The sequence below is a fragment of the Trichosurus vulpecula genome, chromosome 1, assembly GCF_011100635.1.
Source record: "Trichosurus vulpecula isolate mTriVul1 chromosome 1, mTriVul1.pri, whole genome shotgun sequence".
NCBI lineage: Eukaryota > Metazoa > Chordata > Mammalia > Diprotodontia > Phalangeridae > Trichosurus > Trichosurus vulpecula.
The window spans coordinates 400157142-400445499 of record NC_050573.1 but is presented as its reverse complement, the minus strand read 5'-3'; the positions used below and the strand labels follow the sequence as shown (position 1 = coordinate 400445499).

The following is a 288358-nucleotide window of genomic DNA, read 5'->3' as shown; positions in this document are numbered from 1 at the left end:
ATGAGCTGCTGGTGGAAATAGTGAACTGTTCCAACCATTCTGGAGAACAAATTGGAACTAGGCCCAAAGAGCTATAAAACTATGCATTTCCTTTGGCCCAACAACACCACTATTAGGTCTGCATCCCAAAGAGATCAAAAACCGAAAAGGACCTATTGGTCCAAAAATATTTATTGCAGTTCTTTTTGTGGTGGCAAAGAAGTGGAAATCAAGGGGATGTTCATCAATTGCGGAATGGCTGAACAGGTTATGGCGTATGATTGTTGTGGAGTACGATTGTGCTATAAGAAATGGGGACAGGGGTGGGTTTTGAAAAACATGGCAAGACCTATATGAACTAATGCAAAGTGAAGTGAGGAGAACCAGGAGATCATTGCACATGGTAACAGCAATGTTGTAACGATGATCAACTGTGAAAGAGATTCAATACAATTCTATCCAATGCAATAATTTAAGACAATTCCGAAGGACTGATAATGAAAAATGCTATCCACCTCCAGTGAGAGAACTGATAAGCTATGCAAATTTAATTATAATTTTCTCACTTTTTTTTTACAGTATGGCTAATATGGAAATGCTTTGCATGATTTTCACATGTATAATTGATATCATATTGCCTTTTTAGTGGGTGAGGGAGAGATTGGGATGGAGGGAGAGAATTTAGAACTTAAAATTTAAAAAGAATACTAAAAATAAATTATAAAGTTTTTAAATGGTACAAAAAACAACCTATTCACACCTTCCCAACCCAATTCTAACCCATTCACACCCACACCATTCTCACGTCTTTCTTGTAACTATTCTATATAACTTACTACAAATCCTTTACAGGGGGTACACCAAAATACTGAGGGTCTTTCTCTAGCTATATTTAAAAAAATCTTTATTGACACATTTTAAAAATATCACTTAAATGTCCCAATATATCTTTCCTCTTTCCTCTTCCCTTCCAAGAGCACCATATCTTATAAATAAGAAGTAAAACAAATTAGCAAAACTAGTCAGCATATTGAAATTTCTAACATTATATGCAGTATTCTACACTTATAGTCCCCAATCTTTGCAAAGCAACAAGGGGAGGGTCCCTTCTTTTATCTCTTCTTTGGGGATAAACTTGGTCATTATAATTTTACTGACATAAGTTTAGACATTCTTTTGGCCTTTTTCCATTTATATAGTTGTGGTCAGTGTGTGCACACTATTTCCCTAATCCTCCTAACTTCCTTCTGTATCAGTTCATAGGTCTTCCCACACTTCTCCGTGATACAATCATCATGATGCAATCTGAAAACAGGAACATCCAGAGAAGCTCACCATCCAAAGGGAATTCTATTTTGCTCTGGACTTTATATTGGGGATAGTCCTCCATGACAGTGGCAAAGACATGGATAGAATACCTCCCCTTATTTTATGCCTTGATTATTAACAGCCTAGGAATCATAGAACAAATTTATTTCTGTTCTTATACTTTTCAATAAATCTTGTGTCATTTTAACATAAGCATGAGAGATACCTTTTAAGAGGAGAGCCTTTGAAATGGTGTTCTTCTTTTGCAAATAAAGTACTTTCTCATAATCAATGAACAATAAACACAGTGGAACCTTCTATTCTCTGTATATTTCATTCAATTGTGTGAATGGAAAGATGCTATCTGTGTAGATTATCATGTGTGAAAGCTGGCCTCTTCCTTTCTCATAGTTTTATCGAGGATATCTTTGATACCCATGTCAATTATTCACATAAAAGTTTGTAGCAGTAGAAATGTAGGCATGCGGGCCAGTGGTTATTGTTATTTTCTCAATCAACTTTTGGGGTAAATATGGCTATGATTCCCCTCCCCGCTACCCCCCCCCCAATCATTTAGTATTCCTCCCTATTTTAGATATCAGGAGAATTGATCTCTCAGAATTGTGTCACCTCCAGCATGGACCTCCTTTCTAAATGGTTGGTCTAGTCCAGCTGCTCTTCCTATGTTTGTTTACTCAAGTATAATTTCTATTTAAGATTAAGAGCTTCAAGTAACCTTAGAAATCATAAGTGTAGATCTTAGACGTTTGCTTGTGAGTCACCAAAGCCTAGAAAAGTCAAGTTATTTGCCCAGCATCACACAGGTAGTAACCTTCAGAGACAGACTTTGAACCCAGGCTTTCAGATTCCAAATCCAATTTTCTTTCTTTTTACTGCACTACAGTGCAGTAGTGACTGACAGAATCTAAGTATGGGGATGCCTCTGTCCTTTAGGGAGATAATAGTTGTAGAAAGCTTCAAACATGTTTTCCATTTATTACTTGCTGTTTTTTCAAGTTTCAGTGTTAATATACAATTTAGCTTAATCAAGTCTCTTGCCAAGTTTTTAGTAAATCTGTTTTCCCCTTCACTGATTGTTGTTGTTTTATGAGGAGATATTAGAATCTTCAACCATTTTCCACTGTAAGATTTTACAAATGAATTTATATCTTGAACCTGGGTTGCCCTTGGCTGCCATAACTCTGCTTTGCAGAGAGCACAGGTGTTCAGTGACTGAGGCGATTTCTAGGTTCTCTTGGTCTCCTTGTTGTGGTTATTGATTGATGTTAAATTTTCTTAGGAAATACTATTATTCTAGGCTGATGTTAGTTTTTTATACATTTCCATTTCTCAGCATTAACTTATTCAAATAGATAGGATTTGGTTGCCCCAATAACATAACATCTTCTTTGTTTTTTTAGTCTTCTAATTTGGCATTGATTTTAATCTTTATTCTAACTATCAAAGGTCTGATTGTTTATAGACAGTGTTTTGGATATAAATCCAATATTAGAGTTGTTTCCTAAGCAACTTAATTTCTTCTGAGATTAAATAAATAACAAGGAGCTCACATTTATATAGTGTTTACTGTGAGCCAGGCACTGTGCTGAGACCTTTACAATTATTTATCTTTACAAAATGTAGGTGCTATTTTCCTGACTCTAGTCCTGGTGCTCTATACACTATGGCTCCACCATAGTGGAGCTTGCTATGTCTGATGCTCTCTGATTCTCTTCTGGAAAAAAGTATTCCTGGTATGTAGGTGTGAAAAACTATGCATAGTTTACAAGCTTTTTATTTCTTACTTCTGAAAAGTATTTTCCAAGCTATTTTTCACCATTCCCCCATGCCCACTTGAATTAAAGTCAATGAGTATCAAAGTATAAGTTGAATGAACTTGAAACGTCCAATCTAGTCCTTTGTGGAATTTCTCTAATATTTGTAGAGTTTAGTACAATGCTTGGCACATAGTAGTCGTTTAACAAATGCTTGGGTTTTTTGTTTGTTTGGTTTTGTCTTGAGTTTGGGGTTTTTTTTTTTTAATCTTAGGTGAATGGTAATAGAAAGCAGATTAGTCTGTTTAAATCTTATGGCATTATCCTAAATTGCAGTTGTTATTATCCTCCCAGTTGTGCTTTGAGAAGACTAATTTGGCAAGAGTTTTCAGGAGGGATTAGAGGGACAAGATATTATAGAACAGACCATTTTAGAGACTAGCATAATTGCTTAGGTAAGAGGTTCAAAAGGCCTGAATTAGGAATGAATAAAACTTTGATGACTGATTGAATATTTGGGGAAATGGGGGAAGAGAAAGTATGGAAGAAACTGAAGATATTTAGTTGGGATAACATAGATAGATAAATAGAAAGACAGATAGATTTGAATAAACATGTATTAAGTGCCTACCAACTATGTGCCAGGCACTGTGCTTAGCATTAAGGATGCAAAAAGAGGCAGGGTGCTCACAGTCTGCCAGGGGAGACAACAAGCAAACAAATATGTACTGTCAAGCTATATTATTGGCCTACCTTGGAGATATTGTAGGTTTTGTTCCAGACCACCACAATAAAGAGACCATTGCAATAATGTGAGTCACACAATTGTTTTTGGTTTTCCGGTGCATATAAAAGTTATGTTTACACTAGACTGTAGCCTATTAAGTGTATAATAATAGTATTGTGTCCTTAAAAATGTACATACCTTAATTAAAATACTTTATAGCTAAAAAATGCTAACCATCATCTGAGCCTTCAGCGAGTCACATCTTTTTTGCTGATGGAGGATCTTGCCTCAATTGATGGTTTCTGACTGATCAGGGTATTGGTTGCTGAAGGCTGAGGTGGCTGTGGCAATTTCTTAAAACAAGACAACAATGAGGTTTGTTGCACTGATCCATTCTTCCTTCCTTTCGAACACTTAGAGGACATTGTGGAGTTATTAATTGGCTTAATTTCAATACTGTTGCATCTCAGGGAACAGGAAAGCCTGAGGGAGGGAGAGAGAAATGGAGACAGCTGGTCAATGGAGCAATCAGGAAACACATATTTATTAAGTTTGTTGTCTTATATAGGCGTAGTTCATGGTGCCCCCAAACAATTACAATAGCAACATCAAAGATCACTGTTCACAAATCACCACAACAGACATGATAATAACGAAAAAGTCTGAAATAATTACAAGAATTACCAAAGTGTGACACAGAGACACAATGTGAGCACATGCAGCTGGAAAAGATGGTGCCGATAGACTCGCTTGATGCAGGGATGTCACGAACCTTCAGTTTGTAAAAAAAACCCCACGATATCTGTGAAGCACAGTAAGGTGAAGCACAATAAAACAAGACATACCTGTACAGAATAAATAAGAAATAATTAAACAGGAAGGCACTGAAGTTAAACGGGGTTGGCAAAGGCTTCCCGTAGAAGGTAGGAGTTTATTGGGACCTCATGGAAGCCAGGGAAGCCAGAAGGGAAAGATGAAGAAGGAGAGCATTTCCGATATGGGGGACAGCCAGAGAATATGCCTGAAATTGAAATATGGAATGTCTTGTCTGTGGAACAGCCAGGTAGCCAGTGCCATTGAATCAAAGTGTGCATGGTCAGGTGAGTAAGTTGTGAGAAGATTGGAAAGGGAGGTGGGGGCTAGATTGCGGAGAAGGGCTTTGAATGCCACGCAGAACATTCTGATTCTGAAGGCAATAGGGAGCTACCGTGGTTTATTAAGTGTATGTGCTGGTGGCATGGGTAGAAATGGAGCATCTCTTAAGAGTTTACTGTGTGCTAGGCGCTGTGCTAAATGCTGACCATACATACATAAGTAAAGAATTCAATCTCTACTCTCAAATGTCTAGGTTGGAGGAAGACAACACGTTAAAGATAGCTAGAAAGTAGGAGAAGGGAGGGGAGAAAGGCATCGGCACAGGGTTTAAAGCTGCTAGGGACAAAGCAGAAAGGTCAAGAGGAGAGCCGGAAGTCAAGTAAGCATGGATGATCTGGGCACCTAATGAAATCGTGGTCCAGGTCAAAAATTCATCATTAGAGAAGAGGGTGACAGGGGCAGTGGTATTTATTTGGTGAGAAGGCTACTGGTGAGGGGGTAGAAAAGAGACATAGAGATTTGCTCTATGAGCAAAGCAGAATTGAAACAGCTCAAAGGAAGCGCAGGATGCGCAAATTTAGAGAATCTGCCCCGAATGTTCACACGGACTATTTGCGCCTGACCTGTGGCAGAGCATTCCGAGATCGCATTGGTCTGATCAGCCACAGTCAGACACACTGAAGCTTGACTCTAGCACGGTGATGTCATTTTGGTCCTCTTTGCGAACAAAGGACGGCAACCGGAGAAGAGACTGAAGAGCGACATAATCAGCGTCTTCCAGTACTCGAAGGCTTGTTGTGTGAAAAGTGGACGGCACTGTCTCTGGTTGGCCCCCAGGGCCAGAATCGAGAGCGAACGGATGGAAACCTCAAAGATATAGATTTGGACTTGACGTCAGGAAACATCCTTGGAATTTAGAGTCATTCCCAAAGGGCAAAGGCCCGCCTCTAGTATTACTGCGGTTCTGCTTACTTGAGATCATTCAACATCTGAATAACTATTTGGATGGTGTGTAGTAGAAAGAATCTTGCTTAGTTTTGGGTTGGGTAATTTGGCCTCTGAGGTCCCTTCCACTCTGAAATTCTATGCTTTTGAAACTACTATGAAACTACTTTTGTGTCTATGCCCAAGCGGTTTCATCTCCCTGGTCCTCAGCTTTCTCACCTGTGACTAGATGAGCTTTGAGGTCTCTTCCTGGAAGCTCTAAATTCTATAACCTTATTACCAGCTCCTGGGGTTTAGAGCTTGGGCAGCTAGAGAAATCGTGCCTAACAGAAATAGGGAAGTCTTAGTGAGGAGCTCGTTTGAAGGCGAAGCTTATGCTTTTGGTTTCAAACATATTGATTTGAAAGCGTCAGCAAGGTATCTAGAGGGAAAAGTCCAGAACTGGTAGTAAGAAACACCGGAGATCCAGGACAGGATGTTAGGAAAGAGGTTTGGGTTGGAGACTTGTATTTTAGAGGCACATGTATATCATCTAACCAACCAAGAAGCACTTACTAAGTGCAGGCTATGTAGTAGGCATTGTGGTGTAAAAACAAAAGCGAGACCAGGCTGTGTCCTCAGGAAGCTTATATTTTACGTAAGGAATAATAATATTTATCCCTTACATGGCACTTTAGAGTTTATCCTCTCCACAGCACTGGCAGGTAGATGCTATTATTATCCCTATCTTACTGTTGAGGGAACTGATATACAGAGACATTAAGTGACTCACCCAGGGTCACACAGCTAGTAAGTGTCTGAGGCCGGATTTGAATTCGGGTCTTCCTGACTCCAGGTCCAGCGCTCTATTCACGTGTTTTATGTTGTTGTTTAGTCGTTCAGTTGCGTCTGACTCTACATGACCACATGAACATTGTCCATGGGGTTTTCTTGTCAAAGATACTAGAGTGGTTTGCCATTTCCTTCTCTAGTGTGTTCCAATTTTACGGATGAGGAGCTGAAGCAAATAAAGCTTAAGAGACTCGCCCAGGGTCACGCAGTTAGTAAGTGTCCGAGGATGGATTTGAACTCAAAGATTCCTGACTCCAGGTCCAGTGCTCTATCCACAGCATCACCTCGCTTCCCTAGCTCTATCCGCTACCAATCTGTTAGATAGCATGTTCACAGGCAAGCAAATTCAAGATACACACACGCATATACTATATATATGTATATACACATATACACATATTCTATATACACACATATGTAGTATATATGTAAATAAATACACATATACTATACATGTGTATACACACACACACACACACATATATACACATATATAGATAATGGGTGAAGCTGAGATAAGGCAAAATTCTCTGAAAACAAGAACTACCTAAAAGTGGAATGGCTGCCTTGTAAGACAGAGAGTTCCCTGTTACCAAAAGTGTTTAAAGGCTAGTGTCAAAGAAGATTTGTCAGGTATATATTAAAGGAGAAAGCCTCACGTTAAGTGGAAAAGTACATTAGGTAACTTCTCAGAATGTCCTTTTCATAAGCAAGCTTCTAACTGGAAGTAGGGATGACCAGGGGACATTAGTAACTTCTTTTCATCCTATGAATTGGAAAGAGTAGGAGAAGGAACATATTTCATGGGAGAGTATTTCAAGTAATAGGGTAGCTTTTGGGGGAAAAGGAGAAGGCCCAGTTTTTCAGGTAAGGAGGTAGAAAGAGCATCTTGTAGAAGACTAAGAATTTAGGGGAATGTGATCACAATGCAACAGGTTTTCTGCAAGACGTAAGAGTCTTATAGATTCTAGGTGACTGATTTTAACTCAATGTTTTTTGTGAATGAGTTTATCAATTAAAAATATACATGATTGATAGCCAACCTTGGAGTCAAAATGACCTATTAAGTTGTTTAAGTTGTTACCCTGGTAAATAATGTCTGCATGACTTGACTGGGAATGGAGAAGTAGGTTCCCCATTTTAAACAGCCTTTCAGTAAACAAACATTTAATTAAGTACTTCCAATGATTCAGGTACTATGTTAAGCACTAAGGCTATAAAGAGAGGCAAAAGTAGTCCTTCCCTACATATTAATGGGGGAATTAATAATACCCATATTAATGGGTGAGACATGTAAATATCTAATTATATCCAAGTTCTATACGGAGTAGATCAAAGGCAACCTGCGAGATGAAGGCACTAACACCTGGAGGGACTGGGAAAAGCCTCTTGTGGAATGGGATTGGAGCTGTATTTGAAGGAAGCCAGGTAAACCAAGAGGCAACAGTGATGGGTCAGAGTGTCTCAGGCATGAGCGACAGCCAAGTAAAAGACACAAAGACGGGAGATGTCATGTCCTGTTAGAAGAAGTGGAGGTAGGCTTGTGTGACGAGATCACAGGATGCATGGAATAAAATGTGAGAAGTCTGGAAAGGTAGGAAGAAGTAAATTTATAGAGAGCTTTAAATGCCAAACAGAGTTTATATTTAATTCTGGTGGTAATAGGGGACCACTGGGACTCATTGAGCAGAAGGGTGTTCTGGTCAGACCTATGCTTTAAAAGAAAATTAGCTGTTAGCTGAATGGAAGATGAGTTGCAGTGGGGAGAGAATTGAGGTGCGGAGATTAGTTAGACTTTAGAACAGTCCCAGGTGAGCAATGATAGCAGCAGGAAGGAGGCTTAGAGCAATGAGTAGAGAGAAGAGGATGTATACAAGATATGTTGTGAAGGTAGAAATGACAAGATTCGACAGTAGACTGCAAATGTTGGGTGAGAGTGGGCAATCGAGGATAATGCTGAAGTTATAAATTGGCTGTAAATCTGGTGGTGCCCTTGACAGTATTAGGCAAGTTTGGAGGAGGGGAAGGTTTGAGGTACAAGAGAAGTTCCATTTTGGACATGTTGAATTTAAGATCTAAGGGAGATGCAGTTTAGGACATCCAAGAGGAAGCTTAGTGATGTGGAATTGGCATTCAGGAGAGGTTTAAGGCTCATATGTAGATATGCAGAGTTGGAAATCTCCAGTGATAATCGTTCAATCCATGAGAGCTAATGATTTCATCAAGCAAGATTATAAACAGAGGGAGAAGAGAAGAGGGCCCAGGACAGAGCCTTGGGGAGCAACCATAGTTAGCAGATATGGCCTGGATGAAGAACAATTAAAGGGGACAGAGAAAAAGCAGATCAACAGATAAGAGAACGAGGAGAGAGCAGGGTCGTGAAAACCTGGAGAGAAGAGAGTAGCTAGAAGGAGAAAGTGCTCAACAGCATCACATGCTGTAGAGAAGTAATAAAAGGATGAGGACTGAGAAAAGGCCATTAGATTTGGCAATAAAGAGACATTTGGCAATTTTTAAAGAGAGCAATTTTGGTTGAATCATGTTAGAAGTCAGATTGCAGAGTAAGAGGAGACAAAGTGGAGGCAACAAAAATAGATGGCTTTCTCAAGGAGTTTAACTAAGAAGGAGGGAAGAAGTATAGGATAGTAGTAGGAGTGGTGAGATGATGCTCTTTTATGGATGGAGGAGACATGGGCACTTTAGAAGGAACAAGTAGATAGAGACCGAAAATAAGAGAGACTATGGAGTATAATGGGGTCAATCTGTTCAAGGAGGAGACATGCCATCAAGAGTACTTTTAGAGGGGCTGGCCGTGAAAAGAAGGGCCATATCTCTATGCTGAACCTCAGTGAAAGAGAAGATAGTAGAGGAAAAGTCTGAATGATGTGAAATGAGGAAGTGTGGAGAAGGGGAAATTTTTGTTGAATGATCTCAATGTTTTCAGTGAAAAATGAAGTGAAGTGATCAGTTTAGAGGGTGCAGAGAGAGGGTGCCATAAGAAGTTTGAAAAGAGACAAGGATATTTAAAGCAGCCACTGTGGAGAGTTGGATAGGTAATTAGGAAGGAAGGATAAATATTTGCTTTCCTGCAGTGGGAGCTTAGTTGAGATTAAATAACATAAATCTGTAGTGAACAGTCAGCAGTTTCATAATTTCCTCTAGGTCTATTCAGCAGTGCATGAATGGGTGCAAAGAAGCAGATCTTTGGAGTAATTCAGGGCAGGGGTTTGGTAAGGCAAAATTGGAAATAGGACAGTAATAATGAGGTACTTGAGGGTTAGTGTAGATTTGGGCTGGTTCACTATGGGGTCAATACAGGGAAGGGCAAAGAATGTAGCCAATGGATGAGGAAAATTGAGGTGTGAAAGGAATGGAGGTCATAGAGTGAAGTATATGGTTAAGGGGAATATGGAATGATAAAAGATTATAAGACAAAGGAGTTTCAGGGTTTCTAAGTGAGAAAATGAAATTCTTGTGGATGATTGTAAGATCAAGGGTGTTATCATCTCTGTGTAACTGATGTCGTTTGGAGGAGTATGTGATGGAGTAGAGCAGACTGAAGAATTGGGAAGTTAGGGTATTTGATCAGGGTATCAATATATGTCAAAATCCTTATGAGGGCAGGAGAGGGAGAGAAGAGAAAAGCTGTGATGTAGGTAGTGAATTCATTGTCGAAGAAAAGCAAATTTCCTGGATATTGATGGATAACTATGAGGTTCTGGATTGGTTGATCAATTTGTATAACATGAACGTCAAAGGAAGAAACATAGTTTAGTGAAGGTGGTAGAGGGAGTGTGGAAGTGGCAATGGCAAGCGAGTAGTATTGTGACTCTCCCATTTTTCTATGGCTTGGGAATTGGAAGAATACAAGAGTGTATGTAGCCAGTACTGGAAAGATTGTTGAGGGAAGTGGTATCATCTTAAGGGAGCCATATCTCAGTAAAGCCCCAAAGGGTGAGAAAGGAAATGGTCTGAGAAGAAAGGAAGTTGGTTAATAAGCAACCTAGAAGTCCCAGTGGAATGGCAGCAGATAGGGAATAGAACAGTAAGGGATTTAGAGAGATATGCAAGGGACAGATGAGTTGAGGGTGGAGAATGGGGTTTGTGTCTGAGCTGTTAAGCATTCAGAATCACTGGGATGGGTTGAGTATAAGGTGACAGAAATTTGCTAAATGCTTAGCCATGATTCCTGGTAGAGTATCAGTAGTTGGAGAGAGGTCTGTTGAGGGAGACGAGACACTTAATTAGACTGTTTTATTTTGTTTCCTGACAGGTGGTATGTTGTGTCTTGTGAGAGCCTAGTAGGCTAGCCTCAGTAGGAAGGAGCTAGTGAAAGTATGGAAGCATTGACAGAAGGTAAGAGCACCTAGCTTGTCCTGGAAAAGACCTTGGAAGATAGGATATGGAAGAGGACTTGTCCTTGGCAATCTGGGGCTGGGGATCTAGGACAGAAATTCACTGAACCGGGGGTGGGGAATGACCTCCAGTTTGTGGTGTTAATGATGGTTCAGAATCTATCAGGTACCCTGGGTCTTCCCCACCAGTGTATGGCCTGGTACCAGAGATGGGCCCTGTATCAGCCCTTTGGGAAGAAGAATCTCACATTCATTGGCTCTTTATCCTCACCTCAGCTGTTCCACAGATAGTTGTTACTTAGACATTTGCTAATTATAGGCTTAAAGTACAACGGTTCTTTCTCCCCACCAAGGGAGAAAGTTTAAAAAAGTACTCATTACATAAACACAACTTAGCTATAGAATAAGCGGGTTATTTCCAGCTAGAAAAGAGACTGCTAAGCCACAAAGATTCACAGAATGATTAGAACAGAACTGAGTAACTTGGCACTTCTAGCAAAATTGATCTTTTTGCAAGGCTGATAATTGGCTGATAATTTTACTTCCACTGGAACAGTCCGATCAGATACTAATGAGAATCTTGGGGCTGGGGGAAAGGGGACAGAGTTACCCACTTGGATGTCAATACTTTCCTCAGCACAAGTCCAATCCTGCTACTGATACTGTGGCTGAAACTACTCTGGAAGACACGGCTTTCATCACTGTCACTAGAAGACATTTCTGCGTTCACGAGACCAATGCTAGAGACAAGGAAAGTCAAAAAGAGAGGCAAGACAGCCAGGGGCTTCTGGTATAAATCCTGCTAGTTGAATCCATAGTCCATGTTGGGACTGGGGACCCTGATCTGATATTGTTTTACAGCAGGGAAGGGCCCTTCCTTGTCCCCTCCAGTCACACTTTGTCTTCTTGAAAGCTACTCACAAGACTCTCAACAGCCAGAAGCTGCCTTTATTTTTTATAACCACATGTGGCACCCTAAACCATCATCCTTCCTAGCTTCAATAACCAATCTGCACTCAACCCAGTGATTAAGTCATATATAGGCACAAGTAGGCACATCTGGGTACACTCATGTTTTCTATAAGCTCTTCCGAAGTAGGGAATATCTACACATGCCTCAAAGCAAGGGTGGGAGGGACCTGTTAAATGCGTGCTCCAAGGGATTGGGAGCTGTTACATTAACCTATGTACCTAGCTCTAGGTTTTTGACGTGGATCTACCACTGATGGGTGATATCACTTTGAGCAAGATTCAGAACTCCTGGGTCTCATTTTCCTTAGCTGTAAAATGAATGGGTTGGACCAGGTGATTGCTAAGTTTCCTTCCAGAACTAGCAGAAAGTTTTATAAATACTTGAACAAGTTATGAAGACTTTCTTTGCTGGCTAACCTCATTTCAAGATGATTCCTTAATTAAAATATAAATATATTTGTTATGCAAGTTTATGTTCAGATAATTCACTAGTAATCTTACACTATTTTCATAATCAATATTAGTGCTATGGAGAAATACTATAGAAATGGGGGAAGAGTGTCCAGAGAAGGGTAGCTGAGATAGTGAAGAGCCATTATTATGCCATGTGGGCATAAATTGAAGGAACCAGAGATGTTTAGCTTGGAGAAGAGAAGACTGAGAAGAGGGGAGACCATGATAGCTGTATTTAAGTATTTGAGGAAGGAACTAGTGTCCAGAAGAGAAATTAGAGTCATTCTTGGCTATATATAGAATTCAGGGCAATGGGTGAAAGCTGCAAAAGGCAAATTTAGGCAAGATGAAAGGAGAAACTTCCTAACAAAAACTCCCTTCATCATAGTGGAAGAGTATCAGGAGATAGTAGATTCCTCAGTAGAAGCTTTCAAGGAAAAAAAACCTGGATGATTGTCATGTTATAGAAATGAGTCTTCTTCAGGTACAAGCTGGATGACATGGCCTCAGGGGCCTTCCTCAGCTCTGGAATTACCCTGGTTTTGTGAGTTCAATATTCTTTTTTAATATATGTGAATTGACTCCCCACTTAGCACAAAAGGTACCTAACATGATGCAGCTGGCTATAATACATACCAGGGACTCCAAAGAGAAGAAATATCCAGCTGTTGGAAGCTTTGGATACTGGAAACAATGCTACAACTAACATTTCAGATTGGTTGAATGGAGTAATCCCAGTGTTTACACTTCTTCAGTAGGCCTGTTGAAATCTGGGAACCATTCTCCTTTTTGCAAGGAAATACCCTAAATTTCCAGAACAAAGATAAATAACAAAGTTCATTTCATTTACTATGAAATAAACAAAAGAATTTTAACATTTCATAAGAGTTACAGAGTGGGAAAGAACCTTATTATTAGTAAGGTCAAAATGATTTCCATATAGCAATTTGAGAATAGCCAACAGATTTATAGTGGACCCAGTCAGCACAGCTGTGTTACACGTGGTGCCCGTTATAGATAGGTTGGGTTGGTGTCCCTTTAAGGAAGCTTTGAAGGTGTTCTCCAGACCATCACTGTTTTGGGTTCCTTGCTCCTGGAGACATAAACATCCCAGTCTGTAGGAAAGCAGTTGGAGGCTTTAGTGGAATGCCCATTGCCTGGTTTAATGACTTTTGGATTCAGTACAGCTGGTTGCTATGATGCATAAATATTGAGGTGAAAGGGTAATTGTGTCTTATCTGAATTATATTCTTTTAATTCTCAAGTAAAGTTGTTTCAGGGGCAGCTTATTACATTCTAATATCAAGCCTGTGTCACTAGATAGGCTGAAATTAGGCCTGGCTTAAAGTAACGGTTTCATCTAGCACCATTTAGCAGCATCTGAGTAGAAGTGAAAAGGGTAGATGATGAGGGCAGTCCAGGTTTGGGGTCTGGAGATGCATGAGTGGTGATAGCCCAAGTAGATAAGAGGCAGTGGGAAGACAAAATAATTAATGAGGTCAAGATTAGGCACTTATAACACCCTTGGCAAGTTGCTCAGCTTCTCTCTGCCTCAGTTTTCCCATATATAAAATGAGGGGGTTGGACTAGACCAGATGGCTTTTAAGGTCTCTTTCAGCCCTAAATCTGGGAGTGAAGCCAGTGCAGGTGGGAGGGGCTGGAGGTCACAGTGAGAAGAGTGAGACACAAGGAGATGGAATGATAGACGGTTACAGTCAGATAGAAGAATTTCAGTGTTTGTGATCATGGAAAAATGGTGTGTTTCACATATCTTGTGGGTGATGGCAAAATTAAGGGTGGGGCTAAGGTGGTGTCAATGTGTAAATCAGAAGAGTGGAGGCCAGGGTGTTTGACAGATCATTAAATAACATGTAGATTGAAGTCCCCTAGTGTAGGGTGGAATTTGGAATAGAAGGAGGGCCACATTTTTTACGGAAATGATCATGCTTACCATGCAGTACCATTTATGAAGCGCCCCTATATATACTGCCTATGACCTGTAATAACAATAATTTACATTTATAACCAACATCCTAATTTTAGAAAAGAAGAAACAGTCCCAAGCAGATTAAGTGTCTAGATGGTGTCAAGGACACTTAGGTGACAAATGACATAACTTGGATTAAAAACCAAAGGCTCTGAGTCCAAATCTGGTTGATCTTCCACTGCAACATTTCAAGGTTTCTTTGTATTTAATTAGCATGTGATCTTAATGAGATAATTGCATTCCTTTATTGTTAAATCAGAACTTACTATTGAGACAAAATTAACTCACTGCACCAGAATAGCAAGCTAGGCTGTTAAACGAGGCAGTTGAACTGGATAATCTCTAAGGTTCCTCCCAACTTTATGGTTAGCCTCTATTTTTTTTTTGGTAATTCTTGGCCATTTTGGGTTAAAATCATGGACTCCTAGGACTGAATGAAATCACAACATGCCAGCTAGTCAATACCATTCCATAAAAAAACCCAAAAAGCCCCCAAAACTAAACCATGACTACGATATTTTCTGTCCTTCAAAGCTTTTCCCATTAAGATTTCACAGCTTTGGTGATAATTTCAACATCATAGAAACACAAGCAAGGGCGGCTTCATTTTTTTTCCTTTGTATCTCTGTACCCAACACACACCAGATACTTAATAAAGACTCATTGACAATTTCTTCTCAAAAAATAACCAAATAATGACCCTACTCATTGGTCCTGAAACACTGAAAATGAGAATTCATCTAGATTAAGATTTCAAAAAATTGCATAGAATATACAGAAATAGAAAATAGTAGTAGCTGTGGAGTATTGACAGTGCTTGGAATGTGGTCTAACATTCCATAGAATCATAGCACTGGAAAAGATACCAGACCTCACCCTCTGGTCCATTCTTTTTTCTGATAAGAAAAGAGCACCGCAGCGGAACGGGAATACTGCATTCATTTGCTCTAACATGGGAAACTTCGGTCAATCTTTTTACCTAGGAAAAGACTGGAAGGATTATTGCTTCTTTTAAGTTGGGGGAAAGGAAAAAAGAGGAAGGGGTTAGAAATGGGGTAGAGGGATGATTTATTTGGCAGTCAGATTTTAGGTAATATTTCTAATAATGCATGGAATATCAATAATAATGGTCAACATTCATGTCGTGTTGCAAAGTTTAAACATTTTTTTCATATTTGTTGTTTAGTAGTTTTTGGTCATGTACAACTCTTCATGACCCTATTTGGGGTTTTCTTGGAAAAGGCACTACAGTGGTTTGCTATTTCCTTTTCCAGCTCATTTTCCAGTTGAAGAAACTGAGGCAAACAGGGTTAAGAGACTTGCCCAGGGTCACACAGCTAGTAAGAGTCTGAAGCCAGATTTGAACTCAGAAAGATGAGTGTTCCTGACTCCAGATCTGGTATCCTATCTACCACATCATTTAGCTGCCTCCAATTTTTTTTTGACATACACTGCTCATTTGTTAATTAAGATGGACTGATTGGTCTCCAAATTGTTGGAAGGATCTGAGATTGGGTAGCAATAGGTCTGTGATTGTTCCCTAAGATCTCTAAGAAAGGCTATTGTACAATTTCCCTAAGATAATTAAATTCTACATTAAAAAAAAACTTTTACTGCAAAGAAGACAGTACCATTCTTGTTGCAAAGAAAGGTAATTGTTACTTTAATTGCCCTTAGGTGCCATCATCATGCAGTAGTGAACAGCAAATTGAATTTGGCTCAAGCCCCTTCTCAGGCAGACTCTATAATACCTGCATTACGTACTTCAGATTGTGAAGATCAGATGAGATAAGCTATGCAAACATAGGGTGGCCTAAAAGTCCTAGTGCAGTCTTAAGCTTTTGTAACTTAAAGTAGTGATAAGTTTTAGTATCTTAAAAGTGCATCAAAGCTTTTGGGATGCCTTGCATTAGTTCATAGAATAACATCACATATTTAGATCTGGAAAGGATGTTAAAGGCCATTTAGCGCAGTCCTCTCATTTTACAGATGAAGAAACCAAGGCTCAGAGAGGTTAAATGATTTTCCCATGGTTACATAAAATTTTTGTTTTGTATATAAAACAAAATGCTTCAAAAAATTGGAGCGGACTGTCTTGGTACAGTGAATTCTCTATTGCTGGAAGTATTCAAGTAAATATCAGAGGCAGAATTTAGAACCCAGGTCTTGATTCTAGGTATAGAATTAAATGTCACCCTTCATTGTTCTTTAATCTAAAACAAATAGTAAATTTCTGTGTTTATATACATTCTCTATAGTAATTTTTTTTGTAATTCCATTTTGGTTTCACTCTGCTAGACATTATGTGCTTTTACAGTTCCCATCCCCTATCCCTCAGGCAATACCTGAGGGCTAGGGTAGCTAGCTGGCACAGGGGACAGAGTGCTGTGCCAGGAGTCAGGAAGATTTATCTTCCTGAGTTCAAATCTGATTTCAGACACTTACTAGCTGTGTGACCCTGGGCAAGTCACTTAACCTTGTTTGCCTCAGTTTCCTCATCTAAATGAGCCAGAGAAGGAAAGGCAAACCACTCCAATATCTTTGTCAATGAAACCCCAAATGGGGTCACAAAGTGTTAGACACAACTGAAACAACTGAACAAAAACGGGATAGAAAGAAGATCTCTGACTATGGACCAGATTTTACAGGGAATGCAGATTGTAAATCAAGATTAGGAAGAATTTTCTAAAACTTAAGGGCTAATCGATTGGAGAATAACTGAATAAACTATGGTATATAAATGTAATAGAATACTATTGTTCTGTAAAAGATGACAGACATGAGGATTTCAGACAAACGGGGGCAGACTTGTATGAGCATGAAGGAATCAGAATCAGAATAAGTTACAGAATGACTATGAAAATATGAATGAAAATAATGCCAAAAGGCAGATGAACTCTGTTTAAACACCCTCACCAATTTTGTTCTAGGAGGACGGATGAGCAAAATCATTTCCCTCCTCTTGGGGGAAAGGTGGAGGACTTTGGGTAAACAATGCTACGTATGTAATCAGATAAGTTTGCTGTGTTAGTTTTGCCTAACGATTGTTCTTTGTTATATGGGAGGGTTTGTGCGTGGGAGTGAAGAATATATTAAGAAAGGGTTGTATAAAACAAAATGCTTTGATAAGACAGAACAAAAAAATAGAGCAAACTCTTTGGTATAGTGAGTTCCCTATTACAGGAGCTATTTAAGTAGAGGCTGGACGACCTCTTAGTTGTGGAGAAGTTGGCTACAGTAGATGAGAGGTTGAACTAGATCATCTTCATCCAAAGTTCAGCTTTAATTCTAAGATCTCATGATTTTATAAGGCATCCTTTAGGAGGTAAATTGTGGTCCCAAAACATATCATTCTTCAAACGAGTAGAAAAGTTACGGGCATCTACAGTTTTTGATTATCCACAAATTGTACCATTCTCTTGTTGTTTATTGGTTCCACTTCCTAACTGCTTGTTCAATGTCATTGTGACACAGAGCGCTTCAATAAGGGACACATCTCTTTCTTTTTTTAACATTATTCTAGGGAGTTGCATGGTTGATTTCATTATAAATAATGATACTTTCCTCAAGGGGATTTGTGAAGGATCATTGAAAATTTTGAGTACCTAGAATGGCACTTACAGATCAGACACAAAAACTGTTGTTTTAGGATGAATGGAATACACAAAGAGAGAGAATGGAGAGTTAGGATGCTCCATGCCACTCAAGAAACCAGTCAAATGACAGGCTAGCTATTGTGAGTCACTTCTAACAAAGAGTTGTGCCACCACAAGTGTCAATGAGCAATATCATACCCTCAGACTGCAGAGTTGTGAAAGACAATAGAGATCACCTAATACAAACTCCCTATTTTATAGGTGAGGAAACTTGAGACCCAGAGAGGGGAGGTCCTTAACCTAGATTCACACAGCTGGTTAGTGGTAGGTCTAGAATTAGAACTAGAGTTCTCCCATTCTTTGTCTTTTCACCACACCCCATTGCCTCTATTCTTTCTTTTTTTAAAAACACTTCCTTAAGTGAGACAAATAGTAATATAATTTAATTCATTATTTTATTTACTAGATAAAATTGCATAAAGATGTACATGCGTAACCATACTATAGATAAAGGCCATAGAAGATCAGTGAACAAAAGAATTTATGAAAGGATGTCCTGGGGATGTCTATAAACAACGTTTTCACATTGCCGTGCTTTCTTTTGGAAGTGTACGTGGAGATAATTCTGTCTTTGGTCCAAGATTGTGAATTGAATTGGAGCACTAGTGCAGACACTGAAAAGACCTTGCAAATTCCTGGGAAATTCTGCACTAAATTCTCCTAATAGAGATAGTGTCTTTTAGGGCACTTTCAGATTTAATCATTGCACTTTATTCCTGCAGCAACATGTAGTTCTGCTTAATTCTCATTCTATTTAAATAAGTACTTCCTTTTAATTTCTAGTTTTGCTATCACACTTCAAGGTGAATTTCCAAAAGATTTGAAATTTAAAGAAGACCTTGTCCTCAGCTCTCCACAAAGCTTGATTGGAGGTTGCTTCTGGAATGAAAATAACCATATTCACAACAGCAAATATTTCCACTTGGGGTCTCCAGAAGGGTCATTGCCTTTCTTTATACAATCAGGCTCTTCTTGCTTTATTTCTTTTCCTGGTCCCCCTCACTGAGGAGTTGGTCAACCCGTTGAAGAATTCCTTTAATATTCTAAGAGAAAAATGTTTAAAGGGCAGTTATGAAAACTTAAATGAGCAAATGATTTAATATTAATTCATACCCCATTTATGACAAGAATTAAAGAGCAATAATATATCTGCCATCCCCCCTTGAAAGAAGACTGTTTTATCAATCCGTAGCCAAATCAGTGCTAATTCTGTTTGTGGAAATTCTCTTGTTTTGTAAACTTCTGTATTTAAATGGCAATAGCATTTCTTTGACTTAAAAATAGAGTTTCAAAATACATCTAGTTTATCTTTCTAGTGAAAACCTATGTTCCTCTAAAGATTCTAATGTATGCTTTTTTTGTTCTGCTTACAGAATTAATCAGTTTTTCATTTGTGTTTTTTAAAAATTCAGTTAAACTTTAGCTTTCTATCACATATATTTTATTTTGAAGATTTCTAAGCATGTCCAAATGCCAAGGGAGCAGAAGTTCTTCACCTCTGCCTCCTGGCTTTCTCAGCCTCCTTCCAGTCTCAGCTAAAATCCAACCTTCTGCAAGAAGTCTTTTTCAATAGCCTTAATGTTAATGCTTTCTCTCTGACCTATCTCCAATAGTAACAATAGCTAAAATTTATGCAATACTTTAAGGTTTGCCAAGCACCCTACAAATATTATCTAATTTTATCCTCACAACAATCTTAGGAGGTAAGGGCTATTATTACCCCCATGTTATAGATGAGGAAACAAAAATAGAGGTAAGTGCCCAGATTGTGCCCAGGGTCACACAGCTAGTATCTGAGTATGAATTTGTACTCGGGTCTTCCTGATTCCAGGTACTCTATACCGAATGAGCGTAACCTCACTCCAAGTGAGAACCTGAAAAGACCTTAGCTTAAAAGGGCCAGGGTCTCCCATTGCCTCCTGGGCCATCTCCAGTCATCCTGATGCATATCTGGCCACTAGAACCAGATGGTTCTGGAGGAGAAAGTGAGGCTGGTGACCTCGCACAGCCCTCCCTCACTCAAATCAAAGTCTACTGCCAGTCATGTCATCATCTCCCCGATGTCACGTTCCTCTTCGAGAACGAAGGACAAACACAACTCTATGCCATGCATAGCTGCCTCTATCAGTCTCTAATTTATTCTATCTATATCTTATTTGCACATGGTTATTTGCATTTTGTTTCCCTCATTAGATTGTGAGCTCCTTAAGTGAAGTGACTAAATTTTTTTGTATTCCCAAACACTTAGCACAATGGCTGGCACATAGTAACTACTTAATAAATGCTTCTTGACTTGATTTTAGGATTGTAGAAACAGCACTGAAGAGGAATCTCTTCCTTCAAAAGAGAACTATATAAATACTCAGAAGGTGATATGAGAGTATTTCAGTCCACACAGGGGGTGGCATAACATAGGAATTAAACCTTCACATGCAATGACAAAATAATTTCACAATAGTGGAAAAATAACTAGAATTGTCTACTCTCCCAGGCATGTCTGAAAATGCTGCTGATTCTAATTATGACTAACGTAAATTTAAAACTGTTTAGCAACATGTTGCATTTCTCACTGTTTATAATAGCAAACAACATTTTTGCCTTAAAAAAACCACACTCTATCTTTTGCTCCACTTATCTACAAAAAATCTCAAAATAACATCACTGTGGTTAAAGTTCATTTGTAATGAGATTTAAAAAAATGGGTGTAAGGATACAGACACCATGGCCCCTTCCTATCGTTCCAGGCTTTGTACACCTGACTCCTCCTCCCCCCACTCTATGATCCAACGACACTGGCCTCTTTGCTGTTCCTCCCACAGGACACACCATCTCCCACCTGGGTGCGTTTTCACTATCTGCCCCCCCCATGCCTGGAACATTCTTTCTCCTTATCCTTATCTCTTGGCTTTCTTGGCTTCCTTTATGTCTCAGATAAAGTTTCATCTTCTGCAAGCAACCTTTCCTGGTCCTTGGTCTTTGTGCCTTCTCTCTGAGACAATTTATCCCATATCTATCTTTGTTTGTACATAGTGGTTTGCATGTTGCCTCCTTCATTACGCTGTGAGCTCATTGAGAACAGGGAACTGTTTTTCCCCCTCTTTCTTTGTATCCCTAGCACTTGGCACAGTGCCTGACACATGGCAAGTGCTTTATTGACTGACTGAAGATCTGGAGGAAAAAACAATGTTGGGATTGGTTATTCCTTGAGTCTGTTAGGGAATTGCTTTACTGTTTTCACCAATTATAAGAAAATATGGAGTATTTGATGAGAAAGGGGATTGCTTACTCAAAGTGAGAAAGTGAGTTGAGACTAAATCTAACCATAGGCTATACCATTCGACTTTTGTTGTTGAACATGTTCACCAGTCATTATTATTTCTATTTGCTCCACCAATGTCTCATTAGATGTTTTGGGTAGACAGGGAGACAGAGGGGATGTGAAGGGAGAAAAAGATGAAAGGAAGAATGCCAGCCAAAGTATTTGGAGCTCAGGGAATCATTCTTTTTGCTATTATTTCTGTCTCTCTCTCTGTCTCTCTCTCTCTTTCTCTTTCTCTCTCTCTCTTTTTCTCCCCCTTTCTCTCTCTCCCCTTCCTTTCTTTCTTCCTGCAAAATTACCAAATGGGACTGGTTATGATATTGATACTGACAACAGAAGGAAAATTAAGCAAATTTAAGAGATTTACTTATAGCTAATGAAATTGAGAAGTGTGGGAAATGTTAAATAAAGCAAAAATCAGCCCTCTTAGACAGAGAGGCATGAGATGGTATGAGATCCATTTTATATAAAGACATTCACTTGCCTGAGAAAGCTTCTACATTGGAGCTCCTACCTATGTATCCTCTCCTATTACTCCTCATCATAAAGCTCTCCTGTTCACTGTTCTCCACACTAACAATGTCTACTCTGGTTTCCATGTTTTTGCTATTCTCTCTGCCTAATAGGCTGCATGAATTTTCACTATACCTCTCCAAATCTTAGGTATTCTGAAAAGTCCAGCTCAAGTCCCATATCCTGTTTGCAGCCTTCCTTGACTATTTCAGTTCATCAAAAGTTCTTTATGTATTTGAGCAACTGAACCAAAGGATTTAGCACTTGTTTATGGATAGCCTTATATTGCTTAAGTATTCAATCAGTGGTAAGTCATCTTCCAAATAAAACTACAAGCTCCTTTAGGGAGGGACTGTGTCTTCTTTATAACTTCTGGACAACCCAGCAAAGGACTGGATACATAGTAGATGCTTAGTAATACTTGTTAACTTCACTTGTTAAAATAAAAAAAAACCTGTTTTACTATAGGATGCAACTTATCAGGCAGTCTGCTGTTAGCATGATGTAGGTAAATTGTGTATTAAATCAAATAATGACATTCGTGAAAACAATAGATTCAATAACTAAGGTGGAAAAATAAAACTATTCTCATACAGAATAATTTTTAAAAGCATAGATATAGCCTTGTTTCTCTGATAAAGTCAGAATGGAAAACTTTTTTTTAATCATAAAACTTTGATTTTTCTTTTCTAGAAAGGGGAAATGCTTTTTAATTACAACTCAGCTAATCTTATATAACACAAGAAGCATTTGACAGACAGCTTACAGAGTAATTCCATGCTCTTAAAATGCTAAGAGAGGGTGATGGCAATGAAAGTAACTTTCTTAAAATACTCACTGGAAGTTTGTATTCCTTATAAGTTAAAAGTAAGTCTTGAAGGAAAGGGTGCTTCAGAAGAGTAGCAAGTTCAATTGGCTCCAAATTATTACTTATGACCCTGTATACTTTTTTGAAAGCCTTTGGAAGGATAAAAAAATAAAGTTGAATTAATTGATTCATTCATTCATTCATTCATTTATTTTACATAGTATGGGGAGCATGGAGATAAAATCCCAAGAAACTACCGATGATAGAACGCCTAAGTCTTATGAAATGAACCTCCTTTAATTTCTGTGTCACAACAAGTTTTTAAAGGCATATGATGAGTAAGTATTCACAACAACATGTTCCCCTGTATAAGGGATACATTGAAAAGAGATGAAAGAAATAGAATGTCATAGCCAACCTCAGAAAAAGTGTTCTCTATCTTTTCATCCTCAAAAAATCGGTGGTTATCTTGTGCCTCTTTTATTCCTTGGAACACTTTAAGTAGTGTTGGAATGGAAATGGTCTCCTTATTCAGAAATTCTGGAGTAATTATTCTCTCTTTTTCTTCTTTTAATTCTTCTATTTCAGGAAGTTCCTCAATCATTGCTGTATCGGTGTAGGAGGGACTCTGGAAAAGATGAATGGAAAAGTAATTCAGGAGAAGGTAGGACTGAATTTAATCTGGAATATACACATCGGATAAAAAAATTGACTTATGATGTACATCTTTCATCCTTACGCAATGGAAATTAAGGTGTCTATCACAGTTTGGAAAAACAATTAGGCTACAGAATTAAGCATGTCAACTACAATAGGATACACAAATTCTAAACACTGAAAATTACAGATCTGAATGAATCTATCTGAACATCTTTAAAGGAAAATTGAAGATTTGATTGAAGTTGACAAGATTAGACTGGGCCTTGGCATTTTTATAAATGCATTTTGGCTCAGACTATTATGAATATTCATAATTTTAACATTCTGAGTTTAGTTTATAGTGAGCTCTTAAATATCTTTGGCTCCAGTTCCTAGGGCTCTTTCCCCTCTTCATGAAGGTAGACTGCTCCATTGTAAAGATAATGAGAAATTGTGACCCATCCGACCTAATGTAGGAGAATCTGGGAAGCACCACGTTGTCATAATTTCACAGAGCAAAAGGGGTCTCAATATAGTGTTCATTGCATAAGTGAAAAAAGTGAGTCAAGAATGTAAATATGAATGAATTTCCATTTGAAGTTTAGTACATGCATTGCAGAAAATAAAAAGTAGGCCCTGAATGTATGCTGATTACCAAAATGGTAGTAGGATGAACATGCAAAGATTTATCTTGTATTCACTAATGTGTATGGATGTATAGATGTATGTGAACATGTGTACACATAGATACATCCACACATCTACACATACGTGTGTATGTATGCACACATGTTAAAGCTTAAAACTGCACAGAGATTTTGGGGACACTTCATATGTACTTGCATATACTTACAATATGCACTCACATACATATCCCTGCATCACTAATACATGTACCTGGTGTTTATCCTAATAGGATATAATATCCTTGATTGATAAGACTGCTTTTTTTTATCCAAGTATACCCAGAGCCTAATGCTCATTGAATGACTGATTACTGACCATATGTCCAAGATGGGAGAATTGCTTTTCTCTGCTATTTCTACTATCTAGTTGTGGTTATGACATAAACATGGGTGAAGATCTTTAAAGGCAGCAATTTTCATCTGAAAAGCAATCGTTTAACTTTCTGAAGTTACGTAGGAGAACAAAACAATCCTTGAACTATTCGCTTCAATTCTATCACCTTTAGAGATCTCTAAGTAAGTTCAGGAAGCAGCAGCCTTGTGGCTGTGTGAGAGGAGAGAGATTGCTCTTGAACAAAGGCCTCTGAGCTTAGAAAGGGTCTGGGGGTGTGTGGCAGAAAGGGTTGATCTCTTTCTAATGCAGGTCTTCAAAGCATAGAAATTTTGAGAGTTCTTACAGAAATAAAGTTAGTGAACAAGAATTTGGAGATAAACTAATGCTTCATTGACAATTCAGTATCAAAACACTGAAAGGCAGCTAGGTGGCATAGTTGATTTGGCAACAGTCTTGGAATCAGGAAGAGCCAAGAGTTGAAATACAGCTTCAGACACTTGCTGTGTGACCCTGAGCAAGTCACTTAACCCTGTTTGCCTCAGTTTCCTTATCTGTAAAATGAGCTAGAGAAGGGAATGGCAAACAACAATAATTGTACAAACAGCTGAACAGATGGCAGAAAGGTAGAAATGGTGCCAATCTGGACTAGCTTTGACTAGTCTTTAAGGAGCTGTGAAAATCCGTTAACAAAACATTGTCCTTAAGAAATCAGTCTTATTGATCAATGATAAACTGTAATTCTTTTTTCTATCAACCAGTTATTCCAATGTTTGTCATTCTAAGTCACAGAAGGTCAGGTATGTGGGGCTGTGTGGGTAAAGGTGTCATAATATAGAAATGAGTGGTGATATGTACCCGTAAAGCTCCAGGAGTCCATGCCATCTGATTATATTGATTTTGTAGGCCTAAAACATAGACTCCATGAACCTGTGATATTCTCATAGAGCTACAAAGGACTTTACAGGTCATCTTGTCTATTTTCTTATTTTTTTTTTTTAAATGGAGAAACTGAAGTTGATTTGCTGAAGGTCACATAGGTAGTAAGTGGCAGGGCTGGGCTTTGATGTCAGGTCCTGGGTGTCAGTATTTTTTCTCACATATTCTCTCTGTATTATTCCTCACATTCAGTATTCTTTCCACTTCACTAAGTTGCTTCTCTCCCATTTTTCCCCCACAGTGCTAACACTGTTCTAAACACTGTATACACTACAGTGTCAGGCACAGAATTTGCCTATAAATGGACACATTTTTCAAATGCCATATAAATGTGGGGCTTCCCAAAGACTGCCCAGCTAGTGATAGATGCAGTACTTCTTTTCTTTCCTTAATAATATCCTAGAAGTCATGGATTCAAATCAATTCTTATACTAAGTAAAATTAGCATGAGCAGCAGAAAGAGTAAGAAAGAGAAGTCTAAATGACATCTTTAGTGATTCATGTTGACGATTGAAAAAACCTGAATTGTTGGCTTAGGAATTAAATGAAAACCACAGGGTTTTAAGTTTCTGAGCAGTCTTATTATGGAGATCTCATATCTAGAAAAATCAAGCAGTTAAAATGCACAAAATCAGAGTGGCGTTGTTGCAAGGGCTGGAGCTATGAAGGATGGGGGTGAAGATATAGCATTTTATTGTGTTTCAGAACTCCTGGGCCAGAGGAGGAGGGGGAGGCAAGTGAAGGTGAGCCTTGAAATAGCACACATACATCCTATGATGTCATCACCTCCCTTGTTTTCCCCTAGAGGATATTTATGCCATGCAGTGTGCTCATCATTAAAAAAAAAGTATCACCTGATTAAAAAATGCCAATAATCTGGAAAAAAATGACAGGCACTATATTTCAAACTTGGAGGGGGTACAGAGCTGTCCTCAGTTCAGCCCTTCCCCTCTCATGTCATCAATTCCCTCCCTCCATGTTGCTATGGTGATGGTCTTAACTCTCTGAAGGTAGGAACTTTACCAGTCTCAATTTCTACATTTATGCCTCCTTGATTTTGCTCCTTCTGTTCCCACTGCTGGGAATGATCTCCCATCTCTTGTCTGATGAACTATACTTCTGTTAAGCCCAGGCTCAAGACTCACTTCTTCATCAAACCTTTCCTAATTCAATTCATTCTCAAGTTCATGTTTCCTCCACTCTTGGTATGCCATTTGCATTCTATTAGAATACATCTGATTCTATTCTCTCATCATCACAAAGAAGGCTGAAAGCATCTTTGGGTTTAGGGGCATATTTTCTTCTTCTTCTCTAACCCTTGAATATACGTAGGGAAATCAAGAGTTAACTCAATGCTTGTTGATTAACGGGAAAGGTGGTGATTTATATTTGGTCAGTTTTGTGACAGCACGGGAGAGGGAAAGAGGAGTAAAGTGTTCCCGTACTTTGACTCTGTAGATTTGAACAGAACAGTATGGACCCAGCAGGGTGGGGGTGAGTGCTCAGATACTTCCACCTGAAGGCCATGGTTGATGCTCTTTCCTGGCTAAGTCTTTTCTTCCCCCTCACTCCAATTTATATCTATCATATGTAGATAGTTATTTTGTGAATGAGTCAATTTACATGTATTCCAGTGAATGCTCAAACCATCTAATGGTGTAAGGCCAATCTGTAAGTGAAAGATCTTTCCTGCCTATTGAATAGACCTCAGGAGGGGCCAACAAAGGGAGGCCTGATTAGAGATGGGCCCGCACCCTTTCAATAACTAGATGCGAGACCCAGGGCCTCACACCTTTTTGCTAAGTAGGCTCTGAGCCCTTAGGGCCCTGAACAGGGTATAAGAGCTCTGAGGCTGGCAGTTTGCCTTTGGGGGCTCACGCATTGGAAGAGTATGGAGACTCTGGGTAGCTGTTAAGGATCCCCCCTAGCTTTGAAAACCCAGATGCTGGTGCTTCTCTCTCTGGTAACTATGTATGTATAGTTTGGTCTGATAGCTAGAAGCCTGTCTGTTGATTTGTGTTCTTTGCTCTGTTTGTAATTTCTGTTTGTATTTGCTCTGAAGTTCAGGGTGCTGACTTTTTCCCCTGAACTAAGTGAATGATATACTTATGTTTAATTAAAGTAAGATTGTAAACCCATTAAAGTTGCTTTCATTAGAAAAGCACACCAAAGAAACTGTGCTAGCAGCCCTCCTGTGTGCTGGTGTTATTGGTCTTACACAGCCACAGTAATGGAAAGTAGCATTGCTGTCACAAATGCACAGAAACATAGGTGGGAGGATGTATAGTTTTCATATTCAAGAGAGTTCAATTTTCACAGTCTTCCCAGAGCACATAAATGCCTTGTCCTGGCTTTGGCTAGACAATAAATCATAGAATGAAGTGTGACCTGGAATAGAGAGGGGAAGAGCTACTTCCAGCATAGCTAGAGTATAGCACAGGAGGCTTCTTTTATTTCATTCATTCATTCATTCATTCATCTGGTATTTATTTCATTGAGAGAGAGAGAAGTTAGGATCATTATATTTAGAACCAGAAGACCTTTAGAAATTATTACATTAAACTACTTATTTTACATTTGAAGAAAAATGAGGCCCAGAAAGATTGACCAGTTTGGCAAAAATCACAACAATAGTTTGCAACAGACTCAGGATCCTGGATATCAAATCTGTTGCTCTTTCTACATTCAAAGAAGTTTAATGCATCAAATAACATAGCACTCCTCAAGACTGCTATGGACACATCTGAAAGGGATACTACTAAATACCACTTAATTCTTAATGAATTAATCAATACAATTTAATTCTTCCCTCTGTGTCCATAAAGGAAGAACAGAGACAAGCATTCCATGGAGAGGACCTATCTTCACAATCACTGCTTTTCCTACAAAAGGCTAGAGAGAGGTAATAGAAAAGCATGCAGCTGCATAACCCTGCAAGCTTTAGGGTCACAGAATTTGGAGATGGAAGAGATCTTACAGGTTATCTATTACAGCCTCCTAATTTTACAGATGAGGAGGCTGAGGCCCATAAAGTAACTGGATTAATTCAAGGTCACAGTGCTAATCAATAGCTAATCAATGGTTCAAAGACTTGAACCCAGGTCTCCTGACTTTAAAGCCAGCATTCCTACACTAAACGATACTATCTTTTAGTTTGAAGAAGAAACACTTGTTTGGCTGAGGGCCACTGGGGTTTGGTGATATCCACCACCAGAAAGTGTTGTTAGCTTATTCCCAAGATGCTATTACCATCACTTGGTTTTCGGTCACAGGTAGTGTTTCAACTTTTCGAAAGACATGGGTTCCAACAGCCAGACTCAGGGCTCTGTAGACCCCTTCCATAGCATTTGGGTGACATGCAAAGTAAAGAAGCATCTGAAAATAGTCCAGTTCTGGTGGGTCTTTCTGGAAGTCGGCAAACAAGTCAAAGAAAAACTGTCAAAGGAAAATAATCTTAATTAATTCACATGAAAGATATCCACATGTAAATAAACACAAGGTGCTAGGTAGGTTTAATTATACATCCCAATTATACATCTCAAGTTTTTATTTTTTCCGATGAGAAAGCAAAATAAAACATAGATTGGAAATTCTTTGAGGTCTTCAGGGAAAAAATATCTATATACATACATACATATACATACTATGTACCATAAAGAAGAATGCTTTATCAGAGAATATGGATATACTTTTAAATTCAATTCATCAATAAAATAAGTATTTTTGGAGTGGTGGTTATGGGCAAAATACCATCTGTTCCAGACTGAGATATTGGAAGATCATTTTTTATGGTATATCATCTATCTTTTCATTCTTGAGGAATTGATTATAGAGCTTGTCGATTATTTAGCACCCCCCCCCATTTCCCTCCATATTGACACCAGCCTTTTGGCTATTTCTACACCTATCAGCAAAAGTAGAGAGAGAAGGAGGCAAAACTAGATTTCTTTATTAATAAGAGGTTTGGTGGGGGGAGGGGTAGAATTACCAGAAAAAAATTTGATTTGGGGGCTTATCTGTAGATTTCAATTTTTTATACCTTCCCATGAAAGTTGGTTGGGTATTTAAATAGCCATGATGTTTCTCATGATTAAATATATTTATTAATAACATTTATTAATTTATTAATAATATTAATTAGTTAATAAATGTTATTAATAAATATAACTTTTTTTGCTTTACATCAGTTATATCATTTAGTCCTCACAACAACTCTTCAAGAAGTTAAATGACTTGGTCACTTAATACCATTCATTATGTGACAGAAGAAGGCACACACAGATACCAAAACTTTAAAAAAAGATTGACATCTCTTCCACAATACTAACAGGAAATTCATTCCTTATTTCAATAAATTAATTTCTGTCCTCAAAGGGAGAGAAAAATATCCTTTGTATAGTCTGTAGAAAATTTTGCACAATGTGCTTAATAAACATTAACTAGTCAGAGATATGAGAAAGGTTAGACAGAAGGTGTTATTTGCTCTAGTCTCTGAAAAGCAGGTGCTTTCCTTCTTGTCATGATCATTCCCTCTACTTGTGCCCTTGATCCCATCCATTCCTAATTCCTTTGGCAGTTAACTGCTATGATTCCTCCTCCTCATCAATCTCTCCTCTTCTGATTCCTTCTCTTCCTCTATCCTTAGAAAAATCCCCACTTGACTTTCATACCATAGCTCTTCTCCTTCTTTTCAGTCAAACCTCTGGGGGAAAAAAAAACCATTAACCCTCTTTGACTCTTGCTTTTTTCATGGCCTACTACTTCTCAACCCATTGCAATCTTGCTTCTGACTCTGTCTATCTACTGAAACTGTTCTCTTTAAGATTGGATCTTTTTAGGGCTATATTTGATGACTTTTTTTCCTTCAGTTCTCATCCTTCTTAATCGCTTTGTGGCTTTTTATTCTTTCAATTCTCAAACTTCCATGGCATGGTTCTTTTCTGGTTCTCCTTAGTTTCCTTTGTTAGCCATATTCTGCTCCTAATTGAGGGTATCGCTGAAGGCTTTGTCCTGGCCCTTCTTTGCTTTCTTCTCTATATACTCTTCTATAGTCATCTTATTAGATCCAAAAGATTTAATGATCATTTCTCAGCAGATGGCTCCTAAATCTATCTATATACATATATCCAATCTTGAACTTCATTTCAGCATCGTTAATTTATCTCTGGACATTTCTGTCTGGAAATCTTGTAGGCATCTCAACACGTCTAAAATGGAATTCCACCCTTACCTGTCCCTCCTCTCAACTTACAATCATCAAGGTTATTCCCATCCTTCTGGTCCCTCAACCTCAGAGTCTTCATTAACTTTTTCTTCTCTTTTACTCCCTATATTTAATCAATCATTCACTGATAAATTGTGCCTCCACAACATCGTCCACATCCAACCCCTTCTTGCCAGTCATGTGGCCATGACTTTAGCTGTGGTTTCCTTGGTCTTCTGGTCTGGTCTTCTTGTTTGGACTGTTTTTACAAAAGTTTTCTAATTGTTCTCCACATTTCTTTCCCTCTCCAAATCTTCTCCCACATAGGTGTCAAAGTAATCTTCCTAAACATAAATCCAACTGTGCTGCTCCTTTGCTTGAGAATCTTCAGCAGCTCAGTGTTGCCTCTAGGATGAAATATAAACTCTTCTGTTTTGAAGCCTGGCCTATTGCATGTCCAGCCTTATTTTAGATCATGTCTCACACGCAATTTCAGTTTATCTGGTCTTCTTGCCGAAGCTGAGCTCATCAAGGTAATTCTTACTCTTGTGCCATCGTATAGCTTGGTTACTTTGCCAGGAATTGACTCCACCCACATCTACACTCTTAGAATATATAGTTTCCTTCAAGGTTCTGTTCAGATCTTATTTCATAGGAAGCCTGTTCTCACCCATTCAGGTTGTTTGTGCTGTCCCCTTTTTTCAAATTGCACTGTATTTGAAAATGTTGTATCTCCCTAGTCAAATATATGCTTCTTAAGGGCACAGATTGCTTTCTGCTTTTGTCTTTTCATTTCCAGCATTTAGCATTGTACTTTGTACATGGGAGGAGCTAGGAATAAGACATAAGGAGATAGGAATAAAGGAATAAGCATTTATTAAGTGCCTACCATGTACCAGTACTCATTTCAACCCTGTGAGGCAGGTGCTATTTATTATTATCTCCATTTTACAATTGAGGAAACTGAGGCAGACAGAAATTAAGTGACTTTCCCGAGGTCACACAGCCAGTAAGTGTCTGAGGTCAGGTTTGACCTCAGGTCTTTCTGACTCCTGGCCAAGTCCCCTCTGCATTGTTCCACATAGCTACCTAGTAGGTAAGAATTGAATAGAAAAAAAAACTGGGGATATGACCTATGGAATAGAATGCTACCAATGCACAGGATCACAAGATTTCAAAGTCTCAGTTGGAAGGGTCCTCAGTGGCCATCGAATATAGTAGCAAGAATCTGACCTGCAGCCTCTCTGATGAGTTGTCATCTGGTGATTGCTTAAAGACCTTTAGTGAAGGGCTACCTGCTCCACTTTTGGATAACTCTGTCAGCCAGGTCTTCCCTACCTCAGGCCTAAATCGGCCTCTCTGCAACTTCTACCCATTGCAAGTGGCACTCTGAAAACTTTTAAGCACTATATGAGTGTGAATTTTGTTGTTATTGTCTGGGGTCATTATCAAGAAAACAAGTAAAGTTGAATGGGACCTTTAAGTCACAAAAAAAGAATATTGAGGAGCTGGAGAAAAAGATGTACAAAGTGGAGGGAGAAGGTGGTGGAGTTGTGTGTTGAAACCTGAGCATATGGAAGTGAGTTGTAGCTGTCAGGGAAGAGGATGTGAAAAAAGGGATGGTGACTGGATTATTCAGCTGGTGGCCTAAGCCTGAGGCCCATACCCAGGGGCCACTGAAGCAAGTGAGTCAGAGGTGGGATGTGCATGGCCTATTTTCTACTCATTAGAAAGGCTTTCTGGGACAGAAATAAGGACACTGACCCCTTCCCTGTCTTGGCGGCCACTCTTCCCCTCTTCTTCCCACTTCTCTTCAGTTCCTCAAGCCTCTTTGGTACGCAAGGTTCTTGGTTCCCCTTTCCTCCAGCTATGAGCAGTACTGCCAGGGCTTTGACTGTGCTGCCATCTACAAATGAATGAAAAATCCTATCCCATGATTCCATTCCAGCCTATTCCAATTTTCATAATGGCATTGTACTCACTATCAAGGTACTTTCTTTCTATCAAATGAATAATTTTATTTAGGATATGAATTGATCTGTTCACAATGAGAGAACAACATTTTTTTTTGCGGGGGGGGGCAATTTAAAATATTTTGTTGTTCTATACTTGACAAACACCAAAGAAACATGAAGATTTTTACAGGCCAATCCACCCAAGCTTGAACCTTGGGTTATTTATACAAAGAAGAGACAAAGAAGATTGTACGTACAACCCTTAGTTAATGTCTATTACATGCGACTTATTTTTTCATGTATATTAAAAAACTCAGCACATTCATTCCAAAGCTGTTCCACTTGGTCATTTCCTTTGAATATCCTTCTGTCCCTTTCTGTGAATTTTAAAAAGTGTTTCATTAATGCTTCCCTACCCCCCCTTTTTTAGGGGAGGTGCTCACCATTACTATCTTCATCTACTTAATTCTCTAACAAAATTCTTCTTGCAACACATAAGCATAATTAAGGAAAGAAAAACAACATATTGGCTAGGTTTGAAAATGCATATCTCATTCTACACCTCTAGTCCATTACCCCTCTGTTAGGGTGTATGAAGCACGCCTCATCTTCCATAATACTCTCAAGCTGTGGATGGTCACTGTATTGATAAAAGTTCTTAAGTCTTTCACAGTCGTTTTCCTTTATGATGTTGTAGTCATAAAATTTGCTCTGGTTCTGCACATTTCACTGCATTAGTTCATATAAATCTTGTGAGGCTCCCCAGAATCCATTTCTTCTATCATTTCTGATACAATTATATGCCATTACATGCCAGTCATGTGTCATTATTTGTCCAGCCATTGCCCAATCATTGGTTACCCTTTTATTTTCTAGTTTTTTGCTACAACAATAAAATGCTATCATGAATATTTTTGTACATTGTTTTTTTCCCTCTTTGTTTTATCTCTTTGGGGAATATGCCTAGTAGTACTATCACTGGGCCAGAATATTAACAGTTTCATGACCTTTTGGGTTCAAATGATTTGCAGAATGGCTGTACCAATTCATAGCTCCAACAATAGTGAATTAATGTGCCTGTCCTTCTACATCTTGTCCAATAAATGCCATTTTATTTTTTCTTATGCTTACCAATCTGATGAGTGTAAGGTTGAACATCAAGAATGCTTTAATTTGCATTTAATTTCTCTTATTGTTAGGGATTTGGAGCTTTTTCATATCATTACTGACAGCTTACTTTTCTTCTTTTGAGAATTGCTTGTTTATATCCTTTGACCATTTATCTATTCTTACATAGTTGAATGAATTCCCTATACCTTGGATATCAGACTTTTATAAGAGAAACTTGTGGCAAACATCTTTTCCCAGTTGACTATTTTTTCTTTTCATCGTAGCTGCATTAATTTTGTATTGCAAAAACTTTTCATTTTATGTAATCAAAATCATCTCCTGTGATTCTCTTTATCTCTTATTTTGATTAAGAACTCTTCCCTTCTCCATAGTAACAAAAATTATCTACTTCTACTGTCTTCTAAATTGTATTTAACATGACATTTTCAAATGAGATGATATTTCTAAAGCACTTAGCACAGTGCCTGGCACATAGTAGGTACCTAATAAATGCTTGTTCCCTTTCTTTTCTTTCCCATTTCAATCTTCCAGGTAGCCATTTGGAATATATTTTGGCATATGCTGTGAGATGGTCAAAAGCTAATATTCAGTGAACTTTACAGGTTTTTCTTTGTCAGGAATTTTTGTTAAATAGCCAAGTCCTGACCCTCGTTTTTGGGATCTTATTGAACACTATTCCACTCTCTTCATTTGCTTCTGAATTTTGTGTCCTTAATCTGCTCCACTGGTCAATTTTTCTATTTTCTTTTAGTCAGTATCAAACAGTCTTGATGATTATTTTTCCAAGCTGGATAGAAAAACATTTTACTGGTTTTATTGTGATGGTACCACAATGGCAAATCAATATAATTAGTATTGTTATTTTTATTATATTGTCATGGTTCAAGTAGAGCAATTAATTTATCTCTAATTATTTATGTTTATTTCCATAAAGGTTATTTTTAGTTGTATTCATGTAATTCCCAAGTATGTCTTGCATGATGGAATCTCAAATATTTTATACATTCTGTACCAATTTTAAATGAAATTTCTAACTCTTCCTGAAGAGTTTTCTTGATAATTTACAAAAAAGCTGTTGATTTGTGTGGGGCTTGTTTTATATCTTGTTATTTTATGGAAGTTATTGTTTCGATTAAATTTTTTGTTGAGTCTCTAGGTTTCTTTAAGTAAATCATCCTATCACCTGCAAAAGTAATAATTTTCTTTCCTCTTTGCATGCTTTTATTCCTTATATTTCTTTTTCTTATTTTGTAGATATAGCTGATATTTATAGAACTATTAAAAGGAAAGGGAGGAAACAAGTGCTTATTAAACACTTACTATGGGCCAACCATTCTATTAAGTGTTTTCCAAATATCTCATTTGATCCTCACAACAATCCTGGGAGGTGGGTGCTATTATTATGTTCATTTTACAGTTGAGAAAACTGAAGCAAGCAGAAGTTAAGTGACTTGCTATGGGCCACACAGCTAGTGAGTGTTTGAGGCTGAATCTGAACTCAAAATCTTCTTGACTCCAGGCCCAAAACTCTATCATTGTGCCACTTAGCTGCCTCAAAACTCAAGAGTGATGACCATGGTTTTCCTTGCTTTTCCCTGATCTTATTGGAAAAGACTCTCTTGAGTATGTATTATGTATAATATGTAATATATATCTTAGTTTTAGATTGATACTGTTTATCATATTAAGAGTTCATTCATTATTATTTTTAATGTTCTTAAAAAGATAAATGCTATATTTTGTCAAAAGTTTTTTCATCTATTGATGTAATCATGTTATTCTTATTGTTTTTTATTAGTGTAGCTTATTATCTTTATAGTTTTCCTAATATTGAACCAATCCTCCATTCTTAGTATAAATCCAAAATAACCATAATATACAATATTTTTAGCATGTTGCTATAGCCTCTTTGCTAATATTTCATTCAATCTTTTTTCATCAATATTTTCTAGGGATATTGTCAGTAGTTTTCTTTCTATATTTCCCTCTCCTTAGTTTGGTATCAAGACTATCTTTTTTTTTTTTCAAGAAGAAACCTGGTAAGAAACATCCTATTCCTATCTTCACAAATAGTTTATATGATATTACAATTACTTGTAATTTTAATGTTTGATAGATTTCCTGGAAGTACTTTTTTTTCTCTTTGGGAGTTCATTCAGTTCTTGCCCAATTTTTTTCTGATTCATTTGTTCCTTCATATTTTATTTTGTTGGTCTATCCCATATTTTGTAATTAATCCATTTTATATAAGTTATCAATTCTGTTGGCTTATACTTGGGTGAAATAGTTTCTAATAATTTTCTTTATTTCTGTATAATTTATTGGGATTTTTTTCATTTTTTGATGTTAGCAATTTGATTTTTTCCATTAAAAATCCGAATAACTCACGACTTTTATTGGTATTTCAAAAAAAATAGCTTGTATAATTTATTCACTGTATATTTTTTCCTTTAGTTTTGTTAATCTTTTCTTTGATTTTCAGAATCTATTTTTGTAGTTGGGGAGTTTTGATGTGCTGCTTTTCTATTTTCTTAGTTGTATAGTCAATTCAACTTCTCTTTTTTAAAGCTATGTTCCCTTGTCATTTTCTTAAATGAAATGATCTATTGTTTGTGTTCTCTGATGAAAAATTTTTGAAGATTAAATTATTTAATATCCATACACATTTTAATCCTTTCTTCAAAGAATATTTATTGGCTACATGTTTATTATAGTGTGGTCAGTAATAGATATGTTTAATATCTCTATTTTTCTACATTTGTTCATGAAGTTTTTATGCCCTCCCACATGGCTAATTTGTTTGATAAGTTGTCATTCATAGCTTAGGAAGGTATATACTTCATTCTTTTCCCCATTTAGTAATTGCCAGAGCTATTTCATATATTACTTTTCTAAAATTCTATTCAGGTCTAGAAATCTTATGTTTATCTTTTTGTTACAATTATCCAAGTCTTAAAGGGGTACTCTTCAATAGTCTTCAACTACTGTATTTTTAATATATCTTTCTGTAATTTAGTAAACTCTTCCTTTAGATACTTAGATGCTATGTCACCTGATACATATAAATTAATTCTTAATATTATTCATTGTCTATAGTGCCTTTAAGTTTAATGTGGTTTTATTGTTTATCCATTCTTCAATGCATCTAATTTTTACTGTTGCTAGTCTGAGATCATGTTTACTAGCCCTGCTTTTATGAGTTCTCATGAAGTATAATATATTCCATTCTGGAACCTTATTTAAATTCTACATGAATATTTCTATTTCAGTGAGTTAGTTATAAATACTATTGGATTCTGTTTTTGAATCCATTCCTCTATCTTCTTTTGTTTTACAGGTGAGTTCAGCCCAATCATGATCATGATTATGATTATTTATATTCTTTTGTACCTTTCCCTTTCTTTGCTTCTTATCCCCTTCTTTACAAAGAAGACAGTGAAAGAGAAAGAATGTGAACAATATTGATGATATACTTATACCTTTTTCCATTTTGAGCCTCCTTTTATTATTTACCCTCTGAAGATGAAGTTTATTTTACCTAAGACTGTTCCCTTTACTCTCTATTTGTCCCTTTCCTCTTTCTCTGTTTGTGCTAATTTCTGGGTTGAATTTAATGTATTATTATTATTATTATTATTATTATAAAGTGTCTCTGTGTGTTTAACTCTCCTTTTTCTGGTGCAGATGATAGTTTCAATGATGCTTATTCTCTCAATCCCTTCCTCCATGTTTGCATGCTCTTCCCCTCATTTGTGCTAATGATGAGAAACAGTACATTTTACCTTCTTCCTTTTCCTCTTCTTTCATCTCTTTAGATAAGAAAACTCTGTCCAACTTCCTCTGTTTGTCTTGTTTCTGTCTGTGACTCTTGAGGAATTGGGATTCTGAAGTGCTTTATCATCATTTGGTGGTTTAGTCCCTTCCAACTGCTCAAGTTTTATTTGCATTTCTAGCTATGTCTTGACTTCCATGCCGACATTTCAAAGTTTCAATTCAGTTAGTAAACATTCATTAAGTATCTACTATGTGCCAGGTACTGTGTTACGCACTGGAAAAAAGGCTTAAAATCTGATGGGGAAAGGCACAAAGGGAAGCTGAAAAGGGACAGAGGAAGGTACTCAGCATAGAGGCATGGTGGCAAAATCTAGAGGAGTGCAGCTACGTAGGAAATGAACACCTAGCTGGCTTGAGTGCCCTCGTTAAATGAACGTTCTCCTTAATCAGAAGGAGTAGCTTCAGAAGCACTGAAGAAGTATGCATTCCAGGGTTGAAGTGATCTTGCAGGATGAAGTTCTTAGGGCATGATAAAGAAATCCAAAGGAATGCAGCTGGGTGGGGAAATTCTAGTCTTTTCATCAGAAATGCTTAAGAGTCTTCTATTCCATTAGTGGTCAATTCCTCCACCTCAACATGATTACACTAACTATTCTAGAGTAAGTTATTCATGGTTGGAGCCTTCATATTTTTGCCTTTTGGAATCTCAGATTTCAAGGTTTTCTCTCTTTCAAGGTAGTTGCTGACAAGTCTTGTGTGACTGTGGTTTCTTGGTATATGATTTTTTTTTTCTTTCTGGGTGTTTGAAGTGTTTTTTTTTTTCTTTGACCTAGAAGTTCTTTAATTTGACCCAACATTTCTTGTAGTTTTTATTTTGGGGCTTAGGAGGTAACTGGTAGATTGTTTCTATTTTCATTTTTCTCTCTAGTTCCAATCAGTTTTCATTTGTGATTTCTTGAAAAATGGCATCTAGACCACTTTTTGATTACAAGTTTCAGAAAGTCCAGTGATTTTTTAAGTTATCTCTCACTGACCTGTTTATGGGTATTATTTTGGATAGTAGATGCTCCACATTTTCTTTTATTTTTCAGACTTTTGATTTTGTTATTTCTTCTTATGGCTTTACCATCCTAGCTTCAGTTGATGATTTATGATTTTGTTTCATGGCAAAGTGCCGCTCACTCTCATGTTTTTGAATAGGGTGGTTGGATACTGTTTGGTCCTGCATTTGATTTCTAGGGCTTCTGCTACTGGCTTCTATCTTCCCTGGTGTATGTGGGCTCCAAATGCTGGCAAACTTCACTATCTCTAGCGAAAGCTCTGTGATCTTCCAGCTCATCTGGGATATTTTTAGTCAGAACAATACCGTGGTATTCTTGCGCCTTGGGAATTTTCCTTGTCATAGCCCTGTCGTGGATTGCTAGTCTGTCTGCTTGAGTTTATGCTGGCTTACCTGGTGGGACCCTTCTTCCAACACCTGCAGTTTGGGGCTATCTTTTTGTGTAGTAATGGATTGGATGAAGGTGTCTACTGACATTTGTTTTGTATTTATTGAACATATTTCAATCTCATATCATTTTTTAAGTCATTTCTAGAGCAGGTGTGGGGCAGCAGAGCTTTTCTATGACCTTTCATGCCATTGTCTTAACCAGAGGTCATAGACATCAACATTTTACAAATGTTTTAAGTACTGTCTTGTGAGATAAACTCAAAGACTTAACACATGCACACAAATTGTACCTGAGACTGCCTACCCCCAGGCCTGAATTTTGGTGCCCCTTAAATCACATGCTACCAGCCAGAAAATAAAAATGGCACTCTATAATTACTTGTTGAATTTAACTTAATTGATGTTTTATTATAGTTAATAAAGTTTACTTGAGTTTTTCACAAATGGATGAATGTGAGAGGCATATCTGGTACAGAACTATTCATACTGTCCTCTATTCAAATATCCCATCCCTCTCTACTTATATTTTTCCTGATTGTCTAGAATTCTGCCCTCATGTAAGAATATTGATAGATTTTGGGGGAGTTATCATCTCTTAAATATTAATCATTTTGATTTATTTGCATTTTTGAAGACAAACATTTATACTGTAGTCTAGTTATGTTATTTTTCCATTTTATTTTGTGCACTAAGACTCAAGAGCACCATGGCTATTAGGAATATTGAATACATTAAATTTGCTAATCATACAAGATATTAAATAAAATACAGTATGTTTTTTAAATTATAGGACACTGATACATTATAGTGGAATGAAGAAAAACCTTCTTCAAACTTCTAGATTTTATTTTTTAAAAGTTTTATAGATGCCTGTATATATGTATACACACACACACACACACACACACACACACACACACCCTCTAGATATATTTTGACCTACTCCCACTCAGTGAAGCTTCACTTATAACAAGGAGAGATACTTAAGCAAAAGCAACTGATAGCAACACTCCATAATCAATATCTCCACTGACTCCTCCCCATCATATCTCTCTAAGGAAAGGAAGGACAGATAATTCTTCATGTCTTCTCTGGGACTAAATTTCCTCATTATAATTCTATAGATGTAGATTTCATTGCAGCATTCTTTTCAGTAACATTTTTCGAGTCACTACATATATTATTTTCCTGGTTCTGCTTGCTTTATTCTGCATAATTTTGTATCAACCCTCTCATGTTTTTTTCTGAATTTCTAAAGTAATATTATTTAATTGTATATACCTTTTTTGTTTATTCATTCTCCAATTGATGGGCTCCCATTTTGTTTCCAGGTTTGCTTGCTTATTTCTTTCTGATTTTTTTGTCTATTTTTTTGTCTATTACTAAATGTTTTGTTATATATTGGACTTTTCTGTCTTTGACCTCCTTGGGGCGTGTGACCTATAGTGGCATGTCATTTTTACCATTTTCCTTAATCCCCTCATTTTACAGATAGGGAAACTAAGGAACAAAGATAATAACTTATTTGCTCAAGTTCACATGACTAAATAGTTGTTAAAACTTGAGCTAAAACCTGTGTCTCCCAAATTATAGCCCAGCCTGTAATTAAGGAACATGTTGTGGAAACTTCAAAATACCCCATATACTGGTAATAAAAAGCAAGCCTATTTTCAAGAGGATTATGACAGTCAATTCTTTAAGGATTTCAATAATTACCTTTATAAGATGCTCTGGTCTATTATAAGGCAAAGGTTCATATGGGTCTTCTGGAACTTTGATATATATATCGCCTGTAAACCACAAACCAGCCTATATCATAAAGAAAAAAAGTTTAATTATTTTATTTAATTATTTTTCATTTAGCAGAAATTTTTTTTCTAAGGGAGCCAATATCATTTATCTCTGTATTTGGAATTGTTGTGTATGTTTTGGATGATAGTTCTTGTTTGATGTTTTTGTTTAAAAGTAATATCATATCCAAATAATGGCAGCATGTATAGTGTTGTACAATGAGAAGAGCTATGGACTTGCAGTCAGAGAACGTAGATTTTAGTTAGGTGGCAAAGTGGATAGGATACTGAGCCTGGAGGTAGGAAGATCTGAGTTCAAATTTGAACTCATATACTTATTATCTGTGCTACCCAAGGCAAGTTATTAAATCTCTGCCTGCCTGACTTTCCTCATACGTCAAATGGGGTAATAATAGCACCTACCTCCCAGGGTTGTTGTGAGGATCAAATGAGATAATATTTGTAAAGCACTCAGCACAGTGCCTGGCACATAGAAAGCACTATATAATTACTGTTATTATTCTGGCTATGCCGATTAATACCTGATTGCCTCTGGGCAAGTTAATTAACCTCACTGTGTCTCAGTTTCAGTAACTATAAAAAAGAGGGTGGGGGGAGCTGGAATGGATGATCTTAAGATGATCTTCTAGCTCTCAGTCTATGATCCTTTATAATTACATTTTGGGTGCATTTTGTTGATTGGTACTTCTAGTCTTATTTACTTCCTTGCTTTTAGACTTCTGGAATTAGTGGCAACACTTCCTGTCTTCATTTACTACTTGTGATCTTCCCTTATTTTTCTTTGCCCTCTTTATTCTGTATCCATAAGTATACTAATATTCTCAGGTCATCAGTGAGTTTAGAATTTCTAAATTCAGTGTCTTCTTCTTAGTCCTTATTATCGAGTCTGGTGGCAGTTGGCATTGTTTACTGCCTTCTCCTTGAAATTTTTTTCCTACCCAAGGTCCGGGACAAGATACTCTCTTGGATGTCTTTCCTCCTTGGCTGCTCCTTCTCTAAATCCTTCACAGGCTCATCTTTCTTCCCTGACAAAGATTGGTGATGAGATGAAGTCCTTAGTACACCAGACTCCTCTTGTTCTATAGCTGGTCTCTCTCTTGGCAATCCGATCCATTCCCACCATTTCAGCCCTCACCTCCAAATGCAAGGTGAACCCTAAGTCTACAGCTCCAGCCCTGATAACTTCTGGGCTTCAATCCTACATTTCTATTGCATTTTGACTTTTTAATTTTCATTTTATTATTGTTACCTAAAACTCAACACAACTCAAACCAAACTTATCTCCCCCCCGCCATTCCACCTATGACCAGTTCTCTTTTTTGACCTCCTTATTTCTAATATTGACCCCTCCCCCACCTTCTTAGTCACCCTGGCCCAAGATCCTAGAATCATCTTTGACTTTTTCTCCTTCACTCTACTTAGTCAATTAACTAACAAGTCTTCCTATTTTTGCCTTCAAAATACCTATTACATTCATTCCTTATTTTCTCTCCTCACTGGCACCGTCCTATTTTATACCTTTATTCCTTACTCGTGGGAGAGTGCTATAGATTCCAAACAAACTTATTTGCTTTCAAGCTCTTCCTGAACAGCACCACGAGGACAATCTTTCTCAAATACTGCTTTCCTAAATATCAGCATAGTACTTTTGTTTTCTTGAAATATTCTGTCAATTATCATGGGCCATTATGTATAGTTACCTGTTTTTGTCTCATGACCCTACTAGTCTTTAAGATTCCCAAGTTCAGGGATAAGGTCTTATTTAAATGCTATATATACCCTAAGTACCAAGCATAGTGCCATGCTTAGGATAGAGGGTTTTTTGGGTATTTATTTAGTATTTTATTTTTCCCTAGTTACATGTAATCAATTTTTAACATTTGTTTTTAAAACTTTGAATTCCAAATTCTCTCCTTTCCTCCTGCCCCAGCCCACCCCCTCCCCCATTGAGAAGGCAAGCAATTCCATATAGGTTACACATGTGTAGCCATGTAAAATATATTCATAATAGTGATGCTGTGAAAGAAAAGATGGACAAGAAAAAAAATCAAGAAAAATAAAGAAAGCTTTAAAAAAGTACACTTCAATCTGTATTCAGACACCATCAGTTCTTTCTCTGGGAATCGATAACACTTTTTATCCTAAGTCCTTCACAGTTGTCTTGGATCATTGTATTGCTGAGAATAGCTAAGTCATTCATAGCTGATTATCTTACAATATTGCTGTTACTTTGCACACAGTTCTTTACAGGTTTTTCTGAGAGTATCAAGCTCATCACTTCTTATAGTAGAACAGTATTCCATCATAATCACATACCACATCTTGTTCAGCCATTCCTCAGTTGATGGGCATCCCTTCAATTTCTAATTCTTTACCCACAGAAAAAAGCTGCTATAAATATTTTTGTAGGTCCTTTTCTGTTTTATTTTTTTATCTCTTTTGGGGTACAGGCCTAGTAGTGGTATTTCTAGGTCAAAGGGTATGCCTGGTTTCATAGCCCTTTGGGCGTAATTACAAATAGCTCTACAGAATAGTTGAAATCAGTTCACAACTCCACCAACAGTGCATTAAAGTCTCGTTTGCCCCACATACCCTCCAACATTTGTCATTTACCTTTTCTATCCTATTAGATAATCTAATAGGTATGAGGTCATATCTTAGAATAGTTTTAATTTTCATTTCTCCAATGAATAATTTGATTATTTTTTCATATAGCTTTGATCACATCATCTGAAAACTGATTATGTCTTTTGATCCTTTATCAATTGGGGAATGGCTCTTATTTTTAGAAATTAACTCAGTTCTCTATATGTTTAAGAATGAGGTCTTTATCAGAGAAACTTGCTTTAGTTTTTTTTAAAGTTACTATTGCTAACTATATTTCCCTCCATCCTATTCCTCCCATCCCCATTTATTCTATTCTCTCTCTCCTTTCACCCTGTCCCTGCTCAAAACTGTTTTGCTTCTGATTACCCCCTCCCCCAATCTGCCCTCCTTTCTATCACCCACTTTCCCCTCCTACTTTTCTGTAGGCTAAGATAGATTTCTATACCCAATTTTGTATGTATGTTATTCCCTCTCTGAGCCAATTCTGATGAGAGTAAGGTTAACTCACTTTCCCTCACCTCCCCCCTCTTCCCTTCCTGTAAAAGGTTTTTCTTCCCTCTTTTATGTGAGATAATTTACCCCCATCCTACCTCTCCCTTTCTCTTTTTCCCAGTACTGTAGCAACAATTTGGCTAGCAACTGCTGTAGGGGTGTAAAACCCAACAAGGGCAGCAACAAGAGCTTCTAGCACAGGTTCTTTGATCTGCTTTACTGAGGAAAGTAACTTTAAGGGGTTAACAATCTCACTTAAATCAAATGTACATATATAACTCACTTAGTTCAGTAGGAAAAGCCAGCACCCTGAACTTCAGAGTAAATACAAACAAATTACAAACACACATTATATAAACAGAGCAAATACAAACCAACATATGGGTTAGCAAAGCGGGGGGGGGGGTGCAGTTTAATGGCTTGCCCAGAGTCTCAACACTCCTTCCATGAGTGAGCCCCCAAGGAAAAATGCCAACCTCTGAGTTTATATACCCTGTTCAGGGTCAAAGGGTGTCACAACATGCAACGCAAACCCATGTGGCCTAAAAGCTTCTGGCATCACAAACATGTGACTCAGACCCATGTAAACTAGGCTTTCCCTTGAGCTAAGGAGGTCACCAAAGACTCCTGATTTAATCAAAGAAACAAAGGCTGGACTCATCAAGGACCCCTGATTAAACAAGTGCTCCAAAAGAGAAAACAGTAAAAAAGTTCCTCCTTAATTACTGTAACACTCCACCCCTTTCCGGGATACTTGGTTTTACATAATCTAAATAGTCATGGATCTTGGAACAAATAGAGGCATTATACATTGTGACCCAATCAATCAGGGAAGTAAAGTGTATCATTCACAACAAAACAAAAGAAAACATATAATTTAATGTCATGCCCCTGAAGTACTTGCTTAAAATACAAACAAGATCCACCCATAGGTCCCAGCAAGTAACAATCTTCTTTAGTAAATACAGAGCATCCAAGTAAAGCCCTTCTTAAGGGTGGGTCCTTCTCCCCAAACTGCTGTTAAAGGCTTCCTTCTGGCACCCAAGTCCCAACTCAAACAAAAAAGTCCAAATAAAGTACTCCTGCAGTCTGTTCTCCCCACACTGTTCCACCCCCCCCCCCCCCCCGCTTCCAAGTCCTGAGGGACTGCTGGGCAACAAAGCCAACAAGGTGGGGTCCTGGGGGGTCCAAGGCACTTCCTCCCACCCACCAGAGACAACTCCATACTTTCCTGCTGAGTCCCAAACAGTCCCAGAAGAAGGCAGCTACACTCAGTGCCTTGCTGCAAAGTTTCCATCTTGCCCCAGGGCTGAACTTCAGGTGCCTGGGTTCCTGGTTGTCCAGCTCCTGCTGGCTGCTCCTCTCTTCTGCCAGAATCCTAATGCAGGCAGCTTCCTACTCTTGCTCTCACCTTTCCAAAGTTCTCACACGGGCAATCCTCTGCTTGTTGTCTCTCCTCAGCAACTGCTCCTACCAAGTCGGTACAAAGGCCATTCTCTGCTTTTTCTCTGAAGTCTGTATAAAGGCAGTTCTCTGCTCCTGTTTCAAAACTCCACATACAATACAGTCTCAAGACATTCACCCTTCCAATACAGTCTGGAGCTGGGCTTATCCACTCAAGCTCAAGTATTCTCTCTGGCCATCCCCACCTCCCCCAAGCCTCTACTTGTTTTCCTCCCACAGCCTCTGCTCTGGCCTGTCTCCTCCAGAGTGCTAGTGGGGTAGGGCGGGGGAAGGAGAGGTTATCTCCCAGGGCCCCTGCTCTGGGCTCCTGGGAAACCACTCCCATCACTGCTACTTGCCTGTTCTCCTTCAGGCCTCTGTTGCTCCTGAGGTTCCACAGAACCATAGCCACCACAAGTACAAAGAGCAATCCAATAACTGGGAAACATTCAACCACCATCTCAGTACCCCCAAACTCCATACTTTCCTTTTAATCTGCAGATCCTGCAAGACTACGCCATTTTTGCAACAACAATTTGGCTAGCAGCTGCTGTAGGTTGTAAGACCCACTAAGACTAGCAACAAGAGCTGCCAGCACAGGTTATTTGATATTCTTGACTAAGGAAAGTAACTTTAAGGGATTAACAATCTCACTTTAATCAAATGTACACATATAGCTCACTTAGTTCAGGAGGAAAAGCCAGCACCCTGAACTTCAGAGTAAATACAAACAAATTACAAACATACATTATATAAACAGAGCAAATACAAATCAACATCTAGGTTAGCAAAGGGGGGGCAGTTTAACGGCTTGCCTAGACTCTCAACACTCCTTCCATGAGTGTGCCCCCAAGGAAAAATGCCAACCTCCCTGTTCAGGGTCAAAGGGTGTCACAACCATGTGACTCAGACCCATGTAAACTAGGCTTTCCCTTCAGCTAAGGAGGTCATCAAAGACTCCTGATTTAACCAGAGAAACAAAGGCTGGACTCATCAAGGGCTCCAGATTAAACAAGTGCTCCAAAAGAGAAAACAGTAAAAAAGTCCCACCTTAATTACTGTAACAAGTACATTCCACTCTCACCCCTTAATTTATTTTTTAGATATCACCCCTTCATACTGAACTCATACCTGTGCTCTCTGTCTATATATACTACTTCCAACTATCCTAATAATGACAAATAATTACAAATATCATCTTCCCATGTAGGAATTAAACAGTTTAATAAATCCCTTATGATTTCTCTTTCCTTTTTTATGCTTCTCTTGAGTATTGTATTTGAAAGTCAAGTTTCCTCCTCAGCTCTGGTCTTTTCATCAAGAATACTTCAAAGTCCTCTATCTTAATGAATGCCCATTCCCCCCCTAAAGGATTATACTCAGCTTTGCTGGGTAGGTCATTCTTGTTTGTAATCCTAGCTCCTTTGCCCCCTGGAATATCATATTCCAAGCCCTCTGATCCTTTAATGTAGAAGCTGTTAAATCTTGTATTATCCTGACTGTAGCTCCACAATACTTGAATTGTTTCTTTCTGGCTGCTTGGAATATTTTCTCCTTGACCTGGGAACTCTGGAATTTGGCTATAATATTCCTGGAAGTTTTCATTTTGGAATCTCAGGAAGTCATCAGTGGATTCTTTCAATTTCTATTTTATCCTCTGGTTCTAGAATATCAGAACAGTTTTCCCTGATAATTTCTTTTTTTTAATCATTATTTATTTATATTTTAGTTTTCAGCATTAATTTTCACAAGAGCTTGAATTAGAAATTTTCTCCCCATTTCTACCCTCCCCCCACTCCAAGATGGCATATATTCTGATTGCCCTGTTCCCCAGTCAACCCTCCCTTCTGTCACCCCACTCCCCTCCCATCCTCTTTTCCCTTACTTTCTCAAGATAGATTTTCATGCCCCATTGCCTGTATATCTTATTTCCTAGTTGCATGAAAAAACTTTTTTTTGAACATCTCCTTTTAAAACTTTGAGTTCCAAATTCTCTCCCCTCTTCCCTCCTCACCCACCCTCCCTAAGAATGCAAACAATTCAACATAGGCCACATGTGTATCACTATGCAAAACCCTTCCACAATACTCATGTTGTGAAAGACTAACTATATTTTGATCCTCCCTATCCTATCCCCCTTTATCCAATTTTCTCCCTTGACCCTGTCCCTTTTCAAAAGTATTTGCTTTTGATTACCTCCTCCCCCTATCTATCTCCTTCCTGCTTTTTTCCTGTGGGGTAAGATACCCAGTTGAGTGTGTATGTTATTCCCTCCTCAGGCCAAATCCAATGAAAGCAAGATTCAATCATTCCCTCTCACCTGCCTCCCTCTTCCCTCCCAACAGAACTGCTTTTTCTTGCCACTTTTATGTGATATAATTTACCCTATTCTATCTCTCCCTTTCTCCCTATCTCAATATATTCTTCTCTCATCCCTTAATTTGATTTTATTTTTTTAAGATATCATCCCTTCATATTCAACTCACCCTGTGCCCTCTGTCTATACATATATATATATATGTATATGTATATGTATATATGTATGTATATATTTATTCCCCTCAGCTACCATAATACTGAGGTCTCATGAATTATACACATCATCTTTCCATGTAGGAATATAAACAAAACAGTTCAACTTTAGTAAGTGCCTTATGATTTCTCTTTCTTGATTACCTTTTCACGCTTCTCTTGATTCTTGTGTTTGAAAGTCATATTTTCTATTCAGCTCTGGTCTTTTCACTGAGAAAGCTTGAAAATCCCCTACTTTATTGAAAGTCCATATTTTGCCTTGGAGCATGATACACAGTTTTGCTGGGTAGGTGATTCTTGGTTTTAATCCTAGCTCCACTGACCCCTGGAATATCATATTCCAAGCCCTTTGATCTCTTAATGTAGAAGCTGCTAGAACTTGTGTTATTCTGATTGTGTTTCCACAAGACTCAAATTGTTTCTTTCTGGCTGCTTGCAGTATTTCCTCCTTGATCTGGGAGCTCTGGAATTTGGCGACAATATTCCTAGGAGTTTTCTTTTTGGGATCTTTTTCAGGAGGCAATTGGGGGATTCTTTCAATTTCTATTTTACCCTCTGGCTCCAGAATATCAGGGCAGTTTTCCTTGATAATTTCTTGAAAGATGATATCTAGGCTCTTTTTGGGATCATGGCTTTCATGTAGTCCAATAATTTTTAAATCATCTCTCCTGGATCTATTTTCCAGGTCAGTGGTTTTCCAATGAGGTATTTCACATTGTCTTCCATTTTTTTCATTCCTTTGGTTCTGTTTTATAATATCTTGATTTCTCATAAAGTCACTAGTTTCCACTTGCTCCAATCTAATTTTTAAGGTAGTATTTTCTTCAGCGGTCTTTTGGACCTCCTTTTCCATTTGGCTAATTCCGCCTTTCAAGGCATTCTCCTCATTGGCTTTTTGGAGCTCTTTTGCCATTTGAGTTAGTCTATTTTTTAAAGTGTTATTTTCTTCAGTATTTTTTGGGTCTCCTTTAGCAAGTCATTGACTTTTTTTTCATGGTTTTCTTGCATCATTCTCATTTCTCTTCCCAATTTCTCTAACTTGCCTTTCCAAATCTTTTTTGAGCATTTCCATGGCCTGAGACCAGTTCATGTTTTTCTTGGAGGCTTTTGATGTAGGCTCTTTGACTTTGTTGACCTCTTCTGGCTGTATGTTTTGGTCTTCTTTGTCACCAAAGAAAGATTCCAAAGTCTGAGACTAAATCTGAGTCCGTTTTTGCTGCCTGGCCAAGTTCCCAGCCAACTACTTGATCGTTGAGCTTTTTGTGGGGGTACGACTGCTTGTATAGAGTACTTTGTCCCATGGTTGAGGGGTTGCACTGTTGTTTTCAGAGCTATTTCTGCACAGCAAGCTCTGCCACACCAGCGCTCCTCCTCCCCCAAGAACTGCCAACCTGGACTGCGATTCAGATCTTAAGCAGGTTCTGCACTCTTGCTCTGATCTGCCACTTAATTCCTCCCACCAGGTGGTCCTGGGGCCCGAAGCAACTACAGCTGTAGTTCTGTCCTCAGAGCTGCACCACCTCTGCTGCCCCCAGGGCCATGGCTAAACTTCGAACTCCTTTCACTCTGTCCCCGCAGCTTTTCCCACTAACCTTTTCTGCTGTCTTTGGTGTTTGTGGGTTGAGAAGTCTGGTAACTGCCACAGCTCACCGATTCAGGGTGTAGGGCCTGTTCCACCCAGCTCCCATTCCGGTTTGTCCGGGTACAGCCCATGCTGGGCTCTATTGTGCTCCGCTCTCAGCTCCATGTGGTAGACCTTACCCAGCGACCATCCAGGCTGTCCTGGAGTGGAGCCCTGCTTCCTTCTGCTATTTTGTGGGTTCTGCAGCTCTAGAATTTGTTCAGAGCCATTTTGTTATTGGTGTTTGGAGGGACCTGGGGCGGGGAGCTCATGCAAGTTCCTGCTTTCCCGCCACTATCTTGACTCCCCCTCGATAATTTCTTGAAAGATGATGTTTAGGCTTTTTTTTAATCATGGCTTTCAGGTGGTCCACTAATTTTAAAATTATCTCTCTTGGATCAATTTTCCAGATCAGTTGTTTCTCCAATGAGATATTTCACATTGTCTTCTATTTTTTCATTCTTCTGGTTTTGTTTTACAATTTCTTGATTTCTCATAGAGTTATTAGGTTCCATTTGCTCCATTTTTATTTTTGAGGAATTATGCTCTTCAGTAAGCTTTTGGACCTCCTTTTCTAATTGGCCAATTCTGCCTTTTAAGGCATTCTTTTCCTCATTGGTTTTTGGACCTCTTTTGTCATTTGGCCTAGTCTGTTTTTTTTAAGGTATTATTTTCTTCAATTTTTTTTTGTGTGTCTCCTTCACCAAGCTGTTGACTCTTTTTTCATGATTTTCTTGCATCACTCTCATTTCTCTTTTCAATTTTTCTTCTACTTATTTTTACTTGGTTTTCAAACCTGTCTGAGTTCTTCCATGGCCTGAGACCAATTCATATTTTTCTTGGAGGCTCTGCATATAGGACTTTCTATTTGACTTTCTATCTTCATCTGAGTGTATGTTTTGATCTTCCCTGTCACCATAATAACTTTGTATAGTCAGTTTTTTTCCTGTTGTTTGCTCATTTTCCCAGCCTATTATTTGACTTTTAACTGTGAAAGTAGGTCTCTGCTTCCAGGGTGTAGGGCACACTGTCCCAAGCTTCAGGGTTTTGTGCAGTTGTTTTCAGAGATACTTCTAGGGACCTGTAAGTTTTCAATTCTTCCAAGGTGGTATGACCTAAGGAGAAGTTTTTATTCCTCTCCTGGCCTGTGAGTGACCACAGGCACTGCTTTCTGCCCTGAGACTATGAGGAGGGTCCCCTCTCCACTGCTGTCACAAGCTTTGCTATGCTAGTGCTCCTCCTCACCCCAGGACTGCCACCCAGGACTACAACGCAGATCTGAGTATGGGTAAAGCAACAGAGTTCTGCCTCAGTGCTAACAGAAAGTCCCCTATAATCACCATCTGACCAGTTGTTCAGCACCCTTACCGTCTGTGGACTGAGAGCTCTGGAAGCAGCTGCTGCCACTGCTGGGACAGATTCAGTCATTCCCAACTCTTCTCTTGATTTGCTATGGCTCAGGCTGTGCTTGTGGGGCCTGGGCTGGATTGTACTCCACTCTCACCCAGGTGCAAAAGACCTTCCTTGCTGACCTTCCAAGTTGTCTTTGGTGTCTGTGGGCTGAGAGGTCTGGAAACTGCCACTCATGCTGGTGATTTGGTGATGGTTGAGGCCTGCTCCACGTTTGTTGGGCCCTGGTCTGCACTGGCACAGCCTGAGTTCCTCTCCTACCCTGGTGAAACAGACCTTTCAGGCCAACCTTCCAAGCCATCTTGGACTAGAAATTTACTTCCCTCTGTCTTTTTGTGGGTTCTGCTGCTCTAGAATTTGTTTAGAGTCATTTTTTAAAGGTATGTGGAGGGCTCTGGGGGAGAGCTCAGGTGAGTCCCTGCCTTTACTCCACCATCTTGGCTGCGCCCAGGATAGAGTCTTAATAAATATATGCTGAATATATGAATGGATGAATGAGTTCAGTTTGAGACACAGGTTTCAGAATTATAGGAGGCCTTAGATGCTGAGCATACTGAGTCTCCCTGAGGTTAAATGCCTTGGCCAAGTTCTCACAGGTAGTAAGTGATGGAGAAAAGATTTAAACCCAGACCTTTCTATTTCCATAGTGGTATCAAACTCAAATAGAAATGGGGTCATGAAACTATACAAAAGGATCCTTATGGACTACATGTTAACTTAAGTTTTAAAATCTATCATTATTTATGTTGTATTGCATTTTTTAAAATCACTTTTATAAAATGTTTTCCAATTACTTTTTAATCTAGTTTGGCCACAATAGAGAGTCTGGTGGGCTGCATGTGGCTCCTCAGGTGACATACATCTGCACTATACCATGTTGACAGATATTGAGTTTAGGGGACTGACATGACACTCAGGATAAAATTATCCAACAGGTAGTTGGAAACGCATGAAAACCTCTGGGCAAGTGTTGTAAATAGAGATATAGATTTGAAAATCATTTGCATAGAGATGACTGATACCTTGGGAGTAGATGAGATGATCCAGGGAGAGGGTACACACATAGAGAATAGGATCTAAGACAGAACCTTAGAGACAACCAACATTTAAAGGGTGAGAAAAGCATGAGAAGTGTTCATTATCATGCATCTAGAAATATTACTTTACAGTTGCTGCTTTTACTTCCCCAACACCTACTCACACCTTAACCACTGGCAACATAGCTTCCATTCTTGTAACTTTATCGATCAATCTCCCTCCAAAGTGAGATCTTGGTGCCAAATTCAATGACCATTCTGTCTCTCTTTATCTTCCTTTGCCCCCTCTGTAGCATTGAACATGGTAGTCTATCCATTTCTTCTTGATCCTTTCTCTTCCCTTGCCTTTTTTGTAAGCTTTCTAAGAGTTTGACAAAGAAAGTGGATGGACGACAAAGGATAAGGATCTGAGGTGTTGTCAGGGTCAAGAGAAAGTGTTGTTGTTTAAGATGAAGAGGACTTTTATAGATTAAGAAGAGGAAGGAATGTGTATGTGTGTGTGTGTGTGTGTGTGTGTGTGTGTGTGTGTGAGTGAGAGAGAGAGAGAGACAGAGAGAGAGAGGGAGAGAGAGAGATAAAGATGAAGAGACAGAGACAAAGACAGAGACAGAAGACAACACAAACACAGAAACTGACACAGAAAAAGACAGAAACAGGGAGAGACAGAGCAAGGGCAGGCCACGAGCAAGGATAGGTCTAGTCTGGTCCCATACTCTCTCCTTTCCCATTATGCCAAGATGTCTCTTGCTTAGTTGGTGAAGATAGTTGCCTTTATTGACAATCAATTGAACCTAAGAGGGAATTGCATCAAGGCAGCTGGTCAAGGTCTGGTGCTCGTTTTACTTGTCAACACAGAGTTACGTAGCACTGGGTAGCAAGTGGATATTTTTGGTTCTGGGTATAAGTTAGAAAAGTTATAGAGGAACTCAGGTCTTAGAGAACTGGCTAAAACATTCCTTGAAGGAAAATCAAACTTCAAGAAGCTTCTCCATGGGTTTAGGGCAAGAAGGCTGAGGGATTGATCATAGTCCCATAGTGCTTTAGTATGGGCCCTAATAATAATAGCTGACAACTATGTCGATCTTACTTTGTGCCAATTATCTGATCCTCACAACAACCTCGAGAGGTAGGTGCTATTATTATCCTCACTTTACAGGTGAGAACACTGAGGCAAACAGAGATTAAGTGACTTGCCTAGGGTTACATGGCTAGTAAGTGTCTAAGTCTACATTTGAATTCAGATCTTTTTGACTCCAGGCCTGGCATTCCTTCTATTATACTACCCAACTGCCCTAGACCCAAGGGTCCATCAAACATACTTTCTAATCTGTCACTCATGTTTTAAAATTCTGTAATATTCTCAAATTTTTTATTTAAGAAAGAACAAATCAAGGCTAGGAATATAGAGATGACTACCTCAAAATATTTCACATATATGAAAGCCTCATTAGAAAATAATTGTAAATTGATCCTAGGTAAAAAAAATCAACTAAACAGCAAGCACTTCTTAGGTACTTACTATATGTCAGAGACTGTTCTTGCTAAGTGCTAGAGAATACAGAAAAGAAATAGTCCTTGCTCCTAACTAGTTAAGATTTTATCGGTAGAGACACGGGCATTTATGACAAAAATAAATACATAAAAACATTTATGAATATGCAAAAATAAATACAAAGCAACCTTTTGGAGGGATGCACTAGCAGTAAGGGGGATTAGGAGAGGCCTTATGTAGGAGGTGACATTTGAGACACACTTTGAGGGGAAACTAGGCTTCCTAAGAGGCTGAAGTTAGGAGGGGATACACTCCACTCATGGGGAACAGTATGTACCAAGGCATGAAGAAAAAAGATGGAGTTTTGTACGTAAAGAACAGCAAGCAGGGAGGTTTGGCTGGACTGTGGCCTTCATGAAAGGGAATGCTGTATAATGAGCCAGGAAAAGTAGATTGGAATTAGGTTGTGTAGAGCTTTAGAAACAAAACAGAAGAGACGCATTTGAATCTAGAGGAAATAAAGATCCCCTAGGGTTTACTGAGGAGGGGAGTGACCTGTCTTCAGCCAGCTCCGTGCTTTAGGAATATTACTTTGACAGTTGTTTGGAGGAAGGATCAGAGAGGGGAGAAATTTTAGGTAAGGACACCAATTAGTAGGCTGTTTCCAAAAGTTTGGGCAAGGGGGAGATAAAGGCCTGAAAAATAGTTAGGAAAAAAATGAGTGTCAATTGTAGCTGCACAAAAATCTTAGCGTTTGCAGAACTAAGCAGGCAAGGTTCAAATTGATAAGGGAGTCTAAGTCAACCACATCCTGTTTTACTTGATTATTACATGATCACTTCTAAAATATGGAAATATCTTGAGCTCTGTCTCTAGACTATGGCCAGACTGTCTTAAAGCCCTACTTTTCTGCACCGAACAAATGCAAACCTTTTATCCTAGAACTTCTGACTCATTAACCCTATAATAATGCTGAGTGACAAAATATGAGTCAGTAATTTTAGAACAAAAAATTCTCTGGAAGTAAAACCATGACTTGTTATCAAGGGCAGCATGTGAAAGATGAAGCATAGCTCCAAGCAAATTTAAAGGTACATTTTCTTGTTTTGTTTCTTAATTGCGGAGCCTGTGTACACAAGTGCCTTCACCTGATTTCAAAAATTTGGCATGTTGTTATATCCTTGAAGTCAGAGTCTTTCAGCTGCCATTGTGGTGAATTTGCAGTTAGGCAACAACAAGTAAAAATGGGATAAAAAAAAACCCAACAGACAAGCAACTGGTACATCTAGGCAAGGTCCTGGTTAAAGATGGCAATCTGTATCTGATGAACAGCTTTACTCATTCATTCACGTATCTGTTTATTTACTCATACACCTTTCTATTTAACTATGTGTCTATGTATCTATCTATCCATTCATTTGTTCACATATTTATTTCATAGTTTCTGTATTAGGATTTTCATAAATAGTACATAGTGGCATGCTGCTTTTTCCCTTCCTAAGAGCCTTGTTTCTTTGTTTTCTCATAAGAGAGGCAATAATTTTAATTTAATTTTCTTTTTTATTCATTTTTTTCTATTTTATTATTTAAGATTTTTAGTTTTCAACATTGGTTTCCACGAGACTTTGAGTTACAAATTTTCTACCCATTTCTACCCTGCCCCACTCCAAGATGGCATATATTCTGATTGCCCCTTTCCCCAGTCTGCCCTCCCTTCTGTCACCCCACTCTGCCCCCATCCCATTTCCCCTTACTTTCTTGTAGGGCAAGATAGATTTCTATACCCCATTGCCTGTATATCTTATTTCCCAGTTGCATGTAAAACTAACTTTTTTTTTGAGCATTTGTTTTTAGAACTTTGAGGTCCAAATTCTCTCCCTTCTTCCTTCCCCACCCACTCTCCTTGAGAAGGCAAGAAATTCAACATAGGGACACATATATCATTATGTAAAATACTTCCATGACAGTCATGTTGTGCAAGACTAACTATATTTCCCTCCATCCTATCCTGTCCCCCTTTATTCAATTTTCTCCCTTGACCTTGTCCCTTTTCAAAAGTGTTTCCTTTTGATTACCTACTTCCCTGCTCTGCCCTCCCTTCTATCATCCCCTCCCTCTTATCCCCTCTCCCTCTACTTTCCTATAGGGTAAGATACCCAATTGAGTGTGTATGTTATTCCCTTCTTAAGTCAAATCTGGTGAGAGCAAGATTCCCTCATTCCCTTTCACCTGCCCCCTGTTCCCTTCCAATAGAATTGCTTTTTCTTGCCACTTTTATGTGAGATGATTTACCCCATTCTATCTCTCCCTTTCTCCTTCTCCCAATATATTCTTCTTTGACCCCTTAATTTTATTTTATTTTTTTTAGATATCATCCCTTCATATTCAATTCACCCTGTGCCCTCTGTTTATATATATGTATATTCCCTTCAACTACCCTAATACTGAGAAAGGTCTCATGAGTTACAAATATCATCTTTCCATGTACGAATGTAAACAAAATAGTTCAATTTTAGTAAGTTCCTTATGATTTCTCTTTCCTGTTTACCTTTTCATGCTTCTCTTGATTCTTGTGTTTGAAAGTCAAATTTTCTATTCAGCTCTGGTCTTTTCATTGATAAAGCTTGAAAGTCCTTTATTTTATTGAAAATCCATATTTTGCCCTGGAATATTATACTCAGTTTTGCTGGGTAGGTGATTCTTGGTTTTAATTCTAGCTCCTTTGACCTCCAGAATATCATATTCCAAGCCCTTCGATCCCTTCATGTAGAAGCTGCTAGATCTTGTATTATCCTGATTGTGTTTCCACAATACTCAAATTGTTTCTTTCTGGCTGCTTGCAATATTTTCTCTTTGACCTGGAAACTCTGGAATTTGGCAACAATATTCCTAGGAGTTTTCTTTTTGGGATCTTTTTCAAGCAGCAATAGGTGGTTTCTTTCAATTTCTATTTCACCTGGTTCTAGAATATCAGGGCAGTTTTCCTTGATAATTTATTGAAAGACGATGTCTAGGCTCTTTTTTTGATCATGGCTTTCAGCTGCTCCAATAATTTTCAAATTATCTCTCCTGGATCTATTCTCCAGGTTAGTTGTTTTTCCAATAAGATATTTTCCATTGTCTTCCATTTTTTCATTTTTTTGGTTCTGTTTTATAATTTCTTGATTTCTCATAAAGTAACTAGCTTCCACTGGTTCCATTCTAATTTTTAAGGTAGTATTTTCTTCAGTGGTCTTTTGGACTTCCTTTTCCATTTGGTTAATTTTGCCTTTTAAGGCATTCTTCTCCCCATTGGCTTTTGGGAGCTCTTTTGATATTTGCGTTAGTCTATTTTTTAAGGTGTTATTTTCTTCAGTATTTTTTGGATCTCTTTTAGCAAGCCGTTGACTTGTTTTTCATGATTTTCTTGCATCACTCTATTTCTCTTCCCAATTTTTCCTCTGCTTCTCTTACTTGATTTTCCAAATCCTTTTTGAGCTCTTCCATGGCCTGAGACCAATTCATATTTTTCTTGGAGGCTTTTGATGCAGGCTCTTTGACTTTGTTGACTTCTTCTGGTTATATATTTTGATCTTCTTTGTCACAAAAAAGATTCTGTAGTCTGAGTCTGAGTCTGAGTCCTTTTATGCTGCCTGCTGCTCATGTTCCCAGCCAACTACTTGACCCTTGAGCTTTTAGTCAGGTTATAACTGCCTTCAGAGTGAAGAATACTTTGTCCCAAGCTTCAGGGACCTTGCACCACTGTTTTCAGAGCTACCTCTACACCGCAAGCTCTGCCACACCAGTGCTCCTCCACCCCCAAGAACCACCAACCAGGACTGCTACTCAGATGCAAGCAGGGCAAAGCAAGAGAACCCTGCCTCTGCGCCAGCAAAGTGCTCCCTGCACTCCTGCTCTGATCTGGTGCTTGATTCCTCTCACTAGGTGTGCCAGGGACTCTGGAAACTGGAGCTCTGGAAGCAGCCAGCAGAGCTTCCTGCAGCTGCTGCTGCACCACCTCCACTGCCTCCGAGGCTGGGGCCAGATTGCACACTTCTCTCACCCTGGTCCAGCAGTTTTCCCACTAACCTGCTCCATGGTCTTTGTTGTTTGTGGGTTGAGAAGTCTGGTAACTGCTACAGCTCAGTGATTCATGGCCCTAAGGCCTGCTTGCTGGATCTCCCCTGATATGGTCTGTCCTGGCTCAGCCCACGCTGGGATGCACTCTGCTCCCAGCATGGTGTGATGGACCCTTCCCAGTGACCATCTGGGCCATCCTGGGCTGGAGACCTGCTTTCCTCTGTTATTTAGTGGGTTACATAGCTCTAGAATTTGTTCAGAGCCATTTTTTTTACAAGTGTTTGGAGGGATTTGGGGGAAAGCTTAAGCAAGTCTCTGTTTTCCAGCCACCATCTTGTCTCTGCCCCCCAGTAATTAGAATTTATGTAAACTACTATTACTGGATCCCTGCAAAGTCTGGTACAGTGTCCTCAAGTCATCTTCAGCAATCAATGGTGTGAATTTAATACAGATTTATATGTAGTTATAGACTTGAGGATAGAGCAAAAATCTCTAGGTATCAGAAGAGAATATTCAGGTAATGTAGTTTACCCTTTTGCCCAGTTCAGAGACCACTTTTTTTACTCATGAGCTCAGGGCAGAACTGGATCTTAACAGTTGTATTGATAGCACAGCAACTCTGTAAACTTTCTTAAGGCAATTCCATGGTAGGTTGCAAAAGGTAACAATAATTCCCATGGGCCTCTTTTCTAGGAGCGGTCCCCTGTGATAAAGGCATTTTCACAGACTCTTAATTATAACTCATTGAGAGGCAAAGTTTAGTTGAAGCAGTTCTTCAATGTGATAGGGTCATGAGGAAGGGAAAGTGGATCTTATGGAGAATCCCCCCACTTTTAATGCCATACCATTGCTGTGGAGAATTCCATTCAGCTATGTGACCCAGTTCTATAAAGTAGGAAAATGGTTGTTGTTCTTTGTGCTTGAAGTGGACCAAAATGACATCACTATGTCAGGATCAAGGTACAGTGTATCTTACTGTGGCTGAGCAGATCAATACCAGCCCCGAAGGCTCTATGATAGGTCAGGTGCAAATAGTCCTTATGAACATTTGGAGTGGAGTTATCTCTAAATTTGCACATTTCACATTTCATTTGAGCTACTGCAATTCTGCTTTGCTCATAGAGCACAGCGCCTTCTTTGATGTAGGCATGGCATACTGGGCACACCATAAGGGGTGGTCCCATGCCAGTGTCTCCCATGTTTCACAACTGATTCCAAAGTTCTACAGAGGGACCTTTAGAGTATTCTTGTATTGCTTCTTCTGAACTCCACGTGAGCACTTGCCGTCTCTGTGTTCTTCGTAAAATAGTTTTTTAGGCCAAAGTATGTTTGGCATTTGAACAACCCATTGGAATTACACTCTCTGCAGTAGAGTTTGGATGCCTGACAGTTCAGCTTGAGAAAGGACCTCACTGTCTGGTATCTTATCTTGCCAAGTGATCTTCAGGATTTTTCTAAGACAATTTAAATAGAAGCAATTCATTTTCCTGGCATGGTGCTGGTAGATTGTCCAGGTTTCACAGGCATACAACAATGAGGTCAGCATAATGGCTCTGTAGACCTTCAGTTTGGTAAGCAGACTAATTAATACCTCTTTTCTCCCACACTTTCCTTTGGAGCCTCCCAAACACTAAGCTAGCTCTGGCAATGCATGAGTCAACCTTATCATCTATGCATACATCCCTGGAAAGTATGCTGCCAAAGTAAGTGAACTTATCCACAGCATTCAAAGCTCTATTTGCTGTAACTGATGGTTCTACATATGGATGGTGTGGTGGTAGCTGATGGAGCACCTGTGCTTTCTTGGTGTTAATTGTTAGGCCAAAATTAGTACAAGCAGCAGAGAAATGTTGCATCTCAGCTTCAGAGGCGGCATTGAGTGCACAATCATCTGTGAACACAAAGACATGCACCAACTCTCTCTGTCTTGTAGTAAATGAATGAATGGCACTCTTCAAAGTTATCATCTTTATGTTGGCAAGATGTTTGAATAGGTCTATGATGAAAGTCTGCTGCTTATTCGCAGAAGTAGAGGGAAAGTTGCCATGTCAGACCGCTTTTAAGATGTTTATTATTACCTGATTTTTAAAAGTCAGTGAATGAGTGCTTCACAACCACTTGAAGGGGCCATTAAATATATTTTGGACTTGAATTACATACTAAAGAAATTGAATATTGCTCTTGGTGAGGGTTTTTTTTCACTTTTGATTGTGGTTGTTTTTTTTTTTATAATTTCTATTATACTTATTGTTAAAAATATATCACATTTTAAAAAAAATTCCATGGAATTCACTGAGAGCAAGGCTAAAGGAAGGGGAAATATTATTTGTTTCAATATCACAGGGAAGGTAGAAATGAATATTTCTGAGTTTTCATTAAAATGTAGCATCCAGCTTTCACTAGAAATTCATTCCTTGGTTAACACAGTACTGTTTTCAGTTAAACAATTTTCTAAAGATAGAGAGCTCTTGCCTACAGCTTTTTTCCTTTTCATGTTTGTGCAAAAGGATGCTCAGGCTGGGGTTTTATGTTAAGAGACATGTACTGTATGCATAAGTGGTTAGAGTACTCCATTTTTGTACTAATTTGGGTCAATGATGTACTTCAAACATTACCTTATTTGGAGAGTAGGCAGATACAAAGGCTATCAACCAAAAAGGACTTGACATCTTTACTGGTCATGGAATGTTTCCCCAACATGTGATTTTACTATGGGAAGAGTGATTTTCTTAACACAAATAAAATTTCTTCTGACAGCAAAATATGCGTGAAGAAATCACAGCAAGTTCCTGAAAGGATATCATGGATGTTGGAGCTTAGGTGAAGGGAAAGAAGTATGAATCTTTGTGTTGGTGAGGTACACCTTCCTAGAGACTATCACACTATTATAAATGTAGTGTCTCACTAAAATCCCCATATCTCTTTGGGTCTTCATGGATGCAGTGAAATAAGCAACCCGGTGAATCTGATCAACACTGACAACCAAATTAAAACAAGTCAGGCTCTTGTTAATGATGGAGGATATTTCAATTATTTGGATCCTACCTCAATTCTCCACACTGGTTTGGTAAGTAGACTTAGCCTACAAAAGATAATGAAACTTTTTTGGGGGCCAAGAGTTACGATGGTATAAGAAGCTAAATAGCGTGACCAGTTCATACAGTTCACGGGGGAATTAAAATAGGAAACCAGGCTGACTCAGACCAGGGTTACCAAACACATGAGATGACTCAAACTCCAGACAGAGGAAGTAAACAGTAATTACTAGTCTAATGCATGTGGTAATGACTTTGGCTGCTGCACTCCTGAAAAAATTTGACATAAAGATAACCCATTTGTTTCTTTTCCTTCCAATCCATCCTTTATGACAACATTGTTGAATTCTACCCAAACCATCGTTTTTGTCATGACATCTCTAATCCTTATTTCTGGCTTTCAAAACTTCATGATTTCACCCAATCTTACTTCCTACTACTCTGCAAGATGAATAATTCTTTTCTATATTATTTTTTTCTCATCATTCCAAGAGCACCCTATGCTCATTCTTGCTTTTTTAGTTTTTGTTTATGTTTTCTTGCCTCAAATGCCATTCCCTCTTCTCATCCATCTCTCCAAATCCCGCTGTCCATAGCTCAAAGCTGAGCTCAAACCTATCTTCCTCCATGAAGCCTTCCCAAACTCCTCCAGATGTGACTAATATCTCTTTATGAGCCCCTCCTTATATTCTGTACCATACAGTTGTGTACTTTCCTACATCATCTGCTACTTTATGTGTATCGAGTCTTGTCTCCCCAATTAGATTGTAATCTACTTAATAAATCTCCATTTTCTTCACACCTAGTAGAGTTCAGAGAACACAATATCAATCCATTCATTCATTTGACAAGTATTATTAGAAGACATTTGACAAATTCTCATGCTTGACTGATACTACCCACACTGTTATTAGGTTTCAAGTAGGTATGAAGAAAGACATGATACCGGTAGACACGGGATCTTGTATCAACTTCGTAATGAAGTAATGAAGAAGCTAGGTTTGTGACTTCACTGGCAAAGCGAAAGCCCAGATGAAGAAACTTTCTCCATGACTGAAGATCAGCACGGTAAAGAATAGACTAGGGGAACTAGAGCAGATTGATCTTTTGCAAGTCTGACTTTATTTCATTCCCTCCCTTCCCCTTCTACCTTCGGTAAATGCCAGTGGTGCCCGTGTTACCTTCAATATCACATGTAAAATCTTCTGTTTGGCCTTCAAGGCCATTTATAACTCGCCCTCTTCCTACCTTTCCAGGGTTCTTACACCTCACTTCCCTCGCCCCCTTCTCTGTGATCCAGTTACACCGGCCTCTCTCCTTTTACTTAAATAAGACACTTCATCTCCTCACTCCATGCATTTCCGCTCTCATTTTCCACTCTCATCCCTGAATTCTCTCCCTGCTCATCTCTATTTCCGGGCTCTTCTATGAGAAGCCTCTCCGTTGATAACCTCCCGTTTATTCCGTACATACTGTGTTTGTACGTAGTTGTTTGCACATTGTTTCCTCCATTAGACTGTGAGATCCTGGAGAGCTGGGACTGTCTGGGGCCTTTTTTATATTCTCAGGGCTTACATGGTGCCTGGCACATTGTGGTTCAGTCGTTCAGTCATGTCTGACTCTTTGTGATCCCGTGGACCATAGCATACCAACACTGTCAGTGAGGATTTCTTGGCAAAAATACTGGAGTGGTTTGTCATTTCCTTCTGCAGTGGATTAAGGCAAACAGGGGTTAAGTGACTTGCCCAGGGTCACACAGCTAATGAGTGTCAGTGGCTGAATTTGAACTCAGATCTTCCTGACTCCAGGTTCAGCACTCTATCCACTGAGCCACTTAGCTGCCTGGCATATAGTAAGGGCTTAATGCTTTTTTTTTGGTGGGGGGCGGCAATTGGGATTAAATGACTTACCCAGGGTCACATACCTAAGGCTGCATTTGAACTCAGCTCCTCCTGACTCCAGGGCGGTGCTCTATCCACTTTATCACCTAGCTGCCCCTTAATAAATGCCTGTTGACTTGGCCAAGAAGTTGAGTGGTTAAGCGATTGGCCCGGGATCATATAACTGGTATGTGTTAGAGGCACGATTTGAACCTATCTGACTTTAAATCTAGTTCTCTACTCACCATGCCAGGCTATCTCTCAATGAAAAAATATACTTGTGTGTGTATATATATATATATATATTTATATATATAAAGAGAGCATAAGGAAACCTGTTCATACTGTTCCAGGGTAACTGTGCCCTTGCCGGCTTCATCAATTGCCTTAAATCTTTTCAGTGTTTCAAGAAGCTCTTCCTCGGATGGGAGTGGCCAAGGTTGTGAAACGACTAATAAAAATTTCCGCCAGTCAACAAACTCTGAATTCACTGTTAATAAAGATGTCAGCTCTTGTAGCTGTAAGACAAAAGAGAAAACATCATTATGTTTTATGTTTATTTATATTAACATGGGCTGTATTATTTTATAACCCATCGGTGTGATGATTTCTTGAAATATGTGTTACATCATTTTTCATGCCAAGAAATTCTAATAAAGAACCTCAGGTTTTTGTGACAGAGAATACAGACTGCCCTCAATTGCATGATATCATTGCTCCGTCCATCTGATGGAGCCTGTAAAGCACTGATGTTTTGCTTTTTGTAACTGATTCATTTGTTACTTTGCAGGTCTTCCATGCAAAATTCAGTCATCATTTTGTCTTTCCACTGCAAGAGAGGCAAGACTAGAGTGGCTGCAGGTCTGCAGGGAGGGCAGTGTCCAGGGGAAAAGGAGCCTTCTCTTGCTATTTTGTTTTTTTTGGGGGTGGGTGGGAGAGAGAGGGGAGGAATTCATTACACTGAAAAGTGAGAATGGCTTATATCCTCAACTATCATTGGAAAAGTGTCTAGTTGTATGGCACAGAACTAATATAATCTCATTTGTTCAGTCCTACAGTAATGACAATGACTGTTTTGATGCCCAGGAAGTCTGAGCTTAAGCTTGGCTTATCACTATTTTTAAAATCTATTCAATTAGATGTTGACTTGTGAACTATACAGCCCTTATGAGTCAGGACCCATTCCTGAATTATAAATGGTCAAATATAAAAATTCAAAGGATCACATATTTAGAACTGGCAGGTCATCGAGTCCTACCTCCAGCTTTTACAAATGAGGAAACTGAGATAGAGGTTAAATGAATTGCACACTGTCACAGAACTAGCAGAGTTAAGACTTGAACACTGGTCCTTTGACTCAAGACCCAGAACTCCACTGTGTGAAATGGTACATGTCCTTAAACAGTGCTAAATATACATTTAGGCATAATAGATAGTTTTTATTTTTTATTTTCCATAAATAAAAATCATTCTTGAGAATCAAATGACATAAAGTAAATAAAGCCCTTTGCAAACCGTAAAGTGCTGTGTAAGGGCTATTGTTATTACTAATTTCAGCCTCTGTTGGTCTTCCATAAAAAGTTATCTGCTGGCTCTTTGTGTGGTGGCCAAGAATTGGAAATTGAGGGGATGCTCATCAGTTGGGGAATGGCTGAACAAGTTATAGTATGTGAATGTAATGGAATATTGTTGTACTATAAGAAATGATAAGCAGGCAGACTTCAGAAAAACCTGGAAAAAAAAACCTGAACTGATGCTGAGTGAAGTGAGCAGAACCAGGAGAACATCATACACAATAATAATCACATTGTGCAATGACTAACTTTGATAGACTTAGCTCTTCTCAGCAATGCAATGATCTAAGATAATTCCAAAAGACTCATGATGGAAAATGCTAACTACATCCAGAGAGAGAACTTTGGAGTCTGAATACAGATTGAATCAGACTATTTGCTCTCTTTTTTTGTTTCTTTTGTCTCCTGGTTCCTCCCATTGGTTCTAATTCTTCTTGCAACCTGACTAATGTGAAAATATGTTTAATATGAATGTATATGTAGGGCCTTTATCAGACTGCATGCTTTCTTGAGGTGAGGGGAGGGGAGAGAGGGGAAGAAAATTTGGAACTCAAAATTTTATGGAAGTGAATGTTGAAAACTAAAAATAAGTAAATTTTAAAAAACTACTATATTATACTCCTTCAGTTCCTTTATTTCTTCTTATTAGTATATCTGAATACAGTTTCTCCTCCATTTACCCTGAACTTACATTCTTCCCACTTTTCTAATGGCCAACTATTCATTTTAATGGCCACTATTCATTTTTCCAAGAATGGAAAATTGCTATCTAATCTCAGCTGGCCCTTTGATGGCTATTCAGCAATCCTTTTTAAATATTTAATTTTTCCTTTATTGATTTTCCTAGGAGAGGGAAGGAATAAGCATTTATTTATTGCCTACTCCATGTACACAGAAATGAAAACACAAAGTATGTACAGGGTAATTTTTATGGGAAGGAAAAAATTGGGGAGAGGTGAAGAGGGAGGACCTTGAGCCCAAGAAAGCACCCGATCTAACCTTGGAAGGGAGCTAGAAATACTAAGACATGGAAGCAAGCACGTGAATGTAAATGACCACTGTGTTCTAATTTGACACTATTCCCTCATCCAAGGCATGTGAAGTCTGTTCAAATCATGGAGCCTGGAGGTGGAAGGTCCTATACAATGTTGAGGAATGTTAAGGGGTCCCTTGAACTTGTCTTACTGAGTTGCCATATTTTCCAGAAATGCTGGACCCAGAGCATACAGGAGGCCCTGAACATGTCAAAGACAAAGCCTTCCAACTGAGCTGACATAATGTGTTGCTTGAATCCCAAACTAGACTCCCTGTGTGTCCTTGGGAGTCAAGACAGGCACCAGTAAATCTGCAGGAGGCTGAGAAACTGCTTGTGCAGCTGGGACCCTTGTAGATAAGCAGAACCTCCTATTAACTCCAGCAGTTCTCAAGGGAAAAGAAGGCCATTTTTGCCATCACCTTGCTCCTCCCCTTCAGGAAGGATTTTGTCCTTTTCCTGTCTTTATTGCACCTTTTCCCTTCCATGTCATGCCACTTTGGGTGAAAATTTCTGGTGCCTCCTCCTTCCTTTTTCCTATTGTTAGAAGAATGTAAACTTCTATATGGATATGCATATGGAACTCTTTGGATTCCATATTCATGTTCATTTCTTCTGCGTAAACCTAATTTTCACATAAGTTTTGTGAAGTTCTGATTGCCAGTGAGCATCAAATAGGCCAGACTGGCATGAACATGGAATGCATGAGGGAAAGGAATGGGAAATCAGTTTGAAAAATTAGTTTGGAGTTATATTGTGAAGGGTTTTCAAAATCCTGAAAGACTTTGTTTCTTTTCTCAGAGGCAACAGGGAGCCTCTGAAGTTTCTTAAGAAGAGGAATGGGTGACATGGTCACACTTGTGCTTTAGTAAGCGTAAGCTCAGACTTCCTGGGCATCCACACAGTCTATACTGTTACTACTAATGGGCTGAACAATTATGATTCTCTCATTACAGGGCCATATGACTAGACATTTGTCCAATGACAGATATGTTTTTCACACCAATCATGTGAACTTGTTCATTAAACCTTTCCTCATTTTCCTCTGGTAGAAGTAACCTCTCCTATCATTTATATAATACCATGTGCTTTTCTTCTGTTCTTCCATATTCTATTCTGTATTAACATTAATTGTATATTTGTCCTATCTACCCTATAAGATTGTAACCCCTCTGAAGGCAGGCGTTCTGCATCATTAATCTTGGATTTCCCACCGTTTCTAAAATAATTCCTTCTATAAATTAAACATTCCCAAAAGGTTTGATAAAAGAATAACTGGGAACTTGATATATATCAGGATTTAGTACAGAATAATGGAAGATAACTGACATTCCTATAGACCAGGGGTGGGGAGCCTGTGGCCTCCAAGCCACATGTGGCCTTCTAGGTCCTTGGGTGTGGCCTTTTGACTGAGTCCAAGTTTTACAGAATGAATCCTTTTATTAAGGGGATTTATTCTGTGAGGTTTGGATTCAGTCAAAGGGCCACGCTTAGGACTTAGAAGGCCACATGTGGCCTTGAGGCCACAGGTTCCCCGTACCTGGTATAGACTTTAAAGTTTGCCAAGTCCTTCAAGTACATTACCTCGGTTGGGCCTCACAACAACCTTTTGAGATAGATATTTACAGATATTATCTACATTTTACCAATGAAGAAATTGAGCCTCAAACAGGGTTAAGGGTCTTACTCATTGTCATGCTGCTAGTGAATGTCAGAGGCTAGACTTGAAGTCTTCTTCATTCAGTGCTGCACTTAATTCACCCTATACCAGGCAGTCTTTCAGAACTCTTTGTAGAGTAAAAGAGTTATTATCTCGGGAACATATGAACTTTTAGTGCCAGACTACCTACTTGAGAAGTAATAATTCACTTACAAAAGAAGACCTAATGTCCTCAAACTCAGAGAATGCCAACATACCAAACACAACTGAAACCTACTTCAGGCAGAATGAGGTGCAGCCAAGCCTCAGGAAGGTGGTTTGTTCCGAGGTTCAAAGTCACCAAGTCATACAAAATGTCAGTAAAATGTTTATTTCCCAAATAACCTAGTGAAGGAATAAAAATACTTTATTGTATTGCACGGATCTGTTTTCTTCCCCTAGAATAAAAGAAACAAACAATAAGAACTACTTATATGGATGATTAATGTATGTTTGAAATATGTAATCTCTCTGAAACAAGAGATAAAAAATTTCCTCTGCAATTGTTCTCTCAAAGTGAAAAATGCCTACATTTTATAAAATGAGAATTCATTTCCATCCTATTTTTCATTTATTAACAATCTATTTTCATGTTCAATATGCCCCCTTAGATTTTTAAATTGTTGGAAAAGGTACTTGAGTTCAGCTTTTTTGGAAGGCAAGGGTGAAGAGTGTCTTACATGCATGTAAATGACCACTATGTTCTAATTAGACACTTTGGCCTCACCCATCCCCATGAACCAGAATGTACTTGCTTTCCAAAGATGAGAGAACTGATCTCATTATTAAATTATTAGAATGAAAGTATATACTTGATTTAGAAATTTATTGGCTAAACATTTCCAAGTACCTCAAGAAAGAAAAGCATGCCCATTTTTTAACCATCCTGAAGTTATGTATGTTGACTTGATTTACCACTACTTCCACCCCCACCTGAAATCACTACCCTTAAGAGCTGATTCTTGTTTTAAATTTCATGCACATGCATTAAAAATAAAAATAAGAGTTGAATCTATTCCAACATAAAATAGCTGATGCTACATTGCAGAATACCTTCTGTAGCCAGGAGGGGATCCTATGGAAATTCAGGGGTCTTTTTAGGTCCAAAGCACATAGTTGTTCTCATTTTAGAAATTAAAAGAAGGAAACAGAGATGCTATATCTTGAATTTTTTTAAATGATCAAGTTGTTTCAGTTTCTTAAATCCTGCATGAGCTTTGTTACTGCTTTTTGACAAAATGAAATAACTCTTTTAAATTTTAGGAGTTTAAATTGCATGTTCAATTTGAAATATGGTAGATAATTGCTTGGATGGAAAAAGATGATTCTTTTTTCCTCTGATGTGAAGTGGCTATTCAGGAAAACATTCAGAAGTGAATTTACCTTTTGAACAGTTCAGGGTAGTGAGTGATACAAAGCTGTTACCATCATCTCTACACAGACATGTCATGAGTAGGCCATTGTTTCCTTTGGCCACTGGGTGTAGCCCATGGATCCTTTCTCAGAAGAGTGTTTTTAAATGCATAAAACAAAATACCAAATATCACAAAGGAAACCAAATGTATTGAAATTGGGTTATCAATATATATATATATATATGTAAAAGTTCACAGACCTCAGGTTAAGAACCCCTGCTAAGTGAACTTAGTAATACTGCATTAGACCTCAAATTATTTAGAAAGATACAACTCATCAACTCATTAAGATCAAAATAAATGAAAATGGAGGCAGAATAGCTGTTCTCACCGTGTAAAGATTATAAGAAATTTAAGAGCAAATTAAAGCTTAAAAGCTTGTAACATTTTAAATGTTTAACTCACATGTTTTTGAGTTTACCTCATTGGCTGTTATGCAAACATTACATTGAAATAATATTTTAAATTTGTATATGTGTTTTTCCCTCCAGGGATCTCAAAAAGGACAATTCATGTCATGGAGCATACCATGACAAGATTTCCATGAATGTAATGGAAGCCCAAAGAGAAGTGCTTATGAATTTGTCACTTGGTTGTAATAGAAACTCTATGACAATCAGGCCCTGGAAGGTAAGCGCTTAATTCACATTTGTTTAGAATTTTTCCTTAATGCAAACTTTGCTGTGACTCTGTAGCATCTTTGTGAATGAGAAGCTCAGTCGTGTCTGTGCTGATGCCTGGTTGTCATAGCTCTCGATGAGAAACATGAGAAGATTTGGTGCTGGATAGGCCCATAGAAATCACCTAGTTCAACAATTCACTCATTTTACAGACGAAGAAAATAATGCCCAATAGGCTTTTGAAGTCCAGAGCGGTTTAGTGGTTTGCCTCTGGTTACACAGGTAGTAGGTAACAGAGATGGGATTCGAACTCAGGTGTTTTTTTCCTCCATGAACAGTACTCTCTGCCCTGTACTACAATATAGCCATTCCACAGCCAAGGTTCTGGGACTTCCACAGAATCATTGTAAGAACACATATATGTACTGAGCTTCAAAGTTTACAAAGCACTTTTCTCACAGCTCTGTGAGGTAGGTAGTACACACTATTATCTCCCTCTTACAGATGAGGAAACCCAGGCTCTGGCAACGGAGCTAGCAAGAGTCCAGAGCAGAATTCAAACTCAGAGAGCCTGACTCCAAGTCCAACAAAACCCAGGAGATTTTGACAAAAAGCATCTTCAGAGATGTTCCCTTCACAGCTGGAAGGTACTTAAGTAGGTCTGGACACCATTTCTTCTAGATGAAATTTAGTTGATAATTTGCTTTTAAGTTCCATTTTATAATAGCTGTTAGAAGACCTCTATACTTTATGTGAAGAAATATGAAGCCCCAATTTTCTTTTCTCTCTTACAATGTTAATCACTTTCATAAAGGCTATCTGAACTTGAGGAGTAATCTGACATAGTTATCATATGGTCAGTTGGTGGGGGTGTACTTCTCTGCCAAGATGTGTTCCACAGATGGATGGCTTTCTTGGGGTCAAACTTGTTGATATCTGGAGAATTCAGCTGGATTATTAAAAGGTCAGTCATGCTCTCAGGCTTTATTTTAAAATGCATTTGTGACTTGGTTAGTTTCATCTGACTGAACCCACGTTCTGCCTCAGCTGAACTTGCAGGCAGTGTCAACACCAGATCTACTAGGGTCAATATATTGGGATACTTGATTGAGTAGATGGAATTAACAAAATCCCACGTTAACTTTCGGATGTTCTGAAATCTGTAAGAGACAATTAAAAGTGTCAAGAATTAGTCGATTCTAGTTATAGGTATATACGAAGATCTATGAACACTTCAAAAGCATCAACATTAGTTTATCATAATTGAGCTTTCTTAGCTTTCCTTCTTACCGATTATAAATCTCTAATTTCATCATGCTCCATTCTGTTTCCACTTCATCAATTTTCACATTGGCGCCTTCCAACACAGGTTCGTAATGCTTTGTAAGAATTGCTATCTCTTTCTCACCAAACTCTATAGATGGATATGAGAAAAAATTATGTAGGAGAAAAAGAAATCATCCACAGAGATTTCAGAACACACAGACCAACAAGTATATACTGGAGTAGTGTATATATTTTACCTTGATCTATCTTTCCTGGCCATAATTTGAAACTTCCAATAGTGGTTGCTCTCACCACATCATGGCTGGCATCACTGAAACAATCACGAAGATGCCTTGTGAGGTTTGTTAAGACTATGTTCCGTACTTCAGAGATGTTTCCATTTCCTAGAAGTTGGTTACCATGAAAGTGTGTAGCAGACTCAGCCAGACGTTCCTTTGGACCTGGTCTGAACATATTACAAAATAAAATAAGGGGTGAATAATTTTCTAAAGCAAACTTGTTGGGTGTGCTCTAGCTCACCAATCATCTAAGACACCCTACCTTTTTTTATACATGCTGAGTGTTCCTAGTGTTGATTGTAAGGTTGCAAATATGTCTCCTATTGACGAATTTCTATCCTGATTGACTCGGGACAAAATGCTGAGGACATTGATTACATCCAGCAGGAAGTGAGCAAATCTGACAACCTCAGCTTGGAGCAGGAATTGTAGGAGCTCCGTAGCTTTCTGAGGATCAGAGGTACTTCTGCCTTCAGGTATCTATAACAGCCAGGAAATAAAACAAGAGCTTACTTCTTTCAAAATGGTATCAAAATGCTTAACAAAAGAGGTTTGGGGGGTGTGTTTGTGTGTGTGTATCTGTGTCTGTGTGTCTGTTTATCTGAAAGAAAGTCAAATAATAGACCTGAAAAGTACTTACTGTTCTCAGTTGCTTGACAATTGCAGAATATCCTTTGAGAAAGACTTGGAGAGCTGTCTGTAAACGAGGGAGCCACTTGCTGTTGCCAATTCGACAAGGAATCACAGGGTGGATTTTAAGGTCTTCAAAGGTGGCTATTAGAGCATTTTTATTTGAGGGTGAATCATGGTAAAAATAATACACATTCTGGAGAAGATCATTCACAGTATTGTATAGTTGGACGCTCTGCAACGCGTCTTGGTAAGCTAGCTCAAGCCGGTGTGCAAAACAGTGGACTGTCTGCACACATGGCTGGATTTCTTTCAAAAGCCTGGCCACACCATTGTTCTCTCCTACCATGACAGCTGTGCCGTTGCTCCCAAACCCGACTAGCTTTTTGGACCAGTCTTTGCTAGACAGATTTAGCTGAAGATTTTTCTCAAGTGTTTGTTCAATGGCATTTTTTATTGCTACAGGATCAATCTTGTCCACGGTCTGCACTCCAACAACCTGACAATGGACTTTGCCCTCGTATGCAAACTGTACATAAATGACTTTGGTGTCTTCTATGATGCTGTCTGTGCCGCCATCACTGATGAGTGAGAAGAACTTACATTTTTCTAGTTTCTCTCTCAGTGACCTGCGTTCTACTTCAGCAATGAAATATACAAAAGTCCTCGCTGACTTGTCAGTTCTGAATACTGGACCAACATCTACACCTTTCATATCATCCAGTTTGCACATCCAGACAAAGTCTTTGAGGGGACGCCCAGTCTTGGCAATAGCATGACATGACCTAAAGAGGTTTTCTATTCTTCCCAGGATTACTTTGTTCCTATTCTTCATCAGCTGCTCTTTGGCAGCATCAGTCAAGGTGGAAACACCTGTTGCTTCTGCTAGAGAAGCTTTGGCATGAGCCTCACTGTTGTCATGTGCCTGGAGAAATTCAGTCCTAAAGTTGTTGGTGCCATAAAAAAAACTAACTTGGTTTCCTCCTGAGCTCACTCCATGTTTTCGACACAAGCCACAGAACATTAGGTCTGATCTGTCATCATACACCAGCCAGGGGTATCTTTTTAGCCAAATTTTCAAAAACTGGTTGTTCCTCTTAGGTAGGTAATAGTCAAGATTTTTCAGCCTTTTCTTTTCCTCAGCATATCTTCGAGTATCAATTGAAGAGCCTCCTTTTTTAAAATACTTCCATGGTGTTTTGGCTACAGTTTCAAAAAGTAAATTAACAATAAAGCATATATAATCTCCACTTCCTTGATACTTTCTCTACAATGATGCCACAAGATAATTTAGTTCTTAAACCTTTTACTTTACATTTTCCCCTCACTTTAATATTTACCTTTCTTTAAAAAAACTGGGAATTCCCCATGAGTCAGTAAGTCTCTCCCTAGTTCCAAAAACTCTAAGAAGGCCCATAAACATGTGCTACAGGAATCTAGAGCCAAGAAAGATCACTTCATGGTAAAATGTTTAGGGATGATGTGGGGTTTAAGTTGAGCCTTGAAGGATGGATACATTTTGGATAAGTAGAAAGGATGAGGGAAAGCATTTCAGGCAGTGGGGAACATGAACAAAGTCTTGAAGGTAGAAAAGTGCGAGCCATTTTCTGAAGATAGTGAATAGACCATTTTGGCTAAAGTAGGTTTGTGTAGTCAAGTTGTAGGAGGTAGTAGAAAAATAGACTATTGCCAGGACATGGATTTAGCCTTCAATGCGGGGCTAAAGAGTTTGAAATTTATCTTATAGGAACCACTGAAGTTTTTGAGCAAGGGAATATGATCCATTTGATTGGGACATCTAGGATGGAAAGGAGAGGGTGGAAAATGGAGGCAGGGGAACATAAGAGATTGGACTAGAGTGGAAATGGAAGGAAAGGAAATGAAAGGAAAGGAAGGAATGGATGCAACCAACATTATGAAAGAAAGGGCAACAAAACTCGGTGACTCTATGTAGAGGGCAAGGGACATATAGCAGAGTCAAAGACGACAAGATTTCAAGACGAGGTGACTAGGACAGTGTTATTACTTTTGATTGAAGATATATGGGAGATGATTTTGAGAAGATCATGAGTTACTACATTAATACTCAAATGTACCTTATATGCTTGAACTATTTAGCACACTCTTGTAATTTCTCTACCTTGCTAGAGCAAAGAATCTAGGAAAGGGAAAAAAAAAACTGACCGGATGTCTCACTTGGCTTAATTTACACATGAAGACAGATAATTCAAGGTCTCTGTAAGTAAGGGGCTAATGTGTAGAAGCTGGAGAAACAAATGGACAAAAGATTTTTCAAACATGTTTGATTTTGTTGTGGTTGTACATATTTCCCTGGGAAAATACAGCCTTTTATTTCTCTTTATTTTTAAAAATTATTTGACTCATTGTACCCTCCCCTGGCTCTCCCCTTAATATGCACCATAATTATTTCGTACTTCTGCCTTTTTGACCATAATGTTACCCGTCTGCCAGGAATGCTCTTTGCCCTTCTCCCTATCTATCCAAAGGCAATCCATAATTCAAGGCCTAGTGCAAGAAACACGATCTCTATCGTCACTTTCTCTTTTAAAAGTGGCAGACCCCAAAGCCCAAGAAATACTTAGGTAAGAGAAGGCAATGGAACCTTTGAGTTCCCCCTTTGAGAGCTGTCTCCACTGCTTCTTCTTGCTTCTCTTTAGTTACATGATGTTTGGAAAAATATGGACTGTTTAAAGCCAATGTCTACATAAGTGCTTGTTGATATACAGAGTAAATGAAAGAAGTCGCAATATGAAAACTTTAAAATTACACATAAATATGTGAAATCATATGAGAAGCGATTGATCTTAAAGAAAAAGCAGCCTGGTGTAGTGGAAAGAACAGGTGTTTACAATTCAAGAATCTTGACACTGCGGCCATGAACAATCCACTTAACTTCTCTGTGCCTTTTGTTTCCACCTCTGTTAAATAAGTCTAGACAAAATGATCCCTTAGGTCCTTTTCATCTCTAAAATTTTGTGATTCTGAGAGATTTATTTAAAAAGATTCTAGTCTCCATTATTCTCAATATAATTGCCTTATATTATTTGTTTCTCTAAATGGAAAGGGAACAAACAAATGCATAATTGGTAATGCATGCTTAGTAAAGATAATGGATGTCAGTAAGTTGTCCCATTTCTCAAAAGGTGATTATCCATGTTTACTTTAATTAGCTATATATTATTATTATTATTGCCAGATTGGTGACCAATAGTGCGGTTTTTACCAAGGATTAAAAGTGGAAGAGTACATAGGGTCACAATTACTTCTAAAACAACCATACAAGTATAGAGGGAATGACACCATTGTATTTTGGGGGAGGTCATTCCAGAGTGATTTTTAAAACATGATTTATAAATATGTTTTGGGGAGGGAATAATATTCCTCATCAGGAAAACATGTTGGTGACAGTAAAAGACCAAGTTGTAACTCTGGTCCTGACACATGGTCTAAAGCCAATGTTGTTAAACAGAAATGGGCCACTAAATTATATATATAAGGATCCCTGTGGGTTTCCTATTGACTTAGAAAACCCATGTTAACATTATCTCTATTCTATTGTATTTTATTTATTTTATTAAATAGTTCTCCATTACATTTTAATTTGGTTCAGGGGGCTTGAGGATATTATGTTTTGATGCCTCTGTTCTAAACACTAATCATATGGCTATGAAAATACTGTACGTGTCTAAATACTAAACAAACCTTATATTTACTAAACTCAGATTGATGGCCATTTTGTCTCGTATCAGCTTCCCCTAGATATATATGCCCCAAAAGGCTCCTACCAATAGGAGTATCCCTACTATTTCAAAACTCTCCAAGGCATCCAAAGGATATTTTCCTATAGCTATCTTTTTCACAACTGAGTGTGACATCTCAGTGTTAACTGAAGCTGAAAACCAAATGATCAACTCATAGATAGGTAGTAGTTGCAACAATAAAACTTGGTGTCCCAACATGGACTTGCTAATAGAATAACTGAGACCAGAGACTGGTTAAGATGGAGTTCTAGGACTACGCTAGGACTTCTATCTGGATAAACTATAGATAATCCGCTATGGCCAGAAGTCAAGCTTTTTTGCTGGTGAAGTCACTAGGTTCTCCAAGCTAAATACTTCACTGCACTCAAGTGATCCAAAAGGAAAACATAGAGTCCAAACTCCTCATTTTATGGAGACCCGGGGAGATTAAATGATTAGCATCAGAGGAAGAATTTAAACTCAGGTCCGCTTCATTGCATATGTGGGTGGGGAGCCTCTTGAAGAGGACTTTTATTGTCACTAACAAAGTTCTTAGTGATATACTATAAGCTGCTTGATTTCTTAGGCACAGAATAAATCAGTGACTCAAGGTCACAGGATTAGTGACAACTACGGTTTTGAACAACATCTGAGCCCTTTTCTCTTCCATGGTTTCTTGGCCTGGACCAGTGGTTTCTACATCTTGGAGGTGTTCAGGGAGTGCACATCGTTTGAGATGCCTCCTGGGCTCAGACACCAGAGGTTGAAAAGTTATGTTCTTTCCCCAAAAGGTCCAGATTCCTACTGAATAAATTCTGTATGGAAACCACACAAACCTCCTCAATAAGTTGGGGAGAATTTTCATTGGAGCAAAAGAACAGATCACAGTGTTCTGGCTTTTTCAGGGGACACTTTTATTCTATCAGAATCAGCCTACATAGACATGCTTAGCATTTGATGTCTGGAGACAAGATGTTGCTACACTCAGGATGCACTGTGGTGCTCCTTATGGTAGTCTTTTTTTCTTTTTGGTTTTTGGCAGGGCATCTGGGGTTAAGTGACTTGCCCAGGGTCACACAGCCAGTACATGTGTCAAGTGTCTGAGGCCAGATTTGAACTCAGGTCCTCCTGACTCCAGGGCTGATGCTCTACTCACTGCACCACCTAGCTGCCCCTTTGTGGTAGTCTTTCAATGCTTGTGTGCTTGGTACATTAGGCTCTCAAAGCATCCCAATGTAATGCTGTTTGCCATGAACTGTGGGGCTTTTCCCAAAGAGCTGCTTTGTCTAGGCTGCATGAAATAATTGAATCACAAGTTTTGAGATGTACTTTTATGGCACTGGTCTGACTTCTCTTTTGGTATCATTTTTGGACACTTGAGAGATTAAGTTTCTGGGAATGAAATGATTTGGTTCTATTAAGCTCACAATGTGACCCTCACTCCAAGATCTCCTAGAGTTATTAAATTTTTTTTCAGCTTACAATTTTCTCTGTGAGTCTTTAAATTGAGTTAAATTGTTTGAGCCCTGACTAAAAGGTGGTGGTGATCAGGGTAAAAATTGTTGTGGGAGAATCAGTGTCTGGCAGGCAGGAACAGAAAGCACCAGGAGAACAAATTGACATCATCCTAATTCCATCTTTCACTAGGTAGCAGTGGTATTGGATGGTGACAATATGAAGGCAATCAGCCCTGAAATGGCAACTTCAAGGAATTAACCCTGAGATAAAATTTAACAATGCAGAAATAAATTTCTATCTTCTTTGAAATAACGCAGGGGAGAGCATTGCTTTAGACATGCTACATTTGTCACTCTGACACCCTCAATTCATTTTTATGGGAGAAAAATTGAAATGAAACATAATGAGAAGTTTCACAATAACATCTGAAGAGCAAAGAAAAAAAAACAGAAATGATGGTTGGCTTAGAGGATATCTGGGGCAAGAGTGAGTGTCATATTATTTCCTTCCTAAATTCCTGAAAGGGCATGAAAGGGGTATAGGAAAGAGGGATAGGGGAGATGGCTTGTGGGGGAGTTCTAGAGGAACTAATTGATAAGTTCTCTAAATTTCTGGGACTTTCTTGGGTGTTGAGAACTACACAAATATAATAAGATTTTCACAATTCATTACAGGTACTCATATACCACAGTATATGATAGTGGGAAAAGGTACATCCTGTGTGACTCTTGTCTGTGGTCTCTACATCCTTCACTGAAGGTCCATACAGTGTGCAGGAGGCCTTCTCTAGTTCTACCAGTTACAATTTGTTCTTGCTACATTATTGTCTTACCTATAGTTCTAATTATACATCTGAGGGGGCACAAGGGCAGATATGTGGCTCAATGGATGGCGTGTGGGGGTCTAAGATCAGGAAGAATCCTCTTCCTGAGTTCAAATCCGGCCTCAGACGCTTACTACCTGTGTGACCCTGGGCAAGTCCTGCCTCAGTTTCCTTATCTGTAAAATGAGCTGGAGAAGGAACTGGTAAACCATTCCAGTATCTTTGCCAAGGAAAACCCCCAAATGAGGTTACAAAGAGTCGGACATGACCAAAACGACAACTGAACGATGACAATGTAAAAGCGCAGTGTGATGGAGTGGGAAGGACACTGAATCTGCAGTCAGCCGATCTGCATTTGAATCCTGACTCTGACATTCACTTATTATTTTTGTCTTTTTGGAGAAATCACTTGGCTCCTCTAGGCCTCAGTTTCCTTTTTTTGCAACATAAAGGGGTTGAGTTAGATGGTCTTTGAGGTCTAGATCTATGACCCTATTATCTAATAATTTTTAAAAGTCCCTTTAGAATAACAGATTGACACTTTTTTTTAAACCAATAAAAGGAGTTTGGAATAACTCAGAGGATTTGGATTCAAATCCTTCTTCATTCAGCAAGTCAGTTAACCTCTCTGACATTCTTTTCAGCTGAAAAATGGGGGAAGGGAATAAGTCTAAATGACCTCTGAGGTCCCTTTTTAGCTCTGAATCTATGATTCTATGAACTTTTATTTAACATTATCATAAATGAAATATCTAAATAAAAACTAATTTTGGTACTCAAATGGGTTAAATCACATGCAGAAGCAATTTCTTCAGTAACTAAAACACTAGATACCTACCATCTCATGAAAACATTCTTAAGCATTTACTTACTTTAACCAAACAATATCCTTTTTCTCCAGAAACTGCATATAGGTTAATTTAGTGTGACAGGAACACACGTGTCAAGAAGTAATTTAGTTATATAAACATTCCTTGTAAATGTGACCTTAAAAGCCCTGTTGAGGGTACAACATGTGAGTAATACTAAATCTGTCATTTTTTAGAGGAGCATATTTCATTATATTTCCAGAAAACCAAAGAGATTCCATTAATGTATTATGATGTATACTGGAGCATACATGAGGAAATACTAAAATGCTTATTTTCCCATATCATATTTTAAAATGTTTTGCAGGAATTAAGAAATTCATTAATTTTAAACTAGCATTCTATATTTCCTCTTTCACAATGAACATCACTTCATTTAATATGGCTTTTTGAAATTATGGAATTCTGTGGAGTGCAAAACAGGGACTATTTCCTTCTCCTTTTTTTAGATTATAGGAAGAAAACAATTATAGTAAGAAATTGACTTAAAAGTGAATGTATGTTATCATGAAAGCCAATGAGAACACTTGGGGTTTCCACCTATTACAGCCACTCTAATACTGAAGGAGATGGACAGGCATTTCCCTGAGATCATGACTTGGGCTTTGGAGAGGCAAAAGCAGACCTCTGTGGCATCATTCTGAGCCCTGAATGTTGAAGTCAGTCAGCAAACAGAGAGCTCCCGGGCCTGATCTTGGTCCAAAGGTCAAGTGACATTCGTTCTTTTTATTCCTCTATATTTTTTAAACAAAACTTCCAAAACACATGATTCATATTTCCCAAAACACATAATAATCAAGCAACAATAAAAATGGATTTCTTCAGTTTCATCAAGGCTTATCAGTTCCCAGAACTGGCAGAGCGCCGGGCAACTTTATAACTGCTGTTGCCTTTGGAGCCGTCCCTTTTGGTTCAGCTGTTTTTACTAACCTGAGAGCTGGGCGTAGCGGGACAGTCCTGCTCCTGTAACTTAATCTCTCCTCTTTCCTGTGGGCCACTTTCTTTCTGTTGCCTTTGGCCTACAGTTTCTGCAGCCAGGGCAGTGGGAATACAAAGCCAGTTCCTCATCATTCCCTGCTTATTATTTTTACTACTTCCTTGGCCATTCCATTTTCCCACTTCAGATGCCTTCAGCTGCCTCTCTGACAGTCCACATCTTTCATTTCCTTTAAATGCATGGCAAATCCCCTAAGAAGACTTCCCTGACCAACCTACCCACCACACTAATCACTAATTGATTTTATCTTCCTGACCTCTTATGTGTTGCTTGTGATCAATCTTCTTAAAGTTGCTTATGTTCCCTAATGGTTACTTGTATATTTATTTGCCTTTTCTTCCCAATTCTAAATTTTTCTGAAGGCAGAAAATTAGTTACATCTTATTGCAGTGTAAAAGACATTAGACTTGAAGTGAGAACATCCACATTTAAGTCTAAGACCTTATAAGCTCTGTGACCATTGGATCTCCATTTCCAGGGAGACTAATATTTGCATGGCCTAACTCATATGGCCATGGTCATTGTGAATTGTAAAGTGCTAAATGACCATGAGCTACTATCATGGCTACTTTTACATCTGGGATATCCAGAGGTGGGAAGGGCTGCCCCAACCAAGTGCTTGTCCCTTTTGCCTTTCTCCCTCATCCCCTTCTCTGGCAAGTTCCATTCCAGAGCCCACATGGGAAAGTGAGACAGTCTGTGGGAGGAGCCACTACCACCATGGAAGACAATGTATTCCCAGCAATGTGCTGGGAACAGTTCAAATCGGCTCATGAGAGCTGATAATAAAATTTTCAACGAGAGCATTTATATCTCTGAAATCTGTAAATGCTAAAAACCATGGTTTGATTCTGTTGATTGTCTAGACTTAACAAAGTGATAGAGAAAATGTTAACAATGCAGAAAATGTTAAATATATTAATAATTCCTGTCCTGAGAAGCAGCTGTTAAATGTCTACCAGCATACCCCTCCCTAACCCCTTCTTTTCATCCCTAGGGCTTAGATGAGATGGGAGTCAATTACTCCATTTACTCTGTCTCCTGAGATCCTCTAGGTCTTACCATCTGCTCTGCCTTCATGCCTTGTGGCGCCTTGGCACTAGAAAGAGATATTTGCCTTGCCATCCTCTCTACTCTCGTACCTTTAGGATTTTCAGGACTCTACAGGTGCCTGGCCATGGCCTTTCTTTCGTGTATGGCCTCCCCTAATGAGAGTGTGAGCTCCTTGAGAACAGAGACTCTTTCTTTTTAAATATCTGTATCTCCAGCCCTAAGCATAGTACTGGGCACACAGAATGGGCTTAACAAATAATCATTCACTCCCTCCCTCCATTCATTCATTCATTCATTGATTCATTCACTCACTCATTCCTCTCCTACGCACCAGGCATTGGGCCTGGCACATAGGAGGCTCTTAACAAATGCTTGTTCCCTCCCTCTTCTCCCCTCTGCTCAGACCCTAAAGACTGCTGGTGCACATTTTCAGAGATGTAAAAGAATGTTACTTCTTGGTTGTCAGGCATTGTTCACATTTTCTGTTTTCACTCTTACATAAACAGTATTCTTCTTCCCTTAGTCGTATGACATTTTAATCCAGGTGAAACCAGGTTAAAAGATCAGCAGTGCATGGGGAAAGAATTCACAGAAGGGCAACCTACAGCTTGGATACTGGGGAGGAATGGGGTAGGTGAGGAGTGTTACGTTTGACTATATGTATGCATGAATGTATATATGTATGTATGTATATATCTATCTATCTATATATCTTTTCACTCATTTTTCATCTATCTATATATCCTGCCATCTATCCATCCATCCATCCATCCATCCATCCAACCATCCATCCATCCATTCATCCATCCATCCATCCATCCATCCATTATTCAGGCTTTTTAAAAATTAGGACCAGTGGATGGAGCCACCTTTTTTTTCCTCTGAATGCGGATTGCCTGAGACACTGCAAAGCTTCATGAAGCCTGGAATAATTGCTCCAACTCACTGTTTCATTAGAGGCTCTGCTCTGGGCTAATAGGTTAATTAAGCATACATAGAAAACCATGTTTGGATTCTCATTACCTGTAAGCATAACACTAGTGACCCATGGTATGGGTACTCCTGGTGATTAACTGTGGAAGAATTCACAGAGGAATGGAGGCTCCCTTTAACAAAATACTTCATCTCTTCAAATGAGTTATTCTTTGTGATGAGCTTAGCACAGTGCCTGGACCATAGTAGGTACTGTATAAATGGTTATTCCCTTTCCCTTTATCTCTCTGGCTTAAATGGGAATCTAAGAAAAAGGAAAAGTAGTAGTCTTTCTGTGGTTACATTAGATGTGAAATGTGCTAGCCAGCTGGCCATACTGGGAGAGAGATCCATGGTTTTCTAAGGAGATTACTTCTGAATCTTAAAAGGAAACAGGGGGAAGGAGGCCAAGGTAATTGGCAGCAGCCTGGCTATGAGTTATATAAGGTATAACTAAACTTGATTTCCCCAATCTTGAAGGACAAGTTCAGCACAAATGTCCTTTTGAAACAAAGGAGAACTGGGTCCTATTTGCTTGGCTTCATAATAACCAGTTCCACAATGCAGACTTTACCTGCCTCTTCCAAGAAGTGACAATTATCCTTACTGTGGTGGTGAATTTTAACTTTTCTCAGAGATGCCTAGATCAATAATTTTTCCCCCTACCTTTTGGTGCCATCTCCATAAACTCTTTTCGAAGGGTATTGAGCTGTTTGATAGTGAGGTAAGTAGTTATTTCTTTCTCCACAGGTGGTGGCCGAATTGGAGGAAGGGGATCAGGAAAGACTTTCACATCGCCGTTGATGAAGAAGTCTTCACCATTTAAAATAAGTTCATGCTGAATCCTTGTTGACGTTTCGATGTGGTAGTGTGCCACTTCAGTTAATTTTTCCACGCTGCTCAGAATGAACACAATACACAAAGGAGGTAATTCTAAATTCAAAAAAATGCTAGAATAATATTAGGTGTTTATACAAGAGACACATCCTGCAATTCAGAGTGCACCTTCTAGCTAAGAAAGATACTTTGATGTGCACCCTAAAGTACGCCTTAGGGGGATAAAGAGTCTTATAATTTATGCATTTTATAAATGAATAATACAATTTTTATACTATTTTTTTAAAAAGAGACCTGTGATTTCATCAGTTTATAAAACCACTAATAGGGAAAATGTAGATTGGTGATGTTTCTGCAATGTACAAACTTAGATTGTTGCCTCTCAATGCAGCCCTAGCAAAGTATAACTCATGATTACACAGCTTGAACCCATGGCCCTCTAACCATTATGCACTGTGTCTCTCTTTCTATATTAAACACAATTTGTTAAACACTAAGGTGCATATGAGTTGATCTCATATCCAGAGATACTGGTCAAATATGAATTGCATACTAAGAATTTCTTTCAAATAATAAATCATATAAAATCATCTTAAGGGATAAATTCAATAAAGGTTATAAACAGGAACACTGTAACGTTTCATAGGATGTCAGGAAGAGCTATGTCTAATGTAAATTTTTGTAACTGCGTGTCAATGTCATCTGAGGTTTTTCTGTTTTTGTTTTGTAATCAGAGCTTTGAGTGCATTGGTTCTAGGAAATTCCTAGTGAGGAAACCCCCTCTACTAATAAGAGATTGGCACCTGCTCTGAAACTTTTGTCTTCAAGTACTGCCCAGGGTACTGAGAATTTAAGTGACTCGCATAGGGACTCACAATCAGTTTGTGTCAGAGGCAGGACTTGAATCCAGGCCCTCCTAGATCTGAAGCCAGCTTTCCATACACTCCAACATACTGCTTCTACAACTAACATAGTTTTCAAAACGGACCATGGCACAGGTGATCAATTGTGAAGACTCCAAACAGCTCCATAATCATCACCAGGGCTGCAAACAAATCACGTGGCTCTCAAAGTGTGTAGACAGAGAATGATTTTTAATGAAAAGAGAACTGGATTCAGAACCACTAGGTCTAGATTCATGCCTCAGGCATGACACTTCGTAGAGATTAATGGGCAGCTAGGTGGCACCATAGTGCATAGAGTGCCAAGCCTGGAGTCAGAAAGACTCATCTTCCTGAGTTCAAATATGGTCTCAGCCATTTATTAGCTGTGTGACCCTGGGCAAGTCACTTAACACTGTTTGCCTCAGTTTCCTCATCTGTAAAATGAGCTGGAGAAGGACATGGAAAAGTACTCCAGTTTTTTTTTTTTTTGTTTTTGCTTTGTTTTTTTTTTATTTTTTTGCTGGAGGGAAGGCAGGACAATTGGGATTAAGTGACTTGCCCACAGGTCACACAGCTAGTGTGTCAAGTGTCTGAGGCTGGATTTGAACTCAGGTCCTCCGGACTCCAGGGCCGGTGCTCTACTCACTTTGCCACCTAGCTGTCCCGAAAAGTACTCCAGTATCTTTGCCAAGAAAACCCCAAACGGGGTCACGAAGAGTTAGACATGATTAAAAAACAACTCGACATGTCACTTCCTAATTGTGGTCAAGTCACTTAAATGCTCTGAGTCTCACTTTCTTTATATGTAAAATCTGGATAATAACAGCTTTAGTATCTACCTTCCAAGGTTCTTTTTTAATGAGGTAATTTGTATAAAGGGTTTTGTGAACCTTAAAGCTCTATGTAAATATCAATCTTGATTAGTTATGTCAGCAAGTCATCGATATCCATATAAATCAGCTATATTGTTAAGAAAGTGCTTTGCAAACCAGAATGCACTGTATCTGTCTTCCATGTTCCTTATTGTCTTTAAGAGGCAGCGTAGTATGGTGGAAGTAACCTAGACCAGGAGGCAGAAGACCTCTAGCACAGTTCTACCTCTGCCCTATTTCCTATCCATATCGCCTTGTTCAAGTCACTCCACTTCTCTGGTCCTCAATTTCTTCCCCTGTAAAACTGGAGTAATGATACCATCCATGCCTACCTCCCAGGCTTGTAAGGGATGCTTTAATAAAATGGATGCAAGAGTGCTTTTGTAAGTAGTATACAAAGCAATAAAACAAGAAAAAGAAATTGAGAGAATAAATAGATTTAGTTGAAGAGCTGAATTCCTAGTTTTTCTTAGGGAAACCATCCATCCTGTCATCTGTAAAAATTAATAATTTTGGGGAAAATATTTACAGAAAATTTCCCAAATAAAAATCTACTATCCAAGCAAGTGCATGCATGCATGTGAATGTGGATTTTTAGACTCTAGCTTAAAATATAGGAATAAGAGGCTTATAGTTAGGGACTGGATACACCAAAAAGCGCTGATTTGAACATATTTGTCTGGTGTCTTGAAAATCTAACTTGAAAGAACTTGAAGCTAAAAACGGATGGGGTAATGGGATAAACACATGCAGAGTCAACCAAGCTCAGGAACATAGAAAGAAGCTACAATGCAGGAAGAATAGCTCTTTAGACACCCAGAAAGTCACAGACAAAAAAAATCAAAATAGAAACCAAGAGCAAAACCCTTGGCCTAAAATATCTATGCACAAATGCCAAAGGTTAGACAGTAAACACAATGATTTGAGGAGACAAATTTTACTTCAGAGATTTTTTTTATGATGTCAACTTTAAATACTTTTTATTCTGTGGAACAAGAATTGCATTTCCACTTGTCTATAGTACTGATAAAATTCTATGTTGTTCACTTCTCTCCCTCTGTACCTATTCAAGTATTCAAAATGCCCAGATTTACACAGTAGCTTAAATGTTATTTTTAAACTGCCACTGCCTTGACTACAAATTTGAGTCCTTCCGCTTTTGAAAGTTGTGTGCACTGCTCTTTCTTCTGGTGTTTTCGGTCAGCCCCTTTAATTGTAGGTCCAGAAGAAGTACCTCTGGATGGGGCTGCTCCACCCTCTGGAAACTCCCCAGGAATACCTTCTGACATGGCCTCTGTACTCTGGTACAGCTTAGCAATGACAAGGGGGCAGATCTTCTCCGATTCATTCCACCCATGCCCAAGTTCTTCTTTCTCAACAGTCTGGTTCTTATTCAGACGGTTGATTGTTTTGTTGCATTTATCAAGGATCTTATATTTATCTTCATCACCAATTTTTCCTTGGAATTTCTCATCCTCTACTGTAGCCATCATGTTAAAATCCTAAGATCCAAGTGATTCTTGGAGGACACATTGTCTCTCTGCTTTCATCTTCAGCCTTGTATTTCTCAGCTTCCTGGACCATATGATCAGCGTCTTCTTGGCTCAGACTACATTTGTCATTGGTAATAGTAGTCTTATTCTCATTGCTCGTTTTCTTATCCCCAGCAGAAACTCTGAGGATGCCATCTGCATTTGTTACTTTAATCTGAGGAATACCCCTGGGGTCTGAGGAGACTGCTGTGAGCTCAAACTTGTCAAACAGGTTGTTATCCTTTGCCATTGCTCTCAAGTCTTTGTAAATGTGAACAAGCTCACCAGGCTAGGTGTCTGAGTACATGATAAATGCCCATATCTGCTTGGCAGAGATGGTGGTATTACATTTGATTAGAACTGTCATAATGCCACCAGCAGTTTCAATACCAAGAAGAAGAGGAATGATGTCCAAAAGCAGCAAGTCCTGAACCTTCTCAGATTTATCTCCAGACAAGGTGGCATCCAGGATGGCTGTACTATAGGCAACAACCTTATTAGGACTGGTACTCTTATTGGGCCCCCTGCCATTGAAGAAGTCCTGAACCTTCTCAGATTCATCTCCGGAAAACGTGGCATCCAGGATGGCTGCACCATAGGCAACAGCCTTATTAGGACTGGTACTCTTATTGGGCTCCTTGCCATTGAAGAAGTCCTGAACCTTCTCAGATTAATCTCTGGACAAGATGGCATCCAGGATAGCTGTACTATAGGCAACAACCTTATTAGGACTAGTACTCTGATTGGGCTCCCTGCCATTGAAGAAGTCCTGCAGAAATCATTGGATATGAGGGATACTGGTGGAAGCACCTACCAAGATGATGTCCTGAATCTGTGGTTTATCTGATTTGACATCTCCCCTAAGGCCTTTTCCACAGGGTTTTAATTTGTCAGGGAAGAGGTTCAGCTCTTCAATATGGGCACTTGTGACAGATGGAGAGAAGGTGACACTTCCTTAGAGGGAACCAATCTTAATATTGTTTTGGGTATGGGAAAAGAGGGCATACTGTGTATGTTCCCAGGTGGTGCACAGTCAGTGGACATCCTTCTTGCTCTCAATGATGTCCTCCTTATGCTTTCATTTGAATTCAGCAATTAAATGCTTGACCATGTGGTTCTCAAAGCTCTTCCCACCCAAGTGGGTATCCCCAGCTGTGGACTTGACTTCAAAGATACCATCTTCAATGGCAAGAATGGAGATTTCAAAAGTGCCACCTGCAAGGTCAAAGAACAACTAATTTTTCTTCTCACCAATCTAATCTAATAAACATTTATTATGCGCCTACCATGTGCCAGCACTGTGCTAAGCTCTGAGGATACAATTAATAAAAAGAAAAACAGTCCCTGCCTTCAAAGAGCTCACAATCTCATGGGGGGCTGGAGGGAGACAACACAAAAGGAAACAGAAAAGGGTGTGTGTGGGGTGGGACCAGAGGATACTTGGCATGGGAGCATCCTGTTCAATGGACTTAAGACCAGACAGAACAGCAGATGCAGAGTGGAGTAAGCTGAAAAGTTCAGGTTCTGCCCTCTACATAGGAAAGCATTGGGAGGAGTTTGGCACTCCCTCGTCCACCCAAAAAGCTTTCTAACCAGAGGGGAGAGGAGGCAGAGGGAGGTGGTGTCAGTCTAGCCTAGAGCAGCATGGTGATGAAGTTAGAGGCGATGAGATTAATGTGGGAGATTCCATAATCCATGGAGTTGAGTAGATGAAGAGTGGAGATGAACCAATCTTCTTATCCAAGCCACAATAAATAGCACCAGAAGTTGGCTCATTGACGATATTGATGATTCGGAGCCCATTGAGATCAGCAATAATTTCAGCATCTTTGGTGGCTTAATACTAGGAATCACTTAAATAGGGGGGTACTGTGATGAGAGCATTTCTAACAGTTTTCTCAAGGTAAGCTTCAGCAATTTCTTTCATTTTGGTCAATACCAAAGAAAGTACTTCTGGATAGAAACTTTTGGTCTCCCCTGCAGACTCCATTTGGATTTTAGGTCTGCCTGCATCATTCACCATTGGGAAAGGCCAATGCTTCATAACTGACCGTACAACTGCATCACCAAATCTGCAACCAATCAAACGTTGGCATCAAAGTCTGTGTTGGTGGGGTTCATTGAAACCTGATTCTTCGCAGCATCATTGATGACATAGTCTATGTCGCTGAAGACGATGTAACTTGGGGCGGTCCTGTTTCCTTGGACGTTAGTACTGATCTCTATTTTCCCATGTTGGAAGATTCCCAAATAGGAATAAGTGATACCAAGATCAATGCCAAGTGGAGGTCTTTCAACGTGGTTGCTGGGGCATCAGGGTGGTAGCTAGCCAGTGTGGGGTAAGAGAAGTCTCTGCTGTGCTGAGTCTGAGATGTTGAGTTTTGAGAAGCCAGATGAACAGTGAGATTTCAGAATGTAAGCAAATTTCAGTACATGGTAAACCAGACATATTTCATGTACGTTTATGTATGTATGCACACAAATATACATGTATTACATTACATAGGCACACAAATATATCCATTTTCTAAAAAGGAAAATTATTAACTTTTTTCTGAAATGAAAACAATATCTGACATTTCTATACCACTTTAAGGTTTGCAAAACCCTTTAAATACGTGATTTCATTTAAGCCCAGAGATATACTAGAGCCAGTTCAAATCAGCTCTTGAGAACCAACTGTTAAATTTTTAATGTTGGCATTTATGGCCAATGCTACTCATTGGGGTTTGATTTACTGTTTGGTTGATTTTTAGACTAAGAAAGGGATGGAGAAAATGTTAATAAGGCAAATTAAACTTAAGACATTTGACTTGGTGACAGCTGTTTAAAAAACTCCGTTGTAAAAAGCAGCTGTAAGACTTACAATAAACCTGTGAGGAAGTTAAGACTATAATTATTATTCCAATTTTTAAAAATGAGGCAACAATCTCAGAAAGGTCAAATCACTGTGTCTCGATAATTTCTCGGACATAATGTATTACTTCACTGGTTCTTGCTTCAAGAGACTGATAATGGTACTGAATTCACTTAGAAGATGAGGCATGGGAACCTTTCAAAGTTGACTGATGAGTCAAATTCAAAGTAATCAGGTAAGGGAAAAGTTGAGCACCATCTAGTGGGAAGTCAGTTAATCACTTGTATACAATTGGGCAGCAAGGTTTGGTTCAGTAAGGAGAAAACTCAAAGAATGTGAGCCACGGAAACTTTCTTTGGAGGATATACGTAGGTTGAAAAGATTGGTTAATGTGCCCTCAACTGGATTTAAAAGTAAGACCCCACTTTGGCACCACTAAGTACTCAGTGCCGAAAAGACAACCAGCTTTTTTCATCTACAGCTGCATATTTTTTTGTTACCTTCAAATGGGGGCGGGAGGGCAAAAATAAATGTATAATCTACATAGAATGTTTAAATATGAGCCTCGCATTTGCATGTCACTCTTTTACACAAAAACTTTCAGTGGCCTCCAAGTAAAATTGAAACTCTTTCTTAGCATTCAAATCTGGTTTTGCTTTAACCTTTTAGTCTCATATTAAATCTCCCCTCAATGTTACAACCAAACTGAAATGATGATTACATATATATATATAATATATATATGACATTATATTTCACATGTTATATATACATATGATAATTATATTAATAATAACAACAACATAGTAATAACAATAGCTGGCACTTATATAGTCCTTACTGTGTGCCAGGAACTATGCTAAGCATTTTACACATATGTCATTTGATCCTCACAACAAACCTACAAGGTAGGTGCTATTATCATCCCCATTTTACAATTAAAGAAACTGAGGAGAGAGTGGTTAAGTAACTAGTCCAAAGTCACGCAGCCTGAGGCTGGATTTGAACTCAGGTCTTTCTGACGCTAGGCTCAATGCTCTACGCGCTGCATCACCTTGTTGCCTCACTGGGACAAGGCCTTAGATGTTATTGGGAGTCAAAAGACTTAGGTTCTAATTCTGGCACTGTCACATACTACCTGTGTGGTTTTGGCCAAATCATTTTCCCTTCTTTGAGCCTCAGTTTCCTCCTTTCCAAAAGAAGGGGTTAAATGAGATGACCTCTAAGGCCCTTCCCGTTCTAAATCTATGATCCCGTCATCCTCTCCTTCCCCTGACCATTTGCTCTCTCTTCTCGGTGCCTTTGCTCATAGCATTTACAACCATTCCAGAAGCGTCTACCTTCCAGCTGAATTTCTTTGTTGTTGTTGTCAGTCACATCTGGCTCTTCGTGACCCTGTTTGGGGTTTTCTTGGCAAAGTTTCTGGAGTGGTTTGTCATTTCCTTCTCCAGCTCATTTTACAGATGAGGAAACTGAGGCAGAGTTAAGTGACTTGCCCAGGGTCACACAGTTAGTAAGTGGCTGAGGCCATATGAGTCTTCCTGAATCCAGGCCTGGCACTATCTACCGCACCACCTATCAGGCCTTTAAAGTGCATCTCAAATGTTACCTTCTCTAGGAAGCTTCCTGACTCTCTCTCAATAATGACCTTCCTTTTTGGACTTCAGACAGCACTCTGTGTGCACTCTCCAGTGTACTTTTCATACCACATTTTATATTACTGAAAATCTGTATTTAAATCTCTTATCTTCTACAGACTGTGTATGCTAAAAGGAGAAAAACCACATTTTATATAAAATTCATATCTTTCTCCAGAACCTAGCACCTGGTAGCCGCTGAATAGATAAATATTTGTTAGATGAATGACAATGTGGAAAAGAACTTTTCATGTCACAAAGAAAGATACTCCATCATCTGAAAGTCATATGTAGCACACTGAACTAATTACCACTTATGGACAGTAAAGGTCTATTTAGATTTCATTTAGACTTCAAGGCTAATGAGTTACTCATTTTCAATTAGAGCTGTGGTATAGCCAATAGACTAAAAAGTGAGATGCTCCATTTTCTTTGGAGTCTATGGCTCTGAAAATGCATCCTGAAGAGTTCAGAGTGGAAATTCAGCAAGTGGCGACTAGGAAAGAAAAGAAAAATGACAAACTGGCAGCTGAATTTGAGAACACCATTCATTTGGTTGGATCCCATGAATATGAAAATTTTCAGAATTTCAGAACTTAAATGTCACATGTGGGTATTGTGAAACACTGCATTTCAAAGGATCAATAGCATTGTAGCGCTAGGAGAAACCTCTGAAATGACCTAGTCCCCAAATCTTCATTTTACAGATGAGACAACTGAGACCTGGAAAATATGAACTCAAGGTCACCTGGCTAATTAATAGCACAGCTGAAACTAGGACTCAAGTCTCTTACTCCTAATATACTCTGTAATTTCCTCAGATAATTGATAGGATGAAACTGTCTATAAAATAGCAGAGGGGATTGTGTAAGCAAGTCAACCAGTTTAATTGGTTAGATTTCTGTAAATGCCTCCTGAGCTTCACACTGGACAGCTTTCAGTTTTGGGTCTTAATTTTCTTATTTGCAAAATGTGGGAGTTTAGCCAGATGATCTCTAAGATCCTTTCAAGCATTAAAATGCTATGATTCTTAAGGTAGTATTTATAATGGTGTAAAATACTCAGAAATTCAGGAAACTACTGGTCTGACTTTCCACCCCAAATTCTGAGGGAGTAATGAGAAGGCTGTATTCATCAGCATCCTCTAAAAATTCATGTTTGAAAAATTACAGTTGGAGCCCGAGTTGTCACTTGGAAAGATCAAATGCCAACAGAATGGCCGACAAATGCTACCGCTACTGCTGATGTTGCCAATAGATTTAAAAAGTTATCATATTTTACACTTCTCATCCTTAAAGCATAATCTTTGTCATTTTCCCCATTCAAGTAAGTTGCTAAGAATTCTTCCTTATTTTTTTAGCCATGCATTACCTTGCCATTTCCGCCAAGTACCGGGCTCCCAACCACTTGTCCATCAGTTTGTAAACTTCCACCGCCCTTCCTAGAAGTTCTTCCATGTGAGCAAGGGCCTTTGTCTTGATCAGCTCAAGGCGGAACTGGGCTGCTTGTGCTGTATTTAAAAAGTGAGGTCAGGGAAGTCAAATGAATCAAAGTTACTTGAAACAAAGAACACCCTGTCAAATAGTGAGGATCTGAACGCACAGCCATGTGTTCCCATAAACAAGAAGCAGCTCTCCTAACTTTTGAACCTCTTTGGTTTATTTAATTCAGAAGCAAAGTATAGAAAGATATTTACATTAAAACTAGAATTGGTTTTCATTCTTTGGGCTGGATTACATGACGTGATCAGCCTCTGTGATCAGTTCTTAAGTGAGAAGGCAAAGATGGAAATACCACAAGTGTGTGGCTTTAAATTTTGAAGGGTGAGGGGCAGCTAGGTGGCACAGTGAGTAGAGCACCGGCCCTGGAGTCAGGAGGACCTGAGTTCAAATGCAACCTCAGACACTTGACTCGCTTGACTCGCATGACCTTGGGCAAGTCACTTAACCCCAATTGTCCCACCTTCCCCCCTCCAAAAAAAATTTTCAAAGGGTGGGCAGGAGACACTTCTAATCATAATTAAGAAATAATAACTATCCTGATTATTTCACCATTTTGAAACCACAGGGAGGCAATTGGTTAAGTTCTTGTGACTTTGTTTCCCTGCTAGGTTTTCTAGAATCAAAAGGCTCACTAAGGGAACACTAGCAGCCATTTAGATGATGCCATCCTACAGGCTTTAAAGGTTAGAGGGGCACGTGATGCACAGAAGAGCCATAGCAATCATGTAGGATACAACCGGGCAATAGAATGGAAGCATGAGACCTGACTTCAATCATTCTGGATCTTCTATTCCTCCTATTTTGAACTTTTGTGGTAGACATTGGGAAGAAGCCAGGAAGTACCAGGAATACTAGTTGGGTCATGACTCTACCCCTTCCCACCCCCTAATCCTGCACTTTGATGGCTTTAGTCTCTAATCCGCTGGCTATAACGATTTGTAAAAGGTTATGGTATTTTGGCTCTATTTTCTGATCTCTCTGAAATGTTTCTTCTTTTTCATTTGGTTCCCAGAATTTCAAGATCATAGAACTTAAAGAGGCAACCTGTGAACCAGCTACAGGAAGGAAAGTACCTAACAATCTCCCATCAGTCCTGCCCCAGTGGCCATTTCTTCTATCTTACTGATCTTCAGAGAGGGGAATTTTACAAATTTTTCTCCCAAGAACTACATTTCAGTATCTAAGAATCCTCCATCAGGATTTTTTTTCATCTTAGATGCAGACCTAAATCATTCCCATTGTAATTCACCCCGTTTCTTTAAGCCGCCCTTCAGCCTCCTCCTGCTGGTGAATCTCAGCAATGTCTAGACTTTTCCCTTATCACACTTGTTCCACAGCTTTACTGACCCTCCTAGTTGCTGTTCACCCTTTCTAATACTTCTACATCCTCTTCTGAGGTTAGAGAAAAACTGTGACACCAAATTCAATTCAAAATTCAATTTAGGGAAAACACCAGCCAAGTCAAAAGGACAGGTGGAGCCTGAGTTGTCACTTGGAAAGATCAAATGCCAACTGCTAGTACTGATATTGTCAATACATTTAAAAATATATTGCATTTTATACTTCTCATCCTTAAAAGCAATCTTTGTCATTTTTCCTAATTTGAGTAAATTGCTAAGAACACTTTCTTATTTTTTAAGCCATATATCATTTGGCCTGCATAGGCAGAACGAGCATGGCATTGAACTGTTCACTTCACAATCTATTTGTTCTGCTGTGGTGTTGACACAGGGTTATTAACACTCTTTAGAATTCCTCTGTGATTTGTCAGTTTAGTGAGTATTTGTTTTTCTCTGAAAATGATATGGTTGTTATATACCTTCACACTGAAGGGCTGCAAGATGTTCATCCTTTATTTTCATTTTCAATTCTTGCTTCCTTTGTAGCTCCGCCTGTTCCTCTGGTGTTAGAACCACGGGAGGGACTTCTGGAGATTGAGCTACAGAGGAAGCAAAATGTTTTGAGTAAATTTTAAACTTTCTTAATATGTACAGGTATATCTACAAGTGTTATATGTGTGTATGGTTATTAAACAGTTAAATTCAACAAATATTTATTAAGCACTTCCACGTGGCCTGGGATCATCCTTGTGAGTTCAAATCTGGCCTGTGATACTTATTAGCTGTGTAACCCTGGGCGAGTCCCTTAAGCCTCAGTTTGCCTCAGTTCCTTATTGGTAAAAATGAGCTGGAGAAGGAAATGGCTAATGACTCCAGATTTTCACCAAGAAAACCCCACGTTAGGTCACAGAGAGTTGAGCACTACTGAAAAACGACTACACAAGAGCAACATGGGATGCAAAGACAAAAACAAATAAGTCCTTGACCTAAAGAAGTTTACATCCTAATGGTGGTACTGGTGGTTGTTGGCAGTATGGACACCAATATAGACTGAGGAGGGGCAGCTGGGTGCTGCAGTGGATGGAGCGCTGGTTTGGGAATCGGGAAGACTCATTTTCATGAGGCCCAATCTGGCCTCAAATCTGGATGCTTCTTAGCTTTGTGACCCTGGGAAAGCGACTTAACCTTCTTTTTACCTCAGTTTCCTCAGCTGTAAAAATGAGCTGGAAAAGGAAAAGGCAAACAAACCATTCCAACGTCTTTGCCAAGGAAACCCCAAGTAGGGTCACGAGGAGTTGGATGGGACTGGACATACAGGGAGAAGGGAGAATAAGAAGGGAGAATACAAATACTCGTGAGATGGCTAACAGCCAGGATTTACAGAGGGCCTTAGGGGTTGTCAAGTACTTAGAAAAGCTTACTTCACTGTATCTTTGCAATAGCTCTTTATTATCACCTTCACTTTACAGACGAGGAAACTGAAGCACCCAGAGGTTAGGTGCCTTGCCCAGGGTCGCAGAGTACGTGTCTGAGGCTGGATTTCAAGTCCCTGATTCCCAGTGCGTGCTTTATCTACTGCACTACTCCTTGTTCAGTCAGCTACTACACTACTGCACTTGTTGTTCAGTTGTTTCAGTCATGTCTCACTCTTTGGGACTCCATTTCGGGGTTTGCTTGGCAAAGATGCTGGAGTGGTTTCTCATTCCTTGTCCCGTTCATTTTACAGAGGAGTAAACTGAGGCAAGCATGGTTAAATGACTTGCCCAGGGTCACACAGCTAGCGTCTGGGGCCAGATTTGAATTTAGGAAGAGTCTGTGCCCCATGGCGCCACCTAGCGGCGCCTCTGCATTCCTTAGCTGCCTCTAAGACAAGGCTTCTGAGGAGGACCGATGAGAATGGAGTTCAGTGGACAATCCAGTCTGACCGGATGCTAGAGTTCAGGGAGGGAAAGAGTATGAAATAAGACAGGGAAGGTAAATAGGAGCCAAAGGAAAGGGCCCTTTGATGCAAAATTTGAAGGAAAGCAGTTCTTAGCTCAGTCTTATTGATTCTGTTGAGCACAGGTAGTAATCACCTACTCGTGCCTTGAATTCTGTTTGTCTGCCTCTGGTTTCCATTTTCCAAGATTTAGCTCAAAGTGAACTTTGACTTTCTTCTAGAGGAATTAACTTCTTGCTACAGCTGGCTGCCCACTCCCCTGGAGAGAAGAGCATGCATCCTGCTTGCCCTGAGCTCCTGACAGCTTCCATTAATTTTTCTTGGTGCAAGGCCAGCGAGGAGGATGTTGCCTTGAGGTAAGTCTTGCCATGAGTTAGGAAGCGTTACTTTCCCATTGCAAGGGAACCTGTCATGAGATCCCATCAGAAGAGATTCAGTTGCACAGCACTTTTCTACCTAGTCTGTAAGGGGTATAAACGCTCTCCTGCCCTACAGGGCCTCGGCTCACTCTAGGCTCGGCATAGAGACGCTGACGACCACGTCCCAGTCAGAGCTGTACTCTGGTGGGGCTCCTCTGCTCACGGCACAGTGATTTAGGTTACAGATTCAAAACTTGCTGTGGCTGCTTCTGGTATGAAGTAGGCTGCTGAATAATACTTATTCTTGTCTATCATTTCAATAAACCTGATGCCATTAAAACCATAACTCTCATGTAAGTTATTTATTACACCGTAGGATTCAAATGTAAGCGGTCTGTTAGTCTGAGATTATATTTTATCCTAGAGATAATGAAGATTTCTGAGCAGAGGACTGACATGATGAAACACGAGGAAGATTATTTGGTCTATTGTACCTCTAGAAGATGAATTAGAGCTGAAGAAACAAATTAGGAGGCTTTTACAAGAATCCAAGAGAGAGGTGATAATGACTTGAACTAGAGTGGTATCAACAAGAGTTGAGAAAAAAAGATGAGTTCAAATCCAGGCTTAGAGGCTCCTTAGCTGTGTGACCCTGGGCAAGTCACTTACTTTCCTGTTTGCCTCAGTTTCCTCATCTGTTTTTTTTGTCTTTTGACAGGGCAATTGGGGTTAAGTGACTTGCCCAAAGTCACACAGCTAGTACATGTGTCCAGTGTCTGAGGCCGCATTTGAACTCAGGTCCTCCTGACTTCAGGGCCTGTGCTCTACTCACTGAGCCACCCAGCTGCCCCTCAGTTTCCTCAGGGTGGTTGTGAGGACCAAATGGGATAAAGTGCTCAAAACAGCACCTGGAACGTAGTAAGCATTATATAAATGTTAGCTATTATCGTGATTATTCTATAATTGGAAAGGGTAGAATGAACAGCACTGGGAGGGAATACAAGCCCGAGGTAGGTGAGAGAGTAAGAGCGTTTAGCCACTGTCTCTCTCAAGGTCCAGTCGGATTACATGAAGGGTACTTAAAGGGTACTGATGGATGTGATTATTTCAACTACTGACTTTAATCTTTGGAAAATAATGGAGAACTGGAGGAAAATTTAACATCGTGAATATCACAGAGACTTGTTCAGATGTGACTCACGATAGTAATATGACTCTGGAAGGAGGGGTTACCTTATCAGAAAGAAACAGAATAGGCACAAGGTAAGGGGGAGAGGAAGGAAGAGGAATGTTATGAGTTAAGAAGAGAGAGTTTTATGAAAAAAATCTCAGAACCCAGAGGGTTTTGTTGTTGTTGTTTTGTTTGAGGTGGAGCAGAATCATGATTGAAAACATTTGGATGAAAATCAACAGGCAGAAGCAGAACCTTTGATATCATCAAAATACTACAGATTACCTAAAGAGAGAGGAAATGAAGAATTTAATCATGAGCTTGCTGTATAGACATCATACAGTAATGATTAGTGAGTTCCGCGGCTGGAACACAGACACAGTCTCTCTCTCTGTCTTTCTGTCTGTCTCTCTATGTCTCTCTGTCTCTATCTCTGTCTCTCTCTCTCTTGCTGTCTCTTTCTCTTCTCATTCTCACTACTGCTTTACCCCCAAATCTCTTTCTTTCTCTCTGCCAATGGATAGGGTTCTGGGCCTGGAGTCAGGAAGATCTCAGTTCAAATCCAGCCTCAGATATTTAGTAGCTATCTGACCCTGGGCGATTCACACAACCTCTGTTTTCCTCAGTTTCCTCAATTGTAAAATTGGGATATAATCATAGAACCTAACTCACACGATTATTGTGAGTGAGAAAATATTTCAAAAGCACTTGCCATGTGCCTGGCATATAGTAGGCATTTAATATATGCTTGTTTCCTTCCAAAGTCAAAACAGTTAACACTTTGTTTTTTCAACTTGCTCTAATGATGATTTGTTGTAACTTTTAAAAAATGTATAACCACTTTTTGAATGGAACTTCTATTCTCTATCTGGTCCTTAAATGAGAGAGAGAAATTGACCAAAGGCTGTGATAAATTCAAGTCAGCAGGCACAGAGGAACTACACCCCAGAATACTAAAAGAAGGTGACTGCTGACGCACGCTCAGCAGTTACTGAAAGGTTATGGTACAGGTCACAGGACTGACAAAGGGTAAATGACCTCATTTTCAAAAATAGGGAAGAGGCTTCTGTGGACGGTTGTGGGAGGAAGAACAGGAGGAGAGAGAAGGGCTTGAGCTGAGTAATGAGAAGAAGGAAATAGTGTAAGTGATTTATAGGAATCTGGACTATTAAAGTAGGGCAGCGGTTGAATTTGGGGAGAAGAAATTTGGCAAAATGTGCAATAAACCGGGAAAAAAATTGAAAGAGGATATTGGCCCAGCTTCTACTAACAGAAACAAAATGAAGGACAACTAAGGAAGACATAGAGAGAGTTAGGAAGATTGAAGAGGATTAATCCTTCATGTGGAACTTGAAGAAGGAGGCTCCAGAAAGTTAAGGAGAAGGTAGTTGGTAAAACAAGGCAAAGCAAGGAAAGTAAGAAAAAGTAGGCAAAACAAGCAGAACATTACGTGAACTGGCAGTGTGCATTGCTAGGCAGTGGCAAAGTGGTTGTAAAAGAATTTACTTTTTAAAAATTAAAATTTGACTGTAAAAAAAGTTTTAACCACATGCATAGGTCTGAACTGTAAATACCTACAGTGACTTGCATCCGATGTAAGTTGAGGGAAGTGGAAAAATGTCTCTGTACTCTGAATTGTTAGACAGGATGAAGAGTTCACAAAGGAAACAGAAGCAAGACTTCACAAATGCACAAAAGAGGTAGATGAGGCAAGACTTGACCTTTGTCATAATGATAGCAAATGGAAGTGTTATAGAGAAGAGAAAGAGAAAGGAAAGAGCACCTGTACAATTAGAGCTTAGAAACAGATGGGAGGCTCTTCCTAAAAAAGATGATAGAGCTTGATGCTCAAAAGAGGAAGAAGCCACTTGTTCTAAGAATAACATGGTACAGACGCAGAAGCTCTCAACTGAGAGATCACCCAGTAATGAGCAGAGGAAGAGGGAAAATTGCTGATTCCCTGCTCAGCGGCACCAAAGCATCTGTCTGCCAACACGATTACAATAGAGGTGACTTTTGTCTTCCTGAGGATTGAATCCAAGAAATTTCCAAGATTTATCAAAGCAGATGACAACTGTCTTCTTCTGGTGAATCACATGGCCACATGTGATGTCCCTAGAAGGAGCCTAAAAATACTGTCAACCATTTGGAAGTCTTGGGAATGAAACTGAAGTCCATGGAGGCATGGACTCTGTTTTCCTCACTTGAAAATTTAAAGCAAGAGATATTGAAAAGAAAAATTAATTTAGGTAATGAACAGATAACTAAAGAGGTGCTGCCTGAGAATGAGATTTGGATTTCTGGATCATGGCTTACAGTATATGGTTGATAGATTACCTTTAAAAGGTAAAGATAGCGAAGAGAATATCTTCTGCTACTGCCTTTTAATCCTTTTCAAATTAAATTTCATAAGGTGCTCTTCCTGTTTTCCCTAGCCATATTTCATTTTCTTTAGTGAGTTGATTTTGGCTGAAAAACATTTACTACTTTATGACCTTGTTAATTTTGTAACAGAAACTGTATAGTGAGCGGGGTTTTATGATTATCGGAACAAGAGCTGAGTGATTTTTAAAGGTAGTCAGCATATGAAGAATATGTGAAAGATGTGGTGTAGGCCTCTAGGATTGCCAGTATTTTTGGCCCACTGCTGCTGTTGGGGGTGGATGCCACATCCTGAACAATCTATGCCCATCCTAGATAGAAGACGGCAACATCGAATCCAGCATGCCAGACAGCAGTCAAGGTAGCAGATTGCACCCTTGCTAGGCTGGTCCAGCATTTTGTATTTCATTTAAAACCATTTACTTGAATAAAGGAAAAATAGCTCTTAAAAACAAACAAATAAACAAAAAAGGTTGAGAATAGTTTTTGCAAACCTAATCAAAAGTGCTTTAAATTAGAATGGATGGGAGGAGGAGAAGATTGCTTATGTGTATCCTGAAATTAGGTGTGATAGGGAGCAGACAAAGAGAAGGGAGTATAGCAGCTAGAACAAATTTACCAGAGATAAGGAGCCAGTGGTAAAATCCATGGCCTCAAGAGCCTAGGCAACAAGCAAGAGCTATTAGAGGTTTCAACACAAGGGGAAATGTGATTTCATAGGTATGATTGAGACACGGCAGTACGACTCCCACGATGGCTGTGGCTCTGTAGGGGTACACCTTATTCAAAAGAAGCCGAATGGATAAAAGGGGAGGAATGGGGTAAAGTTCTATACTCACATGAGGAAATTCAGGAACCAGCAGAGAAAGCATGATGGATGGTATTTGAGTAAAGGTCAAAGGAGGGGGAAACAGAAATGATTTTGTTATTGGAGCATACTACAGACCACTTGGACAGAAAGAGGAATAGATGAGTTTGGAAGACAGATCACAAACCCAGCATTTATGGAAGTATGATATGGTAACAATGGGGAACTTCAATTATCCAGACATCTGCTGGAGCTCTCTGTCAAAAGTAGATCTGCTAATTGACATGTTTTGGTGAAGATTCCATCCTTCAAAAGAGGTGGAATCTACAAGAAAAAGTTACATTATGGGTCTGATTCACACTGACAGGGAGGAACTGGTTGATAGAGTGTAAATGATGGGAATCTTAGGACTAAGTAATCATGATATCCTAGAGTCTGTGATAGGAAAGAAGAGGAAATCAGGGTAGGTCTGACATGCACTGCAGATTTCGAGAAAGCAGATTTCAGAGTTCAAAGGAAAGACAGGGAGATTCCATGGAGTAAAATCCCTTGTTAAAATCAGCACAATGGGGATAGGAAAAGTTCAAGAACGAAATTCTAAAGACAGAAAAGGAAATAATTCCAATGAGGAGAAAAAAATGGGCTTTGTCTGAAAAGACCAATGTGCATCAACCATCAACAAAAGAAATGTACAAAAGATGTAAGCAAGGCTGGGGAGCAGAGAACTGAACATGAGTATAGAACATTTCTGTAAAAATAGTGCAAGGAATGCTGAAACTCAGAATGGGCTGAAGCTGGCAAGAGAAGCTAAGAACAACACAAAAGATTTTTTTTTAAAGCTATATTGTAGACAAAAGAAGGATAAAATAAGGAATGTGACCTTTTCTGTTCAATTCATACACACACACACACACATATGTTCACACAGTGGTAAGAAGAAGTGATACAAGGACATTCTCAAGGTCTCTCTTAAGAACTTTGGAATTGATTGTGTGACCTGGGAGACACTGTCACAGGACTGCTCAGCATGGTGCACCCACATCAGAGAAGGTGCTATGTTCTATGAGCAAAGCAGAATTGAAACAGCTCAAAGGAAACACAGGATGCTTAAATTTAGAGAATCCACCCCAAATTTTCCCACGGACTATTTGTGCCTGACCCGTGGTAGAGCTTCCTGAGCTCATATTGGTCTGATCAGCCACAGCTGGACACACTGAAACTTGACTTTAGCACAGTGATGTTATTTTGGTCCTCTCTGAGAATGAAGGACAACAACCAACCAACCGTGTTTGTGTGTGTGTGTGTGTTACACAATTTTTTTTCTCTGCAAAAGAATGATTTTCACATTTGAAGTGACAACAAAACTAAAAGGAAGTTAATGCTCAAAAAGAAGTAAGGAGATGGTAAGATGGTAACTGTTTGCTCTAGTTGAATTCGGCTCACTTGACCCAGATAACTACATTCTTGCATCCTGAAAGATGGGCAGATATGATTACTGAGCTACTGTCAGTGATATGGAAAAAGGAGAGGTGCCACAAGAATAGAGAAGGGCAAATGTCCTTATGTAAAAAAAAATTAAGAGAAGATAATCTATAAACCAATGATCTTGACTTTGATTCTTGGGAAAAGGCTTGGCAAACATCTAGAAGGAGAAATGGTGATTACAAAAGGCTAATATGGCTTCAGTAAGACTAGGTCTTGCCATTTACTTTTTTTTGGACAGGATTACTAAACCAGCCAATGAGTAGAATGCTGTAGACATAGCTTGCCTAGATTTTAGCAAGGACTTTAATTAAAAATTTTATACTATTACCGTGTTTCCCCATGTATAAGCTGCACCCTTCTTCAAAAAATTTGGGGTCTAAAACTGGGTGCATCTTATATAGTGGTTGTAGATTTTTTTACTTGCATTTCAAGTTCAATAGCTTTTTGTAATACATTTTTTTTTCAAATTTCGGGCCACAAAATTAAGGTGTGTCTTACACATGGGGAAATACAGTATTCTGGTGAAGATAGGAGAGACATGGTTTAGACAATAAGATAGTCAGATGGTTTCAGAACCAATTTGAACGTCTAGATTCCACAGGTAGTTGGGATGGTTCAATGGCAGCATGGCAGAAGATCTTCAAGGGATTTGTGCTTTGTTCTGTTTGCTTAGCAATTTTATCAATGACTTGGATAAATATATAAGTGGCATGCTCTTACAATTTGCAGGTGGCACAAAGCTGGGAGAGATAGCTAACACAATGGATGACAGGGTCAGGATCCAATAGCATCTAAATAGATTATAGCATTAGGCTGAATCTAGTAAGGTTAAATTCAGTGGGGATAAATAAAAGGTCTTGCACTTGGTTATCACAAAATCAACTTCGCAAGTATATGGTTGGAGCTGGGGGAGGCATGTGTAGACAGAAGTTGCTCTGACGTAGGAGTTTTAGTGCACTGTAAGCTCAATCTGAGTCAGCACTGTGATGCTACAACCCAAAACTAAGGCAATCTTGGGTTGCATTAAAAGGGGCACAGTTTCCAAGCAAAGAATGGTGATGCAGTCACACTAATGCCCACATTGGATTTCATCTGGAGAACCATGTTCAGTACTAGCTGCCGCAGTTTTAAAGTGATGTTGATAAGCTAGAGAGTTTTAAAAAGGGGACAACCAAGATGATGAAGAGACTTGAATCTCTTTTATGTGAGAATTGCTCAAAAGGAATGCCTAAGAGAAGACTCGGGGGGGCACAATCGCTATCTACGAATATGCGAAGGACTGTCATGTGAAGAAGAAACTGTACTTGTTGCACTTGACTCTAGAGTGCAGAATCAGGAAAAGAGTGGAAGTTTCAATGAGGAACATTGAGGCTTGATGTCAGAAGAGTCTTCCTCACAAGTGGAGCTATCCAAAAGTGAATTTGTCAAGGGGTGGTCAATTCCCCCATCCTGGAGGGCTTTAAGCAGAGTCCAGATAATCACTTGTTAGTTAGGTATGTGATAATGGAATTCCTTTCATGTTGGAGTTTGACTAGATGGCTGCTGAGATCCTTTCAGTCTTCAAGGTCTGTGGTTCTGATTATGCATTGGTGAATGAATGAATGAAGTATTTGTGAAGTGCTTACTATGTGCAAAGTAGAGTATAAATCAAAAAACTTAACTTTAATTCTTTGCAAAAGGAGAAAAGTTAGTAAAAATCTAGCCAGAGGAGAGGTGATCACAAAGAGATAGCATGACTTTATAAAAATAATGTGATGCCAGATTCTAATCATTTTCTCTTTGGACAGGGTTTGACAGGTATATGGTTTGCCTGGATTTTTGGCAAAATATTTGACAATGTCTCTCATATATTTGCTATAACTGATGAATAAGATGGAAAGGTGAGATGGAAAGTAGCATTGCTTAATGGAATCAGAACTGTTGGAATTGCTGGACCCGAAGAATAGATGCTAACAATTCTCTGTGAACCTGGATGGAGGACTCTGTTGGAGTTCCCCAAAGATCTCTGCTGGACCTACTCTCAACAAATTCTTCTAGGTATAGGTGGCAAGCTCACAAAATTTCCAGATGACAAAAATCTAAGAGGGATAGTTAAGATGATGGATGACAGAATTAGGATCTAAAACTTTTGTAACCATCTAATGGAATGAAATCTAATAAGATAAATCTTGATAGGGATAATTGTAATGTCATACACTTAGGGAATCAAGCACTTACTATGCTACAGGCACTGTGCTAAGCACTGGGAATAGAAATACAAGAAAAATAAGGACAGTTCTTGCCCTTGAGGAAATCAAATTCACATAAGGGAATGTAACATGTAAAAGAATTCTGAAAGCAAAAGGTGGGGTGGGGTTGGGAGACAGGGAAAGTTCATTGTGGGGGCATGGTGGAGGATGAAGTCTTGAGATTTTGGAGAAGAGCATAAAGAAGAATGAAAGAATGACCATGGCTGGCCTGAACACTTTCCTTAAAATGGAGAGTCTGGGAAAAATTAGAAGGGGTTTCATGGTTAGAATGATCTTCTAAGGTAATCAGGCTGTTAGGGAATGAGGGAGAAATGGTTGCAAGAGTAAGGAACAGGGGCAGCTAGGTGGCACAGTGAATACAGCAGCAGCTCTGGAGTCAGGAGGACCTAAGTTCAAATTGGACCTCGGATACCTGACACACTTACTAGCTGTGTGACCTAGGACAAGTCACTTAACCCCAATTGCCCTGCCTTCCCCCCTCCAAAAAAAGAGTAAGGAACAGAACCTGGAAAGAAATGAAGGAATGGTTAAAAACCGTAAGACAGGAGAAGACACAGCTAGATGGCAGTTAGTTTTGACAAGATCTGGGGGTTTTAGTAAACCTCAAGCTCAATAGGTCACCTATGACACAGAAGCCCAAAAATCTAATGCAATCTTAAGATGAGGTATCATTTCTAGCACATCGAGTCATGTTCTATACTCTGCCCCGGACATGTCAACCTGAAGTATTATTTTTAATTCTGGTCATCATATTTTAGCAATGTTAGCCTAGCTCACAAGAGACTTAGGAGTTAACATGATAGCTATCTTCAAGTTAATCATATGGAACAGGGGTTGGTCTCAGTGAAGCTTGGCTTCACGGGGTAGTACTAGGAGGAATAAGCAAAAGCTGTGAGACAGATTTGGATTTGATATAAACACATTCTGATAACTGGAGCTATCCAAAAGTGGACTGGGTGAGGACTTAAAAAAACAAGGCAGGATGACTACTTGTCAGGCATGTCAATGAGATCATCTCCTAGGTGTAGGTTGGGCTACATAGCCTCAGAGGTCCTTTAAGGTCTGAGAGTCTGTTATTCTGTGACTGAAGAGAGAGTATGGATGGATTAACATCGGGCTCAGCTATCCTTAAGAGCTACATAACTATGCTTCACTTTCCTCATCTGTATGCTTGTTCGACTTTGCAGAGTTGTTGTGAGGAAAGCATAAATTTCAAAACCCTAAATAAAAGTGACTTATTCTATACCTCAATTAAGCTGGGATTTCATCACTATGGGTACTTCCTCTAATGGTACAGATTACAATGCACACAGGCCTTTTCACCCCGTGTACTCTTACCCACTGCCTCCCATAGACCCTGACCGCTCAGTGTACTACAGAAGACTTCCCTTGGGTGTTTTACAGCACTTGGCTCTAATTCTTATTCCTCATTCTACCCATATGGCCAGCACCAAGCTTTCTTATAAGTTTTCCACCAGAAAAAGACTAAGGAAGATAGATTATTTTCTGGAATACCAAATACCTTTCTTCTTCTTTTCTGGCTTCTTTGCATGTCTGCCACCTTTACCACCTTGCTGAGGAGATTTGTCTTTAGATTCATCTGGCATGTTTTCTTTTTCGTCTTCTAATTTCTTCAAATGTATTTCAGCATTTACCTAGAAATGACATTATTTTATAGTAATCTGAATTTTTGTGAAATATAATTTCTGTCTGAGTTTAGTGGTCAGAAGATTCTCTGATTTTCTGTTAAACTGATGGATGAGGAAGGAAGAGAAAAACTATTAGCCTTTGTACCAGAGAGGCCACCCTGCTGGGGCAGGGTGCCTGTGGCCAGTGTTTTTAAGCAGGAGAGGCATCTCAATCTTGCTAATATATAAGTGAAACTGACTTCTTGCAACAGAATTTTCCAGACTGTAGATTATCCTTATGTGGAGGCAGTAGAAAGTGCACAACCTCTTTCAGGAAGGATGCTAAACAATCGCTCAGTGTACTGGTTATTTTCATATACAAATGCATACATTTCTCTCTTTCTCTCTCCTGTATCTTTTTCTTTTTTTTTTCATTGCCTTCATTTTCCTATACTTTCTACATGTATCATTTGTTACAGTGTAGTGATATTCCACTACATTGGTGTGCCACAATTTGGTCAGCTGTTTCTCAATCAAGGGAGGCTTACTCCCCCCCACCCCCAGCCCCGCCCTGGCCAATTCTTAGGTACCACAAAAAATGCTGCTCTACCTAGTGGACCTTTGTTTCTATCTTTGGCTTCCATAGGATATAAGACAGAAGTGACATCTCTGAGTCAAAGGGGGTTGACATTTTAGACATTTTAAAGAATAATTTCAAATTAATTTCCCGAATGGTTGGCCTAATTTACAATTCCATCCATATATTACTATGACCACCTTTCTACACTCTATCTTTTGTCATCTTTTCAAATTTGCTTTAATTTACATTTTTATGACCATTTGTGATTTACAGCATTTTAAATTGCTTTTAGTAGGTTATTTAAAATTTTTTTTTGTTTATTGGAGGGGGGAAGGCAGGGCAATTGGGGTTAAGCGACTTGCCCAAGGTCACACAGCAAAGTAAGTGTATCAAGTGTGTGAGGCCTGATTTGAACTCAGGTCCTCCTGACTCCAGGGCCGGTGCTTTACTCACTGCTCCACCTAGCTGCCCCTTATTAATAGGTTATAGTTCTTCTTTTGAGAACTGTTTGCTTAGGATATAATTTGAAAAATGCTGTTCTGGACCATTGTAGTGAAACCATATTGATAATAGGACCAAACCACCTTTTATATTACTTCCATGTGAAAACTGATTTCGAATTCAATTCTAGGAAAAAAAAAGGAAAGATCAGCTTAGATTAAACTCTTCCTTCTCTGGACTCCTATTATATTTATAGTTAGTGCCACATAGTTTGGCACTTAATTATTCACTAATCAGTCCTGTCTCTCTCAAAAATTGTAAGCTCCCTGAGATGAGCAGCTCTGACATCAAATGCTTGGAACAGATGCTCAATAAATACACGCTGATGAACCGATTCTCTGTGTGGGGCAGTATTCATTTGGTGTCTGTTCTCAGTGGAGTGTTGGGAATTGAATGACTTTTCCTTTGGCTCCAGTCCCTTTTTCACTGGACCCTTTGGGTGACCTAATGAGGCCTATGGATCCCCTCTCAGAATAATGATTTTAAATGCATAGGATAAAACACATGGATTTACAAAGGAAAACCAATTGTATTGAAATATAGCCATATAGGCATGTATACACACACATATACATGCACATATATTAAACAAGTTCACAGACTCAAGGCTAAGAATGCTACTTTAGGAACATTTTTGTTATAAATGTGTTTCAAAATTGTACTTTACAATTCCTGGTAAACTGAAGGTGGTTAGTATTCCTCCCACAAGACGCAGGCAATCCATTTTCCAACTCGCTATCGAAAAGCGTGACAAGCTAGTCGTTTTGTCTTAAACCTGATATTTCTGCTTTGTCAGCATCCCCGTAATGACAACGATAATAATGATTATCATCATCTTCATGTTCCGGGGCTGTCTGCTTCAAGGTCTCTGGGTTCCTTTCGAAATTAAAATGAAAAGGTAATATCTTTCGTTACCTAGCTAATAAGATGGGCAAGGGCTTGGTAAAAAGGTATTTTGATGTGTGATAGTTAAATCTAATTTGTTTCCTTGAAATCATCTTGTGCTGGCTAATTAGAAGAGTATTTTGCTAAAACACTGCTGTAAAGAACATGACCTGTGCTGAGTCGGCACTGTTGCTTTCCTCTGGGCTTGCTTTGTTCTTCTCTGTCACTGTACTAGCTTTCTACGGTTAGCACTTTTATTTTGCTCATTTTTCAGTCTACCTCATGACTTTTAAAGTTGAGCTCTCCTCCTGGGCTACAGGGGGCACTCCTGAGGTGGGGGGTGGGAGGGGGAAGGTGGCAGAAGGGGGCAGGAAGGAGTAAGGGAAAGGTGGTAAGGGGGCATAGGGAGGTGGCAGGGTAAGGGAGGAAGGGGGACATGGCAGGGGGCAGGGGGAGGAGGAGTTGGTAGGGAGCTGAGGAAGAAGGGGGAGTGGCAGGGGGATGGGGGGAAGGGGGAGGTGGCAGGGGGTTGGGGGGAAGGGGCAGGTGGCAGGGGCCTGGGGAGGAAGGGGCAGATGGTGGGGGCTAGAGAAGGGGGAGGTGGCTGGGGCAGGGTGAGGGGGAGAAGGGGGAGGTGGCAGGGGGCTGGGGGAGGGGGGAAGTATCAGTGGAGAAAGGGGCTGGGGGAAGGGGCAGGTGGCAGGGTCCTGGAGAATGGGAGGTAGCTGGGGCATGGTGAGGTGGGGGACAAGGGGAGGGGGCAGGGGACAAGGGGGAAGGGAAAGGAGGCAGGGGATGGGGGAAGAGAGAGGTGGTACTGGTGGGGGGAAGGGGGAGGTGGCAAGGGGCAGGGGGAGAGGGGAAGGTGGCAGGGGCAGGGAGGAAGGGAAAATATCGGGGGAAAGGGGCTAGAGGCTGGGGGAAGGGGGAGGTGGCAGAGGGCTGGAGAAGGTGGCAGTAACAGGGGCAGGGGCTGGGGGGCAGGGGGAGGTGGCAGGGAGGGGAGATGGCAGGGGCAAGAGTGGGGGGTGGCAGGGGGCAGGGGGGGAAGGGGAAAACTGCAGGGGACAGAGGAAGGAAGGGGGAGGTGGCAGGGAGCTAGGGGAAAGGGGAAGGTGGCAAATAGGGGAAGGGGGAGGTGGCAGGGAGCTGGGAGAAATGGGGAGATGACAGGGGTGGGGGGGAAGGAGGAGGTGGCTAGGGGCAGGAGGAGGTGGCAGGGGCTGGGGTGAAGGGGGAGGTGGCAGGGGGCAGAGGGGGAGAAGGGGGAGGTGGCAAGGGCAGGGGGAAAGGGGAAGGTGACAGGTGGCAGGGGGAGGTGGCAGAGGCTGGGGTGAAGGGGGAGGTGGCAGGGGCAGGGGGGAGATGGCAGTGGCTAGGGTGGAGGGGCAGGTGGCAGGGGGATTGGGGGGGAGAAGGGGGGAGGTGGCAAGGGCAGGGGGGAAGGGGAAGGTGGCAGGTGGCAGGGGCAAGGGCTGGGGTGAAGGGGAAGGTGGCCAGGGCAAGGGCTGGGGGAAGAGGGAGGTGAAAGGGGGCTGATAGGGAGGGGCAGTGGCAGGAGACTGGTGGGGGAGAAAGGGGAAGTGGCTGGGGGCAGGGGGGAGATGGCAGGGGCTAGGGTGAAGGGGGAGGTGGCAGGGGTACGGGGAAGGGGAAGTTTGAAAGGGTAAGGGGGAAGGCAAAGGTGGCAGGGGGGAAGGTGGCAGTGGCTAGGGTGGAGGGGGAGGTGGCAGGGGGTGGGGAGAGAGGGGGGAGGTGGCAAGGGCAGGGGGGAGAGGAAGGTGGCAGGGGCAGGGGGGAGGAGTGGCTAGGGTGAATGGGGAGATGGCGGGGGGGGCTAGGCAGGTAGAAGGGGGAGGTGGCAAGGGCAAGAGGGGAAGGGGAAGGTGGCAGGGGGCAGGTGTCAGGGGCAGGGGCTGGGGTGAAGGGGGACATGGCCAGAGCAAGGGCTGGGGGGGGAGGTGACAGGGGGCTGATGGGGAGGGGAGGTGGCAGGGGACTGGTGGCGGAGAAGGGGGAGGCGGCAGAGGCTGGGGGGAAGGGGGAGGTTGCAGGGGGAAGGGGGCTGAAGGAAGGGGAAGGTGGTGGTGGGGTAGGTGGTGGGGCAGGGTGGGGTAGGCAGAGGTGGGGTGTGGTCATTAGACACCTGCTCTGCACGGGCTCCCTCTTTACCCAAATGAGACAGACCTTTCCTGGAGTCCTTCAAAGTTATCTTGGGCTGGAAAATTGTCTCACCCCATCCTTTCGTGGGTCCTGTCGCTCCAGAATTCGTTTTGAGGCGTGATTTAAAGTTGTTTCGAGGGAATGGGGAGAGAGTCAGGCAACTTGCTGCCTTCTCTCTGCCATCTTGGCTCCACCTCCCCAAGTGTTGAATTGTCATGACTTGAACAGCACTGATTCTAAAAGGTCCTGTTTTCCCTGTGGCAATTAACTAAAATTAAGTTAATCTCTTTTGGAGCAGTAAGTGTCTTTTAACTACCGCTAGTGGTCAGTACTTCCACTGGCTCCCCTTTAAGATCAAGGGAGTTGGTGAAGTGACTTCCCACAAGTCTTATAGCTAGTACACAAACCAGGTCTTCCGTCCGAAAACCCATCTATGATGTCTGACGATCTTGTCACTGAACATTCCCTTCTGCCACCCCTAACACGATTCTAATGCTGATTATGACGAAAATAGTGATAATGACAACAACAGAACCATGAGAAATTTGTTATAATCAACAGTTTCCAACTTGCGGTAGTGTCCCATATTTTTCCCCTCAGAGAGATTTAATACAACTAATAGAATTCAATGGACATATCCTTATGGTGTATTTGACTCCATAAAAGATAACTCATGAAATTAGGCAAGAATCTCTGCATTACAGGGCATATAAAAGGAGGAACGACAAAGGCAAGGAAGGTCCCCTGCTCTCTGTCCCTATCCTTCGTTGGCCCTGGCAGTGGGTTTAAGTGTTGGGCATACAATAAGGCTTAAGATACAGTCCCAGACCTAAAGACATTTACAGTCTAATTGGGAAGGTAGATCATATACATATAAAGCTAGAAAACACTAGAAAGTAAAAGGTGCTAAGTGTCCAGTGAATGTCAGAGGGAATATGTGACAAGGATATCCTGAGGAGGAAGAAGTCATAGAAGCCTGGGGAGGGCAGGATTTAGATGAGCTGAGAGGAGGAGGTCAATGATTCCAAGAAGGACGGAGATGGTGATGCCTTTGACAAGTCTGGGGAACAAGAGCTGAAGAGCTGAAGATTTGGGTGTGGGAGCAGTAGGGGCTAAGGATGAAGAAGTTACAGGCTAGATTGCTGAAGACCTTGAATCTTCAAGGGGAGGGGGATGGTGGTGAGGTGAACCTGTGTGATGTGTGTCAAGTGTGGGACAGTAATGGATAATGGAGGCCTTATAATCATGAAGATCTGGGTTCAAAACCTGTCTCAGGCACTTATAAGCTGTGTGTTAACCTCTCTCCATCTCAGTTTTCTCATCTGTGAAATGGAAATAATAGCACCTATTAGACAGGGTTGTTTTGAGGATAAAATAGTAAAATAATGAAGTGCTTTCCTCTCTCTCTCTCTCTCTCTCTCTCTCTCTCTCTCTCTCTCTCTCTCTCTCTCTCTCCCTCTCTCTCTCTCTCTCCTCCCTCCACTCACACATATATGAAAAATATATAGATATATACATATACATCCACATCGAGTACATGTGTATATATATATACACTCATACACACATATACATTAACTGTTGTTACTATTCTGGCAGTAGAATGCAGGAAGGATTAGAAAGGGGAAAGACTGAAGGTAGGAGATCAGTTAGGAGGCGTCTTCTCCAGGAGTGAGGTGACGGTGGCCTGAAGTGGAAGGCATTGGTTGCCAGCTTAAGGGGTTTGAACCTTATCTTGTAAGCCAGAGGGAACTCTTGAAGATCTCTTATTCTCACCCTAGCTATAGAACAAGGCAGAGACATCCCTGGGGGTTCTTTTCTAGGAAGGGGGAACTTCGATGAGGAGAAATGTCATCTAGTGTTTCTTAATCTGAGGTGACAGGTACCCACCGATTCCTTCCCCCACCTCATATTTCCTTCTTCCTCCTTACTTTCCCTATTTTACTTTTGGAAAACTAGTTCTCTGAGGGCAAAGAGCCTCGAGAAAACTTTTCTACTTTAAACACGTGCACTTTGTGATTATTGGTAAAAGCAAAGGACACAGAACTTACCAAGTGGTTTATTGCAGAATTTGCATTTTGCCACACGTTGATGACCGTCTTCTCATCTGCTTCATATTTGAGTTCGACGGCCTCTATGCAGTAATCAGTCCTGCCTCTTTTCAGGGATACTTTACTTTTGGGCTTGTTTATTATTCCATCAGGAGAGGCAACTCTCCGGGGAACTACAGGGATTCTTTGTCAATAGAAAAGAAGATTGCTTAGCTTTGATTCTAAACTTACATTTTCATGACTAGATGTTCTTTGACTTTAGCTACCACACTTTAATATTTTCTCTTTTGAGTCTAAGTCTCTCTATTTCACCCAGACTGAAAGTACAAATGTTACTCACAGACTGACTCCAATATTGATCACTTTTGATACACTCCATTTTTCTTGCTTGGGCTGGTTCACCCCTCCTCAGGTCTCCTGCTGGTCCTCCACATTGAGGGTTTGCCGTATTGGAAGCTGGACTAAGTGTGGACACCAAATTGATTGGCTTTATCCCTGATATAGCTTAGAATGCCTAAACTCGGGGAATGCTTTATCCCTGATAACAGCTTAGAATGCCTAAACACGGGGAATGCTCCAGTCTCAGCTTCTTGAACAGCAGAGACTAAAGGCACATGTTTTAACCTCGATTAAAAAAAAATCCTGGTAGAAGAATCTTGAAGTGGCAAGATGTTCACAAAAGGCCAGAGATACATTTTTCTAGGCTAATCTCATTAATGCCAGGAAACAAAATTAACCCTATTAGTATTTCAAAGAAGCAATAGGAGCTTTTATCAAGCAATAGCTTCTGTGAGGAAAAACTTCATGCATTTTGGAAATTTTATCAGTGTAGACAGACATTCCCCCCATCGGGAACCAATCAGATTTCTTTAGAAGCTGAGTTAGTGTATCCCTGCATGTACTTAGGACACTTTATAGTCTGTGAGAGAGGAGGAAATCAAGGAGCTGAGAAAGAGAGATACTTTGAATATGGAAGACAATGTACAAAGAAAGGAATTTGGTATAAATCTACCCATGAAAAGAAAGCAAATTAAGAAAAGTAAAATGTAAGTTTTGGATAATGTTCAATCTATCCACGCTGGTTACAATCCAGAGGGTTAATTCAGTCAAGGCCGAAGATGTCAAGTCAATTGTTGACTATTGCTTCAATTCAACATATAATTATTGAATAATTTCAGTGGTGATGGGGGAGAGTGGTAATGTTAGTAAATTAAATTAATTGAAATTATATATAATAAAACCAATAATTTGGCTTTCAAAGATGTTTTTATACTTCGATTTGTCTAGTGGAGAAGATTGCTGGACTAGTAATCAGGATATCCGGTTCAAGACTGGTTCTGCTACTAACTAGTTATAAGGCCGTATGCAACTGACTTTACCTCTTTGGGTCTCAGTTTCCTTAACTATTAAATAAGAGGATCAGGGAAAATGATATCTAAATTTCCTACTAACCCTGCGATTTTGTGATTATGAATATAGAGTGTGATAGAGGTTGATAGAGAATAAATGTCTTTTAATTCATCCTTTCACATAGGTCTCTTTGCTATTTTGAGCAGTAATAACCAAATCATGAAGCCATCATGGAAAGGTCTGACTAAAGGGAAAGTGGAAAAACTCTCCAGCATTCTCATTTGGCCTGACTTTCCAGTCAGAAATGATAATGAATTGTGTCATTTTTTAACTGATAAATGAGTGTCTCAAAGTTGGCCTCTGGATGAGCTTGGTGGTTTATATCTACCTTAAAAGGGAAATAACTGTTTGGGTTTTCATAACTGTTCAGAGATGAAGCTGAACTAAAAAGTGTCTCTACTTCTTAGACAAATCTAAAACGAATCTATGCCATCTACACTGGCCTTCTCGCTCTTCCGTGCTCCATCTCCCATCTGCATGCCTTTGCCTTCCCCACCCCTCATTCCTGGGCCGCTCTGCCTTCTGCCTTTCCAGGCTTCCTGTGAGCTGCAACTTAAGCCTCACCTTCTGCCAAAGGCCTCCTCAGAGATGACCTGCATATATCTTATTTGTACATGATTGTTTGCATGTTGTCTCCCCCCATTAGAATGTAAGCCACTTGAAGGGAGCGGCTGCTTTTGCTTTTCTTTGTATTCTAAGCACTCAGCACAGTGCCTGACACATAGCGAACGCTTGTTGGCTGACTATTGCCTCTATGGCTATGCAAGCTCATCAGTGATTACTTTTGGAGAAGTATTATATCCCCTTCTTCCTCTTCTTCGTCTAGCTCAGTAACTCTGAAAAAAGAGACAGGAGGCAGGACATTTTGTGTTTCTTCTTTCCCTCCTCTAAATCGTGGGAATTATATATAATTTTGAGGCTATCCTTTCACAGATTAAAAATTAATACCCAATGTTTATATATTACTTTTAAACATAATTTAACTCCCTCCTTTTCTCTCACTTAATTTCCATAGTTTAATATTTTTTCCAGATCGATTTAATGGTTTTCACATTTCAATCTGTTATTTATAAACAATAACTAATAGAATACACATGTATAATATAATTAACATATAATAACACTAATATGATATGTTATATGATAAAACTAATATAATTCTATGGTGTTTATATGGTAATTTAATGACTTTTAAAGAATTGTACATAAATTATCTCTCATTTGATCCTCCAAACCCTGCGAAATAAGTGATTGTTTTCTCCCCACTTTACTAATAAGAAACTGAGGCCAAGAGATGTTAAGTGATTTGTCCCTTGATTACTTGGTTTATTAGCATTTGAGGAAGGATTTGAACCTAGATTTTCCTGACTGCTGAGTCCTGTGCTCTATATACTTGTTGCCTCTTGAAATTTCCTTTATAGTCATTTTATTTTTTTCCCAGTGTGTTGAGGTCTTTTCATGGCTTTCTTTGGGGGGAGGTGAAGGAGGTTGGTCTATAAAACTCAAGTATTCACAAGCTGTTTTGTATTTTTTTTAGTTTGAATGTTGTTTCCTTTCCACATATATCATTCGCTTACTACAGCTAGTGAGGCTGTTAGAGGCCTAATAGAACCCATCCAATAGCCTCTTACCAGATCCAGTAATCTGTTCAGACAAAATACATATACAACACACTTAGTCTTTCTAATCCTGTTTTCTTAACTATAAGAGGGGGATAATAATGCCTACTGTTTTCACTAAAATGTAGAGCTCATACAGATAGTAATTTATAAAGGACTGGAATTTCTTATAAAAGGTATCTCAATGTAGTGTAAAAGTACACAGTTTGAAAAACTACATCAAAACACCATAATCTTACTTGGAATAGATTTTAGGCACATCAGCGTCTTCAAGATTTACCAGCGGGACCCGAGTGCTTCCACGTCTAGTAATTTCCATGGGGATTTTGCCTTCTATTCCCCTATAGTAATCTTGAAGAAGTCTTTTCGTGTCTTGGAAACGGTTAAGTTCCACCTTCGAAAGCAAACATCCAGGTTAACATATTAAGAAAGAATGAGACAGCTACATTCTTTTTTCCCCATCACCATATGAATTATGACAAGGATTTTCTAGAAGTATAGGGGTATACAGGGTATAAAGTAATCAACCAACTTTGCAACCTCTGGCCCTGATGCAACATATTTCCTCATCTTAAAAAAAGAACATTCCTGCTAAGTTTTTGAAATTGAATAAATAGAGCAGTATCTGTACTATGTAGAGTTGACTATTATTTCTAGCATTTTGGGGTCCTCCTAGATCACTCGGTCAAGTATTAGATCAACATTTATGGAATACTGTACTAGGCGCTGATTCACACATCCCTAAATATTGTTCATGAGAACCCAGGATGTGGGGCCACTGGCAAGGTAGTTTCATTCATAAGCAAAGCTTCATGAAATGGCACCTGCCCATTCACTGATAGCAGATAGTTTAAGAGTCAGAGATAGAATATTGGTTATTGTCTTCATGAATAACCTGCACCAGTACTGAGTACAGACCATACCTGGGTTGGGTGTGTTGGAGCAGGACCTCATGATCCAAAAAGACACCATGACTACATCTGTAGGTGACTTGGGGTTTATGTTCTCTGTCCATGGTAATGAGTGTAAAGTGTTCTGCATCCTTTTAATTGCTATATGAATGTCAGTAATGTTGATGACTTCATCGATTTAAGACAAAACTGTCTCCCATGTTCCTTAGGGAAGAAGACTCATTATTTCTATATGTGCTAGGAATTTCTGGTCTTTGGTGTCTGGTCCTATATTAGCACAGTCACTGGCCAATCAACATACCCAGGATGAGTCTTGGCTCAGACTCATGTTGGAGTCTCATTGATTGTATCAAGAACAGATTCAAGTAGAATGGGGAAACAGACCTAGAAGGTACTTAGGGGGATCTAATGAAGTATGTCTATATCTAATCTAGATCTATAGCTTGCTCTCTCTTTCTCTCTCTTCCCACCCCCCCCCCCCCGCCCCCATATAGATCTAAAGATGGACACATAGATAGACTGATTGAGAGATAGGTAAGCAGATAAATGTACTTTAGTAGTGCCCTCAAGGAGCATGCATTCTTGTTGGAGAGAGAGGACATATGCATAAAAAGATAACTAAAAGTTTGCCATTCCACATGCTTCCCTTGAGCTTAAGTGGCATGGTATGATAGGGAGAATAATACCTTCACCACCGGCACCACACTCATGCTGTGGATTACTCAGAGACATTGGCATATTTGTCTCAAGAGATACAGAGAAGCTGATGGCATGTGGAGTAGAATCACTACCGAATCAGCTACAAGTTTAGCTTCTGACTTCTCCCTAGGCTGCAGTATTGAAATGCAAGGGCACACTGGTGCCATGTGACACTGTAACTCCAATGTGAAAGGAGGTAGAATCCCTTTGAACACTATGTACCTTTCCAATGCATCTCTATACCAGTCCTCAAACTACAAATCGTGATGGAGAATATTCCAAATATTTGCTTTCCTATACATACAATATGTAGGATTCGTTCTGTTGCCTTAGGGAATTTTAGAGCTAAAGGGACCCATTGTTCTACAGATAAAGAAACTGAAGCAACATGGGCTAAGATGATGTGTTGAAGATAACGGGGATTAGAATGCAGATCTCCTGACTCCCAGTTGACTCCCAGTCCAAAGAGCTTTCCAATGAGTCACACTTCCTTGGTGCTTGAATTGATTAGTCTAGAGAACTGAAGCTACCAGCCCTACTGAAATCATCTTCAGGAAAACACGATCCAGGAAATCATGCCAATAAAATCCTACCATTTATAGTCAACTACCAAGATCTAGTGAGTATTGTGACAAATGATGACAAGTTTTCTAAAGGACAAAAACAATCGCTTCTGTGTGGAAACTCAGCTGAAGAGAACCAAAGGACGTCTTAATGTCTGCTCTTCTACTGAAAGAAGCACATTTTCAGAATTAGGAAATCTATAGTCTGCTACATAATAGTGAAAGGAGAGATCGTCAAAATTCCACTAAGGTTTTTGTGTGACGTGGAAAAGATTACGTTATATCTTTCTTAGAAGACAATAAAGAGTTTCAGCTTAGACCCCACATAATCAGAGCTTTTGTAGCAATGTAACATAAATAAAGGAAGAAATAAATTTAGTTGCTTTATGCTTATAGGTTTATAGGCTCATAGATTAAGTGTGGGAAGGGACTCCAGTGGTCATTTAGTCTAATTCCTTCATTTTGCAGATAGGGAAACTGAGGACCAGGAAGCTTAAGTGATTCACTCAAAGTCATGAAAATAGAAATAATTATCAGATGTGAATTCAAATTAAAGTGATCATTCACATGTTTATTTTAATATTAGAAGGCATTTTAGGTTGCTTCTTTGGATTTAAAAGCATAAACATGTAAAACCCCACTTCTTATACTTGAAAATAACGTTTGCAAAACGATTGGGAAGAATAAGATTGAGCATTTTTCTATTTCCTTTCAGAGAAAGCCAGTAGAGTTTTTTTTTTCAAGTTTTCCTATGCCTACTAATCTCAAAGTTTAGCAACAAACATTTGCACCTGTCATGCTTTGATTTATTAGACCAACAGAAGTTGAGTCTCCAACTGACAAAACTGTACTCTCCTGGGAACATGCAAAAAACCACATTCACAATAAGCCAAACGAAAATCACTTGCTGTAAAAAGTGTCTGGGACAAATTAGTTATTGATAAGTAACCAAGAATAATACTTTTCAGGGCAGAAGAAATCATTTGGTGGTTATAAAATCTTCAGAACATGCTAAATCCTGTTATATTGTTTGGGGCAGGTATTTCAGAAATTGGGAATTTTTTTCCATTAACCATTTTTATTATTTATTTATTTTAGACTGAGCTTGCTAACGACCCAAAGAATGCAGTGGAATCTTATTATCATCTTGGTTTTGGGTGATAAATCTACTTCCTACCTCAGAGGGGTAACCTTGTTACATCATTTTTCCCTTATTAGAAGGGAAATAATATTGTTACATCAAGTTTTTTTCTCCCTGTCATTGTAGTTATATTTCAGGAATGTGTATCATTTGTGGTATATCTCAATCTGTATTATAATAAGAGTCTTAGAAGTCCAACCTAGGGGTGGGGAACCTGCGGCCTTGAGGCCACATGTGACCTTCTATGTCCTTGGGTGTGGCCTTTTGACTAAGTCCAAGTTTTACAGAACAAATCCTTTTATTAAGGGGATTTGTTCTGTGAAGGTTGGATTCCATAAAACGGTCCCACTTGAGGACCTAGAGGACCATATATGGCCCTGGTCTAACCTTTCACCTAATGCAATGCAGGAATCCTTTCTACCACATCCTTTACAAATGTTTATCCAATTTCTGCCTGGGCAACTTCATTGTCAGAGAACTCACTATGTGGTTAGCATTTTGCTATTTGGTTGAAGAGGGCTATTAGAAAAGTCCTCCTTGTGTTGAGCTAAAACCTACCTTCTCAGACAAAATAATAATGGTTAATATAGACTTGATGTTTAAGATAAATGAAGAGAGAGTCAAGATGGCATTGATCTGTCCCAAATGAACTACATCTTGGGGTACTGAAAGAACTCCTGTGAAGTTTACTCTATCCAGATTAATTACCCAATTCACATAATGGCAGTTATTATCTACCAATTCCTAAAACATTCTCTCTTTTTTCTTGATGAACTAAGTTCCTGGTACAGAGCCTGTCTGTGCCTAAATTCTTGCTCTCATATTAGGGAGCTTGAATGTACATGCTGATATTTCCTCTCTACTCAATTCCTTTGACCTCCACTCCCACTCAGCTCCAAAAATGTTCAACTACCATGATCAAGAAATGAGAAATTCCTTTATGTAATAATAAGCTATCATTCATACTCCCCCTATGCTTTATGCCTTCTAAATCTCTCATATTTGTTGTTTTGCTATTAGAATATGAACTCTTCTAGAGCAGAGATTGTCATCTATTGTTTGTATCCCCAGTACATAGCACAGGACCTTTATCTACAGTAAGCACTTAATAAAGGCCTTTTCATCCATCCATTCATCCATCCATCCATCCATCCATCCATCCATCCATCCATCTATCCATCCATCCATCCATCTATCCATTCCTTTCTTCATCATGATCATTATTTCTAATGCTTCCAGTCTTTAGTACTTTCCCAGGCGATCGCTTTCATTCTGATTATACTATCTTCTTTTTCTTTTCTCAACCTCTCGTACAATCCCCTGTTCTCAATTTCCTTGTCTCCTTGTCCTATCACGGTCATACTTTTCCAAATCCTACCCTGGATTATTTACATCTGACTCCTCTGTTTTTACTCATATACTACTTAAATGGAGCTATAGGAAATTGTTAATAGAAATATTGAAACATTAAGAATGCTATTAATTAATAACAATTTATAACTATTCATAGAAATATTGGAAAAATAGTCATAGTAACCCCTAGGTAATCCTAGGGAGGTGATAGTGTGCTCAGTCCTGGTCAGACTACATCTTGAATGTTGTGTTCAGTTTTGAGTTTTAAACTTTAGGAATGACAATTATAAGCTGAAGAATATGCAATGTAGGCAACATGACTAGGGAAGGGCTTAGGGATGATGCCCTTGAATGAAGACTGATTGAAAGAAATCAAGTGATCAATAGGTGTGTATTAAGTGCCTGAAATTTGTTATATACTGTACTATGCCCTGGGCATACAAGTAAGAAAATGAAACAGTTCCTATAGAGGAGACAACACGCGTATAAATAAGTGTAATGGGACTTTGTGCATTCCCATGTCACTCCCACTCATGTGGGAGACACCAAGGACTTGCTTCTGGGAAAAGACATGGAAGTGGGAGCAGGCTCTTTCCAGTGCCTGACTAGCAGGAAGTCTGTGTCTATAAATTTATCTGGCAGAGGCAGAGTTGCTCTGTCTTTCTGGTTGCATACAGGGTTGAAGGTCTTAAAGGCTGAAGGTTCTATGGCACCAGAGATAGGCTTGGAATTTTGGTCTGTTTCATTTGTTTTTTTGGTTTTAGGTGCAAGGTGGTGAAATCCCTAGTTCCTGGAGCTTGAGCCATGGCAATCATGAATCCAGAATTCCAGCCAGGGTATTGCTGCCAACCCAAAAGGAAGGGAATGTTTATATGTTTGTTCTTGCTATACCTTTGAAGTAAATATTCCTTTGTAAAAATCGAATCTGACCATTAAGTGGTTGAATGGTATTGCGGACCCCTTAAGATTGAGGAAATGCAATCAGTGGTGGCTTGGGTCAATGGCAGAGACTAGTCACATTCAACTCCCTTGGGGGTACCAAAAAACTCTTGAGGACAGGGGATCTACCATACCTCATGTCCATGGAAGCTATGTTCTTACCACTGGTATATACTATATCATGCTGTTCCTTGGTTTATGTTAGGGTGGGGTTGTGACTTGAAAGGCTGGTGCATAGGACAGCATCACGCAACACCGCCTCAGATAGCCATTTTGCGGTTTCTCCCCAGGTGTCTAAGCAATGTAAGGCTGTAAGTAGTCATTTGGGAACATATTTGAAATTTTGTATTGTTATTGCTAATCATAATCATTAAATAAAGCTTACTCTGTTGGTAAGTCAGAATGAATGTTCAAGAGAAACAGTGCTAGCAGTATTAGTTCTCAGAAGACCAGCCTGTGAGCTCCTTGAGGGCAGGGACTGTCTTTTACGTCTTTTCGTACCCTCTGTGTTTAGCTCAGCGCCTGGCACATAGTAGATGCTTAATAAATTGCGTTAATTGAATAGCAGGTACATTAATAAATGACTCATACTAAGATTAGCTGTCTTACCAGGACAATAATGGCAGGAGGAGGAAAGGCCTATGATAACTGTGCTGTAATGACCTGACCTGTCATACCTGCATCAAAGAAAAGAAATGGTTCATGAGGATTCCAAGATGGTCTTGTAGCCAGGATTCATCAATGATGTCAGCACGTTCTTGTTCTGCCTCTTCCTTTCGAGTATCACATATGTCCCATAAGCGGTCTCTTAAATCCTAAATAGAAAAAAAGGATTTCACTTTTTAGATGCACAACCTAAATTATCCCAATTCAAAGAAGGAATTTTGAAGAAGGACTAGGTGTGAGGCAGCTATGTGGCTCAGTGGGTGGATAGAGCACCAGCCCTAAAGTTGAGGAGGACCTGAGTTCAAATCCTACCTCAGACATTTACTAGCTGTGTGACCCTAGGCAAGTCACTTAACTTTGATTGCCTCAAAAAAAAAGGGAAAAGAAAAAGGAACAAAACATAGCTGGCCCATAGAGTAAAAGGGAGTGGTGTGTAATAAGGTTGAAAGGGTAGGCTGGGGCCAGGTTGTAAAGATGAGTAAATGCCAGACACAGGAACTGAGGCATTATCTCAGAAGTGATTGGGATCTACCGGACTTTATTCAGTAAGGGAATGACACAGTCAGACCTGCACTTAAGGAACTGTGCAAAGGCCGTTTAGGAGGCTATTTTAATAGTCCCGGTAAGAGGTGATAAGATCCTGGGTTAAAGTGATGGCTGTTTGAATGGAGAGCAGTGGAGGCAGAAAAGACAAAATGTGGCAACTGATCTGGTATGTAATTTAGGATGAAGAGTCAAGTTTAAAAATGAGATTTCAAAACCATGTGATCAGAAGGGTCATGGTGGACTCAACACAAATAGGGAAGCTCAGAGAAAGAAAGGATTTTGGGGAGAAGCGAATTAGCTCCGTGTTGAGTTTGAGATGCCTATGGGACATCCACTTCGAGACAGACAGTTGGATGACTCACACTCAGTAAAGAAATTAAACTGGCATATATAGATCTGGAAGTCATCTACATAGAGACGACAACTAAACCCATGGAGAACTGGGTTTTTTGGGCTCACTGGCTTACACATGATTTTGGGATACCCATTTAATTTCTTGGTGATTCAATTTTCCCACTTACAAAACAGCAGAATCAACTGTTCCATAGGTACTAATCATGCATGCTTATCAGAATCAAATGAGAATTGTTGAGTTCTCTTAAAAAGTGTCACATGCCATACAAATATAAGATATTATAGGACCAAAGTTACTAAGTTTTTCACAATCTTAGTCAGAAGTTATGTTATAAGATGATTTTTATCTGGGCAGCAATGGAAAAGGACTCTTTTCTGTCATGAATGGTCAGGCAAAACAAAAAATTGTTCTTCAAAACCTTCTTCCATGTGATAACTCTTCAAAAACTGGAAGACAGCTACTGTCATCACTCAAGCAAAATATCTCCAGTTCCTTCAGTCAAGCCTCTCAAAGACCCAGGTAGAGAGGGAGGAAATAAGAGAAGAAAAGAAGAAGGGAAAGAGGAAGGAAGGAAATAAGCATTTAGTAAGCACTTACTATCTACCAGATGCAAGTACAAACCTTTTGCAAGTACTATCTCAATTAGGAGCAGCTCATACACTGCCCAGGTGCCAGCCCGCCATGCTGGATATTGACTTACGTTGACTCTCTGGTGTAGTTCAGCTTTCGTTTCTTCATCATCCCACAGGTCTTCAGGGAGATTGTTAAAATCAGCCTGCCATTGAGATACAAACTCTTGCTTGTGGTCTGGACGTTGCAGGTACTCCTGGTAATTTAGTCTGTGGTGCAGCCGCAGAATTTCAATGGAAAATAAAATATATTTTATTCCCCTTCCCTCAACAGAATGTGAAATTCTTATAGTTAACTTTTGCTCACCTGATGTCATGTAGATAAAAAAGTACGCTGTGTCGCTCATCTCTTATCTGCCTGAGTATTGCTTTGATGGTGTTTATGTATGAATTTTCTATTGTTTCCCAATAAGGCACTAAATATTGAGGTATTTCCTATTAAATAGTAAAATACACAAATCAACATTTCATGTTTGAAATTCTTCTGTGTAACTTTTAAATAGAACCACACTAACCAAAGAACAACAAAGTGGTTTTCAGCCCCAGTGGGCAAGGGTAGTAGGCTTTCATAAGGGCAACTGGCAACTCCAGCATATCCTCACATGCTTTAATAGGAAGTGGTGAGAATCGTTCCTTGCCTACAGGTGACAGGTGGTAAGAAGATGGCTGGGACAGGAATAGGAGAAAGCTCTAGGGAATCTCCCATTTGGTAGCATCTCTTTAAATGGCATATCCTGGGAGAGAAAAGCAACAGCCACTTGAAGCAGCATTTCCCTTTGTTGAAATAGCCTCTTAACATTTACCCAGCAATATTCCTGAGGTGAAAATAAGGCTAATGTTGTGGAAGGAAGATTTTGCCAGGCGGTCCTTATATTTTATCCTGGATGGTCTACCCTAGCATTGCACGCAAAAAGGAGAAAAAAGCATAATGTATAATATAGTCAAAACTTTCTTCTATATAACAATTAATGATGTAAACTGAAAGAATTTCAGTCATAGTTATATATTTTATTTCATGAAACAAATGCTGTCCATGGTTGCTTTCTTCATTCATTTATTTGTAGAACCATCGAGTCTTAGCTGAAGGGACCTTGAGATCACCTGGTCTAATGTCTCTCCCAAGGAAGGGATCTTTTCTACAACAGAGATCCACTTTCTTCTTCACGTGCACCACATTCTTAGCAAACCAGCCTTCTTGCTGTTTCCTCCTCACATGCCATTGGGACAACCTGGCTTCCCTTAGGCCGTCAGGTTAAGTGCTATCTCCTACAAGATACCTTTACTGATTCCTCCAATTAATACCATTCCATTACTGGGTGATGATTTTGTATTTATACTCTACGATCAGTGCTCCTCCTCTCTTCTGTCCCCTGCCCACCTCTCACCCCCAGTGCAGTGGAATGAAAAATCTGTGAATGCAACGTTTGTCTCAGTTTTCAGACTTGTATTCCAAGTGTCTAGCACTGAACCTGGCGGATAGGAGGGGCCTAAGACAGACTTACCAATTCGAACTGAATTAAGAGGAGATCATATTTTAAAGGGAGGCCTGCCAGCATTGACCTGCTGTTCCTTATACTAAGATCTTATAATATTCTTTTTCATGTTGAACCCAAATCTGCCTGCATATAATTCCTACCCTTCGGTCCTAGCTAATTTTCTGAAGGAAAATAGAACAAATTCAATGTACTTTTCTATGTGATGCCTCTTCAAAAACCAACCAATCAAACTAACTATCATTTATGGAAAGAGCATTGAAGTAGGAATCAGAAAGCCTGAGTTTTTAAGCAGACTGCTGCTTATTAAGGGCCATTAATTGTTTGCTAAGGGAAATCTCTTTGTCCTCTTCGCTACAATCCTTGGTGTCTGAAGCTGTTATGCATGTTGTACAATATTTCTAGACCCCACACTACCCTGATTTTCTTCTTCAAGATCAGAGGTTCTTAACCTGGAGTCCAAGAACTTTAAAAAAATATTTTTGGGCAGCTAAGTGGTGCAGTGGGTAGAGCACTGGCCCTGGAGTCAGGAGTACTTGAGTTCAAATCTGGCCTCAGATGCTTACTAGTTATGTGACCCTGGGCAAGGCACTTAACCCTGATAGCCTAAACATTTTTTTTTGATGATTATTTCAATAAAATTGCTTCTTTTACAATCTTATATATTTTATTTTCATGCACTTAAGAATATTATTCGAGGAGTCCCATCGGCTTCACCAGACTTCTAGATGTGTACATGACTCAAAAAAGGTTAAGAAGTTACAGATGCTATGCAGTATGTCAATGCCCCACTTAAAGGATGAATCACCAGACCTAATGGTATTCCAAGATGTGATCCAAACAACAAAGAGAATAGTGTGACTATTACTTCCCTTGATCCTTATTTTATTTCTACTAATTCAGTCTAACACTTTTGAGCAACCAAATAACACTATTCATATTAACCTGTGGTCTGCACAAAAATTCCAGGCCTTTTTACGTGAACTGTGCTAACCTACAAATCACAGAATCCCAGTACTGGAAGATATCATAGACCATCTGACCCTTGGAATGAGAATCTCCTCTACCACATATTCAGTAGATGTTTGTTCATCCAACCCATGCCTCAGGACCTCCATTTTTTTCGTCTATAAAATGAAGAGGTTTTACTAGATGGCCTTGGGGATCCCTTCCAGCTCTAGATCTATGATATCCTATGACATCCAGAGATGGGCAATTTACTACATCCTGAAGCAGCCAATACTACTTTTAGACAGCTTGAATTATTAGGAAGTGGTGATCCTTTTTTCCATATTCTTCTACAGCCATACTGTCTCTCAGTAACTTTGATCTGTTAGTCCATGTTATGCCTTCAGAGGTCAAGTAATCTATACCTAATTACTCATCTATGTAAAGAATCTCCAATAATTGAAAGCAGCTATCATGTGCTCTTTTGGTCCTTTCTTCTCTAGACTAAGCATCCCAAGGTCCTTGAATCAGGCCTCATGTGGCATGGTTTTCACTTCTCTCATTAGCCTAGTTATTCTTCTCTGCAGACTCTTCAATTTGTCAATGATCTTTCTAAAATGTGACATCTAAAACTGGACTGAAGGGTCCATGGGGTTGGAAAGGAGAAGAGCAAGTCTGAAACCTTCCTGGTTCTAAGCTTCATGTTTTTATTAATATAGCCTAAGATCCCGTGAGATTTTTTTGGCTGTCAAATTATACTATTAACTCATATTGAACTTAGAGTACTCTAAAATTTCCAGGTCCTTTTTTAATGTGAATTTCGTTAGCACGTTGGAATTGACTAAACACATATCTACTATCCTGTTACTGTGTGACCAGTTAAAAATAGTAAAGTTCAAATATAAGAATCTTACATTGATCTCTATGGAATGTCATCCTAATGGATTTAGTCCATAAATCTAATGTGCTGAGCTCTTTTGAGATTAAATTAATTAAAATCAATTAAATTGATTAAAATTAAGATTTTAAGATACCTCCGTTATTCAATATGTTAGCTATGCTTCTTAGCGTTGTATCCTTTGGTAAATTTGTAAGCATTCTATTTATGCTTTCATTCAAGTCACTGATTCAAGTCAAACAGAAAAGCGGCAAAGATAGAGCCTTGTAGCAAATGTAGAAATCTCACCTCTGACCCGGCCTACTTGAATATCAGCTTATTAAACAACAGTCTTTGTACTTGTTTATTTAACCAGATCAGAAGCTACCAAACCTCACTATCATCTAGCCCACCTTTCCCCATCTTGTCCACAAAGATCTAATGAGCAAGTTTGTCAAATATGTGGATGAAATCCAAATATGTAATTTCTATGGTAATACCCTAACATTTTAATAATCTTCACCCTTAAGCTCATCAGATAAGTTCATTAATTAATTTACCAATATGTGTATTGTGTAACATTTACTGCAAGCTACATAAGATTAAAAGTGGTATAATACATTCTCCTTGCCCACAATAAACTTATATTTTAGTTGCAAAAAAGAAAATATATCCATAAATGTTGCATGATATGACAGAGACACAAGATATATGCCTGACTTTAAGGCCACCCATACTCATTACAGCATGCTACTTTGCTAGTATAAAAATGCCATGAATTTATTAGATGGTGAGATAATTATGAGTTGGAGAACGCTTCATTCTTGGTGAAAGTGGAAATTAATCTGAGCCTTCACGATTAAATTGTTTTTTCTCATTCAGATGCAGCTAGATGGCATAGTAGACAGAGCATCAGGCCTGGAGTTAGGAAGCTCTGAGTTCAAATCCAGCCTCAGATGCTAGCTAGCTGTGCAACTCTGGGCAAGTCATTTAACCTCTGTTTGCTTCAGTTTCCTCAACTGTAAAATGGGATAGCAATAGCACCTACCTCTAAAGGTTGTTGTGAGAAACAAATGAGATGACATTTGTAAAAACCAAACAAACACCACTTAGCAGCATCTGGCCCACGGTATATATGAGTGCTAGCTATTTATTATTACTGTTATTCTTATTATTATACCATAGGTATTAATAGTATTGCAATCATATAAGAATTGGTGAGCACCAAAGAGCTCCCCTGGTCCAGCCTTTGTCTTTAAGTAGGAAAACTTCTAAACCACCTGGGCTTGATAAGTGCCTGTTCTCAGCTTACTTCAGTTACTTGACTTGTAGTCATTTGGAAAGGCAAAGATTGAACTTAATTTGAAGGATATTGTTAAGTGGGGACGCACAGAGAGAAAAAAGAAGTACCATTTGATAGCCATGTGTTCTAGAGATGTAACTCTTTTCCAGGAAAAGAACTTCACTGCTTATGCTTCTGAGGAGAGGGCTGAGCCTCAAAGAACTCATTTATTCCTCCATGTAAATACTTAATAGCAGTTCCCAAACATGACTCATACAAGTTTCAGTGACTTGGAGAGGAGGAGATTGTGGCCCAAGGAGTATAAAAACAATCTCTCAGATGTTCTGATGAGAATTCATTTGGGCCAATGAAAAAATGGGGTGAGGTAAAATAATGATGCAAACCTTCCCTTGAATAAGGAAGAAATTATCGACCATATTTTTTTTCTGAACTATCATACCTGAGCAAGTGGTTCATCCACATAGACCCATTCTTCTGACCCTGGTTTGATTGGTGGTGGTCCTGGAGGTGGAGGAGGTGATATTTCTTCAACAGGTGATTTCTTTCCCGGTGATTTCTTGTCCAATCCTTTTCCTTTAGGTGAAACTTAAATTAGATTGGTTCACAGGTAAACTATACATAAGATTAGATTCTGCAGCTGAATAAACCTTTGATTGTCACATATACCAGGGGGTACTTGCAAATAAATAGGTCCTCCAAATTATTCATCACACTGTTTTTTTAAACTAACCCACCTGCCCTAATCCCACAAGGTAAGAAGATGAACAATAATTTTGATTTTGTTTCTCTACTTTTGGACACAAATTGTTATTTACATATGACAATAGGCATATCACTGTTTTTCAAACCTAGAGAAAAACACTGGTTCCAATACACTGTTGTAATAATTTGCCAAATTCAACTTTCTCTCTCGCATAGGAGTGGAAGGTTAAGTGTTAGGCTCAGAATTCATGGTGCAGTAGAAAGAACCTGTAGTTTGGAGTCAGAAGGCCTTGGTGCCAATCTTGGCCCTTCTGGTTTTTGCTTGTATTAACTTGGACAAGTTACTCAATTTCACTGGAATTCAGTTTCCTCATCTATAAAGGTCTCTCCCTTCTTAAAATCTAAGATCCTATGAAATTTGCTTTAGAAACTTTTTGGTAGGGTGTGTAGTTTGAGGATGGGGATGAATATATCTTTTAATTGGAGCAGCTGGCATGGTGAGTGCAATGGCAGAACCGAAGAGCATATACTTTTAAGGATATTTATTAGGGCAGCCTCCTTAGATGAATAGTGCCCTAGCTGTCATGGAGAGGTTTAAAGGGCACCCAAATGTGGGTATGGTGTGAAAATACACCAGGAGATGAGGTAATGGCATAAACCCAGCTTTGCTTGGGTATTATCTTTAGGCCCAGTGGGAAGGAGAACTTTTTTCCTATTCCTTATCATTCTCATCCTCTCCAAGGATACAAAGCTAGCATCCTCCTGTAGGGCATTAGGAGGAGACACAAGACTCCCTATAGCCTGAAAGAATTCACGCACTTCCCCATGTATGTTAGTTCTATTTAGCAGAAAATTAGTGCAAATGGACTTGAGATACCATATTTACAAAATTACCAAAATAACTTGGACCTCTGGACTCTACTTGCCTTAAGATGAACTATATATTAATTTTTCAAACCACTGATTTATTATATATATAACATAACATGAAGATCACATGAAAGACATGTCCTATTCCATATTCCCTATGCAAATAATATTTGATCTACTAGGGAGATAAATAGGCATTATCTTATTGTGGCTGACAGAAAAATGTGGACTGCCAAGGGAAGGAGAAATTGCTAATCATTTCCCACATGTAGGCTTGGACCTCAAATCACTCTTAATGTATTGGTCTTAAAAGAGTGTTGATTGCTCAATGGTGTTGCTATGCAGCAAGAAAACCAATCAGAAAAAAGAAAACCAATCAAATCTTTGTTCTGACAGAAAGAGAAATCATAATTTTTTTGTGCCTCATTTGGTTAATTAAAATTGTTAGGACATTTTCCCTTTAAGTTGTTATTGTTTCTCTTGGAATTTTTCCTCTGTTCTTTAAGTCATTAATTCATCCTTGAACTATAAACATTTTAGGGTAGGTTTAAAAATTATTTTAGTATATCATGACTGCTGAGTGATGAATTGAACAATTCAGAAACAATTATTGAGTTCATGTGAATATTTAGGGTATTTTGGGTTTTAATTTTTTTTCTTAAACTGTACCTCAATATTTAAAAGGAAAAATAGTAAAAGTCAAGAGACTGAAGCGAATTAAATGGAAGATCTTTTTCGCATTTGAAATGTAAATAGTTGGAATGCTTTTTATCCAACAATTTGAAATGAAGATTCACTTTTTAAAAAATATATTTGCACTTTTGTGTAAGGTAGATGCTGCATTCTCTTTGGCATAGTTAATCTGTAGAGATGCAGGCATATTTGCATATAATTATTTTATTTGATTAATATATAAACTCTGTCAAAGTTCTTTCAAGTATTGGCAAGTAGAAGCAGATTTGGAATAGACACAGAATGAAAAGCATGAAGGACATAATTTTTTTAGTATGCTATACATATCCAATACAATAGATAGGTAAAATTAAATAATTTGAATGCCACAGACTGAAAATACTTGGACAAGGCATCACTAAGTAGGCTAGAACAGGTACAGATGGAGAGAAAATACGAAAAGAAAAAAATTTTTAGAATAAAATTTTATTGCTATTTGTGGTAAATGAAGGCCCGGTGAAATAATATATTACGGTATATGGGTAAGCCTCAAGTTTAAGCAACACTAGAGTATATAGCATGGGGGGAGGAGGGTGGTGAACAATAGCTAGAACACATGAAAAAGGTAATGAAGATGTGCTCATGTGAGTATCACTTCTAAATGACAGCAAATTGTATCAGATAGGGGTATCAGCAAATTAAGTAAAACACTCCTCCACAAAGTCATATTCTTATGCCTGATTGTGGCATGGAAATGATTCTGGGGTCTCAAAGGCCATGTCACTGTAGCATTATATAGAATTCTAGGGAATTGTAAAAAGGCTTTGAACATCATCCTGGTCATGGGCAGTGTTTGGTGACCAGTTCAATCAGGTACCAAGTATCATCACCACCAACAGGATGGCCAATAGGGGAAGAATTCATTAGACATGGTGACTCAAGACACACATAAAATTTCAAAATGGCCAGCAGTCCCATGTGGCCCCCTTCAACTTCCACAGAACGGTGAGAGAATGTCAAAGGATGGGAAACACCAAAAGATTTTTAAATGATTTACCAACAATGGTACTATTGGTACTTGAAAGTTGAGATCATCATTCAATAACCAGTTAATACACCTATAGAGGAATTGCAACATATCTGTGTTGACTTTTGTAAATGTCTACCGTCTATGAGAGCAGGATCTAGGAGAAGGAATAAGTGAAAAGAGAAAGCCTCGTGCTGAATAAGGTGAAGGGAACTATTTAGGTAACTTGGAGAGATGTGGACTTGAGAAGAATGCCAGAGAATGAATTTGAGTAGAAGTAACGTAGGGGAGATATTGAAAAACATTTGAGGAGGAACAATCTCCAGATTCTACTGCTAGTTTCTATGAGGGGAAGATGAAGGAGAAGGAACATTATTAAAAATAAGAACCTGAAGAGAAGAAATCAAGGTGAAGGAAGATAAGATCACTGGCAAGGTAAGAAAAGATGAATAAAGCAAACTAGTGAAAAAGAAAGGGTTTAATGCTAAAAGGGAAGAAGCAAGACATGGACATAAATACCTCAGTGAGACAAAGGAAAGGACACTGGGGGTGACTTTCTAGCTGTTAAAGAGGTGATAGACGGGGCATGATCCCTGATACCAGGGGAAGCAAAACTGGGTAGATCACTGGAGTTTCATTGTTTTGGGCTACAACAGGATGAAAATCAACTTAGGTGTCCACAATAAATCTGGCACAAATATGATTAGCCCCCAGGAACAGAGTAAAACCAGGCTGCACAGGGAGGAACAAACTGGCCCAAGTCTATGCCAAGCAGTAATGGGTGAAGCCTGTAAGTCACTCCTTAACTTCCAGCCTAGGTGAGAAAGAGAGACACAGTCTCAAAAAAGGTTTGTAAAGGTCTTCTTTTAAAAATAATATATTTATATATATATTATATATATATATAAATGCATATATGTCTATGTATACATATCTATGCACTTTTTCAATTAACATACACATTTTCTGTCCTTTCCACCTATCTTCTCCTCCCATCGGAATAAGACAAACAAAAACGACTTGTAACAAATATGCTTAGTTAAGCAAAACAAATTTTCTCAGAGGTCACAGACAAAACTGAGTGTCTCCACTAGATACTTGGAGAGGAGGGAGAAACTTGAAGTGACTTGCATTAACTGGTGTGACGTTTGTATTTTGCCATAGCCAAGTTAATGCTTTTTTATGTTCCAAGTGTGGGCTGGTTTCTCTCCTAGGAGAGAGGAAGGGACTCAATGTTTCTCCATACTCAAATAATGCAAGAAAATCAAGTGTTCCACCTAAAACAAAAAGCAGAAATGGGGCTTCGATGTAGGAAGAAATCATAGGTTATGAAGAGGAAGATGGGAATCAGCTTCCCAGGAGTTTGGAAAGTAGAAGAATGATACACAGAGTATGAAGAGAATTAAAAGGAAAACTGTCTTCTTGGATCTCATAAAACCAATCAAATTTGGGAATCTTCCTGAAAGTAAGGAGATGCCTCTTTTTCTGAGAAAGAAGCAGCTCCTTATTCTCCCAGGAATCAGGAATGATAAATTAGAGCCACAAAAGCTATCAGCTGTGAGATTATTTAGTAAGGATCAGAGGGTGAAAAGAAGAATAATGGTGGTTGTTGACTCCTTGCATAGATGGACCAATAGAGAGTTCTATTGATTTGTTGCCCTGATAAGAAAAGAAAAGCCTTGGGTATTTCTCGTCATGTATCCAAGGCATAATGAAGGACCTCTCAAGTCTTATCAAAACAGATGATCCACTTCATATGGGCATAAAGAATACCACCAAAAGAAACAGAAAACATTGCTAAAGAAGTTTTGGGCAAGAAGCTGAAGACCTAAGAGCACAGGTTTGTGTTTTCCTTACTTCTGCCCACTGAAAACAAGAAATGCTAAGAACAACTAATATGGTAAGTTAGCAGCAGACTAAGAACTGGAGTTAGATCTCAATCATTCAGTGAATCAATAAACATGTAATAAGTGCCTACTATGTGCCAGGCTCTGGGCTTAGTGCTGGAGATAGAAGAAGATTAGCAGATGGAGAACCAGAAGCAATTTTTGTCATTGGAGTTGATACCCAAGAAGAATAGGAGGGTAGTATGAAGACAATTATCTTCCCTTTATGAATTCAGGCCCTTGGCCTGGGTAAATTTCATCTTTGGATATTGAAAAAACTGGAAGATGTTTTTACTGAGCCATGGTCAGAGGTACCTGAAAGACTTGAAGAATGAGAGAGGTGCCATTGTACAATGGAAGGGCAAAACTTGTACTGATTTTTTAAAAAAACGGGTAGAAAATAGAGTCTGCAAGGTATTATTCAGTAAGCTTGTTTTTGATTCCTGGGGAAATTTAGGACAGACTATTTAAGGGATGACTAGTGAACATCTAAGGGAAGCTGGTGGCTCAGTAGATCGAGCACTGGGCCTGGGAGCAGGAGGACTTGAGTTCAGATTCATTCTCAGACACTTCTTAACTGTGTGACCCTGGGCAAGTCACTTAACTTCTGTCTGCCTGACAAAAGGACCCACTGAATCCACTGGAGAAGGAAATGAAAAACCACTCCAGTATCTTTGTCAAGGAAACCCTGTGGACAACTATGGTCCATGGCATCACAAAGAGTCAGACATGACTGAACAACACTGAAAATCTGAAAAAGGAAGTGATAACTACAAAGATGCAATATGGTTCCATCAAGAACACATTGCGCTAAACAAACATTTTTTCCCTTTTTTGGGTCAAGGTTACTAAACTAGAATATCAGAGGAATGCTATGTAGTTTACCTAGAATTCACCAAAATGCTTGATAAAGTATTTTAAGCTATTCTTACGATGGATTTAAAATGCTCAAATGACCAGACTTAGAGAAGTCATTAATGATTCAATGTCATTCTGGAAGGAAATATGTGGGGGAATTCTTGGTCCTGTACTTTGGATGGAATGATTATCCAATTTGCAGATGATAAAGAGCTAGGAGAGGTAGTTAACATATTGAATGTTAGAATCAAGATCCTCAAAATGATTATAATTGGCTGGAGCATTATGCTGGATCTTATAAGATGGAATTCAGTAGAGAGAATTGTAAAATCTTCCACTTGGGTTTAGGAAGGCAACTTTGCATAGTAAGACAGAAGAGACATGTTTAGACAGCAGCGTAAAAATACGATCTGGGGGTTTTAGTGGATTCCAGACTCAGTATTAGCCCATTGGACCTGTGATACTGGGCTACATTGAAAGAGACATAGCTTCCACAAATACATGGTGAGAGCCCAGGTGAAGTATTATGTTCAGTTACGAGTACCCTGCCTTAGGAGGGACAATGTTGAGCTGGAGAGAGTGCCAATTGGAATAGTGAAGGGTCCTTAATTCATGGCACATGAAAATTGGCTGAAGACACTGGGAATGTTTAGCCAAGAGGGGGGAAGAGCATCTGGGTGACATGGTGGACGTAGTACCAAGCCTATAGTCAGAAATACTTGGCTTTAAATCTGCCCTTAGATACCTGCTAGCTGTGTGACCCAGAGCAAGTCACTGAATCCCCATCTGTAAAATGGGGATAATAAATAACACCTAACTCCCAGGGTAGTTGTGAGGATCAAATGAGATAATCATTATGTAGCACTTAGCACTGCACCTGGTACACTGTAAGTGCTATGTACATGTTAGCTTTTTTAAAGAGAAGACATCTGATGAGTAGTACACTTTAGCTGTGATGAAATATTTAAAGGGCTGTCAGGGACAAGGGATATTAGGCTAGATTTACTTGGCCTTAGAGGTCAGAATTACATCCAATGGGTAGATGAAGCAATGAATCAAATTTGGGTTCGCCTTCAGGACAAACTTTCCAACATTCATAAAGTGGAATACATTGCCTCATAAGGTAACAATAGGTTCCACCTTACCCTTTTTCAGGCACTAGATAGCTACCCAGGTCCCTTTCAAATCTAAAATTTTATGTTTCTCTGACATTCTTGCTCTAAATGAAATCAGAAGACATTGAGAATTTGGAGCTAAATGGGAGAATGGCTCATAGGTTTTCTTTAGCAATGTGGACAGAGCAATCCAGTGGAATTGATTTTATCACGTATGCAGGAGTACAAAAAAAATCTAGTTCCACTTTGTCATCTTACCTTGTAGGCCTCAAAATGAATATAAAGAATAGGACTACCATGAAGCTAATTGAAGCTTATGCTTCAAAATCTATGGCACAGGATAAAGAAGTAGAGAAATTCTATGAATATTCTCTAGATTAGATCAATCTATGTGAATCAGCGGTGACTTTCACAAAAAGCCTAGGTGAGCCTGAATGATAATATTTCTGAATCACTAAAGGTGAATTCAAAAGAAGTACTTATAGAGGGCTGGCAAAAAACAAAACAATGGGGATGTTAATATTTAAAATTGTCTCCAGGTGTCTAGGGGACAGAACTGGGAAAGGGATTTAATGTAGATGCTACATACTACTAGAAAGAAATAGGGAGTTTTGTGTTTTGTAATTGTTTCAAGGGTTAAGAAGACAGACTGGGGTGGGATCTCAGAAAGACAGAAGTGCTGGTATATTTTCCCATTGGCACTGTCATAGGGGAAGATCAGTACGAAAAGTCTTCCAATTGACTAACAAATTCTCAGCAGCAAGGTAATTTTGAATGACAATTTAAGGTCACAAATGGGCTTGGGGAGGATATATTGACAAATAATATTTATATACTTCATACATAAGAAAATAAATAAGTGAAGAAGAGAGTAAGGACAGAGGAAAGGAACTTTTTGATTATGGATGTCAAAATAATGAATAAACTATCTGAAAGCAGAGGGGAGAAAAAATAATTACAAAGTGGCAACAGGACCTAGGAGAAGGAAGGGAAGGTGAAGATATCGAAAAGTTTAAAGAGATAAAACAAGTAACTTAGGAACTGTGTTTACTAAGTAGCTTTTTGGAGGAGAAGGAGGAGGCAATGTCTGTTCTGAGAAAATGAGTGGAACTGTTTTTACTGTTCTAGGTACTGACATAAGGAAGTATCTATCTATCTATCTGTCTATCTATCTGTCTCTATCTATCTACCTATCTATCTATCTCTATCTCTATATGTGTGTATACACACATACATATATACATCTATGTATGCATACATATATACATATACTCTCATATAGACACATACATGTACATATATACATACATATCAGACTGGGATTAAATAATCTTTAGGGAAATGTGGTAGACTAGTTTTTACCGGCAAAACAAATAACATAACTGAGCATTATAAAAGAGGAAATAAATTTAACAAGTATAATTTAGAGTGTTAAAATGTTAATGGATTCATTCCTTAATAAAAAGAAAACACTGTAAACATGGATGAATGAAAAGGCATTTATCAAATACTTACTATGTGCCCGCCCTGCCCCGCCCCAACAAAACAAAACAAAAACAAAAAAAAAACCAAGATTCAATAATATATTGTCTACAAAAAACACATCTGAAGCAGTCATTTATATGTTTAAAATTAGAGTTTGGAAGAAAAATCATCTAACTATAAAACCAGAAATTGTACTCACTGACTTTTGGACATAAGTGAATTCACATGAGAAAGCAATAAGAGAGATGACAATGGTTACTTTAGTAGGATTAAAGATTCCACTGAAAACTGGATTCTACTCTAAGTTAGAATTAAATGACTATAATAGTCTAATGTTAAATAAACCCAAGAATATAAATTACTGGGGAAGGGATACCCTAATTGTTTGATTAATCCATCAATAACCATTTATTAAGTGCCTCTATGCTAGTCTCTGGGGATATGAATAAAAATAAAGATGCAAGCTACTCTCAATTTCCCTTACTGGGGGAAAATAGAAAGTCACTTGGTAAAAAACAGATTTATAGCACAACAAATTCTAAATGGATAAAAGACATAAAAAAGTCACAACATTAAAAAACAAAAGAACTAAAATAGCTAAAGAACAAAAGGTTCGTTCTTTTATAGTTTTGTATGGAGGAAAAATTATAATTATATAACAATAGAAAAGAATAGACAAGATGAAACAGACAATATTGGTTATATAAAATTAAAATAAAATTCATAAAGCAATAACTACCAATAAAGAAGAGAGACTGGGGCAGCTGGGTGGTGCGACGGATAGAGCACCGGCCCTGGAGTCAGGAGAACCTGACTTCACACCTGGCCTCAGACATGTACTAGTTGTGTGACCCTGGGCAAGTCACTTAACCTCAATTGCCACAAAAAATTAAACAAAAAAGAGAGAATAAAATTTAATTAGTGTTATTAAAAAGAAGGAAGAATGAAGGATGAAGAAAAAAACATAAGGAATTTTTGGGGCAGAGCCAAGATGGCAGGGAAAAGGCAGAGACTCCCATCAGCTCTCCCAAATTCCTTTCCAAATTACTTTAAATAATACTCAAGATGAATTCTGGAGCAGCAGAATCCACAAAAGGACAAGATGAACAATTTTCCAGCCAAAGACAATTTAGAAGGTCAACAGGCAAGGTCTGTCCCACAGGAATGAGTAGAGCACAGTCCAGCACAGAATGTGCCAGCATCAGGCCTTGAGGGCTAATGAATCTGAAGCTTTAGCAGTGACTTTGGAGCTCTCAGCCCACAGATGGTAAGGGGTGTGGACAACTGGTCGGAAGGAGATTACAAGGGTCCTTTTCCTGGCACAAGGTGCAGGGACTCTGTTAAGTTGCCATACTCAGATCCAGATAGCAGTCCTGGGACAAAGAGATACACTAGTACACCAGGGCTTATGACCACAGGGGAGAAGGGACCCTGGTCACAAGTCCATGGTGGAAAAGAGTGCTTGTGGTTGCTCACACACCAGAGCATTGGCCAGGCCCCATCCTTAGATCATACCACCTTGGAAGAACTGAAAACTTATAGATACACCTCCTCCCCAATTAGTTCTGAAAACATTAATTCAAAAAAGCCTGAAGCTTTAGGTAGTGATCCTTCTGCCACCACATGAAGGGAACAGAGACCAACTTTAACATAAAATTCAAAATCAAGAAATAAGGTGGTGGAAAAATGAGCAAACAACAATAACAACAAAAGAACCTGACCATAAAAAGCTACTGTGGTGACAGATCAAGACACAAACTCAGAAGAAGATAGTCAAAATAGCTACAAGCAAAGTCTCAAAGGGAAAAAAAAATATGAATTGCACGCAAGCCCAACAAAAATTCCTGGAAGAGCTAAAAATAAATTTCAAAATCAAATAAGATTGGTAGGAAAAAATTAGGTAAGGAAATGAAAGCAAAGGAAGAAAATTATGAAAAGATAATTATTAGCATACTGGTAAAAGAGTCAGAAAAAATATTGTAGAAAATAACACTTTAAAAAACAGAATTGGCCAAATAGAAAAAGAGATACAAAAATTTCACTAAAAAAACAGTTCCTTAAAAATTGGAGCAAGTGAAACCTAATGACACCTTAGGATCAAGAAATAATAAAAGGAAATCAAAAGAAAAAAAAGAAAATGTCAAATAATTGCGGATATCAGAATGGATTAGAAACCAGAATCCAACAATATATTATTTACAAGAAATATGTTTGATAGAGAATCACAAAGAAGGTTAAAATAAGTGGCTGGAGCAGAATATATTAGGCTTCAGCTGAAGTTAAAAGAAAAAGGCAAGGGTAGCAATCATGATCTCAGACAAAGCAAAAGCAAAAATAGACCTAATTAAAAGAGATAAGCAGGGAAACTACATTTTGCTAAGAGGCATCATAGAAAATGAAGCATCATAGAAATGAAATATGATTACTAAACATATATTGCATGAAATGACATAGCATAAAAATTTTAAAGGAAAAGTTAAATGAATTACAGGAAAAAAGAAAGTAACACCATATTATTGGGAGACCTAAACCTTCCCCTCTCAGAACCTGATAAATCTAATCATAAAATAAATAAGAAAGAAGGAGATGAATAGAATCTTAGAAAAGTGAGATATGACAGACCTCTGGAGAAAACTGAATGGGACTAGAAGTCAGTACACCTTTTTTTCTCAGTTGCACACGCCACCTTTACAAAACCATACGATGTATTAGGGCATTAAAAAACTCACAACCAAATGCAGAAAAGAAGAAATATTAAGTGCACCTTTTTCAGACCATAATGTAATAAACTTATATTCAATAAAGGGCCAAAGAAGCATAGATTAAAAACTAATGAGAAACTAAATCATCTAATTCTAAAAGATGAATGAGTTGAAGAACAAATCACAGAAACAATAATTTCATTAAAGAGAATGACCATAATGAGTCAATATTCCAAAATTTCTGGGATGTGGCAAATCAGTACTTGGGGAAAAATTATATTTCTAAATGCATACATTAGTAAAAGAAAGGGCAGATCTATGAATTGGGTATGCAACTAAAAAAATCCTATAAAAAACAAATTAAAAGTCCTGAATTAAAAACCAAAGTGGAAATCCTGAAAATTAAAGAAGAGACTAATAAAATAGAAAGTGAAGAAAACCTATTAGATTGATAAATAAAACAAGGAGTTCATTTTATGAAAAAAAACCCAAAAAATAGATAAACATTTTTAAAGCGAAAGAAGAAAACCAAATTACTTGCATTAAAAATGAAAAGGGTGAATGTACCACCAATGAAGATGAAACTAAAACAATTATTAGGAGTTATTTTACTCAATTATATGACAGTAAAACTGACAATCTAAGTGAAATGGATAAATATCCACAAAAATATAAATTGCCCAGATTGACACAATAGGAAATAGAATACTTAAATAACCCTATCTTAAAAGAATTAAACAAGCCATAAATCACCTCCCTTAGGGGGAAAAGAAAAAACAAAAAATCAAACAAACCAACCTAAGACCAAATGGATTTAGAAATGAATTCTACCAAACATTTAAGGAACAATTAATCCCAATACTATATAACCTGTTTGAAAAAAATGATAAAAGAGTCCTGCTTATTCCTTTATATGATGCAAATATGGCTTTGATACTTAAACCAGAGAGATCAAAAACAGAGAAAGAAAACTATAAATCAGTTTCCTTAATGAATATCTCTGCAAAGGAGATTACAGCAAAATATCTCAAAGATCATATGCTATGATCAGGTGTGATTCTTACTAGGAATGCAGGATCAGTTTAATATTAGGAAAATTATCAGTATAATTGACCATATCATAATAAAAACAACAAAAGTCATGTGATTATATCAATAGATGCAGACAAAGCTTATGACAAAATATAACACTTGTTACTATTAAAAAAACACTAAGAGCCTAGGAATAACTGGAGCTTTTCTTAAAATGATAAGTAGTATCTAAAACCATTGGCAAGCATTACTTGTAATAGGGATGAACTTGAAACTTTCCTGATAAGATCAGGGGTGAAGCAAGGTTGTCCATGATCACCACTATTATTTAATATTGTACTAGAAATGCTAGTTACAGAAGTAAGACAAGAAAAAGAAATTGAAGGAATAAAAATAGGCAATGATGAAACAAAATCATCACTCTTTAGAGAATTCTATAGAATCAACTAGAAAACCTAGTTATAACAATTAACAACTTTAGCAAAGTTGCAAGATTTAAAATAAACCCACACAAATGATCAGCATTTAAATATAATACCAACAAAACCCATTAGTAAGCGATAGAAAGAGAAATTCCATTTAAAATAACTGCAAACACTATAAAATACTTGGAAATCTCCCAAGAGAAACCCAGGGACTATTTGAACATGATTACAAAACAATTCACACACACACAAAGACATATCTAAACAATTGGAGAAATATTAATTACTCATGGGTAGACTGAGTCAATATAATAAAAAGAATAATTTTACCTAATTTACTTATTCAGTGTCATTCCAATCATACTACCAGAGAGTTATTTTATAGAGCTAGAAAAAATAACCCAGTTCTTCTGGAAGAAAAAAAGGCCAAAAACATTAAAAGAACCAATGAAAAAAATCATTAAGGAAGGTGGTCTAGTAGTACCAGATTATAGACTATATTAAAGTGGTAATCATCAAAACAATCTGGTACTGGCTAAGAAATAGAGTGGTGGATCAATGGAAAAGATTACGTACACAATATATGGTAGTAAATGACCACAGCAATCTAGTGTTTGGAGAAACCAAAGATTCAAGCTTTTTGATCAAGAAGTTATCATTTGACAAAAATTGCTGGGAAAACTAGAAAATGGCTTGGCAGAAACTAGGTATAGACCAACTCTCCAAGTGAATACCGACATAGGGTCAAAATGGATAAACTATTTGTACATAAAGGGTGATATCATAAACAAATTAGGGAAACACGGAAAATGTACTTGTCGGATCTAAGGATAAAAGAAGAGTTAATGACCAAAAAAGAGATAGAGAAGATCACAGGAAGTAAAACAGATGATTTTGATTATGTGAATTTAAAAAGCTTTTGCACAAACAAAACTAGTACAGCCAAAATTAGAAGGAAAACAAGAAAGTGGGAAAAATCTTTACAGCAAGTTTTTTTTTATAAAGGTCTCATGTTTTAAATATATAAGGAATTGACCAAAATTTATTAAAAAAAATAAGATACATTCCCTAGTTGAGAAGTAGTCAAAGCATATGAACAGGAAGTTTTTAGAGGAAATCAAAGCAATCAATAGTCATGTGAAAATCTTAATCACTCCTGACTAGAGAAATGCACATTAAAACAGCTTAGATAACATTTCACACATACCAGATTGGCAAACATGACAGAACAGGAACATAACACATGAAGAAGGGAATGTGGAAAAATTGGTAACTAATGCACTATTGGTAGAATTGTAAACTAGCTTAACCATTCTGGAGAACAATTTGGAATTATTCCCAAAGAATGATAAAGCTGTGCATACCCTTTGCTGCAACAATACCATTACTAGATATGTATCCCAAAGAGATCAAAGAAATGGGAAAAGGACCTTTTTGTATAAAAATATTTATAGTGGTTCTTTTTGTGGTGGCAAAAATTAGAAATTGAGGGGACAACCATCACTTGGGAAATGGCTAGGCAAGTTATGGTATATGATTGTTATAGAATATTATTATGCTATAAGAAATTATGAGTAGAATAATTTCAAAAAAACCCAAGAGAACTTATTTCAAAAATTCAAAGTGAAGTGAACACAACGAGAACATTGTACACAATAAAAGGAATATTGTAATGATGAACAACTATGAAAGAGAGTTACTCTGGTCAAGGTAATGATCCAAGAAAATTCCAAAAGATACATGTTGAAAGAGAGAACTAATGAACTCTGAATGCAGATTGAAGTATACTTTCTTATTTTCTTTCCTTATCATTTTTTATTGTACTTTCTTTTGCAACATAACTAATATGGAAATACATTTTATATGATTTGACATGTGTAATCAATATCAATTTGCTTCCCTTCTCAAGGAGGTTGGAATGGCAGGAGGGAGAAAGACAATTTGGAATTCAAATTTTTATAAAATAAATGTTAAAATTTTTTATATGTAACTGGGAAATATTTAATGAAATAAAAATTTATATCAACATTATTACATATTAATATAATAACATGATATATTAGCATATTTTAATGTTTATTGTGATGACATGTAATAACATTTATTGTGATAACAGAAGAATAGCTTATTCTCACGTTTATTTTTAGAGTCTGAAAAATGCTATCTACTGCAATGAGGAAAGATTAATCAATAAAATTATTTTTAAAAAACCCAACATTTGGCTCAGTAAAGCAAAACAGTCTTAAAAGTGTTTCCTTAATAGGCTATGTCTTACACAAATATTAAGATCATATAAGATTCCTGGATAGTTGAAAATACAGAGATAACTTTGTACAATGGTTCTCTGATTATTAATATCAAGGGACACCTAAAATGGTGAGACATATGCACACTAATGGTGTTCATTAGAGACATGTCCAAAAGTCTAAATTGAGGAGGGACTCTCTATGGTGGTAAGGAGGTTATCTGAATGTCTCTCTTTGTAAATGACACAGCTGTTAAGTATCAAGACTCTAAGCACTATGGGGCTTCCTCATCATGACCCAAAAGCACTGAAATGAAATCTGTGTTGCAGTCTACACAGGGAAAAAGACAACAACAAATCAACAAAGGGATGTATGTGTGTGTGTACATATGTGTATATAGTATATACATATACATCTTTGTTATATAAGTGGATATCTGTATATGTAGATACAGATATGTACACATTTATGTATATATACATACAGATATACCTTTCTTGACTTGTTTTTCATATCTACAGCTATAGTTCCTCACTTCTTTACTAAAAAGAAGGAACTGTACCTCATCATCAATTTCTCTGGGACTGAGATGGATCATTCCAAGTAAGTACTTTTAAGAAACCTATTTTTTCCTACTCTTCAGTAAACACTTAACCTTTCAATCTTGTCTTTGCTTCCTAAGTCCCTTCTCCAGAGACAATGCAAAAAAAAGGTAAACAGCAGCCCAGATCCTATCTAAATTATTACAAATTTCAAACAAGGTCTCTCTATAACTGCAGAGAAATAGGGTGCATGATGTAATCTCCTGAATACATCATGCAACCTGGTGTAGTCTCCTGTAGACTCCTGGAGTCCAGAAGCCTGGGTTCAAATCTCAGTCCTGATACTTACTTTGGGACCAATTGCCTTGTAGAATTTATGGAAATCAGTCTCAGGACTTTGTAGCCACAGATTATATATGGATTCATGGCACAACTATAAGTTATGAAGATAATCCTCTCCCTTAACCCCTTTATAAATGGACCCCTTTCTAGTATTTGATAAATCCAAGGTAACAAAACAGAAGAGAATAGAAATACTTATTCAATAAAGAAGTTGTTGGGAGAAATTGACTAGTGGAATGGCAAAGATGGGATTAGAACTAAAAGTTTTAAATCAATATTCTATTTTAAAATTTTGATAGCTATTTAAATATGATTTCTTTTGTTTATTATAGCTTTATATTTTATGACTTTATAAACACAACTCTGAGAAGGGTTTCATAAGCTTCACCAAACTGCCAAAGGGGACCGTGATATAAAAAAGTCAAGGACACTTCCAGATTAGATTTATATTCATAACATAGCACTTTCTAATAAAAGGGAAATCCAACATGCATCAGCATTTCAGAATACACCACTAAAATGATTTTGTAGATATATAGCTGTACTTCAAAGTTGTTGTGACAGTAACTTCAATACAAGTGTAGAAAACATCATGCATCTTAAGTTTTGCTTTGCAAAATAAACCTGGCCCTTTTGAGAGTATGTTTCTTTTGACTATACAAATTTGTTGCAAGAGTTTTTCTCTCTTCTTAATGAGACAAAAGCGGGAGAGATAATAAATGATTGTTAATAGAAAAAAATGTTAATGTACTGAGGGGTGGACTGGGAAAAGCTGATACTGATGTAGGTTAAAACTTTTTCTTAAATCTGCCTATTACTAATAACTTCACAGGAAATATACACAATGTACACTAATACTATTCTACTAGTATTCTGTTATTAGTAGAAGTAGGATCCTATGTTAGTCTATTCACTTATGTAGTTATAAAATGCAGAACTAATTTAACTAAGTTTAACGGCTGTACCTTTGCCTTTGGGAGAAGTTTCACCTTTCTTTCCTTTTCCTTCTTTAGGAGGAGACTGTTCTAGATAAAATTTAACACACAGATAATACTGATGAGTCTTTTAAAAACTCCTGTGAGATTATCAAACATTTAAAAATCACTTACCATAGTGAGACTCTTATGTGGTGGTACTGGTACAAGAAACATTATATAGATAGCAATGAAAATCAGAAGAAAAAGCCTATAGGTTGAATTTTAGTTCATACAATATGTTGTCACAGTAGTTTGCTATGCAAAATATTTGAATTCAGGTCAAATGCTGAAATTTTGTGATGTGTCTGATTGCAAACCCAGACCTTTAGTGGGTGTGATTACACTTAATTCTTTCAGATTTACTTCTAGGTTCCCCTGAATCCATTTCCAGTTGAAAAACCCCTAAGCTATCGTGACAGTTGTATCTGTAGCATAAATGATAACCAAGTCATTTGAGCAAATGTAACCCTCTATGTAGCAGGAAACATACAGGTGTGTCATTCATCAAATGGCACATATTTTTCCATTTTGTTTTGATTGTCTAAATAACCTCGTAATGACATCAAATTCTTGTATGTATTTCAGTAGGAAAAACCAACAAACAATAAAAGGAAGAACAAGTTGAAATTTGTTATCTGATACTCTTGGGTAGTTCTAGATATTTAGTTTCCATTTTTACAAAATCCTCCATCTCTACTAATTAAGAATTTGACCAATTCCCCAATAACCTCTGTGCTTTAATGTGTACTTCAATTAGAAAGCAATTTCATTAAAAAACAAAACAATTGACTGATATTTAGTACTGCTGCAAAATTCTTAAGGACCAGATTACACAGACAGGGCCACTGAATAAGGATTTAGATTAGTCTACCCAAAGAAGCTTTGCTTATTTCTGGAAACTTTTTATTGCATGAAAAATTTTTTTTCATCTGCCTCCTCCCCAATTTCTAATTAAATTAAAAAATTTAACTTCTTAATCAGTAGCTCGTCATATATACATGCACATACATATATACCTCTACCTCTATCATCTCTCTCTTGATATCTATTAATATATCTCAACATCAATCTCTATATATCTGTATCTATGTATTTACATCTCTCTCTATCTCTCCCTCTCATTATAACCTAAAATAACCAGGTAGTCTAGACCAGCTTTTAAGTGAAATACTTTTGCAGCAGCCAGCTCTGGGTCAGTAGCTTTGAATTCCCACACAAGACCCTTTGAGAGCTACATGAAGAATCAAAAGGGGCAGTAGAAGGAGGAGTACAAGCACAAAAAGACATTTAGGAAGTTAGGGCTAAAGGAGCTGGGAAGGGCAGCGTAAATCTGTTTCCCACTGGGGATCACTTCCCTTGTGTGCTCAGCAGCTCTCTTTCCTTCTCCAACTGCCCCACTTTCTCCACTGTCTCTACAATGATTATTTTTATTTTAGTGACTTAAAATTTTTGCCTTTTTTATCTCATCTTTTATTCCTTTTGTTTCTTTCTGCCTTAACAAGTCGAGTCTAAATGTCAGAACAAAGCATGTTTGGTAGCCACAGGTGACCCTTGGTTTTAAGTTACAGCAGCTGTTTCTTTAGGAAGATTTTTCATTATTTACATGAAAGCCATCCAGTGGGGTCAACAAAGGCTAGAAATCTCCATCAAGGACTCATTTCAGAAGAGTTGCCCTGTATTTATTGTTAGGATACTCTATCTAGTTGTACTGTTAAGAAAACATCTCTAATGCCAACGTACGTTATTTTTCCTTTCCTCAAATGAAATATTGCACCAAGACACAATGATGCCTTTGGAAGTGAACACTTCCATGCTTTTTTTTTAAAGGATCTGGCACTAGCTCTATTGTAATTCAGGGAGAAAGAAAAAGACAGGTACACTCAGTCTTTGAAGCAATAATAGATTTATTGTTCCTGAAATGTAGAGATTCCAAAATACATTTTTTTAAAGCTTGTAAACAAACTTTTAAAGCTTTAAGACTGAATTGTGTCATAAAGTGTAAGAACTACCATTTAATTTCTGGTTGGCTTAGACAAATGTATATGTACTGCAGTCTATAAGCAAAGCTTTGGGGATGGTATGGTGGCTGTAGCTTGAGCCATAAGTCTGAAGAAAGTAGCCTCCTGCTAATTTACAGCTACTCTAAACACATTGCTTACTCCCTAATTTTAGGCAGCCTTTGATTCTGATTGTTCTCTTAATCTCTATCCCTACAGTGTTTCTCTATTCCTCCTGAGGTATTAGGGGATGGTAGTTGGGAAGAGAGAAGATGTTGAAGTCATATCTGCGAGTTTTAACATTTGTGCAATAAAAGCTAATTTTTAAGGTTTTGTTGATATTGACTTTTTATTCCAATGCCATCATCCTTACTTTACTGAGGGGAAAAATCAGTCTTTATTTTACCAATAACTGTGCAGTGCTTAAAGCCATCCAATGAATATGGTAGTAAAAGAATATATGACTATGTGTATAGTACATACATGTGCATATACATGCATTCATATGATTCTAGGATAATGCACAGGAATCCTAGGATCATGGATATCATCTTGTCACATGTTCGGGAACTTCTGTCCTCTGTAGTGCACAACCATTCAAGTTGAAACCAAGAACTAAAGAAAGGTTTTTGTGACACGTATGCAAACACTCAGACTGCTTGAAATATTATGCATTTCAATGGTTTAGCACTTCAAAAAAAATTACCACGTCCTTGTGCTCACCCGACATCCTTTCAGTGAACACCAGGTCATCATGCCTGAGATTTCAGAGGGATTCTGGGCTGCAGAACAGACTTATAGGGGCTGGAGTTTGCTTTTTGGAAGGGCTGAGTTGCCAGCATTCTATTTAGGAAACTTGTTCTTCTTTTTTTAAAAAAAATAACTTTTTAGTACTAAAACTTTTTCTGGTCTGAAAATGGCTTGGGTTTATTTTAGGTTTGGACTTTAGTGAATGCTACTGATGTTTTTCATTTGTGTATGTGTGTGTATTGTGTACACATACACGTATGTATGTATGTATTTCTATTTCTTTTTTGAGTTAATGACCTAGAAACCAGAACCTTGACATTTATCTCCCCTTGGAATATGAACTCTGTGAGGACAGGAATCATATTTTTACCTTTGTTTATATCCACATGTATAGCTAAGTGGCATACTGGAGAGAGTGTTAAGCCTGGAGTCAGGCCGACTCACCTTCCTGGTTCAAATCTGGCCTCAGACGCTTACTGGCTATATGACCCTGGGTAAGTCACTTAACCCTATTTGCCTCATTTCTTATCTATGAAATGAGCCAGAGAAGGATATGGCAAACCACTATAGAATCTTTGTCAAGAAAATCCAAATGAATCTTGAGGAGTCAGACATGACTTAAACGACTCAACGATAGCAACAATACAACCATGGTGCTTAGCATAGTGTCTGGCACAGAGTAGGTGCTTAATAAATGCTTGCTGACTAACTGATCCTTATTTTCCAGTGTGTCGGAAGGAAAGCCCTCTAGAGTTCCTATAAGGCAGGAGAAGTGGGACAGGAAGAACCTTCTCCATTGCACAGTAACTTTGCACAGACATGCAAATACAAAAAACTCTCTGTCCTATTCAGGAGCTTGACTCAAATCTGAGAGAGTCTCAGGGAGCTTTCTGGGCACTCTCAGCTATGCAAGAACTTCCTTAAGTAGCTCAGAAAATTGCTTATCCACCTGTCAGCTAGTGGTTTTAATGGCAATTAACTTCAGGTGAGAGATCAATCTCGGGCTTAACAGAAGTCCATGTCTGGAGGAAAATCTGGGAATAGTACAATTATTTAGTTCTTTAAGGTGTAAATGGAAGCATTGCTCCCAAAATATTACTTTATTTTCTGGAGTTGAAAGAGAAGAATTTAGGTGGCTTTGATTTACTGGTGTCTATATTCCAAAGGCTTGCATGTTTTGCTGCCACTGATTCTGAGGCAGGTTTGGAGAGTAATTTTCCCCAAAATGTCACTGTTTATGTGAAATTTTCCAATGGATGTCATGTCATTCAAGAGTACACTTCTTTTGAACTAGTACAGATCTAGGTATTTTTCATTTGTCTTTCAAGGTGTATTGATAAAATTTTTACTATCCAATCTAAGATATGGATGCAATGTAATCTAAAGATAGTATTTCAATATTACTAAATTAAAGTATTTTATCTGAAACTGCATAACTATTATTAAAAAAGAATTTATCTCATATAAATCACAGAAGTAAAAAATATCTATGTATAATATGGATCTTAGAAGTTATTATTTTAAAAAATCCAGAATTATCTTTGAACAGTCTTAACAAATATGAATAGGAAAAAATGTTAAAAAGTGTTCTTTATGTTGAGGAAAGCTCAATAAGGTTAAATATGCCCACAATCTGTCAAGTGGAATAACCTATTCACTTGTCAGTGGGTAAGTGCAATCTATCAATGATGGGTCCTAACATAAGGAAGTCAGAGACAAAATGACTTTTGAATTCAGCATTCCAAGAAGTTTCTAGTGTGATGGTGTTGCCCTCTGAAAACCAAGGACCCCGTCACAGAAAGTGAGAGACCTCATACTGAGGTGCTAAACTAATTGTAAAAATGAGAATTCCCTTGGTGATCCCTTTGTGGAATCCAGACAAGTCCCTTCAATGAATTAGAAAGGGGGCAGTGCCATTGGCCAACCAATGATAGTCTGCAGTCTGAGTCACCCTTAAAAGACAGTGGGAAAGATCCAGAGCATATACAGGGTGTTCCTAAGGTCTGGACACATAGGCAAAAATGCGTATTTTCAAGAAATGAAATGAATGAAATTTTCTTCAACATTTTATTTAATTGGATATTAACAAATAACATCTTCAATATGATTTCCATCATTTGTGATGCAAAGGTTGATGTGCTTTGCAAGATTCACATGAACTTGATGCAATAACTCTGAATTACCGTCAATTTTAGCACATTCACTCTTTATGCGTTCAATCAAATATGTTGCATCTGTGATTTCCATTGAGTACACCTTCTCCTTTAGCATACCCCAGAAAAAGAAGTCAAGGGGGCTAAGGTCTGTTAATATTCCAAATATTTCAAAATATGCATTTTTCCTATGTGTCCAGACTTTAGGGACACCCTGTATATTCGAGTGGCTTCAAACAGGAGCAACACTGTGGAGGGACTCAGCTCTCAGGAAGACATACAGAGCTAAAAGATGCCACAAAAAGTCCCACTACTCTTTTGGGCAGTTCCAAAGGGCTTCTCATAGTCTCCCCTTCTCCTACTCCCTCCCTCTACACAACTCATTGGGAGTTAGGCTCTTCTTTAAGATGATTGACTAAAAAAAAAGACTGACTGCTGCTGTCTTTTAATTTGAGGGTCATGCTGGGTGCAGACAATTGGTTTTTGGCCAATGCTGTTTGTTTCCTTTCTAATTCACTCAAGGCACTAGTTTGGAATTCATAAAGGGATCAGCAGGTGGCTGCGTTTTTACAGGAAGCTGAATATCCCATTATGGGACCTCTACTTTCTGCAACTAGGGCCTGGACTTTCAGAGGCCAACTCTCTTCTACTAGACTTTCTAAGGACATGACCTGGAAAGAGTTTTGTTTGTGTCTGTACGGTAAATAGCAAACCCAGGGGAAGAATATGGAATATACTTGACTTCTGTGGAATGCTCTGACTCAAACAAATATTCCTGATTCCGAACCAAAAAAATAGACTTCACACTATTGTTCTTTTTTTTTTATTAAAAGACATTCATCACTTGGAAAATAAATGAGATTTTCTACAACTGTGATTTAGGATGGAACTTTTCCTTCCCTGATCTACATTTTATCCATTTATTATTTATACCTCACTTATCTAACATCAGTAGAAAATGAGTATTTCACATAAAACTATAGATTCCATATGGGCAGGTATGATATGTTAATTATTTTTGTACATGCCCAGTGCCCACCACAGTTCTTTTAAATTATGCCATTTTGTCCACGATCTGTGATTTCACAGATGTGAAGACCCTCTGCTCCGATGCAGATCCTAACTCAGTCGATAAATCTTGAAATGTGGTCAGAGGTTCAGAGGGGTTCAGTAACTGGCCCGTGGTCATACATTTACTAAGTGTCAGAGGTGGGAGCTGAACTCAGGTCTTTCTGACTTGCAATACAGCACTCAGTATACTCTATCATGCTGCCTCTCTTTAAACCTATTAGGAATCTATTCATAATGAGTGATTGGTTAATGGATAAATAAAAGCAGGTTTTCAAGTATACTCAAAACTGTAAGCATCAAAAATAATATAAAAACCATTTTGGTAGAAATCGTTCTAATATATATCACTTCCCTACCTTACCTTATCATTAAACTGAACACCGTCTAACCCTTTTTTAAAACTATTGGTCGTTATAAACATCAGTTATTGTTCTGGGCTATAACACATTGCTTGCATTTTCATTAAATATCCCCAAATGATCAGACTGTTGGATTTTTTCTGCCTACTTCTTATAATCTCTTTGTCTCCCCCTCTGTAACTATCACTTCTTGTACTGGTCGTACCATCTGCACTGCTCTTTCTAGCTGGCTGCCTGATTTTACCTACAGTCCTATGTCAGGAGTCCTATGGTATCGTCATGCCTGTTTAACTGGATTAGAGTGCCTGCGCTTTGCGACTCTGGGTCTGTAGCTGTGTCCCAGATAGCTAGGGCTGTCAGAAGGCTTCGGTCAGTGGGCTATTCCTGTAAACCTAATATCAGACATGAAAAATCAGGATTATAAGTCATTCCATCAATCACCTGAAGATTTCCCTCTTCTACCTTTCCCTTTTGCCCCCTTTGGAGAATGTTCTTTTTCCTTCTCTGGTTCAGGGGGAGGTGGAGGTGGAGGTTCAGGCGGGGGGGCTTCTTCTTTCTTTTTCCTCTCAGCTTCCTCTTCTTCTAGTCTCTTTTTAGCTTGAAAAAAGGACAGATAGAAAATGTTTTTATTGGGGCAGCTAGGTGGCGCAGTGAGTAGAGCACCAGCCCTGCCTGGAGTCAGGAGGACCTGAGTTCAAATGTGACCTCAGACACTTGACACACTTACTAGCTGTGTGACCTTGGGCAAGTCACTTAACCCCAATTGCCCTGCCTTCCCCCCTCCAAAAAAAAATTAAAAAAAAAGAAAATGTTTTTATTAGGCATAGGCTTGCATTATTCAACCTAAAACAATTACAAACATATGTCAGGGTGAACTGGGGAATCCACTAATCTGCTAGAGTGTGGCACTTCCCATTGAGTTGGGTATGCAGGCTTTGGCTCTGTGGGGAGGTACATGGACTCTGGATCCTTGCTGAGGGATCAATGGCTTCTAACTGGTCTTTTTGGTGTATGTTGTGATTGGGGACTGTGACAGAGAGGACTGGCACATCAGCCAGGAAGAGCAGGCATCCCATTCTATGGGCTTATAAGACTCAGGGAGATCTTGATTCCACCTTTTCAAGGTGACTTCTTTGTTGGAACAAAGCCAATGTCAGCTCTTTCTTGGACATCTCTCAAGCTGGAAGTGGGTGTCAGGGCATGATACAGAAGTCAAAAAAGCTAATGTTATCTTGGACTCCATTAAGTGATACATAGTTTCCTGAAATAATAAGGTGATGGTCTCACTGTGCTTTGCCCTGGTAAGACATCTGGGGTCTAATGTAATGTCCTAAAAATCTGACAATTACCTTTAGCCTCTTTTCTCCTCAATTCGGCAATAAAATACTCTTGTACTTTTGTGGATAAAGTCCTTTTATCTACTTCTGCGTTGACTTTGATTAGAATGTCTTGTTTTTCTGAATACCATTTTTCCAATTCTGGCCAGTTGTCCAGGAAACCTAAAATTCTGCAACATTAAAAGATCAGTGTTATCAATTTGTTGATCAATCTTTAAGTTACATTTTGCAGCTTTTTAAAAAAAATGGACAAGGTGAAACGAGCACTAATAAAATTATTTAGCCTGAAAAGATCAACCCTAAAAAGTCAATTATATGAAGCTAAAAGAAATGCTCACATCAAAGCAATATACAAATTCATATACATATCTATATCTATACATATGCATGATCAACACTGTTAGAAACGATGCATTTAAATTATCAAGGCCAGTATTCTTGTGATATATTTCTTTTTCATACTTTTGAGAAGTATTTACATGGAAAAGATGCAATTAGAATTTTTCACCTGAAAATATGGTTTGACCATTTTATTCATAGCTAAGTAAAAATCCAAGGAAGTGCCACAGGCTTTGTCTACACACATGGGCAGAAAATGTCTAAGTACTACTCTGGCCATCACTGTCAGACTTATCTGAGCAGTTCAGTTCTCTCTTTATTACATAGTACTGCATATAATGTTTTGTTGTAAATAGAGACCTGGAAAACAGCAGATACTCTGGTTGGGCTATTGTGTAGATGAACTCAGCCTGCCTGAAACTGAGAGCGAGGAAGAATTCTGTGAGCTATTTTGTTTCCATGAGAATGGAAGGTCTTAATGTAGTTCAAATGATTCTTATATGGACTAACTCATTGTTTTTAGCCTTAAGAGGTTATCCAGTGGGTATGGTTAAATGGAACTGATTTCATCTGCAACTCCTGCTTTTCGGGAAACAAAGTCCCAATTAAATAAAAATAATACAGTATTTAAACACTTTAATTTATTATGCTAATTAAGTGTGACACATTTCTTTTTAAAATTTTCATTCATTTAGAAAAGTTTTTAGTTCTAAACTCTCTCCCTTCTTCTGGCTTATCCCCCACCCACTGAAAAAGCAAGCAACATGATATCAATTACACATATGAAATCATGCAAAATATATTTCCATATTAGCCATGCTGTGAAATTTTTTTAAAAAGCAAGAAAAAGTAAAAAAAAATTATGCTTCAATCTATACTCAGTTTGTCAGTTTTCTTTTGGGAGGTGGATAGAATTTTTCATTATGACTGCTTTGGAATTGTATTGGATCATTTTTTAAAATCAGAGCAGCTAAGTCTTTCACAGTTGATCACTGTTACAACATTGCTATTAAAGAGCACAATGTTCTCCTAGTTCTGCTCACTTCATCTACCATCAGTTCATATAGGTCTTCCCAGGCCTTTCTAAAACAATCCTGGCTCATCATTTCTTATGGCCTAATAGTATTCTCTCATCATCACATACCACAACCTGTTCAACCATTCCCCAATTATGGGCAGCCTCTCAATTTTCATTTCTTTGCCACCACAAAAAGAGCTTCCATAAATATTTTTGTAACAATAGGTTCTTTTCCTTTGATCTCTCTGGGATATAGACCTAGCAGCAGTATTGCTGGATCAAAGGATATGCATGCACAGATTTATAGTCCTTTGAACATAGTTCCAAATTGTTCTTCAGGATGGTTGGAAGGTTTCACAACTCCACCAATAGTGCATTAATGTTCTTGCATTTCTACATCCCCTCCAACATTCAATCTGTGAGGTGTGAGGTGGTACCTTAGAATTGTTTTAATTTGCCATTTCTCTAACCAATAATGACTTAGAGTATTTTTTGAGTGACTATAGATAGCTTTATTTCTTTGTATCAAAACTATTTATTTATATCCTTTGACTACTTATCAACATTGACTTCTGATTTTTATTTGACTGAGTTCCCTTTATTGAGAAATGAGGCCTTTGTCACAGAAACTCGCTATAAATCTCCCCCTCCCATTTTTTGCTTTCCTTCTAATTTTGGCAGCATTGATTTTGTTTGTGCAAAACCTTTCTAATTTCATGTAATGAAAATTATGCTAAACCTAAGCAATTTCAAAGTTTGATCTGATGAATGTTCAATTATTTTCTATGTAAGCTCTTACTCCTCAGCAAGTACCCCATCTACCAAACCATGAATTGAACACATTTAGTGTTACTTAATTTTTACTTATTTTAAATTTAGAGACACAACCCTTATACATAAAGTTTAGTATATGATATATCAGTTATTTATAAAAGTTATTATTGTAAAGCTGTGGGGCAAAATACCTTCGAAGCCTTTGTTGGCCATGCTTGCATACAAAAAGCCTAGGAGTATGTTTAAGCAAAGATAGCAAAGACCCTCTGACTTTCTCTATACCTTATCTACATGGGAGAATAGAAGAGATTTAGGGTTTGAAAACTGGAGAACTCTGAACCCCGTTGCTATTTGGTAATTATTGGCAAGTAATGACGACTGGCTTACAGTCTATGTTTCATAGATTGAGAATTGGATATACACCATATTCTCTATAATTAAGGGTGAGGTCTGTGACAGAGGCACTCAAAGCTCTGGAAAAAAAATCAAGAAAAAACATCCAAGAACGTTAGCTACCTGGGAGGACCTGAGTGCTTATTCTAGAGGTTACTGAGGAGGGCTGAGACTCTTTTGTTGGGAGGTGATTGGAACTCAGCAGCCAAGAGTCTAAAGGAAAAAGACAGGGGAGGCTTTTTCTTGGCGCCAGGGAAGGGATGTCTGCCTTTTTTAAAAGAGACAAAGCCTATCTATGGTCTTTGTTTTCCCAAAGCATGGCAGTACTAGCTTTTTCCTTGAGAAAGAGATAGCCAGGGACTACATCTGAGCCAGAGGAGGAGCAGCAGTCGATGGCTATGCGGTACAGCAGTACGTAGTAAAGCCTAAAATATCTTAGGAAGCAGCAGCCACCCGAACTGGTGGATACCACATGTTCACTAACGCAGCATCCTGCAGGGACAGCAAATAGCAGGGAAGAAGCATGATGACATCAGGAAAAGTCATCTTCTGTCCAGTCACGTGTAAGGCGTGAGTTCTCCTTCAAGGAATGCCATGTGTTTCCTGATGCACTCCCCTTCAGTATTCATGCCTTGGCCATATGTGCTCCTTTTGTGTATGCCTTATCCATATGTTTCTTATGTGTGCAGCTCTCCACATGCCTACACTTTTCCCACTGATGCTGTGTGTGTGGGAAGTGCGTTTCCCAGGTTTAAAGGAGAAACATTTTGTTGCTACTTTCAAAAAATTTGTACCATTTCATTAAATGTCTCTGCTATGACCTAATTATGTGTCCTCTGACTGACTAAATGAAAAGTAAACACATTAGTAGTTCATAAAGTAGGGTGTTAAGGGTTATGGGTCCAGAGGGTACTTTGAACCAGGAATAGTCATTTCCTGGGGGAAACTTGTCCTCTGAGTTGGTGAATTTCCTCAGGTAATATCCCATTTTTGTTTCAGAATAAAAAAGTAAATATTTAAATCAATGCATTTTCTCCCAAGTTTTGGTATTTCCAAAGTAGCTGCAATTATATTTATCTAAAACAGTAAACAAAAGAAGGAAAATTAGTGTTAAACTGACCTGTGTTGTATCTGATCCCTCAAGAGCTCAGTCTTTTCTTGATCTTCAGAAAATGAGTCTGGACTTCTACTGACTGGTCCAAAAACTATTTCAGGGGTACTTTTTTCCTCTCCTGTATGAAAATTGTTTCATTGTAAAGTGTTAAAAAGCTATAAAAGCCTAGCCTTCCTACTACCTGCCAAAGCAAATTGCTGTGTAAAATGTTAATCAGATAGTGGCCAGTCCTTGCCCAGAACTGTACAACATTTTTATCAATAACTAAGAAAGTAGAATTGAACTTGTCAATTCAGTTTGCCCATTGGACAAAAGAATCACAATTTGAAAGCTCCTTGGGTAAAGGTGAAAACTGGTCAAAAAAGATTAAATTTAGATACAGGATAGTATAGCTCATTAAAAAGGAAAAATAGAAACAAACTGTATATATTCGGAAAAGGAAAAGGAAACTGAAAAATGATATAGAGATACTAGTGAATAATAGTCTGATTAATGGTCAGAAAAAATCAACTCTCTACTTTAGAGAAGAAGTATGATAATGGGATTAAAATGGGAGTAAAAATAGAGCATGAAAGGTTGAATGTAATCCTTCTGAACTAATGAACTTAACATTTTGGGTAAGGGAAAAATGTAAGGAACCTAGAGTTCAGAAAAGAGACGTAAAAAGTTGGAAAAACTTGAGGAGTGGTTAAAGGAATATTTAGCATATCGAAGAAAAGGTTGAATGGATGATAAAATAATAATGTTCAAGTAGATAAAGAATTCTTTGACTGAATGAATGAATAAGACATTTCTGTAGTTTTTCCTATGTATGAAGCACCGGGCTAAACACTGAGGATACAAAGACGAAAATAAAAGTCCCCACTCTCAAAGAGCTCACATTCTAATGAGCGAAACATCACATTTAGATAATTTCAGCTGTATGACAGATGTAAATGTCCCATAACAGCCCATACTGGTCAGCTATTTTCTATTTCTATCTCCACTTAGGAAATGGCAAGAGGAAATGGGTTCAAACTGCAACATGATGCTTCTAGGATGTTTATAATGAAGGCTATCTTTTGCACATTAGGGTTATTAACATTCAAATGGGAAGTGAGGAAGGTTAAGAAAGCCTCTTCTGTACAGGTTTTTAAGAAGCACAGTTTTTCACCTACTTGGGATGTTATAGGCGAATCCTGCCTAGAAGAAGATAGTCAATAAACTAAAAGACTTGTCAAAACACTTTCTATCCTATATTCTACTGCATTAGACTTCTTTGGAAAGTGAAGAAACGATATCGTCACTCAGGTAAAAGTATCACTGTAGGATATTAGAAAGAATATTATCTCTGTCATAGCTCCAAATATCTAACCCTGAAAGCTCTTACTTAATCTCCATTGTGACAGGCATATTTGGGGGTACTCTATTTCCTTCCAAGTTAATAGTCTGGGGAAGGAAAACATTAGGGGATCCATGATAGTTGTCTCCAAATATTTAAAGCACTGTTACATGGGATTGAGGAAGAGACTTGTTCTATTTGGCTCCAGACAACACGACTAGCAATAATGACTGGAAGCCACCAGGAGGCTAATTTAGGCTTGACATATGGGAGAACTTCCTATTAATCAGAGCTAGCCAAATTTATAGTAGGGTACTTTCAGAAGTTGTGGGCTTCCCCTACTAGAAGTCTGGTAATGAAGGTTGGAAAACCACTTGTCTGCTATGTGGTAAAGAGACTCCTGTTCAGGTCTAGATTGGACCAGACGGCTCCTGAGGTCCCTTTCAATTCTGAGATTCTGGGAATAAGAACTGCACAATTAAAACTTTCATGCGATTTCAAACTGCCGAGTGAGGCTAAATCAAGAATGTTATGTTCAGTGCTTTACATTTCAAATCTCGACATGTTCATTTTTTCAAAATGTGAATATAACTCTTCATGAGGGAGATGGTAGGTACTCCCCCAGAATCTATTTGCACTGATGCTTTGGACCGAGGGGATTGTTGGACTGTTTCATAGAAAATGTTGAGAGAAAGATGCCAGAAAGAGAAAGGCTAAGAAAGCAGGTTGAGAGGTCATGTGGCATCTTCCAGGCATCTGCCTTCCCAGCTCTTGCTTTTAAAGAAACTATAGTAAGTAGCTACAGTGCGGGGGCTGAAGGGCATGAGGGTGTTTGCTCCACTGAGATCAGCGATGGTGTGTGGGAACCTTAGCTAGTTTGAAAACCATTTTATAGAGATGATATGATATGATAAAATATAACATAATATAACATAATACAACATAATACAATATAATCTAATCTAATACAGTAGCCAGAAGAAAAACGGGGTGCAATCTTGCTTACATAAACTTGTACATGAACTTACATAGTTCATGACTTTAGTCAGGGTGACACCACAGAAATGTGCTGGCATGATAAGAAAGTGTCTCAGCTGCAATACTCATCCAAATTAAAATAGCTCAGTGTACTGGGAAGACTTCTGATTTGGAGTCAGAAGGTATAGTTTGTTGAGAGAATCAAATGATACAATGCACATAAAGTGCTCTGTAAGCCTAAAGTGCCATGGAAATGTAAACTATTTTTATAACTACATAAATTATGTCAAGAGAACTCTTTAAGGCATGCTATTTTTTGAGGGGTTCATATGGGAGGTTGCATTTGGTGGGGATTTTCACTACCAGCTTTTCATATTAGATGCTATCCATGTATAGATCTAGGGCTATAGGGCTGAACGGTAATAGTTATGGTAGAAGAGTTAGGATTAGGTGGTTCAAGATTCTAAAAAAAAAATTATTGAAATTTATTTCATGAAATAAATGGTCACACTGCATTCAGCTTTTCAATGCATAAATGCTACAAAGCTCTATAAAATTTCTTTATAACTTACCCATCACACGATTCAACACCATCGTATCAGTTATATCCAGCAACATAGCAAAATCAAGTGCAGGTGGGGGAGGAGGGGGCTGTTTGGGTGCTGTCGGATCATATACCAATGATGATTGTTTGTAATTCTTTCCCTCGTGTTCTTGTTGATCTGGGTTGAACCCTGTAAGGGCTTCCTCAAGAAGTTTTGCTTGATTTATCGTCATTGGAAAACCATCCAAGATCCATCCTTTTTCTACTGGTACTTGACTAAAGTTTGAAGAACATGAAATGACTAATATTTAGGTAAAAAACTAATCATGTCCATAATATTAAGAAGGCTGATTGTTATCTTTTGCAGGGTTAAATCAGGTGCAATTAGAATAATATAGTGTAATAAAAAGTTATGAAAATCTCTTTACATATATTTCAATTTTATAGAAAAGTAGATTAATTTTCCTAAAGCATCGTTGCTATTACATCATTATTGTGCTAAAAAAATCTTTAATGGCTACTTCTTTATGATCAAGTCCAAACTCTTTAGCTTTGAGTTTAAGACCTTCTAAAATGTGTCTTTTTCTTACCTTTCCAGATTTATCTCTCACTACCCATGAGCAAGCCACATTTTTTAAAGCTAAATTATTATGAAATATATGCTTAAAGTTAACTGTGGCAGTATGTGCCCCAAATGCTAAACTATGTCAGTCATCAGAGAAGGACTTTAGTAGAGGGTGCCTAACCATAATTAAATAAGCTTATAAATGTATTAAAGAGTATAAAAGAAGGTAATTCATACTTAATGGCATCCACCATGATTTGAATTAGCAGTACATCCGGGATACTTCTTCCTTTCTTCAGCAATTTTTCACATTTTGCACCAAGCTGAGCACGGTTACTAAGCTGTGGAAACAAGCAATTAAGACTTATAGTAAATGTAACCAAACTTACATGTCTAAAGTTTGGTGCAATAATATCAGAATGGTTGAAATGATTGCATCTTATTAAGAAGTAGCTATAAAATCTAAAAAAATTAGTAATTATGAGAATATAACTTGGTAATTATAAGAAACTTATCCATGGCCAGGCTTAGTTTTTAGGAAGGTTTTGAAGGTTTCATAGAAATGCAAACTATTTTTATAATTACATAAATTATGTCAAGAGATAATGAAAAATAATAGGAGTTCCATGACTCAAAGAGTGGATTGGGGATCCTAAATTTTTTATCCAGTCTACTACTGAATTGGGCCATGTCTCCCTAGCTAAAGCAGGAAGATTTTAGGGGAAAACTGTTCTGAGAGCTTATCTTCCCAGTCTAGCAGGGCTTATCCAATGACTCAGAATCATGTGTTCATTTGGTATAATTTCTGCTTTAACACTTCTACTACAATTTTCTTTGAGTGGGTGCTGATTTTTACTTTAGGTTGTTAATTAGTTCCAATTAATTGAAATGTAGGCCAGGAATATTGCTGAAGAGGACTGATTAGCATGACAATGCCCTAATCATTCTAGGGCATCTTGGTTCCATTTGATGAAATCTTTACTCTGAAGGTATTTCTGGAGAACTAGCTAACATGGAAGACATGAGTCACAAATAAGAATTTTAGAACTTCACATTCACTTGTGAGAAACTCATTGACTGGATGCCTGCTATCTGCAAGAATATAAGGGATACAAAGACATGAAAGATATCATTCCTGCTCTCTAGAAGCTTCTAATACTAATAAAATCCTTGGTCTCACAGTGCTACATTGTACTATATCATCTAAAATCTGTTGTCTTTGAGCTATATAAAAGACTGCTACAAGAATTGATGAATATGTGCTTATAAGTCACATCAATAACAAAAAAAATGGAGTATCTTTTTAAAGTCAACATTTCAATAAAATAACTCCCTAAACTTGTATAATTAACTTTTACTTACAAGTAGACAGATGAATAGGTGACGGTTGTAATCATTATATAAAAGATGCATCCCAAAGGCTTATAACAATTTCTTTTTATTAATTTATTCATATTATTTAAAATTTACCAAAAAGTAAATTATGGGATAAAAAAGAAGCTTAGTATCAGTCCAAAAAATAAGATATGATTCAAAATTGAGTAGGTATGTTATACATTTATGAGGTAATGAACAATTGAGAGAACAAATGTCTTCAAAGCCAGGGAAGTACATATAGTTTTCTACATACATACATATATACATACATACATACATATATATATATATATGTATGTATGTATGTATGTATGATGATTTTACTGACCCTGCATCAACAGGCTATGAATTCTGAGACATTTTTCTGCCAGGTGTGATATATTTGCATTAAGTCATTAAGATGCTCGATTCTAAAATAGCACCTACCTGTAAGTATTGTTTTGAGAATATAATGAGATAATATTTGTAATATGTCTTACAAACCTTAAAACACTATAAATCCTGTAATAATTGTCATTCAATAATAATCATCAATCAATAATAATTGTTATTTTTATTGTTATTATTATTAGTAGCAGTGGCAGCAGCAACAGCAGGAGCAATAGCAGTATTTCCAAGAACATGTATTTGTGAGATGTCTAAAGTAAGGAGTCTTTGGCTTTGGAAAATGTATTTTACTGTGAAAATCTACTTGGAGAACAGATCATTTGAACAAATAAAGATGTGAGGCTTTAGGATTAGAGTTGAGCCTGTGATTTCATTAGCATAGGAAAATATAGGGAACCCCCTCTTCCAATGTAGGTTGGCACTTTCTCTGAAATTAAAGTTTTAGAGAGTTGTCTATCTTTAGAGCCCCCAGGCATTACGTGATTTCCTCAATGTCACACAGCCAATTTATGTCAGAGACAGACTGTGAAGCCAATTCTGTTTCTCCACCATATTGCCTCTGAAAACAATCTAGAACACTTAATAAGTTTGCCCTAAGGTGGAGAATAAAAGTACTGAGAGACGAAAAGTATTACTAAACTTCGTTAATAAAGGTGTGTATATGTGGCAGATCCATAACAATAGGCAGCTTTAGTAAAATGATTAAAAAGAAAAGAATTATAGAAAATTATTATGGTATAAATATAATTTTCTCTAGTTAGAGTTATCTAAGAATAAATTCTGGTAGGTGGAAAAGTAAAGGGGATATGGAAGGCAAACATGGTCACAGTCAAAATAGGAAAAAGAAAAAAAGAAAATATATAATTTTTACCACTGAACAATATATTCCAAATGTCTGCACACCCATTTTGTTAAGATTTAATAATAATTTTACTGAACTATAAATAATAGTAATTATATTTCTTTTGTTACTCGCATAATACAGAGATAATGGGAGATTTGATAAAGCATCTTTAGTGGATGGCAAATCTGCCAATATATTTTCTTATGAGAAAAACTATATTGCTGATTCATTCTATTTGAAAGGAAAGATAATGAGAGAAGAATACTCTGCTTAATGATTCACTTGGGGACTTTCAAGGTCAAAATCAAATTGCGTTACTTACTCTTCCTATGCTGCTTGCTTTCACATCCTGGACTGACTGTAATTTCTCAAGTTCTTTACCTAGGGAGGAGAAATGGTCAGAACATTTTTTCTATAACATTTATAACTAATAGCTAAATATATCTACTTGCCATATATGGGGGAAGCCATTCAGTATATTTGAAATACTTGTTTTAATTGCTCATGAAACTGTAATAGTAAAACCACTCATTATAGTGACTGGTAGCCTCTCTCATGTTACTCAGAGCTTTGTTGTTGTTGTTTTTAATTTAATGCTTCCTGTCTATTTATTTATATTCAGGTTTTGAATTTTTTGGATTTTGGCCCCTGTGTTGAGAAGAAAAAAAACCTAAAGGATTCACTCATCCTACAAGTCTATGGCAATGAACATATGTACAAACTGAAATTACTTTGGTACTTATGAAGAAGTAGTCATGCCAGTTTCCTTTATGATTGATTTTAGGAAAGAAGTTTGTAGGATTTGAATTAAAAACAATTTTGTCCAAGTGAAAAAAATTACAAATTTAAAGTTTTTAATGTTAGAGCTAGATTTTAAGTACCAATGCAGAGGGAAAAAAGAACATAAGATTGCCTCAGGGAAAGATGCAAAGACCAAGCCATCTTGGGAATGATACCCAAGACTAAACTTTTTTTTTTTTTGGGCAGGGCAATTGGGGTTAAGTGACTTGCCCAAGGTCACACAGCTAGTACATGTGTCAAGTGTCTGAGGCCGGATTTGAACTCAGGTTCTCCTGACTCCAGAGCCGGTGCTCTACTCACTGCGCCACCTAGCTGCCCCACCCCAAGACTAAACTTAATATTTAATTCTATGCCAACAGTGATAGTGAATAGTGAGTCGTCAATTGTAATCCTTTTGATAATATGGTAGTACACTTGTCTTTACCGGTAATCTGCCCTGCTGTTATGCCTTCTGGACACCTGGACTTTGCCATCTGACCTGTAGCTGCACTGACAGACACATATACACACATACATACATATATACACGTACACACTTGTGTGTGTGTTGCTTCTCCTAATTGGGCTGTGAGCTTCTTGAGAGCAGGGACTGTCTTGCTTTTCTACTTGTATACCCAAGTGCTTAGCACAATGGTTGACATATGATAAATGCTTTTTGTTTCATCTGACAGTGCTGATGATATGATGATCGAAATCTGAACAGTATGGTAGAAAGTTACAAATCTATTTAATATACCAAAGTCGCTTTGTATTTTAATGCTGAATTTCCCTAAGATACTCTACAAAGGGACTGAATGACTAAGAAACAGATCCTAACTAAAGTAAATATTAGATTTTGGGCTAGCTAGACTGAATTTATTTTTGTTTGAAATAAGAACTGAATTTTTTCTCTAAAGTAATTATTCACATAGGTTTAAGTAATAGGATTCTATTTCCCACCTACACAAAACTAATAAGGAAATGGTAATAAATGGCCCTATTACTATACTGGTTCCAGAGGGGTAGCAGAAGCTCAAATAACAAGACCTCCCTCTAAAAACTTTAGAGTTTGGGATGCCAAAATCCCAAGTTTCTTTTCAACAAATTATATACAACAATTTAAAGAAAAATGAAAGTGAAAAAATCCCAGTGGTGTTTCTGTTTTATTTCCCAGTGGAACATAGAAACTTTCTCTTTGTCTATGAGCATCTGCCTCTCCTCAGCCAATCCTCCCAATTCACTATTGCTTTCAATAATAACATTATATACTCTTCTTCCCACCTGGACCAGCACTCTCTTCCTTGGACATCCAGAATCCAAGTCCTGAATGCACAGGGAAGTTAACTGACTCATCTTTGGAGCTTTCTTCCTAGGTCCCAAACAGCTGGCCCCAGGTTCCAGACCATGCTTCACCTTCATATTTCACTTGACCCACCAAACATCCACTCAGGGCATTTTGATATTTGCCTGCCAATGTACATATGTGCTCTCCTTAACACACCCCTCTCCCCGCTCCCACCACACACACTTTCTACCTCTTTCTCTGGGCACAATAATCAAATCAATAGTATTGTTTCTGGGAAGGGCATGTAAATTAACTGTCCTATATACGAATTCTCCACTCTAACTCCTCAGACCTAAATACCTCTCTCTACCTACCATTTTCTATACCTGTAATATATTTATTAGAATATCATCTACTTAAAGTAAGGATTGTCTTTCTTTTTATATTTGTATCCTCAGTGTTCCACACAGTGCCTAGCACCTAGTAAATGCTTAATAAATGTTTCATTCATTCATTCAGTTAGTCGTTCATTCATTCACCACTCTAAGGATTCAATAGAGTTTTACCTTCTACATGAGAATCTTTTTTGGAATGTATTATTGTTACTGAAGCTGTCTCCTGCGGTTCCTTTTAAAAGCAAAATTAGTTAAATTTTAATACGATTAATGATGTAGATTTTCTGTAACTTAAAACTTGAGTGACAGAATGCATATAATTATATCGCTAAGATTAGTGACATTAAAGGAGATTCAGAGATTTCAATTATAATTTATTATGGGCAATAGACCTGGGAGCCTAGGTCTGAGGAATAGACAATATTGTTAAAAGTCTAGCTCATCATGAACATCCCTTGATTAAGCAGTGCAAAGATCTTCAGTGTTTGGTAGCCATTAGGAAAACAGGGAAAGAGAGACATGCTTATTGTGAATATTTGATGTCAACAATAAATGGTTATCATAGCATGATCAAAGAACTAAAAACCCTCTTTCTCTTTCTTCTTTTCTCTCTCTTTCTCTCTTCTCCCTCTTCCCATCTTCCCCCCTCCCCTTTCTTCCTCTCTCTGTCTCTCCCCTTCCAACTTTCTTCCTTTCTCTCTTTCAATAGCAGAATTCTCTTTTACACAGAAGGCCTGAGTTTGATTCCCTGTTTACTTCCTTCAATATTTCAAAGTATTCATAATTTCATCAATGTAGGTACCAATAGCACTGAGGCAAATCTCCACCTCTCTAAGCCTCAGGAAATAGTCATCATGACTATGTATGGGCAAAAATTTTCATCACCTCCTGGCCAAATTTTTGGTGATGGTCCACTAAAACAGAATGGGGTTGGTCTTCAGCCCAGCTGCCATCTCTTACCGAAGTCTATACTCAAAGTCTTTCCATGTAGGAGGACCTTCCAGAACTTGTTCTTGAATAGAACTCCCAGATAATACACTTAATTTGAAGCAATATGGTATCCTAGAAAGAGTCTGAGCTTTAGAAGCAGGAGTCCTGATTTTTGGTTCTAGCCCTGCTATTAATAAGCAGTGAAACCTTGAGCAAGTGACTCTACTTTTTGGACCTGTGTTTTCATAACTATAAAATGTGAGGACAGCCAAAGAATCTGAAATGCCTGTTTCAACACTAAAACTCTATAGTTCTAGATATGAAAAACAAAGTAAGGATTATACTTGCCTGAATCTCTTTTTCAGACTCTTCTTTTTCTGGCGCATTTGCCACATCTTCAGTTATTGTTTCATTTATAAGGAAAGCCTGAATAGCTTCTTGAACCAGAGTGTCAATACAAAGTATCTCAATATGGAAAGCTAAGATACAGTGGAATGTTTTGAGTTAGTTTCATTAAAAAACTGAAAATGTTTATTGAGTGCCAACTATATGCAAGACATGTAGTTTTTCATTTGGTTTTTAATAATACCGTCTTTTGGGTCTTTGGGGTCTACACCCTAGTATTACTTTCTAAATAAAGTTGCCTTTTTGAAGGAGATTCTTTCTGTACATCAGTAATTAAATCCCCCTTTATTATAAATGAGACAGACTGGTATTACAGCAAAAATATACTCTATTATAAATAGCATTATAGCAAGTTTCCAGCACAAAAAGTTATGGCTAACCAAGAACAGAAACTATTGGGGAATAGCACCTAATTCATTAAGAACTACTTGGGAAAATGGAAAGGTGTTTGGTAACACTTAGGTGTGAATCAAGATTTTTCACGTTATGCCACGTGATATTTCAAATAGAAAATGACCTAAACATGTTTGATGACCTAAATATAAATGGTGATCATCCTTTAAAAAAACATACAGATTGAAAAGAGTTGCCTTTGACATTCGTGGTTAAGGGAAAACTTAAAACTAAGGGATAGAGGCAATTTTTAAAAATAAGAGATATTTACATAAAATCGAAAGAAACTTTTACACAAACAAAACAAAGAAATCAATGCTGCAAAAATGAAAAGAGAAATTGCAAAGTATAACAAATAAATTGCATCAAATATCTTTGATTTCCATTAATCACACAAAACTCTGAAGTCCCAAATATATAGGAAGTGACATTTTTAAGTCCAAGAATCATTGATTAGTAAAGAGTGGTATAATATTATGAACAGTTTTCAAAAGAGAAATTTCAAACCATCAACAACTATTTGAAAAAATTCTCTAAATTTTTAATAGAGATAAAAGCAAGTTAAAACACCTCTGAGATTTTACTTCACACTCCTCAAATTGTACGAAAATGATTTAAGATGGAAGTAATCAATTTTGTTAAGAGCTTTTGGAAGACAGTATTGATGGCCTGTCAACTGGAGGACCAATCGCTCTGGAAAACAAGTTTGAATTATGCTAGAAAAATGACTAATCCATTAATCCCACTACTGGTCATATATCCCAAAGAAGTGAAAAACATACCGAAGGCACCATATAAACCAAAATATTTGTAGTACCACTTCTTGTGGCAGCAAAAGAACGAGAAACAAAGCAAGTACCTTTGATTGGGGAATGGCTGAAAAATTGAAGTGTATGAGGGAATTGAAAACAATGTGACATAGGAAACAATAGATATGAAGAATTCAAGAGAAACATGGGAAATACCTGTATAAATTGATGAAAAATAAATTAAGCAGGACCATGAGAGGCAAAAACTGAGAGGCAGCCCAGAATTGTTAAGCTAAGATTTATAAGACCTGCTACTTTTTTTCCCCATAAAAAGATAGTGTGCCAAGATTATGGTATATTCTCTATTATATGTGACCAGGAACACTCAAATTCATATTGGATAGTCAGTCTGGCAGCAATTAGATATTTTTTAAAAATCTACCTTCTTCTAAAATCTTCAGACAGCTGGTTTTCCCACTACATGTCTTTCCCAGCATGCATCCTTTAGTTGAAAAGGAAGGAGTCTCAGGCACCAACGGTATTGGTTTTGGAGGGTAAACCTTTTCATTAACTACACGAAGCACATGACCCAGTATGTTATTATTGGGGGGTATGGCAGACTCAGACATTTCTTCTGGGAGAGTCCACTCTCCGGTAAAGGTCTACGACAAATGTAAAGGTGAAATATGTTTAATGACTTGTATAGTACATAATCAATATATAATAAGTATTATATAATATACAATATACTATAGCTAATATAATATAATTAATATATATATCATATAATATTTAATATAGTAAAACACTGTATACTATATTAGCAATTTATATTTTTAATTTCTGAATCATCTGTATAATGACTTATAAGTTCTTTACAGTAATTTTTATGAGTAAAAAGCATTCAAGGAAAAACATGAGCATATCAAATAAAGGACAGAAAGAAACTAGAATGATCATAACTTCATATAAAAGAATTAATTGAATTATATTACTTTTAGGTATGGATATGATAGAGAAGTCAATCAAAATGGATTGCAATAATCACTAAGAATCAAAGAATAGCAATTCATCTAATATCTTACATATAAGCAAAATTAATCTGAAGTAACTAAAATTTAAAAATTTAGAGGAGATCAAAAGGTAATATTTATAATTATACTTTCTATAAAGTACCTTTTTATTTGCACAGAAATACTTGGAAGAATGTCAGTACAATTATTCAAGTATTTCATGTTACCAACAAATTAATTTGAAACCTATGATGACTAATAAATACAAAAGAGATCAAAATTAGTATAATTTATAATCATACTTCCCTTTAAAATAGCCTGTGATTTTCACAAAAATGCCTAGGAGGAACTATAGGAAAAATGTCATTAACAACTTTTTTTTTGTCATTTGAAAACCTTCAAAATTCTCCTTAGATTGTATGGGATAAAGTTAGCAACTATGAATTGTGTCAGTCTCATAGCACATTGATAAACTGACCTTCATATACCTATCTGACAGTAAAAACATGAACCATTCTGAACATGATTTTTGGAGTATGTTTTTATTTTAGCCCACATAAATCAACTACTGAATTTCCCCATGTATAAGATGCACCCTTTTTTCAAAAAATTTGGGGTCTAAAAATTGGGTGCGTCTTATATAGTGTTTGTAGATTTTTTTAATTGCATTTCCCGCTTTTTCCCCGAATGTTGTCTTTGCACTCACTCATTGTTTTGCATTTGTTACCAGTATATTAGGTTACATTTTGCCATGTTCTGCCCAGAAATGGCTCAGAAAAGATTTTCGTACAGTGATGAATTCAAGTTAAAAATGATCCAGTTTGCAAAAGTGAATGGAAATCATGCTGCTGAATGTAAGTTTGGTCCTCCTCCAACTGAGAAAACAATCCAGGACTGGCTATGGGAAGAAGAAACCCTACTGAAAATGCCATGACAGAAGGCCATGAAAGACAAGTCAGCAAAATGGTCTGATTTAGAGAGAGAATTGAAGATATGGATTGAAGAGCAAAGGGCAATTGGAATTCCTGCATCCACAAAGATGGTTCAGCATGAGGCAAGAAGAATTGCTAATGAAAAAGAAGTTACTGATGTCAAAGGAGAACACAATTGGTGCTTCAGGTTCATGAAATGGAATGGACTAAGCATGAGCACATGCACCAGATTTGACCCAAAGATGCCTGAAAGCTATGAGCAGATGAATAAAACTTGAGTTCAATAACTTTATGTAATACATTTTTTTTCAAATTTCGGGCCCCAAAATTAAGGTGCATCTTATACATGGGGAAATATGGTATTTATTGCCCTGTTAAAGTAGTTTTATCCTATTGTGTAATTTCTATGGAAAAATTCAACAGAGACAAATCATGTTAAACATCGAAATCTTAGAAAAGATTTCCAAATAATAAGCCCCATTGAGTTGACATAGATATGGTCTCTCCTCTGCCCACATTATGCCCTTTCTTCGTACCTCCAACATTCAAATCCACTTTAGGCAACCAAATATGCATCAGCCTAGTGACTTCAGTAATGTTATTCTTACTTTTCTAAGAAAATTACAGCTTTGAGGTTTTTGTTTCTCTCCTCCTCCCACTCCCGGCTAAAAGAGTACAAGTTTTTTTTGATTGCAAATAAACTTAGAGTTCCTCCACCAATATGAGTTCCCATGAAAATCAAAACAATAAAAAAGCATAGGAAAAAGAGCACAAGAAAATTATTTAAAAACCACTCTTAGTTCTAATCAGCTTAAATGCCTTTAGCTCCATTCTGATTTCTTTTAGCATTAATATGCTCCATTATCCTCTATATTGGACATAGTCTTAAACATCATCTCCCAATTATTTTCTGAATAAGATTTCATTGAACAAAGCTATTTTAAAATTACATCAATTCTATATTATTGGTTAAAATGGTAATTTGATCAGCAAAATCAGGACAGTTCATCAGATCTTAATATCACAGGATTCAGGGATGGAAAGAAACTTTCATTGAGGTTCATTGAGGTTCATTGATTTGTCATTAGATAACAACACATTTTGATCCCATATTAAGCTACAAATCAAAAGTTTCCAAGTTGTATTTTTCAATCCCTGGTTATTTCTCTGTTTGGCTAATGTAGAATGGCTAATACTTATATTAACCATTTAATAGAAGTAACGTGCCAATTTCCCCAAATATCTATGCCAGGGGTGGAGAGCCTGCAGCCTTGAGGCTTCTATTTAGTCATTAGGATCAATCCTATAGAACCTTTATTTTATTCTGGTCAACACACTTCTCTGACAATCACCCGTTCTTCTATTCATGTCATATCAATGTATGAGATATTAAATGCCTGCTTATTTCCGTGTCTTCATTTTTACTAGAATGCCTCTCTTAACCTCAGTGTCTCAATATTTGTCCTCTAAAATTCTTGGTTTTAGCCAAGGAGACTGTGTCATAAATTAGAACATTGTGAATAGCTGTGCATATTTTGTGCCAATATCTTTGATATGATATCACTGGAGATCTGGAAATAATTTCTGTTAACCTGAACTAAAGAAAATATTTATTAAGGAAATAAGTCTTTTCTTCTAAAATGGTAAAACAAAATTTGTTTTTATTACTTTAATACAAGTATTTTGCTGGCTTAATAATAACCTGCAGTCTAACTAGGGAAACAATTTTAAAGCCAGAAAGGCCCTTAGAAATAATCTGGTCTGAACCTTCATTTGTGGATTTGAAAACCAAGGCCCAGAAAGGTGAGGAGCTAGTTCGCTGATGTACAGTTAGCAAGTAGCAGAGACGGGATGAAAATCTAGGCTTTCTGACTCCCAGTGAAATACTCTTTCTACAGCATTCTGCTACTTATCATCCCAAGTCCTTTGACTTAAGGTTGAATGCTCTTTGATGTATAATTTTCCCCTGTTCTATACTCATTATCTGAATTATTTGTAATTAGACACAAGCATCAGCTTTTGATTTAATATTTTATAATTAATATATTTTATAATATTAATAATATTATATTATATTAATACACAAAATATAATGTTATGTTAAATTAATATAATAATTTAATAATATTGATATTTTATAATTTTATGCTTTAAAGCATAAAAAAACTTTATGTTTTAAACTTTGTGTTATTTGTTTGATTAATGGTTATCAGTAAAAGGCTAGGTAACAAAAAGATGGCAACAAAAAGTTATTATTTAAAGGCAATGGGCTATCTTAAACCTAAACAAAACATAGCAAGTGAGCTAGAAACCTGGTAGATGGGCATTGAGTTCAAGCTGGGCTGAAAATTAGGCCCCCAAACACACTATTTAGCATATATTTTATCTGATCAGGTTGTCTATACAGTCCACACACAGAAGATTAATTATTGATCATCTTTTGCTTCATTCTGACTGCATATGTATCATCTGTAACAATCTTCCAGAAGAACAAATCCCATGTCACTTGCTACTGACACTTTGACTCACCTACACAGAAACAAATGCCTGTGGATCTTCCACATCCTCTCTCCCAACCCCTTCATCCCTATGTACACAGCAGGAAATATAAACATGGCAAAGAATACAGATTCCACACAAGACTGAGGTCATGACCCTTCTCAATAATACTTTCCTGAGGACCCTATTAATACTCTGTCTTTGTTGACCTCATATTTTGTTGGTCACCTTCTTGGATCTGTTCCTCCCTATTTCAGTGAACATCCCATACCATAAAATCTCTGCCATCTTTGGAAGTGACTTGCACCTGTACATGTCAATTGAACCTCTGGCAGGTATGTAACCTCCCTGGAACTGTGGTATTTGCCAAACTCTTCCTACTTATTTAGATCACTAGTTCTTTTTCTTGTCTGCCAGTTGTCATCGTACTATGATTAGACAGTTTCCCAAGCCTGCTCCCTTGGCCCCCACCTAGAAGTATCAAAAACCCATAGAGTCAGTATATACTCAGAATAAGTATGCAGACTTACTACGCATGCTCCAGGTGCCCTCATTGCCCAGAAGCATCGCTTCATGATTGCTAAATGATAAGGATCCATAAAAGCTGTACTGTTTCTTAGAGATTCAGCAAGATATAAGGTGAAGAGTACCAGAGACTGGGGTTTGCATCTTGGCTCCAATGCTCAATAGTAAACATGGGCAAGCCTCTTGGGGTTTTCAAGTTTCTGTATCCTCATTGATAAAATGGAATGATAACATTTGTTCTACCTACATTATAGGATTGTGGAGGAAGAGCCCTGCAAACTTTAAAATGGCTTATTAAGGTGAATAGTAATATTTTCTAGTAATCAATGTTGTCAGCTTTGCCCTACCCACCTGTCATCCCTATGCCCCTGGCCTTGGCATAAAGGCAACTCTTAGTAGGTATTCTCAACTCCTGGAGGGGAATGTTCTGGTTTTGGACCAAAGGGCTTAGTCATTGACTCTCTCATCTATACTGCTGATGAGAGAGACAGAGTTCATTTGGTTCAGGTTGTACTCCTTAATCTGTGGAAGGGGGGGGGAATCCTCTTCAAGTACCACATGTCACAAAGTTGTGATCACGCTAATAACAAGCGGAAGTGCGTTGTCCAGATATTTTTATTTTAGGCAGGGAATAGATTCAGTCACTGAGGATGAGCTTGCTTGAGCCACTGAATTCAGAATTAAGGGGCTTTCTTGATCTGGTAGACTCCTACTTGATCAAATGCTTTCTGGAAAGGAGAAAGGTCCTGACAAGTCCTTTATAATTAGGAGGATGGGTCTAAAGTACAACTAATGCTCTGGAAAAGGTTTAAATCACATTAGGGCTAGTCCTTAGGATCTGTGTTATTCTATACTTGGTACCTGTTTATACTGTGTACAGCTGGGGCATTCTCTAAGATCCTATAATAGGGGTGGTGAACCTGCAGCCTCAAGGCCACGTGTGGCCCTCTAGGTCCTCTGGTGTGGCCCTTTGACCGAGTCCAAGTTTTATAGAACAAATCCTTGTAGTAAGGGGATCTGTTCTGTGAAGTTTGGATTCAGTCTAAGAGCTACTTGAGGACACAGAAGGCCTGAGAGGACCTAGAGTGGTATATACCTCTACCATTTGGTTCCTATTTCCTAGGATCCAGGGCAAGTTATTTTCCTACTAGAGAATGGTAGAAGCTGGCACCAGGATTCCTTCCTCCTCCCATCTTCAAGTTCAGGTCAATACAGAAATATTTTATTCATTACAAATTTGGAAAATTCTGGTACTTCATGAAGCAGATAGCTGGTGTGAGTAGATAGAGTATTGGACCTGGAGTCAAGAAGTCCTGAGTTCAAATCCAGTCTCAAACACTTACTTGCCACGTGACTTTGGGCAAGTCATTTAACCTCTATTTCCTCTGTACAGTTTCTTCATCTATAAAATGGAGATGACAGTAGTGTCTACCTTGTTGTGAAGATAAATCGAGGCAATATTTGTAAAGTGCTCCACAAACCTTAAAGAGTGCTCCTTCTCTCTCTGTTTCTCTCTCTCTCTCTCTCTCATATATTATATATTATATATAAATCTCTAAAGTACTATCCACACATATATGCATATGTGTGTATAAATATATGTATGGTATTAGCTAGTGTATTTATTATGCTGTCTTTTTGAAGGACTATATACAATCCAACCCTCTACCTGGGGACACTCTATGTAGGAAGAAGCGGCTTAAAAATTTCTGGAGTTACCACCCATAAGGATGGTTTAGTATTTTTTACTTTCTTGTTTAGTATTCTCTTTAAGCATTATACATATAATCCCTATACAGATAAATGAGGCTCTACTTTTCCCAAGAACCCTGTAGTTCCTGGGCTATGTCTTCATATTTCCATAATCCTTGGAGTTAGGAGACCATTTCCCTTCATTAATCCTATAGCCTTTCTCTTCTCTTCCTTTATGTTAGAAAGTACACATAGAAAAAAGTACCTCTAATCCATTTGACACACTGGAGTTACATTCATGGCAGGACAGAGAAATATGGGCCTAGGACAGTGACAACCTCAAACAACAAGTCAAAAAGTCTTCTATGTAAAAACATTTCCAGGAAAATCCTTTTTCTAAACAGATGGCTGAAAGAGTCCTGCCATATTAGCCATGTAACTGCCTCTTGGACTTCAAACACAATCTCAGGGAGTTTTGTGCAATATTGTCCAAATTTACCTTTGTTAGGGTTTGAATCAGAAGCTTCCTAAACTATCTCCCAACCCGAACCCCCAAGTAGGTTCTTCGGAATTTCTCATTTTTTGTAGGGAAGAAGAGTATGATCTTTATATTTTTATTATATATTGGAGAATATTACTTGCAAAAATGAAAATGAGGGACTGCGTCCTTGCATTGATCATATGGCCATTAAATCAGTTCAATAACTCATTTTCCCTTATTCCAGAGTTCTTCAGATATCTGCAAGTCACCCAACAGTTAACTACAGCATATCTCTGAAGACCCTACAAACTGAGTCTGAACGCACAAGGGCAACGAGTAGAAAGTGGCATTTTGAAATTCAGAATTTGGGCTCTTTGAATACTTTATTGAACTAGAACAGCTCTAGAATTTTCTGCCATATTTCTATGATATCAAACACTTAGGCTGCTTTCTAGTCACGAATCCTGATGAAATACTGATCTTTTCATGACATTACTCAGTCAATATGGAACATTTCTCCCACAATACAAACATTCCCTGAAAACAGGCTGTTCCCGGAGTATATCCAAAGTCACTGGTTATATATTCACCTAGAGTGATGTGCCATTTGAAGAATGAAACCTGAAATTTTAGAAATCCTTTTCTATGGATGACTGATTAAATGTAACAAACCAAAGCATGGTGGGGGGGGGTGCAGTAATTTCTCAGGTTCACCAACTTTTAGACATGAATTTTCTCCATATAATAGCTCTCACAATCTTGTTTTTAAAAAATGGCACCTGGTTTTGGTTGGTTTCTGTTAGCTAATTTGCCACTAACCAATCCGTTACTTCCTCCAATATCCACCTGTTCAAATTCTAACCTCTTTCAAGGCCAGGTTTAAATGCCACCATCTCCACTAAACCTTCTCTGATATTCTCAGTTAGGAGTGCTCCTTCCTCTAAACTTTTATACATTTTCTTTATCTCCCTTTTGTGAACTTATCATTTGAACTTATATTATAGCTATTTGCATACACATCTATTCCCCTCACCCTCTCCTCCCTTGAGGCTGGGGGACTATGTCTTATTTATTTTGGGACCTTCCTTAGCACCTGTCAACATAATTTACATAGAGTAAATGTTTAAATAGTTCTGTTTTATTTTTATTGAAGGTAGTCTTCCTCGTCAGCTCGTGGTTTAGAGCATTTGAATTATGGAACTGCTTTCTTCTGTGGGCATCAGGGAACACAAAATTGGCTCCGGAACTTATTTTCTAATCCTTCTGATAACCAATGCCATAGAATTTGGGATAGGGCTACCTTGGAGGAGTATTGCCACCCATCTGAGAGCAAGCAACCTTTACTATAAAATTTCATGGGGTTCCAGAATTTTTAAAAAATCCTCCTTCCCCTTTCTTCCCTCCGCCCCACCAAAAGTGCCACCATCCCAACTAGAGTAAGCGGATCCTATTAATTTTATTATTTAACTTTTTTTTGGTAACATCTCACCTTAGCACTCTGGATGGCAAGACAGATTTTTTTTTCTTGCAATGGGGGAAGAGTCTGCTGGAAGATACAATATTCCTATTGCTCCTGATATCTGTCAGCTTCCTTGGAAGCACCCACAATGTTGATATTGTCAGATAAATACAAAAAAGCCCTATCACAGGAGCTGGATGTAATATGTTGGCAGTAAATATTTGACAAAGGAATCAAATAACAAACCGATTTTTATGCCTACTAGGACTATGAAGGTATGACATGTATTCTCTTTGGTTCAGTTTAGTTGCAAAGTCTGTAGCTAGGACATAAAGAAGCCACAGAGGGACAATAAAGTCCCCTTGAGGCATGATAATCAATAAACAGACATTCTAATACCTCATTATCAATGTAACACCTGTGTCTGAACTAAGATTGTGCAAAAGGGTCCTCAAGAGATCGATGCCAAAGGCCACAAGAGAGTATATCATAACACGGTCATTCTGGCAGTGGTAGATTGGTCCATTAAGCAAGAACATCTATTTTTTTTCATGAACCTATAGCACAAAGCTTCTATTGGAGCATTTGAGATAATGAAGCCATTAGTGAGGTATGAAATCATCGCTTTGCCATGGTGAGGACCTTGTTGGAGGACCCAGTGAATATGGTTTCATAATTTTCTCTAGCTCCATTCAGATGCATGAGATTAGGAACGAAGGCAGTAAATCATGGAAATAATACAAGGTTGAGATGACAGAGCAAGATCTTTGATGCGATAAAGGACAAGAGACTTGAGAAAAGATGATAGCGTACACTTGGACGGTTTTACCAAGGGGCCAAGATCAGGAAGGGAAGAGAGCATAACTAGTAAAAGAGTGATAAGAAAGAATTGTTATATGGAAGTGTTAGATGGTGAGGACGAATAATGGTTTGGAAATTTCAGAGTTCATGAAAATAGATGTGAGACGATCGAGGGTATGGCCATCTCTGTATTCAGCTGTGGTAGGGTGGAGGAGTATGGTCATGGGAAATGAAGAAATTGAAGAACTTTGAGGGATTAACAGTATAAATGATGAGGTCTACTAGTACGAGTGCAGGAGTTAAAGAGTAAAGAAAGTCTATTAGCAAAGAACTGAACTCTGAGGAAGGAAGGAGAGTGTCCTGGAGGTTGTCAGACAATGGTTATTAGAACTTTGATTGAGTGATAGATATGGTCTGAGTGAACCTCAAAGTTCTCACTCAGGTTGCTAAGTAAGCAATAAAAAGCAGTCCAGTTCCTCCGCCACAATCAGTGAGTTGAGGGGTACGAGTCAAAGTATAACCAGTGCTAGAAACAATAACCAGGAAAACTATGCCATCAGCGGCAAGCTAGGTCTCAGCAAGTCCAAGAAGACAGAGGGAGCACGAAAGGAAAAGGTTTCAATGAAATCTGCTTTGTTCCTTTTGGAGTAGATATTCCAGACAGCATGGCAGAAAGGTTGGGTAGCTTTAGAGGGAGGCTGGAGGGGCTGGCAGTTTAAAGAGGACGGGAATAAAGGCATAAAGGTTTCAATAGGCTAGAATAATATGCCAAATGTAATATTTACACGTTTTGATACTTTGGATTCCCATGCTGTCCTCAATATGGGTGCTTTTTTCATAGATACAGATTATAACCTAGGCGTGTCTGCTCATTCTGTGCAATTATTGCCTGTATTCTTCCAAAAATCCTCCACTGGGGATTGACACAATTTTAGGAAGGATGGAATAAGCTGGAAAACATACAGGCTGCGATGATGACGTGACAGGAGGCAGGGTTATTCTAGCAATGCTCAGACTTTAACTCCAATCCTCCCTACCTCCCCTTATTTTTGAAATGATGAAACTGAGGTCTAGAGAAGTTACATGATTTTTCTAGGGTAACATTGGGCAGCTAGTAGATAGTGGATAGTGGACAGTACAGTGGATAGAGCACTGGGCCTAGAGTCAGGCAGACTCATCTTCCTGAGTTCAAATCTGGCCTCATACTTCCTAGCTATGTGACCTTAGGCAAGTCACTTAACCCTATTTGCCTCAGTTTCCTCATCTGTAAAATGAGCTAGAAAAAGAAATGGCAAACCACTATGGTATCCTTGCCAAGAATATCCCAAAGGGGTCACAAAGAGTCAGACAAAACTTAAATGACTGGACGACAACAACAACAACCCTCTAAGAGGTGGTTCCAGTTTGAGGTATTGTTTTGTATCTTTGCTAAGAAAACCCCAGATGGGGTCACAAAGTGTTGGACACAACTGAAACAAGTGAGCAACAACAGAAAGGGTAACACTGCTAATAAATACCCGAGTCAGGATTCAAAACAAAATCTTCCGGACTCCATGTCCATCACTCCTCCCACTATACCATGATATATGGTGACTGATACAGAGTCAACCTACTTATTTCCTCTTGTCATTTACCTTTTCTAACACTTTAATAATGAAGTTTTGCATTTTTAGGCATAAAACATCTCAAGGTAGGTTTCTACAATCCTTTGAATGAGAACTGGGAAGCCGGGCTTCTAACCAGCACTTTGGAAAAGACACATTTACTCCTCCCCTGTCCTTGTGTAGCGAGCCATGGCTTTTAAGGCTAAATAGCCTAGACCTCCATGCAGATGAATTTGGTGATAGAAGGAGCATAGATATAGATTAGGAAGGGTTTCTGCCTTTGGAAAATTAGACTGGGAGTCACTGGGAGCAGGGAGTGTTTTTTTTTTCTTTCTTTTTATTTTTCCCCTTTCTTTTTATCCTCAGTGTTATACAGAGCCTAAAACATAGTAGGTGCTTAATAAATGCCTAATGACTGACAATCCAATGAGGATCTACAGTTCATGTCTATAATTCATGCTGAGTAATGCAATGCTTTTGCTTCACCATTTAGCTAATCTGGCTGAAGTACCTGCATACATCATCTTTAAGTTAACCATGAATCAACTAATAAACGCAGTTGTGGTTGGAAAGAAGGTGATTAGTTTCCCTAGGTAGAATGAGGTTGATGAGTAATTGATGTAATTAGGTAATCCACCCCAAATTTAGATTAACAAGAGAAAAGTGAAACCACCCATAAGGTGGTAGAACCAAAGTTTGAGTGGTGTCCAGATCTTTGAAGAATAGGAGAGGTTAGCAGTTATTGCAAGTGTCTTCTGGTGTCTTCCCTCCCTTCCTTTCTCCCTTCCTCCCTCCCTCCCTTTTATTTTCCTTTCTCTGTTTCTCTCTTTTTGTCTCATCTCTGTTTCTCTCTTTGTCCGCCTCTCACATAAGAATGCTATTTATGAGCTAATCGCAGTAATTAATGTACATACGTATACACGCATAAATGTATGTGTATGTATTTAACTAATTACTGGACCACATTTAGGCCATAAATGACATCCTTATCAAATCTGTAGAAGCATAAATCTGGGAGGGCTAAAACTTTGTATGACAGAGTTAAAAAACTTCAATTGGCAAGAACAATGGGTAGAATGTGGTAAGATGGAATTTAATAGGGTTAATTATAAAGTTCTATACTTAGGTTAAAAAGCTAGTTTTAAAGTTAGAGGATCTGAATTCAAATTCTGACCCTGAAATTTACTATCTAGGTAATCTTGGAGAACCCCATTATCTCCTGTGAGCCAAGGTTTCCTTATCAGTAAAGTAATGGGGTTGGACTCGTTGACCTCTGATTTCTATTCTAGGTGTATTATCTATGATCCTAAGACCTTCACATGGGGGAGGTTTGACTAGACAACAGTTTGTATGAAAATGATCTGGGAGTACCAGCGAGGCTGCAAGTTCACTTAGTCAACAGTTTGACATGCAGCCAAAAACCAAAAAAAAACAAACCCAAAAACAAAACAACTATTGTGATGTCAAACTGCACTAAGCAAGAAATAGTTTTCAGAATCAGGGAAATGACAGTCACCCTGTACTCTGCTTGGATCAGACAGTGACTGAAGTATCGTGCCACATTTTAGGACGAATATTGATAATCTAGAAAATACCCAGGCCATGAGAAGGGGCCAGGAAGTCATGCGATCTTAGGAAAGGTTGAAGAAACTGGGAATGCTTCATCCAGAGAGGAGAAAAATGAATGGTAACTGTCTTCCAATATTTCAAGGGCTGTCATTTAGAAGATGGAAAAAGTTTGTTCTTGTTGGCTCCAGGAGACAAAACTAGGAACTGTGGGTGGAAGGAGCAGAGGCTGTTTCAAGCTAAATATAAGAAAGGTAACTAACAATTAGAGCCATTTAAAAGTTAAATGCATTGCCTCCGGAGGTAGCAATTCCCGCCGCCCCCTCCTCCCCCCTCCCCACCAGATGACTTCAGATGAAGGCTGAATAGTTCCTGGTTTGGGATATTTATCTTCAAACAGGTATGGGTTGGACTACAGAACATTACATGTTCATTGCAATTCAAAGAATTTCTACATGGAAGTGAACTCTGCCTTGTCACATCTCTCCAGTCTTCATATTTTATCCACTTATCTACTTGTAGGTTTCACCTTATAGGCTCAGAGTCCAATTCAGTTCTTGGGCAGGGCCTCTGTCAACCAGGAAGTTCCACATAAAGTCAACCCTGCTGCTAAATGCCACCTACATTTTAGCAATGCAAAAGTCAAAATAATTCATGTTTGTTACATTGCTCTTTAAAATTGAAGATGTCAATTGAGATTATTGCCTAATAGATGGGGCAGCTAGGTGGCACGGTGGATAGATTGCAGGGTCTGAATTCAGGAAGACTCATCTTTCTAAGTTCCAATCTGACCTCCTAGCTGTATGACCCTAGGCAAGTCACTGAACCCTGTTTGCCTCAGTTTCCTCATCTGTAAAATGAGTTAGAAAAGGAAATGGCAAACCAGCCCAGTATCTCTGCCAAGAAAATCCCAAAGGGGGTCACAAAGAGTCAGACAAAACTTAAATGACTGGACAACAACAACTATCCTCTAAGAGGCGGTTCCGGTTTGAGGAATTGTTTTGTATTGGTTCATTTGTAAGGCAACTTCTGATGGCTCTTAAATTAGAAAAACTTACTCTTGTAGATATCATTTGATGGTGATGCAGGAACTTGATTTAAGAATTAAACATTATGAAATAATACTCAGAAATCTTCTTCAATGTTATTTATGATTTACTGAGGAAAAAGACTTCATATTTTTTATGTATTTTTTAACTCTCAAGGCCTGGATGATGCTCTATGTGGTAGGAGGATTAGTTGGTCGGTCAATAGTCAATAAACATTTATTAGGCACTTACCAAGTGCCAGATACTGTGCTAGGCACAGTAAGGTAAAATGTCCTTTAGAAACAGTAAAGTTATGAGCATTATAAAACTATGTTACCGATTTCAGATTTTTCTTATTTCAATATTTAAGGATCTGTGATTTGTTATCATTTATTCGTTTTGGTATAGGCACTTGTTCCAACCATACTGCAATGTCTCAGAGCTGGAAGTGTCCTAAGAGGCCATCTGGTCTAAATTATATCTTAATAAGAATCTCTTACATAGCATGCTTAATAATTGGTGAGCCAGGCTTTGCCTAAAGACCCCATGTGAGGGAGAACCTATTATCTCCCAAGGCGGCCCATTCTAACTTTGGATAGCTCCAGTTACTAGGAGTTTTCCTCTGATCAAACCTAGATGCATCTCATTAAATTTCTACCTATTGCTCTCAATTCTGTCCTCTGAGGCCAAATAGAGTAAGTGTAATCCCCTGTATACATGACTGCCCTACAAATACTTGAAGGCAGTTACTATTCTCCAGGCTAAATATTCCTAATTCCTGTGACTCATCCTCATATGATATATAGATCCTTCCCCATCCAAAGCACCCTCCAGCTTAGTGATGGCTTTCCAGATGTGAGGCAACCAGAGCAATGCCCAGAAGGAATATCATCTCTCTTTCACTAAACACCGCCTCTTGGTGTAGCATGAAGTCATATTGGCCTTTAGAAATCGATTATTGGGCTATGGCCCAAATCTTTCTTACTCAATGTCAAGCTGGTAACGAGGATCTTTGACTCAAAGCCTTTCCAGCTTAGTCTAACCAACCAGAACTTTTGTTCTGCTGGGCTAGTCTTTTAAAAGTCTAGGGAAGCAACAATGTAGTGAAATATCAAAATAGGACAGTAGTGGAGGCTGAGCTTTCTCAATTGTTAGAAATCCTTTCCATGCTCATCCATTATACTTTGCCCAAACTGGGTGAGCTATAAGATGTACAATTACTTGATGTATTTTTAAAAATGAATGAATTTAGCAATAATGAAAGTGGTTGACTGCTTTTACTAGCTAACTCACAATGTTTTGTTGGTGTCATCTTACAACAACCTTATAGCTTATCCAAGATCTTCAAACAAACTGTAAATTGGCCACATCACATATTCTACAAGGTAGAAATACAGGGCATAAGACTCTATAAGATTCATTTTAATTTGTATTCTCAGATAAGATTTGATCTCCAAGGAGTTTAAATTCTAGAAGCATGGGAGTTTGACATGATGGAAAGTTTCCTCAAAACAAACTTTAAATACAATGTAAACAATTTGACCTATTTCTTAGCATGCATGCATAAAGTAGGACTTTTGAAGACAACTTTCATTTCTAGCAAAACAGCAAAGGCAGTGCTGTCAGACATTTACTTACTCTTAACAAAAGCTGATAATTTTCTGCAAAAGCAAGCATACCTGTTGGTTTAGGATGTGGGTAAAAAAGCATATTACTGTGGTAAGCATTTTACACACACACACGCACACACACATACACACACACACACACACACTGACACACACACACACACAGATAGAGAAATCTTTGCTAAACTGAAGCCTGTGCTAAGTAAGTGCTTTGACTTATGATTAAGAAAGCAGAATGTTAATATTTTGCTGTTTCAGCAATAGCATAAAATTAATTTTCACCTGTCAATAAGCACAATATGTAAAACTTCAGCTTAATATTTAACATTTAACTATCTTGTAGAAGAAGGAAGGGTTTTTTTATAACCTGTACTCAGTCTGGGACATTCCATTACTAGTTATTAAAATTTTGACGGACCTATTTGGTCTAATAAAACCTAGTTACACCAAAATACTTATGTAGAATATGTTCATATAATTCTAGAAATTCAGATTGATTCATTTTGAAGTATGATGAAAATTTAGCTCTATAGTATTCTGAAACATTTGTTTCATTTTCTCTTTTTCCCCAACTGTTGGTAATTTCTTTCTCTAGGGCTCACCATGGTGATATTTTACCCAATACCTAGTTAGGGTCCAAACCATCTCCACTTTTCTTTGTCTAAGCCATGTTACTTACTTCTCTTCTGAAATGCCTTCCCTTACACTTCACACTGGACTCAGTGTCCCATGTCTCTTGTTCAGCTTACATTTCCCAGTCTGGACTCCTTTATCCCCTCACTTTGCCTATAATTGTTGCCCAATTCTTACTGTTTTGCCTATCTTCTTACCAGTTTAAATATGCTAATAATTATATCCTGATTTGTCTCTCCAAAACACTCTATAGAAATGACCAACTTGTCTTTCGAGTTTATTACTAAACAGTTTTTAATGAGGCTACTTGAAACAAAGGGGAAAGAAATTACAGAAAAATGAAAATGGATAGTTTTACAACAACGTTAAGACTGAAATCTAGCCACCAAGATTTATGATTTTTCCTCCTTTACACTGAATACTTTAAGACCACGATGCTTCTGTGATTATTAAATAAATTTTAAAATGGTGCTGACACAATGTTTCCACTTAATTACCATTGCAATTAAAAAATAAAACTGAACAAGAAGGCATGAGAGCCTGTAGAACTATATTGACTCCCATTAAAACAAGAATAGTATTAAAATCAAGTGAATACATCACAACCAAATATTAAATATTAAAAACAAATTGTTTATTCAAGTAAATTTCCTTTAATTGTCCTGCATTAGGTAGGTACCTTATACTCCTCATAATCATTGTCATCTAGTAAACTCCTTTTGGATAGTTCTACTAGTTGTTCTGAAGTAAAGCGAGTCGGCAGGGGGTCAATGGAGGCTTGTTCATAAATTGGCTTCCCGCTAAAAAACAGCTCCTTCCAATCACGCATAATTTTAACTGGAATAAGACTACAGAAAGAACAAACAAGAGATAAATTAGTGACAACTTAAACATACACTTGGAATAAAGTCTTTTTGTTATCATGCTACTGTCTTTCGTTTTACTCTGGTGGGTATAAATAGAAAGTGACAAAAAATGTCTACAAAAGATGGAAAATAACAATACCCCTTAGATTTCTGTGTGTTATCCATGGTTCACCAAATGACAAGAGCAGCAATGCCTATACAATGGAGCCAATTCAACTGAAAAAATGTGTTAAGCCTCTGAAAGTACAAAGCCCTGCTATAGGAGACTGAAGGAGAAAGGAATATGCGTTGATGCTGTCTCACCCTTATAAAGCTTATGATGTTAACAGGGGATATAGGAAATGTAAGTATGTATATGTATATATGTGTGTGTATAGATGTGTACATATGTGCGTATGCATTGTATTAGAGAGGTTAAAAAAACACTTAAGGGCACTTAAGCCAGTAATGTTATTTCAAGAAACAAATACTTTTATCACAGTTTTTTTTTTAACAATTTGCAGCCTGAAAATAACATTTTAATTAAATATGTCAATTCTAATACACTCTTTTTTTCTCATTGTGACAGCAATATATTAGCACCTGCATTAGATCGGATGCTTTATTGAGTAATATTGGCTTTCTATTGTTTATTGAAGAAAACTTCAGACTCCTAAGCCCGGCACTCAAGATTTCCCACAATTTGGTATCATCCCACACTCTTCTCCTTCTTCAATCCCCCCATATACTATAGCCTGTAGCCTGTAGAACTATATTGACTCCTATCAAAATATATTAAATATTAAAAAAATACTGAAGCCAACACTGACGCTAAGTCAGACCCTGTGCTGTTTCCTATTTCTGTATTGTCCTCCCTGTTATCTTTGCTTATTAATTATATTCATTTGTTAAGGCCCAGATCGAATACAAACTTGACTGTGAAGCCTTCTCTCATTCAACACTTTGTAAAATTCTTACCTCCCTCATTCCTCCAACTTCTTAATAGCAATCGCTTTGTACCTTTTAAATGCAATAGTCATGTCTTCTTTTGTATATGTTATCTTTGTATGTGTTGCATTCCTCTGTTGAACTATCTTTCCCATAAGGGCAGGAACTGTATCTTACTTTTTTACCATCTCTTTCAACTTTTGGTATAAAATATGCATTTAATGAATTCTATTTTGTGTTAGGCTTAAAAAGTAATGAATTTTAACTTTAATGCATATACTGTCATTGCATCTTTCATTATTAAGTTTTAAAACTGTCATTGCCTTCTATAAAAAATTGACAATTTATACACTGCCAAAGCATTACTTAACACTTGTAGTCACTACCTTCCTTTTCAGTTATTTGATGATTGTATTTGCTTCTTCACTAAAGTCAATTTGTGATTGTGATATGAAATATACACACATACACGTATCACTATCATTACAAAGTAAAGGAAAATATCTACATAGATCATATCTACACAATAAAAAACATAGAAGATCTAAGATGAGTTTCTCGCTTATCTGTAGGCTGATATAATCTTAGCTTGTATATGTAACAACTATATTTCAATTGCCTGCTTTCATATCAATGCCTTTGTAGTCATGTAGTTCTTTTACCCATGCAATCACAAAGTTTTACAGAGATAGAAGATAATATTGCTGAGTTCAGAAGGCAGGTCTAGAGTGGGGAGTTCATGAAGGCGAATCACTTGAAATGAGTCTGAATCCAGTAGACTGGATGCAGATGATGAAGAGCTTTAAAGGCTGAGCTGAGGAATTGGTGTTTTACCCTAGAAGGCATGAAAAATCCTTATCCATAAGAAATATATAGTCAGATCTGTGCTTTGGGGAAGACTCCTTAGGCAGCTGGGTGGAAGATACACTGAAGGGAGACACTGTTAGCAGAAAAATCAGTTAGGAGGAGGATAGAGGGGGAGTGATGATGCAAGGCATGGTGTTAAGGACTGTTTGTTGCTGTTTTGGGAAGCCAGGGTGCTTGCCAGACTTCACAGAAGAGAGACGGCTGAGTTAGAACAATGGAAGAAATAGTGAGAGTCATTGAGCACCTCTGGTCTAAATCTACCTTGGTCCTGCTGAGTAATGTTTGGGATATATTTCTGCAGTTTCTTTGCTAAAATTTTACTTAAAATTACAGAAGATAATTACAGAAGATACTGTCAAGGGATTGTCCAGAAAAGGAAGCATTTTGGTGATCATTTCTTCTCTAGATGTTCAAGGGCCATCCTTTTGATCAAATGGCAGGCTATAGCAATAGTAAAGGCAAGAGGTGATGAGGGCTCGACCTAAATACTAGCCAGGTAAGGTGAGAGAAGGGGAATAGAAGTGAGAGATGTTGTAGAGAGAGAAGTCAAGACTTGGCAGCTGACTGGATATGGGGGAGGGGTGGTAAAGGAAAGAGAAAAGTTGAGGTTTACTCTGAGGTTGAAAACAATTGTGACTGGAAGAATGATGGTAATCTGAAAAGAAAAAGGAAGTTTAGAGGAAGGATAGCTTTAAAAGCAAGATAATAAATTTCATTTAGGATACAATGAATTTGAGATGTGTGTCACACATTCAGGTAAAGATGTCCAGAATATGCATGATGACCAAATTAGAACTAAGATAATATATAAAATTATAACAATGCAAGTAATTATAACCAATGAGAGGCAGCATATAGTGGCTTGTAGGCTAGCTCTGGAGTGAAGCCAATTTGGGGTGAAATCCCACTACTACACAGACAAGTCCCTAAATCCTGTGAGTACCTGAAGATGCTAAGTTGTAAAGGAGAGCCAAGAGGGCAATTAGAAGCCACCTAGCTGAACTCTTTCCACATTCCTCTCCAAACAACTTTAAAAAAACACCTCAAATCAAATTTGGGAGTGGCAGAGACAACCAATGGTCAGGGTGAGACATTTTCCAGGTTAAGAACATTTAAAAGGTTTCTAGGAGAAGTTTGTGCCACTAGGGTGAAAGCTTGTATGGAATCCACATGTCTGGTGGTGCAACAGATGGTAAAGGGTTTGGACAACTAGTCACAAAGAGTTTACAGGGGTTCCTTTGTTGACATTGGGTACAGCTACCACTGTACCACCAGGAATGGTGGGGGATGGTCCCAAAGGAGAAGGGGGCCTTGGTCACAGCTCCAAGGCAAAGAGATGCCAGTGCTTGGGGCTACAGAGGACCGGGGCCCTACCTGGGTGAGGGTCAGAATACAGACCAGGAGAGCAGTGACCACACTGGAAACAAACAAAAAAATTTGCATACCCTCAGAGCTAGTTCTGAAAACAGCAGCACAAAAAAGCTGGAAGCCTGGGGTGGTGCTTCCCCACCCCAAGGCTGAGCTAAGCCCAACTTTAACATAAAGTTCAAAGTCTAAAAATAGGCTGGAAAATGAGCAAACAACAACAACAACAAAAAAACAGAATTTGACCATAAAAATTACTATGGTGGCAGGAAGGACCAAGACATAAATTCAGAAGAGGACAACAATGTGAAAACATCTATAAGCAAAGCCTCAAAAAAATGCTAATTGGACCCAAGCCCATCAAGAATTACTGGAAGAGTTAAAGAAAGATAAGAGTAATAATGGAAAGTGTGTGGGGGGTAATGAGAGTGATACAAGAAAATTATGAAAAGAGAATTAACATCTTGGTAAAAAGAGGCACACAAATACTTAAGAAAATAACACCTTAAAAAACAAAATTGGTCTAATGGTAAAAGAGGCAAAAAAAAGTTCACTGGGGAAAAGAATTCCTTAAAAAATAGAGTAGACCAAATGGAAAAGGAGGTACAAAAATTCACTGAAGAAAAAAAATTTCTTAAAAAACAGAATTGGCCAAATGGAAAAAGAGGTGCAATATCTCACTGAAGAATATAATTCCTTCAAAACTAGAATTGGGCAAGTGGAAGCTAATGACTCCATCAAGAAACAATCAAACTCAAAAGAACAAAAACAACAGAAATGTAGGATACCTCATCAGAAAAACAACTGACTTGGAAAATAGATCAAAGAGAGACAATTGAAGATTGTCTACCTGAAGGCCATGAAAAAAGTAAAAGAACCTGGATATCATATTTCAAAATATTATCAAGGAAAACTGCCCAATATCTTACATCTTAAGGATAAATAGAAATTGAAACAGTCCACCAATCACCTCCTGAGATTCCAAAATGAAAACTCCCAGGAATATTGTAGACAAATTCCAGAGCCCCAAGTCAAAGAGGAAATATTTCAAGCAGTCAGAAAGAAACAATTAAAATACTGTTGTGCCATAGTCAGGAAAGCACAGGTTAAAGGAGCAGAGGGCTTGGAATATAATATTCCCGAAGGCAAAAGAGTCAGGATTACAACCAAGAATAACATAGTCAGTAAAACTGAGTACTATAGTTCAAAGGAAAGATGGATATTTAATGAAATAGAGGACTTTCAAGTATTCCTGATGAAAAAACAGGAGCTGATTGAAAATTTGACATTCAAACAGAAAACTCAAGAGAAGCAAAAAACGGTAAGCATGAAAGAGTAATCATAAGGGTCATAAAAAGGTTAAAGTGTTTATATTTCTATGTGGGAAGATGCTACATGTAACTCCTAAGAACTTTATTATGGGGGAGTTAGAAGGAGTCTACACAGACAGAGGGCATCGATGTGAAATCAATTTTTTTGGAATGATCTCCAAAAAAATGAAAGAGTGAGAAAGAAGGATGCACTGGGAGTAGGGGGAAGGGAGAGGTAAAATGGGAAAAACTTTCTTACGTAAAAGAGGTGTTTAAGGAAAAGCTTTTACAGCAGAAGGGAAAGCAGAGCAGGGGCGGTGGTGATGAACAATGTTTGAACCTCACTCTTATCGAATTGGTTCAAAAGGGGAAGAATATATGTACACACTCAATTTTGTATAGAAATGTAACTTAGCCAATAGAGGAGAAGGGGATAAGAGAGAAGGCAGGATAATAAAGGGAGAACAGAGAGCAGTGGTTGGACACAAAATAGACTTTAGAGGAGAGACAAGATGAGAGAGAGAGAAGAATAAACAGAAGAAAGTGACACAGAGGGATGTAGATGGGATGAGCTCACCTATGAAAAGAAAGTGGAAAACAGAATGGATTAGAAACCAGAACCTAACAATATGTTTTTTACAAGAACCACACTTGAAACAGAAAAACTCACACAGAGTTAAATTAAAGGACTGGAGTAGAATCTAATACATTTTAGCAGAGCTAAAAAAGCAGAGGTATCAATCATGATCTTGGACAAAGTAAAAGCAAAATAGAACTAATTAAGAGGAAAAATCAGGAAAACTGCATTTTGCTGAAAGGTACCATAGATGAAGAAATATAAAAAATTTTACAGCAAGCTTCTTTGATAAAGACCTCATTTTTCAAATATATACTATGTATAGAACTGAGTCAATTTATAAAAACAAGAGTCATTTCCCAATTAATAAATGGTCAAAGGACATTAACAGGCAGTTTTCAGATGAAAAAATCAGAGCTATCTATAGTCATATGAAAAAATATTCTAAATCACTATTTATTAGAGAAAGGCAAATTCAAACAACTCTGGGGTACTACCTCACACCTATCAGAAATGACAAAATGTTGGAGGAGATAAGGGTAATGGGTACACTAATGAACTGTCTGTGGAGTAGATATATAAGGAACTGATTCAATATATAAAAGTTATTCCACAACAAATAAGTGGCCAAAGGAAATGAACAGTTTTTAATTGAAGACAAAATTATTAATTACTGCATGATCACAATATATCAACAACCATATTATTTCAATAACTATATGAAAAAGTTCTATATTAGAAATAAGAGAAATGAAAATGAAAACAACTCTGATGACTATGTGAGAAGATCTCAAATTCATAAATCTGTCCTAGATAAAAAAATATGGAAACAATCAATGAAGGGAGGAGCTTTGTGAAGACTAAGAATTTTGGTTGAGCTGTAACTTGGTTCAATCATTATGGAAAATAATTTGGAATTATGCTAGAAATCCATTAAATTGTTCATATCCAGTGACCTAGCAATACAACAGACATATTTATACCCCAAGGAGATAATATATAACAAAATATTCATAGCTGTACTTTTATGGTAGCAAAAAATGGGGAGAAAAGGAAAATATCTAGAAATATTTGGAAAATGGCTGAACAAACTGTGTCATAGAAAAGAGAATATTATTGTGTTATAAGAAAGGATGAATATGAGATATTCAGAGAAATATGGAAAGACTTATGTGAGCTGATATAGAATAAAATAAGCAAACCCAAGGGAGAAACATACACAAATTACAATGATGTAAGTGAAAACAATACCAAAAGGCCATCAAACCATATTAATTGCGATGGCCACTCCTGGGCCCCCAAAATAGAACTCCCCCCCTAAAAACGTCTTTTGACAAGAAGCTATGGGCCCACAGAGCACAAAGTTACACACTCATACATTCTATCACACACAGTCATTCTGCTTAACTGAGTTTTTTCCCCCTTGTAAAGAAGGGCTCAACGTTGAGAGATTAGGACATGAGCTGTCCTTGTTCATGAGTTGATTCCCTGCTGCCTACACATATGGCCAGGATGCCCTCCTTTACTTGACCCTGCCACCTCCTTAAGCTACCATCTTAAAGCTTTCCTTCCTTTCACTTCCAGTCTCCTGGAAGTCATCTATGCTTGCCCTCTCCACTTTTTTACTATCCACTTTCTTCTCAACCCCTTAAAAAGTTTCTGATATCACCATTCTACTGAAATTGGAGATTTCAAGTTTATCAACAGTCTCAACCACTAAATCAAAAACTAGAGAGAAGGAAACCAAAGAACACATCAACCAGTCTAAAAATTTATTGTAGCTCTAAATACCTACAAAAACACAACCTAGAAAGAGTAAACTCCATAGCAACTGCAAGAAGGAAAAAATGGGTTTTCATAAGGACTACATAAATATCTGGAAGTAATGAAGCAGCAAGAAGGCAGCTGGGTGCCACAGTGGATAGAGCCCTGGACCTGGAGTCAGGAAGAACTGAGCTCAAGTGTGGTCTCATACACTTTCAAGCTGTGTGACTCCAGGCAAGTCACTTAACCTGTTTGCCTCGTTTTCCTTATTTGTAAAATGGGGAGAATAATAGAAGGGTTGTTCTGAATATCAAATGGGATAATATTTGTAAAGCACTTAGCACACTTAGACACATAGTAGGTGTGGTATGAACATTAGCTATTAATATTATTACTACTGTTATGTTAAAAATGAAACAAAAGTTCTGGAGGAAATAATTGAAAGGAGAATTAGTGTATTAGAACACAGAGAAGTAAACTTTACACAAGTAATGAATTCCCTGAAAACTAGAATAAGGCAAATAGGAATCCAAGACTCCATGAGATAGCAAGAAATACTGGAACAAAAACAAAAGACTGAAAAAAGAGATAGAAGATATATCTTAAGATAAGAGATGTAAGATATCTGATATGAAAAAAGATTGATCTAGAAAACAAGTTAAGGAGATAGAATTTAATAATCCTTGTAGTCCTTGAAAACCACAATTAAAAAGAAAAAGACAAAAGCCTAGACACGCCATTTCAGGAAAACATAGTGAAAACTGACTAATCTATTAGAATGAGAGGGCAAAGTGAAGAGAAGAACAATTTATTGATGATCTAAAAAAAATAAAAGGAAAAGTCCAGATAGATCATAGTCCAAATGCAGAGCTTCCACATGAAAGAAAAAAAAAACCCAAGCAGCTAGAAAGAATGGATTCAACTACCAAGGAAACACTGTCAAGGTCACACAAGACTTGGCAGCTTATACTACAGGGTGTCCCTAAAGTCTGGACACATAGGCAAAAATGCATATTTTCAAGAAATGAAATGAATGAAATTTTCAACAACATTTTATTTAATTAGAACATTAACAGACCTTAGTCCCCTGACTTCTTTTTCTGCGGTATGCTAGAGGAGAAGGTGTACTCAGTGAAAATCACAGATGCAACACACTTGATTGAACACATAAAGAGTGAATGTGCTCAAATTGATAGCAATGTGGAGTTATTGCATCGAATTCACAAGAATCTTGCAAAGCGCATCAACTTCTGCATCACAAATGATGGAAATCATATTGAAGATGTTATTTGTTAGTATTCCAATTAAATAAAATGTTGCTGAAAATTTTGTTCATTTCTTGAAAATACGCATTTTTGCCTATGTGTCCAGACTTTAGAAACCCCTTGTATAAATTAGAGGACATCTTCAATACAATATTCCAAATGGCAAAAGATAAAGGCTTATGGTGAAGGGTCTTACCACACAAAGCTGAAAACAGAGCCATGGAGGAGATGGGTCTTTTTTTTGAGCGGGAAGTCAGGGCAAATGGGGTTAAGTAACTTGCCCAAGGTCACATATCTAATAAGTGTCTCAGGTCTCTGAGGTCTTATTCGAACTCAGGTCCTCCTGACTCCACTCTTCTCACTAAGCCACCTAGCTGCCCCTGGAGACAGATCTTTAATGGAACAGAGGACTGTGAAGCATTCTGAAGATCCTAGAGCTGAGAAGAAACTTTGAAATACAAACACATGGATCCAAAGAACTCTAGAAAGGTAGATTTGAGTAATTGCAGCAGCTATATGATAATGAAGCATTAATACTGTAAGAAAGACGATAACAACTGTCCTATTAGACACGCAATATCTTTGAAGGGTATTGGCAGAGTCAAATTTAAAAATGGCTCTATGAGTAAACTGATTCCATTCTAAAGACCTGAAAAGATGGAAGGGAAGAGAGAGTTAAAGAAGAACACATTAGTGTAGAAAGGAGGAAGAAAGGGGTGCAACATTCTACTTCTTATAATTGGGGTGGCAGCCAATTGAGGAATGGTTGAATAAATCATGCTATATCAACATAAACATAATGGAATAGTATTATGCCATAAGAAAGACAAGATGATTTCACAGAAACCTGGGTAATATGAACTAATGCAGAGTGAAATGAACAGAACCAAGAGAATAATTTATACAAAGATAGTGGAATTGTAAGGAAAAAGAACTTTGAAAGAGTTAAGAACTCAGGTCAATGCAATGACAAAAGAAGGCCAATGGTAAGTCCTGTTTCCCACCTCTTGACAGGCTTGAGTGACGGACTCAATGTGCAGAAAGACACAAATATTTTGGGACAGGCCTGTAATCTTGATTCACTGTACTTACGTATGCTTATTTGTTTCCAGGTTTTTTCTTATGGGGGCAGGGAGTTGGCGGGAGAGAAGATTATTAGCAATATGTATGTAAGAAGGCCACTTCAACTTTTAAAAAAAGAGCAGAAGGAAGCATAGATAAGCGATAGTTTTGAAAGTAACTTGTAGAAATATTTATAAACTTTTTGTTGTTAAAGCAAATTATATGAAATGGAGACTCACAGCTCATATAAAATCTTTTGCGTTGTGCTGGGCATATGGAAATGCTTTCTTATTCTGGAGTATAAGTTCAGAATAGAAGTATTAAAATTAAACAAAGAGGAGAAAAAATCCATGAAATAAAAAGGGCAATAAAACAACAGCGTACACTAATCAAAACCCTCACCACTCTCAGTTTGCAGGGCCTTTAATCTGATAAAAAGGATTCACTGACAGGCTATATATTTGGAATGTAAAAAAAATCCTACCACCATGCAATGGAAAAGCAGCCACTGAGAGGAGAAACAACAGAGAGTAAATGCCAGGATGGTTTCTAAACACACCTCCTTCATTCCTGGTTGAATGCCATCATTTTTTTTTCCACATGTGAGTTAAAGATAGAGATTTTTAAATATTATTTGCAATGAGGCTATTGTCCTGGAGCGCTAGCCTGCTCATCTAGGGGGAAAAACCGTTCTGTACACTGACTATTAAATAACAGGGATGTAGATTTGAATTGTAAACAGTTTCCCAACTCTTAGAGATGTTCTACCTTGAAAAGATTTTATATTTTGTTGTAGAGCACCTACCTCCCAGGGTTGATGTGAAGAGCAGATTATGTTTGTAACGTTCTTAGCAAAGTGACCGGCATGTAGTAAGCACCATATAAATGTCAGCTATAACTGCTCCGGTTACAACTACTAGTACTAGGACTACTGCTAGTGTTGCTATTGCTGCTGCTACTGCTATCACCACTATCACCACCACTACTACGGGTGTCTATGATTAGTAAAATAGAAGAATTAGAATTGGGTTCTCTTGAGGTATCTCTCCTCTTCCTCAAATACCTCCTATGTTGAGTCTACTCTTCCCTCTTGATTTTCATAAGTTTAAACTACTGGGATTTAGCTTCAGGAACTACTCTGGAAGAGAAATTTGGGACTCACTTGACTTAAAACTCCAAACCTAAAGGAAAGTACAAGTGCCCTTAGGGAATCAACCTACAAAGGGCTGATCCACAAAAAATGCAGGACTCCTAGACACAAGGCTCCTACTCTTGTCTCTGGCCGAACAGGAGCATTTTAAATGCAGAGCCTAAAAAACATGTTGCTATGATTCCAGTCAAGTTAGTAGTTTTAGCCTTAAGAATTTCACAATGGGGAAATAAAAAAGCCTACAATGTAATGCTGAAGTCTCACGGAATTAATTTTAATGCTTCATGTAGAGAAGCCGACAAAGAGAGTTTGAGTCTGAATGACTTACATGTATTTGGGAGTATTGCTGAAATAAAAATTTAGTCAGCAAAGTCAGAAATTAGAAAAGAGTGCAAAAATTAAATAGTCATAATGATATATAGAAAAGAAAAGGCTATACCATACCTAAGTGAGATTCTCCATTCACGACAGGAGACGGGGAGGGAAGGAGGGAGGGAGAGAAGAGGGGAGGGGGGAGAGAGGGAGAGAGAGAGAGAGAGAGAGAGAGAGAGAGAAAGAGAGAGAGAGAGAGCAAGCACAAGTGCAGATCGGGAAACTTTGACAAGACATCAAAAGTTCAATGGGGACAGAGAACAGATGGTCCACTGATGGTTGGACACCACACTAAAACCACAAAACAATTAGGTATTTTCTGACATTGATATAGAGAAGGAAATAATAACCGGCTCCATAATATTTATGCAGCTAGTTTGATACGCAACAGTTACAAATGGTAGAACTCACTGTGCAGGGTGGGATCCATTGGTACTATAGTTCTTAATGTTTACTTATGATCTTAAATTGATTCTGGTTTCAAAACACTGGGTTGAACACCTCTATTTTAGTAGACTTAAGTAAATTAGAAGAGGAAATCGGTCTTAGAAAGTATTATTGATTTGGTGGGCATGCTGATGAATCAGTACGGTTAACACTGCAGACCTTTACAGAGGTAGCTGTCCTTGGCTCCTGCCTCTTTATATTTTGCTTACGTCACTGCCACGATCAACAGAAAATGTTTGCCTATCTATGTCTCCCCCATTAACTATTATGTTTCTAAGGTGTAAGCATGTGCTTTCAAAAGATGGACAATGGAGGAAATCAGTTGTTACTTATTCCATTTAATCTCTATGAACATCATGTACACATGCCTTGCATTTTGCTTTTCTGCTTAAGATTTTTGTTTCCCAGGAATTTGATTCTCTCTGTTCTTGCAGCCCTCTCTCAGAGATAAAGTGACTCATTCCCTATGTATTAAGTTTTCCCCACTCCCTACCTTCTCATGAAATGTCTTGCATAACAATGTACCAGAAGATGTCCTCAGGACAGTTAGGACTTTTGAACTCAGCCTTCAAGAAAGATTTACAAAACCTCCCTCCTGCTAAGAAGTATATATGATTGTCTCTGTACTGGGGCAGTGACCTGCTTATTGTCACACACCTTTGATTACTGGAGGCCATGGTGTATGATAAATTGAGGTTTGGGGGCAGTTGTACCAAAAGGCCTGCCACTTCAGGGCTAGTGTAAATAGACTGGGGAGGAAGGGGGCTGTTATTTCTATCTGATCTTATATATATATATATATATATATATATATATATATATATATATATATATATATATATATATATATTTCAATACATACCTCTAATCTTATATGTCACTTATCACATTAGTTATGGCACCTTGCAATCCCAAAGCACGTGATTAATCAGACTAACATACAACTCAAAACTAATAAGCCCCCAAAGGAAGTGACTGTCACTATCTCCCCTCTACCCTCCTGTTTTAAAAAAAAGTACGCCTCCAAACTTCTCTATTTCTTTTGAGGACACTGTAACCTGTCAGTTTTGGTAAAGTCTGTCTCCTTCTTGACATACACCCAATCATCACCCATGTTCAAACTTCTTTCCTGGGTTATTGTAATAGCCTAGTACTTGGGCTCCCCACTTCAAGCCTCTTCTCTCTCACATCAATTTGCTCCAATACTTTGATGGTTTTGTGATTGCCTCCAGTGGTCTGCATGCAACTGACCAATGTGTTCTCGTTCTTTTCTTGTTCTCATTCTTAGATGCATTTCTGCATCATAAAACATCCTTGGGGTCTAAGCAATGTGATTAGAAATGTCTTCTTTCTGGCTCAGATCCAATCTATCTCAGCTCAGACTGTTCTGGCCTGCTTCTCAATACAAGCATCACAAAATGCTCAGTTTCCTCAAGAGTCTACCCAATATGGCCAATCTTTAATAAAATTTATTTTTCTTTGGATGACAAAAAAGAAATGTCTTCTTTCTCTTCACATCATAACTTTGAATCACATGGCCTGTTTATGTGTTATCACTGCTTTTGGTTCACATACCTCTTTAATCATATCTTTATATATTGTGATAATGTCCTTTAGCCTATTCATACCTTGTATCATGTGTCTTTCCATTAAGATTTGGCTGGCCTGGAACTGTAGTTCTTTGGAGATTATAGTATTTCATGCTTCACGCTCATATAACGTAATTGGAGGACTGTTGGTGTTTAAAGATGGGTCTTTGTTTCAGAGAGAGGCTTGGGGTTAGAGGTTCATTAAAGGTGATGTACAATATTTCAAATGTAATCTAGTCCATTCGTCTCCTCCTATTCCACTCTCGACCCAGATTGTTGTTCATCTGTATGGTTAGTCCAAGATTTATGCACTGGAAGACACCCTCTGCAGGGTATCGGTCTATCTCAAAAATATTCTTTGTCTACTTGGTTTCCCTTGTGCAAATAATTTGGCTGAAGTAATTTAATTGATTGTGGATCATGCTTAGGTATTCTCCACAATAGTGGCATTGCTTTTGCAAGCATATGTCAACCTATTTCATTCTCCATTGAATCTATATGATTTGAGGCCAAATACAGAGGTCTCTTTAGTTGTCTATCTCAATAAGGAATGTCTGACTTCAATAAATGCTTAGATCTCTTTTGGAGGATGATCTTAAAGGCAGCAATATACATCATACACACGTACACATATTCTTCTAGTGAATCAAATGGTGTTGTTGGTTCGTAGTCAACAAATAACAACTACAACTAGATTTTGTATTCTCTGAATATTTCTTCCAATGATATGACTGTAAAAATATGATCTGTACGATCTGTTATAAAATATAGTTTGAAAAAAATCTCCCTGCTCTTTTTTCATTAAGGATTTCTTTAACAAATTATTCTTATAAAGCTTTTGTACAAAAGGAACATTATTTCTATTAGCTGGTAAGTATTGATGTTTTTTCAATTATTTTATTTTTCTACAAAAAACATCAAATTTTTTCCCTTAACCATTGGCATTCTTTCTTTCACATATCTTGAGATTCAATTCCCCAATGACTTCATAATTTTATCTATACACTGTCAAACTAATTCAAAATGGCTCCTATGCACAGTTTTTTTCTATTCTTGTCACTTGTGTGTGTGTGTGTATTATCTGATACTTGACATATCAAGTGCTTCAACTCATTTGAAGAAAGTATTCATGATCTATTGGCTTTAGATTTTAGTATAATCTCCAAACCCTCGGCCTCTTCTGTCTCTTATCTCTGAGCCATATTTTCCAACCTACCATTTCTCATCCTCATCTATACCTTCCTTTGCGTTGAAGGCACCAAATTTAAAGCATATGATGAATCAATTTGGAAGGTCTTATCAAGTTCTTCATGGGATTCTTCTATGTCTCCATCCTCTGCAACAGATGCTGGTACCTAAGCTTCAATGTAGGGTCTTGTGACATATGTCCCGTCATGAAAACAACATTCTAAGGTGATAGAAAGTCCTATGAAATATTTTTCTGCAAGATCCTCCTTATTGGTTTCTCTACTATCATTCTCTTCCCTCTTCAATCCATCCCCTCCATTCAGTTCCTATAGTAACCTTCCTGGTCACAGTACAAGTTTATATCACCACTCTGCTCACAAACCTTGAGGACAAAAGACAAATTTCTCAGTTTAGTCCATGTTAAAAGGCTTCCCTAAGGACCCTCTGAAGGCATCTTATCTTTTCCTCATTCAAATCTTAAGGTCTTTCCTTGTTACCTGGCCCTTGCATCTGTTTTTTTTTTTTTTGCTTTATTTTATCCTGCTCCATTAGTTTCTGATGATCTGACTTTTTTTCTTTGACTATGAACCTCCTCATTGACTTTGCCCTTTGATATCTGTTATATTGAGTCTTGTCTGTTTGACTTTTGACCTGTTGCATGAAGAACAGGGAAGGGTCAGGAAGTCAGAATGATGGTTTTTTATCTCATCCTGATTCCAGGCTTTGTTCTCATCCCTAACATACTCCTAATCCCTCAGATTTTATTTCAGTTTCTGCTTTAATCGCTTCTCAACTAGTGTCTAACATCTATGTCTGAGTGGGCCTTGATGTGACAGCAGAAATGAAACATAATCTTTGGAAAACTTTCCCCGCCCTTTACCTGAATTAGGGAAGGGGATTCTATGATTGAATATTTAATTTTACATATATAAAATTGATCTCATCATGTCCTTTTTCATGAATATTTTATTATCTAGGAAATTGCTAAAACCTCTGGGGAATACAAAAGTCATTAAAAATATCTGAGTTTCAGTTTTCTTATAGATAAAATAGGAATAATACCTGCAACATTTAATTCACAGAGATGTTGTAAGTATCACAAAATATATGGAAAGTGGTTCACAAACCTTAAAGAATTATGTAAATGCCAGTTATTACTACTACTGCTATTACTACTGTGGTTAACATATGAATCCTATGGAGTTCACAAAAGAACCAGATAAGATTTTCATTATTCAGATATCATAAAGGCATAATTTTAGATATGCTTATAGCTACAATGATAATACTCTAAATTCCTGAATACTTTTAATCTTCTAGAAAGGTAAAAATATCTTCTTTTCTTTTGTAAGTTGGTTGTAGAGAGCCATCATTACCAAGAGAAAATGTGAGGTACACGTAGAAACATAATGATTGTCCACATTCCTGCATCTTACACTGTCTGAGTTAAAACAACAATGAAGGTCTGAAGAGCCCAATCCAGTACTTTTGTCAAAGAACTTGAATTCATTCTTTTAAGGCCTAAGGTGTTACAAATCCTTTCTTTTTCTTTTTCTGCTTATTTGTTCTCCATTGCATTGATTATTAAAAGCACATACTTACTTATGAGTTAAGCTTCGATATTCTGTTATTTTAGTTGAGAAATCAATGATGTGGTCCAAGATTTCCGCACACATTGAATAATGTTTCTTATAACGAGCCTGAGCCCTTTCTGCCGTTATTTGTTCGTGAATTTCTACTTGTTTTTGGGCTTGTTCTTCGTGTTCAAGCTTGGCTTGTCTTGCAAGGGCCTAAGACACAAAATGAATAACTTTGTAAGTTACTGTTTAATTTAACCAGAAAAAAATGGTAACTCAGCAAACTTCTTTGGAAAAAGCAGAAAAACAGTGAACCTCAATACATAGGTCTAGAAAAAGACAAAATAGAAGAATGACACAATTTCCTAGAAAATTTAGATTATAGGAAGAAAGAACACTCCTGCTCAAAATGAACCAAAGTACTATGTTATTCACATTAATATGAGCTTATATTACAAAGATTTTTTTAATGGGAAAAGATTAAGAATAAAATCATCATTCTGATTTCCCTAACATCAGACTGATTTCATCTTAATGAAGGTTAAGAGTGTGATCATCCACTTCACTGCGTATCACTGACGCTTTCTAGAAACAAAATTGTCCTTCCTTAAAAAGCTCCAGGAATCGCTTTTGTTTTTAGGTACTCTAGTGTAATATATCTGACCTATAAAAACAGATTGGCTATTGACTATAACGATGGTCACTGCAAAACAAGCTTCCCCATTGGAACTGAACTTCATTGTGGAGATTCAGTCGTATAGCACTTAGCCTACGTAAGCAGGCAGCGCCCACCCTTAGACCCTCTTAGATATACTCAGTGTCCTGGCTCTGGAGTGGCAGTGAGACTGACCATGGTGCATGCAAGATGCTTAGGGCAAAATAACTAAGCCAAATGAGATTCTGACTCTATTGCCTGGCGATACAATAGCAGTACTCAACATAATCATGTGGAGATGGGAGAACCAGACCATCATTTCCAAGCCCCTGTAATAAGCTATCCAGACCTGGATCTATTCATTTCCTCAATCTTCCATACACTGCATTTTGAACCTCGCCAAAAAAAATGATACACCTGCACTGAAGATCATGAGAAGGTAAGAACGGAGTCCTTGAAATGTATGCCTGATATCCATCCCCATGTATTTTCTCTGGCTCCTCATATGTTTCTGACCATTATCTTCCCTTCTGGGGGTCTCTCCTACCTCTTTTCTCAGGAAAAGATCCCTTGGTTGTTATGGCTCTTCTTGATAAAATGCTAACTAGTAGCTAGTTCACATGCCTAGTCCTCTACCTATTCACATGGCTAGTCCTCAGAACCAGGTTCTTTCCATATGCTTAGGTAATGCCAGTGCCTTCTCTGATGTTTGCAATCTAGAATCTCCCTTACCTCACCATTGCTTTCTGAGCAGATGTAAATGAGAGCTGGTAATTTCATTGTTGCGGGAATTTAGGAGGATTTGCAAGTTGTAGTGAAGGGACAGAAAATACTGAATGAGTTTTCCAGGTCTATAAGTAGTTCTATTTATTATGTTTTTGGATTGAGTTTATATAGAAATATAAAAACATGAAAACAACCACCACCACAACGTTTCAGTTTTACTACACTTGAGTATAAGCAGCCTCTATCAAAAGAGTAAGGGCAGCCACCTAAAATTCCATTCTCATATATTTTATATATTACATCTCATCTAAAGCCTAACTATCTAAACATTCCAGTATACAGGTAAAATTTGGAATGGAATACAATTCAAACATAAAATCTGTAATTTAATGTCTCTGGATGCCAATCTGTTTTCATAGGCCACATGTATGAGGCTAGAGAAGTGAAAAACAAGCAAGACAAGTTTTGGTTATAACCGAACTACTCGCCATTTCCTATTCTGCCTTGCTCTCACCTTCCCCAGGACTGTAACTGGGACAATTCTTGGTCTCAAATGCATCAGTTTGCAAAAAAAATAACACGTCTAAGCAATGTATTAAATTCCAGAGGTACAATACCATTTGTTTACATGTGGCTTAGGAAAATGGATCAAAAGGAAACACAAAAAATTTTAAGGAAGATATATTTTACTGCTTCTCTGTCAAGAGCATCCTGGAAATCTTTCAGTCGTCTTTCTTCATACTGTTTTTCTCTGAAAACTCTGTTTTGCCATAAAACTTCCTTTTCATGCCGAACATGCATGAGCTGCACAGCAATTCGACGCTCCTGCTGGGATTGTCTCATTAGACGGTTAATGAGTTGTTCTTCTCGGTAAGCCTCCTAGAAACGCAACATTGTAAAATTCAGTTATTAACAAAGCTTAGTAAAATTCCAAAATGTGTTATGCTTATAAGCAAATAAGTTAAGATTTATGTTTCTTTAAACAATGTGTGATATTTTTAATTTTTAAATCCCATCTTAATTTTAGAAGTTGTTTTTGTTTAATCTTTTTCAGTCATGGTTTACTCTTCATGACCCCATTTGAGGTTTTCTTGGCAAAGATACTAGAGTGGTTTACTGTATCTTTCTCCAGATCATTTTACAGATGAGGAAAGTGAGGCAAACATAGCTAAGTGATTTGCCCGAGGTCACACAGTAAGAGTCTGCGGCTGGATTTGAACTCAGGTTGTCCTGACTCCAGGGCTGGTGCTCTTTCCACTGTACCATGTGCCTGCCCCAGTTCCAAAATAACAGAGTGCAAAGTATCACATTAAGTTTTGCAAATATCAAGGTGATGTGTCTGGGCATTTTAAAATCATTAAATGTAACTTAACATGTACAAAATGCAATATTACTTCCTCTGAAATTTGATCACAAATAATCTGTTTAAAATTTTTTTTGAATTCTTAGTATTTTATTTTCCTCAATTACATGTAAAATTTTTTAACATTCATTTTTAAAACACATTCTCTTCCTTTCTTCCTTTCTACTTTCCTCACTGAGAAGGCAAGCAATTTGATATAGGTTATACATTTGTAGTCATGCAAAACATAATTCCATATTAGTCATGCTGCGAAAGAAAACATAGACCAAAAAAAAAACCTCAAGAAAAATAAAGTTAAAAAAAAAGTATGCTTCAGTCTTTATCCAGACACCACCAGTTCTTTCTCTGGGGATAGACAGCATTTTTCATCACAAGTCCTTCAGACTTGTCTGGCATTACTGTATTGCTGACAATAGCTAAGTCATTCACAAATGGTAACCTTACAGTATGCTGTTGCTTGGTACACAGTACATTTCATTTTGCATCTGCTCATGTAAGTCTTTCCAGGTTTTTCTGAGAGCATCCTCCTCATCATTTCTTTTGGCACAATAGCATTCCATCACAATCACATTGCACAATTTGTTTGGTCATTCCCTAATTGATAGGCATCCCTCCCTTCCACCAGAAAAGAGCTGCTATAAATATTTCTGTACATATAGGTCCTTTTCCCCTTTGTTTTTATATCTCTTTTGGGACACAGACCTATGAGTGGCACTTCTAGGTCAAAGGTTATGCATGGTTCTGTAGCCATTTGGGCCTAGCTCCAAATTGCTCTAAAGAATGGTTGAAGGGCAGCTAGGTGGCACAATGGATAGAGCACTGGTCTTGGAGTCAGGACAACCTGAGTTCAAATCCAGCCTCAGACACTTGACACTGGCCAAGTCATTTAACCCCACTTAACCCCAATTGCCTTGCCAAAGCCAAAAAAAAGTCAAACAAAAAGAATGATTGAGTCAGTGGATAACTCCACCAACAATGCATTAATGTCACATTTTCTCCACATCCTCTCCAACATTTCTCATTTTCCTTTTCTGTCCTTAGCCAGTCTAATAAGTATGAGGGAATATTGCAGAGTTGCTTCAATTTGCATTCAATCAATAGCGATTTAGAGCATCTTCTCATATGGCTACCGATTTTGAAGCTTTGATTACTTCATCTGAAAACTGTTTTTATTTCTTGATCATTCATCAATTGGGGAATGGCTCCTATTTTTATAAATCTGACTCAGTTCTCTATATATTTAAGAAATGAGGCCTTTATAACAGAAACTGGATTCAAAAATTTTTTCAGTTATGATTACTAAATGTATTTCCATTCCATCCTATTCACCCCCATTTATTCTATTATCTCTCTCCTTTCACACTTTCCCCCTCAAAAGTGTTTTGCTTCTGACTACCACCTTCCCCAATCTGCCCTCCCTTCTATTGTCCCCCCTTTTCTTATCCCATTCCCCTCCTACTTTCCTTTAGAGTAAGGCAGATTTCTATGTCCAACTGAATACACATGTTATTCCCTCTTTGAATCAATTCTAATGAGAGTAGGGTTCACTCACTCCCCCTCCAATCTCCACCATCTTCCCCTCCATTGTAAAAGCTTTTTCCTGCCTCTTTTGCGTGAGATAATTTAATCCATTCTACCCTTTCCTTTCCCTTTCTCCCAGTGCATTCCTCTTTCTCACCCCTTCATTTTATTTTCTTTTAGAAAACACCCTTTCAAATTCAACTCACGTCTGTTCACTCTATCTATATATACTCCAGACTACCCTAATGATGAGAAAGTTCTTATGAATTATAAGTATCACCTTCCTATGTAGTAACATAAACAGTTTAACCTTATGATTTCCCTTTCCTGTTAACCTTTTTACGCTTCTCTTGGATTGTAACAGAGAGTCAAAATTTTTATTCAGCTTTGGTCTTTTCATCAAGAATGCTTGAAAGTCCCCTATTTCACTGAATATCCATTTTCCCCCTGAAGAATTATACTCAGGTTTGCTGGGTAGGTGATTCTTGGTTGTAATCCTTACTCTTTTACATTCTGGAATATAATATTACAAGCCCCCTGATCCTTTAATGTAGAAGCTGCTAAATCTTTGGTTATCCTGATTGTGGCTCCATGATACTTGAATTGTTTCTTTTTGGCTGCTTTTGCAGTATTTTCTCCTTGACTTGGGAACTCTGGAATTTGGATATAATATTCCTGGAAGTTTTTATTTTGGGATCTCTTTCAGGAAATGATCAGTGGATTCTTTAAATTTCTATTTTACCTTCTGGTTCAAGAATATCAGGGCAATTTTCCTTGATAATTTCTTGAAATGTGATGTGTAGGCTCTTTTTTTGATCATGGCTTTTAGGTGGTCCTATAATTTTAAAACTATCTCTCCTGGATCTATTTTCTAGATAAATTGTTTTTCCAAAGAGATATTTCACATTGTCTTCTATTTTTTCATTCTTTTGGTTTTGTTTTATTGTTTCTTAATTTCTTATAAAGTCATTAGCTTCCATTTGCTGCATTCTAATTTTTATGGAATTATTTTCTTCAGTGAGCTTTTGTACCTTCTTTTCCATTTGGTCAATTCTACTTTTTAAGGAGTTTTTTCCTTCAGTGAATTTTTGTGTGTCTTTTTCCATTTGGCCAATTCTGCTTTTCAAGCCATTCTTTTCCTTATTGGCTTTTTGTACCTCTTTAACCATTTGGCCTATTCTGTTTTTTAAGGCTTTATTTTCTTCAGTATTTTTTGTCTCCTTTACCCAGTGGTTGAGTTGTTTTTCATGGTTTTCTTATATCACTCTCATTTCTCTTCCCAATTTTTCTTCTACCTCTCTTAACTGACTTTCAAAATCTTTTTTTGAGCTTTTCCATGGCCTGAGACCCATATTTTTCTTGGAGCCTTTACTTTATTTCTTCTTCTGAGTATGTTTTGATCTTCCTTGTCACCATAGCAACTTTCTAGGGTCAGAATTTTTCCTTTTGCTTACTCATTTTTCCAGTCTATTTCTTGACTTTTAATTCTTTGTTAAAGTAGCGCTCTGCTTCCAGGGTAGAGGGTGCACTGTACCAAGAATTTTGTGCAGCTATTTTCAGAGATACTTCTAGAGACCTGCAGTTTTCAGCTTTTCCAAGGTGGTATGATCTAAGGAGAGTTGTTTACTCCTGTCCTGGCCTGTGAGGGACCACAAGCACTCTTTTCTGCCCTGAAACCATGAGGAGCATCCCCCCCCCCTCCACTGCTGCCACAAATTTTGCTATGCTAGTGCTTCTCTTTGCCCTGGGACTGCCACCCAGGACTGTGATCCAGATCTTAGTATGGGCAAAGCAACAGAGTCCTGACCCCAATGCCAGCAAAGAGACCCCTGCAATCTCCTTCTAACCAGCTGTTCGACCCATCTGTGGGCTAAGAACTCAGGAAGCAGTCACTGCCACTGCTAATTCAGTGACTCCCAAGGCCTGCTCCTAGTTTTCTGAGACCTGATCTATGGTGGTACAGCCTGTACTAGACTGTGCTCCACTATTGCCCAGGTGCAACAAACCTTTCATGTTGACTTTCTAAATTGTATTTGACTAGAAAATTATTTCACCTTGTCCTTTTGTGGATTCTGCCACTCCAGGTATTGTCTTATGGCATCATTTAAAGGTGTTCCAAGGGGTGTCGGGGAGAGCTGAAGTGGGTCACTGCCTTTTCTCTGTCATCTTGGCTCCACCTCATAAATAATCTTACTCTATGAAAAATGTCACCATTAGCATATAAGATTTTTACTTTAGTAGAGATGTTCTGTGGTACAGGGAATTTTATTGCATGTGTCATGCTATTATGATAGAACTCTTCAGAAAATAATGCAAGTAGCCGTTAGCTAAAGATGCTAAATGGACTACAGACAGAATATGATTAGCTCTCAATAGGAAGACGGAAATATCAGCATGAAGAACTATTAAGGGAGATGGGGATATTTAGCCTGAAGAAGAGATGAGGGAATGGTTGTATGGATATGTGTGCTGGAATGCCACCATAGCTATCTAGGGGGATTAGATTTATTTATTCTGCATTGCTCCAGAGGGTAGAAGTCTAGAATCAAGAGCAGTATCATGGAAAGAGTATTGGACTGGGAAGCCAAAGACCTGATTTCTAGTCCTATCTTTGTCATTTGTTAATTATGTGAACCTAGGTACATCATTTAATTTTTCTGGGCACTTGATTTTGTTACATGTGAAAAAGGAGAGTCAGATTACATCATCAATAGGGTCCCTTCTAGCCCCACAGAAGGGGAAGATATTCAGTCATAGGATCATTAGGGGAAGGGATAAGATAGATGGAAATCTCAAATATTGGAATTTTCTATCTAAAATGTTCAAATATATTACTTAATTTTTAAAAACTGAAGCTTTTTTAAGAGTAAAGTTTCATGTTTCAATGGTTGTTAGATCTCAGAAAGATAGAATAGAAATTTGTATCTATGAAAATCAAGATTCAAATAATGTGTGGTACTTTGTAATTTTATTCAGTTCAGTTCAATAAACAATAAGCATCTACTATATATAAGGCATGATTCCAGGTGCTAGAGATGAAATCAAGCATAGTCCTTTTCTTCAAAGAGTTAACAGTCTAGTAAGGAGAAGGACATTAAGAAGATAAAGTAACCTTACAAATAACAACAGACTAGAATAAGAGACAAAATGTAAGCTCCTTCAGGGAAGGATCTGCTTCTTTTCTTGTTTGTATATCCCCACAGACTGACACACGGGTACTTAATAAATGTTTGCTAATTGACTGATAAAACAAATTAAACAACTAATGCAAAAGACAAGCCTATACAAAATGTCATGAGAGATTTAGAGTAGGAGATCATTTCCAGCTTGAGAAAGGTTGTATGGGGTGGGGGGAGAGTATGAAGTGGAAATCATTCAGTGTTTCATAGCAAAGGTATGACCTTAATTGGGTCATAAAGGAAGGGAAACATTTTACCATGTGGAGATGAAGTGAGACCACTCAAGGAATGAGGATGGCATGAGGAAAAGCAAAGAGAAAGGAGAGGGAAAGAGAAAAATAGGTGAAGGAGGGTAGTACAGCTGTGAAATAAGTCTAGAAAGAAAGCTTGCACTTATATAATGTTTTATGGATTACAAAGTGCATTTCTCACAATCTCTGGAGCCAGAATGTGAAGGTCTTTTGAAGTTAGACTAAGGAATTTGTACTTTACCTAGTTGACAATGGTAGATCACTAAAAGTTTTTAGGCTGGGGAATAAGATGATCACAATGGTGAAGTAGGGGGAAAAACCATACAGGCAGTTGTATGAAGAATTAACAGGAAACAGGATTGAAAAAAAGCTGGATGTTTGTTACAATGGTTAAGGAAAGAGGTGATGAAGTGCTAGATATCAGAGGCTATAATGGAATTAGAATGGAAGAAAAAGATAGGAGAGATATTTGTAGGGCTGGTCTCAATAAGTGACTTTAAAGGTAATCATGAGAGAGGTGTTGACCAGAAAAGACAGTGGATTTCTCTTGTATCAAGAATGAAGGGTGGACAGCTCTCATGCTCTATAAATGCCCACATAAAAGCAAGGAAAAGATCTGAGAACTACCCCTCAGAGACCTATAGATTGAAACTGTGATCCACAGAAATTGAGTTACTTGTCTTAAATTAGAGAGACAGAAAGTAGCAAAGTGAGAATCTGCACGTAGGACTTCTGATTCCATATCCAACATTCTTTCTACTGTATCGTGATGTCTCCTAGCCCAATAGCTTACTAGGCAGACCTTTGTGGATGATTTGAGGGAATGGAATGGATAAGAGTCACACATGATCAGGAGGGTTTGGACAGTTTATGATCTGTCCCATTTTTGGGAAGTGCTAATATCAAAAGGATATCAGAAAATCAACAAGATTTGGGATTTACTAAATTTGGGGAATGAAGGACAAGGTAAAAAGGGAGGACTGGGACTTCAAGTTTAGGTAACTTGATGATTTCTGGTGCTATAAACAAAAGTCAGGAAAAGCAGATTTGGGGGGGAAGGATGTTAAGTTAATTTTTTTCAGGATTGTACAGTGGAAAGAGCCATCACTGTGGAGTTGGAGGACCTGAGTTCCAATCCTTCCTTTGGTTTTTACTGCCTGCTTAACTTTGGGCAAGTCATGTAATGTCCCCAGTCATAGTTTCCTCACCTGCAAATTGGAGAGGATTAGACTAGATGGCTTCCTCTGGAGTCCCTTCCAGCCCTTGGTCTATGTTCCTCTAATTCTATGCCATTAGCTTGTCCGGATGAATAACAATAGTGGTAACAGCAGCTCAGAGAGTGGGGCGGCATGTAGGGTGGATAGACTGCTCATCTTAAGAGTCAGAAGGACCTGGGTTCAGATCCTGTCTCTGACCATCACTAGCTGAGGAAGCTGGACTAGATGGTCTCGAAGTACCCTTCCCTTTTTAATCTGTGAGTCTATGAATTTTCATTTGCATATCACATTAAGGTTTATAGGGCACTTCCCCTATAACAACTATATGAAATAGGCAAACATACAGCAAGTGCTGGACATACAGAACTGGGGAGAGATGACTGCTCTTGTTTGGGAGTCATCCATCTACACAGAAGTGATTGTTACAAGTCAGGGAGTAGACGAGGCAGTCAAAGGAGGTAGCATAAAGAGAGAAGAGAAGATTCCCACCAGGAAAAGGAAAGAGGGACCGGTGAAGAAGACAAGAAGTAGTTTAAGGAATAGGAGGAGCGCATCAAGAGTACAGATCCTGGAAGCTCATCAAGAAGGGGAGGGTCAAGAGTGTTGAATGCTATCTTGATTAACGTGTTGTCTCCAGAATAAGGGGACAGCTTGCTATTCTCTGCTCTGGTCAGGTCGCATCAGGAATATTTTAGGAAATGTGGATAACTCAACTACACTCTGGCTATGATACAGGCCAGTTTTGGCCTGATCCTTTTTGGTTCCAGGCCTCTATCTCACTTCCAGGACATCTCCAGTCATGCAACTTCACATGTATCCCTTCCTTTTCCAGCTCCACTTTATATATTTTCTTTCTCCGACAGAATATATATTCCTTGAGGGTAGGGACTGTTTTGCTTGCTTTTATGAGTATCCCCAGTGTTTAGCATTATGCCTGATACATAGCAAGTACTTATTAAATGCTCTATCTATATGTCCATCCGTCTAAATGCAGAGTAGTAAGGGAAGATGAAGACTGAAAAAAAAGCCCAGTGGATTGGTTGGAGTTTATTGATGATATTAGGGCAATTTTGGTGGGGAAAGAAATCAGACTGCAAAAAATGAATAAGTAGAAGGCAGTAGAAGCATAGAGTGTAGACTCCTTTTTATTTACTTTTTAAACAGTTTTTTTTATAGTAGACTCCTTTTTAGAAGTCTGACAGTGAAGGAGGGGAGGAAAGAGATAAGATGATAGCTTGAGAACTGAGAACTGAAATCATACCTTTGTAAGATCAAATGATGTGAAGTTCAGTTGAAAACTCAGTGTGCCTCCCTCCCCCCACATTAGGATGTACTCAACAGGGACAAGAAAAATTGTCAAATTTCTCAATATTTGTCCCTTCCAGTTTTAAAATGTAATAAGCCTATGACTCCTACATTTGATTTGTCCTGTTTCACAATGAAGGTTAATTCTAAATATTGCATAACACTGTTTTTGGTGTGTTTTCTTCAAAGAAATGTTAAAAGATTTAGGATGCATTCAAATGGTTGGGTTGTCAGTATCTGATGAAATCTCCATATTTTGGCCATCTTAATGATCAAACAATCATTCATGTATGATTTCTATTTATCTACCAATTTGCTGCTGTACCTTGAGAAAAGAATTATAGTTAATTGGTGCTTGATATATAATGATAGCTGGTATTTATAGCATACTTTAAGGTTTGTAAAGTATATTATATATAGGCTATATTATTGGATCCTTACAATAACCCAGTGACCTAGGTGCTGTAATTACTTCCATTTTACAGATGGGGAATCTGAGTCTGATAGAGGTTAAGTGGCTGAGCCAGAGGCACATGGCTAGCAAGTGCCTAAGGTAGGACTTGAACCCAGGTTTTACTGACTCCAAATTCAACACTTCTTCTACTGTGCCACTTAGCTTTGCTTATAAACTTATAAAATACCTTTATCTATGACCTTAATACAAAAAGGATCTAGTTCCCCTTTCTTATCTTTCAATGATTTCCAATACCTAAAAGAGGGCCTCATACCTAGTGGATAATTAATATTTGTTAAACTGAATTGCAAAACTGAGTGACAATAACTAGGACACACCTAGTCCTGATATGCATGATGCACAGTTACTCTCTATTGCCAGTAGATGGCAATACTGCACTGATCAGGCAAATACTTGCTCAGTGTTTTTCTAACTTGTGGGAACTGAGGAACCAATAAAATTGAAGAACTGACAAATGGAGGGATTAAGGGGACAGAACTGTGAAATATAGGTGCTCTTGTGATACAGGAGTATAGATGGATGGGAGAAATCTGAGGGAGCAAAAACAGAAATGCCTCTACTGGGAACTAAACTGCCATTATGCATTGTATTTTATTGGCTGAGTTCTGGTTCCATAACATTTAGCATTTTAGAATCTGGATGTTCTCATACAAAATTTAAAAACATTACATTCAAAACACTCAAATCCTTGTTTGCTGGTTCATTTATTGTTTTCAGTCTTTAATTTAATTTTGTAAGCCCTTGCATCTGTAGAGAACTTTAGAGTTTATACAGTGATTCAAGGGCAAATGTTGTTACCTTCATTTTAGAGATGAATGGAGTGGCAAGGGAAGTTAAGTCACTCATCCAAGGTCAACCAGTTACTTAGTGGTAAAGGCAGACGTAGAACCTTGTTCTTGTGCCATCTATCTATCTATCTATCTATCTATCTATCTATCTATCTATCTATCTATCCATCCATCCATCCATCCATCCATCCATCTATCTATCTATCTATCTGTCTGTCTGTCTGTCTGTCTGTCTTGTGACTTTTAATCCACAGTGGTAGTAGCTTAAGCTCATGTCAAAGCTTGAGGAAAGATAATTATGAGATTCAGTTCCCTTTGCCAATGTAGCATAGGATAAGGAAAAGTGGCAGTAATTCCTACTGGTGCACTTTCTCCAAGTCCTGCACTGACATGGCTGTCTATCTGGGGGCAATGAGGCATTTTTCCAGTGACCTGTTGGGTGATCTGCATATTGGGCACTTTACTATGACAGAAAGGAACTAGAAATGGCTTTCTATTCCTGGAAACTCTGCTTTGTAGCTTGTATCACATAAATGCCTTTGGCAGGATCAAAAAGTATGATAAAAGCTCGGGCACCCCAACAAATTTTGGGATATTCTAATATTATTTTGGCAGATATTTTACATGCATAGTATTCTCTAGGAAGTTATCTTATCGCATAACAATTGAAACAATTGGTTAACTGCTGTAGTCAGCAATTATATTTTTTTTTCTTGAGATAGATGACCTTTTACTTCTAGATACATTATTTTCAAAAGAGTACTTATTCAGGAACAAGCATAAATTAGTTTAATGGACTAATAATTACCCCTTATCCCCCATTTTCCATAAGCACTTAATAAATAATTTTTGCTAATTACTTATCCACATGATAAAATCACCGCAATCTCTCATCAACTACACAATGGAGGCAAGTCAGAACAATCTACTGAAAATGAAGACTGCATTTTTAGAGCCTTTTACTTACACAAAAGCAAGCCTCTAGTTTCAATTAAGACTCAAATAAAACTCCTGGATTATGTTTAACTCAATAGGAAACAACATATTATAAACCAACAGGAAATGTGCATTTATGGAAAGTAACTAAAGCAAAGATGTTGGTTTGTATCTTTCCAATGAAGCACTGATCTCACACTAAACATAACTGCTTCATTTCAAAAGGCTGAATAAAACACTTTCTAAAAAAAGATTCTAGTTGGTTAATGTGGAGGCACTGAAGAACAATGAATGCAGGAATATACTTTGAAATGGGAACATGACTATGAATTAGATGTTTTTATTCATATTAAATACTTCTGTATTTTGTAAGAGTTGCACAATTACAGATAAATTATTCAATTTCTTTTGCTTATTATTATTATTATTATTAGTTAGAGATGGCCTTGTTCTTGCTAAACCATTTGTAGGATTTGATGGTGTAAGAAATAGGGACATTTTCTTATACTTAAAAAAAATCTTTTCACATATCATCCTGGTTTGTTTTTTCTCTCTCTCTTGTAACTTCAATTTTACTGTCTCAAAGTCACCGTCTACTCAGACAACTAATCCACGGAACTCCCTCACACTTTCCACTATGGCTATTCATCCACTTGGGACCACGTTCTGCTCTGTCTGTGCCAAGGGGGATCTCTACCTTCCATCTCAGGGTCTGGGCACTGGCTGCTGTCCATGCCCACAATGCTCTCCCTCCTCACCTCTGTCCCTAAATCCTCAGTTCCAGATCTGTGTTCTGTGGGAGGCCTTTCCTATCCAGACTAAATGTTTGTGGCTTCTCTCCCAGCTCTGCCTAACATTATAGACTTTGCAGTTCATAATATACATAGCTGTATATGTGTGTTTTGACTCCAACATTAACATGTAAGTACCCAAAGGTAGGGACTGCCTCACATCTGTCTTTATATCCCCCACAACAAGCACTATGCCCGCCACAGAGTAGGGCTTAATTCATGCTTGTAGCTGACTGCTATTTCTTGTTCCAGGGCTGAGGCTCAGCAAAATGTCGCCTGACTGTTTTCACTGTAGCACCATTACTGGTGTTCCATAAAAGGGTGACAAGGAGCAGGGTTACCACAGACATTATTAACATTCCCCAAGTGGGCAACTAAATGACAGTAATGTCAGATCCTTTGGGATCACAGTACTTCTTCCTAATGCTTGGTGGGGGCAATTCAACCCTTCAAGTGAACCAAATTCATAGTGGAAAAACTCATTAATTTTTATTTTATTTTTGCTACCAGCTAGTAGGCAGTAAGTGAATTCTGTTATATTGGAAGCTTATTATCTAGCAGCAGGGACATAAAATGAATCATGAAAATTAGGCTATCTCATTTTCAACCAACAGGCAGAGGTTTACAGAAAAATGCCATGTTCTAAACAAAAGTTAAAATTTAAAATTCAGTAGTGGTTCATGTAATAGTAATTAAGGTGGGACTTTTTGCTGTTGACCTTTAATGATTCTGGCCTTTGTTTGAATGGGGCAGATAAAGTGGGATGTTTCTGTATTTCTCAGCACTGAGACAACTGGGAGCCATTGATGTGTATCTGATGTGATATTGGGGGTGGAGAACTTCTCCATGCCCAGCCTGGGTGAGGTCAGGGCCCTAGGAGCCCTGGACAGGATATATAAGCTCAGAGGTTAGTGTTCTCGCTCAGAGCTCTGAGCCACAGCAGGAGTGGCGTGTGACTCTGGGCCAGCTGTTCTAATGAGCTCCCCGGCTGTACACCCAGATGTTTATAACTACAAATTGTATTTGGTCTGTAATTCGGGCTGCTAGCTTTTTCTCCTGAACTAGGTGGATGTTATTTGTATGCTGGATTGAAGTAAGATTGTTAACCCCTTAACATTGCTTTCCTTAAGTAAAGCAGATCAAAAGGACCTGTGTTGGCAGCTTTCTGGGTGCTGGTTGTTGGTGGATCTTACACCCCTACAGAAGCTGCTAGCTGGATCGTTGATACACTTCATAATAGTTTAATGGAACTTACTAGCATAATTACATTCAGTTAGAGAATACATCATCAAAAAATGTTAATGTCATGGTTCTGGCTATATGCATCCAAACAAAGAGAAGGTAGATTGTTAAAGATCCAGAAAGACCTTCCAGAGTTTGGTCTCAGACTATAAAATTAAAATAGCTTTAAGGTTTGCAGAATGTTTTACAAATTTTATCATATTTTCTTTGCAACAACCCTGGGAATCAGGTACTATCATATTTATAAAATAGAATATCATGTTATATGGAAGCAGTGGCTCAAACAAGAGAAAGTATTATGAAAGCGATTTGCAAATTATAAAGCATTATACATTTTATATTTTACTGGACCCACAATTTGATTAGAGTAGAGAACTTCTAGGCAAACACTCCCTCTACCAATGCAAATTGGCACATGCCCTGACATTTATGGTCTTGAAAGTTGCCTGGGACACTGAGGGGTTAAATGATTTTCCCCAAGTCACACATCCAGTACGTGTCAGAAGCAGGACTTAAACCCAGGTCCTTACCCTGAAGCCAGATCTGGAGCTACCCAAGCCACAGCTCAATGTTTTTATTAGTTGGATGTCTTTGTATCTTTATAGCTGAGCCAGACCTCTTCCACTAATGCCAAAGGACATAACTATGTAGTATGTATGTATGTATGTATGTATGTATGTATGTATGACTATATGCCCATGTAGGTAATACATACTATATGTGTATATACATAGATGTGCATGTATATGCATATTATTGTGTGTATATATGTATATTGCCATCCTTTTGAAAAGTACAAATACACATATATGTGTGTGTATATATATACGTATATATGCCTACATGCACACGCACACACACACACACGCACACAAACACACACACACACACACACACACACACACACCCCCTTTCCAAAAACATGACAATAGAGGGGGTGGAATAACTTCTAAGAAACTACAAAGATGTGTGGCAGAGGCAACAAAGAAACAAAAGGTTATATGGAAGAGATGTAGGCATTAATGGAGGATATGAATTCTCATTCTCATCTGAGTTTTTTTTTTCTTTAGCTTCTTCAGAGTGTGTCTACACAGAGACATGTAGAGAAGTTCTCTGGATCTCTGCAAGAGGAGTCTTTGGACAAGCAAATGTTATACTGGAATGAGAAGAGGGAGGAAATAATGAAGAACAAGATGGAAATACCACTTGATTTAGAGTCAGAAAACCCAGTTCAAATCCTTGTTGTATCACCTGATAGCTTTGGGAAGTTGCTTTATGTATCTAGTTGTACTTCCTTGTCTTTAAAATGAAAGAATTGGGCTAGAAGATATTTGTGGTCCCTTCTGTTTCTGAATCTTATCAAGAGATGGACTTAAAGAGAAGTAGGGGTGTGTGTTTGTGGTGGGAAGAATATATACTGTATTTGTGGGGACAGGAAGATATATAGTACTGCTTATTCTTGGATATAGGGGCACAATGTCATAGGAGAAAAAAATTATTGGAATCAGGAGGTCTCAGATTGAGGTACAGTTTTATTAGCTAGGTAGCCCCAGGTTGGAATCACTTAAGTTCTCTGAATCTGATTCCTCATTCGTGAAAGGGGGGTGAAAATATCTGCCCTACTATCCATTCCCTTCACCTCTGTGTAATTGTTACAATGGATATATTTTGTAAATCTATTAATATATCAATGATAGTGATGTCAATGATGATGATGATGACAAAGACAAGGAAAATATCAGTACACATATATCAGCACAGAGGGTATCCTCAGAAAAAGAATAAAGTTCAGAAAAAGCAAGTTGTTTCCAGATTGCTTGTGACCACTCAGATTTAAGGTTCCAAAATTTGATTTTTAATCTCCGCTACACACTGTCCTTTAACTCAGAAGAAGGAGCTCTAACCTAAAAAACCTCAGGAGACTTGGGTTCTTATCCCAGTTCTTCTACTAAATAATCCATGATATTGGATGTTTCAAAACTCTTAGACTGTTTCCTTATTTTAAAAAATGAAGAGAGCATAGACAAATTGATTGACAAAGATCCCTCTGTCTCAAAAAATTCTACAACTATCATGGTGGTTATTCTTTTGACTTTTCTAAAAGCATACTTATTAGTAATACTACATGTGCCATATTCTAAAAATATAGTATAAAAATATAACAAAGATGTAAAATATAGTCTATTTTAAAAGGTACATATATCACCTAGATGTTAATATATACATATTTGTGAAACAAACAAAAAAGAAACCCAATTCAACATACATTTAGTGTTTACTGTTTGCAAGGCTATGCTAGGTGGTGAGAATATGAGGATAAAAACAAATGGACTTTGGATATGCATACAATACATATATGTATATATCCATATGCTTATATATAATTACATATTCATATATAATTAGGGCTAGATAAAATTACAGAAAACGAACCTACACTAAAGTAACATTCTGATGTTATACTATACCTTGAAGACTACCTTCCTAAAGTATATGTCAGTGGAGACAAGTTCTAGAGAGTCCTATAAAAAGTCAGAAAAGCTTCCTTCATAAACCTGCTCAAGACCAACAAAGGCAAGTATGGAGAGACATAATCATTACCAGAAAGATGGCCACTGGGCAATGAATATTATTGTCCACAGCAGCACATGGTAATTAGTAACACAATAATAGTTAAGAGATTATTGTTTTAATAGCTCATACAATTTTAAGTAAATATTTGCTTTAAAATTATTATTGTTGATTTTATAGCTTTATGAGCTAAATTTTTAAAAAATGCTATCACATATACTAAGATTGTAATTCTTATACAAAGTCCCACCTTTTAACTAAACAACGGTGACTGAAAATATGTTCAATTTTGATACACAGTGTGAATTCAGATTCACTAGGTAAGCAGAAGACATAATAATTTAAAAAATAAAATTTATCTTCAAGTTTTGAACATACATGCTAACTTTACTAACAATTTAGGAAATTTAAGTTTGTCTATACTGGTTAGAAAGTCTTTTCTATCGACATTCTTAATAAATGAATTGTGTAGATTAAAAAAAAAACCTTATCAACAGTTTGCATAGCTTTTCTTTTATCCAAAAAGAATTGTTGTTATTTTCAGATCTTAAACTACTTCAGAATATTAAAAACACTGAAAAAATGAGATTTCAAATTTATAAAGTAAATAAAAGTAAAGTACTTTAAAGGTGAACAAAACCATTTCCAATTTTATGTTATTATGGAAACTAAGCTTACATAATCTTACCTCTTGTGCTTCATGGGCTATTAACTGATCCATTAACAATTTCCTTCTTCTTTTCTCCCTTTGTTCCCGGGCTAAGGTATCTTCCTCTAGCCGTTTCTGAATTTTTTTCATGTACTCCTCATCTGAATAAGTGCTTAACAAGTCAGCAGTTGTCTGGGCTGCTGTAGGAACTTTTGATACACTAGGGAAAAATTTTACAAAAGAGAGAACATCATAATTTGCATATTTTTACATATGGGGGATGCTATAATAACTTAACAGATGGGCTTTGGGGGGGGTTAATGCTTGATTAATTTTGGAACACAGGCATTCAACCAAATAGCAGAAGCTCAGTGCTGTGAGTAGATGACATCGCTATCTTAATACCTTAGCTCCGACCTTTATTTCTGGACCTCCCTTCTTTTTGACTTTCCCTCTACAACATTGCTACCCTACTACAACCTCCTTCTCTCTTCTCTCATTATTCACTCTCACTGTTTCTGTTCTGTTGCTCTTTGATTTCCCCTACTCTTCCCCTCCTTCCAGGCCTTTGGATCACCCAGCTCCTTGTCCCATCACTGGAGCAGCACTATTCAGCTTATTTACAACTCAGGAGACAGGGACGTACTGTAGCCTCTACAAAAGTAAACCAAGCACATTTTCATGATATCAACTACTAGATGTGGTGTGGGTCTAGAAGGCAGTTAGGTGGTAATAGTGGACTAGAATACTAGAGTTGGAGTCAGGAAGACCTGAGTTCAAATTCTATCTCAGGCACTTACTAGCAGTGTGACCTGGGAGAAGTCATTTAATCTCTGCCAGCCTCAGTTTCCTCACCTGTAAAATGGGGAAAATACTAGCACTTACCTCACAGGTTTATTGTGAGAATCAAATGAAATAATATATGTAAAGGGCTGCGCAAACCTTAAAGTGACACATCAATATTGCCTGTTGGGATTGAGGAGGGAGAGAGTACTGCTATTCCTTCCCCACCTTACGATGTATAACTTAATTTAGTGGCAATTATAGAGACCAGCTTCTGTAATAGTACAATTGTTTCTTGATATCTCAAAGATCTAGACCACAAAATAAGCCTTATTCGGCATGCCACCCACTCCCAGAGTAGGCTCAGTTTAACCTCTTCCCAAGTTCATCTAAAACAAAATGAAGCCTTCTTCTTGTCGGAAGAAGCAGGTATAGGTACAAATACATAACTTATAGTGGGTCATTTAGAGGTTTGGAACAGCTTCTTACTTTAAACAAAAGGGCAAAAATAAATTGGCCACTTGTATAAGAGAAAAGTACAATCTCGATTCTTACAATACCTTCTGAATAACTGAAGGCAACCCAACAAGCATCCATTAAGTAACTGCTATGTGTAAGGCAGGGCAGTTAGGTGGCACTTTGGAGAGAGTGCCTGGCCTGAGGTCAGGAGGACTCATCTTTCCTCCAATTAAAATCTGACCTCAGACACTGACCACCTGTGTGACCCTGGGCAAGCCACAAGAGCAACAAGAGTCCTCATTTGATACCCTTAACAACTTTTAACAGAAAATTGGGGAAAAAAATGCTTTTTGTCGTAGATCCAGAGGTACTTTAAAAAAAGTCAATTTTTTTTCTTCCATGTACCAATGTTTATTGTTACTATATTGACTATGGCTCATGAGCAGTTTTTGACTGATTTGAAAAGTTTACTAAATTTGCCAAACCATACAAAATAGTATGATAGGAAAATACATATTTATTTTGTAAGCAAAGGTTCAAAGCAATCAGGCTGCTTATATTTTTCCAAATGACAGCTGTAAGGCTTTCTAAAAATTTTCAGTGTTATTCTATTTGGTTCAAATCAACAAGCATTTATCAAGTGGCTACTATGTCCGAGGCACTGTGTGAGGTGCTGGGAATTTGATGCTTTAAAAACAAAGACATATAGTCTTAGGACAAAACCTTAAGGAGCATATCCCTTGACTAAATGATTTATTCATCTCTGGCTTGTCCAAAGATATTAGTCATACTAGAGAGAGTTACAGATGGACTCAGGACTCTTCCTCTTCCTCACAGGATGGGTCTCTAGGTCCATTCTGAGAAGTCCCAGTCGGGGACCTTTGGGTAGATGAGGAGTCTCAGATATGTCCTCAGCAAATGTGTACAGAGCTGGGGGGTGGAGGGAATGGGCCTGAGCTTCCACGTGCTGTGGGAGGGAGGAGAAAGAATCCCAACCCACAGCTGGTTCACTAGAACCAAGGAGGAGAGGCAAGGACAGATTTCCCACGCACCCCCTCAGCTCAGGTTCCTGAATGAAGTCATGGGACCTGGCACAGTAAGGGGGTCAACAGTTTGAATTAGTAGGGTGCCCTGGTCCGGTCGTTTCTAACTTTTCCACGCTAACTTTTCCACATACCTGCCAGCAGCTATAGGAGGAGGTAAAACCTATCAACTTTTTATATTAGTTTTTAAGATAAAAATAGGAGTCCGTAAGGCCAGTAAAGGGGAAAGACATCTTCCCTTGAACTACAGCACAGTATCTCCCAATCCCCTAGAAATACATCCTACATTTCCCCTACATCCTACATTTCCACCACCCTAGCCATGTGGTGATCTCAGGTAAGGATGTAATTCTCTGGTGTCATTCAGAGCAGGCTTTGACAGATTCTCTTAGTATTATGATGGAGGAGGAAGTAACACCACCCTTACCTCTGGCTCAGCCAAAGGACAAGAGTTTCCAGGCTATCTCATATCATCTTTGTGACTACAGCCAATGAGGGACCTGTTAAACATTACCCTGTCTGTAGTTGTCTTCCAGTGATCTCCTTCTGAGAGTCACTGATGAGGGAAGCCTCCAAGTCTGGCCTTATTCCCTTCCATAAACCCAACACCTTCAATGGTGTTGGGGAGCCATATTGGCTGCTCAGGCACTAGCCACGGGGAGCCCACAAGGCAAGGGATGCTAGGAGAGAAGCATCCCCCCACCCCCAGGGAAGGGAGGAGGTGGGGCAAGGGAATTCAGAGAATGTAAAATCATCACAGGGGTAAATAGTGAGGAAATCAGAATCAAATCAGAGGAACAGGCAGGACTTCAGATGAGGAAACTCATAGGATCACAGGTTTAGAATAGATGGGACCCCACAGGCTATCTGGTCCAACCCCCTTACTTTACAAACGAGGGACCTGAAATCTATGGACATGAAATGATGTGCCTGACTGGAAAACCATGCTCTTTCTACTGGTCCAGTCCTCGTCCATCACCCTGTTTCCTTCCTTACTGCCCGGGAGGCCCCACTTCTCACCAGCTGATGAATCACTGGGGACATCCAGCTCAAGAGCCAAGGTCTTGAATAGGGACAACATATATATCCCGTAGACATTTTTCATGGGGACTAAGTATCCTCATGGGAGATGGACCTGACATCCTCATCAGTGAAAGCCTCTGTCCTTTTCTCTGGTAGACCTCATTAACTGTGGTTATACTGCAGTACTATTGTCTTGATGGTCTTGAATGACCAAATTCTAGGAGACTTGGGCCATTATCTAATGGAACTAATGGAGAGAGCTTCATCCTAGAGCCAGGGGAGTCATCATTTGATCCTCCTAACAACCCTGGGAGATAGGTGCTATTTTTATCCCCATTTTACAGTTGAGAAACTGAGGCAAACAGAGGCCCAGTAACATAGCTAGTAGGTGTTTGAAGTAGAATTTAGACTCAGGTTCAAATTCCTGATTCCAGGCCTCTTTTCATTGCACCACCTAGCTCCCTCTATTATTTAAATGTTGTTTATAGTTTCGTCTTTTGTTAATGAATATTTTATATTTCTTTAAGTATTCATCTCTATAAAGTTATCAATTCTGTTAGCATATAATTAGGCAAAATAGTTTCTAATTATTTCTTTAATTTCCTCTTCAAAATATTGCTTTCTTTTTGATACGATCAATTTGGTTTTCTCTTTTGAAATAAGAATAGGTAAGTGTTTATTTGATTAGTTTTTTTTAAATCAGCTCCTAATTGTATTTACAAATCCAGTAGTCTTTTTTATTTCAATTGAATTAATTTCTTCTTTACCTGCCATAATTTCTACTTTGTTAGGGTTCTTTTTTCCATTTTTGTTGCTCAGGACTTTTAATTACATGCCAATTTCATTGACTTACTCTTTCTCTCTTTTGCTCAAGAAATAATTTATGGATATAAGTTTTTACCTCAGAAATGCTATAGCTGTATCCTCTAAGTTTTGGTATATTTCATTATTGTCATCTTATTTGATTAAATTTTCTGGTGTTTCTATAACGTGTTCTTTGATTTTCTAGGTCTTTGGACCTGTAAACTTCCTGTATCCTAAGAGGACTTTCCCCTCTTTCCCCCAATATCTCCTCCATATTGCCAGCTAGACCAACCTTTATGCTTCAGTCCACTGCTCCAAATTCTTAAGTATAGCTCCTTGCTTCCTACAGAGTAGAATGAAAACTCTTATATGGCTTTGAAGGCCCTCCACAAACTAGCATCACCCTAGTGTTTTAGTCTTATTTCATTATACTACTCTCCACTCACTCTATACTCACTCTATACCTCAACTAACTAAAAGATTCTGGTATTCAAACACAATCTGCACTTTTTAATGCTATGTGGCTTTGCTCACATATTGTTGGTTCCCAAAGCCTATGACTTCCCAATTCTCTTCCTTCATTTGTTGAACTACTAGCATCCTTCAAGGTTCCATTCAAATGCCACTTCCATAGTCTTAATCAATGCCCTATCCCCAGTGGAATCAGTCTTTTCTGCTTTCAACCTCACAAGGCAATTTGCTTTATAGCATTTTACTGCATTATTATGCACTATTATGTATTCTAATTTATGTGACATATTCCTAGGGATGTGCTGATAAATGCTGAGCAACTGGATCTCCTGGGGAAAATTTTACATATTAACATATTTTAAAGTTTAATTTGCATTATTAACATTTTCTCCATCACTTTCCTAAGTCTAGACAAACAACAAAATAATAAATCAAGCCCTGATTTGTAACACTTGTGAATTTCTAAACATAAATGCTCACACTCAAAACTTAATAATCAGTTCTTGGGAGATGGTGTGAACTGGCTTCAGCATGCCCCTGTTTATTCCTCTATTAGAACGTCAACTTCCATTAGATATTCAGATTTTTACAGCAGAACAGTTTCATCATTATTAAGCTAGTTGAACTCTTACCCGTCTTTGGCCTCAATCTCCTTTCTTATTAGCAATTCAAACGTCTTAATTTCATTAAGCACATCCTAAAGAAAACATATACTGTCAGCAAGAAAACAAAGGCACTCATCTACCACATTAGAATTTATAAAGCGATATGCATATTAGGCTATAGGTAGACCTCATTAATTTATGCTAATTATGTTCGAGGTCTGTTTGGATTGGGGAAAAGACTGAATTACAGAATGTTTTTTAAAAAGGAATATTGTTTTCTTACTTTTAGTAACCTAAACATTGCCAAAGATGTCAGGAGAATAGTCATATTCAATCTCACCTAGATTCCACTGAGATAAAAATTCTGTGTATGATAGTGACAAGTGGAATATTTTTATCAAAGGACAAGTCCTTCTAGGACCTGCTGCAATTATGATAATGAATGTGTTTTGGAGGCATAATGCCAGTGTATTATAGATATATACTTCTTCCCCCCCCTTAAACATTTTAAACATGCTTCTGAAGCCTCATTTGTACTATGTCCTTGTAATAAGTACTTTATGAGATCTTTCCCATGTAGGGAAAAAAAGAAACTGAATTTTTTGTTGAAATTAAATCTGAAAAAAAAACTAGCCCCTTCCTAAGTTTGGGTAATATGCTTTTAATATTTCAAAGGGAAAGTCCTACAAAAGATAGTTTGTCTTAGTGTACTACACAACTGTACAATAAAAACATTCACTTAAGAGGTTACTGTCTATAATAATAATAATAATAATAATAATAATTAATAATGAAAATAACAGTATTTATACAACATCTACTATGTGCTAGATGCTGTGCTAAGATCCTCACAACCACCAAATATAGGTACTGTTATTTTCCCCATTTTACAGATGAAGAAACTGAGACAAACAAGATGAAGTAATTTGCCCACAGTCACCCAGCTAGGCTAGATATGAACTCAGGTCTTCCTGACACCAGGCCCAGTTACTTTGTCCACTGAGTCACCTAGCTGTCTCATGTGGTATTTGAAGTCCAGTAAATTGTATCAAAAGTACATTCAGTTCCTTTAACACAAATGCAATTAGATTATGCTCATCTAGTGTAATGACTGGTAGGTTTAGGAGTAGTTTGGAAAACCAATCTCTGTATCCTCCAGAACTTAAAGGTACAAACCTGAATCTGTCCTTCATGTGTGTCTATATATATATACACATATGTATATGTATGTGTATATATATACACATACATATATACACGTGTATACATCTACACACATATATACACACATTATATATACACATATATACCCACATATACACACATATATATGTATATGTATATGTGGGTACACATGTATATGTATGTATGCATATATATGTGTATAAATATATATTTTTTCTTTTTTACAAGGTCTTAGACAAGAAAAATCATAACTTTAATAGGTCAGTAGAATTACAAAGGGCAGTTGGGGGCATAGTGGAGAGTGCCCAGGACTTGGAGTCAGGAAGACCTGAGTTCAAATATGACCTCAGACACTTAACTAGCTCTGTGACTCTGTTTGCCTCAGTTTCTCATCTGTAATATGAACTAGAGAAGAAAATGGCAACTGAAATGACAAAAAAAGTTACAAAACATTTCAAATCCATTAGCTCAATTGATCTTGACCACAACCCTATGAGGTAAGTTGTAAATTTTTTATTGCCCTTATTTTCCCAGGTAAAGAAACTAAAGCTCAGAAATAGACACTGAAGCTCACAATACAGGCAGAGACAAAAATGTCATTTATGGGCCTCAGTTTCCTCAACTGTAAAGTATGTGGTTTGGGTAAAATAAATTATTTAGTCCCTTTAAGCTTTATGATTCTTTCATTTAATAAGAATATCCAAACAAAGTAGGTTAAATGTGCAGAAATAGGTGTGAGCTTCACTAATAATTGTTGGTAGGGACAAAAAAGGCATGGTAGGAAGAAAAAAAATTTGAGGGATTATATAATATTTACAGTAATTCAAATCACTATACATTAAATTACTCTATCCTTTAAAAATTCTACACTTAGGCAATGATATAGAAAATTATAAACAATAAAGATGATCACTAACCTCTGCCTCTTTTTTCTTCATCAACATTTTGTGTCTTTCAATAGCTTTCAAAGTACGGTTTGGTAATGCTTTGGGAATCTGTAAAATGGCTGCTTGAATTCTAGCCATCATTTCATGTTGCCGTCTTCTGCCCACGCGTTGCTGTGTATTTACATATAAAGTTAATTCTGATTGTTGCTACTTCAGAAGGATCCATAACATTGTATTTAAAATTCATCCACATAAAATTTCATAGAAATTTCAAAGAAATTGATGCTCTTTATACATATAATGAATATCATAAAACTTTTAACCTATATGATCTTTTCAAAAAGCAATATACTAATAACAAGTAAACTAGGCTTGCCAACCTAGTGTCCTCTCTTTCTGTGATATTTTGTGAAAGTGGTGGTTGGATCGTCCTGACATCCTCCCTGAAGAATAGGAAAGATGAAGTTCCCAGTCCTTTATATGATGGGAAAGTGATTACATGCTGTCATCCTTGTGGAATGCTGGCAGAAAAATACATCTATCAGACAGATAGAAGTTTATCTGAAGATTCCGGAAGATTCCTCCTAAAATCCAGGTCAATTAATAAGCCAACCAACAATTCAATAACATTTAAACAATGAATTGCAGAGTTTATTCCAAATTCTTAATTATTACTGGCCATTTCTTGTATGCAAGAAATAATTATTTTGTGAAAAATAGAATTACTAGGTCATGGTAAAAAAAAAAAAAGAAAAAATACGCTTTTAAAAAATTTAACATTAATGGGTTTTTAACTGCAAACTAGGCACTCTTCTGATAATAATCATGTGGTTATCTTAATAGAATGTCCCAAATTCTTTAAAATTAATCTAAAATATAAACTGTGACTCAAATTATTATTGTCTTCAGATAAGTAACACCATTGTATCAGGCAAAATCCTGAGATTTTAAATAATATTAAAATTCAGCTCGATAGAAATGGACAAGTTTGGGGGAATGGTATTTTTTGGGGGGAAAGAAAAATCAGTCCCATTTTGGACAGGTTGAGTTTGATATGCCTATTGGTCTTCTAAGGGAAATCCAATGGGATGGTGACAACAGTAGACTCAGGGTCAGGAAAGATGTGAACTGGATATACAGATGTGTGAGTCATCTCGCTAGAGATGATACATCCACGAAAGCCGATGAAAAAGGATAAAATAGAAAGGGAGACAGGAAATGAGATAGAGCCCTAATGATATATCTACATTAAGTGTGTGGGAAATAGATGGTGATCTAGCAAAGATGATACATAAAGATTAGACAGCCAGGAAGAAAATCAACAGAGAGAAGTGTCATGGAAGCCAAAGGGGAAAGAAAAAAGAATATCCCAGAATAGGGAGTAACCAACAGAGTACAAAGCTATAGAGAATTCAAGGAGGATGATGACAAAGAAAAGGTGACTGGATTTAACAACTTAAAGTTCTCTGAAACCTTAAAGACAGACGTTTCAGTAATGGTAAGATTGGAAACTAGATGGCAAAAGTAGAGTGAGACGTGAGGAAATGGAGACAGTGAGTATATATACAAATTTCTCTAAGGGTCATTCAAAAAGTTAGTAATCCATTTGCTATACTAATAATTATAAAAGCTTATTTTTCTCCCATTTCCTTTCTATATGCCTTTTTTGCATTTAGCAGATTTACAATGTCTAAAATGAACCATGAAAATTCATGTCTTCTTGAGAAAAATGAGAATTAAGAAGATAGGAGTAAGTATTAGTATATATGTACATGTATGTGTGTATATGTGTGTGTATCACTATAAGCTTTTATCTTCTAAAACAATATTCTTTTCTTCAGAGGGGGAAAAACCTTATAAGCCTTATTTTGTTACATTTGCTTTGTCTTACAAAAAAAATGATGGCTTGAAAAAATTACTTGGTTTTCTGTGTGTGTGTGTGTGTGTGTGTGTGTGTGTCTCCCTCTCTCTGTCTCTCTCCTACTGTCTCTCTTACCTTCCCTCTTCCCCCCTCTTCCCTGCATTTTCCTGGGGATTTTTCATTTTAAATCTTGTACTAACTGTTCCATTGGCAGTCTCTTTTAATTCAAGTATTTGGTAGCATCTAAGTGGAGAATTGTACACTCACTGCAGTGTAAGCAATACTCTGACAAAATGCTCAGTGTTCCTTCTTAAAACAAAAACAGCTGCTGAAATAGTGTGCTGTTGGGAAACCCAATTCTCTCCTCTCTTTGAACTATCTGAATCACAAAATTTTCTAGTTTTATTTCTTTTAAAAATTTGCCTTTGAGGATAGGAATTGAATCATTCCTTATCCAGATATCTATTAATTAGTTAAGCCACATTCACTTCATAGGTGTTAGTTTCTTAGCATTATGAGCACAAGAATTACAAAAAGGAAAAAAACAGATTTATATAGTGCAATAGGAATGGGACCTATAGTTGTATGCCTATAGCACAAAGTACATGAACCTCCCATGTACTCAGCATCCTGAAATTCCCCAAAAGGTCTTTAATGATTTCACATACCATTTTCCTATTCAATTCTAAAACGGTGCATGAATTCATTAAAGATCATTTGAAGAAATTTTAGGTCTGGCAGGTGGGTTATCAAAGCAAAGTGGTAAAGGACGGCAGTTTCTAAGGTGAGTTAAGGGAATCTAGAGGAATAGACTATAGGGGTAGGGGAGTAAGGAGAGGGAGGAGAAAGCAAGCAAGGCTACTACTACAAGAAAAAAAGCACAAGAGAGTGAGGAGATGCCCTAACAGGAGCAGATCCCAACAGCCACGGCCACCTTTTCTTTCTCTCTCAGTGACAGGCCTCATCAGCCTCATCTTGGTAATGATGGAAGGACCCGCCCTTCTGTTAAAGGTGGCAACTGCCAAGATCTCAGTATCAGGCTCTCTCAAGATGTGCAGGAGGAATTCTCCTTATCCCTCTAGAAAACAACAGTATCTAGAAATGATCTCCAGAAGCACTGAGAAGATGGCATATGACAGGCATTTGAGAAATTTGGCTTTATAAGTCAGTGCTCATATTAACTACGCTATAGGCAGGAAATTACAATTGGCACCATATGTGATATCTTTGGCCTACTGCATCAAATTTTTCTTAAAAAAGTAGTTTTATGGAACCTTTTCAAGATCTTGTATTCTTTGTTCTTCCTTTAACTTTTGAATTTTTTGAATATTTTCAAAATGCACACGATTAATTTTTTCTTCCATCTGTTTAAATTTTGCTTGAAACTTTTCTGAAACTCGTTTTAGATTCAAATCAGTTTGCCGAGGCACCAGGTTCTTAAGTCTCTAAATAAAGAAAGCATTTCCAAAGATGTCAGTGTTAGAAACTAATGGGCTTTTTAACCACAATTTCACAATAAAAGTTAAAAAATGCAACAAATAATCTGAAGTCATTCTTGAAATAAGCTTAACCACTGTGTTAGTCACAAAAAATACCTTTGAAGACATTAGTTACATAGTCAAAGGAAAATGTAGAAAACTTGAAGTAAAACTAAAGACAAAACACTTGAATTCTCATAAAATAATCTATAGCTAAATTCTTTGCCTTGGGTTTGACCTTTTTCAAAAAAAATTAATTTCAAAATACCAGTTTTATTTGGATATCACCTGAAAAATACATGCAAAAACACACAAATTCTCCCTTACTTAACTTACAACTTACTTAAATCACTCTGTTTTAACTAGGAAAGAAATTATTGTACATTACCTTCTTGTGGTCACTAGGTTATCAGTACATGCATTGCAAATTAATTTATCTGCCATAGAAACATATATGGTAGGACAATGAAACCAAGCAAGTATTTTAGATTTGGAAGGAACCTTAAAATCACCCAGGTCATCATGTTTGATGTGGCCAAGGCAACATGATTCATGAGGAAAAGAGTTAATATTTTTGTTTCTTGATTCTTCTGACGCAATGTAGCTTTCATGATACTATACTGTTACCACCCCAAGGAATCTGATTGAATATTTTCAACATCTATACCAGAAGGTCTAAATTTGAATATGTTATTTAAACCTTCCAAAAGAGCTTTCTTAGGACTACATACTAATTCCAATGAGGCAATGAGCTCTAAAAGGGCAGGGATCTTAGTTAAAATTTTTATCTCCCCTAACACTTAATACGGTGCTCTGCACACAGAAGGCATTAAATAACTATTTGTTGAATGAATGAATGAGACTGCTTTTGGCAAAGATGTTGCTGAATTTCCTCTTCTTTTTCATGCCCTCTTAACTCCAGTGCCTTCCATTAGTTAATAATTTCCTATTTATCCTGTATATAATTTGTTTGTATATATTTATTTGTATGTTATCTCACCCATTAGACTGCGAGCTCCTTGAGAGCAGGGACTGTTTTTTGCTTTTTTGTGTGTCCTCAGCATTTAGGATAGTATCTAGCACTTCATGTTTATCATTAATCTTTTTTTTAAAAATCATTATTTATTTATTTGATATTTTTAGTTTTAAGCATTAATTTTCACAAGAGTTTGAATTACAAATTTTCTCCCCATTTCTGCCCTCCCCCCCAATCCAAGATGGCATATATTCTAATTGTGCCATTCCCCAGTCAACCCTCCCTTCTGTCACCCCCCATCCCCCCATCCCCTTTTCCCTTACTTTCTTGTAGGGCAAGATAGATTTTTATGCCCCATTGCCTGTATATCTTATTTCCTAGTTGCATGCAAAAACTATTTTTTTGAACATCTTCTTTTAAAACTTTGAGTTCCAAATTCTCTGCCCTCTTCCCTCCCCACCCACTCTCCCTAAGAAGGCAAGCAATTCAACATAGGCCACATATGTATCATTATGCAAAACCCTTCCACAATACTCATGTTGTGAAAGACTAACTATATTTTGCTCCTTCCCAACCCATTCCCCTTTATTGAATTTTCTCCCTTGACCCTGTCCCCTTTCCAAAGTGTTTGGTTTTGATTATCTCCTCCCTCTATCTGCCCTCCCTTCTAATGTCCCCCCTTTTTATCTCCTTCCTCCTTCTTTCCTGTGGGGTAAGATACCCAACTGAGTGTGTATGTTATTCCCTTCCAATGAGAGCAAAATTCACTCATTTCCACTCACGGGCCCCCTCTTCCCTCCCAACAGAAATGCTTTTTATTGCCACTTTTATGCAAGATAATTTACCACATTCTATCTCTCCCTTTCTCCCTCTCTCAATATATTCCTCTCTCATCCCTTAATTGGATTTTATTTCTTTTAGATATAATCCCTTCATGTTCAACTCACCCTGCGCCCTCTGTCTAGATACATACATACACACATACACACACACACACACACACACACACACACACACACACATATATATATGTATATTCCCTTCAGCTAGCCTAATACTGAGGTCTCATGAATTACACACATCATCTTTCCATGTAGGAATGTAAACAAAACAGTTCAACTTTAGTAAGTCCCTTGTGATTTCTCTTTCTTGTTTACCTTTTCATGCTCTCCTGATTCTTGGGTTTGAAAGTCAAATTTTCTATTCAGCTCTGGTCTTTTCACTGAGAAAGCTTGAAAGTCCTCTATTTTATTGAAAATCCATATTTTGCCTTGGAGCATGATACTCAGTTTTGCTGGGTAGGTGATTCTTGGTTTTAATCCTAGCTCCATTGACCTCCAGAATATCATATTCCAAACCCTTCGATCCCTTAATGTAGAAGCTGCTAGATCTTGTATTATTCTGATTGTGTTTCCCAATACTCGAATTGTTTCTTTCTGGCTGCTTGCAGTATTTTCTCCTTGATCTGGGAGCTCTGGAATTTGGCAACAATATTCCTAGGAGTTTTCTTTTTAGGATCTTTGTCAGGAGGCAATCAGGGGGATTCTTTCAATTTCTATTTTACCCTCTGCTTCTTGAATATCAGGGCAGTTCTCCTTGATAATTTCTTGAAAGATGGTATCTAGGCTCTTTTTTGGATCATGGCTTTCAGGTAGTCCAATAATTTTTAAATTCTCTCTCCTGGATCTATTCTCCAGGTCAGTGGTTTTTCCAATGAGATATTTCACACTGTCTTCCATTTTTCATTCCTTTGGTTCTGTTTTATAATATCTTGATTTCTCATAAAGGCACTAGCTTCCACTTGCTCCAATCTACTTTTTAAAGTAGTATTTTCTTCAGCGGTCTTTTGGACCTCCTTTTCCATTTGGCTAATTCTGCCTTTCAAGGCATTCTTCTCCTCATTGGCTTTTTGGAGCTCTTTTGCCATTTGAGTTAGTCTATTTTGTTAAGATGTTATTCTCTTCAGTATTTTTTGAGTCTCCTTTAGCAAGTCATTGAGTTTTTTTTCATGATTTTCTTGCATCACCCTCATTTCTCTTCCCAATTTTTCCTCTACTTCTCTAACTTGCTTTTCCAAATCCTTTTTGAGCTCTTCCATGGCCTGAGACTAGTTCATGTTTTTCTTGGAGGCTTTTGATGTAGGCTCTTTGACTCTGTTGACTTCTTCTGGCTGTATGTTTTGGTCTTTTATGTCACCAAAGAAAGATTCCAAAGTCTGAGTCTGAATCTGAGTCTGCTCTTGCTGCCTGGCCACGTTCCCAGCCAACTACTTGACCCTTGAATTTTTCATGGGGGTATGACTGCTTGTAGAGTAGAGTGTATTTTGTCCCAAGCTTGAGGGGTCGCGCTGTTGTTTGCAGAGCTATTTCTACGCAGCAAGCTCTGCCACACCAGCACTCCTCCTCCCCCAAGAACCGCCAACTCAGACTGTGACTCAGATCTTAAGCAGGCTCTGCACTACTGCTCTGATCTGCCACTTAATTCCTCCCACCAGGTGGGTCTGGGGCCTGAAGCAAATGCAGCTATAGTTCTGTCCTCAGAGCTGCACCACCTCCACCGGGTGGTGGCTGAACCATGAACTCCTTTCACTCTGTCCCTGCAGCTTTTCCCACTAACCTTCTATGTTGTCTTTGGTGTTTGTGGGTTGAGAAGTCGGGTAAGTGCCACAGCTCACTGATTCAGGGCACTAGGGCCTGTTCCCCCTGGCTCCCAGTCTGGTTGGTCCTGGCATGGCCCACACTGGGCTATGCTCTGCTCTGCTCCTAGCTCTGTGTGATAGACCCTTCCTAGCTACCATCCAGGCTTTCCTGGGCTGCAGCCCTGCTTCTCTATGTTATTTTGTGGGTTCTGCAGCTCTAGAATTTGTTCAGAGCCATTTTCATAGGTTTTTGGAGGGACCTTGGGGGGGAGCTCATGCAAGTCCTTGCTTTCCAGCTGCCATCTTCTATCATTAATCTTAATTGGTGTTTAAATTTTGGTGTAATGAAGGTGCATTTGATTTTTTAAAATATCTATAAACTATGAAGAACCCTATACTATGTGACTGATAACTTTAACAGTTTCATTTAGTTATATATAAAGGAAGGCTGTTTTTTTTTGCCATGTTGCTTATATCTTTAAAAGCAATTCCCAAAGAGAAATTAATTGTAAACATGTTTTAAGCAATTGTGATAAATATAAAAAGTACATAACTTCTGGTGGTGATTAATTTTGTAGAATTTTAGAATGTTTTGGCCATTTAGATTCTGGTATATTTGTTTACAAAAATTATTTCATTACTTTACCAGTCATATCTTTTATACTAAATGAGAAAGACTGCACCTTTCATTAACTATTCACACTACTTGGTTTTTGAGTCTTGACTGTGATCATGGTCCATTAAGGTGGTCCTGAGAATAGAAGAATTTCTGTGCTCATAAAATTTTCAGGTATGGACCATGTTGAATAGCTATGGCCAAATAGGAGTCTGAATAACTATTATGTTTTCCCATGTAATTTTCCTGAATGACTTGTATTTTCTGTTCTGAGTACTATATTAGTAAAATGCTACACATGACCCCACTGATTTGGGAAATTTAATGCACATTGCTTATTTTAAGGAAATTTCATAGGGCAGATTAAAATTTCTATTTTCTTTTATAAATTGCCAACGAAATCATATGATTTAGTCCCTATCCCATCACAGATGATGTACCGACCACATGCAAGGAATTAAGGGGATGCAAGCACATACAGTACAAGCTTCCTCCTGTTAGGACTTGAAATCTAGACTTACAAACACAGATACAACATATACATCTGGAAGATTATCTAATGATATATGGCAGTGGGCTCTGCCAGACAACTAGCCAGCTTCATGGAGGAGGCAGAGCTTCAGTTAAACCTTGAAGGATGATTATAAATAGCCAGAAAGGACAATGGGGAGAGGGTGGCTCATTCCAAGTGGGGGAATGTAATGATCAAACCAGGAAGGTAGGCATGTATAAAATATATTTAAGGAAAAATGAAAAGACCAACCTGGCTGTAGCTAAATTCAGGTAGGAAAATTAATCATAAAACCCCAAAATTTAAGTTAAGACCAGCTTTTAAAAGATAGTGAATTCAGTATAGTGTGGGATAATGAATGCTGGATTTAGGGTCAGAGGACCAGTATTTAAATCTCAGCTGTGTCAAATTTTACTCCCTTTCGCAAATTATTCAACAGCCCTGGCCCTCAGTTTTTTCATCTGTACCATTAGCAGACAGTACTGGATAAGCTCTAAGGTCTATTTAGCTCTAAACGATAAAGTCACAGGATCCTGTGATTGCCAGAAATAATAGTTTGTATTTGATCCCACAGTTAGTGGGTGGGATAGACTGCAGTGATAGGAGATCATGAAAGTAATATTATGGGAAGATTTTACTGGCAACAACGTACAGGGTGGGTTGGAGGGAAGAGGGACAGGAGGCAATAAGAACAATGAGGAACCTACTGGAGGGTAGGAATGAAGCAATAAAGACCTGAAGGAGGGTGATGGCAGTGACAATGGCAAAGGAGGGACAGGCAGGAGACACATTAGGGCTGAAGAATCAAATTCAGTATAATGGAAGGAACAAAGGGCCTCAGTTTGAGTTCCGGGATCTACAGTTTACTTGCAGGGTCATCTTGGACAAGTCACTTCAACGCTTGGCTTCAGTTTCCTTATTTGTCAAATGAGACAAATGTACTAGATTATATGTGAGGTCCCTTCAGCTCTAAGACTGTTATGATCCTTAACTGATCAGATTTATGGATAAGGGAGAGCTAGGTTATTGATGCCATTCTTAGCCTTATATGTGTATGCGAGAGACAGAGATGGAAAGAGAGAAACAGAGATGAGACAGAGAGAGGGAGATAGAGAAAGAGGAAAGGAGAAAGGAAGGAATGAAGGAAGAAAGGAAGGAAGGAAAGAAGGAAGGAAGGAAGGAGGAAGGATGGAAGGAGGAAGGAAGAAAGGAAGGAAGGAAGGAAGGAAAGAGGGAAGCAGGGAAGAAGGAAAGGGAAGAAAGAAGGAAAGAAGGGAGAAAGGAGGAAAGAAAGAAAGGGAAGAAGGAAGGAAAGATGGAAGAAGGGAGGAAGGAAAAAGGAAAGAAGGAAAGAAGGAAAGAAAGGGAAGAAGGAAAGAGGGAAGAAGGGAGGAAGGAAAGAAGGAAGAAAAGAGGGAATGAGAGAAGAAGGAAGGAAAGAGGAAAGGATGGAGGAAGTGAGCAAGGAAGGAATGAAGGAAGGAAGAAAATATTAATAAGTGTCCACTATCTTCCAGGCACTGTGCCTAATACTTTATAAGTATTTTCTCATTTGATCTTTGCAACAACCTTGGGATGTAAGTGTTCTTAGTATCCCTATTTCACATTTGCAGAAACTGAAGCAGGTAGATGTTAAGTGACTTGCCAAGGGTCACAAAGTTATTAAATATTTGAGGCTGGATTAGAACACAGGTCTTCCTGACTTCAAGTCCCATACACTACCTACTGTGCCACCTAGTTACCTCAAGAGGAATGATTTATTTTTGAACTACTATTACTACAAAAATAATACAATAAAAGGAAACAATTTTAAAAAAAGATAAACTGTTCAAAAGCCCTGTGGGACTTCTCATGGAATTACATGTTCTTGTCATTCCTCTATACTGTATAACATATGAGGTTCTACTGTCATTGTTTTACATACCCACCTCTCGATAAATCTCACTTTTCATATTCTGTAGTTTTGCAGGTGCTAAAGGTCTCATTGTTTGCATTGCAACTCCAGTTAGTCCACTTTTTTTCTTTTTTTGGAGTGCGATGTACAACTGATAAAGAAGTTTGGTTACAGAGCCATGTTTTTCTGTCATAATATTTTGGGCCACATTTTGATCGAACTGAACACCCAGGAGTTGGAATGTTGGTTCTAAGCGCGAAAAATTATTAAGCTTGGCATTGGAAACCCTAAAATAAAAAAAAGAATTTATATTATTAGATGTTGCCCTGTCTAAACCAACAATTGCCATATAAGCTATAAAAATACTAATCACAGTATGAAATATTTCTTTTCAAGCAAACATTTCAAGTAGCACAAGTATTTTCATATGCCATTCCAAATTGCATGTCATTTTAAACATTTTATTTTCCCATGCATTCACTCAAAGTTTAATACCATTTAGAGTTTAAGCTTTTTCATGCCGCCAGAGTGATTACTTTTATATTAGGTTTAAATGAAAAAGGCATAGACTTCTGTGCTTTAAAATAATTTTGAAATTTGTACAGAAAGTTACACAAAAAAACCTATATATACCCACTCACACACATGTATCTATATCTCTCTCTGTATATATATATATATATATATATATATATATATATATATATATATATATATATATATAAATATCAATATGTCTATCTATATACCCCTCCTATACATTATATATACACACTTGTGTAGGTAGATACATACACATACACACATATATCACTAAGCACAGTCCCAGAGTCAGGAGACCTTAATAGTATTTTAAGATCCACCTAATTAGCCACCTAATATTAGTCATAATGGGCAGCTAGGTGGCAAAGTGGATAGAAGGCCAGGCCTGGAGTCAGGAAGACTCATCTTCCTATTCAAATCCGGCCTCAGACACTTACTAGCTGTGTGACCCTAGGCAAGTCACATAACCCTGTTTGACTTGGTTTCCTTATCTGTAAAATGAGCTAAGGAAAGAAATGGCAAACCACTCCATTTTTTTTGCTAAGAAAACCCCCAACAGGATCATGAAGAGTTGGATACAACTGAACAACAATAACAAAAGTAGTCATAAGACCCTAGGACAAAATCAGAGCTGGCAGGGACCACAGAGGTCATCCACTCTAATTACCTATGTTTTAGAAGAAGGAACCTGAAGCTCAGTGAAGTTAGATTCCTTTGAAACTATCCACTTCATAATTTCTTACATCTCAATGACATTCTATGAAATTTCATATACCATAATCTGTCTAACCAGTCCCCAACAGAAGGGCACTCCTTTAGTTTCCAGTTTTTGGCTACCATGAAAAGAGCTGTTACAAATATTTTTGGACATACAGGTCCTTTTCCTCTTTTTAAACATTTTCATTTCTCTGGGATATAGTCATACTAGTATAGCTGGATCAAAAGGTACACATATTTTATTAACTTTGTGGGCATAGTTCCAAAATAGATTCCCTGAATGGTTAAAGTTACAGCTCTATTAAAAGTTCACTGAGTTAACTTTCTTCCCTCCTTGGAGCCGCTCCAATATTTACTTTCCTCTTTTGTCATCTTTGACAGTCTGAGATGCGTGAAATGTAATCTCAGAGTTGCTTAAATTTACATGTATCTAATTAAAGTGATTTGAAGCATGTATTTCTCTCTTTGAAAACTGTATGTTCATAGCTTTTGATTATTTACTGGAGAATGATTTTTAGTCATAAATTTGAATCAATTTCTTATTTATCTTGGAAATGAGACCTTTATCAGGGAAGTTTGACAACAAAGACTTTTTTCCCCCAGTTAGTTTTTCCCTTCTAATTTTTATTACTTTAGATTTGATTGTGCAAAACCTTTGATATTTTATATAATCAGAATTATACATTGTATCTTATATAATCATGTCTATCCTTTGTTTTGTCATAAACTGTTCCTTTGTAAATTTAAAAGATAATTTGCACCTCTAATTTCTTTATATTATGACCTTTTATGTCTTGTCATATATCTATTTGGAGCTTATTTTGGGGTATGGTGTGAGATGTTGGTCTAAATATAATTTCTCTCAGATTGCTGTCCAGTCTTCCCAGAAATTTTTGTCATATAGTAAGACCTTCCCTTTTGGGGTTAAAAAAACAAAGTATCTCATAGTTAGATTTATATTGTTTCTTGTTGAATCTTAATAGATACACTCCCAAATATCCTATCTCTTTTGAATTTATTTTGAATGCAATTTTCTATTTCTGCCTGCTGGGTTTTATTAGTTATATATGAATCCTGATGACTTACACGGATTTATCTTTATTCTGCGACTTTGATGAAATTACTGAACTTATTTTTGGGTAGGGGGAGAAGGCCTCTAACTTTTCTCCATTACATACAGTTGCTCTTAGATTTAAATAAATGCTCTTTTAAGAGCATTGTGAAGACTATGTCTGTTTATTCCTATAATTTTAGAAAGTTTTTTTTAAAAAAAATAAAAACAGATGTTGGATTTTTCAAAAGTCTTTTTAGTATGTATTGATTTAATAATGTTACCTTAATCCTGTTATTAACAGGATTTATTATATTCATAGTTTTCCTCATGTTGAGCCTACTTTACATTCCCGTAATAAACTTAACCTAGTCAGAGTATCCAATTGTTCTTATTAACACGTTGTTGTAACCTACTTGATACTGTTCTCTCTAAAATTGTTTGCATCAAACTTTATTAAGGATAGTGGTCTGTCATTTTCCTTCCCTGCATATATTTCTCTGTGGTTTAGGTATTAAGACTATATTTGTATCATACAAAAAGATTGGAACGGTACCTTTTCTTAGTATTATAACAATTTATGTTGTATTAGAATTGATTTTTCAATGTATAATAGAATTAATTTGTGAATCCATCTGGTCTGAGAGATTTTTTTATTACTTTGGGAGTCACTTATGGTTTGTTTGTTTTTTTAATATAGTTATTTACATTTGACACTCTGGGTATATTTTTTATAAGTATTCACAATTTCCACTAAGTTATCTATTTTATCAGCATATAATAGAAAAAATAATTTCTGGTAGTTTCTTTTATTTCCTCTTCGATTTTGGTGAATCATCCTTTACAGTTTTTATCTGAAAAATTTGGTTTTCCTTTAAATTTTTCAAAAAATCAAATAACTATTTTTATTAGTTTTTCTTTTTAAAAGTCTCATTTATTTATCAATTTGATGGTCTTTTTGTTTTGTTTTATTACTTTCTTCTTTAATTTTAAGAATTCAGTCCGTGAATTTTGATTTGTGGTTATTCAATTTTTTTTAATTGCATGTTCAATTCATTAATTTGTTCTACTTTTCTTTTGTTGTTCAAAGTATTTAGAGATAGAAATTTTCCTTTTCAGAATTGTTTTAGATGTATCTCATAAGTTTCTGCATGTTGTCTCCTTATCATTATTTTCTTTGACAACATTTTCTATTGTTTTTAGTATGTACTCCTTGATTCGCCATTTCTTTAGATTTATATTACTTCATCTTCAGTCACTTTTTGATATTTTAAGGGCCATTTATTGGATATAATTTTTATTGCACTGTGATCAGTAAATGAAGGGTTTAATATTTCTGCTTTCCTACAATTTTGTTGAGGGAAAGTTTCCACATAGAACTGAAAAGTATGTAATTTCCTTTTAAAAATGATAAGAGATCTATAATCTCTAATTTTTTTCTGAAGTTATATTAAGGTCCTCAATTTCTTTCTTGTTTATAATTTGATTGGATTTGTCAATATGTGAAAGGGGTACATTAAGATCTTCCACTATTATAGTTTTAATATCAAATTTCCCTGCAATTTGATTAACTTTTCCTTCAAGTGTTTAGATGCTACGCTATAAGTTACAAATATGGAAAGTACTCATACTGATTAGTTCTCTTTAGTACCTTTAATCATAAGGTAATTACCCTGCTCTTTTAAAAAAAATCTGTCTATATTTTTACTGTAGTCTTATCTGAAGTCATGACTGCTACGCCTGATTTTTTTTTAATTCTGCTGCTGCATAACAGATTTTGCTCCAGCTCTTCATTTGTATTCTGTATGAATTCTTGTGATTCAAGTGTGCTTCTTATGAACAATATATTGTCAGATTCTGCTTTTTAATCCATTCTTCTATCCTTTTACATTTTATGGATGAGGTTAATCTCAATCATATTCAAAATTATTATTGTTAATTGTATTTTTCCCTCTTCCTTGTACTTTTTCCTCTCTCTGTTCCCAATTCCTTCTTTACAAATAAGAATGGTGGTAGAAAAGCCAAAGTTAGCCAGACACTTTTAATCTTATAAGTGAAATATCCTGTTTCCCCTATGTTGCAGTTCTTCTCTTTCCCTTCCTCTAGCCTCGATCCAAAAAAGATTTTTCCTCTTTATTCCTTTCCTTTTCATTCCTCTTCCCATTCCTCTGTTCCACTTTCAAATCTGTTTTGTTTATGACTGTCTCCTTTCTCTCCCTCCTCTCTTAGATCCTTCTCCAACCTTCCATTGTCCCTACCCACTTCTACTTCTCCTTAGAGTTCAATGTATTTCTATGCAGAAATCCCTAGTGTGGGAATGGATGTGATTATGTTAAATTTTCCTTTATCCAGTTTAGATGAAAGTGAATTTCTTGGGATGCACCTTCTCCCATCCCTTCTTAAATGATTTTATGCTTTTCATCTTATGCACCTCTACCAAACAATAATGATATTTTCCTCTCCTTTCTTGAGGAGACAGTGCATTCTTTCTATCCTTACACTGCCCTCTGGTTCTAAGAGATCTGAGCAGTTTTAATTTACAATTTCTTATTTAAAACTTTCTGAGGGGGGTGGAGCCAGGATGGCAGCTGGAAAGCAGGGCCTTGCTTAAGCTCTCCCCCAGGTCCCTCCAAACACCTGTAAAAATGGCTCTGAACAAATTCTAGAGCTTCAGAACCCACAAAATAACAGAGGGAAGCAGGGCTCCATCCCAGGAAAGTCTGGATGGTGGCTGGGAAGGTTCTCTCACATGGAGCTAGGAGCAGAGCAGAGCACAGCCCAGCGTGGGCCACGCCAGGACCAACCAGACCAGGAGCCGGGTGGAACAGGCGGTAGAGCCCTGAATCATTGAGCTGTGGCAGTTACCAGACTTCTCAACCCACAAACGCAAAGACAACAGAGAAGGTTAGTGGGAAATACTGCCAGAACAGAGTGAAAAGAGTGTGTGGTCAGCCCCAGCACTAGGGGTGCCTAAGTGGTGCAGCTCTGGGGCTGCTTCCAGAGCCCCAGCTGCAATTGCTTCCAGCCCCAGGCCTACGGGAGGAATTAAGTGGTGGATCAGAGCGGGAGGGCAGAGGTTGGCAGTTCTTCGGAAATGAGGAGCGCTGCTGTGGCAGAGCTTGCTGCGTAGAAGTAGCTCTGAAAATAGCAGCGCAGCCTCTAAAGCTTGGGACAAAGTACTCTGTACTCTACAAGCAGTCATACATTGACAAAAAGCTCAAGGGTCAAGTAGTTGGGTAGGAACATGAACAGGCAGAGAAAACAGACCCAGATTCAGACTCAAGACTTTGGAATCTTTCTTTAGTGACAAAGAAGAGCAAAACATACAGCAAGAAGAAGTCAACAAAGTCAAAGAGACTACATCAAAAGCCTCCAAGAAAAATATGAATTGGTCTCAGGCCATGGAAGAGCTCAAAAAGCATTTGGAAAACCAAGTAAGAGAAGTAGAGGAAAAATTGGGAAGAGAAATGAGAGTGATGCAAGAAAATCATGAAAAACAAGTCAACGACTTGCTAAAGGAGACCCAAAAAAATACTGAAGAAAATAACACCTTAAAGAATAGACTAACCCAAACGGCAAAAGAGCTCCAAAAAGCCAATGAGGAGAAGAATGCCTTGAAAGGAGGAATTAGCCAAATGGAAAAGGAGGTCCAAAACACCACTGAAGAAAATACCACCTTAAAAATTAGAATGGAGCAAGTTGAAGATAATGACTTTATGAGAAACCAAGATATTATAAAATAGAACCAACAGAATGAAAAAATGGAAGACAATGTGAAATATCTCATTGGAAAAACCACTGACCTAGAAAATAGATCCAGGAGAGATAATTTAAAAATTATTGGACTACCTGAAAGCCATGATCAAAAAACAAGCCTAGACAACATCTTTCAAGAAATTATCAAGGAAAACTGCCCTGATATTCTAGAACCAGAGGGTAAAATAGACATTGAAAGAATTCACTGATCGCCTCTTGAAAAAGATCCCCCCCAAAAAACTTCTAGGAATATTGTCACCAAATTCCAGAGTTTCCAGGTCAAGGAGAGAATACTGCAAGCAGTATTTCCAAGGCAAAATACGGACTTTCAATAAAATAGGTGACTTTCAAGCTTTCTCAATGAAAAGACCAGAGCTGAATAGAAAATCTGACTTTCAAATACAAGAATCAAGAGAAGCATGAAAAAGTAAATAAGAAAGAGAATTCATAAGGGACTTACTAAAGTTGAACTGTTTTGTTTACATTCCTACATGGAAAGATGATGTGTGAAATTCATGAGACCTTAGTATTAGGGTAGCTGAAGGGAATATACATACATACATACGTACATACATACATACATACATATATATGTGTATACACGCACGCGCACACGCACACACACACACACACACACACACACACATATATATATATGAATGTGAAGGGATGATATCTAAAAAATGAAATAAATTTAAGGGGTGAGAGAGGAATATATTGAGAGAGGGAGAAAGGGAGAGATAGAATGGGGTAAATTATCTCACATAAAAGTAGCAAAAAAAAGTTCATTGGAAGGGAAGAGGGGGCAGGTGAGGGGAAATGAGTAAATCTTGCTCTCATCGAATTTGACTTGAGGAGGGAATAACATACACTCTCAACTGAGTGTCTTACCCCACATGAAAGTAGGGGGAAGGGGATAAAAAGGGGGGACAATAGAAGTGAGGACAGATTGGGGAAGAAGTAATTAAAAGCAAACACTTTTGAAAAGGGACAGGGTCAAGGGAGAAAATTGAATAAAGGGGTACAGGATAGGAGGGAGGGAAATATAGTTAGTCTTTCACAACATGAATATTTATGGGAGTGTTTTGCATAATGATATATGTGTGGTCTATATTGAATTGCTTGCCTTCTTAGGGAGAGTGGGTGGGGAGAGAAGAGGGGAGAGAATTTGGAACTCAAAGTTTTAAAAGCAGATGCTCAAAAAAAAGTTGTTTTTGCATGCAACTGGGAAATAAGATATACAGGTAATGAAGCATAGAAATCCATCTTGCCCTACAGGAAAGTAAGGGGAAAAGGGATGGGGGAATGATAGGGAGTGGGGTGACAGATGGGAGGGCTCACTGAGGAATGGGGCAATCAGAATATATGCCATCTTGGAGCATGGGGGAGGGTAGAAATGGGGAGAAAATTTGTAACTCAAAATCTTGTGGAAATCAATGCTGAAAACTAAAAAAATCAAATAAAAAATTATTAAAAAAGAAAAGAAATGAGAAATATGGTTGAGACAAAATCAAAAGAATATGTTAGTTAGTTGAATTGTAAGGTAAGGTAAGATAGAGGGAAAAGTCAAAGATAGCATCTCCAATGCTATGAATGTGGATGATGAGAAGCTTGTTGATATCATAAACAGACAGACAAATTAGGATAAAAGTCAGGTTATTAACATATTTTAGAATTATATGTTTTATTTTGCATATAACAAACACCAAATAAAATTAAAACAAAAATAAAAACACTTTTTTATATTTTTATATTCTTATATTTTCATTTATAACATCTTATGCATTTTTTTCTATTAGAGTTTTCAAATAGAAGTCAGGAATACCTGATTTTAAGTCCCACTTCTACACATCTTCATGAGAAATTTATTTAACCACAGTGTCCCCATCAATTCTCCAGGACTAGAAGTTGTGGAGCAATTACTGCTCTATTTTGATAAAGTGAGTTTCCTTACTTGGAATTCCTTACATCAGTGGGATCATAGGTATAGGTAAAAACAATAATAATAATGACTACTGAAATGAATATAGCACTTTAAGGTTGCCAAAAAGGCTTTACACATACCTTACTGGAGACTTCATAGCCCCTGACATGAATATACTTAATTTAAAGAGGAGACAGAAGCTGAGAAAGGCTAACCAACTGACTTGCCCATGATCACACACCTAGTGAGCAAGTACCAGGCGTGGTACTGAAGCCCAGGCTTTCTCAACTCCAAGCCTGGTACTCTATCTCCTAAAACCCCATTCAAATTCCTGGTTTATAAGTAAAATAATGGTTAAAAAAAGCTGACGTCTCAGAATTTAGATTTCTGGAACATTTCTTAAGATAGAGGAATGATAGGTGAATGGTCAAGAATGGAGTGTCCCTAACAAGAGTTGGCAAAATATATTTGTCCAGAATCTAGATAACCTTGAAAAGGGCGTTATATTGAAAAGGAAGGATGAGGGAAGGATCTGCCCACGTGTACATTCACAAAGCTAGGCAAGGAGGCATAGTGGTAGAGGGGGACAGAATGATGAACTCAGAGTCAAGAAATTCGATTTTTTCAAACCTTAAGTTTCTCCAGCTGTAAAATGTTAACCATACTTGTTGTACCTATTTTATAGGCTTGCTGTGGGACTCAAATGAAATAACACACATTTGCAGGCAAAAAAGGAGACTACACACTTCTGGAATGAATGTCATCTTTAAACTAGCCTCTATTTCAGGGCAAAATCAGCAGTCACAACTAACTTCTCTCTCACTCTATTTTCCTCTGTTTTTTCCAGTTCCCTTGCTATGCTAGTAATATCCTTAAACAATGTTGTCTTACTATGCTATCTGCACACCAATGACAGACTAATAAGTTTCTTTCCTACCTCCAAGGTCAGCTGCAGAATTAAACTACTGATGGCCCTCCCCTCTATTTTTTTGTTTGTATCCTACACTGTGTATCTCTCTGGGTGTCACCTTCTTGTATTCAGAGTTCACTTGGCCAAAGGAAGAAAACTGCCAATCAACTAATCTCTCCCTGTCAGGGATTATAGTGACAAGATGGCTTTTCTATCAGATCAGTACTCTGATTTGTGAACTCTGGCTCTTTTCCCATGTCAGAAGTGTTCTGTAAATGACAGAATTAGTCATTACTACTACAACTATTAGATACCATAGAGAACAGGTACAATGTAGTAATAATAATAATAATAATAATAATAATAATAATAATAATAATCAATAGTATTTACACAGTGCTTTAAGGCTTGCAAAGTGCTTTACATCTGTAATTTCATTTGATTATAGCAAAAATTCAGAGAGATAATATCTTCATATTATAGATGAGAACACTGAGGCTGAGATGACAGATCTTGTGTCAATGGTAGCATCTAAATTCACATCTTCTGATTCCAAGTCAGAAAACGTACAGCAGTATCTCAGGGCAGCTAGGTGGGGCAATAGAGATAGAATTCTGGGGTTGGAGTCAGAGACCTGAGTTGAAATCTAACCTCAGACACTTACTAACTGCATGACCTGGGACAAGTCATTTGGCCTTGTTTGCCTCAGTTTCCTCATCTGCAAAATGATCTGCAGAAGAAAATGGAGGACCACTCCAGTATCTGCCAAGAAAACACCTTATGGGGTCACAAAGAGTCTGGTAACTGAACAGCAACAAGAGATATCTCAAAATTCTCAACACAGAGAATCTAGAAGAGTCAGAAATAAAGCACACAGCTCAGATATTATTACACAACATGTGTATAACAGGGTAAAGCAGAGAGTGGAACACAAAGAAGCAAACTTGACCTCACAGGTATCAGTAAATCTTTGTGGGATAGGACCCAAGACTAGAGTAAGACTCTAGAACTGTGCAGAGAGGGTGGTAGTAGAGTGACATTGTGAATTTAGAATATATTCTCAGGTGAGACAACCCACCAGCCAGAAAGACAAAGAAGAGCAGAGAATGTTAGGGTGATTATCAATGGAGGCAGAAACGTAAGTGACATTGCCAGCAAAATACACTACTGACCAACTACCTGCATAAAGTTTTTGAAACAGACTTAAACCCTAGCATTGAGGCATAGTGTGATGAATAATTTCACTCATCTGGTCGGAACAAAAGCAGAGCAGCTGATAATTTATTGGCTTACGCTAATAACAATTTCCTCCTTTAAAAGGTGGAGGAGCTAACAAAGGAAATTACTCTTATGGTCTCGAATCCCAGCAACAGAGAGAGAAGAATTAGTTGCTGGGTAGAAATCATGGGAACCTTAAGAGGAAGTAACCATTTTGGCCAAGAATCCATAATAGCAAATAAGAGTCAAGTTAGATTTAGTTTGACACTCTCTAGATTTTTAGGAAAATGAGTTTCAAATGATTTAGAGGAAGGGTACAAGTAAGATCCCATACACCAGGGGTGGGGAAGCTGCAGCCTAGAGGCCACATGTAACCTTATAGGTCCTTGGGTGCAGTCCTCTATCTGAATCCAAACTTCACAGAACAAATTCCCTTAATAAAAGGATTTGTTCTTTTAAACTTGGACCCAGTCAAAAGGCTGCACCAAAGGACCTAGAAGGCCACATGTGGCCTTAAGGCCACAGGTTCTCCATCCCTTCCATAGACTATAATTGTATAGGTGAAGACAGCCTAGTAGAGATGGTGAAACTCTCAAATATGAAATTCTAAAGAAAAATAACCCTGATGTGGAAAAGGGGGAGTTTTCTAAAGAGACCTATGTAGAGATGTAATCAACTTGTCCACCAACATAGAAAGATACATACAGGCAGTAACCCAGCACTTGATAAATCCAAGAATATAAAGTACAGAGTTGAAGGATTCCCCTTAAAATAAGAATTCCTGGGAAAACTAGAAAGCAGACAGAAATGGAATTTAGAACACTATGTTAGATCACATACTACAATATGCTCAATATAGACACATCATCTGAATATAAAAGGGTCACATCATAAATTTATTTAAAAATTACAAGAGAATGAGATCAAATACATTTCTTAACTGTGGCCAGAAGGATGATTCCTAACCAAACAATGGATAGAGGAGTAAAAAAATAAGACTCTTTTGACTACATAAGATTGAAAATTCTCTACGTGAATAAAACCAATAATGACTAGATTAAAAGAGAATCTGTGGAGCTGGAAAATATATTCGTATAAAAAGCAGTGTTACAAGTCTAATATGTAGAATGTACAGGGAACCGGAGACAAATTTGTAATACCATAAACCATTCTTCAATAAATAAGCAGCCAAAGGACAAAAACAATAGTTTTCAAAAGAATTGTCAACTAAACAATACCACATGAATGCATGCTCCAACTAACTAATATAGGAAAAATGCAAATTAAAATAACATCAGGTTGGTCAGTCAATCAACAAGCATTTTTAAAATGCTTACAATGTGCCAGCCACTGTGCTAACCACTGGAGATATAGATTTCACCTCACCCACAAAATAACTGGTAAAGATGACACATACTGGAAACAATGTTGAAGAGGATGTGTAGAAGGAAAGGAATATTAAATACTCTGTTGAAGAAGCTGGCCCAACCATTTCATCAAGCAATTAGGAATGATGAAAGAAAATGACTAAATTGTCCATAAACTGTGAGCCAGCAAATGCACCTCTAGGCATACATTCCCCAATGAAATCAAAGACAGAAATAAAATTTCCCTATATACCAAAATAGACACAGCTACACTCTTTGTGGTAGCAAAGAAATGGGAGTAGGTACCCATCAAGTGAGTCAATGGCTGAAAAAGTTAACATCATGTGAATGCAATGGACTATTATTGGGTAGGAAGAAATAGCAAATATAACGAATTCAGATTAAGAAGATCTATATGAATGGATGCACTGCAAAATAAGCTGAATCAAATGACTAATGCAGAGAGAGGTTCCCAAACTTATTTTAATGCCCCATTTAAAAAAAAATTACTTGGTACCCCCCTGGAAGTCTACTTTCTTTAACCCTTTAATTTTTTTTTAATTTATATCATTTCAAAAAAATACATAATTTTTAAAATGATGCATCTTAAATTTAATAATTTGTTACAAATTTGTGGGGTTTTTCCTGAATTGAAATTCTGATGATGCAATATTGTGTCACGCAACTGTATGGTATCATATTGAAAACAAGTCATTACATGCACATATTCCTGCCAATGCATGCTGGACTTCCCAACAATGCGCTGCCCATCTGCAAACACTTGCTTGTTAAGATCTGTTTGGGACTTGGCCACTGATTGGTTATAATTTGCATTTTGTGTGTTTATTTGTAAAATAATTTAATCACTATGACTTTAACTCTGTTACACAACAGATGAAACATGTACGAACAGTTTTTCAAAATTTTCTTCTCTTTTTATGCTTCCACTGCCCCTTTATTTTTATTCAACAGCGTCCCCCACAATTGCATCTGAGGCTATTACAGCCCCTGGGATCATTCTAGCATCCCCCAAGGGGTGGTATCGCCCACTGTGGGAACCTCTTGGAAGATAAAGATCATTTATTAAGCCCCTACTAGGTTCCAGACACAATGCTAATAAGTACTTTACAAATATTATCTCATTTGATCCTCACAACAACCCTGGGGGGTAGGAAAGAACTCAATTTAATAGGTGGAGACAACACATATGGGCATGTTCACTTATGTGACAGATAGAAAGGCCCAGTAATAAAGCAAATGATAATGCATCTTCTTTATTGCTGTTTCCATTGATAAAAACCATATTTGTTTCTGGGATTGATCCATTTAATTGTGCCAAGGACTTTCTTTTCTGAGACTTTGGTGGCTGTGAATCCATATAGATTGATCTCCCTGCTGCATGAGCCAGACTAAAACCAGGAATTGGTGGTCTTGAGGACATTGGCATACCCGGACTCTTGGAATTACTTACCCCTAAGTATAAGCTGGTTGGCAGTCGATGTTGGTGGTAGCAGGGATTTTGCATTAAGGGCATAACTTGGCAATTATATTTCTAGGAGAACTAAACTTGGGAGTTTCTATGAATAGGCGTAAGATTTTACTTTCTTTTGTGACTTTCTGAAATAAGATGTTTCATCTTGTGTTTCTGGGAAGTTAGTGATTTTCAGATTGTCTCTTTGAATTCTGCCTTCATGGAGAATGTCTGGGGCTGAGGCCTTCATCCTTCAAGGCCATAGGCAGACCAAAAGATGCTCCGGCTGGGTTTGTGGACACAAGATAGAGACGTCTCTCAGCCCGCTCAGGAAACAAACAGAGATTGCTAGCATCAGGTCCTTCCCCTGGCCATACTCCCCTGGCCATACTCCATACTCCCAGAACAGTCATGGGGGCCAAGGACAGCCGCTGAACGCCAAATGGCAGGAACTAAGTCTGTTTTTCTTATGCAAACTGGGGTTTTTTAGTTAGGGGCTGGGGGCAGGGTTTTTTTTTAGCAATAGCTGGCTGCTCAGGTATCACACAAGTACCTCACCTCATACCTCAGGTCCCCTCTCCATATCATCTTGGCTGTCCACGATTTCTCCTTCTTGAAATTTCTTTGTAATAGCTGTTGATACTCTAACTCTGAGATTTTTGTCTAATGACCAACAAGTTATCACACTAGTGAAGGCACTGAATCTTATCAATATTGAAATTGTCACCATAAAATAATAAACAGAAGAAATAAGGTGGTCAGTGCTCAATGGGAGGATGGCCTGTTACAGATTCTCCTTGGAGAGGCAAATGAAGGAGTTGACACAGATAGATTTATCATGAACCTAAAGGCAACAATAGAAACTATTTCATTGGACAGTTGGCTATCTCATACTGCAGTGCTTATGATAAGTATTTGCAAAAGCACAGCCATGAAAATAATGGTGTATTTCACGTGAATAGAGGATAGAGAGGGCTGCAGAGAACAGAGAAGTAGATAAGTTCTATGAAGAAATTGATAATACTCAGTGAGCTTTTTCTTATGAGAAAGATAGGGAAAAAACAATTCTGTAAAATTAACCAATGCATCAACAGTTTCTGACACTATATCATAGTCTATATCCATTTTTCTCTACCTTTGCAATTAAGGAAGGAAGGTACAATTTCTCAGTTCTACTCTGGGGCCAGTCTGATCATTTGAAACTGAATACCTCCATGCATTTTCCTACATTTAAAAATGAGATAACCTTTTATATTTATTGAATATCCATTTAGAATTCATGAAATCTATGGTGTTAAGATGCAGATTTAAACCTTATTTATTTTGCTAAGATGCTTTCTATTTTTTTCAGCTGTTCATATTAAATGTAAAGTCATTCCTAAGAAGTTTATATTCTTAATTTTATTAAGCACTGTGTTATTGAGTTTAGTTATCTCTGATTCTTATTTATGTCTTCCAGAATTGTTTTTTTCTGCTTATTTTCCATTTACATTGTTAACAGTCATTCTTCATATTTTTTTCCTGTTTCTACTTTATTTAGGTGGTTTAGTTCATATGGCTTCCTATGTTTCTCTATATTCTTCATATTCATCATTTTGAAAAATCACATACCACAATTTGTTTAGCCTTTCCCAAGTGATGGGAAATACTTTGATTCCACTTTTGTACTATAAAAAGTGCTTCAGTGAATATTTTGGCATATATGTTTTTCTCTTTTTAAACTCCTGGAGGTATATACGTGTGTGTGTGTGTGTGTGTGTGTGTGTGTGTGTATTTAAATATACACACACATATATCAATGGTATCTCAATAGTGAGGTCAAACAGTATAGGCATTTTGTCACTTTTGGGGGCATAATCCCACATACTTTGCATAATGATTGGACCAGTTCTCCCAACAGTGTACATATTTTTTTTGTCTTCCCATAGTTCCTCCAACATTGACTATTTCCATGTTTCATCATCTTTGCAAATTTGGCAGGTAAGAGATAAAACCTTAGAATCATTCTGATTTACATTTCTGTCATTATTACTGATTCAGAGAATTTTTTCAATTATTGTTAACTATTTGCAATTCTTCTTTTGATGACCTTTGTTCATATCCTTTGACCACTCATCCATATATGAATGGCTCTTAGTATTAAATATCTGTGATAATTTACTATAAATCTTATATATCAGACTACTAGCAGTTACATTACTAGCAGCAACAATATTTTCCCAAATGACAGTTCCCATTCTAGTGGCATATATTTTGTTATGCAAAGGCTTTTCAATTTCAGGTCATCTAAATCACCTGTTTTGTCTTTTGTGATCTGTTTTATCCCTTGTTGGGCTAAGAATTCTCCTTCTAGTCAATTTCAAAATACAGTTCCATTCATTTTCCTCCATTTTAAAATGAAATTGTCTTGCATGTTTATTGACTGTCAATTTGGAATTTCTTGAGGTTTAAGATGATAGTTTAAACTTGTTTTTTGCTTTGCAAACTGCTTTGCATTTCTCGGTAGTTTCTGTTAAATATTAAGTCATTCCCTAGGATGTCTATGTGCTCAGGTTTACCAACCATTATTGAGTTAATTTATTGCTCACACTTCTTTATCTCACATATTCCATGAATCTATTTTCATGTTTTAACCTGTGTGTTTGCAAATCTGTGCCCAGATTATATAGAAGCTCTAAATAAGGCTTCTCTATTTCCCCTTTTTATTTAGTAAAAGTCTTATATCTGACATATGTTAGACTTGCACCTTACTTTTTGATAATTCCCAGAAGGTTTTGGATAGTGGTCAATATTCTATCTGTTACTACCATTTCCAGAGCTACATTTTGCAATTTTTTTTTTTTACGCAGTAAAAAGTTTTAAACGCAGTAATCGCTTGTTGGGGAGGGAGGGGAGAGAATGTTTCCTTATTTATTCAAGATAATAACAAGGACATAGAAGACCTTATCTATAATGCCAGAAGCTTAGGAGCTAAATTGGGGCCAAATGGATGCTAATGTAAAATATTATTATTGTGAAAAGGAAATACTTCCACTGATCTGGGGGGGCTGGGAATGAAAGAGAGGAAGGAACAAGAAACAGTTGCAAGGATCTAGGCACTTGATAGTGGCTGTGAATCTTCTCAGACTGTTCTGTCTCATTAGCTGCCTGTCCAGTGCTGGGATAAGGGCCTTCAGTTGTTCTCTCAAGTGAGGAATTAAAGATTTTATAGAAGTGCTTATTACGGATTTTTCCCTTGGAATTCTAAATTTTAGTACTACATTATATTCTATAGAATTTAGAATAGTATATAGATTTAGATGATGCCACCCCCAAGCAAATTACAGGCAAGGGCCAAATCTAGTTCACCACTTATTTTTGTTTGGCTCCTGAGTTAAGAATGGTCTTTATATTTTTAAATACAAGGCTAAATTTGGCCTGTGGGCTACTGTTTGCTAATCTCTGAATTGATGGGGGGAAGGCATGTTCACAGAAATTCTAATGTTTAGATTAAAGGACCTCAGTTTACCAATATCTCTATCTATACAAGTTTATAGACTATAGCAAACAATATAAATTCATTTATATTCTTCATCCTGGGGTAGAATCAGACAACAGAGAGAAGGCAGAGAAGAAGCTTTTCCTGTAATACGGAGGTGATAATCCCACTGAACTCTGCTCTCATCTGACTTCTTCCTGTGTAGTGTTTAATTCTGGCCATCATGGTTTAAGGGAGATGTTCATATGTTCCTGAATGTCCACCCTCCTTATGTCTTCAGCAGAGGCTGGATGATTCCTTATTGGGTATGTTGGGAGTGGAATGGCTACAAAAGTATGTTACATCTCTCAAATTTTGTGATTCTGTGAAGGATAGATTAAGAGGCAGGGAAACCAGGTAAGACGGTACTGAAATATACCAGACAAGAGATGACGATAGCCTGCATAACACTAGTGGTCATGTCAGTGGAGAGGAGACAAATGTTCAGAGGTATACTAGAAATAAAACAGGGAAGATTTGTCACCAAATTAGATAGGAATAGTAAGGGAAATGGAAGAGCCAAGCCTGACTCGTAAGTTACAAACCTAAGTGACTGGAAGGATGATGGTATCCTTGAGATTGAAAATAAGGGAGTTAGGAAAGAAGAAAGATTTGGGGGACAAGAAAGGTAATGAGTTCTGTTAATTTTGAGATGCCTATGGGATATATAATCATAAATGTTCAACAAGTAGTTGGTGATAACAGACATAGTTCAAGAGCGAAGCTAGAAGTTAGGCGGAGCCAAGATTGTGGAGTATAGGCAGCGACCCAGCCAAATTCTCCCAACATTCCCTTCCAAACAACATTAAAATAATGTGTCAAACCTAATTCTGGAACAGCACAGTCGACAAAAAGTCAGTCACCAATCACTGCCTGAAAGAGAACCCAAAATGAAAACTCTCAGGAGTATTATAGGTAAATTTCAGAGCTACCAGGTCAAGGAGAAAATACTGCAAGCAGACAGAAGGAGACCATTTAAATATTGTGGAGTCACAGTCAGGATTACACAAGATTTAGCAGCTTCCGTGTCAAAGGAGTGGAGTGCTTGAAATATGATATTCCAGAAGGCAAATGAGCTAGGATTGCGACCCAGGATACTTTACCAAGCAAAGCTGAGTGTAAGGGCTATTTAATAAACTAGAGGACTTTCAAACTTTCCTGATTCTAAGACCAGAGCTGACTAGGAAATTTGACATTCAAACATAAGACTCAAGAGAAGCATTAAAAAAGGTAACCATGAAAGAAATCATAAGAGACATAAAAATGTTAAATTGTTAACACTCCTATATGGGTAGATGATAATAGTAACTCTTCAGAATTTTATTATTATTACGGCAGTTAAGGAAGAGCCTACATAGACAGAAGGTGTGGATCTGAGGTGATTATGCTGGGATGATGTCCAAAAAAAAAGGTTGAGAAAGAGAGACACACTGGGAGAATGGGGAAGGGAGAGGAAGAATGTGGAAAACTATCTTACATAAAAAGGTACACAAGGAACAGTGTTTTACATGAGTGGAAAATGGGACGGGGGAACCAATGTTTGAATCACACTTTCATTGGAATTGGTTCAAAGAGGGAAGAATATATGTATGTATATATATATATATATGTATATATATACATACATACATATATATGTGTATATATATACATATGTATATATATATGTATATATATATATATACATATATATACAAACTTAGCAGAGTAGAGAAATCTATCTTATCTAATAGGAAGAAGGAGAAGTGATTGAGAGAAAAGGAAGTTGTGATAGGAGCGAGGGCAGATTAAGGATGCACTGGTTAGAAGCAAAGCAGACTTTTGAGGAGTGACAGGATAAAAAGAGAGAGAGAGAAGGATAAACAGAAGAAAATAAGATGAAGGGAAATACACAAAAATCAAACCTGTGACTGTGAATAGGATGACCTCTCCCATAAAATGGAAGCAGAAAGCAAAGTGGATTAGAAACCATAATCTAACAAGGTGATATTTACAAGAAATTCACTTGAAACAAAACAGAACATACGGAGTTAAAAACAAGTGGCTAGAGCAGAATTATGCTTCAGCTGAGGTTTAAAAAAAGACAGGAATAGCAATTATGATCTCAGATAAAGCAAAAGCAAAAATAGACCTACTTAAAAGAGATAATCAGCAAAACAATATTTTGTAAAAAGGTACCACAGGCAATTAAGTAGTAGCAATGTTAAACTTATATGTACCAAAAGGCAGAGCAGCTAAATCATTAAAGGAAATGCTACAAGAGGAAATAGACAGTAAAACTATACTAGTGGGTGACTTCAACTTTCCCTTCTCAGAACTAGATAACTATGCTCATTAAATAAATAAGAAAGTAGTTAAGGAGACAAATAGAGGTTTAGAAAATTTAGATATGGTAGACCTCTGGAGAAAAGTAAGTGGGAATAGAAGGAGTATGCCTTTTTCTTAGCTGTATGCGGTACCTTCACAAAAAATGACCATGTAATTATTAGGGCATAAAAGTCTCCCAAACAAATGCTGAAAAGCAGAACTATTAAATGAATCCATTTTGGACCATAATGCAATCCTTACATTTAATGGAAGGCCTTGGAAGTAGAGATGAAAGTAAATTGGAAATTAAATAATCTAAGCCTAAAAAATGAGTGAATCATAGAACAAATCAAAGAAACAATCAATAATTTCATTAAGGAGAATAACATGAGACAACATACCAAAATTTATGGTATTCAGCCAGAGCAGTACTTAGGGGAAAATTTATACCTCTAAACACTTATATCAATTAGAAAAGAGAAAACACATTATCAAAAGGCCAAGAATACCAAAGGAATCAATGAGGGAAAAATGTGAAGGGAGGAAGCCTAGCAGTATCAGATTTCAAACTATTACAAAGAAGTATCCATCAAAACAATCTGGTACTGGCTAAGAAATAGAGTGGTAGATCAGTGGAACAGATTAAGTACACAATACATAGTAGTAAATGATCATAAATGACCATCTGATAAACCCAAAGATCCAAGCTTTGGGGCCAAGAACTCACAGCTTGTCAAAAATTGCCAGGAGAAACAGAAAGCAGTCTGGCAGAAACTGGGCATAGGCCAATATCTCACATAGTTTATCAAGATAAGGTCAAAATGGATATATGATTTAGACATAAAGGATGCTATCATAAGCAAATTATGGGAGAATGAAAATTTTACTTGTCAGATATTTGACTAAGGGAAAAGTTTATGATCAAACAAGAAACAGAGAGGGCCATGGTTGAGTAAAATGGATAATTTTTATTACATGAAATTAAAGTCTTTGCACAAATAAAACCAACATAGACAAAATTAGAAGGAAAGTAGGAAACTGGGGTAAATTTTACAGTAAATTTTTGTGATAAAGGCTTTATTTTTCATACATAGACAAATGAATCAAATTTATAAAAAACAAGTCATTCTCCAATTGATAAGTAGTCAAAGGATATGAACAGAGTTTTCAGAAGAAGTCAAAGCTATCTAGATTCATATAAATATTCTAAATATCTATTGATTAGATAATTGCAATTTAAAACAACTTTGAGGTGCCACCTCACATCTATCTAATTGGCTAACATGACAGAAAAGGAAAATGACAAATGCTGGGGGGTATGTGGAAAAACTGGGATGCTAATGCACTATTGGTGGAGTTGCAAAACTGGTCCCAACATTCTAGATAACAATTTGGAACTATACCTGAAGGGCTATAAAGTTGTGTATACCCTTTGACCCAGCAATACCACTATTAGGTCTGTATCCCAAAGGAAAAGGACCCATATGTAGAAAAATATTTATAATTACTCTTTTTGTGGTGGCAAAGAGTTGAAGGCATTGCGTATCAATTGAGGAACAACTAAATAAATTGTGATATGATTGTAATGAAATACTATTGTTTTATAAGAAGTGACAAGGGGGGTAGTTTCAGAAAACCCTGGGAAGTCCTATGTAAATTGATGCAGAGTGAAGTGAGCAAAAGGAGGTCACTATACTCAGTAATAGCTGTATTTTAACAGTGATCACCTGTGAAAGACAGCTACTCTGATCAATGCAATGATCCATGACAATTCCAAGGGACTCAGGATGAAAAATACTATCTGCTTCCAGAGAGAGAGAACTGATAAACTTTGAATGCAAATTGAAGTATAATTTTTTTTTAAGTTTTAAAAAATTTTTCTTGATTTTTGAGTAACATGGCTAATATGGAAGTATGTTTTGCATTGCTTCCTGTGTATAATTGATATCATATTGCTTGCCTTTTCAATGACAGAGTGAGAAGCAAGAGGAAGGGAGAGAATAAAAACTCAAAATTTAAAAAAAATGTTAAAATAATAATTTTAAAACTGAAGAAAAGAAGCTAGGAATCACTGGAAGAGAGATGACAAAAGAACCTATGAGAGTTGATGAAATCATCAAGAGAGCACAGTAGAAGAAAGGCCCAAAACAGAGCCCTGAGATAAACTGCCACATAAGGGGTGAGACATGAAAGACAAGCCAGGAGAAAAAAAGAACAGTTGGTGAGCTACAAGATGAACAAGGAAAGAATTATATCCTATGAAAGAAAAAAAAGTAAAAACCTAAAGAGGAGAATGTATAGGAGGAGAGGGTGATCAAAAGAAGCTACAAAGAGGTCAACAAGGATGAAAGGGTCATCACATTTGGCACTGAAATAACATTGGTGACATTCTACAATGTATAAATAGTCTAAAGACATAAGTAATCATCAAAAGAAAAATTCCAACTTATGGACAACCATAGGAAATATTCCTTCAAATCCCTAATAAATAAGAAAAATATAAACCAAAACAGTTATGAGATTTTCCTTCATACTCAGCACAGGAATTGGTCAAGCAATTCCAGAATGTAATTCGGAATTATACTTTAAAAGAGAACAAATCATGCATACATGCATACACACATACATACATATCACAGACATTTGCTCCAAGGAGGCCAAAGATAGAAAGATCCCAATTATACTAAAATTCTCACTAAAGCAATCTTGTAGTAGAGCAAAGAACTGGAAAAAAGTAATTACCCATCAACTGGTAAATGACTCAAAAAATTGCGATATATGAAATTAAGGGAATATGACTGTACCATAAGAAATTAATATGAAGAACTCCAAAGAATAAAGTATATTAATTTATATAAAATGAAATAAATAGAACCAAGTATAGTGTACACATAATTTAAACAGAAAGAACAAAAAAGCTAAACTCAATGTTACATAATTATAATAACCAGGTTTGATGCTAAAAAAAATTTGAGAAAATGTATACCTCATTCCCTTTATTGCAGAAATGGGAGCCTATGGGTCAGATGCTGTCAGGCAAGGCCAATATATTGATTAGGTTTGTTAAACTGCTCCTTTTCCCTCATTTTTTTCATCTGTGTTACAAGAAATGAGTCAGTAGACAAGAGAGGAAGAGGAATATATTTGGAAATTCATGTGATTAAAAACAAGTCATCAATAAAGAATAAAATATTTTCTTTTAAAAAGAGATTATTGGTAACCTTGGAAAAGTAGTTTCATCTGAGTCATGACATTGAAAATCAGATTGTAAGGGACATTGAGAAATGCCTGGTAAATAAGAAAATGGAGAGAGTAAGTACAGATGAGGTTTTTTCTGGGATTTTGGCTTTGAAAGGTAAGATTTATGACAAAAGCTTGAGAGGATGGTAGGATCAAGTGAAGGATTTTAAAGGATAGGAGAGACCAGAGTATATTTGTAAGCTGTAGAGAAGTAGCCAGTGGATAAGGAGAGATTTAAAATTAGATAAAGAGATGACCCAAAGGACAAGTTCCTAGAGGGCATCTAAGAAGATGGGATGAAGGACACAAGGAGGGAAGTTGATTGGCAAGGAGAAGACCTTTTTCTTCCAAGACTGGAGCAAAGTAGGAGAGAGTGGGGAATAATTTTGAGTTGATACAAAATACAGACTTAGAAAAGGGGAAGCTCTCTATGATCAACCTGATTTTTTTTCAGTGAAATATGAAATCTTCTACTTAGATCAAAGGTTCTTAACCTGGGGTCCACAGACCTCCAAAAGGGGATCATCAATAGATTTAGATTCTTGAACTTGAATGGGAAAAACACATTTTACTTTCATTAACCTATAACTGAAATTTACCACTGCCTTCTGTAAGGACTCTGTGAATGAAAGATCTTTCTCACCCACCCATTGAATAGGCCTCTGGTGGAGCCAACAAAGGGAGGCCTGATTAGAGGCAGGTCCACACCTTTGTGATGCTGATCAGGGATTAAAGACTCTTCCCATCCCCTCAATAGACCTCAAGTGGGGCCAACAAAAGGAGGCCTGATTAGAGACAGGCCCACACCCTTTCCTTAACTAGATGTGAGGCCTCAGGCCCCACACATTTTTGCTAAGTAGGCTCTGAGCTCTCAGGGCCCTGAACAGGATATAAGAACTCTGAGGTTGGCATTATGCCTTTGGGGGCACACTCATTGAAAGAGTGTTGGTGATGAGACTTTGGGTAAGCTGTTGAAGCAGCGCCCCCGCCCCTGGCTTTCAAAATCCAGATATTGGTGCTTCTCTGGTAACTATGTATTATGATTTGGTTAGACAGAAATGTTGATCTGTTTATATTGTCTCTGTTTGTAATTTCTGTTTGTATTTGCTCTGAAGTTCAGGGTGCTGGCTTTTCCCCCTGAACTAAGTGAATGGTATATGTATGTTGAATTAAAGTAAGATTGTTAACCCCTTAAAGTTGCTTTCTGTAGAAAAGCAGAATAAAGAACCTGTGCTAGCAGCCCTCCTGTGTCCTGGTGTTGTTGGTCTTCCACCCCCACAACAGCTGTTAGCAACATTGTTGTAACACCTTCTATTACTCAAGAATATTATTCTAAGAAGGGTGTCACCAGACCGACAAAGGTGTCCATAACACTGAAAAGGTTAAGAAATTCTAGCTCCTATTTGACATGGTACTAGAAATGCCAACTATAACAATAAGATAAGAAAAAGAAATTGAGAGGATAAAGAAAAAAAAGATTTCTTTTTGTAGCAAGCAGAATTGTGTAATTAAAGAATGAACTTTAAAGAGCCAACTAAGGTTAATGGAACACAATAACTAGCAAAACTGAGGCATATAAAATAAATGAAAAAACATCAATATTTCAATGAAGTATCAATAAACATAATAGGAAAAATATAAAAATTTCATTTAAAATAATTAGAAAATATATTTAAAAACTTGTAAGTCTACTTACCAAGATACACACAAATACAAGAATACAATTACAAACCAATTTTATAGAAATAACAACATATATAATTGAGAAAACATTTATACCTCTTGGGTAGGATGAGTCAATATAATAAAAATGACAATTCCATTTAAATTCATGTAATTACTCCATGCCACATTAATAAAACTAACAAACTATTACTTTACAGAACTAGAAAAATAATAAGAATAAAATTCATAAGGAGGACCAGGTAGTCTTAAGGGAATGAAAAAAGAAAAAGTGAGAATGAAGGAGAACTACAAGTACCAAATCTCAAACTTTGCTACAAAGCAGTAATTCTCAAAACAATATTTAGTATTGGTTTAAAAATAGGTTGATAAGTAGAAGAGATTAGATATAGAATATATAACAAATACAGAAATATAACAGATATGTGGGTGTACGTGTATACATGTACATCTGTGTGTATATGTGTATGTGTATGTTTGTGTGTGTGTGTGTGCGTGTGCATGTGTGTATGTATGTATATGGTACAGAACATATGAGAAACCTAGTAGCCAGTAGTAGTACTGTTTGATAAACACAAAGACCCTACCTATTGGGGTAATAATTTATTTTTGAAAAAATAATTGCTGAGGAAATGAGATAGCAGTACAGAAAAAAAATAGACTTAGACCAGCACTTCACATTTCATGAATTTAACCTCCTAAAGGATATATAACTTATATATAAAATGACACTTTGTAAACAAATTAGAGAAACATGGGAAGAACACCTATAAAATTTATGAATAGAAGGAAAGTTCATAATTAAACAAGGGATAGAAAAGATCATAGAATATAAGATAAATAATTTTGTTATTTAAATTTTTAAAAAGTTTCTCTTCTCTCCCCTCACCAATCCAATAAAGCTAAGACTGAGAAGGAAACAACTGGAAGAAAATCTTTGCAAAAAAGTTTCAGTGACAAAAATCTTATTTCCAAGATATTTAGAGAACTGATTCAAATTTATAACATTAAGAACCCTTCTTCAATGGATAAATGATCTAGGAATATGAACCAATAGTTCCTAAGAGAAGAAACCTAGGCTATCCACAGCCATAGAGAATAAAAAGAAAAACAAGAGAAAAAGAGCTTCTAATCACTAATAACCAGAGAAATGCAAATTAAAGCAATTCTGAGGTTCCACCTCATACTCACCAGATCATCAAAAAAGACAAAAATGGAAAATGACAAATTTGTAATCCAATAGGATTACAGGCACATTAATGTGCTGTCTGCGGACCTGAGAATGGGTATAATAACCATTCTGGAAAGTAATTTGGAGTTATACACAAAAAGTTACAAAAAAAGTGCATGCCCTTTGACCCACCTTTATCAATGCTCAGTCTATGTCCAAAAGAGATCAAAGAAAGAGAAAATTCCTATACACACGAAAATGTTAATAGAATCTCTTTTTGTGGAGACAAAAAAATCTGGAAACTAAGAGGATGCCCATAAATTGAGGAATGACTGAACAAATTGTGACATACGATTGGGTTGGAATATTATTGGGCTATCAGAAATAATGAAATAAATGATTTCAAAGGGACATGGAAAGAAGTGCATTAAATGATGAAAAATGAAGTAAGCATAACAAGAAGAATAACTTATACTGGGAGCCAAGATGGTGGAGTACAAAGCAGGGAATTGCTTGAGCTCTCCCCCAAATCCCTCCAAATACCATAAAAATGATTCTAAACAAATTCTAGAGCAGCAGAACCCACAAAAAGATGGAGTGAAACAAATTTCCAGACCAAGACAACCTGAAAGGTCAGCAGCATAGGTCTGTTATACCAAGGTGAGAGAGGAATGCAGGCCACGCCAGTACAGACAGGGTCCCAGCACACCCAGAGCAGCTCTCTGGGTAACTGAACCATTGGTAGCAGTGGCAGTTTCCAGACCTCTCAGCCCACACACACCAAAGACGTCAGCAGGAAAGGTCAGTCTCACCTGGGTGAAAATGGAACACAGTCCAGCACAGGTCCTGCTAGCACAGCCCAGGCCCCTGCAAACCAACAGCAGGCCTTGGGAATGACTGAATTAGAACTGGCTGGAGCAGCAGTGGGCAGTGGCTGCTTTCAGAGCTATCAGTTCGCACATAGTAAAGAGGCTGAACAACTGGTCAGAAGGAAGTTACAGGGGTCTTTTTGCTGACACTGAGGCAGGACTCTGTTGCTTTGCCCATACTTGGATCCAGGTTACAATCCCAAGGCAAGGAGGAGCACTAGCATAGCAGGGCTTGGCAGCCACAGCAGAGCAGGGACCCTCCTCACAGTTCCAGGGCAGAAAAGAGTGCTTGTGGTCTCTCACAGACCAGAGCACAGGCCAGGAGAGGAGTAAACACCTCTCCTTAGATCATACCACCTCGGAAGAACTGAAAGCATACAGGTCTCTAGAAATATCTCCGAAAACAGCTACACAAACCCCCTGAAACTTGGGACAATTCTACCCTGGAAGCAGAGCCCTACTTTAACAAAGACTTAAAAAGTCAAAAAGCTGGGAAAATGAGCAAACAATGGAAAAATACTCTGACTACTGAAAGTTACCATGGTGACAAGGAAGATCAAAACAGAAGAAGACAACAAAGTCAAATACATCCAAAGCCTCCAAGAAAAATATGAATTGGTCTCAGGCTATGGAAGACCTCAAAAGAGATTCTGAAAATCAAGTAAGAGGTAGAGGAAAAATTGGGAAGACAAATGAGAGTGATGCAAGAAAATGATGAAAAATGAGTTGACAGCTTGTTAAAGGAGACACAAGAAATACTGAAAAAAATAACATCTTAAAAAACAAACTAGGCCAAATGGTAAAAGAGGTCCAAAAAGCCAATAAGGAGAAGAATGTCTTAAAAAGCAGAATTGGCTAAATGGAAAAGGAGTTCCAAAAGAAGGTCACTGAAGAAAATAATTCCTTGAAAATTAGAATGGTGCAATAGGAATTCTTCTAATGAGAAATCAAGAAGTGATAAAATAAAACCAAAAGAATGAAAAAATAGAAGACAATGTGAAATATCTCATTGGAAAAACAAATGACCTGGAAAATAGATCCAGGAGAGATAATTTTAAAATTATTGGACTACCTGAAAGCCATGATCAAAAAAGAGCCTAGACATCATCTTTCAAGAAATTATCAAGGAAAACTTCCCTGATATTCTTGAACCAGAAGGTAAAGTAGAAATTGAAAGAATCCACCGATCATTTCCTGAAAGAGATCCCAAAATGAAAACTGCCAGGAATATTAAGCCAAATCCCAGAGTTCCCAGGTCAAGGAGAAAATATTGCAAAAGCAGTCAGAAAGAAACAATTCAAGTATCCTGGAGCCACAATCAGGATAATTCAAAATTCAGTAGCTTCTACATTAAAAGATCGGAGGGCTTGGAATATGATATTCCAGAGGGCAAAGGAGCTAGCATTATAACCAAGAATCGCCTACCCAACAAAACTGAGTATAATACTTCATGGGAAAAAAATGGATCTTCAATGAGATAGAGGACTTTCAAGCATTCTCGATGAAAAGACCAGAGACAAATAGAAAATTTGACTTTCAAACACAATACTCAAGAGAAGCATAACAAGGTAAACAGGAAAAGATAACCATAAGAGATTTAATAAGTTTAAACTCTTTACATTCCTACATGAGAAGATGATATTTGTAACTCATAAAACCTTGCTCATTATTAGGGTATTTAGAAGGAGCATATACAGGCAGAGGGCACAAATGTGAGTTGAATATGAAAGGATGATATCTAAAAAATAAAATGAAGGGGTGAGAGAGGAATATGCTGGGAAAAAGAGAAAGGGGGAGATAGAATGGGGTAAATTATCTCACATAAAAGAGGCAAGAAAAAGCTTCTGCAGTGGAAAGGTAGAGGGGGAAGGAGACCGGGAGTGAGAGAATCTTACTCTCATCAGAATTGACTCAAAGAGGGAATAGCATACACACTCAATTGGGTGTAGAAATCTATCTCACCCTACAGGAAAGTAGGAGAGAAAGGGGTAAGAGAAGAGGAAGTGATAGAACGGCAGGCAGATTGGGGGAGGGGGTGGTCAGAAGAAAAACATTTTTGAGGAGAGATAGGGTGAAAGGAGAGAGAGAATAGAATAAATGGTGGTAGGGGTATTCAAATAGGATGGAGGAAAATAAAGTTAGCAATAGTAACTGAAAAAAAATTGAAGCAATTTTCTCTGATAAAGACCTCATTTCTTAAACATATAGAAAACTGAGTCAAATTTATAAAAATAAGAGCCATTCTCTAACTGATAAATGACCAAAAGATATAATCAGTTCTCAGGTTAAGTAATAAAAGCCCTCTATAGCCATATGAAAAATATTCTAACTCACTCCTGATTAGAGAGATGGAAATGAAACAATTCTGAGTTACTACTTCATACCTACTAGATTGTCTAATAGGACAGAAAAGGTAAATGACAAATGTTGGAGGGGATGTTGGAAAAATGAGACATTATTGCATCATTGGTGGAATTGTGAACTGGTTCAACCATTCTGTAGAGTAATTAGGAACCGTGTTCAAAGGGCTATAAAAACAGGCATACCCTTTGACCTAGCAATACCACTACTAGGTCTGTTTCCCAAAAGAGATAAAAAATAAAAAGGAAAAGGACCTATTATGGTCAAAAAAACTTAGAGCAACTCTTTTCTGGGGATAAAGTAGTAGAAATTGAGGGGATACCCACGATTGGAGAATGGCTGAACAAGTTATGGTATGCAATTATGATGGAATAGTATTGTACTACAAGAAATAATGAGTAGGATGCTCTCAGAAAAATCTAGAAAGACATGCCCAGGCTAATGCAAAGTGAAATGTACTAAGTACAAAGTAACAGCCATATTGTGAGATGACCAGCTGTGAATGACTTAGTTGTCCAAGACAACTCTGAAGCAAATATGATGAAAGATGCTAGCCAGCCCCAGAGAAAGAACTGTTGGTGCCTGAATACAGATTGAAGCATGTGAGGGATAGTTTACAGTCAAGTTCCCTCACTAATACACTGTTACCTTCTTATCTCTCTCTGCTATACTCTGCCAACCAGTTCAGTTTCAGTTTCGTTTCCTGAGTAACTCGTGATTTCCCCGAAATGAGGTAACGTAAGTGAAACTGAACTGTACTAGTCCTCTTCTGATTGGTCACCTCCAAATTTGGTTAAAAGGAAGTGAGGTTTCCGGAAAACCACTGTCCTCTGATAGGGTACTAATTCGATGAATAATTATGGCAATGAAGGATTGAAATTGCTTTGCGATGATTAGCTAGTTGCTTGCTGAAAGATTGTGAGTCTATCCAACTGGCCAATGGCGGGACAGGACAGGGGTGGGGACTGAATTGGGGACTAGGGTAAAAAGAAGCCTGCGAGCTTCTGTACTCCGGTACTCCCTGGCTGATGCTGCTTGAGCTGTCAGGGCTGTGCCCTTTCTCATGAGAAAGAATAAAGACCTTTTCTGATCTCTGATTCAGACTCAGGACTTTTAATTTGGTGATCAACATCCCACACAAAGCATACTTTATTTTTGCTTTATTTTTCTTGTCTATGTTTTCTTTCACAACATGACTTCTGAATATGTTTTGCATGACTACACATCTATAATCTATATAGAATTGCTTGCCTTCTCAATGGGGGGGGGGAGGGAGAAAGGAATAGAATTTGGAACTCGAGAGTTTTAAAAACGAATGTTAAAAATTGTTTTTATATGTAACTGTGGAAAAATAAAATACTAAATAAAAGCTTAAAAATAGTTGATCAGAAAAAAGAATAACTTATGCTATAACTTTATATATCTATATCTATATTTATTTATATACATTATTAGGGTAGAGTATATATATGTATACAGATATGTGTGTGTGTGTATATATATATTATATTTATATAATATGAAAAACTCCAACAATTTCAAAAACTTATAAATTGATGAAGAATTAAATGAGAAAACCATTAAAATAATTTGTACAATAACAACACTGTAGAGACAAAAGACTTTGAAAGTTCTAAGAACTCTAATCAACACAAAGACAAGATTCCAGAGGACTAATGATGAAGCATGATACCCACTTTCTGATAGGTGGTAGATTCAGCATAAAGAATGAGACATATATTTTTTTGAATACAGACAATGAGAGGATTTGCTCTGCTTAACTGCATGTGTATCACAAGGAGCATTTTTTTCTTCTTTTTCCCCTCATGGGATGGGGCACAGGAGGAAGAGAAAATATATTTTTGTTAAGGAAAAAATTGAAACTTGGGGAAAAATAGATTACAAAAAAGAACCATTACCTTAGTTGGAGAGGAAGTAGATGGATGGTGTATGTGGTTTCCATGAAGAAGAAAAAAATTAGAACAAAGACTGCTGGGGAATGGAACAGAAAATAAAAATAGTGAGAGAGAGCAGTGGTGGTCCAGTTGAGAAAGTATAACATAAATTTGTGGTCCCAGTCATTATGGTTACTTGACTTACTAAGACAAGGAGTGGAGAAAAGCAGATGGGAGCAATCCAAAGTTGAAGTCTGGAAAGGAATGAGTGATCATAGGATAAATGGCAAGGGAATTAAGGGTAAAGGGCAGTTTAAAGTTGAATTGTTCAACTACACAGTCATAACTGGGAAGAGAAGGAAATGAGATTAGAACACGAGTATTTGAAGTCCTTGAATAAAAATGACAGGGCTTATGGTGAAGAGGAAGACTGTGAGCCACTTCCTTCAGAAGTGGGGAAATGACCTTTCAAACCAGTAAACAATTGGCACCAAGATCAAGATAAGGAAATATATCTGAAAGCAGCAAACTTAGAAGGGGACAGTGATATTGGTAGAAATAGTGTCTGGAAGTAGTGGTCAGAAACAAGAAACCAAAAAACCAAAAAACTCTTGGCCCAGTGTATTAGGGGTTTGAGTGAAGGTAATCCAGGCCTGGAGAGGGTGGCCAGGGATGCAATCAATGTCTTCTAGAGGAAGCCAGGTTTCCATGATTCCAAAATGGAAAGGATAAACCTAATAGAACAGGAATAGTGAAGAGAACTAAAAATTATTTTTCCCCTATCACCTGATTTTTTTACTTTACTTTTCATGGCATGCCTAAAGTGGCACAATCATCTTCTTTTATAAATTCAATGCCTATGGAAGGGTTAAGAAAAGTTAAAACATGTGAATTCTTTCAATCAGAGCACTAATGCCTAGTACTGAGGTAACAGAATCTCTTGGTCAAGGAGAAAAGAGACTGGAAACTTTAAAACACAGAATCCTTTGGGTCTTATGACAGGCCATTGTGAAGACCTCAAGCAGAGGTTCCCAAACTTATTTGGCCTTCTGCCCCTTTTCCAAAAAAAATTACTCAGCACCACCCTAGAAATCTATTTTCTTTAATCCTTTAACTTTTTAAAAAGTTTGCATAATTTCAAACTACTACTGTCCCCCGAACCGTTCCAGCACCGCTCCCCCCAGCAAGTGGTATCGCCCACTTTGGGAACCTATGCAGGCTTAAAGCATTATGGACACAGTGGGCAACTGAAAGTAGGGCCATTAGGTTGGGATTTTTTTTTCTGGCCGCCAAGTTTTGGGAGACGGTTGAGAAAAGGTCAGAATATGCCATAACTTTAACTTTGACCTTGTATTGGCCCTTCTATCAGAAACAAAAAAGAAAAGAATATGGGCCTCAGTTTCAAAGGCTCAGATTTAAGGGTAAACAGCATTCACATTTCAGTTTAGCTGTATTATGGGTCAAGTAGGTTATTTTTGAAATTTAACCTGGTCATTTAACCATTATTTAAAACAGTGGTTTTAATGGGAAAATGTTTTCTGGGTTCCAAACATTCCTCATATTTGAAAATATAAGCTATTCATGAATTGGAAATGGTTGCCCATTAACTAAGTTAATAAATGCAACATAATAATCATCATGGGCTCTGTGCTACAGTTGTTTTCACATAAGTTAAGCCTCAAGGACCTTTTTTTCTCTAGAGGCAGAGTATATGATGTAAATGATGACTTCTTAAGGAGCAAGTTAAGTATTCTGGGGGAAGGTATTCTCCCTCTCCACCCTCTCTTCTTATTTGTCATGGGACTGCCATTCTCCTCCCTTGGTGCCCTATGTGTTGTGGGAGTAAATCTCCTTGTACAGTGAGATGTAACCCTCCCAGAGAAATCCATGTTCATTTTTGTACATATCCTGGTTGCTTTTCACACTTAACAGGAGGGCTAACGATACTCATAGGCAGACTCTTCTTTCAGAGTGAGGAATGTTGCCCCTAGCATGGACGATTCCCAAGGCAAATGCCTTCAAACTACATAAGGCCTAATGTTGTCTTATTTTGATACTTGGAAGGAACACCAATTTCATCAGAATAGGAACTTCTTCCAGTAACAACAAAGATCACAAGTCATCTCTGTTTCCATTAGTACAAAATTCAGATCACCCTTCTGGTGATGAGCAGCTCCACACTGAGCTATCTGGTTCTTGAATGACAGAAACATATTACTCTGGGCCCATTTTCAAAGCTTTTTTTCTAGCCTGGCAAAATCCATGTAGCTTGTCCTCTGTTTGCATAACTTTTGAGAGCCCAGAGTCACTTCCACACTACAAGGAGGCTTCAAAATGGGATTATATCAATTTTACATTCTGAAGTAATTTAGCGTCCTTTTAAAAACTGAATTTAAACTCCAATTTGAGAAACAATATGACATAGAGAAGACCCGGCTTCAGCTCTCACCTCTGACACACACTGGCTTTGAGACTCTCAGAAAGTCATTTAACCTCTCAGTGCTCTAAGTAATTTCTCATACCACAATTTTAAGAGAAGGTACTGACCTGAATTGGTACAGGAAGTTCCTTATAACAGTGAATTCACAGATCCAGTCCCTATTCCTATTCTCTAGATTCCAAATATGCCTATTACAAAATTTAAAAATGAATAGGCAAGATTCCTCAATTGAAGGGAAAAAATCCAAGCCATCAATAGCTATATAGAAAAAAAGTCCAAGACACTAATAATGGTAGAAATCAAAATGAAAGCAACTCTGAAGTTCTACCTCAGACTCGGTTGACAGAATTGACAAAAAAGGAAAATGACAAATATTGGAGGGACTGTGGGAGAACAGGCACATTAATGAACTATTAGCAGAGCTATGAATTTGTATAGCTATTCTGGAAAACAATTTGGAACTACGCCCCAAAAGAGGCTAAACTGTGATACTATTACTCGATTAAAGAGTGGAAAGAAATAGGAAACAGACTCATAGTCTCAAAAATCCCTATAGTGGCTTTTTTTGTGGTGGCAAGGAATTGGAAATCAAGAAATGGTGGAAAAAAATTATGGCAGATGAATGTATGATGGCAGATGAATTGTGCCACAAGAAAATGACAGAAGAGACAGTTTTGGAGAAAACTGGAAAGACTTATATGAACTGATACATAATGAAGTAAGCAGAATCAGAACAATTGATGTAACAAAAACATCAAGAAAAGGAGTAGCTTTGAAAGATTTGAGATCTTTGATCCATGCAATCAATGATCAGCCATGATTCTAGGGTAATGATGATGAAAAGTTGTTCACCTCTTGAGAAGTGAAGAATTTGATAGGCAGAATCAAACATAATTTTGGATATAATTAGCATAGATTTTTTTTCTTTTGGGAAGGAGAGAAAGTTAATGCTTTTTAATTAAAAATATTTTCAAAAGTTTAGACAAGATTTTAAAATTTGATGGACCACAGAATTGGGAACTGTAAGCTTGCTGAGTGGCACTGAAATAATCACAAATTTTCTGACTTATGTGACACCCAAAGAAGTATAGTCTAGGGGGAGGAAAAGTAGTGCCAAAGATTTAATATGGATACTTATTCTGCTGTTCAAATATCTGGTTACATAGGACTCATCCAGAAGGATAAAATTATATTCACTTTGGTGGGAAATCAAATTTATCCCTTTCAGAAAGAACCCTGAGACAACTTAGTATCTACATTGTCACACTGGGTTATTTGGCTTAGACTTGCAAATCCCCTATGCTGTAGGTAGGCATTCTGTCCTAAACTTGAGCCAGTTCCCAAAGTTATGGAAAATCTAGGTTCTCTTAAAGACTGGGTTTCCCTATCTTGCCCAGGGAAGTCAGTGGTATTCGTGGGCCTGATCTCAATACTGATCAAGCACTAGAGCTTTGACCTGCTCTCTTTCTGACCTAGGTTAGTTCACAACTTCTTAGGCAGCCTGGTGTTCCCAACTGGACTTAGTGCAGACATATGATCAACTTACCCCACTGCTACTCAGAATTCCAAAGGTCAAAACATCCACCAACCTTAGTCCTCTTGGTAGTTGAGATCACAGGTACGTGCCAACACAGTTAGCTGAATTCTAGGTTTTCTACAGGACATGAGAACTTATTGGAAGCAGGAGTGTGAATAATTTCCTTCAGTTTAGAAGTGACTCTCCCCAAAAGGACCATACTAGCAACACAGTCATCATCACCAGACTACGACAATATCTCAGGACAGTAATGGGGCTCAAAGACCATGCCTGAGCTTATCAGGAACCCAGAACAGTTGTAGGAAAAGGTAAGAGGAGAAGGTAAGAATTGACCCAATAGCCCAGAATTTTCCAACCTCTGGGACTTATCTTATCCTGCATCAGCCCTCCCAGGATATATTGTGGCAAAAGAAAAAGGCAGGAGTGGTAGAGGAAAACTGGTTATAGATAGAAAGGGATCACCCAAATAGTTTGTCCTAGCCTGACATTCAAATATACGGGGCACGACAAGATTCCCCACCAGTCTATTGCTTCTCTAGGGCAGGAAGAAATATGATGCAAACAATCTTCCCAACTACCAGAGCCCTTCCTCCTTAATTTATTTTGTATTTATTCTCTCTAAAAATTAAAACATATATTGTACATAAAGTACATGTTGTTTCCTGCAGGTGACTATAATAAACTGTTCAGAGAAGGATCTTTCATTTTTCTCTTTGTATCCCTTCTCTTAATAAGTTCTTGTTGTTTTATTGATAATGAAGGAAGTATTGACCTAAGTGGGTACAGAAGGACAGTTCTTCCATTGCTCTTTCTACCTCAATAAAGGAACATGGCTGCCCTCCCTTTCAGCATGCCTTCTCAGCATGAAGGGTGGAATTGGACTCAGTAATTAGGGACCTGCTGCTACTATTTTTAAAAAATTTTTATTAGAGTCATCTCTTTTACTTACACATTAAAATACAAAACCAAAAACACTACCTGCTACCAAGCACAAAATTTGCCTGTTCAACTTCTTCATGTTGTAGAGAACTTACCAACATAGATATAAGTTCAGGAGAGGCTGGGGCCACATAGGAGATGTGTAGAGAGGAAACCAAATAGATGAAATAATGAATGAAAGAATGACTGTGATACAAAAGAGGTGACTATGGCATTACTTCCTAAAGTAGTAAACAACTTTTTTTTCTCCTTCTGATGCTTGGCTTTTGAAAAGACTGCCTTTTATGGTTAACTTTGGAGGGTAAGATGTTTTGAAAGACTAAATAAATTTACTTGTTCTAGAGTTACTGTATTCTCTGCCAAAAGCCTTCTCTCTAGTGCCTCATCATAGGCAGCTAGGCGGTATCGTGGAGAGAGCACCAGGTCTGGAGTCAGGAGGACCTGAGTTCAAATGCTGCCTCAGACACCAATAGCTATGTCACCCTGGCAAGTCACTTAACCCAGTCTGCCTCAGTTTCCTCATCTCTCAAATAAGCTAGAGAGGGAAATGGCAAACTACTCCAAGAAAACTCCAAATGGGGTCACAAAGAGTCAGACATGACTGAAAAACAACTGAATGACGACGACAAGCCTCATCTTTTGTGAGGGTATAGAGGAGATCCCAGGCTCCTGAAGGACATACCCACGTGCTGGAATGCCCTGGAAATGCTGCGCAAGGCCAAACCAAATTGGAATGGATCACATGATTAGACATTTAAAGCAGGAAGATTTCTTAGAAGGCATCTAGCCCAAACCTCTCATTTTATAGAGGGGAAAATGGAGGCCCAGAGTGACCACCCACGTTTGTATAGATACTAAATTGCAGAACCAGGATTTGAACCCATGTCCTCTGCTTTCAATCCAGCATACTTTCCAATTCACCCTGCTGCTTTAAATATGGAACTAGTAGTTCTCTCGAAACTAGAGAAGTTAGTCATTAGTCGGCTAAAGGTTGATAAGTCAATGAATTCTTGGCCAGAGAAAATCTCAAAGAACACATAAGGGAGAAGTGACATACATCAGTGGGGGAGGGTCTCTTCATATCTGTAACAACACAGATTCTTAAATTACTAAAGTGTCATCAAACATCATGAATTGAGATGTCCTCAACCACCCCAAGGCCCAGGCTCATCATTTTTGAAAACGAACTACGAAGAGCTCATACTCATGATTCCAATATGGCACATGCCACAGAATATGATTTTACAGACTTCTGATCATAGCTCATTCTGCTGGTATACATTGAAATGTAGGTACAGGGTGAGCACAGGGAAGTACACTAGCAACCAGGGGACTGTTCCACCCTGTACATATAGCTCTTCTCACACCAGTTCACACATGTCCAGCCAGGACCCCCATGGCCTGCACTGCTCACTCATTCACTCTCTCACATGCAATCACTGAAAGCACCCTCACTCTCCACTCACTCCCAAACCATATGAACCCACAGGCTTACCAATGCTTATCTACTTGAGCTTGACTGTTCAACCCCTTCTCCCCTTAAGGGAAACGGTATAGAGGAGATACCTGGGCAGCAGACAAGTAGACAAGAATTGGTAAAGAGAGGCCCTAGAAGGATGTTGCTGTCAGTGTGGTCCAACATCAAAGAACTCCATACTTGTGAGGCCTCTTATCACTACCAATCAGTATATTTCTATTTGTCTGATGTGATCACCTCACCCAGATGGCTCTGGTTCTTTCCCTTTCCCTAAAGGAGAAGAGGGGGCTGAGCAATCTGTCCCTGGTTCTTTAAGCCTCAAGTGAAGAAGCACCGGAGGACCTCTGATCACACACACTACTCTATGGCTGGCAATCCCAATGGCACTTACAAGAAACCCTAGTTGCACCATGAATCATCAGTCTTCCTTTCACATTCCCTCCTCACTCCCAGGCCAATTTCTCAACCTCCAAGCTGAAAAGCATGGCAATAACCACGAAGCTATTTCCTGAAACTTTTCAGAAGCTCAGTAGAATTCGGGGCAGGCACATCCCCTTGCAGCCTCTAGGGAACACTTGTTTGTCCTTTTTCCATTCTGGCTTCACAGCCTCATGGGATTCCAACCAGTAAGAGCAGTCAGTGCAGAAGCATCCTTACCTGCCTTCTGAAAATTGGGGGAAATCATCCTGAAGTTCATGTTTGTGCAGAAGTTCACCAAGTAGGAAGCCATTAGAAAAATCCTTTTCCAGTGCCTTTGGACCTGATTTTTTTAAAAGATTAAGATATTTTAAAATAGTGAGCATAACACATATAACACTCTCAAGTTCACACAAATCAAAATTAAAAAATCTTTAATTCATTGAGTTATAAAAAATAGTTTTTTGATAAATAATAACCCATCTTCCAGGAACCAAAATACAAAAAAGGAAAACAAAAAGACAACTGTGCTCTAATACAGGACTCTTCCTCCCTTTGCCCTACCACTCTCCAACTTGCCCTGCCTAAAGACAGGGCAAGCACATCTGGGAGCAGGCCTACTCCCAACCACCTCTGTCCATATGTGCTAGAGAATGTGGCAAAGGCTGGGACTGAGGAGGAAGCATGCTCGTAGACCTGTCATCATGGGAATAGACGGGTAGGGAGAGAGCAGATGGCAGAATTTTGGGAAAAAAAAGGTAACCAAATCATATCAATTCCCCTTTGCTGCTGTGGATGCTAAACTTATGAATGCCAGGATGTAGCTATCTGGGCACAGCATGGATGGATTCTTTTACCCATGCTTGACTTACATGAGTAGGCTGCAGCTGAGTATAGTCTTTGATTGGGATCAGCAGCAGAGACAGGAACATAAGTGCAAAAATAAGAGAAGTGAGAGATAACATGAGATCAGAGCTCTTGTTAGAGAGGCTTCAGTGAACTGAGTTCCTGGGGACAAATGACTCCAAGGTCCATGTAAAAGCTGTGTGCCCTGCTGAGGGGACAAGAATTGATCTTATTATAAGTAAACCAGGAGTGCATTCTCCCCTTCCAGGGATGCTGACTATGCTTATGGGATGGAATGAGGTGGCTTGGCATGGGGAGATCAAACTTTGTGGCTATATGTGCAAGTAAATGAGAGTTAAAACCAAGCCTCATTGCTACTGTTTTGTTATGGTGACTTTTATTACTTCAGTCAAACATTTATTCTAATTATTTTATTATTTATCTATCCTCTCTCTCTCTCTCTCTCTCTCTCTCTCTCTCTCTCTCTCTCTCTCTCTCTCTCTCTCTTTCTCCCCACCTCTCTCCTAATTACTAGGGTAATTAGGAAAAGAGAGGGGATGGTTAGTGCAGACAGAAGAGAAGGGGGTAGAAGTTTCCCTAGTAGAGATGGGAAGTGAGAACTGGGTTATTGAAATAAATGTTACGACCCACAATGGGGGCAGTTAAGCAGTCCGAGATTGGAAGTTACTCCAGAATGTCAGTGTTAGGCAGTACTTGCAGCAGGTTGGGATGAGCTTTTGACTGACAGTGCCTGACCCTCAGGAATAGTGTCAAACACAGCCCACAGCACCCCTTGGGTTCCACATAAAGTGGAAGAAGAACAAATTAGCTATAGGATATCCACTCGGGTGACCTGTATTTCAGCTTTGGCTCTGCACCTGAATCGCTGGATAACATTTCATTTCTTTCTACCTCAGTTTAATCATTTGTAACATGAAGAAGTGAATTAGATGATCTCTAGAGTCACTTCTGATATTTTATGATTATAATGCTAGAGTTAAAAACAAAGGCATGCATACTAAAATATTTACGGAATTTTACTATGTTACTTTGGTTGTCTAGCATCAAATGCAGTGATCAGTCAAGTAATTATGCATTTATTAAGCACCTACAGGTGTCAGGTACTTGGCTAAGTACTGGGGATAAAAAGTCTCTTTTTAATCTAATGAAGGGTGACATAAAAAAAGGAAAAGAAGGCACATACAGGATAAATTGGAGATAACCTCAGGGAGAAGGCACTGACATTAAGGAATACTGAGAAAGACATCTGGCAGAAGGTGGGATGTCAGATGAAATTTGAAGGAAGTAGGGCAGAGGGTAGGAGTGATGCAAGTGTGAGTTCCAGGCATGTGGGATACCCAGTGAAAATATCCAGAGCTGCCAGATGGAATATCTTGTGGGAGGAGCCCTTAGCAGACCAGAGTTACTGAACTACAGAGGGGATAAGGTATAAGAAAACTTGATAGGTATGAGGGGACCAGGTTATAGAGGACTTTAATAGCTAAACAGAGGTTTTTAGATTTGATTCCAGAGGCAATAGGAAGCCACTGGAGTTTACTGGATAGCGGAGTGACAATAATTTATTATATTTTATTCTCCATGTGCAACTGTGGAATCAACTCATAGTTGCAGATGGCATAGGCTATAGAACTGAATAGAAACTAATACCTGGACATAGAATGGGATCTGCTTTCTGGAAAAAAAAAACTGATATCAACCTGCTTTTTTGGTCATCTGTCTTTCCTAAAATGTAGTGAAGAGTGTCTCACCACATTACTTTCTGTGTCTCTGATTCTCAGCACTGTGTCAGTACTCTCTGCTTGTTCTCTCTGATTGGAAGGCTGGAGGGCAGAGCAATGAAATCTTCCCAAGGCCTCCCTTATTGAGGGCTCAGATTTTTCCCACTGAGTGTCTTTCTTCAAACAGCTGCTCTGTTTGGTTTTCATCATGCCTCTGGGCTGGGTGCCATCTGGTCATCCCCATCCTGTTTTCCAGCTTCCTTTTGTGTACTGCCTTTCTCCATTAGATTGTGAGCTCCTTGAGGACAGGGACTGTCTTTTTCTTATTTGCATCCCCAGTGCTTAGCACATAGTGTGTGCTTAATAATAGGTGTATGTGCTCAATGAATGTTTACAGACTATTCACTAGTATATATGACATGATAGACTTACTGCAAAATTTAAAATTTCTGCAAAATATAATCAAAAGGCAAAGGAGCTCTGTCCCAAATTATTTCCATACCTTTTACCAAAAAAGTTTTCTTCATTGTTAGTACCAGTTTCTTTTAACTTGTTACGTGTATTCGTAATAACCATGATTTCTGAATCATGAACACAATGGACTAGAGGCATTTCTTTGTCAGCCTGTATCCTTTTTTCTCTCATTGCCACATGTTGATGGGTTGTACATCTCTAACCACTTCATTAACTTTTGCTAGCATGTCTGGGGCACTGTAAGGTTCAACATTCCTTACTAGAATGAGATAATACCTTAGAGACTCAATGTCAGTATGCATTTTTCTCCAAGTCCTTTTTAGTATTTTAATATAAGTTCAAAGAGAAACATCTTGAAAGTTGCATATTGAATCCTATTGATGTGATGAAAAGTCTTACATAGAATCTGTGCTATAGATCAAAATTTGTCAGAAATCTCTTCTCTAATAATATTTCTTATTCTAGATAACAATACCCTGGTACAAGGGTTAAATAAGCGTTAAATAAGTGACTACACTGGCAAGAAATGAGATGTGAAAATATAACCAGATACTAACACAGAATATCAGAATTGACAGGGATCTCAGAGGTCCATCTTGTCCAATAAGACCCTTCTACAACATTACAGAAAAGTGTTACCTGGTTCCACTCAAAGACCTCAAAAGCAGTGAAGGGAGACAACTGATTCCAATTGGGACAGCCCTAAGTGTCAAGAGGTTCTCTATATATACAGCTGAAATCTGAATCATTGAGAGGTGCATATGTTATCTCTAGTTCTAATTTCTATGACCAAGTAGCATCCTTATTCCATAAGATAGTATCTCTTCAAATGCTCAAAACTATCAGTCTCTCACTGTCTTTCCTTTCTCAAACATTCCAATTTCCTTAAATCTCCTATGGTAGGTTTACCCATTCCCTTACCATCCTGGTTGTCTCTTCTCAAAATACAAGCTTATCAATATGCTTCCTAAAATTCAGTTCCCAGAAGTGAACATATTGCTCAGATATCCCATTACTCAGTCCAGGGCATAATAAAAGGAGAATAATTCTTTTCTGAATAGTTCTGAATACCACGTTTCTCAGTGAAGTTTAGGATACCGTCATTTGCTTGACTACCTTGGCAAACTGATGTATTTCCAGTTCATTATGACTCCAAGATAATTTTCCAGGAACTGCTATCTAGCCATACAATTTTCATCTCATATTTGTGAAGTGGATTTTTTAAACCCAAGTATGTAATTTTGCATTGATCTATCTTCAATTTCATCTTATGCAATTTGGCCATTCGTCAGCTTTTTAGAATCTCAACGTCATCATCCAATGTATCCACTATCTCTCCCAGTAACAGGTCACCTGTGAATCTAACAGGTGCGCCTTCTACATCTTCCACTTACAAGCGTGCACAAGGGCAAAGGTAGATCCTTGTGGCACTGCACTAAAAACTTTCATCCATGCAATTAATGGCTATTCTTTGGAGCCTGCCATTCAAGTAGTTTTGAATCTAACAGTATTATCCTGTAATCAACATCTTTCCAGCTTGTCCACATGAATAGCAAGAGACACTCACTACAGCATTACCCTGACCTACCCTATCACAATAGGAACTACGGTGAGTCTGACATTCTGGCATACCTAGAATGTCCTAGTAAAGACATACTGGCTTTTAATGATCCCAGGTTGCCTTTCTGTGTGTTTACAAAGCATCAGTAGGGAAGAGCTAAAAAAAATTCATTGCTAAACACATACACAAAACAAAGTCAAAATTTTGGAACACAGAATTGAAGTGGAGGATAGTGCCTTGAGATGGCTCTCTGCCTTGGGGCTTTTTCTCTTTTTCCTTTAAATTCATTTGCATGGGAGACCAAAAAGAAATTCAGAGTTAAAAAACTGGGAGGCCCTTGGATATACGCAATCCTTGTAAGTTTGCTAAAAGAGCAGTCCCTAAAATTATGCTGACCAGATGAAGTTTGGCCATCTGATTGATAATCTTAGCAGGTAATATTAGGATTTTCTAACTATGCCTCAGACCTTTAGGCAAGTCACTTTATCTCTGTTTGCTTCGGTTTCCTTATCTGTAAACGAGGGATAAGAATATCCGCTACCTCTCATAAAATGAGATCATTTTAAAGTACTTAGCACAGTGCCTGGCACATAGTAAGCACCATACAAATGTTACTAATTATTATTATTTAAGGATCTTAAGATGAAGACACCACCCTTGGTGACCTAGAAGGTAAGGTTTAAAAAATTGATTTAATACCTGCAAGTACTACTTAATAACTGGTCATTCTGTGTTACAAAGATCTTGCTTAGAACCCTCAGACAAAGATTCTCCTTTTGGAGGGGAAAAATCTATCATAGCCAAAGTTCTGGAGAGTCACAGACATTCTTTCTAAGAGAATAAAAGCAGCTATAGATTCTTCCCTAGCTTGGTGACCACCTGGATTAGCCTTTAAGCTGAAGAAGACTCCTGCCTAAGTCAGGAGAAACAAAAAGCAGAGAGAATCTTGTGCTCAGTGGCTGCAAACATCGTCATCAGGCAGATACCATGAGACCATCAGAGAGCAACACTCAGAAGCAATCACATGCCATGCCACCTCTGTAGCAGGAACTGCACATCACAAATGACTCATGTAGAGGAGGCCCAGTAGGACCAGGGAAAGACCATTGCCCCAAAACATGGGCTGCCTGTTTAATTCCCCGTCCCACATGCTCTCTGGCCACAGATGTTCTCTATCCATGCACTCCTCATGTGCTCTGATCACATATATTATTTACATATGCACCATGGCCATGCACGCTCCCTACTGATGTATGTTTCCAAATGTATACCCCGGCCACATGCTCCCCACATGAGGTATGCATTTTCATGAATGCTCATTATGTGTGACCACTCTTCCTCCTGACAGTGTGACTATTTATGGAAGAATATGTCCCAAGTTTATAGAAATAATATTGTATGATTGTCTTTCTTTCTATGCTACATCCTAGAAAGACTTTCCTAGGAGCTGTGTCCTCTGGTTGACCTTTAAAAGTAGCCTTTTTTCTTTTTTAAGTGTGGACCCACAAAGTACCTTGAACCTGGGCTAGATCTTTTGGAATGTGAGTACAAGGGTGTCCTCAGGTGCTACATATCCATTTAATATGCTCTAGAATTGTTCCTAGACACAAAATTAAGCCCACTTACCTATAGTTTATAGACTCCACTCATTTCCCTTTCTTGAAAATGGGCCAATATAGGCCCTTCTCTAGTCCTTTTCCAAGATTCATTAGATTTTGTACCAGCCCAATAATTTGAATTTACTGAGGTAGCAGTAGTTAAATTTGGTCTTACTCCCTTCGCACTTACTTTGGGTTTCTCCTACCTCATAACTGCTTTTGTTCAGTCCAACAAGAATTCTCTTTGCAAGAGAAAAAAGGCAATGGTCCAATAGCTAACCAATTCTCCTCTTATCCCAAAACTAATAAAGATCCTCTTATTGTACTTAACATTCTATTTCATTTTAATCCTCAAATAATTATGCTTCCTTCTATTGTATATCTGTATGTCATTAATCTATACATGTCATATGTATATATAGGATATACATGTATGTGTGTACATGTGCGTATGTGTGTGTATGTAGTAAAAGTTTCCACTCCAAACATACACATAGATGGGTCAGATTTTACCTTTTCATTTAGGCCTGGGACAGGGAGGAGGCGCCCTTGGATCATTTCACTACAGAAAGTTTGGAATCCAGACAATAGAAAGACTTCTATAACACAGAGAACTCTGTCCTAGTGCTATCATGCACCAAGGCTCAATTTGTTACTATGTTATGGTGACAGCTGAGCTGTACTGACTCATGTAGCAATGTGGCCCTCCTAGGAAGCCGTTATGTCCTTTAATTTTACTGAGATGGTCAGGGAATCTTAAAAGTATGAAATATATTTAAAAGACTTTCTAGTCCAGCTCCCTACCAAATTCCCCCAAATTAAACTATCCTTTTTATCTCCAATGCTTAATAGGGGGCCTGGCATACAGTTGGTGCTTAATAAGTACTTAGTGACTTACTGACTGACTCAGGAAAAACCTTCCAGAGCATTCCAGACAAGTTGTTAATCAGGCTCTGCATAAAGGTTTCTAGTCATATGGAACTCAGTATATGTGCCTCAATAGACAAGAGATTATATTTTTGGAGAGGCCTTGATTCTTACAGCTTTATTATAAAGACAACACATTTATATTCCTCTATCATTCACAATGTAGAAAATTTTAAAGATTTAATATTTTATTTTTTCCCAAAATTACATGGAAAAACAATTTTAACATTCTTTTTCTTTTTTAACATTTTGAGTTCCAAATTTCCTCCTTCCCTCTCATCCTCCCTTCACTGTTCAATGGAAAAATATTTAAAACCCAATAAAATTCAGACACTACTCTATAATTTGGGGCAACTAGGTGGCACCGTGGATAGACTGCCAAGCCTGGAGTCTGGAAGACTCACTTTCCTGATTTCAAATCTGGTTTCAGACACTTAATAGCTGTGTGAACCTGAGCAAATCAATTAACCCTGTTTGAGGGGGAAAGAAAAACCCCAGATAAGTTCACAAAGACTCAGACAAGACTGAAAATGACAAAACAACAATACTCTATAATTTAGATGGCTCTATTAAAAGATTAACATTCAGCAAGATCTAGCCTGTGTCTAATCCCACTTGAAAAACAGATTTAGTTCTATTTTAATTTTTTCTCTAGTATGAGACTGAAACCATCAACTTTGATAACCTATCCCTTTCAAGCATTTAACATAGTTTACAAAAAGCCTCAATATCTGGCATTAAATTTCAAATGCTACCTCATTGCCTTATTTCATGGGACTGCTCACCATTCCTCTTCTTCTAGTTTTATTAAACTAAAGATCTGAATAGTCTGATCTTGATTTGCACAATGCCTAGGTGCTCTTAGACTCATGGCCTCAACTCCTACTCACTCTGAGCCACACTCCAATGAAGCACAATGGTGCCAAGTTATGCAGAGAATAATGAAATCAGACTGTTATGTTGATACCAAAAAGAATAAATTTTCTGATGAACATGATGTATGAAATTTGAGACAAGTAAGGGTTGTGGTCTATCAAAAACCCTATTCTGGATATCAGAAGACTCAGGTCTAGACCTGGTTCTGACACTAATTAAGCTTGAGCAAGTTCCTTAACCTCTCTGGGCCTCAGTTTCCTAAAATATTTAAGAGAAAAGGTTTAGCTCAAAGGTTATTTATATCTCTAAAATTCTCTGACTTTAGGTGTCTTTTAGATTATCCAACAATATTAATCTAAGACGGGGAACAATCCTATGCTACACTATGAAAGCATCCACAGGTGGGGTATGGTATGGGGAAACTATTTGGAAGTTTTACTATGTATTGTTTCCTTTGAATAAATACCATTTGATAATTTCGACAAAGCCTGGACAAACACTTAACATCTGTGACCTATAAGAAATAAAAAGTATTATATTATATTTTCTAATACTAATATTGGCATCCATTGAATATCATAAGTCTGCACAACAAAACTATTTAAAAGCAACATATTCTAGTTAAAAACAGTTTGACAGTCTTTTGGAATTCTTTATATTTAAGTTGGTCTGTATGCTAGATGGAATTGAGAGGGCTCCCAATTATCTAAACTAAATTTTTTTAACTCAATCCCTAGGAGACTGTAAAATCTTTAAGGGTAGAGGGCTAGATTTAACTTAATATTTTTCCAAGTATCTAGTACTGTGTATTGTACCAGTAGGCATATTAACTAAACGCTGCTAGGTGGCACAGCGGATACAGCACCAGGCCTAGAGTCAGGGAGACTCATCTTCCCGAGTTCAAATCTGGCCTCAGGCACTCATGAAGACTCAGACACTACTGAATAACAACAAAAATTGATTGAATGACTGCTCCTTGAGTAAGAAGATACAAGTCATATTCTTGGGGGAAAAATGAGAAAAGCATTAAGATTCATACAAAACCTTACTGGCAGTATTATTATCCATGTGTTCTTTTCTGTTGTAAAAGAATTGCTTAAATCTCAAATACAGCTTATGCTAAGATTATCCTTTCATGTTACATTAACTATTTTATCTCTTAGATTATTTTCTGGAAGGAATTATTGTTACATTTAACTTGCTAAATATTTTTAGTTTAATGGATGTGCATAAAGTAGTTGGTTCATCTCAGCTCTCAGTGCCAGACTCTTGAATAAGTTTGGATTTTCCTATGTTGGGACCTATTTGGGCCCCATCTCCATAATTCTTGTTTTAACTGGCATATGAAGGTGCTAGATGCCAAATTTACAATGTCATGAAGAGGAAAATACTGAGTATAATAAAGATTAAGAGGGTGTTGAGTATCATCAGTTAGGGATCCCTTGATTTCATTTTCTCTCCAAATAGATTTTGTTCTTCAAATTCTATGATTCTTGGGACATGCAGAAAAATATGATTGACTCAACTCTTGACTCTTTCTAGCCAGCCAACATTCACCAAAGCAGAATTGGAGTCACTGAGGCAACAGAGAAACATATCTCATTCATATTTTGTCTCCTATATTTTAGCAAATCTCCAGGATTACCACTGGATTAGAGAATTTAGATGTGACTAAGAGATTGTCTAGTTCAATTATCTCATTTTACAGATTGGGACCTGATATCCAGGCTAATGGTTTGTATATTTTCCTAAGAAATACCATCACAATCAACCTCTCATTTTTCTTTCCAACTGGGAACCAGTATGCAATGTGAAGTGAAAGCATTGCTCTATGACTGAATCCCTGTAGTTCTGACCAAGGAAATGTCTTTAGCAAAACAAGTTATCCATCACTACATAAATCCCACACTGTACTACATGAGGGTAGCATATGGACTACCATTGAAAAGAGTTAAAGAAAGAAGTAATCTAAGAGTTAATTTCTTAATATCCTTCCATGGTTCAACCATTAACAAAAAAGAATCCTGTATAAAAAAAAGTACATTTGGGGGAAAAAAGTAAGTTCTTGTAAAAACCTTCATGACTCTATAAGCAATAAAGCTGTCTTTATTACATTTGGAAAATTAGATATTTTTTTTGCTTCGAGTTTATCTTGAACATAATTGTTCATTTTCTTTTAAATCATATAAAAGTTTTAATGTATGTAGCACAGAATGGCCTATATAATTATTTATTTTAACAGCAAGGAAAACACTGTACCATTTGTTTATATTTTCCACTGATGTCTGTTTCCAAGTACAACTCAAGGTATAACTTTAGTCTGAAAAGCACTACATAAGTCTACAGTTTGGTTCTCTTGGAGTTTGTCTCTTTCTCAATATACCGTCCAAGCAGTTAAGACGGAAAGATTTTATGTAGTACATGGTGAGAGTACATGGGGTTCCTAGGATTATATTAGGTTAGGGTATTTCTGCTAACAAGCAACAGGTTTATACTGCAGGGAAGCATAAGCTGGGAATTTTCCATTAACAGCTTATGTCTTTAGGATGTTTTCTTGAAGAGCTGTGGTCTTCTAAACTTTAAAAAAAATACTCTTTTTTCAAGTTGGCATTACCAAAATTGATTAAAATTATAATGGTGCTACTCTTCTGCTTATTTTTATTAATTTTATATCTATTTTTAAGTGTTTCAATCTGTAATTGAGCCCTGGAGACTCTTGAGCAAATGGTTTTTACTGAGCAAATAAATACGCCACTTTAGGCTAAACAATCTGGTAATAATTTTACTAAAGGGAAGTCTAAATTAATAATTCAACATTGCATTTTGCTTACATAATGAAAGAAGAGGAAGTTTTTGAGTGAGTAAAAGATACCAGATATTACCTATTAACAATATATTTTGGGGAGACAATAAGATCCACAGTGGGACCACAACAGAGCTGAGTAGTCAGTTTTGCCTGTTACATCTCCATGTAAGAGATGGGTGCTTGGTAAAGGAGTAGTATCAAGTTTCTGCTACAGAATGCAATCTGTTTTTTGAAAACCCAGTGACACTGAAAACTTGTCACTACTGTGTGAAAGCCAACCTTTGTGGCACTTAATTTCTTTTGGGCACAATTTTCCTGTCCACAAAATTGGACTAGCTTATCTCTAAGGCCATGATTCATTTTGGAGAAATGGCCTTAAGATGGAATTGCACCATAACTACTAACTCGTAGAATCCAATGCTATTAAAAGTTCCAGCAAGCTGGTACCATAGCACGAACAGACTGATAGATCTCTTCAGCAAAAGTCAAGAGATAAAATGGCACCAATGTATAATGAACTCTTTGCCGAAACAATGGGGACAAACCAAGCCAGGGTGATCGAGGAGGCACATCGCTGTGAGAACACCACAGTGTCATACAAGTCTGCCAGCAGGTGAGGTTCACTCTGTAATGGGATTAGGGCATTAAGGCTGTTAGATCATCACAGAAATTAACTGCATCTTTCGTCACAAAGATATAGAAGTCTGGAGGTCTAAAATACCAGTTTGCAGGATCTAGCAGGTGAGGGGTAATTCCAATTTAAGGCCATTGCCCTTAGATTACACGATTAAATTAGATCACAGGATTAAAAGCTGGAAGGCACCTGGAGGACCCTCTAGTCCAGGGGTAGGTCCTCATATTTGGCCCTTTGACTGAATCCAAACTTCACAGAACAAATCCCTTGGATTTGTTCTGTAAAACTTGGACTCGGTCAAAAGGTTGCACCCAAGGACCTAGAAGGCCATGTGTGGCCTCAAGGCTGAAGGTTTCCCTGATTCTAGTCCAACCTCCTTATTTTACAGTTGGGGAAATTTAGCCCAGGAAAAATTAAGTGTAAAACTCCTTACCGTCACACTTCAGGGACAAATTTTGAACAGCAATCTCTAACAATGATGTAGGAAAAGTAAGGTTGGGTAGCGGATAGGGTGTTGGACTTGTAATAAAAGAAGGCATTATCCTATTAGCTATGTGACAATGGGCAAATGGAAAATAGTGATCATAATCGCACCTACCTCACAATGGTGCTGTGAGAATCCAATTAGATAATGAATATATAAAGCACTTCGGAAACCTTAAAATGCTTTATAAATGTGAGTCTTTGTTGCCATCATCACCATTATCATCATCAGTACCCACATCAGCCCTGAAATTGGCACTGAGTTATGTGTATACCGCTGGGGAAAAGTATCTAACACAAGGCAAGGATCTTGGTGATCTCTAGGTGATCACAGGCAGAAGTCAATGTCAAGAAAGCTAAATTTGAATCAAGAAGACTTGGGTTTGAATTCTTACTTTACTACTTACCACCTGTGTAAACTTGTGCCCATCAAATAATGTAATCTCTCTGGCCCTTGGTTTCCTTAACTTTAAAACAAAGGGGCTGGACAAGATAACTTCTAATGTCCTTTCCAGTTCTAAATTTATGATGTAAGATATCCTTCAAGTATTTTTTAATGCCTGGCATTTTCCTCTCTCCAGGCTTGTAAAAGAGTCATTCATAAACTCTTTTTACTCAAATGAGAAAAGAAATTCCTTATGACATGAAATCCTGTGAAATCTTAATTACATTAACAAGGCAGTACATTAGAATGGGAGTTGGAAAAAGAGGTGTCAATGATGTCAGCCCCATGGTGGGCTGAGATGTCAAGGGCAACTGAGGGAAAGAGCTAAGGGGGCCAGCCCTAGGCCCTGGGCAAGAGTTCTTAACCTCAAGTCTGTGAACTTAAAAAAAAAAAAAGTTTCGATATCCGTTGTCTTCCTTTGTAAACTTCTGCATTTTGTCTTGTGTATTAATAACATTATTCTGAGAAAGGGTCCCATAGGCTTCAGACTGCAAAAGGGCACTCTAAAAAGGTGAAAAGACCCTTTCTACAGTCGGATCACCTACGATGCTGACTACCCGTGGGGTCTCCAGGAAGTCACTTAACCGTCTTTGGTCCTCAGTTTCTTCATCCGTTAAATGGAGGAGACTGAACTAGATGACCTCGAAGAAAATATTCCAAAGGTCCCTTCCAGCTCTAGAGCCACGGGGGCCGTTACCTGGGCCTTCCTGTGCACCAAAAACCCGGGGCGGGCTGCCCGCCCTTCCATCCTTCAAGTCCGTGGAGGAATGGGTTTCTCCCTCCCTCTCCAGCCCCACTCGGCCCCCGGCCCGTTACTCACTCACTGTCCGGGACAGCTTCACCTCCTGGTTTAACCACCTGCACACTATGTCCGACATGGCTCCGCCCGCTCCCCTGGACTGCGAGCACCTGCGGGCTAGGGAGATCCGTTTGGCGGAGCGGGCCCGCGTCCTCCTGTTGTTAGGGGCAACCAGTCGCGAAGGGCGCGTCTCCTGGCTGAGGCCTCGCGTCGCTGGGGTGGGGGAGGAGTCAAGTCCCAAGCGGCCCAAGGGGAGGGGCGCGTTTCGTCCCAGGCAGCCCGAAAGATGTGGCGCGCAGGCGCAGGAAGCCCCAAAGGGCGAGCAGGTGAGTGAGAGGCAGTCACCTATGGGTTTAATTAATGCTAATGGATAGAAGCTTCTGAAAAAATGCTTGGAGGGAGCGGAAGAATTTGGAAGATGGAGGAGGGAGTCATTCACTGAAAATATTTCCAAGTCAGGAAAAGGAGAGAGAAGCTAAAACTCCAGAACATTTTTAAAAGTCCAAAGAAAAGAAAAAAGAAGACATTTTTAAATTGGGAAAGAAAATAAAAGTTTCACGTTGGCTTACACTTTTTCCCCCTATACCTACCCTATTATCTTTCAGAAAGAGTGAATAAAATTCCCTTTCATCCATTTTATAAGTAATTTTAAATTGCATTAAAAAGTCAGTTTGGAGTTTCCCTACAAACTACGTTATTTACAGATAAGGGAACTGAGAGGCCCAGAGAGGATTAGGGACTCCTTCCTGAAAAGAGGGCAGTACTCGGAGTGAAAACCCAGATCTCTTTTAGACTCTTAATCCAGCATTTTTTTTTTCACATGGCTCCTGTCTCTCAATTTTTAGAATTTCGAGATTACAGAAATTCCACAAAAACTGGTTTGCCTTCCATCCCGCCGCTTTGCTTTTTTTCTTCAGTGTCCCAAAACTCTTGTATACAACAAACTATTAATATTCCCAGAAATTAATCTGTGTGACCAGTGTGGAAGGATGCGAACTCTTAACAGTCAACTTAGTCCTTGGATTTATACAACATTTTAAAATACTTCCCTAAGCTGTCACCAACCTGGGGTGCAATTTGGCCAAACCAGGGGTGGGGGCCAACAACCTGTCCTCGAGGCTGCAAGTTCCCCACCCCTGGGCCAAACCATCGGGGTTGTTTGGATTTATATTTTCTAAGTTCTCCTCATTTCTTCTCAGTGCTGCAAAACTGCCTTCTTCCCTCAAACCCTCCCCCACCACCTCCACACTCAGATCATTTCGTTCCTATTTAGGTGTAAAATCCAATACGGTGATAAATCTGAAGACTGGCTGCTTCAGGCAGGGTTAGCACCTTGCCGGGAGATAGAATTATTTTTTTTTTCCTGAGCTAGGAACAGTCTCAACACACCTACAGTTTTGCAATCAGAGTGCTTAAGTGGGTGAGAGATTGATAGCAAAATAGGTCCTAGGATGTTGAATTTTTTTTGCTTTAGAGTTAGACAAATTGGAAAGAATGTTAGATTCTAAATAACCACCAGAGTCTGAGGAAAATATCCCATAAAGTCTACAGCTCACACTTCATCCCAGAACACATTGTAAAGGGTCGTGGTGTAGGACTAGAAGTGGCTTCAGCAACACTTCTGTTTATTGTCAGGCTAGTGGTGTATTCTAAATGATGACTGCAGCCACCCTGGGGAAAACAGTTCCAAACTGTTAATTTCAGAAAAATATAAACTGGTGCATTGAAATAAATGTTTTCCAGATAGCTGAGAAAATTGCCTTTCAGTGAAATGTATGTGTAACAGCACCAGTTTACATGCAGGCCCTGTGGTAAGAAATATTTGTTGACCCCTTGAGCCATTGGTATGGTATTGACATGTTGATTTTTTATGAACATCAAGGTGAGAAGTTCAATTTTAAAAGATTTTTTTTTAAAAAAAGATATTTGCAGTCATACTAATCACCCTTAGTACCAAGCTTGTTGTCTGCCTAGAAAGAATTAAAGTAATTTATTTTGTAGCAGAGGTTGAATTGGCCTTTAGGAGCCATCCCAGAGAATATATCCCAGGTGTTCCCCTGGCAACTCCTGGGGACTCCAGGGGCATGGTGACACAGCATTTGGGAACATAAAAGATGATGAACTTCCTGGCTATTTCTGGCCATGTGGTGGCCATGTGATGAACTGATGCTTTTATTGACCTCTCATCCATAGGAGCTGGCGATTGTGCTTTTCAAAGGAGAGCTAGCCATCTGGATGGGACTTTTTTGCTTCTACTCCATGTGGTAAATAGCATATACTCTGTCTCTAGAGTCCCCTGGCACTGTGGAGGAAAAGGATGTGCCCTTCCCTTTTACCCCAACCTCCATTTCCAGGTGGAGCATGGGCCCAACTAGGCTATCTTGAGCCTAGGTCCCTATCTACCTAGTCTGTGTGATGGGGATTGGTACATACACAGAGCACCTCCGATCATGTTTCCTCGTATGACAGAGGCTGGAAGCCTTCTTCTGGGAGGGTTGCAATAACATGTAATGAAAATTCCTTGGAGAGATACTGAAGTATGTGTCACCATTCTGTACCTGGTTCTGTACTGCTAACCTAGAGTAGAATGGCAGCCTCTTTGGTTGGCTTGTTACAGAAATGAACTTGGGCCACTTTCAAAAGGTCAGAACCGTGACCATTTTTTTCCTTCTATTGTCTGCTCTCAGTTTGACTCCTTTGCTTATGATAAAATCCAATGAGAAATAAATGTTTTAAGGTGGGAGGCCTTGAGCCCTTTCCTCTGAGAACAACATGTGGTTCTATAAAATGGACCATGGTGCTTGGTCTTTGGGTTTGTTCATTTCTGTTTTAAGTGAAGGAATCAGAGCTTCCAATCTTGTAAGTTTTGGTAAGTCTGGGAGCATGTTTCAAGGCTACTAGCTATCTTGGTGCCTGGATATCCCAAGGTACTAGAATTTGGGATTTTGGGTTATCATTCTTATCACCCAGAGAAGCCAGGAGTAACTTTTGGGATGTAGCCTATTGATAGCTGAGACAAAGACTTAACCAGCTGTATTTAGACATGAATTTGGTGGAACCAGTGTTATGTAGGAATTGACCTAAGTTTAAAGCCATTATCCCCAGAGATCCAGGTGAGATAGGGAAGAATATGTCACTGAGGTGTTGGGTGGGGAGATGTTAGTACTTTTTTACTCATTTATATTTTTGAAATATATATCACTATGTAAAAGCTAATTGATATTAAGTAGTTAAATGAACTGGGTGCGAGGTATGATTGCTCCTCACTGGGAGAGGGGGACATGACTATTAAGGACTTGAGCCAGTGGCTATAGAGAAGAGACATTCAAAACCCCCTACCGTACTCCTAGAATACCATCAAGGGAGAAGTAACCAGCTTGGTTCTAAGAGAATGAGCTAGCTAGTACTTGCTTATGTCTGCTTTGTATTTCCTTTCCTGAGTACGTATTTGAACAGTAGAGTATAAAGTCAGTGATGGTGACATTCCTAGTAAAGTGATATTCATGTACCTAGAAAGTCAAATTTCTGTTATCATCCCAATGTCTCTAATACATTCATCAGCGTGTGATTGAAACATTCAGGTTGTTGCTCCCTTTAAGGATGTTAATGTTTGTGTGTTGTTTTAGATTTCTTCATGCCAGCCAAAGCTAACATCTCTTTAAGCGGTGTGCTTTCCAAGTTTCTACCTTGATTTTAAGAGCTGGTAGTTCATACACAGAGAAATATTTGTCCCGCAACACTTGGGCAGCCATCAAGTCTTCTAGAATAGACCTCCTGTGGGTGAAACTGTTCTTTCTCTCAGTATGAAAAGAGCAGATACTGGGGCAGCTAGGCAGTGTAGCAAGTAGAGAACCGGCCCTGGAGTCAGGAGGACCTGAGTTCAAATGCAGCCTCAGACACTTGACACACTTACTAGCTGTGTGACCTTGGGCAAGTCACTTAACCCCAATTGCCCTGCCTTCCCCCCTACAAAAAAGAAAAGAGCAAATACCCTGTCATGGACCTTCTCTTACTTCCCTCAAGGCATAAATCACGGTCTACCTTGGAGAGGGTTTAGGTTTTAAAGAAATATCTATCCATGCAACCCATGAGCCGAGTCTATGCATTTAGACAACCCATGTGAATATACCATCCCCATCTTAAGTGGAAACATTTTTATGTACTTTGTCAAACTGAGCAGTTTACATAGTTGAGTAAAGGAAGAATATAAATTACGTACAATAAGTTCATAGAACATCTTTCATCTTTTTCACTTTTGATCTTACTGGTGCCAGGAACGGAAAGATGATCAGGGAAATGTACAACTTCTAAACTCTATTCATGATTTTTCATCTATATAAATATTTTACGAGAATCCCCTACTTATGCATAGAAGGCATTGATGATGAAGGTGTTGTTAAGGAACAGCAAGCTTTCAAAGGTGATATTCTTTAGTAGAGCATATTTTTACTATCACAACTCAATGTCAATAAACATGTATTTATTAAATGTCTATTATATGTGTTAACTACTGCAGACAAATACAAAGAATGAAAAAAAATTGTACTCACCAGAAGCTTACATTAAACCTAATCAAGCAAACAAGTATTTATCAATGCCTTCTATATGACAAGAATAAAACAAGCAAATATGCATTTATCAATGGCATGTTGTTGTTCAGTCATTTCAGTTATGTCCAACTCTTTGTGACCTCATTTGGGGTTTTCTTGGCAAAGATACTAAAGTGGTTTGTCATTTCCTTCTCCAGCTCATTTTACAGATGAGGAAACTGAGGCAAACAGGGTTTTGTGACTTGGCCAGGGTTTTATGGCTAGTGAGTGTCTGCAGCCAGATTTGAATTCAAGAAGATGAGTTTTCCTGACACCAGGGCTGGTATTCTATCTGCTGAGCCAATTAATGGCTGTCCCAATTAATGGCAGGCTATATAACAAGTACTGGGGATAAATATGAAAACATGAAAAAGTCCTGCCCTCAAGGAGTTTGTATTCTACTAGAGGGAGACATCATATTCAGAGACAAATAAATATAAGATATATGTCAGAACCCAAGAATCCTGTGATGATTGGAGGGAAGGAAATAACAGCTGGGTGGGGATGTAAGAAGAAAAGAGTTCAGAAAGGACATGGCATGTGAGCTAATCCTTGAAGGGATTTAGGGGTTCCAGTAGATGGAAGTTTGGAGGCATATAGGACATCCTAAGTAAAGGCACAGGGGTGAAAGATGATGTGTCATTGAAGGGATACTGCAAACAGGAGAATATATGAGGGGAAGTCAACACCAAATCTGATGGCCTCTTCTCAATCGTAATCCTCCTTGATTTCTGTGATGCATTTGATGCTGTTGATGACTCTCCTCCTGGATATTTTCTCCTCTCTAGATTTTCGGAATACTGTCTCCTGGTTCTCCTCCTACCTTTTTTATGGCTCCTCAGTCTCTTTTACTGATTCATCTTCCATGTCTCGCACACTAACAAAGTGTAAACTCAAGCTCTGTCATGGGTGACTAATTCTCTCCACACTCTCTCTTGGTGAACTTATCTCCCATGGGTTCAATTATCTCCATAAAGATGAGTCCTAGATCCATATAGCTTGTCCTAGTGTGGGACGCAGTCTTGCAACACCAACTGCCTATTGGAAAAACATTCAAGTTCAACATTTCCAAAACACAGCTCATTGTCTTCCCTTGCAAACCCTCCATTCTTGCAAGTTTCTCTATTACTGTTGAAGACCTCAGCATCCTACCTGGTACCCAGGAACACTTAGCCTACATATTCAATTATGTGCCAATCCTTGTCAATTCTATCTCCAAAACATCTTTCCCATAGGTCCTTTCCTTTCCACTCATACAGCCATCACCCTAGTTAAGGCTCTCATCACCTCTCCCCTGGACTACTGAATCAGCTTTCTAACTGGTCTCCCTGACTCAAATCTCTCCTCTCTAATCCATTTTCCATACAACTACCAAGGTAGTTTTCTTAAAGAACAGATCTGATTATGTCACCCTTCTCACTTCAACAAATTCCAGTGGCACAAACTCCTTTGATATTTAAAGCTCTTCTCATCTGATGTTTCCTACGTTTTCAGTCTTCTTACTCTCTCACTATTACACACATAGTATTCCATCTGCTGTCACATTCCTTCCTCACCTCTGCCTCCTGGAATTTATGGCTTCCTTTCAACACTCAGCTTTGTGCTACCTTCTTTATTTTTTCAACATGATAATAATCACCATTAATATGATGAATGACTGAACATTTATATGAAGGGAGATGACTGAAGCTCTAGCTTCTGTACAAAAC

At 38.0% G+C, this 288358-nt stretch overlaps 1 protein-coding gene across 1 annotated transcript; it reads right to left on the bottom strand.

Annotated features, from left to right (window-relative positions):
* Nucleotides 1–69387: 69387 nt before the first annotated feature.
* Nucleotides 69388–282139, bottom strand: SPEF2 (sperm flagellar 2). The gene is made up of 33 exons (XM_036746413.1): nucleotides 282086–282139; nucleotides 280204–280324; nucleotides 269113–269215; nucleotides 232097–232349; nucleotides 225224–225394; nucleotides 222119–222259; nucleotides 220044–220108; nucleotides 214868–215048; nucleotides 199231–199419; nucleotides 197185–197372; nucleotides 181513–181681; nucleotides 165415–165634; nucleotides 163774–163904; nucleotides 157665–157768; nucleotides 156891–157138; nucleotides 154026–154137; nucleotides 150394–150551; nucleotides 149486–149641; nucleotides 126273–126406; nucleotides 121520–121647; nucleotides 121284–121422; nucleotides 119694–119831; nucleotides 113650–113804; nucleotides 110382–110565; nucleotides 104096–104228; nucleotides 92660–92779; nucleotides 90710–90848; nucleotides 81386–81615; nucleotides 70797–71989; nucleotides 70419–70636; nucleotides 70115–70323; nucleotides 69882–70005; nucleotides 69388–69751 (listed from the first exon to the last, which is right to left on the bottom strand). The coding sequence occupies exons 1-33, from the start codon at nucleotides 282137–282139 to the stop codon at nucleotides 69388–69390; spliced, it is 6372 nt and encodes a 2123-aa protein (XP_036602308.1).
* Nucleotides 282140–288358: the final 6219 nt, after the last annotated feature.

What these genes read in the sequence shown, in the direction of transcription:
- SPEF2 (XM_036746413.1), bottom strand. Translation starts at nt 282,139, where the DNA reads ATGTCGGACATAGTGTGCAGGTGGTTAAACCAGGAGGTGAAGCTGTCC. An exon ending in TCTGAAGATTTTAGAAGAAG is followed by an intron (nt 163,905 to 165,414) that starts GTAGATTTTTAA and finishes ACTGTATCTTAG; the next exon opens with CTTTCCATATTGAGATACTT. An exon ending in TATGGAGATGGCACCAAAAG is followed by an intron (nt 71,990 to 81,385) that starts GTAGGGGGAAAA and finishes TTGAAACTGTAG; the next exon opens with CCAAAACACCATGGAAGTAT.